This window comes from Danio rerio, chromosome 1, assembly GCF_049306965.1.
Source record: "Danio rerio strain Tuebingen ecotype United States chromosome 1, GRCz12tu, whole genome shotgun sequence".
Taxonomy (NCBI): Eukaryota; Metazoa; Chordata; class Actinopteri; order Cypriniformes; family Danionidae; genus Danio; species Danio rerio.
The window spans coordinates 36,810,912-37,058,982 of NC_133176.1; the positions used below are offsets into that span (position 1 = coordinate 36,810,912).

Genomic DNA, 248,071 nt, shown 5'->3' on the forward strand with positions numbered 1-248,071 from the left:
TCTCATTATATGCAAATAATGAAATGTGTAATATATAATAATCATCTTAAATATCATCAGTACATTTGAAATAAATAGGGTTTTGAACTGAATATGATGGATTTCTTTGCCACATAGTTTGACAGACCCTAAAGGGCTCTTTTTGGTGTCTGTGTCATGTTGACATGCATTTGTGTCGACTTACTGGAAAATACTGGACAGCTTTGGATTAGAACAACAAGATCCTGGCAAAGCAAGTAAATATACTAAGCAAGTAAATATCCCTTTTAAGTTTTAATAAGGGCTCATTTACTAGTCCTTTAAGTGCACTTATCCACTTCTTCTTGGCAATTCAAAAAGTGCTGTACTCAATTTCTGCCATTTTACCTCCACCTAACTTTAATTACATGCTCTAGGCTTTCAAGACTTGTCAACAAACCCACAAATGATTCACAAAACCAAAAACAACTTGCAGCACTTTTTAATACGATAAATGCTTTTTTAAATGCGTCATTCATTATATAACATTCAGAATTATTCAATATTTTCCCTTTAAATGGCTCACCCAAACTGAAAAGTGACTAAATAAGTGACTTGTTGTGTAAATAAGTAAGTTGTTGTTGTTGTTGTTTATACTGTTTACTGTTTTACAAAATAAGATATTTTGAAGAATGTGGATTGGTTATAAAATAATACTTAAATATTATTTACAGTAATCATTTAGAATAAATCATTCTAATAAATATGTATTAAAACATACCAAAAAGGAAGTTGAAGGTAAACAAACCAAACATTTTATTTCATTATTATTTAAATATATATATATATATATTTTTTTTTTACAAGAGGTTCCTTTTATATATTGTGTTCCTGACATTTTGACCGCCTGCTGCAATTCACATTTTTGACAGACACCTGATAAACAAAAAATCAAATCTGAGCACAACAAAAAAGTAAAACATCACATGCTCCAGCACCAAAATAGCTGATGCATTGGTTGCCTAGCAACATAAAAAGTCCAGTGCATTGTACTTTTCTAAAGACAACTGAAAAGGCAGTGCATCTTGCATTGTCAAAGCAGAAAAGTGTATGTGATTGGGTCCAAGGCTGCTGGTTTTCCAGCACTTTTCAAAACATCTGATTTTGTATCCAACAACAAAAGAAGGTTACTAAATGCTTACTAAATAGGTTTACTAATTACTTTAATTATAGTTACTTAATGTTTACAGATTTTTTTATGAACTTTCCACTCAAATGGATAATATTGAACTATACTAAATAATAAAAAAATATCTATAATAAACATTTTATCCCATTTAAAGGTTCGTTTGCATGTGAGCAATAAGTTGCAATAAACTTTAATTGATTTTAATGGTCTTCAATGTCTCTAATTACAAAGAATACTGAAACTACAAATTGTCCCATTAAAGGGATAGTTCAGCTAAAAAATTTAAGTTTACTCACTTTTTACCCTCAAGTAATTCCAAAACTTTCTGTGTTTCTTTCTTCTTTTAAACACAACATAAGACATTCAGAAGAAAGCTGAAAACCTGTAACCACTGATCTTCAGTAGGAACAACAAATATGTTATGGGTTTACAGCTTTTTCAAAATATCTTCTTTTGTGTTTATCTGAAGAAAGAAACTCATAAAATAGATTGAAAGTTAAGCCTGAGTAAATGGTGTCAGAAGTTTTATTTTTGGATAAATTATCCCTTTAGGTCTAGCTGACTGGATGTTTATTTTCAGAGTCTATTTTAAAGTTTTCCAGTGATTAATTCAATTGTGCACTGCTAGGTAAGAGTTTAAATGAAAGAAATCTGAAAGCAATAAAAACCAATGGAGCAGACAGCAGGCAAATCATAGATAGCTTGAACACTTGATTTTAAGCACAATTGGAAACATACCTTATAGAGATTTGGTTCAAGTAAACAAAGAAAGTAGGCAGCTGGATAGTGTAGTAGGAATCACTCATTCAGAGTGCATCTGTTTCTAAGTCACGCACTAATTGCATTTCTCCGCTCCCATATCCATATGCCTGTATCCTTTAACCAATAAAGGTAAACACATAATCTAATCTAACTGCTTTTGTAGACTTGGAGATACTTTCTGGTCAAAAGAGGACCCACGTGCTAGCCATTAAAGCTGTGTAAAGCTAGTGCATTCATATTTTGACATTATCATACACCCTTTATAGTCATTTTTTTGCCTTTACACTCTCAAAAATACAGGTACCCGAGCTGTCTCTGAAGGTACACATTTGTACCTAAAAGGTTCATATTAATACCCCAAGGGTACATATTAGTAAATAAAAAGTACAAAAGTGTTCTTTTTAAAATCTTTAGGTACTAATACTTTTGAGGAACCAATATGTACCCTTTAAGTGCAAATGTGTACGTTTTGAAAAGGTACCACCCCAGTGACAGCTCGCGTACTTTTATTTCTGAGAGTGTAGACAAAATAATAATAAACTAAATAAATTATTTTAGACAATCTTTGAAGTTGATGTTGATTTAGTATCGTATGGATGGATGTAAGATGGATGGATCTTTTTTTCTTTCTTTCTAGTTTATGGATTATCAGGTTTCTTAATTTCAGTTAATAGTCATCTCGGAATGTTTTAGACAATTTATTCACATATTGAATCATTGAGTCATATTTTACTTGCAAAATCAGACATAGTGCATGGTGTTTAGAGTGTATATTTATATTACTTACATTTTTTTTAATAAAATGATACATCAGGCTTTGACAATAATGTCGAATGAAACTTAATCAACAAATGTTAAAATCTGTTAACACTTTTATTTATACAACCAGGGTGTAAATTACAGGGGGGTTTGACCCCTCTAATTAATGCTTGACCCCCTGAACCACATCAAAACAAGATGTGCGGGTGTCTGCTTTTTTAAATACTGGAAATAATTTGCAGTTACCTGTATCTTAAATAATAATATTGAGGTCAAACTTTATTTTATAGGTCTGTTTGTTGAATTTCAGTTACATTGCATCTACATGTCAACTGATTCTCATTAGACTATAAGCAGACTGTCAGGTTGGGGTTAGGGTTAGTGTAAGTTGACATGAAATTGCAAAGTTTCTTATAGTCAGTTAAATGTCTGTTGAAGGAGCAGTATCACTGATAAAACAAAATACCAATTTGAGAAGAAATTACTTTGTTTTGAATGTAAAGTTTCATTTTGCAGTAGAATGTGAATGGTTTTGCCCAATGTGTGTGTGTGTTTTTTTTTTTTTTTTCATTACTATTATTTGTGTGAAGAGGTCTGACAATGTGAGACATGCTTTCAGAAAATGTGTGTAAACAATTGGGAAAAATTGTAAGTTAAAAAATCAATTACTCTTTATTTAAGGTAACATATGTGTACATGACAAAAATCAAAATACTTTATTTCATCACTAATAGACAGCGTTGCTAAGTGTTAAGTAACAAACACAGGGTCTGACCAAGAAATTGAAAATCAACAAGCAAAGCCAAACTAAATAGTAATACAGAATTGTAAGTAATGCTTTACAGTAACAGTTCATGAATAATGACGTGTTAATATGTAAACTAAACATTACTTTATTATGAACTAATAGTCAGTTAAAGCATGTACTAATCATGAACTAACTTTACAACATGAGTCACATGAGTTCATGTGTCAATAACGGCTACTTTAATTACCTGTTAGTACATAATTATTTGTTAATTATTGTATTAATCACCACATTAGTTTATGTTTAATTTAACCATCATGAGCTCATGATATGTACATGTATAATTATATCATGACTTTACTTGGGAGACACATCATTATTAACCCATATAACTACTCATGAAGTTCTTATGCATGTCCGTCTAGTGCATTTACACTGAATAACAATTGAAAAGTGTTCTGTCAACACCAACAATTGGTAATGGTGATGTGCCCCTCCAAGTAAAGTCATGACATAAATATACTTTAGCAGCACATGAGTTCATGTTGGTTGCATTAAACTCAAATGTTGATCAACACATAAATTAACAACATGAACTAATAAGTAATTAAGGTAGTAATTAATTCAAACATAAACTCATGTGACTCATGTTGTAGCTATAGATTCATGATTAGTGTGTGCCGTAATTAATCATTAACTCATAAAAAAAGTAATGTTTAGTTTACATATTAATACATCATTATTCATGTGCTGTTATTGTAAAATTTTATTGAATGGTGAATTAGGGTATAGAGGCAATTTCAGATACAGCACTAGTGTACCTATAATAGACACCAAAAATGTCCCCACCTCAGACTAGCTAATGATGACAGACATTTTTAGGTGAACCTAGGTGTCAACTGCAGCATGTGGATATCAAGAACAAAACTATGTCAGGACAGCAGGACACTTAAGGTCAGAATATACATGAAGTCCATATCTAGGTCAACCCCGAGTCCCCAGTTTAACACCTGCAATGCTGTAATTTCTTGATTACCCAGCTGTTGAGTGTAACGGCAGCTGAATTTGGAGCAGGCCTCTCCGGTGATGGTCATTCCACAAATATGCTTACTCAGATCTAAACGTCCACTTGAAGAGCCTCTGGGGAAGGGGTAAACTGGAGCTTTCGTGATTGCAGTCTAACGGTCTGATTAGAGGGGACGCCAGGGCACGGAAATGAGAATCAAATTAGAAGGGATCTACATGCACGTAGAACTTAAAGATCTAATTGAATTGATATTACACTGGATCTGTGTTTTTTCCAAGTGGTGGATAAGAGTAATAGAGGATACTTTTATGTGAACATATATTCATGCTTCATAGCTATAAATGTCAGAATGTATCAGGAAGATCATAATTTAGACTGATCCATAACGCTCAACGCTTATGCTTAATTATATGCTTTTTGTTAGACTTGATGGCTGCCAGATTCCTTGATTGTTTTTGTGAATTTTGACACAAGTTGAAACTAACAAATCATTTTAATGGTTGTTTTCTCAGAGTCATCTTAGAAAACAGCTGCAAGGAACTTTGTATATGTATTGTTTGGTGGTCAAATCTCTATAAACAGACTGAGTCTTCTTAGTTTTTAATCATAATGGGGATCTGGCTTGACATTTGTTATGTCTCATCTTTGTTATTTTTTAGTGAGAAATGGCGTCTAAAGATCTGTATTAGTATGTACACAAAAAAATCTAATCAAGAATGGCTTTGGGCATTGAATTGAACGTATTCAATGCAACGAGTGCCACACTTTCAAGATATCAAGATGTCAAGTTAAAAACAAGAAGTGCCTCGTAAAATTTGTTGCAGACCACTGAATTCTCTTCCATTCCAGTTTGAAGGCAGCAACACATCATGTGAAGTGTGGTTTGGCGAGGTGCATAGTACCAGAAAATGTAAAAATATGAAGGTGGCACTCACTGTATTAATGAAACGTCCTAAATAAAATGAGCATGCTGAAAAAAACTCACGTGCTTATGTGGTGCTACTGTATTTTCTGAGGCTGCTTTAACGGCATCAGCAAAAACACTGTACATTCAAGCAACATCTCACATTTACATAATTCAATATTCTTCATATTTTGGTTGTCCAAATCAATTATGCTTTTGGGTTAAAAGTAATGTTATCTGAAGTCACAGAACATCAGATTGGGGAAGAAAGGCAATTCAAGTTACTTTAAATGTGACATGGTTGTAGGTGTCAGTCAGGCTGGTCTGAATATTTCAGAAACTGCTGATCTATTCAATTTTTTCATTTCAATTCAATTCAGCTTTATTTGTATAGCGCTTGTACAATGTAGATTGTGTCAAAGCAGCTTCACATAAAGGGTCATACTAACTGGATCAGGGTAGTTCAGTTTTTAGTGTTTAAGTCTACTTGGATTTTCATGCACAACCATTTCAGGGTTTTACAGAGAATGGTCCAAAAAAGAGAAAATATTTAGTGAGCAGCAGTTCTGTGGGTGCAAATGTCTTGTTGATGCCAGAGGTCAGAGGAGAATGGCCAGACTGATTTGAGCTAATAAAAAGGCAATAACAATAACTTAAATAACCTCTCATTACAACCGAGGTATGCAAAAGAGCATCTCTGAATGCACAACATGTCCAACCTTGAGAAGGATGGGCTACAGCAGCAGAAGACCACACTGGGTGTCACTCCTGTCAGCCAGGAAACTGAGGCTACAATTTGCACAGGCTCACCAAAATTGGACAACAGAAGATTGGAAAAATGTTGCCTAGTCTGATTAGTCTCAATTTCTGCTACGACATTCAAATAGTATGGTCAGAGTTTGGTGTCAACAACATGAAAGCATGGATCCATCCTGCCATGTATCAACGGTTCAGGCTGCTGTTGGTGGTTTAATGGTGTGAGGAATATTTTTGTGGCACACTTTGGGCTCATTACTACCAATTGTGTATTGTGTCAACACCACAGCCTACCTGAGTATTGTTGCTGACCATGTCCATCCCTTTATGATCACAGTGTACCCATCTTCTGATGGCTACTTCCAGTAGGATAACACACCGTGTCATAAAGAGCGAATCATCTCAGACTGGTTTCTTGAACATGACAATGAGTTCACTGTACTCAAATTGCCTCCACAGTCACCAGCGCTCAATCCAATAGAGCATCTTTGGAATGTGTTGGAATGGGGGATTCGCATCACAAATGTGAAGCCGACAAATCTGCAGCAACTACGTGATGATATTTTGTCAATATGGACCAAAATATCTGAGAAATATATTTCCCGTACCTTGTTGATTTTACAGGTGTAAAATGGATTTACGATGAACCAAGAATGATGGGCCTTTGCTGTGATGTTATTATAGTCCTTTTTTCATCAGAACAACTTGTTGATATGGGCTTTAATCATATATTTTCCATGTGAACTCAACATAGAAACTGATTGAGTGTGGGCAACAAAATCTATTTGAGCAACATCAATATTGCTCAAACTGAGAATAAAATGAACCCTGTGCAATGAACAATTGTTCAATATAATTCAAATTGATCACTGTGTGAATCCAGTGTCCCACATCCCAGCTGTCATTCCTTTTATAAGCCCCTATAAAAGCTACTCAGTCCTTGACACACTGACATACTCAATAGGCACCAGTAGACAAGTGAGTCATGCCCTGGCAGAAATGAAGTGTATTCTGGCATAGTTTCCAGAAGATGTCTTAGTTTTTAGAGAGGAAACATAAAACTGAAGCTCATGGCTGAAAGACAATCCAAAGATTTATCATACCATCAGCACACTGCAAGTTTAAGCACTGCCTGAGGCCTTCCTATCAGCCCATCTTCTTTGCTGAATGCAGTTTCCTTTCAAATCAGTGTAGACATTTCCAGGTCAGTGATAACATGCAGATATTATATTTTTGAACAGATGTACTGTATATGATGATTACTTTCACATTTAATACAAGCATTAGCTGGGTGATGCAGTAACATGCTAAAACGTTGTTGGAGAGATTAACAGAAGAGCTAATAATTAACCTATACCATGAACCCATTGTAACCTTTTTCAAATAAGTAATAGTGCAAACATTGTCTCCCATAAAGGTCGACCCCTGTCATCACCTTGTTATTACTCTCTTGCAGGTAAACTGACATTAGTTCACCATCTCTTCCCCTTTGAAGTGTGACCAAGGACTTCTTATCAAAGCCTTTGCTGTTGTAAGTTCAAACATCAAGGCCATGCCCACACTAATGTTTGTTTTTGTTTTAAAACACATTTAGGTCTTCAGTCCACACTGAGACTGTGTTTTTAAGCAACAAAAATGAATCTTTTTTGAAAATGCTCTCTATAATTACTCAATTCAAAAATATAAATTCACGTACATTTTTTATAATTATTTTTTTTTTAGCCATGATGCATTTTTAGTCATGACCAATTCAGCTAAAACGATTGAAGACATTGTAAAGCAGTTGTTTTGGATGCTCTTCATTTGGACAGCATTGTAAAAGATTAATTGCAGCTTGTAGATGCTCCAAATTTCTTTTCTCCAAAGGATATGAAATGTTTACTCAGAGCTGGTATTTTGGAACGTCTCCGAGTCTATATTCTCAGTCCCATTTGCAAGTTTATACTTCTATGTTACTGGCTGAAACTACTCCACCTCACAGTTGGTCCACTTTTTTTCTTTTTTTCTTTTCTCTTCATATTGGCACAACATTTCAAAGAGCTGGAAAGTAAATAAACACCTTAACGAATGCACAGTATAGGAATGCAAACTTTTTTAGTAATTTAAGTGTGACCAAAATGATTAAAAATGAGATTGTGGATGCAGAGCAATGTAATCCCTTATGTACTGTCGGCGATGTTTTCATCCACTCTGGGGTGATTTTGTGTCTTATTTTGGCCATAACTTTTTCTGGGTCAGTTAGCGGAATGAGTTTTGGTGACAAATCCCATTTTAACATGTTTTAAGAAAATACTTTGAACTTTTAGTTGCCATAAAAATGCATCAGATAAACTTTTTTTTTTTTTTGGCATTAATCTGTTAATCAGCCTCAGTCCTGATCAAAACTACTAAATTGTTTAGAAAATTGTATGATTTTAACTTTTTAATTGCCAAATTCATACATGATGTTTTTGATTTGGTAAAAAAACACATAACAAGTAATTGTGGACTAGATTATTTTACCCTTTAACAAAGTCTTGGACATGTGAAACAGCATTGCCTTGATGCATTATTTTAGGTTAATCTTCCCTTTTGTCTCTCTAATTTACTGTTGGTGTCTGTTTTTGCCCCATTGACTTCCATTATAACCGCATTTTTTTATTGCAAAACCACAACATCATATAATCATGCATTTTTGATTGTTGGTGGTTTTTCCTGTTGGGAAGAGGTAGAATTTGTAATTTTTATAACTGTTGATCATCAGTTGACACCATTAACCCTTTAAATAGACATGTGCAAAAAAAGCTTGATTTCTGGATTTTATATAACAGCAAATTAAAGTGTGTGTATGTGTGTCTGTAAGCGTGTGAGAGTGACATTTACACATTTTGGGGTGTCTGAGGAATCAAAATATGCATCTCAGCTCTCAGAACTAAATAATAATAATAATAATAATAATAATTCCTTAAATTTATATAGAGCTTATCTAGACACTCAAAGCACTTTAAACATTGAGGGGAATCTCCTCATCCACCACCAGTGTGCAGCATCCACCTGGATGACGTGACAGCAGCCATATTGCCCAAGTCCACACACCACACAACAGCTGATTTGTGGAGAGGAGAGAAAGTGACGAAGTCAAATATGAGGCCATGATGGACAGAGGCCAGAGGGCACATTTGGCCAGAATGCTTGGGTTAAACCCATACTCTTTTTTTTTAAAGGACATGCTGGGATTTTTAACGACCACAGAGAGTCAGGAACTCAGTTTAACATCTCATCCGAAAGACCGGAGTAATGGAGTAAACAAAAACAAAGACTGTGTATTTATGCACCATCAAATGTGGTTATAATGGAAGTCAACGGGAAAGCCACCAACAGTAAATTAGGGAGAAAAAAAAGAAAATCTAACAATGCATCAAAGCCAATGTTGTTACGAATCGTTCAGATGTCCAAGACCATCATAATTTTTTTTTTTTAAATCCAATCCACCATATTACTTTAAATAATGGAAATATGTCATTTTATATGTTTTTTTTTTTTCACCGAATCGGTGACATCATTTGTGAACTTGTGAATTAAAAAGTTTATCGTTCATGAACCCGATTTCAAATCAAGCATCTGATGAACACGTTCTTCTTTTTCCTCCCTTACATATCTGATTTTTTCTACTCTTCATCACAAGGAAGACAAGTAGGAATCATTATTAAGTGTGTGTATTATGGAGGACTCAGATTCATAGAACTAGATTTGAGAGGTGTTATATCTAAATCATATGCATTATAAGTTTGTAGTTATACATTAAAAATACACATAAATAATTTTTTTAGTACTACTTCAGGGAACTTGAACAAGTATATTAAAATCCATTAATTTTCACTAGTTGTAATAGTATTTTTTTTTTTAATCAAAGTGTGCTTTAAATGCTTTATAAATAAGTGAAACCTTTGTAGACTATAAATATATGTACCATATATCGTTCATTCATTCATTTATTTATTAATTAATTAATTAATTCATTCATTCATTTTCTTTTTGGGCTTAGTCTCTTACTGTATATCGTTTATTTTAAAAATGCAGGCAATACATTATAGATTAACAATATTTGAAAAATATTATAATAATCTTATTTTTATAAAAATAAATATTATTATTTTGATATTTATATTATTCTATAGGGGTGCAGCTAGATAGGGGGCCTACAAGAGGGCCTCTGAATTCTTAATCAGAGCCAGATGCAAAAAAATAATAATAATTATATATATATATATATATATATATATATATTATATTATATTTAATAAAAGTGTTTGAAAAAGTTCTTGTTTGACAAAGGGTGCATGGTGAATAAATCACTGAATCAAGTACAAGTATATTTAAGCCTATAGATTTATGCCATATATATTCACACTGGGTTCGTGTGAGTGTCAGTGGCACAGTGGGTAGCACAATCTCCTCATAGCAAGGAAGTTGCTGGTTCCAGCCCCGGCTGGATCAGGTGGCATTTTTTTGTAAGGGTTTGCATATTCTCCCATTGTTTGCGTGGGCGGTTTTCCCCACAGTTTTCCCCACAGTCCAAACACATGCGGTATAGGTGAATTGAACAAGCTAAGTTGGTTGTAGTGTATTTGTATTAAAACGTTTGTATGGGTGTTTCAGAGTGTTGGGTTGCAGCTGGAGAGGAATCTGGTGCATAAAACATATGCTGGATAAGTTTGCAGTTCATTCTGCTGTGGTGACCCCCGATTAATAAAGGGACTAAGCCGAAAAGAAAATGAATGAATGAATGAATGAATATTCACACTGAGGCATTTTTATAGCAGACAAAAATCAGTTTAAGCAGCATTACATCACAAATGTGTGAAAAGTTTTTAGGGTGCCATTTGTTATTGGCCAAGTCCTTGCTGTCTTTCAATTGGAATAAATCCGTCTAAAGGAAATGAAAGTTTTCAACAGCTGATGGATAGTTTTCACTCACCATTTTTGTGCTTGTTTAGTTTTGGTCTCTTACAGTCTCTTTATTCCTTCGTACATCTTACTCTGGAAAGTAATCTTAATGAAGATTTAAGGATTAGTATGTTTAATTTCCTGTAAGCACCACCCACAGTCACAAGTGATGCTCCATTTTAATTCTGCTCTTTCTGTTTTTTTTTATTTAATTTTTTATTTTTTCCATATTTGCTCTACACAGATGGATGGTGGATGAAGGTGGATGAGTTTCTGTGCCAGGCAGTTCAATTTTGTTTTGTTTTGTTTTGTTTTAAACAATACATTACAGGCAATATCAGAATTTGATTTCATTATGACAAAATCATTTGTATCATGCAAATAAATGTTTAATGTGTTCTTGCAAGAATGAACTAAACAAAAGTTAGACTAAAACACACCAGACAGACTACATCTGATGGCCAACTAGTGTTTATGTTCTCTGCACTAAACTCTCTTACAGTACAGAACACATGCGCGCACACACACACACACACACACACAATGTAAAGCTAAAGCTAAGACTAACCTACGCTCAAAATTTATCCACCATTGCATCAACTGTCAGCTTGCATTGTCCTTAGCATAACAGACCTGAATAATGCAGCTCACCTACACCGATTATGTTTATATATCAGTCAGACTATGTTATAACCCTATGGCTGTCATGTCTCATCTGTCTCTTTGCTCTGCCTTAAAAACATCTGATTGGCCACTTCAGACTGATTGCTTGCTCATGATTGGCCTACAGTATTTTAAAAGCTGTGACATAACTTCCTTGGCAACCATCTTGTTTTGGTCACTTGCTTTTCCTGCTGAAAATTCCAGCTTAAACCTGCCTAGGCTGGTTGGCTAGTTTTAGCTGGTCGACCAGGCTGGTTTTAGAGGGGTTTCCAGCCATTTCCAGCCTGGTCTTAGCTGGTCAGGCTGGAAAATGACCAGCTAAATCCAGCTAAAACCAACTTGACCAGCCGGGTTTAAGCTGTACATAGCTGGTTTTGGCTAGGCTTCCAGCCTGAGTAGGCTGGTCAAGCTGGTTTAGCTAGTCATGCTAAGACCAGGCGAGAAATGGCTGGAAACCAGCCTGGAAATGGCCAAAACCCCTCTAAAAACAGCCTAGTCGACCAGCTAAAACCAACCAACCAGCCTAGGCTGGTTTGTTTTCTTTAAAATGTTGGTGTGTTGGATAAAGCAGTTTTTGTATGTGTTAAAGTTTGTGACTAGATTTGTGAGTACTGTTTGTGATACTTTTGTTCCACTGCTTACTTTCCCTGCTGAAAAATCCAGCTTAAACCAGCCTAGGCTGGTTGGCTGGTTTTAGCTGGTCGACCAGGCTGGTTTTAGAGGGTCTTAGCTGGTCAGGCTGGAAAATGACCAGCTAAATCCAGCTAAGACCAGCTTGGCCAGCCGGGTTTAAGCTGGACATAGGTGGTTTTGGCTGGCTTCCAGCCTGGCTTGGCTGGTCAAGCTGGTTTAGCTGGTCATGCTAAGACCAGGCGAGAAATGGCTGGAAACCAGCCTGGGAATGGCAATCATTTTTCCATCTGTTTCAAGCTACGAATATTTGAAATTACATGTCAACAGAACAAAACAGAGATGTGATCACAATCTGAGCACTTAGCATCGATATACTTCGCCCGCAGCTGTTTTTCAGTAATTTATATCCCTCATGCCCATGTCAGAGCTACAATTCAATTGTATTTTTGAATTAAATTCAAAAATACAATTGTTTTTTTCAGTCTCTTAGAGATTTAGTCATTGGTGACGACGTTATACCGGCTTAGTGTCTGCTTTTATATTTGGTGTCTAATTAATAAATCACTTCAGCTATTCATACTTTGATTTGCATTTCAATGTATTTATTTTTTCCACTTAACTGCAAATTAGAATAGAAACGGTATAAAAAGCACACAAACTTACTGACAGTTATAGGTCAAATAATAGCATCATTGACCCTAAACCGCCCATTCGTGTTTTCTCGTTGGTTAGTAATGCTATATTTCATTGCAAAGCAATAGTCTATCTGGCTTTTTGGCTAAAAAAGAGAAATCAGTCTTAGCGAAGGGTCAATTCTGATTTACCAACACCTATTTACATTTCTGGAGAGAACAAAATACATGCCAGCAGCTATGTTTTTTTTTTTTTTTTTTTTTTTTGCAGTCTTTGTTTTTGTGAATCCTCCGCAAGAGGCTGTGTATGCTTTTTCAGATCTCAAACTTCTTTCACGAATGACATTCACGCCCGCTGTTCTCATGTGAATCCACCAAAGGCCGCTGTTGATTGACTGACTGACAGACTGACCAACCGATCAATCCCTCCACACTACTCCAAATTCAACCAGTAGTATTAAAAAAGCACTATTTGACCCACCCACCCTTTCCCTAAACCTAATTCCTGTGTTTTGAAAAGCAATCAAGAAAAAGAAAAGCCCTTGCCTGATTTTTACCATGTTTACAGATTTTTCCACATTCTCACTGTGTTATTTACTTGTTTATTTTATTTTTTTGTCATTTGTTTTTGTCTTACCTGTTTTCTGGAACCCTCCTTCCTTACTCGAACCTCGTCGTCACGGTCAACTCCACTCTGCATCTCAAATCCGTCGATGTACGTGTCGAGCTACCAGACAAACCAACGCAATCTCAGGGCAATTCGTAACTTTTTTATTTAATGGATAATTTGCATAAATTTGTGCGATCTAATTCATACAATTTAGTGCAATTTGCTCATCACCCAATGATGTTTGGGTTTAGGGGCTGGGTTGGGTGCCATGCCTCTAATTTTTTTAATCGTACATTTTCATACGACTGAACTCGTATACGAATTCATACGAATTAGCCACTAAACTGACAAAACGTAAAAAATGTACATTTTCTCAAGAGATCAGGCTGTACAAGCTGGTTACAGTGAAAAGCCGTCCACATGCATCTCTAGAAGCGTATATAGGGCTATGTTTTCAGAATGAGCCTATGTTGACTTTTTCACAGCAACAAACTGTATTTCTCATTAAAAGCTTCATTACTGTTTCAAATAAGTTTTAAGAGTGTCAGTAATATTTAATGATAGTTTAATGACAAATTCAGCTTGTACCATTGTAGCTGAGGTAAAATAAATAAATAAATAAATAATAAATTATGCAGTTCTGAAATCATGACATTCATAATGGCTTTATGACAATCATGTTTATGACAGATTTGTGACATGTTTTCTTGTATTGGTAATGTCACGTTGTCATGACAAAGACCAAAACAGGTTGTGAAGTATTTGTTTATGTCAAGCTGTTATAACAAACAATGTCATTTTTGCATTTAAAACGTCATAACTGAGCAAATGACATTTCATGACAGTTAGCTTCATAAGCCGAAATAAAATCTCATTCACATACATGACATGGGTCACTTCATGATTATAAAGGTTTCATAATCTTATAAACACCCCTTCAAGTAAACTGTTACCAAAAACAAAATTATTTTAAATTATAGACGTGATTCCAATGAGCTGGTAACCTAAATGGTCATCATTTATTCTTCAAACATGTCTTGCTTTCTGACTTTAGAAATCTAATCTCATCCCAGAAGCAAAAGGCCAGTATTGTGCAACTGTCTGTCAGTGTAGTGATAAGGCAAACTCATTAATGTCTGCCACAGGAGGAGATAAGAGATAAAACTATTTGAAGGAATTCAGTTCTTATCTATTAACATCATCTCACAGATGATCTAATGAACAATATACTGTATGAAACTAAGATCGCAAACCCTAATTAAATTAATCCCCCGTAGGAGACACTTCTTTAGTGTGTGGATCCTGTCAAGGTTTCATCTTCTGGGGTCATTTTCCCCCTCTCCACACTTTAAACGATCACTGCATTCCTCCAAAGGAGTCCATGTGGATTTGTTTAGAGGTGCATCTGTTAAAAACCCTCATTTACTATTTGACTTTTGACTTAACACTGTGCACTTGTGCAATATCAATCTTTACAAGTAAGCACTCAGAATTTGGGAGTGCATGTTTATCCTCTAGGGAAACATAGATTCAAAGTTATTCTTGTATAAACAGTTAGCAGTAGTACTAGTCAACCACATCCGGTGCAACCCAAACATATCTAAATATTTCTATCAAAATCAAAGTTTGAAACAACTGTGAAAATAAATCTTACTTTATCACCCTTTGGTGGATGGGCTGGTCTAAAACAGATGTTGAATGATAATAGGTCTGGGATTCATTTAAAAGTGATTCATTTCAGTTGTAAAACACTATTTCCAATATCACTGAAGAAGTTTCCATTGTTTCTGGGGGTGTTTTTTTATTTTTTTTATTTATTTTTTGTTATCCAAGACATTCTTTGAATGTGTTGTACAGCTGTTGAGATAATTATGTGAGCAGGTATGTGTTTTAGTCATTACTGTTGCTACAGGTACTTGTTATATAATCCACACTTACAGTAGAGCAAGTTTATGTGCTTAGCATCTGTTTGTGACCTGAGCCAGACATGTTGAAAATATGCTACACAGTGTAATCTGGAGTTTCTAGTATAATCCTGATTTATATTCTCTCTTTGACCTGAGAAAGTTTCCAGTCACTGGGGTTCAACATTTGCATCATTTAAACCTGATTACCTCAGAAAGTCTTAGCTGTAAAGAAGTTCTCATTCTTTCCAGCTTTATTAGCTGGACTATGCTTGTTATACTTTTCTTTTTCTGGGATTTTAGTTAATGAGCATTCTAAGCTATTCTCCCTCAAAGGTGACAACCTGGAAAGAAAGGTATTAATTTCAATGCCATTCCACAGATGGTCTTCATTAAAGTGTTTTAAAACCCGTATTTTAATACAAGTTCTGCTTGCATCTCTGAAGGGTAGATTTGTGAGAAAGAAAAATCCCTCTAGAGGATGCAAACTAATGAAAGGTCTAGATAAAGCTGGACAGATTTCCAGCTTCATCTTGTGATGTCTTTACCATGTAAAAAAAGGAAAGGAAAAAGAATGTGCCAGGGCATGTTTGGTTTAGTGTGCAATCACATCCAGTAGTTTCCACATACTCCTGCCATGATTTCTCAGTAATACACACAGTTCTGTGATTTACTGTCAACTTGTATCATAATAATCAAGACCAGGTGTTATGTCGCATCTGACAACATCTGATTTAGCTGTTGCAGGAAGCAATTCATTAACAAAACTGGGTCAAAATGCATTTGTGAGTAAACTCATATAAAGTCTGCCTGCTGCCAAATGGTTCAGCAAAGGCCCTTGGAGATCTAAATGGTAGCAGTGTGCGAAAGCACTAACCCCAACTATAGTAAATGCATGTAATTTATTAATATTACTCAGTAGTTAAATAAGTAGTCACACTGTAACTCTGTCACCTTAAAATAAAGTTTAACTGAAACTAGCTCTGCAACCCCTGAGGTACTTTTCTTTTTATACTTTATTTGTCTGAAAATCTGAACTCTGATGTTGATTATCAAATAAATTGATACTTGGTCTTAGAAGTCAGTTTGTGCAGAAATGCTGCCACCAGAAACAAGTCCACACCCTAAGATCCAGACGCAGTCATTGTTTTGATGAACTACCGAAAAAACAGAAGACATTTCCTGCCTGCTGGAGACAGATGTGTCAGTGGACAGATCATCTTACCTTGATTTGCAGAGAAATGACCATCTGAGATTTATTCAGTTTTATTATGAAAAAGATTAGCCGTATTAATCTCAAAGGTATGAGGGATATTTATCAAACCAACTCTGTATAACAGATAATCTTGGACACTAAAGGAGTGTACCGCATTTGTCGATGAATCATTTGTGTAAAGCTTCATTACGCGACTTAGATACGCAGTGTTTTCAAGCTGTTTCCTACAGTTTAGCTGGGTAAATATTGACTCAGCTGAAATGCATTATTAGAGCATTTAAGGAACATCAGAACAGCTCAAGCTTTGTCTTCTCTTTAGTCTCAATGCAACTAGCAAATTCATTTCTTAGATATTGCCTAATGTGTTACTTTTATTTTTAGATACCACTGCTTATTACTGCTTCTTCTTAATAAAAAAATTATAGTTACATGGAGCACGTTTAGCATGTAAAGAACATTTAAGTTTTTTCGAAAAGGGAAAAAAGTTGTTTATACTAAGAAACAAATAATAATTTTTCCAATACTGTTCATTTAAAAATGAAAAAAGAAAGAAAAAGAGAAAGCCAAAACATCCAAAAAAGAACATTCACTTGTTTAAAACCAATTTAGGTTTAATTCATCTGTTGAACAAAGAAGAAGATAATTTGACAAATGTTGCTAGATGGCACCTTTATCTTCCATAGTATTTTTTTTTTCTACTATGGAAGTCTGTGGACACCAGCAACCAACTACAAGGAGGCTGAGGCAATGTTAGAATCCATTTGCGGAAGTTTAAGGGCTTGCACATATACATAAATGAGTAAGCAGGCAGCGAGTCTGCAACAGGTGAGAAGTCCAGATTGTACAACAAACACAAGGCAAATCCAACAGATGTAGTGGTAAGGCAGGCAATGGGTAAAGGAGACAACAAACAGTTCAAAACAGATCAAAAGGCAATAACAAGGAACGCACGTGAGGAAAACAGGCCAGGTCACACACAAGTAAGCAGTCAGAAAGTCACTTGGAACAACGCTCGGTAAGACAGGAAAAATGGCAATACTTCGCAACTTAACAGTCCTTGTTCATATAAGCATCAAACAGTGAGTGCAGAGGGAGCGGAGTTGAGTCAGTACTCGGGTGAGGGCTCCCTCTGCTTGCCTGGCGTTATATCAACATTCTTCAAAACATCTTTTTTTCTGTTCACTAGAAGAAAGAAACTCATAAAGGTTTAAGACAACATGAAGGAGAATAAATTATGAGGTCTTTTTTTCGTATTTTTGGTTGAACTATCACTTTAAAGGAACCCAAAATCCCAGCATAGGCTCATACTGAAAACGTAGCCCTATATACATTTCTGGAGATCACAAATTATGTCGCTAGAAGTACATATGGCTGCATTTTGTTTTTAAAATGAACGCTACAAGGCAGTATGATGCCATTCCTTTTCGGCTTTCCCACTGTAACCAGTTTGTCCAGTTAGCTCGCCATGTACATCAGCGGACTTGAGATGCAGAGAGGAGTTGACTACGACAACGGGGTTCGCGCCTGCTGAAAAACGGTTCCAGAAAGCAGGTAAGACAAAAACAGAAACCAAAAAATAAAATAAACAAGTAAATAACAGGGTGAGAGAGTGGTAAAATCTGAAAATGTGGTAAAAATCAGGTGAGGACTTTTCTTTTTCTGGATTGCTTAATAAAACTATCGGTTGGGTTAAGGGAAGGGGTTTGGCGGGTCAATCAATGCTTTTGAAAACACTATAGGTTGGGAAAGAAGGAGAGTGGGCCAGTCGATCAGTCAGTCATTCAGTATGTCAGTTAGTTAGTCGACAGCGCCCTCTGGTGGATTTACATTACAGCAGGTGCGAATGGCATTCGGGAGAGAAATTCAAGAAGGATTTGCAAAAACAAATTCTGCAGAAAAACATAGCTCCTGGGATTAATTTGGTGCTCTTCAGAAATGTATATAGTTGTACGTTTTCAGAATGAGCCTGAGTTGTAAAATTCCATAGCATCTTACTTTTTTGAATCCTTCATTTTTAGAGCGTATAATGTATTTATAGGTTGATTTTCATGAAGAAAAAGTAGTGATATTGAGTGTCTCAAACAGCTTGCTCAGCTCCATTGAGTCAACCAGAGGGGAACTATTCTAAAAACCTATTTGAAACAGTCAGATTCTTTCCTATTCCATTTAGTGCAATAATTGAACATTCCAACTTTAAAGTTTATTTAACCATTTCTTTATAGCCTCTCAGTCTGAAGTAACTCTCTGTTGGCTGAGGTGTCCATGGTTTTCTGCTCTTTGTCTGGATTCGAGCAATAGTCCAGCTGCACACAGCAGGGTTGGGAGGCTGTTTATTATACAGTCCCGTCCATGTGGAGGCCCTGGGGATCTAGGCCAGAACGGCAAGACAAAAGCTATGTGAGAATTCAGGGAAATGGCCTATAAACCTGAACGCAACAGTTTAATACTGACACACTGAAAACCACACTGTCTGCTGTACAGAAAAGTGCCAAAAGGCTGAAATTATATCTGTCTTGTCAGCGCTTGCCTTCTAACTGTTTTCTTTTTAAGATGTGGCCTTTAAATGTCCATCAGTGCCTTTTTTCATTAAAGTTGAGATAAGGTTGGAAATATTTCAAGAGTGATGACAGTAGCAGATGCAATCAGATATTTATTTCAGGGCTCAAAGTTTTGTTTCGCGTGCTTTGACAAATCTCCATGTAATATATTTCATTATAACAAATATGACAATGTAAACAAAAGCTACTTTACTCATTATTGGATCATTTATCTTACAGCTATCATTTTAACAAATGTGGTCAGACCACCGGTGAGAATAAACAGGGCTTCATTGTCTAGAGAATGCTGTTTATTATTAGTTGTTTTCTACAGGTCATTCCTCGGGCAGATGGTCAAAGAGAGAAGTCTGGATAGTGCAGATTGTAGCTCAACTGCTTTTTTGCTGAATCATAGCCAGCTTTGATTTTTTTTCAGTGCATAACAGAAAGAAACTGATCTGGGAACAATGCAAATGGACGACTGTCAAGTTTTGATTAATACAAGCGGAAATGAAAAACACATTTCAATGTCTACATTTAAGAAAAATGGAAATGAAGAAGCTAGTAAAATGTTGTAAATCACTGAGGTTAGTGAGAAGAGAGAAAATGTACTCAAAACCATTGTGTCAGCAGTTAAGGAACAGTGTTAACAGTTTGTTTGTTTGTTTGTTTGTTTGTTTGTTTGTTTGTTTGTTTGTTTGTTTGTTTGTTTGTTTAAATAAATCTTATCTATTTTGGGAAGATTTATATTTTTCTCTATTTTTAACCAGGCTGGTGAGTCATTAAAAAGTCTCAGTAAAACATCAACATATGGTATATCTACCACACAGTGTAACAATTAGAATTGTAATTATATAGCAACAAATTGTAACCTTTAAGTTATTCAGTGTAGCAGTTCTCTTTTATGTCGAAACTACTCAATTCAAAAATGAATATGTATACATTTATTCATTTTCCTTCGGCTTAGTCCTATTATCCAACAGGGGTTGCCACACCAGAAAGAACCGCCACCCTATCAAGCATGTTTTACACAGTGGATACCCTTCCAGCCACAATCCAGTACAGGGAAACACCCATACACTCTATTATTGACACACATAGTGGGGGAAAACGGATTACGCAGAGGAAACCCACGCCAACAGGGGGAGAACATGGAAAAAAACTCCATACAGAGATGCTAAATGACCCAGCCGGGACTCGAACCAGTGACCTTCTAGCTGTGAAGCGACTTTGCTAACCACTGAGCCACGGTGGTGCCCCAAATAGGATACACTGTTCAAAGTCATACATATATTCACACAACATGTTAATTGCTTAATATTTGCTTTTAGTATTGTAGGCTAATAATATTGATTAATGTAATACATATGAATGTATGAATATTTATATTTACGTATTAATTCATTCATTCATTCATTTTCTTTTCGGCTTAGTCCCTTTATTAATCCGGGGTCGCCACAGCGAAAAACTAATTTTGTACTTCACTTCAACCTCAAAAACCATAAGATATCTAGTAATTATCTTTTTATTATTATATTTCTCCCTTTATCTTACTCACTGTTTCTGTATAGGAAGATTTTCTTTGATGTAAGTTAGAAAGACAATTAGCATTAGACAATTAGAAGATCAGTTAGCATCACAGACCTATTTTCAGTTTTTATATAACAAAAATAGATACAGTAAAACTTTACTGACTGTCACGACAATATAATAATAATAATAATAATAATAATTATTATTATTATTATTATTATTATTATTATAATAATGACACATTTCATGAATAAATAGATTTTATGCATGCTTATGACAACTCTCATTAAGTGGCAATTGCTTAGTTATGTCATTTCACACGCAAAAATTACATTGATTGAGATGTCTTTGTTATGATAACCTGACATGAACACATAAAATCACATGACATTACCAAAACAACATAACTGCAGTAAATCCACCATACATATGATTGCTGTGGGGCCTTTATTATTGAGTGATGAATATTTTTTTTTTATGATCACCTTTTTCAGTGGAAAAAACTGTCAGTCAGTACTTTGTCAAATAATTTTATAACAGCCTCTTTAATATTTAATGACATTATTATTTTAATGACAAAGTCAATTTGCACCACTGTAATTAAGGTCAAGAAACATATTAATAATGCTGTTATACAATTTATGACATAAATATAATGGCAATCATGTTTATGGAAGATTTATGACAGGTTACATTATGTTGACTAGGTAATATCAAGTTGTCATGACAAAGACAGTGGCAGTTTATGATGTGTTTGAATTGTCATATAGTGTATCCGGAAAGTATTCATATCGCTTTACTTTTTTTTTTTTTTTTTTACATTTTTTATGTAACATCCTTATTCTAAAATGGAATAAATTCATTTATCCGTCCTTATACTAATGTGCCATGTGCTTGACCATGCTTCAAATTTTGATGCCTTCGGGGTGAGAATGGGTTGGAATACTTTCCGGATGCACTGTAAAGATATTTCATTACATTTGCATTTAAAAGGATACAGCTGTGTGCATGAAACTTAATGACAGTATTTATAAGCAGGCATAATCTAATTTCTATCCATGATGTGTCATTCCTATGAACACCTCTTTCAAGTAAAGTGTTACCCAAAAAGAATAAAATATATAACGATCCTTCATGAATCCTGAAATCTGTTGCTATGGTAAGTATCATTAAGATCTCAACTGCCTGAAACAAAGCTTTTACAACACCTGAAAAGAATTTGCAAGGAGAAAATGCATGGATTAGGTCATTTCCATGTCACAGGAACCACTGCTTAGGGACCACTAGTAACATGTGCTACCCAGGTGGACAGCCCGGCACTGTGGACTGTAGATTTATTGTTGAATGGTAGCTACATTCGCTTTCAAAACAGCGTCTGGAAAAACAGGTGCAAGCTTTGATGCCTCCCACTACACCAAAATATTATTAATCCAATGTGAGGTTGTTGGTAAAGAGTGTGTACATCCTTCATTTTAAATCATACCAACAGGGATCTTTGATCATAGTCTTAACAAAGCACCTTTGACCTCTCAACCTGTAAATTTGTTACATCTTCAGCCTCCCTGTTATTAAACTGAATTATGTGTCAGACATAACAAATTTACTACAAGCTTAAAAGAAACATTAGTCTTTTTAAAATGTCAAGTACTCATGTATCAATTGTTGATCTGATGTAGCTTATGAAAAATTGCAGAACTTACTGGAATTTGTAAGTTTTCATTTAAAGTTGCAAGAACCGATAACAAACAATTACAAAGAAATGGCAAATAACACATTCAATAAGTGTAAATGATAATGAAAATTAATAAATCAACAAGACTTGTAAACATAAAACTTTAAAAATATACTCTAATAACCTTGTACGTACAACTTTTGTACATGACCAGCTAGTTTCAACCTGTAGAGTTGATGCAATAAAAAGGTACACATAATGCTACACATAGCTTTATACCTCAGTCATACATTTGGAAAAAAGCGGTGTAATTATGTCTTATACAGCATGAACAAACAATGTGCATTGTAAATCAAAGATGGAGAATTCTACCAGTTTAGACAGGATTTAGAAAAGTTACTCTTCCATTAACATAATCACAGACCATTAAATGGAAATTAGTTGAGTATTTTGTTTGTTGAAAGTTTTATTTATTTATTTATTTATTATTTTTTTTGATTACCTCTTACAATGACCTTTTATGTTTTCTTAACCTTCCAACAATAAAATCTGAACTGTATTTCATAAATCACAATCCAGCACTGTCAAAACACCCTTGAGTTCACGTGATTCCACAAAAATAATTAAAAGTACTGTTCACACTATAGGCCTGTAGTTTGAAATCAATATTTTAAGCAGCATAAATATAGTCCTATATAGCAGTTATTCTTAATGTAGTCACACATATACTAGACTGAATATGTATATAAATGTCCAGGATGTCAAAATCAAGTTTTTGTAGTTTACAAAAAAAAAAAAAAACTGATTATTATTATTTTTAAAAACTTTCACTTTCAAACATATTTTCAAAGGTCTCATTTTCCATGTTCAGGCACCTAAACCACATTTGTTGAATTAATAAAAAGCCAAAATGCATGTAAAAATTCACTTTTGCTGAAAATGATGCCTTTTCATGATGATTTGTGTCTCAAGAAACATCTCCATCTACTTTTTGTATAAATGTCAGTACATTTTTCAAGATTCTTTACTGAACAAAAAACTGATTTATTGATTTAAATATTGATATATATATATATATATATATATATATATATATATATATATATATATATATATATATATATATATATATATATATATATATATATATATGCAATTAGAAAGGAATTCACTGTCATTATGTATCCTTGTTGGTTAAATTCTATGTTTGTTGGTATATATACATAAAAAATATTCAAACAATAATATCTGTTGTTAAAGATGCCATAAAACGAATGATGAATACTCTGCCTTATGAGGATCTCAAACAATGCTGGTAATTATACGTTGCTTTCATTCTTGTCTTATCATGATTGCAATCTCTCTATGCTCAGTACTCCTGTTTCCATCACAGAAAATGTCTGCAACTACATGTCAATTTCAAGCAGGTGTTCTTTTTGCTTGAAATGATGTGACATGATGTATGAAATCTCCCTTGTGGGCAATAACATGGTCAGGAGCTTGTGACCTTTGCTCTTGCCAGCCCCCTTCATTTTCTTCTCCAAAAGATTCACATGCCCTGTGAACTCAGGGGACTGCATGCATCACTTTAGAGCATGATCAGCATGTGTGTGTGTTTGTCTGCAACGGCATAGTGGATTGAGGGTGAAAAAACAAGGATTTGAACCCTATGTAACCTTATATTAAGACAAAAACCTATAAGGGTCAAAATAACTAGTCACGGAAATAGAAAACTGGGGGATGCAACAACTTCAAAGCTACCTTAAAAACCCTGTGCATGGGCATTTTGTAGACTATACTATGTATAGAGACCTTATTTTATTACACACACAGGAAAAACAAGATGAATACTCTTGGCTCTTAAAAATATGAGTTTTCTGAATGCCTTATATGAGGCAAAACGATCAGAAATATTATTTACAATTGCCTTAAATCCTTACTGTTTGTTCCACACACAAAAGTGAGTTGTAATCATTTAGGTAAAGTTAAGAATAATAAAGGTCATCAAATTTATAAAGTAACAATCAGTAGCCTCGGGTATTAATTTTGTTTTGCCACCATGATTTCAGCTAAAGTTTTCTGTAGAATTTCACTGAAGAACGAAAAGTCAAGTCTGACAGCCCAATGTAAATAAACAGTAAAAAGTACTATTCTGGGTGAACTAGTCTTTAACATTACCTCGTCTTCCCTGGACTGCACATGTGCTTTTCAGCAGCTCTCGGTGTCGTCCAAAACATTACTTTCAGGAACGCGTGTAAAAGGCTTACAGTCGGTCACTCCCCCGAGCCCCTGTCTGTGCGGAGCCGCGTCCACGCGCGCGCCACCGCCAGCTGAAAGTTCCATTCTAACGTTTCCAACATTACGCGCAGCTTCACATCTGGACTCTCTAGTGCGCTTCACAAATCTGGCCATTTTCTAAGATTTTGGTTACTTATTTATACTATTCTAACGCATGGGAATACTAACAACTGGATTGTCCTTGCATTAAGAAGATTTTTTTTTTCGTTAAGTAAATAATTTGCTGTCTGAGATAAATGGACTACCACATAATCTCTGGAGATGACGTTCTAAGGAGTGCTGCGGATCAAAATCATGCAGGAATTTAGGAAAACAACCTCTCTCTAAAATAAGGTTTGCTTGAATGAACTCTGAATGAATGAATTGCTGCAACAACGTCTGCTATATTTAAAGATTAGAAGCAATTGTTGACTTTTTGCAGTTGCTAGTGGTTACGGCTGTGAAGCAGAAGATGGGTCGCTTTTACGCTCAGATTTGGATAATGCTGATGTTGATAGCAGTGCCCGTAGCGGTACAGTGTTGCCCGCGGCCATGTGCGTGCCACCAGCCCGTCGAGGTGCACTGCACGTTCCGCTCTTTACTCACAGTGCCTGCTGGCGTGCCCAAACAGGTGGAGCGAATGAATTTGGGGTAAGGATGAGTGTGCAGTGCCATGAGATTATTTTTCTTATACAATGCTTTCTCGTTTTCTACTTTTGATATCAACTTTCTTAAGAGAGCACTTTAATGCGCCCACTTAATTGATTAGCATGCAGTGCACGGTAATATGCTGAAACTGGATATTATCATTCGTTGTTTTTAGCCATTTAATCCAAGGGTTCATCTGTAGGTTAGCGGGAATTTCCCCTGGTGATGTTAAATGCCAGCGATATTTAGACATTTTACATGTGACTTACAACTATGTAGAATGGATTTGATTAAGGAAGACAGTTTTATTTGCAGTAAATTATATTACTGAGTTTTGGTTTGTATAATTGACTGTTTAACATAATATTAGTTGTTTTAACAGTAAAAAATATATACAAAATAACAAATTGATGTTTTAATCCACAAATCATGCAGTTGTGTACATTTCAACATAAAACACATAGGACAACTTGTTCTGACCATAAATGTAAGAAAATACAACTGTCCTATGAGCAAAGTCAAACTTTTAGGTTATAGCCTAGTTGTCTCATGACTGTATGTATAGCAGTGTAATTGCAGTTTTTTTTTTTACCCAACAGTAATTAAAATGTGTGGTTATACTGAAAATAACTTAAAAGCATACTTCACTAAATTATCTAACGAATAAAGGCAGTTGTGACCAAAATGCAAAACCACTGAAAGAAAAAAAAAAAGATATTTATGAATTTAGACTTTTTCATTATGTCTTTTGAAAACTATGTGTTGGTGACAGCCTGCTAATTTTGTAAGATTCTTAAATGCTAAAATGACATGAACCTATAGAGAAGATTTGTGAATGGCAGTGAAGTAACAACACTGATTATAATTTGTGACAATGATACCATTGGAATTTTTTCTTTAAGCAATGACTTGTTCAATTGATCAGGACATGTCACAAAATAAGTACCCAAAATATTAAATTGAACCTCCAAAAAAAGAATTGTAGCACAATTAAATATATTATTATCCCTTTCTTTTGTTCACTTAGGTTTAATACTATACATAAAATAACGTACAGCTCTTTTGCTGGGTTACGAAAAATGGAGCTTCTTTTAATGCATGGAAATAATGTGCATCAGATTCCTGATGGAACATTCCGTGACCTCATATCCCTTCAGGTACTGTCAAGTTTCTTCCTTCAGAAACCATTATTTCTGTGCTACTTTTTTTTGCAGTAATGCAACTTATATTTATGGAACAGCTTTTGCAATTAACTGATAACAATTTTAACACTGTTATATAATTGTAATATAAGTTAAGACAATATATCCATTTAAATGCTTCTTTCTCTTCAGATGCTGAAACTAAGCTATAATAAGCTGAAGTTATTAAGCAGACAAACCCTTATGGGTCTCTGGAGTCTCACTAGGTTGCACCTGGATCACAACAGACTTGAATTCATCCACCCCGATGCATTCCAAGGTCTCACAAATCTTCGCCTTCTCCATCTGGAGGGCAACCAACTTCAGCAGCTCCACCCGGCCACCTTCTCCACTTTCTCTGTTCTTAGACACTTCCCAGTGTCAACCCTAAAACACTTGTACCTGTCAGATAATATACTGACCACACTGTCACAGAAGATGCTAGCAAGCATGCCCTACCTGGAGAGCCTCTCCCTGCATGGGAACCCCTGGACCTGTGACTGTCGCATGAGATGGTTCAACGAATGGAATAAAAATTCACAAGGTCATTATTATCATAATTGACAATATTACTGATGTTCAATGAGGATATTCTAATTAGGGGAAAGTGATATTGTGTGATCAGTATTACATATTATTATTATTATTATTATTATTGTTGTTGTTATTATTAATATTGTTGTTGTTATTACAGAGCATTTCATTAAGTAATTTCCTTTCACTGAATGTTCACTTTTTTCTAACCTTTACTTTTTTTTTTTTTTCCAGGAGTGCTAAAATGTAAGAAAGACAAAGCCTATCCAAGTGGTCAACTATGCCCTTTGTGTTTCTCCCCAAAACAACTAAAGAAGAAACAGCTCCAAGAATTGGAGAAACCCACGTGCAATAGTCCCATCATCAGCATTTCTAATAGAGCCATTTCTTCAGAGGACACAGAAAGTGACCTCTTGACAATGGATGAATTTCGTCAACCCCTTGGCAATATTTCTCTTGGTCTGTCAGATGAACATGGACATCAAGTAGATTTGGAATGCCTTGTAATTGAGCCAAGAGAGCTTACTAGCATAGGCTGGGACTATGTTAACCAGTACCAAATATCAGTAAATTTGACTCTTACATTAGATTTGATATGTGGTATAGACAGGTCTAGTTATGAGAGGCTGTGGCGATTAATTGCTTATTACAGTGATGTTCCAGCTCACCTTCGAAGGGAAATAATGCTAAGCAAGGACCCTTATTTGAGCTACAGATATCGACAAGATATTGAAAGGGATGCTCTTTACTTCACAGGAGTAAAAGCCAATATTGCAGCTAACCCACCCTGGTTAATGCAGTCATCAATGGACCTCCAACTAAACAGACTTCAGTCAACAAGTAAAAATGTTCGGCTAATTCTCAGCACCTATATGACTGATGTAATGGAAAGAGAAACCATAAGAAAGCAGAGTCAAGGCTGGGTCTTAATTGAGTCCAAGAATGACACCAGAACAATGCAAGCTGCTGTCGTGGGAAGTCCTGCTAAAATAAACTGTACCGTTCATAGCTCAGGGAATGAGTCAGTAAAATGGATGCTTCCTGATGGCTCTACTATAGAAACACCTTATCGCAATAGCGAAAATAGGCTTTCAGCATCAAGTTCTGGTCTTCTTGAAATCAAGTCTCTTGATCATTCTGACTCAGGAGTCTACTACTGTATTGCACAGGTTTCAGACGACCTTACTGTCTTCCCTTTCCGCTTGACAGTGGAGGAATCCTCCAGCCCACCTCCTGGAGGTGAAGGAATAACTGAGCCAGTTACAGGATTTGCAGGTGAACCTTTCTCTCTTCCATGTGCTGCCACTGGATCACCTGATGCTGATATACACTGGATTCTCCCTAATGGCAGCATTGTTAACAAGTGGCTGAACATTTCCAGGATATCTGTGGCTTCAAATGGATCTTTGGTTATTCAAAACAGTCAGCTTTCAGACAACGGATACTATAAATGTGTAGCAGGAAACCAGCATGGGATGGATACTTTGGCAACAAAACTCATAATATCAAGGCCACCAGGGATACCGGCCTTACGGAAGTACTCCAGTAGCCCTCAACCTGCTGAGGGAGTTTCAACCAAAATAAATATCCTTATGACAAACGATATGGAATCGTCTGGGGATAATGAACCTGAAGATTTTTTGGCGAAAGCACTTGCAAAGAAAGTAGAAATACCAAATCGACGAAGGATCCCAAATATGGGAATAAGAGGAGGTCATCCATCTAGAAATTCCTGGAGACAGGCTTCTACACCAAGAAGGAGAGTAGGTACCCAAGTGATAGACAGAGCTAACACTGTAGATTCAAGAAGAAGAATTAGCATGTTAAAGAACCAAATAGACCCAAAACACTGGGCAAGCATTTTGTCAAAGGTTCGTAGTGGAGGAAATGATACAAAAGCAACTACTCCAAACTATGCTCAGACCAGTACAAACAAAATACAGGAGTCAGAGCAAAACACAAAGCAGTCAGAAATTGTTAACAAGATTGAAGGATCATCTTCAGAATTTACAACAACAAGACCACCAGTAAAGGATGCCACAGTGTCACAGATGCCCGATGGGGCTACTGAGTTCAACTTGGATATTAGGGCTCTGGATTATGAGAATACAAGACATGTTATATACCAGATAGCCTCTCCTGAAACTGTTCCAAATTCAGATTTGTTTACAGACATCACACAACCCACAGTTGGACCACAGATGACCCGATTTACTGTGGGAGATTCGGGGATTTCAAAAAGAGTAGCAATGAGCACTGTGTGGAGCACAACGTCATATGGAACCCATTTACAGGAAAACCAAAGCCACACAATGGATAGTGGCAGAGTAACTGAAGCAATTCAACAGTTTGATGGCAAATATGACGTAGAAAACAGAGTTGTGCAAAACCAAGAGCATGTGGGACAGGTTTATCAGAGAGGAACGGATCACAGTTTAGCATCAACCACAGTAAAATCCATTACAGAGCCAAGTAAAGAAACTGCTGTGTACTCATTAACTGAAACTCTAACTAAAATTAAGCAAGGACCACAAACTCTGCAAAAGCACATAACTCAAGAGAAACATGTCTCAGAAATTCCACTGATTCTTTCTGTGACACCAACCACCAAACCCACTTCAGGACGTAAAGCAACCTTTACTAATTCACTTAATGTTTCCTCCTCACATGCTAGGAACACATCCAGTTTGAGGAGGAGAAACGGTGGAAGACGTAGAAAGACTAATAGAGTTAAAACTAGGACAAACAGTTCTAAATCTTCACTATATATCACAGACATCACCCCACAGCCCAATTTTTCAAGTTTGGAGGTCACAAATGGACTTCCAGTTGTTACTAAGACAACTGCATCCTCAAAAACTAAAATAGAAACTCCACAGGCCAACAGTGTAGTGGCCAAGATTAATACTACTGTTCCAATAACTGACATTCAACCACCGTCACTAGGCAATATGACTCATGAAAAGAACACAAATTCATTATACAGTGGCAGGAATCGCAAAACTCATAAATCTCTATCCCAAGTAAAAGTATCTATGACAAAAGATAGACATTCATCTAATTATATGTCAACTGGAGAAATTAAAAGCACTACAGCAGTACCAGTTTTTCCATCAACTTTTAGTAATTTTAAAAAAGAACAAGAAAAACAAACTATATTGAATGGGGAAAAATTGGGTGTTTCCCACCATATTCCACCTCTGAAGGCAACCATTCATGAGGAGTTTACAACCATCCATGCCCCTGCACCTAAAATATTTGAAGAGACTGAACAGGAAATCATTACAGGAGAACCCAGTTTAGGACCAACATCAGACTACTTCCATGCACTATTGGACGAATTTCTAATTGAAAGTACAGTGAAAACACACAATCAACATAATCCAACAAAGCCACCAAAAATTATTTCACCAGATAAAGAGCTTGAAGGAAGTTTTCCCATGAAACAATTATCTTCATTATCCCCTAGTACCCAATATAACATTATCCAAAATAATTTGGATTTCTCACAAGGTCCAGCTACATCAGTCACTCCAGTTTTTGAGGCACATCAGAGTTCAATAATAGTACATGAAACAACAAAACCAACCAGGCTTCCATCTGTAAGCACTGATAACAGAGAAGTTACTGCTTTTAACATGCCAGTTTCAAAAGCTAACATACTTGCAACAACAATATCTACAACAGCCATCAAGCCTCCTACAGTACATACATATATGCTTTCCCCTACTACACCTACTTCTGAACCCATTTTAGGTGAATCATACAATGAAAATCACATTCCTTATGATGACAAAAACAGATTTGTAACAACAGGCCAGGAAAACATTAGTAAGGCAGAACTTAGCAAAACATACATAAGGGCAAGGCCTCCAGTCACACAATCTCCTTATCAATTAACCAGTGCCTCCAAGGAGACAGGATCTCAAGAATTAGGGAAAAGCATCCGCAAAAAGACAACAACAAAAAGACCCACAACTACACCACTTAACTTAACTTTAATAGCATCTGTACCCCTGCAAAAACTTCCTGGCAGGCTGGGTGTTCAGGGCAGAGGAAGCTCTTCTGAGCATTACACAACATCAGAAGGACTTCAACAAAGACCAACAGCATTGCCTGAGGGCAGAGGCCGACCTCAGATTACCAGCACAAACATAAGATCAGTAACAGCACATGCCGAGACTAATGCCTATTTACCATGTATGGCTGTGGGAAAACCCCATCCCTTCCTTACCTGGACTAAAGTATCTACAGGTAAGTCTTATACTTTTGAAATAACTTATGATGACATTTCAATACACAATATTCATGCATAGATTGAGGCATTGATAATGTAGCTCTGAAATAATTCTGTTTTCCTGTAGGAGCTAGTATCTCACAGAACACCAGGTTTCAGAGATTTGAGGTCTCCTCTAATGGTACGCTTATAATCCACAAGGTAATTCCTCTGGACCAAGGCCAATACCTCTGCAGTGTTCAAAACCAATTTGGAGAGGACAGGATTGTAGTTAATTTAATAGTTCTGGCTGAGCATCCTAGAGTGCTACAGCCTCGTTATAGAGAAGCCACGGCATACCTTGGACAAACGATTGAGTTTGAATGTCAGTCAAAAGGGCATCCGCAGCCTCGAATTACCTGGGTCTTACCTAATAAGGAAGTTGTACATTCAAGTGTACCTACACATGGCACTTCTGAACACATGATCTCAGTTTTACCTAATGGCACACTTCACATGAAGTCAATTAATCAGATGGATCGAGGAATTTATAAATGCATTGCTAGCAATGCTGCAGGTGCTGATGCCATATCTGTTCGGCTGACTGTTGCTACTTTGGCACCCATCATTCAGCAGCTAAGCCTTGAGAATGTCACTTTTCCAGAAGGAAGCACAGTCTACTTTAATTGCTCAGCCAGGGGTGCCCCTCCACCTTCTATTAACTGGATCACACCTGATGGCATGCAGCTTCATCCCTCACAATTTATTAATGGACGTAACTTGTTTGTTTTTCCCAATGGGACACTCCATCTTCATAGTCTCTCTCTAACAGATGCAGGGAGGTATGAATGCTCAGTTACTAATGTCATCGGCAATGCACGAAGGGCCATTATTTTGACTGTAAGGAAGTCCATGAAGTACTCAAGAGCCAAGATTACATTCTCATCTCCTCAAAAAACAGATGTAGTCTACGGAGGCAGGTTGCACCTGGACTGTATTACATCAGGGAATCCAGAACCCAGGATCATCTGGAGGACTCCATCTAAAAAGCTTGTGGATGCTCACTACAGGTAATATAAACACTTCACTGAAGCACATCTCCTTTGCAGGAAAGCACATTCTGGGTTTATATAAAAAGGTGCACATGTCTTCTGTATTCCTTTCTTTTTCCTCTCCCTTTGCATTTCTTTTGATTCATGAGGCTTGCACTTAGACACAGAGTTTCATAAGTTTGCATCTTGTTTTGACTGATCAGACATTTTAAACTTTGCATGCAAATTTAACACTCTAATTGTTCCTCTAACAGAAGGATTGTTTTGATAAAAAAAAAATGTCCTCAGAAGTGCAACAGTAAATAAAAAAGTAACATTTTACATTACATTGATCAAATTGCAGTTACTCGGAAATAATAATAATGCATCTGTATGTTTTTCTATATTTCAGTTATGATTCAAGGATCAAAGTGTCTGCTAATGGTACATTATCCATAATATCTGTGACAGAAAAAGAAGATGGGGAATACCTCTGCGTTGCTCGCAACAAAATCGGGGATGATTTTGTACCCTTTAAGGTCAGCATCATGGCAAAACCTGCTAAAATTGAGCAGAAGACAGAGGCTGATAGGAAGGTGATGTATGGAGATAACCTAAAAGTTGACTGTGTGGCATCTGGATTACCCAACCCTAAAATTCAGTGGGCACTTCCTGATGGTACTATGATTAACAGTGTCATTAAGTCTGAGCGCAATGTTGGCAGTCGAACTCGCAGGTATGTTGTCTTTGACAATGGAACTCTCCTCTTGAATGAAGTAGGGATGCATGAAGAGGGTAACTATACTTGCTATGCTGAGAACCAAGTTGGAAAAGATGAGATGAACGTGCATGTTAAAGTGGTTGCAGATGTTCCTGTGATTGTGAATAAGACACAAGATGTCATCAGGGTGCTCTATGGAGAATCTGTCTCTTTGCAGTGCAGTGCCAAAGGTGAGCCAACACCCCTTGTATTGTGGTTCTCACCCACTAATAGAGCCATCACTTCATCTTCAGACAAGTATTTTATACACAACAATGGGACTCTAATTATTAAGAAAGTTCAGAGATTTGATGGTGGGAACTACATATGTCTTGCCAGGAACAGTGCAGGGCAAGATCGCAAAGTGACCAGGGTAGAAATCCTTGTCTCTCCACCTGCAATTAATGGCTTCAAAGGCACCACAAACTCACTGAGAGTGTCTAGTGTTAGAGATCAGAGGAAACTGATCGATTGTGACGCTACTGGTACCCCTGCCCCACGAGTCATGTGGGTTCTTCCAGAGAATGTTGTACTTCCTGCACCATATTATGGCAGTCGAATGACTGTATATCGCAATGGCACTTTGGATATCCGTTCAGTGAGAATGACAGATTCAGGTCAGTTAGCCTGCATTGCTCGTAATGAGGGAGGCGAAACAAAGTTCATTGTTCAGCTCCATGTAACAGATATTTTAGACAAGCCAAAACTTAAGAGTCCTAAAATGGAGACATTTTTACTGACTGTGGGCAGGACTATAAACCTGAACTGTTCATTTGAGATTTCACCAACCCTACAGCTAACCTGGATCCTTCAAAATGGCTCCCCGCTTCAAAGTGGTGCACAGTTCAATAAATTCCTACACAGAGCTGATGGGACTTTGGTCATCAGTAATCCTGCTCTTTCAGAGTCAGGCACATATCGTTGTTTGGGACGCAATGCTGCTGGGATGGTTGAAAGAACTGTCACGTTAATTCCAGGGCACAAGCCAGAGATCAGTAACAGGTATAACTCACCTGCTAGTATCATTAATGGGCAGAGTTTAAATCTGCACTGCATGTCAAACACTGATTCTGTCCACCTTACCTGGACCCTGCCAAGCGGAATGATCTTAAACCGACCTCAGAGAGCAGGTCGTTATGCTGTTCTTCCCAACGGAACCCTTTCTATCCAACAGGCCTCTGTCCATGACAGGGGCTCATACACATGTAGGGCCTCAAATGAATATGGCAGCTCCCTCTTATCTGTCCCAGTCATCATTATTGCATATCCACCACGTATCACTAGTGGTCCGGCTCCTGCTACCTATGCCAAAAGAGGAGTTGCAGTTCAACTTAATTGCTTGGCCATAGGTATCCCCAAAGCAGAAGTAGCATGGGAGACCCCCGATCGAACACGGCTTATTGTCAGCCCCCAACCACGGCTTATTGGAAACAAGTATCTCCATCCTCAGGGTTCCTTAATCATTCAGAATCCGACAACAAAAGATGCAGGATTGTATAGATGCACAGCCAGAAATGTAGTTGGGGTTGACACAAAGGGTACTTACCTTTATGTGTACTGAAAAAATACAACCATCTACAGGTCATATGCCCAAGGAACTGCGACGTTAAGCTGAAACACAGCTTGATAGTAATAGCATTTGTCAATGTGAAATATAGAATGAAATCAGATCCATCAAAAATATATACAGTTGCATGGTCAGAATTATTAGACCCCCCTTTGAAATTTTCTTTCTTTTTTAAATATTTTGCAAATTATGTTTAACAGAGCAAGGACATTTTCACAGAAGGCCTGATAATGTTTTTTCTTTCTTTTTTAAAAACATTTTAAGATCAAAAATAGCCCCTTTAAGCTATATATTTTTTGATAATCTACAGAACAAACCATCGCTATACAATAACTTGCCTAATTATTCTAACCTACCTAGTTAACATAATTAACCTAGTTAAGTCTTTAAATGCCACTTTAAGCTGTATAGAAGTGTCTTGAAAAATATCTAGTAAAATATTATTTACTGTCATCATGGCACAGATAAAATGAATGAGTTATTAAAAAATGAGTTATGAAAACGATTATGTTTAGAAATGTGTTGAAATAATCTTCTCTCAGTTAAAAAGAAATTGGGGAAAAAATAAACAGGGGGGCTAATAATTCCGACTTCAACTGTATATAAAAATTGGTGCTATTGGATAAAAGTTTGCAGGTAAAATATTCCAGAATGTAAAAATAAAGTAATAATAATATGTTCTATACTTTAAAAGCTTGGTATGAGATTTTCCATGTTCACTGTTTGACAATGACAGTTTATGTCTAAATGTATAAATAATATATATATATTATATATTTGTAACCGTGAAGAAAAAACATAAATTATGTTTTCGGTTTTATGGAAGCCAATAATGCAGCATATTAAAAGCAGGGATACATTTGTTTTAATGATACTTCAAATTAAAAAAATAAAAATGAAACAAACTTATTATACAATAAACTTTCAAATTTAAGCACAATTTCTGACAAATAATCTGAAACAATAAAGGCTAGGAAAAGATGTCTAACGATTGCTCTAACGCATTGCATAATCTACATTCTCATGCAGCGCTTAAGAAATCAGGTTCAAAGTTGACGCGGTGCTTTTTTTGTAATACTTATTTGTCCAGTTGTAACATTTTAAATTATTTGTCTTTTCAAATGTACTTCTATTTTGCATATTTTTTAATAAAGATGAGTTTTAATAAAATAAAAAAATAAATAAAATGATATCCTCTCTGTACTTTTATTTCACTCAGGAAACCTCAAGTTTATCATTCATTTTGCAAAAAAAATGTGGGTGTGTCTGAGTATGGTCTGCAGGATTTTTTTTTTTTTTGCCTAAAAGATTAATGAATTAATATGGTATTTATTATTATTATTATTATTATTATTATTATTATTATTATTATTATTATTATTATTATTAATTATTATTATTATTATTATTATTACTATTATTATTATGTAAGCTATAGCTTAATTGTTTTCTCAAACATAATAAAGGCTCTCATTCGCTTATTTATTTTATTTATTTTTTATTTTATTTATTTATTTATTTTAAGTTTATTTCTATGACATATTTTAAGCAACTGTGTCAGTACTCATTTAAATTAAAGAGACAAACTCAAATTTTATTATGTAGATTATGTTTTCCCAAGATATTTAACTGTGTAAACCTAGATATTATTATTATTATCTTTATTACTATTAGTATTCATTATCAGCATAAGCACATAAACTAATGACATTATATTATGATTTTAAAATTATAGTAAATATTAATCACACTGTCTCTGCTGTAGTTTTTGTAACCCAATTGAATTGATTTATTTATTTTTTATTTTTTTTTTGTAGAGTGATAATGCAAAAATGTTGTCACTGTAATGCCAAATAATAAATTAAATGCCAAATAATAAATGTATTGGCAATGTTTACATTACTACAGAATGACTCTGAAATTAATCCGATCTCTCTTTTGACGGAGATCATTTCAAATGATGTGACTAATATTTTGTATTGAAGCAGATCAAATGAAAGATGCTCTCTAATTGATTGAGCAGCATAAATGGTTCATGACTTCAAAGAGCTGTCGTTAAAGGGTAATAAATGGACCCAATATTAAAACATGGGGATCAAGGGTTTCAAAACATGGTTTATGTTGCCTTTGACTTTGTCTGGTCTTTAAGTTTGCCTACCATAAAAGTCTGTGGTGTCTGGCAGTTAAGATTAGAGACAGACTTCCAACAAATCTGGGGAGACATGAATGTGTTGACAAATGTTCGATAGATGTTTAAACATAAAAGGTTGTACAGTGATGAGGCACAAGAATTGTTTTGTCTGAAGTTCTTAGAGATGATACAGCTAGCGTGTCTAAAGCCTGACCTCTAGAGGCAAGAAAAAAACTTTTTTTTTTTTTTTTCATTTATCTCAGTGTTTCCTTAGCAGCTCACATAGTATTTTCAATGCTTCGTTAAGACAATACAGGTGAATAGTGTGAATAATTATCACTACTATATTTCCTCCAAGAACACAATTTTTGTATGTCAAATTTGTCACAATTTTTTTTAATAATGCATCCATAAATATCTTAATATTTAGTATTTTTTTTTAAAAGTTCGAACGCTTTTATTTTCAATAGTTGCAATGTTTCTGTGCTTGTTCTGAATGTTTTTACGTGGGATATGTTCATACAAACAAGAAAATGAATATATATATATATATATATATATATATATATATATATATATATATATATATATATATATATATATATATATATATATATATATATATTCATTCATTTTCTTGTCGGCTTTGTCCCTTTATTAATCTGGGGTCGCCACAGCTGAATAAACCGCCACCTTATTCAGCACGTTTTTATGCAGAGGATGCCCTTCCAGCTGCACTCATTCACACTCATACACTACGGACAATTTAGCCTACCCAATTCACCTGTACTGCATGTCTTTGGACTGTGGGGGAAACTGAAGCACCCGGAGGAAACCCACACGAATGCAGGGAGAACAAGCAAACACCAACTTTTTTTTTTCTTGCTGTGAGGCGACAGCACTACCTACTGCGCCACTGTGTCACCCCATATATATATATATATATGCAAAAAACTTCTAAATACTATTTGAAATTTTCTTCTAAAATTAGCATTTTTCTCTGAATCGTGTGTAGGTTCAGAAATGTTGTTTTCATAGAGATGAAGTTCTTTTCATTGACTTTGAAGTGAAATAACTGAACATAAACATAGGAGGCAGAGAACAATACATATTTTTTTGAGAAAATTTCAGATGGCCTTTAGAGGTTTTAGCATCTGAACTCTTCGTGTGTATATATATATATATATATATATATATATATATATATATATATATATATATATATATATATATATATATATATATATATATATATATATATACAGGGAGTGTTGTCACCTCACACCAAGAAGGTCGCTGGTTCGAGCCTCGGCTGAGTTGGTTGGCATTTCTGTGTGGAGTTTGCATGTTCTCCCTGCGTTTGCCCTGGGTGCTCTGGCTTCCCCCACAGTCCAAAGACATGTGGTACAGGTGAATTTGGGTAGGCTAAATTGTCCATAGTTTATGTGTGTGAATGAGGGTGTATGGATGTTTCCCAGAGATGGGTTGCAGCTGGAAGGGCATCCATTGTGCAAAACATATGCTGGAGAAGTTGCCGGTTCATTCTGCTGTGGCGACCCCAGATTAATAAAAGGACTAAGCCGAAAAGAAAATGAAACATATATATATATATATATATATATATATATATATATATATATATATATATATATATATATATATATATATATATATATATATATATATATATATGAAACAATATATAATATATAATTCTTCAACTACAGGCACTTTTATGTCCTTTGATCATATATCCAAAAAAATATAGAATTTTGTTCAAACTCCTCCTAATTTGTCAGACTAACAATAAAACCTACTTTAAAAAAAAATACTACCTGTCTATTACATTTATTTTTTTATAATATTCAACCTCCTTTTAGGTGTCAAAATCACTGTTTTCACCTTGTTGCACACCCAGGTTTTAAAACTTCAAAAATGAGAATAACAATTTATATGATTATTTATCTGGTAAATATTAATGTATTCTATTATGCACTAGTTAAATAATTTAAATATCTTATAGTTATTAATGTGAGATTATTATCAATATTATTTTTGCACAGTATCAGTGTCATTTCCTCCACAACACTGTAACGTCACTTTAAAAAGTTTGGTGTGAAAGATTATTTAGGTGTTTTTTTATGAAAATAAACAGTGCCATCTGAGAACATGGTTAATTTAATTTAATTAGTTTAATTTAATTAAATTTTTATTAACAACAAGTAAATGAAAATGAAGATAAATATTGCTTGATAAGGAAATACATTTATTTTATTTCCAAACATGCTGTACTTTTGTAGATGTTTTTAAAAACCAAACAAAATTAAGATAAATAAGAGTGTTTTGTACATGAAAGGTTAGTATCAATTCAAAGGTAATCGGTGAAGCTGTTTTTAATTTTTTTTCACAATAAACTGTTGAATAGTCATTTCCACCACTGTTATTTCCATCACCACACACATTTAAAAAATATATATTTATATATTTAAAAAGTTGTCTTCACACAATAAAAGTGTATTCACAATGTATAAGTTCATGCTCTATTTAATATACAAATTCAGTTTTATTTTCTAAAAAGCTCTTAACCAAATTAACATTAAATTTTAGAGTGTGACAGGTTTACAATTCAGCTTACAACTAATTTATTTATTTACAAATGTATAATTATAATAAATATATATATATATATATATATATATATATATATATATATATATATATATATATATATATATATATATATATATATATATATATATTGTGGAAAGACTGGTTAAACTAGATACAAAAATGATCTTAGACAAGGGTTGACTGCCATAATTTATTTCATTTTGAAATAAAAGCAGTATGTTGAGATGTGGTGGAAATTAAATTTGTTTAGTTCACAATGAAAAAAAATGTTTCTCTTCTTATCTAAGTTTTTCCTCTGACAGATCTTAAAACTAGACAAATTGTTTAAACTTATGAGGTTATGTTACAATAATTTTTGCATACATATATTATAGAGGATAATATAATAAGACACAATTTTAGTTAACTGGTCATTGGACAATAGTGGTCTATAATAAAACTTTCACCAGAATATAAATAAAATAGGGAATTCTGTGAAAACAAGTGCTAAAATTTTGTATTTATATAAAATTCTAGTTTATACAAGTGCAGCTGAAGTGGAGGTTTATGGCTCAATGCAGGAAAAAAAAACCTAATACAAATTAATAGATACTAGCTAATAAAGTTTGAAAAAATAAATGCCTAAAAGTATGTTTTTGGATTTTTTTTTTTTTTTTTTTTTTTAGCCAACATTTTCTCACTTTCATAAAACTGCAAATAAAAGGTCACAGCATATTTTATATCATCCAGTTAAGTATTATTCAGAGGTAGGTTAAATTATTATATTATATTATATTATATTATATTATATTATATTATATTATATTATATTATATTATATTATATTATATTATATTATATATGTGATGAAAATGTAACAGTTGAGATGTTGATACACATACAGTACGAACAGAAATAGTGTGTGTTATATGCAGCAATTCAACACATAATTAATCGAGGAACAGATCAAGCTTCTTCTTGATGTTGTCGAAGGCGTCTTTGCCCATATAATCAATGTGTCCTGCTTCCCACATCAGTCGATGCTGCAGATCCTCCTGCTCTGCTTCTGCTGCCGCCTGCAATGAAAGAGTCTTATGATCAAATACAACTTTAGTTACAAGAAACATATCAAATTTAAACTGATGTGTAGTTCTGGGGGAAACACTGGTGCATTCATTATGACTGCAAAGGCAAGTCTAAAAATTGCTCTAAACTGTTGCCATTAGATGGCAGCATACACAAACGCACTGATATTTGCAAGCGAAATCTTTATCTCAAATTATAAATATTATCAGTTATTATTATTTAGCCATTTAAAATCAGTCAGTTTTAAATAAAGAATAAAATAAAATAAGAAAAGGTTGCTTTGTAATATTTACAGTGAATATTTAACATAAATAATGTTTTAATTATTTGGTTTTTAGAATAATATTAATACTAATGTGAATGGGGCATATTTATAAAAATATTTAAGTTTATAAACTCACTTTGGTCATGCTTCAGACACACAAACACACACACACACACACACATATATATATATATATATATATATATATATATATATATATATATATATATATATATATATATATATATATATATATATATATATATATATATATATATATTTATATATATATATATATACGATTGAAATCAGAATTATTACCCACCACCCCCCCCCCTGAATAATAAGCCCCTTGTTTATTTTTGTCCCCAATTTCTGTTTAATGGAGAGCAGATTTTATTCAACACATTTCTAAACATAATAGTTTTAATAACTCATTTCTGATAACTGATTTATTTTTTCTTTAACATGCAGACATTCAATAATTTTTGACTAGATATTTTTCAAGACACTTCTATAAAGATTAAAGTGACATTTAAAGGCTTAACTATAGGTTAACTAGGCAGGTTAGGGTAATTAGGCAAGTTATAGTATAGCGATGGTTTGTTCTGTAGACTATTGAAAATTACTAGCATATAGCTTAAAGGGTCTAATATATTTGACCATAAAATGGTTAATAAAAAAATAAAATAACTGCTTCTATTGTAGCCGAAATAAAACAAATAAGACTTTCTTCATAAGAAAAAATATTATCAGATATACTGTGAAAATATCCTTGCTCTGTTGAAAAAGGGAAATCTTTTTTAAAGAAAATAAAACTTCAAAGGGGGATATTCTGACCTCAACTGTATGTATATACAATTATGCCACACATAAGAATGCCACATTCACATTAATTGACATAATACTAAAATACATTCATATGAATAAATATATTATGAATTTATTTATTTGTTTATTGGTTGGTTGTTTTTATTGACATTATAATACGCTTGCAAAACATACCTAAGATAATTTATATGATGTATTTTAACCACTTAAAAAAAGATCACCGACAACAAAATCCAGTGACTTTTTTTCTATGATCCAAGTAAATCCGCTTATTTTCCAACATACTGCTTCTCCAGTGGCTCCGGCAGAGTCTTCATCAGCTTTTGGTTCTGTGTGCTCAGATGAAGGGCTTACAACTAGAGCCTCTTCAGTCTCCACAGCAGACAGAGCATCAAAGAGAATATTCTGAGATGACAGACAGACAGATAAATAAGTCAATAAATAAATAAATAAATGAATAAAAAAGATCTTGAAAAAGAAAATGAAAAGCACTGCATGTATATTTACAATTTATGCAACAGAATTAAAACTAAATTAGGATTCAGAGGTGGGGTGGGCAGGATATAATTTACATTTCTTTACATTGCTTTAGCCACGTATAATAATTTTAAATGCACACTGCAAATTATTTAGAATTAATTAGAAATCATAATATTGTGTGATTAAGTGTAGCTTTTTTTCCTCCATTTTGTATTAAGTAATTTTAATCATAATGAGTTCATCAGCAGGCGACGCGGTAGCGCAGTAGATGGTGCTGTAGCCTCACAGCAAGAAGGTCGCTGATTCGAGCCTCGGTCAACTGCCTTTGTCAGTTGGTATTTCTGTGTGCAGTTTGCATGTTCCCTTAATGTTAGTTTATGGAAATGCAGTTGCTCATTAATATTTGATTACATTAATTTAATGTTATTTCATGAATATCTGCAATACTCAATTCTGACTGGTTAGTCACAAAATCCTATTGTATTTTATTCCAAGATAACAACCGCTGAATAACACAAGTTCATCCAAGAACTTCCAGGCGACCAACAGTGAATACATTCACATCCATCTATTTACATCCTCATTCATTCATATCTGCTTGACTGTTTAATTTTAGTTTTGGACTATTTGGCTCAATCTTGTAAATGAATAAAGTGTGGGTTAGTATATGCTCCATTCAGCCAGCTTTACATTTTTGACTCTTTGGCCAGTTGTGACTGAATAATGCGCAGGTTAGTGTAATTTTGTTTGCGGTGTAATAAGATCCTGGGCTGCATTTCCGAAAACCATCACCAACTAAAGTCGCAAGTTCCGTTGTAACAAACATAGTTCATTGATTTGGCATTTCCCAAATCCATCATTCCAATGAACATTCGCAAACTGCATCACAAACTTGTATGCTATCAAAAACACTTCTGGAGCTTTAGTTAGAAACATAGTTCCTGGCTGTGTTCTATTCCCAGTTATCCCCCCTATTCTTTTAGATCATTCTAACTTTCAAATTTGCATTGATTAAAAAAAAAGCATTAAAGTCATCACGCAGGTGTAATTTAGTTTAAAAGATTTTTTTACATTACAGTTTTAGTGATCTTCATGACTACAAATGCACTCCCTTCACTGTGCATTTTGAAAACATTGATGTCATTTTGAACACAGCCATGGCTCATGATGAAAGCTAGGTGACCTATTATTTTAAAGCAGAATTTGCTACCTTCCAAAGCTTGTGAAAAAAAAAAAAAAAAAAAAAAAACAGCATATGGTAATCATTTAAATTTATAGTGGGTTATTTATCAAGTATTTGTACTGTATATGACATGGGCCTGTTGGTTAGAACATTTCTGCAGTGGTTTGCATGTGTCAAATTAAAAAAGAAATAATAATTTCCTAATAAATAATAAATATTAAATCTCATTTCTTAATAAATAGCCTTATTTATTTATTTATGTATTTATTTATTTATTTATTTATTCATTCATTTATTTATTTATTCATTTATTTATTTATGTATGTATTTATTGCTATATGATATTACAATACGTGTTAGGTATTGTAAGTGATTTTATATTTTAGACTAGAATATGGCCTATTCTGAAGAATATTTGTAAAGGTATCTTAGGCCCTATGTGTGCCGTTTACATATATTTCAATTAATATGAAAAGCGAGTGCATGTTTTTACCAAAAGTAATATTGGACTTTTTTATGCGTGTGCGTTTAAAACAATAAAAATTGCACAAAAAATTATGGAGTTCTTCACTAAAAAAGTTGTTACAACCCTGTTTAGAGTATCATTCAAACGACAGATTTGCAACAGAGAAACCACGGGTTTTGGGAACCACTCATCACTACATCATTCTTTTCCCAAACAATGCATCATACTTTGATAGTCCAGCCGCGGATTACATCGTTTTTTGGGAAACACACCCCTGAATGGTTGTTTCTGCAGAATAAAGCCTTTCTAACTTCACAAGCATGAATTTGTATTTAAATAATGCATTAGTAAATGTTGACCTATGAATAATCCTATTATATAACGATATTAATATCGTCCTTTTGTTAAATTAGAAACTCTCTTCAATATCTTGTGTGCTTGCATTATAAACAGCGCTCTGTGTGTTTGGCAGTCATGTGAACGGGTTAGTGTTGTCTTTGTGTTGTATGTGAGTCACTGTTGGGTGTGTCACAGACTGGTTTGAAAGCCCAGAGGAAGAGATACTTTTAAAGGAGTTGGAGTTGAGTCACAGAGAGACTCAGAACTGCGTAAGCTTATTTGTCACACTTCCTCATTTTTATTCTTAAACCTTCACATCGCTGGATAAACAGTGGATCCTGCAATACCACTTACTGTTTCCTCAGGCTTTTTAGAGGAGCTTATTGTCAGTGAATCCAAAGAGAGATCTTGGAGAGGTGTCTGTTCGGTGTGCTGGGCTTCAATGCTTTTCTTTTGGCTTTGTGGTGGAGAATGATGCGTCTGTGGGGGAACAAACTGCTGCGCTGACTAAAAAATAAATAAATAAATAAATAAATAAACATGATGATGAATGACTGACAGATTAATTATGTTTTGTATGACAATACTAGATGTTATATGTCCAAAAATAAATAAATAAATAAAACATAATTTAGAAGTAACTGACTAAGTACTGTTCTCATGTTTTGCGAAGTGACCGCAGTGTGAACAGTCATGTTGGATTCCATTTGACTTTTATAATCTTTGAGTGACATGCTGCAAACATCATCTACTCTTTAATAGCACACAGGGCTAATACTTTAGCACAAAAAGTTGGTTCTTCAATTTGGAAAAACAAACATGAGCACAAAACTGGCGCTAGTTAAATAATTATTAACCATTAACCTTTTAAAAATATGCATTGTTCAGTTAGATTTAACAACAGTGCACAGGGAAAGCATTCATAGCGCTTCCTTTTTCCACATTTTTTATGTTACAGCCTTATTCCAAAATGGATTAAATTCATTTATTTCCTCAAAATTCTACACACACTGCCCCATAATGACAATGTGGAAAAAAAAAGATTTTTATTAAAAATGAAATACCTGACAAATCACATGTACATAAGTATTCAAAGCCTTTGCTCAATGGGCAGTCCTGTTTTGGAGGTCTACAGACATTTTTTATTTATTTTTTTGTCTTCATGCTTGGTTTGTGCTTTGACATGCACTGTCAACCTTACAACCTTATATAGACAGGTGTATGCCTTTTCAAATCATGTCCAATCAACTGAATTTACCACAGATAAACTTCAATTAAGCTACTGAAACATCTCAAGAATGATCAAACAGAATGTACCTGAGCTCAAAGTATGTCCATAAAAGTTGCATAAAAAATAAATAAAACGCACAGGGCTATGCAAAACAGCTGTAATACATTTAATAAATTAATACATTAATAGAACCAAACATAAAAGACTACGATATGAAAATGATTTGAATTTAAAAATTAACAAATTTCATTAATCTTTGCTGAGTTCACCACACTATAGGGGTCAGAAAGATGCACACTGCACTTGTCATAAATCACAAATGATCAGTGTTTTCAATAATAATTGACTTATTTTAGGTTTTGAATGTCACTTGCCTAGTGAAGGCTTGCTAACTTTACAATCGCTTTCTCTGAAAAATGTCTGAGACATCATTTTCATAACACATCATTTTTGTTATTGAGTTTTTGTCTGTTTACTTTTTCCCCCAGAAATACTTTGGTCACACTTTACAATAAGGTTCATTAGTTAATGTTAATTAATGCATTTACTAACATGAACAAACAATGAACAATACATCTACTACTGTATTTGTTCATGTTAGTTAACGTTACTTAATGAAAATACAGTAGTTCATTGTTCATGTTTACTCATGGTGCATTAACTAATGTTAACAAGCATGGACTTGGATGTTAATAATGCATTAGTAAAAGTTCAATTATGATTAATAAATGCTGTACAAGTGTTGTTCATGATTAGTTCATGTTAGTAAATGCATTAACTAATGAACCTTACTGTAAAGTGTTACCAAAACTTTTTTTTTTTTTTTAATCTGAATAATTAGTATGTTGTTAAAGGGATAGTTCACACAAACATGAAAATCTTGTCATCATTTACTCACCCTTGACTTGTTTCAAACCAATTTTAAAACAAAATTTAGCTTTTTTTTGCCTTGTTCTGTTGAACACAAAAGATATATTGAAACATTTTAAAAACCTGTAACCACTAACATTCATAGTAGGAAAAACAAATAAGTCAATGGTTTCAGGTTTCTAAAATTCTTCAGTACATCTTCCTTTGTGTTCAACAGAAGAAAGATACTCAAACTAGTTAAAATAATTTAAGGGTGAGTGAATGATAACATTTTATTTTTTTGGTGAACTATCACTTTAATGTTTGGTATAGTTTACAATTTTGGTTTCTAATTTCCAAGGGATAATTCAATCAACAAACAAACAAAAAATAAATAAAAAAAGTATTCCCTGAATGCAGTGTAAGTCACTTAAAAAAAATAGTTGTAAAGTGTATGTATCACTACTATTAAATACCTGAAGTGAATGTAGTCTTTTATACTCTTCATTGTTGTCCTCCATTTTAGCTCGTGTCTGTCTTTGACTATAATACTCCACCCACCATAAATTGATGAATTGCTCAAAGTTCTTGCTGTAATCCCTAAAAGATGATTCATTGGCAGCCTGTGGATCATATGGAAGATGCCAGGGTTTGGTTCCTCCCAAGAAATGGACAATTTTTGCATGGTGGCCATACCTGTGCAAATGCAAAATTATTTCTTGGCTATATTAATGTATTAATAAAGTAAGATATACGAGTAGTTAACAACCAGTATAGAAATGAATAACATCAAGAATTATTAGCATGCTCATGTAAAGAGTTTAAGGGAAACTTACTGGTGAAATGCTGGCAGATATGTGTAGACAGCACTGGCTGTCAGGTTGTACACAAATGGCAGGTGCTTCCTGATATCTTTTACTGCCCAATCATTGAAGAAAGTGTTTAAAAGACCCTGGTCTCCCCCTGTACACGACAGATTGTGGTTTATTAATGTCATTTAGATTAGTATCTAAAGAGCCTGAAATGAGCGAGTGAGTGTGAGAATCCATTTTTGCTATTTTAAAGCAGTGGTGAGGTCAGACATGTTTAATTGGGTGGACCTAGGTAAAAATAGGGTGGACCTCCATACCTACATGCTTCTACCATATAAAAACTAGTTTCTTATACTATATGTATCATCTCTGAGTAAAAAAAAAATCCATCTCCAATTTTGATACTGAATTACTTTCTTCTTTAATAAGCTAGAACTAAGAGAAAATGAAAGAAAATTTGAAAACATGAACTACTGTAGGTGTTTATTTGGCTGAAAAATATATTCTCAATAAAACAAGAGGCAACCACTGCACCTTAATCAAAGCTTGAGCAATTGTTTATTTAGGTTAAATAGTTTAAATTTCAAAATATAAAAATAAAACTTTTTTTTTTTTTTTTTTTGAGACTACGCTACATAAAACACAACCACATAAAACATTTGGCAGACTGAATAAAATGCTAATTCACTCTCTGCCAGTAGAAGGGACTAGTATGAAATGCTCTACAGAACCCAGTAGTAAGTTCCAGCACAACTGGAGGCTGCAGTCACAACAGGCTGCAGTTTCAGGCAGGAATGTGTTACAGTGAATTTTTTCTTAATCTACCCAATAGGATGACATAGTGAAGGCTGAACACCTGCAGCAGGCAGATCTACAGCCCAGATGGTTTTACAACCCTGTTGGTCCTGATCTGTCCAGTATGAGTAAAATACAGCAAAATATTATATTATATTACCTTTTATATTTACACACTGTAAAATCCAAAAAGCTAAGGTAACTAAAACCATTTGAGAACACTGATTGTAACAACCCTTTTAAGTAAAAACTAATCCCAATGAGTACTGAGAACTTCAACTGTTTAAGTAAATGAAGCAATTTGAGCACAGTAAAACCCAATAAATGAAGAGAACTCAACCAACTAAGTACTGTAAACAGTTACTCAAACCGTTTGAAGAAACCAATTGCTACAAACAATTTGAGTTAAAAAACTAATCTATATGAGTACTGTGAACTTACTCCATTTAAGTTAAAGTAATGAGGTATTTAATTAAGTCATTACCTTCAAAACTGAGTTTAAAACTCTTTTCAAATGAGTAGAATTAACTTTCAGTAAATTTTGAGTTCACTACACTTTTTTTTTCATTTTATTTGATAAAGTTGACTGGATTTTACAATATACTTAACTGTGTGTTTTGACATTACATTGACATATTTGCTGTGAGTGTTGCGTTTAGGGGTGTAGGGCCATATAAGAAGCAGTTTTTGATTAACCCCCTTGCTTGCTGTCTATGTTGTTCAACTAGGGCCCTAGAAATGCAGTGCTGAAACTGCAGCCTCTCTGATTGTGCAGCAACATCATTCTCGCAGGTGCCAATTCAATTGCACTTAACCTACACACATTTAAGGAAATCCATTGACACACAAATATATTAAATTAAGTCATACATAGTTTAGATGTTCATTCTAACTACAAATAAGATCAAAATAAATTTTTTCAGACCTTAAAAAATAAAATAAAAAACATGAACATGCAGATTAGAAAACAATGAAAACTACCCAAATATGATTTAAAAACAGGAAAATGGTCAGCATGCATGGAGCATGATTAAATTATTAAATTATTAAACTATGGTATTAAATAATGGAATCATTTACCCCATACAACAAAAACATGTTCCTCTTTAACAGGTTTTAATTTAAAGAGGATTGCACAAGCAATCGCTTCAATGTTGGTCTGTAATTTTGTAAAAATTGTATGCATCATTTAATTTTTTTATAGTTGTGTGTGTATGTGACTTTGTCATTTCGATTGTGTGTATTATTACTCAATTATTCATTCATTTTCTTGTCGGTTTAGTCCCTTTATTAATCCAAGGTCGCCACAACAAAATGAACCGCCAACTTATTCAGCACATTTTTACACAGCAGATGACCTTCCAGCTGCAACCCATGTATGGGAAACATTCACACACACATACAATTTACCCTACCTAGTTAACCTGTACCACATGTCTTTGGACTGTGGAGGAAACCCAAGCGAATGCAGGAAAACATATAAACTCCGCACAGAAGCGCCAACTGAGCCGAGGTTCGAACCAGCGACCTTCTTGCTGTACAGCAGCAGAACTACCTACTGCACCACTGTGTTGTCTGTGTATTATCATTCACTTGTAATTGTAATTTAGCATTTGTTGTAATGCAATTGTTTTGTCAGTCTTTTTATTATTATTATTATTATTTAGATTATTTGGGGCTTGTTGCCTCTTTCTGCACATATTAATTTATGTGCAAAGGGTTTCTTTTTTCTGTTTTATTCTAATATTTTTGTATTCCAGTGCAAATAAAGTAAAATAAATTATATAAAAGGCTCTTAATGAGTTATAAGTGTGTTTTGGGCATACCCTGCATTATCAGAATCCCATCTCCCATTCCCTTTTAAAGCCAGTTGAAGTCATGTGCATTTCTTATTTACATGGTGGGAATGCATCACTTGATAGCAAATGAATCTGCATGTGCATGAGGTTAAAGCATGGACTTAAGCAAACTTTACAGACTTTACCAAAGCCCCCCGAGGTGAAAAATGCAAGGAAGGAGGTAGCAGTTTTAATATTTTTTTGTAGTCAAATAGTAATTCTTTAAATTTCAATCCTTTCATTTTCCATGTTTAAAGATGTTTTTATGCTGCTGCAATTCCCTGTGTGTGTGTAATAAGCAATGCATACATGAGTTGTAGACCTGTCTATAGACGCATAGTGTGAGTGAGTGAGTGAGTGAGTGAGTGAGTGAGTGAGTGAGTGAGTGAGTAAGTGATTAAAGATACACCCCTGTTTAAAGTTTCTTAATTTGTTAAGTCCCCAAATCTCCATTTATTTTACCAAAAATAAAATAAATGTATTTAATCATGTGATGGCTGAATTTAAAGACATTGTATGATCCTTTGGAATGTATTCTAATATGCGTAATTGGTCCTTAAGTATTATTCTTTATTATCAGTGTTGACAAATTGGATTTTTAATATTTTGTGGAATTGTTGTATTTGTTTAAAGATTCTTTTATGAATAAATCCAACAGGAAAAATATGTTGAAGCCTTCTAAACATGCTGGCTTGTTCATTTCAATAAATTTAATAAACTCTTGTTAAAAAAGAAGTCATTTTAACTTTTAAATGGTAGTGTGAATGTGATGCTCCTGTTGTTTCTGAAGATTAAAAACACTAATATGGCAAAGCAGCCTTTGAGGCTAATTAGTTCCCACACACTTTGAGCGCCACCAATGTAGCCCCAACTTAAAAGATCTGAATGTAATATAAGCTAAATATAACTGAGTGACTCACCATCAAAGCTGCCGTGCTGTGCGGCGTGTTCCAGTATTTGTGTGTGAGTATTCAGGGAGGGCCGAAACACAAATACACCAGTGTTGAAGCAATCCGGCCATCCTGGATCAGGTGCCGCAGACAGTTCTTCATATTCAAATAGCTCATCCACATTACACAGTACCTACAGCATAATGACACACAATTTAGGACCACTCCACTTACTGTTTCAATTGATTAAGATCATGTGATTAACAGATGATTAAGAATGTATTGACGGTATGTGGTTATAGGAGCAGCAAAGGAGTGCTAGGTGGAAAATTAGTATTAAAAAGCATAAAAATGTTACAATTTCAGTTTTATGCAAAAGTTTGGCCACCCTTGATAATTTTCATAATTGTAAGCTATAGCCTGCCGTCTGTTCAAATCAGCAATTTCATGTGGATTCATTTTATACATATAGAAAAAGCGGCATTTCAGTTCTGACTATTTAATCAACAGATGCAATGCAATTTAAGCCATAACTAAAACAAGTGGGTGCATAAATTTGGGCACCCCAGCAGAAAAAAAAATCACATTAATCCTTTGTACAGCCACTGTATTATAAGTCTGATGATGCTTTTCAAAGCCAAGTATAAGTTGCTGAAATCTTGCTGATGGAATTTTGGACCATTCTTCCTTGCAGAATTTCTCTAGTTCAGTTAGGGTTCACGGGAGCCGAGTGTGAAATCAAACTTTTCAAATCAATCCATAGATTTTCGATGATGTTCAAGTATAGGGACTGGGTCATTGTCCTGCTGAAACATCCAACCCTGCAATAACTTCTGACTGATTCTTGAAAATTGTTCTTCAGAATCTGCTATTATTGGGTGGACTTCATACAACATGACAAGGTTTCAAGTACCTGTGTTTGCCACAGATTCCCACAGCATGATGGACCCTCCACCATATTTTCAGTAGGGAGCAAGTCCTGGAAAGCTGTGCTGCTTTTCCACAGTATATTTTTCCAAAATAATTCAAGCTTGTCCAGAAAAGCCTTTGAATACTTTAAATGACTCTTCTTGTTGGCAGAATGCAGAAAAGTCTTCTTCATCACGTTCTATTGATCTGTCCTTTGTGAAGAGTTTGCTGGATTGTGACACAATCTATAATGACATTATTAGCAGCAAGATGTTCCACTCTTTATAGGTCATGCTTCACCTTTGCCTTTCAGATATTTTTCTTGGTCCAGCACATCCTTCCTTCACAAGAACTGTTCTTGTGGCCTTCCATTTTCTTATTATATTTCTGACTGTGGAGATGGAGACTTTAAACCTTTGAGATAGCTTTTTGCATCTTTCTTCTAATTCATTTTAATCAATTATTTTGGGTCATTAAGAAGTTCTTTTGAGGTTCCCATGTTGCTATTTTCTGGTTAACAATAGGGAGAGGCACAACCAGCAATCAGCTATCTTAAATATCCTTATTTCATCATTGTTTCACCGGTGTTAGGATTGTCAAGGTTCACTGAGTAACTCAAATATAGTTTGTGTTGTAATTATTCAGCAATAAGTGACTACAGGTTTTAAAATGCACACAAAAGAGTGGGTGCTCAAACTTTTGCATATCCTATTTTTCAGTTTCAATTTAATTTCACACATCTCAATACTGCTACACTACTCATTTCTGTCAGAAAAACACAACATTATTTAACTTTCTCTAGAAACTGAATTTCACTGTGATCTTTTACAAAGGAAGAGCACTTCACTTTGCAGCCACAGAGGGGTGCCCAATTTTTTTTTTCCACAAAACTAAATATATTTATAAATTTAATTGTTTGAACATTTAAATAATTTAATAAACAAATAATAGAAATGCTGCGCCGTGAATTGTTTATAATGACAATAATTATTCTTGTTCAAAATAAACATAACAATAATTTTGTACACAAAGAAAAAAAAATTACTTGCATCTTTACTTTGATCTGACATACAGTTAAAATCAAAATTATTAAACCCCCTTAAATTTTTTTTTTTCTTTTCAAAATATTTCCCAAATGATGTTTAACAGAGCAAGGAAATGTTCACAGCATGTCTGATAATATTTTTCTTTTTGACAAAGCCTTTATTTTGACTAGATTAAAAGCAGTTTATATTTATTTATTTATTTTTTATTTTTTTTATTAGCCCCTTTAAGCTATATATTTTTTCAATAGTGTACAGAACATTATACAATAACTTGCCTAATTACCCTATCTTACCTAGTTAAACAAATAACTGAGTTAAGCCTTTAAATGTCACTTTAAATGTCTTGAAACATATCTAGTAAAATATTATTTACTGTCGTCATGGCAAAGATAAAATAAATCAGTTAATATAAATGAGTTGATTGAAAATATTATGTTTAGAAATGTGTTAAAAAAAACTTCTCTCCTTTAAACTAAAATTGGGGGAAATAAAAAGGGGGCTAATAATTCAGAGAGGCTGATAATTCTGATTTCAACTGTAACTGTGATATTTATTAAGTACTCACAAGTGTGTCTGCATCCAAGAACACACACTTGCTGTACTGCGTAAGGGTCCAGCAGTGTAGTTTGGTGAAGGTGACCCCCAATTCAGGACGTCCCAGCCAGGCGAGATGAGCCTTGTCTTTACTATCCAACACATCAACTACAAAAACCTCATCAAAAATGTCCTCCAGAGCCAATCTAGACAAACACATCGAATGAGGCAAAGAAGTTAAAGACAAAGATAGATTGGAAGTGACTTAAGTATTACATTTATGAAAGCCACATTGTAAAAGTCAAATGTACAAAAGGAGCTCAATTACTTTTAATTGCTCTTCTGTACGGAACATCTTACTGTTATTTTACAATGAATGATGGAGGTAAGTTCTTCTCTCACCTGGATGATCTAGAAACATCGGGGGAAACCATCACCACTATCTTCCTTGACGTTCCATGTCTGCGCAAACTTTTGCCTACTACTATACATCCCATGCTATAGGCATCTGTAGTGGCCAGAGTCACAAAAGCCTGAGTCTCTAAGAGAAGATAAAATACAAGGCAGAAATAAGAAAAGAGAGCATATAGAATGTTCAGCATTAATTAATACTCCACCTTTTTGAAAATTAATATTTTGGTACAATTTAACAAAAGAGTTTTATGAAGTCACAGTCATAGTCATTAAAATAATAGCTTGATCACCTAACATCTTTGGACAAAGAAAAATAATACATTCATATTCTAACAAAAATGGGAATAAAATAAAACACTGCAAATGTTCAATTAATTGTGTAATTTTTTTTTTTTTTGTTTCTCTTAATTTGTCCTCTTTTTTAGAATTTTATTTAAAACTTTCCCTTACATATTCATTTGGGTGTACACATTTTTGTTCAATTATCTAAAGTTTTTGTTTGTTAGATTAGCTCCAGGTTTGGCTTTGTTACTGACTATATATAATGTATATGCATAGAAAATATTGCTTATACATGTAGAAAATAATATTTTAAAAGATAAATCTGCGGACGGAGAACTTATTTATGCTAAGCACTGTAAATGCATTGGACCAGTTTGACCATGTGTGTGTTTATATATATATATATATATATATATATATATATATATATATATATATATATATATATATATATATATATATATATATATATATATATATATATATATATATACACATACATACATACATACTGTATATATAAAGTCTTTGTCTAGAATGATTGTGACATTTAAACAATAATAGTAATATAATACATAATAATAATAATAATAATAATAATAATAATAATAATAATAATAATAATAATAAAGAAAAACAACCATGTGTGTCAAAATGTTTTGATTGACAGTACCAGGAAAGTATCAAAAGCATCCAAGGTCTCATGTTTAACTCTGTGAACCATAACATATTCACCTTGCACTGTGATCTGGTTACTGATATGCACAACAAATCAACACATTTGTTTTCCTGACCCACTTTTTGTCGTCCTTTATGTCAGTGACAAAGCTTTGTATGACCCTTCACTGTCAGTGATTGAACCAGTGGATTGGTTCAACAGGCATGACATCCTAGGCTACTATTATTTGACAGCCCAGCTTGGAATATCAATTTGGTTCAAACCACCATTTTCAGTTAAAAACAGGTTTGCTATTGAGTAAAATCACATTACCAGACTTTTTACCTATGTACAGTAATAGTCTAAGAGCTCTTGGTTATGAATCTACACATATTTCAAGCTTGTTTTGACATTTGGTCATAAACAAAACGGGAAAAATCCACTTACCAGCCATTTCTAGTTTTTTTTCGCGTTCTTCTTGGAGATGAGGAAACCTGTACGGTACAATTTCTAGTAAGTAAATATTGCAGTATTTAAATTAAATGACTAGATCATAGAAGAGCTGTGCGAAGTCTTTCAACAGCAGAGCGTCCTCATATGTTCACTGACAGTGGAAAAAAAAAAGCTGTTTGAAGCACGCGACTAAGGTCATTCAACTCCTATTACTATCACTGTACATGAATGAGCAACTACAGATATTGATTACACAATTACAAATATGGAACTCAAAGAAAAACATGTGCGGCACAGAAGGGAGAAAGACTTACAGTATAAGATAAAAATTATAAGATATGTAAGCCTATTAGTGTAGTCAGCTTTTAGACTTATTAGCCCAAAATGAGTTTGCTGTAATCACTATTTAAAGAGATAGTTCACCCAATACACAAAAAATAAAAAAATAAAAAAAATAATACAACTATTGGATCTACAGTTGACTATTTGTTACCAGAGATGGGCAAAAATACATTGAAATGTATTTTAAATTTAAAATACCAAATACCTCAATTTTACATTATCAAAATCAAATATCAAAACAAAACTATAATACAGCAGCCACAACAAGTTTCAAAATAAAATATTGTATTTTGAAAATACTACAACAAACTATTACATGAGAGTATAACATCTTTAAACCTTTAATATATTTGATCAATCCACTAAACACCATTAAACTGAGCAAGTTTAAGTCAGCCACTGACTTGTTTTTTTATTTGGTTTTATTTTCTTGGCATCTACATCAGCAATTCATCCAAAACTATTATATGTGCAGTTTACACATTCTCACAAGCTTTTTTAGTTCTCCCTTAATCTGGAAAAGTCTCAGTTTAGCCCCTTAGTGAACACCAGTACAGCATCCTTAGGTGTGTTATTATTCTGAAGTTCATCTGAATTTTACCTGCAGCACTGAGACTGAAAATGGTTATGTGCCAAAGGCTCCATGTCTCATTTCTTAAGTAAAGATGCATAATTTCCATCCATACTACAAGCGTTGGCCACCTTCATAATATATTTTCTGTTCTGACCTCAAGCAAATAACGTTCAAGGTTACAGAAGTAACCCTTCGTTCCCCGAGGAGGGGAACGGAAGTGCCATAGAGTGGATTGATTGAAATCCACGAATGGGAGGATTCGGTTCAGAAGCCGCTTGTCTGAAAGAGTAATGAACGGGCCAATGAATGCAATGAATTGGCAGCGTAAGCTTGCACAGGTGTACTTCATTGCCAATTATCCCAGCATATAAGCACACCTGGAGCGAGCAAACGCCATCCTTTTAAGCTGAAGAGACTTTAAAACAGCTAAGGGACAGTCATTATGGCGACAGAGTATGGCACTTCCGTTCCCCTCCTCGGGGAGGGGGGACTTAACCGTGGCGGAATAAGCATATGGGATCGCCTAGTGGGGATCACGCATAGCAGGCACCTTTACCCAAAACGCGGGCTGACCAGCAGGCAGACCTACAACGTAGTGGGCCAGCAAGTGACTCCTCTGCTGAGTCAGTGCTGGGGGCCACGGAGGAATTTGCAAGGCTCACCTGACGGGGAACTTTACTGACAGATAAAAAGGCGCATGTACCTTCGTGTTATGGAGAATGGCGCAGCAAGCGTGTTTCAACACCCTACCGAATTGTTTCCTCAATCACCAAGGGTTACCTAATACCCTTGAGGAAAACGGCTCCACTCGCAGATTGTAAAACCTTGCAAATGTGTTGGGTGTCACCCAGCCCGCAGCTCTACAGATGTCTGTTAGAGAGGCGCCGCGTTCGCGCGCTCGAGAGGATGCGAAGCTCCAAGTGGAGTGCGCACGCACTCTCGGGGGACGCGGCTCACCTCGGCTCTGATAGCGAAAGAAAGGCATCCACAATCTAGTGGGAACTTATTTCGGTACGGCACTTCCCTGCTGCCGACCGCTATAACAGTCGAAGAGCTGCTCAGATGATCTAAACTCTGAGTGCGGTCCGGATAATACGCAAAACGCGAACTGGACAATAAAGAAGGGCTGGGTCTGCCTCCTCCGAGGGCAGCGCTTGCAGGCTCACTACCTCGTATTAAAACGGAGTGGTAGGAACCTTGGGCACATATCGCGGGCGGGGTCTCAGGACGTGAGAGAAAGCCAGCCCAATTACAGGCACGAGTCACTGACCGAAAAATGCTTCCGGGTCTCAGACCCTCTAATTGATATCAACGCGACCAGCAGAGCTGTCTTCAGGGACAGAAAGATACTGAGTCGAGGATTGAAGGGATCTGACGCGGCTTGTGTAGCGAGGGCGAGATCCTAAGAGGGCATGAGAGGGGGCGAGGTGGATTAATTCGCTTAGCGCCCCTGAGGAACCGGATGATGAGGTTATGCGTTCCCACGGTGCTGCTAGCCACCGCGTCATGAGAGCGGAGATGGCAGCCACGTAACCTTGAGTGTGGAGGGCGACAGCCTGCTCTCCAGCTTCTCTCGGCGTAAAGAAAGCACAACGCTGATCTGGCAAATTACGGGGGTCTTCTCTGCGAGAGACACACCATTCAGTGAATAGACTCCACTTCAGGGCATAGGCCCACTCGGGGAGGGGGCTCTAGCCCGAGTGACGGTATTAGCCACCGCAATCGGAGGTTACCTAAGTCTTCCTCGCGTCTAAGGACCTCCAAAGATCGGCGAGGGTGCCAGATGGTGCCCTGTCCCTGAGAGAGTAGGTGCTCTCTCGAAGGGACTGCCAGGGGAGGGCTATCGCGAGGGAGAGCTCTGACATCCAGGTCCAGTTGAGCCAGAGGGGCGCAACCAGCAACCTGTTCCTTGTCCTCCCTGACCTTGCACAGTAACTGCGCGAGCAGGCTCACTGGAGGAAACGCGTATTTGCGCATGCCCCGAGGCCAGCTGTAAGCCAGTGCATCCGTGCCGAGAGCACTCGGTCAGGGAAAGAACAACTGGCAATGAGCGATCTCGGGGGAAGCAACAGATCGATCTGGGCTTCCCCGAATCGCGCCCATATCAGCTGGACAGACTCGGGGTGGAGTCTCCATTCTCCAGGACGTAAGGCTGCCGTGAGAGCGCATCGGCTGCACGGTTGAGCTTGCCTGAATATGAATGGCGTGCAGCGATTTCAGCCGCGGATGACTCCAGAGGAGCAGACGGCGGGCGAGCTGAGACATGCGGCGAGAGCGCATACCCCCCATACGGCTGATATACGCCACCGCCGCCGAACTGTCCGTCCTGACCAGCACGTGTTGCCTCTCCAGCACCGGAAAAAAACGGTGGAGAGCGAGGAACACTGCCAACAGCTCCAGGCGATATGCCAATGCAACTGGGTACCTATCCACAGGTCCGCATGCCCGCAACGCACAGCCCCCAGCCCGTGTTGGAAGCGTCTGCTGAAACGACAACAAGACTGGACGCCTGTTCTAGAGACACCCAGGCCTGTAGGAACGAGGAGTCGCTCCAAGGGCTGAGGGCGCGGCGACACAGCGCAGTAACAGAGACTCGGTGTGCGCGTGCGTGCCATGCGCGTCTGGGGACTCGATCGTGAAGCCAGTGCTGAAGTGGTCTCATATAGAATAATCCGAGCGGCATGGAGCGGCTGCAGATGCCATATGCCCCAGGAGCCTCTGAAATAGTTTCTGTGGGACCAATATTTTACTGTCGAGCTCTCTCAGACAGTACAGCATCAGCTGAGCGCGCTCTCCGGAGAGGCGCGCTGCCATGGTGACCGAGTCCAGCTCCAGCCCGAGAGAAGAGATCCTCTGCACGGTTGCGAGTTTGCTCTTTTCTCGGTTGACCTGAAACCTCAACAGGTGGAAGTGCCGGAGCACTTTGTCTCTGTGCATAATCAATTGCTCCGAGAGAGGGCAAAAATCAGCCAGTCGTCAAGAAATTGAGTATGCAGATGCCCGCGAGCTGAAGGGGCGCTAAGGCACCCTCCGCGGGCTTGGTGAGTACCCGCGGAGACAGAGAGAGCCCGAAGGGGAGGGCTTTGTATTGCCAAGCTCGACCTTCAAACGCAAACCGCAGAAACTGACGGTGGCGAGGAAGAGTGGAGACATGGAAATACACGTCCATCAGGTCTAATGCTGCAGACCAACCCAGAGGACGAACGCACCGGAGGATGCGCTTCTGCGTGAGCATTCTGAACGGCAGCTTGTGCAGACAGCGGTTCAAAACGCACAGATCTAGGATTGGCCGTGACCCACCGCTCTTTTTGGGCACGATGAAGTGTGGGCTGTAAAACCCACTCTCCATCTCGGCTGGAGGTAGCGGCTCGATTGCATCCTTCGCCAGGAGGACAGCAATCTCCTCTCGCAAGACAGGGGCGGACAGGGGGCTGACCCTGGTGAATACACACCTGTGACTTGGGGGGCCGTTTCGCGAACTGAATCGCATAGCCGAGTCTGATTGTGCCTATGAGCCACCGCGAAGAGCTGGCCCGCGCTAACCAGGCAGGCAGAGCGCTCACTAATGGACTCATCGCTACAATTGCTGACGTACCAGCAGTGGGGCAGCGCGGAGTGGGTGTGCTGATCCGGGAAGCGTGCGGGTCCCACGGAAAAGCTGTAGGTGAGATATTTGCTCTCACTCTGCACTCGAGCTCCGGAGGGGAGGCTCGAGGGGTGGGAGAAAGGAGACCGTCCTCCCAGCGCTCGTGAGCCACTGGCGAAACGCACCGAATCTGCAAGCTAGAAAGCATAGCGTCCCAGACTGGCAGATGTCGGGCTGTCACATCCGGGGAAGTGGAAAAGTGCCCTTTCATAATGTTTTCATGGCAGTAAAAAAAGTGCCATTGGAAATAGGGCCCCGCCCTCCAGCGGGGAAAGAGCAAGTTCCCTCTTCTCCAGATGGCCTGTCCCAGGGACGCTTCGCGGTCCGTTGCCAGACTTAGCGGCATTCTGGGCAGGTGGGCTGCCTGCTTCCGAGGTGCCCGACGCGCTCGCTTCGCCAGAGGCGTGTGCGGGGGCGGAGCAGCTCTCGTAGGCGGGCGCCTTCGGCGAGGAGCAGGTATGAATGGCACGGCGGGCGGAGCGGGCTACGGACCGCCGATAAGACATCACCCATCAACTGCTCTCTCACCGCCTTGAATTCCTGGGTGAATTCACAGACGGTATCGCCGAACATGGCTTGGGATATGGGGAGAGTCAAGAAAGCAGACTTTGTCGACTTCGCGCATATCAGCCAGGGGTGGCGCTCTGGATCACTAATGTGGACATCGTCCTCCCCAACGCACACGCAGCGGACTCAGTAGTCCGAAGAGCTAAGTCGGAGGCGGTGCGAATCTCGTAAGCCTGGGTTGGACCCACCCTCGTGCAGCTCTGCCAGCGCCTGCGCTAGGTAGCGCTGGTAGGTGGCTATCGCATGCAAGGCGGAAGCAGCCTGGCCCGCAGCTATGTAAGCTCTAGCTCCGAGGGAGGCAGATAACTTACAGGCTTTGGATGGGAGACGAGGCAGACCCCGCCAAGAAGAGGCGCCACGCGGATTGACCGCCATCGCACACTCAACCTGGGGAATCGCCACATACCCCCTGGCTGTTCCACCGTCAAGAGTGGTGAGGGTGGAGGGACATGCAGCACGAGCAGAAAAAAGTGCTTTTCAAGACCGCGTGAGCCTACTGTGCACCTCCGGGAAGAAGGGAACGCCCCTCTAGTCGGTCCGGCCGCGGAGCTGGGGGATAAACCATCTCCAACCCACGGCCGAAGCAGCCCGGGAAAGCACGGCTAACATGTCCGTTTCAGGATCCGTAGTGACAGCGCTCACCAGCCCGAAGGGGGCGAGCGGGTCTGGATCATCATCGGACAATGAAAGCCCACCCTCCGATGCCGAGGTGGACGTCTGGTCTCCGGTGTCATCGGGCGTAAGGGCTACCATCTGTTAGACGGATCGCTTCTCCCGCCCGAAGCTTGTATGGAGCGCTTAGAGGAGCGGGAGGTTCGCGGGCCCGTGGGCGACGGATTATCTCTCGCTGAAACCCTCAGATCTGCCCGAGTGCCCGCGTCAGAGCAGGGGACAACTGGGGTGGTTCGCCCTTTTGCAAAGGCTAGCCGCGATCTTTACTGCGCAACAGTCATGGCATCGCAATGACGACATGAACTCCCATGCTGGACCCCCCAGACATGTAACGCAGTGCCCGTGCCCATCATCCGAGGACAGGAAACCACCGCATCCAGAAACGCACAGTCGGAGCGCCGTCCTGAAAAGGACGTGCTGCACGACTGTGTTGCTCTTTCTGTGAAGTTTGCAACTTTATACGCACCGCTCTGGAGGACCGGACCCAAAGAACGCCAGGCAAGGGAGAAACCCAGCTCGACCGTCTGCCGCTGCGTGTACACACTCTGGACCGGGAGAATGCTCTCGTTCGCTCAGAATCGCAGGTCACAGCAGGAGGAACCCTGATCGACTCGATCAGAAAGCCTCTGAAGCGAAAAGGATGGCGTTTGCTCGCTCCAGGTGTGCTTATATGCTGGGATAATTGGCAATGAAGTGCTCCTGTGCAAGCTTACGATTAATCCGTTCAATACTCTTTCAGACAAGCGGCTTCTGAACCGAAACCTCCCATTCGTGGATTTCAATCAATCCACTCTATGGCACTGAAGTTCCCCAACCGAAGGGGAACTGGAAAAACATCATTCTGAGGCCACATTTTTAAGACGTCATCATGTAGACTTTTTACAAAGTATTTTACAGAATTTTAAAAATACAAGACCCTTAAGTATTTTGGTACAAATATTTAACCCATTTTCTTAAATCATATCCAAAATACAATATTGTATTTAAAATATATATTTGAAACACTTGTATCATAAATACTGCCTATCCTTATTTGTATCTATGAAGATCAATAGTTGCACGTTTCTAACAAAATATCTTCTTTTGTGTTCAACAGATTAAAGAAACCCATAAAGGTATGGGACCACTTGGGGGTGAGTAAATAGTGCGTTGACTAATAAATTAATTACCATTTAATAATAAACTAATAAGTTAACTTAATTCCTTGACATTCTCCATACACAAATGTATTATACTGTACCTAGCCTTTTTTACAATGTATTTTACATTAAAAAAAAAAAATTAAAGCGATAGAAAAAGTAATTATTATTTTTGTTTTACTCATTCTCCACTTGATCTCAAAGCTGTTGAAAAATGTTATAAAGACTTCATGGTATTTTTTTTCCCTGCTACAGTATGTGGATGTTTCCCCCACAACTTTTCCAAACACTTGTTAAGTATTCAACAGAAGAAACAAATAAATCCATAAACTTGCCTTTTTGGGTGAACTATCTGTTTATCTCAACTTTGGACATACAGACAAAATATCAGGCAACCATAAAAAAATAAAATAAAATAAATAAAAATAAAAACGTTTTTAAAAAGTTCACAATTAAAAAAATCTAAATTCAGGAATGGCAGTGGTTTTATTAAAGGAAGTAACAGCAAATGTATGTTAAAAATAAAAGCACACAGAGACAATAAAACAAGAATTTCAATGATATAATAACATGAAAATGGGCATTCTTAAATTTGTATCTTTCTTCAGCAGTATTTATGAATGAATACATTGAATTTTAAATACATTTAAATAAAGAACATGCAAAAACAAAATTAACTTGCATCCCACAATTTTAAATGTACTCATGATTGTTTTATCTTTTAATTGACATTTTTAAAAAGATCAGTGAGGTTCTCATCAGCATTATTATAGATTTATATCTAAATGTTAAAAACGCTTCAATACAAACATATTGTGTAAGAATGAACAAAAGGATAACTTTTGTATTCATCTGTATAGACAGCTTGCACTTTACAAAAGCAAGTCCCTCATGAAACTTGCTGTATACATCTACAAAAATAGTAACAACTTTGTCAGTGTAAAGTGTAGTTTCTTACAATGGAACTATTTTAAAGCAAAACAGCATTAAAAGCAGTTTAGTGACAGAACTCTACATCCTCCAAAGATTAATTAGTCAAGAGAAAACGTTGGTAACACTTTGCAATCTGGTGTACATGAAGTTAGATATTTACTAACATGAACTAATGATAAATAATGATAAATGCTGTGCTTGTTAACATTAGTTGATGTGCCGTGAGTTAACATGAACTAACATTAAACAATTGTACTTTTATTATTCAACGTTAACAAATATGAATAATATTGTTCATTGTTTGTTCATGTTAGTAAATACATTAGCATTTATAAAGTGTCAAATATCGTAGAGTGTTACAGAAATGTTAAATCCAAAAAATTTAATAAAAAAAAGAAAAACACATTCTTAAAGGTAGTACAACATAAATTGTAAAGCATCCCCAAAAAAAAAAAAAAAAAAAAGACACTAATGTTTTTACACTTACACTAAGCCCAGCATTTTACAAAACAGATGTTTCCCACAGGGTTAGGCTCTCCATATCTGTACATGCTTGGTGCATATATTCTTTCAGTGCTCAGATCCAGCATCAGTTATGATGAACGGAGCAGGTTACTGAGAACTGTAGGGGAGAAAAGTAGACAAAAGTCAACAACTAGTAAAAAATGTTTCAGAAAGCAATAAATAAACCTAAGAAAACATACATATATAACTTCTGAAAACTTAATACTTATAATAAATGCAATAAACTTGACATCCATTACAACCAAAACTAAATAATAACTGAGAAATGCATTAAACTCTTCAAAATGTGACATTAAAGACATAATGTTTCTACATTGAAATTACATTAATATTTCAAAACATTTATTTTATATTACAAAACAATAACTGTTTTTGCTGTAGTTTTGATCTAATAAAAAGACTTTTCTGAGAATAGCACGATTAAAAAAACAAATAGCGTCACACCATTCAAACTTGGTGTGGATATTCATGTAAACTAAATGAAACAATCACAGACAGATTTGCATGCTGCATATGGAGTCAAATTTGGAGTCAATATTAATAAAAACAATAAATATTAATAATATAACAAGAACATAATAATCTTACCTTGTGGCTCGGAATTAGTACCATGGCTTTTGCCACTCTCTGGATCTTCCCCTATAAGAACAATAACTTTTTAGCTCATCCTGATATTTAATATTGTTTATGCCTAATTTTCACACTGTAAGTCTCTTACTGAAGTTCCATGAAAACACCATTAACATTTCTCTCACATGGTGCTAAAGGAGTCATCAGCCACTTTTTTAACATGGTCTTAAAAAACTCGACTCTGGTGGGACTCGAACCCACAACCTTTGAATCACTTCTCTAAGTGAGGCTTAGAAGTCCAATGCGCTATCCATTGCGCCACAGAGCCACCTGTTGAGCCCTCGAGGCCTTTGTAATACAAGGAAAGCAGTTCAACAGCCATCCACGTCATCCGCCCAACCCCCACTTCCTCTACAAGAGCTGCTGTTTGAGTTCAGCTACTTTTAACTCTGTATTGGGGCTCCCACCAGTGTTTACACAGTCGCAAGACAACTTATACGCCACAACAAGGCTTTAGACTTGTAAGTTTTGTAACTGTAAGTTTTTAATTTCTTCTGTGCAATCTGAACTATTCAAATAGGCAAGCCTCACTCAAATATCTAAACCAGGCTAGTACTTTTTTGAGGATTCAAATACTTTCCTCAAAAAAAAAAAAAAAAAAAAAAAAAAAAAAAAAATATATATATATATATATATATATATATATATATATATATATATATATATATAAAAGGGGGGGGGGCAACTTACCTCCTTGCACTTTAAAACAAAGTTTCTTTTTCTGATACGCAAAGTAACTGGAGGCAGCCCCGAGAACAGCAACTCCTACAGAACTGATGATGGCAGCCAGAGCTCCGCCTGTGGGACACATTTAAAGAGACACACATAAGATAATAAAAGGACAAGTGGTAGTTACAAATGCTTTTAAATGACGGAGGTAATTTGAAACAAAGTAACATACCAATCATTAGTAGAAGTTTGCTGACAAAACTACTGTAACTTGGGAATTTAACAAGAGATACAAAAAGGTTTTGCCACAAGGGGGCGCAACAGGAGTCAAATTCTCTACAGAATACATGGGAAATGTGCCAGTACACAATGTTCTTCAACTAGACGTGTTTTCTTTTTAATTTACATGTCACAACAAACTATGGAAAATAAAAGTTTACAAAATGTATACAGACTTTATTGATTAAATAATTAAATAGATTCATTACATAGATCACTGATAACTTTACTAGGTCTCCATCTTAAGAAAAAAGATTCATAATTTTGAAAACTACATATCTGACATTGCACAATTATGATTTACTGAACTAGAAAATAAGTTGCTGTAATTCCGCTGTCATGTGGTGTAAACATTATGGGTGTTGGCTGCATGCGGCCAATTTTTTTTGTGAATGCAAATATGCCTGCAGGAGATAACTTGACTAAAGAGAGCCTGTCGAATTACTTGCATTAGCTAAAGACTAAAAAGCTTCAGTTCTAACCTTCTACAAACATAGGCTACTTCTCTAAAGCTTATGAAGCTTGCTAATATTAGAGGCTATCGCTAATTCACTCTCTCTAGCTGGCAGGCCAGTGTTCTTCACACATGCGCAATACATTCTCGCCATGCCATTGTTGATGGTGTTAGTTTACCGGCTCACATATGCTGACAATGAAAAAAGAACAGGGCCAAAGCAGTTGGGTGTGACTGACATTAACCAAACAGAAGGAATTCTCACATTTCACTTTATTAAAAATGATCATAGATCGCCAAAAAGACAACGTTTTAAAATCAAAGAGTGGTACAGAAACTAAGTAAAGTAAGCAAATTTTGCAGATTTTTAATAAACCAACACTAGAGAATGCTAATGCTAAAGACACTGTTTCATAAAGTAAACAAACCATCACTCTAAGGTTGAGATATACAAGAGATTACAACAATAACAGGGTTTCTGCAGGTTTCACCAAGTTAAGTTTAAGACATTTTTGAGACCATTATGAATTAAATTTCAGACTCACACAATCCGAGTCTGAAGACTCACACACACATAATTACATTTTACATTTTTTTAATTTAATTTTTTTTTTAGCAAAATATTTTTAATATTGTGTCAAAACATGCAAGGTGTAGTTGCAAACATACACTTTCAGCAAAAAAAAAAAGAAAAAAAAAAGACAAACGTTTTATAAACTGTAATTAACTAAATGTATAAACAACAGTCTGAGGTCAGTGTCCTCAGTAGTAAATACATTTTAACTTTAAAGAAATGTTACTGTAAGGTAAATAAAGTTAAAAATGGCATTTTTTTATTTTTATTTAAAGTTTAAAGTTTTATTGAGATGGGCTGAGATGGGGATTGTATGGGGGTTAATGGCCAGATAGGGTAGGTATACACAAATTAAAGAAAATTAGGACCTGTTAAAAATACATAAATTAATTAAGACCTACAGTTGAAATCAGAACTATTAGCCCCCCTTTGATTTTTTTTCTTTTTTTTATATATATTTCCCAAATGATGTTTAAAGGAGCTAGAAATGTTTCACAGTATGTCTAATATTTTTTGTTCTTCTGGAGAAAGTCTAATTTGTTTTATTTTAAACAGAATAAAAGCAGTTTTTAATTTATTAAACACCATTTTAAGGTCAAAATGAGCCCCATTCAAGCTATATTTTTTTCTATAGTCTACAGAACAAACCATCATTATACAGTAACTAATTAATTAAAATAAATCCATTATTAGAAATTAGTTATTAAAACTCTTAAGTTTAGAAATGTGTTGAAAAAATATTCTCGCCTTGAATCAGAAATTGTGGAAAAAAAATAAACAGGGGAGCCAGTAATTCAAGGGGTTTTATAATCCTGACCCTTACTGTACAAGCCAATATTTCAGTAATTTTTAAACCTTTTAGGCCCTAAAATTCTGTTCTTTTTTAATTTTTTATTTAAGACATTTTAAGGCTTTTTTAGACCCTGCAGATACCCTGAATAAGTGCAAACCACCGAACCACAGTGCGAACCACAAGTTCATCAACTTTGCAAATGAATTTTTCACAGCAGTAGCTGCAGTACTATAGAATAGTAAAATTTCAGTCACCTAAATAATTAAAAATCTATCCATATTAAAAAGCACCACTATTAAAGCTAAATTTACATTTTTAGGCATATCTTTACATTCTAAGATTTTAAATTGATTTAAACAAACTTCAAATGCATTTAATCTGCTTGTGCTGATCGTTTGAATAAGATGCTGCCATCTCAACCCTGGCACACACTAAACAAGTAGACCACATCCTCTGACAAAAAACAAAACTGAACAAAACTCTAGTATACTTTCAGCTGAAACATGAACTACACAAACAAATGACAATAAAGCTAACCACAAGCAGCACATAAGAATAAAGCATGTTGAAGTATTAGCATGAGCACAAGAATTTATTTTTGAACATGTTTTCTAAGATCAGTTTCTAAAAATACCATCACATGTACAGACACACAAAGCACTTTCAGCCCAGCATTCTTTTAGGATGTTCAGTAAGTTCAAATGCAAAACATAGTGTAAATGTGAACAGATGTTTGTTTTGTTTTGCGTCTTTAAGTTCAGTCTTTAAAAAAAAAAATTAATAATAATAATTGACTTTTTTGTGCAGATAAAAAGAAACAAACTACAAGTGGGTTCACAAGAAAGTCTGTGTTAAAATCAGTTTCTTTAAATCTAAAATATTAAAAAAGTCAATGTTACAGTATGACAAGTGTCTGGGGTGAAATACATTTCATAGTGCTCGGCTCTACTTGAGATTTAGGCTGGCATAATCCCTGCCAGCATTAAAGCTTTCGGCTGAGACTCGCTCATGGACAAACATTTGCCAACTTCAATTTTCTGCTGCATTTTCAAGGTCAAGCAAGTTTAAAACTAAGCCAGAAGAAACCAGCGTTATACTGTTTCCACCTCAAATATTCCTTCTCGAGAAAATGAGTAATAAGATGGCAGACACGAGCAGAAAAAAGGAAGCACAGTAATGGAATGCTCAACATTGCCTTGGGGTTAATCCACTGCTCCATAAAACCAGAAGAGATAGAAAGCTAATTCTCATTTGAGACGTGTCAAGAAGAACAAGTCGCACTGTTACTGGAACAAGAACAAGAAAATGAACACGAAAAAAATAAAAAGAATAAAAAATACGTATCCCCATTGTTTGAACACAAAAAAAGTAAAAAGACCAGACTTCCTCAGGATGTCCTAAAAGATGCAGGAGCAATAAACATTTCTTTTAAACAACAAAAGTTGAATGCTCCATTTCACAGCCAAAATCCTCATTCATCAGTATACTGATGTATTACAAACATCCATTATCTACTCCTTAATTTATACACTACTCTTCAAAAGCTTTTCTTTTTTTGTCCTTTTGTTGGGCATTTGGTTGACTAAAGACGACTGATTTACCTGTACAGACTGCCAGTTTTATTGCATTTTTAAGATCAAATACAGATAGAAATAGAATAGATACCATTTTAAAACATTTTAAAAGATAAACAACCCTATAATTTCAAAACACATTTTATGTGAGGGCAAGCTAATTCTTCAGAAATTAATCTAATAAGATAGTTTGGTAGACAAACTATTTTTATTTATTTTATTTTTCTAATTAAAAATACTGTTTTTTTCTAAGTTTTATTTATTATAATTAATATATTTATTAAGTTTGTGGTTCATTCTACTGTGACCCCGGATTAATAAAGGTACTAAGCCGAAATGAAAATGAATGAATGAATAATATAAGCTTTTGATACGGTCTATCACTGCACTTTAATTAAGAGGCTGCATTCTCTTGTGGGCATTACTGGGTCAGCTCTGAGTTGGTTACCCTCCTTTCTTGCTGACAGGAGTTTTTTCTGTGTCCATAGGAACTCGTATGTCAGACTCTGTTCCTCTGTTCTGTTTTGTACCTCAAGGTTCTGTCCTAGGCCCTCTTCTTTTTAATATATATATGCTTCCTCTCAGCAAGATTATTATTAGTTTTAATGATATATCTTACCATTGCTATGCAGATGATGTACAATAGGGTATATGCCGAGCTAGAGTTTTTCCCATACTGATAAACTTCTGGTGACCTCTTACTTTTAATTTTTTTTCCATTTTATACGGTTCCTTTTACAGCATCGATGTTGAAATGTCATTAAAATACATTCAGTTAAATAAACTTTGGCATTCATTTAGTTGTTCAAGCCCAAATCAAGACAAAAAGTTGTTTGCTCGCACGCGCCAGTCAGAAACGGCAGGCTATCGCAGAAGCTCCATTGACTATACTGGAGTAAAATAAATGCTCATTATATAAAGACATGGCGGGGGATAATGTAATATAATGCAGTGCTTCTTGTACAATCTAAGATCCACTTTATATCGGATATCACTCAGCTAGTGGAGAGCGCTGATTTTTAAAGAAAACAGCCTTTAAATGTGCCAGTTTTTGCATTGGCATACAGTTTGCCGGAAGCACTTAACCCAGGTTACTGGCAAATTAAAAGTCCTTATAGCATGCTTCGGTATATACCCTATTATATTTTTCTTTGGGCCCTGAGAGGCTAGACATACTGTCTCTCTTGCAGGATTGTTTAGTATATTAACAAAGGGTGACAGACAATTTTCAGCAACTGAACCCCGATAAAACAGAAATGTTAATTTTTGCTCAAGATAGCATCACCCCAATGATCAGGCAAGTTTTGGGGGGCTTGTCATCTTCAAATTGCAGTGATATTAGAAATCTTGGTGTCATTTTTGATTGAGCTATGTGTTTTAATGTTAAATCTGTTGTTCGTACATGATTTTTCGCCTGAGAAACATTGCAAAAACAAAAGATATTGTGTCAAAGAAAGAGATGGAGATGCTTGTCCATGCCTTCATCTCTTCTAGATTGGATTATTGTAATGTTCTGTTCTCTTGTCTGAACAAATCCTCTATGGAGCGACTGCAAGTTGTGCAGAATGCAGCGCCGTGGCTTTTAACCAACACAAGTAGGCGGTCACACATTACACCTGTGCTTAAGGCACTTCACTGGCTTCCTATCAGTTTTAAAGTCAATTTTAAGATTCTGTTCATTACATATAGAGCTCTGCATGGTCAAACACCCCTGTATATTCAAGATCTTTTAAGCCAGGGGTGGCCAACCCTGTTCCTGGAGAGCCACCTTCCTGCAGATTTCAGTAGCAACCCATATCAAACACACCTGCCTGTAATTATCATGTGGCGTTCATGTCCTAATTAATTGGTTCAGGTGTGTTTGATATGGGTAGCAACTGAAATCTGCAGGAAGATGGCTCTCTGTTTTAAGCAGTCACTCATGTAGCAGGTCTCTGAGGTCTTCTGGCAAAGACCTGTTAGCCATTCCCAGAACTCGTCTCCCGATAGCACTGAGAACTCTGGGATCAGTTGAACTTAAAAAGCATTTAAAGACGCACCTTTTTGGCCAAGCTTTTAACTAACAGTATTAGTGCTTCTGTATTTGGATTTTTAATTTGTTTTAATATGTTATAAAATGCCTTCTTTTATTTTCATGTTTTCTTTTACTTGTTTTTTCTTATTGTAAAGCACTTTATGACTCAATGTCTGGGAAAGGTGCTATATAAATAAACCTTTACTTACTTACTTACTAACTAATATATCTATTATATATGCGTAAACATGCAGAAAGACTTTTAATTTAATAAAAAAGACTTTTTAAAACTTGGGTCAAACGATTTCGGGGAACTGTATACCGTTACAAAAATTGGTGCGTTTAAGGTATGTTTTTTTAAAAATCAACCGTCTTCACTGCCTAAATGATATACGCTATAAAGTGGATCTTAGATTGTACAAAGAATCACTGCATTAAATTTAATTTTACTGTGCCATCTTTAAAGTATTTACATATATTTTACTCCAGTATTTCTAGTTGCGTTTCTGCAGTAGCCTGCTTATCCTGACGGTCGTGTGCGAGTAAACGGCTTTTCATCTCTGTTTAGGCATCAACAACTAAATGAATGTTGAAGTCTGTTTAACTTATTACATTTAATAACATTACAACATCGATGCTGTAAAAGAAACTGTGAAAAATTGAAAAAAAGTCCCATTGACCGTTCACCAGAAAGTATATCGGTATGGGAAGAAACACTAGCTCTGCATATACCCTACTGGAATTGCTCAGTTCCTTTATTTTTCCTCTTCTCTAGAATGCATCCCATTTTTGAGGATCTTAACATCCAAAAACTCACAAAACTTTGCACACGCACCAGAATTGGCAAATATTAAGGTTTGTTATAGGCTTCTGAAGTGCGTGTAACAAAATGGCTCAACAGTGCCATCTATACACATTTAATGAAGTGACATAAAACATGCCAATTTGTTCCAAGCGTTGTATTTTAACGAACTCCTCCTAGGGATTTTATCAGTTCAACATCAAAATTGGCTATTGTTATCACCTTGGCGATTTTAAATTGCGAAGATCTAGAGTTTTTGTTGAAGGGCGTGTTCGTGAGGATCTCACAAACTTTGATGTTTCATCATGAAACAGGAAATTGTTATAATTGCAGTCCTGACCTAAACACGTTTACATGCCAACATTCAGTTACAGTCAAAGCGCCATCTGCTGCCAACAGGAAATTACATGTTTCAGTGTAACTAACTTCTCTTAAAAATTTTATCAGACTGAATCCAAGTTTAGTCAGTATGATCCAAAGACCTCTGTGATGTGAAATTGTTTTCATCAAAGGGTGTGTGGCGGATTGACAAAGTCTAGTTTTCCGCCATGGAATAACAAGTACTTATAACTCAATCACACAATATCCGAGCTGTAGAAACCATAAATCATTTAATAATGTTTTTTTATATAGTAATAAAAGTTCAGAAGAACAGTACTTATTTGACACTAATTTGTCTTACCAGTCACTTTTGATCAGTTAAAAACATCCTTTCTAAATTACCTACAGTATGAATTACTTATTATTATTTGTATTATTGTTATTACTGACGACACGATGGCTCAGTGGTTAGCACTGTCACCTCAAGCAAGAAGGCCGCTGGTTTGAGTCCCGGCTGGGTCAGTTGGCATTTTTGTGTGGAGTTTTCATGTTCTGAATAGGTGAACTGAATAAACTAAATTGGCCGTAGTGTATTAGTGTGTGTACATGAGTGTGTATGGATGTTTCTTAGTGATGGGTACAGCTGGAAGGGCATTCGCTGTGTAAAACTGTCGCTGTGATTAAAGGGACTAAGCCGAAGAAAAATGAATGAATAAATGATTTCCCACACCAAACTTTTGAAAGGTAGTGTATAAGCTTTTAACAATCCATATTACCATAAAAAGAATTAACTCACCCATACAATATGATTCATTCCACACTGCCAAACTGGCTAAATCAATACCACTAAATCTTCACCAAATATGCATAGCATCCTCAAAACAGCACCAGGAGTCCCAGCCTTATAACCAAACATAACTTGCAAACCATGTAAACAATCTGTAAAACCACTTAAAACCCAACACAATCAAAAGAAAGTTACTATCCAACACATTCACAGCTCAGCCTTGTCTTCGGTTACATTCAGAAGCCCCCGAATCTGCTCTAGCAGAGGCTTTGCTACTTGGTTAAACTTGTCAATCCAGACACTGAGGCCTTCTGGTATATTATCGACTAGCATCTTGACAAACTGGAGCCACTGCTGGTCTAGATCTGCAACGACAGACAGGCAACCGAAGCAGAGATTTAGGGCACGGCCAATGGCAGAATGAACAGTCAATTCAAGCACTCTTCAGGAATGCTAAAAGGTACCACACATACAGCCATTCACCACCCATTTAAACCAACACAGAGGAAAACAGTCTGCTAGTGGAAAACCTCAACATGTACTGCCCACAGTAATTGTTTTTGTCTGTTGGACCGCCCTGTGCTTATGTAAGTACTGTGTGAGTGTTAGTCATCGGACAAGCCTGGTTTCCATGGCTAAAACGCTTTATTTTTGTGGTCAGACTCATGAATAGTCTCTTCAAAATATAGATACAATCAAAAACAGAACACATGCTAACTTTGCTAAGAAAGACAATGCTGGATAAACTGAGCTTAATAATATACTGCCAAAAGTAAGGAAATGAGAGAATGAGAGAGAAAGCCAAAAAAAAAAAAAAAAAACCCAGAGGCACTCGCTCATGTCAACATTTGAGGGAACAACTATTTTTAAGTGGACTCCAAAAGGTAAACACCATAACAACCCTCATTTTCTGATGGTACACCAAGAGACTAACTGATAGGTGAGAAAAGCTATTGTGATTTGACATTTTTGAGAACAGTTTAAATAAAAAGGTACATATAATTATATATTAAATATATAATTATATATAAAATATATTTACCTTGAGGTTGCTCAGCTCCACCTAATAATAAAAAATAAATAAATAAAAAGGCACAAATTAACATCCAGCATAGAAGAAATACTGCTCAAGAAATGTAGATTGCTAATTTACTTTACTAAAAAAGTCAACTAAATGTATATAAACATTCATAATAAATTAAATACCACTTTGATCATCAGAAGAAGGGGCTCCTCCTCGCCCTTAAAAAAAAAAAAAAAACTGTTAGATTTAGTCTAAAACAGCACTAGACTTTCAGTAAAATAGGATATAAAGTCTAGCTAACTGAATATAATTACATTAAAGCTATTTAAGTCATACAAAGCCATACAGTACACTCCAACGAATTATGTAAAATAAAATACTGAATCAGTTGTGCTTTTCCTACACAGTCAGAAATAAAAGGTACACTTTTGTACTGTAAGGGTGATAAATAGTCCTTTAGGGTACACTTTTGTACCTTTAAGAATCTGTTAGGAACAAAAAATGTACCCTTTGAAAGGGTACTGCCACAGTAAGCTTTGTACTTTTATTTCTGAGAGTGTACATAAAAAAAACAAGTAATAATATATAAAACGAAGAGTTTAGATGCAAAACACCCTAAATCCATCAGACCTCTTTTCTTGTAAAAGAGCATTTTTTATCAGGCTCCTATAACTAGGTTCAGATGTCCTTTTATATGTAATAATAATATTATTAGCTAGTAAATAAGATACCATTTTTCATAAGACACATTGTATTATAAAAGTTAAAAATATATAAATTTGTCAAGTAAGTAGCGGTTCATTCCACTGTGATAACCCCTGATAAACTATAGAAAAAGCAGAAGAAACATTTATGAATTAAGTTAGTCAAGTAAGACATTAATTAAATCTTAACAATCTGTTGTCATGTCTGATATTTGGGATTTAGATTTAATGTAAGTAGAATAATGTAAACATTGAAAACATTGTAAACATTGTAAGCTAAGCTTGGTAGATTCAAATAATGTAGTGTAAAAACATTATGATACATCAATATCTGTGCATTTTCCATTAATATTAAAGGCTTAAAAGGCCCGGCCCGAAAAAAAAGGCTGGCCCGATTGGAAGAGGTTTGCCTGAGCGCAGTTCACTTGGGCTTTGAGACGTGACTTTTAAGGGACTGTTTGATATGTGTTTATTAGTCATTCTTACAGTTCAATGGCCGCAAATTGTCATAGATTATTAAAGACGCAAACCCCTCACTCCATGACAGCTGCGCACCTACAGCAAACCTCGTAATTCCTGCAGCACTAGGACTTTATGATTTTTTGAGTGTCAAAAGTGGCTGATCTGTTCGGCAAAATATCTGACTGTGTGTCTCCGCATCCCAAACAACTAAACGATATAACCATAGACTGTAAAATAAAGGATATAACTAAAGAAATGTCCACTGTGCTGAGCGAAAGCGCTTCTCTACTGAACAGCGAATCATCGATGATGTAAGCGTGCTCAGGCCCGATTGTAATGTGAGTGCGGGCCGTCAGGGGAGACAGGAGTCCAATATTGTTTTGGCCCAGTTCGAGGCAACTGTAGTAGTGTGAGTACGCCCTAAAACACAAAGTGGGCCTACTGGGCAAAAAGGGGATGCCTCTCAGACAATTTTAGAAGCTGTCATTCATTCATTCTCCCCATACTTTAAAAGGTCACGAAACACCAAAACACATTTTTTGAGATGTTGACAGTCGTACATGTATCACACACTGCTAAAAACACTATTAGGACACATATATTTCACAAAAAAGTAAAAATGTGTTGTTTTTGCTTTATTTTGAGCAAATTCGTAACTTCCGGTTTAAAACAAATTTTCAACGCTGTGTCATGGCCATGAGATCTTAGCGTGTATTCCAGCGTGTAGACTGGACGTCTGTACCTGGGAATACCGTATTACGTCTCTGTGTGTGTTGGATTCATTCATGAGTATGACTTGGTTCAAACCAATTAGCGCGCACTAATGTGTATGCTGTGCAACTTCATTAATGCATGACAGCTTTGACGACAGTTTTACCTGTCATAGTGTTCAGACGGCAGAGAGACACCACGTTGTGTTGCCAAAACAAACGGAAGAAGAAGAATTGTTTGGAGATACGGGTCGTTAGTGTTGCTTTTATAATGTGCTGCAGTGAAGGTTTTGTTTTTATTTTCCCTCTATGAGAGCGCAGCTGAACTCACGTGTGAATCAGTGCACGCGATACGTGGCAGAAATACGTTTGTTCGGAACATTTTTTACTGTAGAGCAGGGATTCCCAAACTTTTTTTTTTGGGACCCACCTAGGCAAGTAATTCAATCTCAAGACCACCATAATATTTTATTATGAAAAAATGGGTAAAAAAATGTATCCATTCAAAGCAGTCAAAAATATATGGTGTGCGGCTTTTTGGATTTTGCGATTCGATATGCACATAATGAGGCTCGAAGTGCTTTTTGTGGGATGCTGGCTGTAACTGATATTTTTTTGTTGTTGAAAAAGATACTCTTTTTTTTTTCAGAAGAGAATATGATCAACCTTTGATCAAGCCACTGGATTATGATCAAGCCCCGTCACATCGCAGTAAATTCCACTTCTAGTGTATAGTCATAAGAAACTAAATAGCTTTTTGATCGGCTACTACAAGCTGGGAAAACGTCAGATAAATATGCCAATGCAATTAACATTATTGCTCAATTGATCTAATATTTACACTTTTGCTTGAGGATGGAATGATGGGGGTAGATACATTACTATTACTATTTTCCATAAGATCTATGCCCTTCCACAACATTAGGTGACGTTAAAACTAACAGATAGCACTATAGCTATTTATTGATTAGCAATCTGTCAACGTTGGAATGTAAAAAATATTGGACAACAAATAGCTTCAAATGATAGAATACATAGCAAACATTAAAAAATATTGACAATAAAATAAATGGTTTAGCCTATTAAAATCAATGGCCTATCCAGAAATTAAATAAAGCTATAAAATCTATTTCACTTTTGATTGTATTTGCATATTGATTAAAGTTACTATAGTTATTTAGTGAAGAGCAGCAAATGAATATCTCATTGTGTTTTGTTTGATAACAGAGGTGTTAATGTAAGAATGCACAGATCTATAATGAAGCATTCGACTACTTTAGTAACTGTTTGTGCTCATTTAAGAGAAAATTAGTTGTGTTTAAAATAAAACATGCAGGACGGAGCTAAAAAAAAAAAAACGAAAAAATAAACACTTTTCCGACGATCCCTTACTGAAAGCACCACTCTGGGCGACCTCTACCAGCTAAACGCAGATTGTGAGAGCTCAAACAGAGCAGTGCTCGTAATGTCGAGTGAAAAAAAGAAAAACACAGCTATGAAACATATCCAGCTTTGTCTTTTGTAGGAAACACTTTAGATATTTTTAGGGTAGGAGGTTTTTGAGTTATTGCCGTCAATCGTACTGGTTTTGATTCACCGCAATGTAAATATAGCTGCAGCTATGTGACGTTACGCGACCCAACTTTGTTGACTGTGCGACCCACAGTTTGAAAACCCCTGCTCTAGAGCTTTTCGCATCTGGAAATTGTAAAAATCCAGATTTGCTGCTCGTCTCCTTTTAAAAAAGACGTGGCTCCAGTTTGTGTTAATAGTCCTGTCTCTACAGATTTGGTAAGTGTGTGTGATCAGTGCCCTTTTGTTGGCCCCCTTTTACACTAGTGCGTTTTAGTTTTAAAATGGCGTTCTAGAATGAAAACGATTCGCGTCCACACTAGCGTTTCACCCAGTGTTTCTGAACAGCTCTCCGTCCACACCAAAACGCTGAAAACGCATATCACGTGACCACACACACACTCTTGGGCAAGCGCTGCTGCTTATCTACCCAGATGAGAGCTCTGCTCGTATGACTGCCAGGCACGTGCACACATAGGGCTCAACCTGTGCAGTGCACATGCCCTTTTTAGTCTTGGATAGAAAGTGCCCTTCCAAAATGATCAAAAGTGCCCCCTCGATGCTACACCCTCCGTCCTGCCCTTCAGTAAGTGCGCGACAACACCGTTCTTGAGTACGCGCACGACAACACCGCTCTTCAGTACGTGTGCGACAACACCGCTTTTCAGTACGCGCACGACAACACCGCTCTTCAGTACGCGCGCGACAACACCGCTCTTCAGTACGCGTGCCACAACACCGCTCTTCAGTACGCGTGCCACAACACCGCTCTTCAGTACGCGTGCCACAACACCGCTCTTCAGTACGCGCGCGACAACCCCCCTCTATTACTTGTTCTCAGGTAACGTGTTTTGGCTAAGCACAAAGACAGGTTAATAATTAATGTAACCAAGTAGCCTACATTCTGTATATTGACTGATCGCTTGCCTTTATTTCCTATAATGTATAAACTTATTGTATGTTATACTTTTATAATGGCCATAATCGATTATTAAAACTGATATTCAGCAAAAGAGAGGGTATGTTTTGTATTTTCATTGAAATTGAAAGGAGGCAGTTGTTATCGGCTCTGTTTTGTTATAAATATCCACACAGTGAAGATGATGCTCACAAATGCAGCACAACGCCTCAACATTTCTGCTGTCTGTTAAGTTGCTAATATCAAAATGAAAATAGGCAGTTCCTTAAATCATGTTTTCATTTTATTTTTTTTAAGAAAGTGAAACAACGTAGCCAGGGTGATTTGAATGAAGTTATAAAGTACACTGTTCCCTTTGAAGATTTACCCGTGTCCCCATTAGTCTGTTTTCCATATCCAACTGTACTCTTTCAGTGTTTAAAGACAGACCTTAGTCAAAAAGATTTCTAAGTTACTTAGTTTACGTTAATATCACTACAATATTATGGACTGAAAGATCTGCTGTAAACGCTGCTCTCCGAGTGTAAATGTGAACACTGCAAGCAAACCATTACCGACCGTCGTGTTTAATTTTTGCCACATTTTATGACAGGAATGACACACACGGCTTTCTGCCCTACCAATTGCATCTGAGTTACCGAGAAACGCAGAGGATTTTTTTTCTCTTATACGACGTGCGGTATCAAACATTTCACCGTCATTAAACACAATCACTGTCTTTCTCCCCCGCGTCTGTGTTTGTTTTGCCTCGGTGAAAATCAGCATGTGCCCAAATGGAAACTCCCATTTTTATTCAAATCCATTTTTATTCAAATCCTTCCCCTTCCCTTTTCCCTTTAAGAGCCAGTTGCGTCACGCCATAAGTGCATTTGCTATTTACATGACAACTTTGTAAGTGGAAAAACTAAGCGTTTCACTAGCAACAAAACAGTTAAACAGAGCATCTACAGCACGAGAATGAGAGTTAAATTATTAACTTTCGCTTTCGTGGATAGGGAAACCTTGTACGCACAGACATCGATTAGCCTATGAATAATTAATTTAGTTTGTTTAGCTCAAAGATTTGTTTCAAAACTATTTCTAAATTCAGTTAAAATTTCCAGCAAACGTATAAATGCTCAATAATATCGAAGTGTGTTCTAAAACCTGAGTTACATCCAAATACACAAGCTGTGCCCCATATGGTCTGAAACCTGACAGGTGGGCAAATCTAAGCTTGTTTTTAATAAAACAAATATAAATATGGATATAATAAATAATACTGCTAATAATGACAGCATTAAAAAAAAAATTGTCACGAATAAACTGAAAAAGCCCCTCGAGATTTAGAAGGCATGAAGGCAGGGGTTTTTATATTTTTGTCGGCTAGAAAATAATGTTTTGCAAAATTTTAATAATTTAAAATTATATCCTATATATATATATCCTTAATATTTTAATTATTTTTCATATGAAAAGATATTTGCGTATTGCTCCACATCTTGTGTGTATAAAGCAGTGTGTAGGCGAGGCGCACAACTAACGCGCTCTGCACTGGACAATAAACCGGCTTTGTTTTGGTCTATTGAAAAATCTATTATAGTTTCTCAAAATAGCAATGCGCCAGCAATGCGCCTCAGAACGCCTTCCTTTTTAGACCAGAACACCTATGGGCGCACATATGAGCGCAAATGCATTTGCTATTTAAACAGTGTGGTGCAAAACGTCAAAATGACTCTTGTGCCAAAGTGAAACTAGCAAACAATTGCGTCGCGCCTTGCACCACATTGCGTGGGGTGTATAATAGAGCCCTTGGTCTCTTGTTTATCCTCATAGAATCCATGTCTTTCATGAAACGCAGTTGCCGTTTTATGTATAGTAAATCGGACTCATTCAAAGTAGCGTCACTGCGCAAAAAAATGTTATGAATGCATGTTACACTTCCGGCTGTACATTGTGTTTTCTTTTTCTTATAATGCAGTAGTAATGAGGGCGGTATGGTACAATAAATCAATCAATCAAACCTCTACTGCCGCCTCCATCGGGTTTATATCCACCTCGCTCACTGACATCAACAAGATCACTGTCATCAAAAGATCCACCACCTTAATGAAAAAATAAGAGCAATAAAATTTCAGAGGACAAGCAGTGTAGTACACAAACAAAAAAAGTAAATTTAGTGATTCTCCTGTTTCAATGACTTTTACATTAAAGCTCAAAATGTTCATTTAGCAAAATGAAATGTGATGAGCTTTTAAATTATTACCTTGTGTTTTCAAATGTGAAAACACAAACATGAAAAAGTATTCATTATTTACTCTCCACTAAGTGGTTCCAAATCTTTACGTTTCTTTATTGTGTTGAACTAGTTATGTCAATGATTACAGGTTTCCAGCTTTCTAAAAAATAACTTCATTTACGTTCAATAGAAGAAGAAAAATGGGTTAGAAACAAGTGAAGAGTGGGTAAATGATGACAGAACTTAGTTATGGTTTAACAAAGGAAGGAAACACTTTTTCACAAAGGGCTATGTGGTTTTGAATTTATTTTCATTTAATAATAAAAGTCTTCATTTAAAAATTGATTTGTTTGATGATTTGAAACAATTAAGTGGGATAAACAGTGTGATAAACATTCAAAAAATAATAAATCAGTCAGGGGGCAAATACTTTTTCACATTACTGTATATGTAAAGTGATTGGTTACAGAAATTAAACTGCAATTCCCGACAACTTGTCTCAGCAATTTAGAAAACATTATTTTTGAAACAATAATGTTAATCATGCACTTATATCTTAATAAAACAAAGTAAACTTAATTTTTTTTTTTTTAAACTATAGACATCTACATTGCACATTGTGTAAAAGATAAAACTGGGGCATGTTAAGGTAATATCAGAATGATCAATCATGCAGCTTAATGCTTATCCATTCAATTTAAATTATACACATTATATTATGACTTAAAAGTGTATTTATTTTAAATTTAAAAGTGCAATAAGGAATATTTTTAGAAAAAAAAAAAAAACTTTTGGGGCATCGAGTCTTCTTGCAGCCAACTAGCAGTAAAATGTGTGTCTTTTTAACAAGAGATGAGAGATCAAAGTGTGACATGTTGTTTGTTTTGGTGTTTTAAAGTAGCAATAGTACCAGCATACCAGTTTCTCTTTCTTTAGGTGGGAGCATAGGTTTTTTGGTCTCTGTATCTGTAGAAATAGACAAATAAAATAAATAAACTCGTTCAAAATGGCATGATTTGTTACCTTAAAATTATTAGATTGATAGTAGCTGTAAAAGATAGTAAGAAAAAAAAATTATCAATTGGCAATAGCCATAAATAGTAACAGAACAGCCGGTAAGTTAGCGCTTAATACATAAATATTTAATAAATCCTATTTATGTCCAATATTTATTTATTTATTTTTTAATAAACAGTTCACAAATAAATAAAAAACCCTAAGAAAATAAAAGAAGAAATTATGTTTTAAATAGTAGGTAAGCGAGTAAATTATGACATTTCTTTTACTTGATTAAGCTGACTGTACAAAAAAAAAAACCTACACTAATTTAGGCAAACAATTGACTAATATATGAAATAAATGATATTGCTTGGATGGATGGATGGATGGATGGATGGATGGATGGATGGATGGATGGATGGATGGATGGGTGGGTGGGTGGATGGATGGATGGATAAGTGGGTGGGTGGGTGGGTGGATGGGTGGGTGGGTGGATGGATGGATGGATGGATGGATGGGTGGGTGGGTGGATGGATGGATAAGTGGGTGGGTGGGTGGGTGGATGGATGGGTGGGTGGGTGGATGGATGGATGGATGGATGGATGGATGGATGGATAAGTGGGTGGGTGGGTAGATGGATGGGTGGGTGGGTGGATGGATGGATGGATGGATGGATGGATGGATGGATGGATGGATGGATGGATGGATGGATGGATGGATGGATGGAGGGATGGATGGATGGATTTTTCTTACCTGGACCAAACGCATCAGATAGATCCAGCTCACCTGAAAAAATGCAAACTGAATTAGTCTTATTACTTAAAAATATAATTATAAAACTAAAATTCAAAGATTTATAAAACACAATTTACTTTTCACATTTGTATTTTTATATTTAACAGTTATACATATATATTTCTTATATGTCTTTTGCTAAACATGCATAGTTAAGTCATATAAAAATGAAACAGAATTGTTTTTTTTAAAAAACGGCTTTAGCATGAGTCATATTGTACACCCAGACATTTGACATTTGTCCAGTCCCTCAAATACAAAAAAAAAAAAAAGCATTAATAATTAAATATGGCTATATTGTCAGGTTATTGATTTGCATATTCACTGGTGAAACAGGTTGCTTTATTAAACATATTTTTAATACTTGCATGTAAATGATACTGTATTTATGCAAGTTTTACCTCCAGATGCTGGTTTCTTTTTATCTGCAAATATATAAAAAGGAATACATAAAGTTGACAAATGCACTCATTTACCAAGACAAACTGTATCAAATTAGCAAATTAAATGAGTTCCCTAAACATTCCCAACAAAATGCAATATAGATATATTGAGCAAACATGACTACATAAACCCTATTTTAAGCACACTGCATGTACATTATACCAGTAAATTATGCAACAACTTGCAATTAAACCTACTTCACATCAGAATCACCTTACACTACATGAAATAAACTGTAAACGGCAAACTGTCTCCAAAAGTCAACTCCTACAACTCCTACATGCATAAAAACATAAAAAAAAAAATAAATGAATAAATAAACAAAAATAAATTCATATTTTTTTACCATCCACTGATTTTGGGGGAACAACAACAGGTTTTTTGGGGTCTGTGTACAGTAAACAATGAAGATAAAACAAAAAGGTCATTATCATTATAAACTTATAAAGTTAAATTGAAGGTATAAGCAGCTGAAAATTACATTCTGCATGTTTTGGAACTCTAGCGAGTAGAAAAAAATTATATATAGCTCTATGCTTCTTATGGAAGAACACTTTAGATGCAGCTACGTATGATATTTTTGAGCCTTTCAAAGTCCACTGGGTCTTACCTGATTCAAAAGCATCTGCTAAATCAAATCCTACAAAAGTACAATAAAGGTGAAACAATAAAATGGCACTCTACATATATTCACATGAACCTAACAAAGTCAAAACAATAAAATATAAGTGAAAATGAGTGGAACCATATTAAATATTTTAAATAAAGATTACCTGGATCTGCATTTTTGGGTGGGGGTGGTTTTTCTTTTGGCTTCTCTGTGGCTAAAGTGCATAACAATATGATTTTTTTTTATATACAAAAACTGCACACAAACAAGTATGACACAACTTTATATATATTTTACATATTTTAATGAATCAAAATTTTAAATCTACATCAAATTGTAGAACATCAACATAAAAATGACCAATGGAATAAATACAGAGAACCATCTACTTACGGATCTCATCATCATCACCAAAGGCATCGCCAAGGTCCAATTCTGCAAAAAAACCATTACTTTAATATTCTGTTCAAAGAAACTCAAGCTTAAATTGAATCTAATTTCTTTTCTGAAACATCCATATCGAGAAAATGGGCCAATACAAACTTCCATTTTTTAACCAATCAGAGCTCCAATCAGTAAAGGATTCATTCAGCCAAATAAGCAAAACTTATTTATTAATTTAATTGCAAACAACCAAATTATGAAAGTATACATCAGCAGCATTAGACCGTAACACTCTAAATATACATAATAAACATAGAAATAAACGACCCATACATGCCAAGTTAAATTTACTAGCTAACTACATTCAGAACTTGTTTGTTAGCATGTAAATCATTACATTTGATAAGAATGAATTAAATTAGTCAGCTCTAAACTGACTGCAGTTTACATGTGACTAACTTATAGTACTGGAGGCATATCGATTCAAATGTCTAAATAATTGTTCTCTCAAAGCAACTTCTAAAAATAAATTGCAAAAATGGCCTTTCCTTAAAGAGACAGTTCATCAAAAAAAAAAAAAAAAAACACTTTAGGGTCACAATTTACAGTATTAACAAACTATTAATTACCACTACTGGCTTAATTAACTATCAATTACTGTTAAAAAATGTATTTCTTTTAATGTTTTATCTTTAACAAAGATAATTCAGCACTCTAAACTTTTAACAAAGCTGGCTTGTCTTAACCAAACATTGGGTTAGTTTTTTTTTTTTTCTATTAAATTTAAGTTACATTTTTTACCACAGTGGTTGGGTTTGTTTATATTTGACCTAATTTAGGATCACAACCACCCAGTATTTTTAGAGTATGCAGCAAAATATTGTCATTCATAAGCCTGCAAAAAACATTCAAAGCATCTTCATAAATATTAAAAAACCATAACAGAACACATATAATATCTGATGTCAGATATTATGTGTTTTGTTATGCTTTTTAATAATTCATTTAATAACTTTTATTATCATGTATGCCAGTGTTTCTCTACCACGTTTCTATGGGACCACCAGCAGTCTATGTTTGGATGTCTCCTTTGTCTGTCACATCGATTACAGGTCTTTCAGTCTCTGCTACTAAGCTGATGATCTAAATCAGGTGTGTTTAGTTAAGAAGACATGGAAAATGTGCAGAGCTGGTGGACCACCAGGAACATGGTTGAGAAACATTGATTTATGCAATATTGCATAATGTAAGTCTTTCGGTATTTAAAGTTTAAAAAGCCTCATAAAGACGTGTATCTTTAGCTGTTTATTAATAATTTTTGGTAAGGTATAAGTTGTGTTTAAACTTTGGGAAGAATTAGCTATGCAGAATAAGATCATACTTTATACTATTACTACCTACTATTTATATTATTTTATTATTATTATTTCTTTTAACTAGTGGTTAAACATGTGAATTGTGACCTAAACTAAAGTGTTAACTTTTCAATCAATCCAAACTCAGCATTCCTGGAGAAATCATAGTAGGACAAAAAATGTGTTCTGTTGAACCAAAAGGGGATATACTGAAGAATATTTGAAAGCATGAACCATTCAGTTTTGTACTGTTTTCTTACTTTATTGTGAACATTTCCAACAGTTTCCAATATCCTTTAATACATGTTCAAAAAAAAAAAAAACAGGTTTGGAACAGGACAAGGGTGAGTAAATGAAAACTATTTTAATTTAGGTGAACTATTCCTTTAAATGTTTTTTTTTCTCTCAAAAAAAAAAAAAAAAAAAAAGCAATTGTGAATGTTTGTGAGAGGGAAGGAAAGAGAGAAAGAGAAAACACCAAATCAATAAACCAACCTCATTCCTAAAGGGTAAAAGTCTTGACTGGGCTAAATGATTGGAATTTGACAGTTCACTTTCACATAATAACCCCACCCATCTATACACTGTGTGCATCTATTGTGTATGCTGTATTCACATTGAACAACAAGCATTTAAGATGACAGTTAATAAATCTAGACATAAAACCAAAGTATTGTTATATTTTTTCATGTACAGTATATGACACACATTATGGTGGGCATGCAACTGCGTGCCTGCCACACGAAACTGCCTGATAGGGCAACATCCTGTGGCTTATGTTGCCAGAGCAATGTGAACTGCTTTCATTTCTGCTCTGTGCACGAATGTGGCGGATGGTTATATCAGAACTGTAACCAGGGCAATCTGTCTATTCAGAAGTTTATGCCATTGACTTACATCAAATGCATTTTCAAAAGAACTACATTTAAGTTTGGGAAATGTGAAAATTCAGGGAAACTTAAAAACAATAAAAAGACTAATTTGGGAGTGTATAAACGGTATATTTGCATTGCCATGCTTATTTCACAGTGGTTCTTACCACAAATGTAGCACTGACTATTAAACAAGTCAAGAGGAACTGATCTCAGATCATGGCAAACCAAAACAATGCTTTATACTATACAAAGAGTGTGTCGATGATAGTTTATTTCAATGTCCAATGTAGGAACAGTGCCACAGGAAGTATGGGTCAACATCATGGGATCAAGTATATTTAGTACGCTGTGTTCAAGGCAACTAGATTGCTAAAAATGGAGTCCAGGGCACATTTTGCTATGAATGAAAATGTGTATTTCTGTGACCTTAAAAGTATAATTGAAGATGTTATGCATTACTTTTCAGGACACTAAAAATTGTGATTCCTTTTTTATGTTTTATTATTTACCAAAATGAATTAGCACTATAAACTCTTTAAAAAGCTGGCTTGTCGTAAAACAACATTGGGTTCTTTTTTCCGATTAAGTTTAAGTTACATTTTTAACACAATTGTTGGGTTTGTTTATACTTGACCCAATGTAGGATTACAACAACCCACCATTTTTAGAGTATGCAGCAAAAATATTGTCATTCAGAAGCTTGCAAAAAGCTTTCAAAGCATCTTCAGAAGAATTAAATGCGTAACACAACCCATATAATATCTGATATCAGATATTGTATGTGTTGTGTTATGTTTTTTTAATAATCCATTTTTATATTACTATTCATGCAATATTGTATAATGTAATGTTTTAAAAGCCACATTAGGAAGTGTTTTGCTTATGATTTTGGTTACAGCTGGAGAACCAAAGTATATAAAATATTAACGTTAACACAGGTTTTCACCGTTTACAGCTACTGAATAATCATTTAAAGTTGTTAAAATCCAATTAAATAAACTGAATTGGGGGAAATCAGCATCTACTTCTGTAGCATGGATTTATATGTCATAACCTTTAGTCATACATTTAAAAACAGTATGTTACCAATATCGACTTACAAAAAGAAACATTAGCTTTGTGCTAAAAGTCCTCCTGCCATTCTTCCCAAGGGTTGGTGAGTCATGCAGTTTGTATGTGGAAAAATCACATTTCGTGTCAAGCCAACGTACCAAGGTCTTGGGTAACTCAAATCAACCTCTTTGTTCACCAGGGCAAAAAACTGCGCTAGTAGGCAACTGTGACTAATTTCCACATAAAAGCGACATAAACCAGCGACGTATAGAAGAACTGTCAAAAATCAGCTTCTTCTGTTACAGTTGTGATATTTTGGGAACAAGCGGTCCCAGTACGCAAACTGTTACAAGCGCTGTTACCAAAACAAAACGACAACACAAACGTTTAGACTGGAAACCATACCTTGCGCTTTGGTTGCTGCGAGACCTGCCAGCAGAAGTAAAATCCACGTGTATGAATTCATCATGCTGTAGAAAAGTATTAAATATTGTTTGTGTTTTTTGAGAGCTTTGAAACGCGCTAAAATTAGAAATTCTGGTAAGGAAAGTTCAGCAGTAAGATTTACTCACCCCTTTGAGTGACCCAAGCGAGCTCCAATTGCTATTCAGCAGTTCAGCGCTTTGCGTAGTTTAATTACAGATGATGTGCAGGAAAGAGAGAGTGTCCTCGCCACGCCCTACCTGCGCTCTTTTGGAGAGGGCGTGTGCTTGAAAAGAATTTAGAGTGTGCTGTTTCTTGTTCAAAGCAGATGATCTAAAGAACAATCTTTTTTATTTATTTATTTTTTTTTACTTCTTATTGTAAAGTTGTACGTTTATGTTCGATTTATGTTTTTTTTTTTTTTATGTTTGTTCTTGTTTTAAGCATATACACTTTGATGACAAAGTTGACTAAGAAAATTTGTTGTTTTACGAGACCAGATGATAGGTGGCGACAGACTCTAATAAAAAAGGTGAACTTGACAGCCAGTAGACATGATCTTTAAACTTTTGGAACATATTCATTCATTCATTCATTCATTCATTCATTCATTCATTCATTCATTCATTCATTCATGTGTGTATTTATTTTATTTTATTTTGTTATTTATTTTACAACATGTATGTATAATTTTTCATTTATTCATTTATCAATGTGTGTATTTTTTATCTGTTGTTGTTTGTTTATTTTACAACATGTTTATTACAACATGTTATTATTATTTACTCATTCATGTGTGTATTTGTTTTGTTAATAATGTTGTTTATTTCTTTTAACATGTTTGTATAATTATGCATTCATTGATTCATTTATCCATGTGTATATGTATTTGTTTTTTTGTTGTTTATTGATTTCACAACATGTTTGTATAATTATGCATTAATTCATTAACTCATTCGTGTGTGTATTTATTTTTTTTGTTCTTGTTTATTTATTTACAATATGTTTGTATATTCATTCATTCATTCATTCATTCATTCATTCATCCATGTCTATATTTATTTGTTTTTTGTTCTTGTTATTTATTTACAACATGTTTGTATAATCATTCATTCATTTTCTTGTCGGCTTAGTTTATTTCCTTTATTAATCCGGAGTCACCACAGAGGAATGAACCGTCAACTTATCCAGCAACTTTTTATGCAGCAGATGCACATCTAGCCGCAACCCATCTCTGTGAAACATCCACACAAGCATTTACACACACACTCTTACACTAGTGACAATTTAGCCTACCCTATTCACCTGTCTTTGGACTGTGGGGGGGAAAACAGAGCACCCAGAGAAAATCCACGCAAACGCAGGGAGAACATGCAAACTCCACACAGAAACGCCAGCCAAGCCGAGGCTCGAACCAGCGACCCAGCAATCTTCTTGCTGTGAAGGGACAGCACTACAGCACTACCTACTGCGCCACTGCTTCTACCTCATTCATTCATCCATTTATATATTTATTTGTTTTTTATTATTGTTTATTTATTTTACAACATGTTTGTATAATTATTCATTTATTAATTAATTCCTGTGTATATTCATTTTTTGTTATTTATTTTACAACTTTCTTGTATAGTTATTGATTGATTGATTGATTGATTGATTCATTAATTCATTCATTCATGTGTGTATTCATTTTGTTGTTGTTTATTTATTTTACAAAATGTTTATATAATTATTAATTTATTCATACATACATTAATTCATCCTGTGTGTGTTTATTTTTGTTTTTGTGTATTTATTTTACAACATGCTTGTATACTTATTCATTTATTCATTTATGTGTGTATTCATTTTTTTCATTAATTTATTTATACATTTATGTGTGTATTTTTTGTTGTTGTTTGTTTATTTTTCAAAATGTTTGTATAATTATTAATTCATTAATTAATTCATTTATTAATTCATTCATACGTACATTCATTAATTCATGTGTGTTTTTATTTTTGTTATTGTTTATTTATTTTACAACATGTTTATATAATTATGCATTGGTTCGTTCATTCCTGTATTTATTAGTTTATTTTTCAACATGTTTGTATAATTATGCATGCATCCATGTTATGCATTTATGTTTTTATTCATTCAACATTCATTTATTTGCATCACAAGGGAACGGTTTGGGAAGTTTATTTATTTTTATTTGTGTGTGTGTGTGTGTGTGTGTGTGTGTGTGTGTGTGTGTGTGTGTGTGTGTGTGTGTGTGTGTGTGTGTGTGTGTTGTTTTTGTTGTTGTGACTTTTACGTTGGCTACTTGTGTGTCTAGACAAATATGTATTTATTTATTTAAAAATAATAACTGGACCCGCACTGGCCTCTGGGGGATTTTATATAATTTATTTTCTAAAGATTTAACAAATAATAAGAAAATTGATCACTGATGTTTGTTAATCACCTGGCCAAGTTTAGATTGGAAACTTTTATGTATGTATGTATGTATGTATGTATGTATGGATGGATGGATGGATGGATGGATACATTTATTCATTCATTCATTCATTCATTTTCTTGTCGGCTTAGTCCCTTTATTAAACCAGGGTTGCCTCAGCGGAATGAATCACCAACTTATCCAGCAAGTTTTTACACAGCGGATGCCCTTCCAGCCGCAACCCATCTCTGGGAAACATCCACACACACATTCAATCATACACTACGGACAATTTAGCCAACCCAATTCACCTGTACCGCATGTCTTTGGACTGTGGAGGAAACCGGAGCACCCGGAGGAAACCCACGCGAAGGCAAGGAGAACATGCAAACTCCAAACAAGAAACGCCAACTGAGCCAAGATTCGAACCAGCGACCCAGCGACCTTCTTGCTGTGAGGCGACAGCACTACCTACTGCACCACTGCCTCACCGTATATATTTATTTATTTATTCATTTATTCATTCATTCAAACATTTATTTAGAACAACATCAACATTAGCACCACAAAAAAAACATTTATTTTTGCATTTATTAATGTGTTTATTTGTTTGTTTGTTTGTTTGTTTAATTATTGTGTTTGTTTGTTGCTACTGTTCTTCATTTCCTATTATTTCCTCCATATGCTGTATTATTACTTTACAACTTCATTCATTTATTTACATATTTATTTAGCCAGTTAAAAAATAGTCCAACATGCTTTTGCCTCTGTTTGGGATGTTTTTGTCTCTATTATTGTAATTAATTTTTTTTATTATTATTTTTATGGGAGATGCATATGCCCTTCTTTGCATTGGTTTAGCTGTGGTCTAGTACAGCACGTTAAAATAACCATCACTATACAAAATAGACTGTTTTATTGCGGCATCTAGTGTTAAATGAACGCATTGCAACAGTAGAATAGTGCATGCGGCTTTCAGGCCATAGCATAATAATTTACATACTTGTTTTAAAGCCCTCTAAAAATCATCAACGTCAAATACACATTGACCAACGTAACTGGGATTAAGGTTTGAACAAAACGCTGGTCATGGCAATTTGTCAACGGCTTGGTTGACAATAGGCTACAACTCAAGGACACCTCATTTGTAGGGCAAAAAGCAAAATTTAAGAGCATCTGCTCATTTAAGATCCTAAGATTTGTTAGTAGTAAAAAAATAATAATAATAAAAAAACGTTTTACAAAGAAATCTAAAAGAGTTAAAGAAATCATGGCTCTTTTCCTATCTTTAGACTATTTTGGTAGGTTATTTATAAATAAGTATTATTATTATCAATTAACACGAGCATCCTTTATTTAACATTTTCTTGAACATATTTGAGCCAGCAGCATATTGGATGATGATGGGTATCCTGAAGGGACCTCAGAGTAGCGTGCCCCCTTGCGCAAACGGTGTGAGAGATCACCAATGGATGAGGCAGCGCTCTTTCGCGTGTCATGTTTTTGAAGAGCCCACGCGTTTCACTCTAGGTTCCCTATTCGGCACGCACCAATGCAGATACGGACCGGATCGGACGCTGGTGGCGCCTGAACGCATATCCATCTTCATTGCGCTCACGGGTGTCTGCGTTTTCTCCAGCTCGTGCAGTATCATGCAGTCTTTAATATCCCCAGTCACCAAAGCAATACTGGTTGCACTGTTTATTTTTGCGATTCTGCTCATTTTGTACGTGATATTATGGTATATATGTCGAGATGTGGATTGTGATCACGGAATTTGATTGACAAATTACTGGAAGCGTCTTTAAGGACATGCACCGGGTGTCCCAGCATTGGCACTGATCAACAAGGGAGCAAAGGTTCACTCTGGTAAGTCTTTGACCTGTATAACTCCTGAGAATAGAGAGTGGACAGGATTCATTCGGTATTATTTTAATCTTCCGGCATTGATTTTGGTGTCCTTTTGCACTAACGTGTTGCGCTCCGCTGGCTGTCGGTAACCACCGCAGAAGACTTGCTTTCATTCCACCTGTTAATGTGGACGCAAACTAAATCTTTTGCTAATTTGTTTGGCTTTTAAACTCATTTGAAATAATAAACTCGAGAAGGAGCCACAACAGCTTATTCCATCACATATTTCAAATAACATCAACGGGATCAGCTGCCATATGATTTTTGTATTTATTTTTTTTACATGTAATTTTTTATTTAATTACATTTTAAGGGGAAAGTTGGTTAATATGCAAAGGACTGTGTATCACCTTTCATTAATTTAGTTCTTTCAACTGATCATATACATCTGCGCTATGAACGTATAAAAGTTGACAGATACCAATGCCTCACATTTGTTTGTAAGTATGACATCTGCTGAGGGCTATCTGCTTGTGTTGTGGACAGTATATGAATATATTTTAATTTATCGTAGTATTCAGATACACGAAAGCAAATATTTTAAAACCAGCTGATCGCACTGAAAGTTCATGAAAACCTATGGCAAGCCAATTTAACATTATCATTTTAAATAAAAAAAGTGAAAATGAAAGATGGGAAATTTAATGTGAATACAATTCAGAGTTATTCTATTTATAAATTTGCTTCTATATTTACTGTTGATAATTTGACCGCTGTAACTATACATAAAATATTACTTGACAACTGCTGTTCTTTCCATGGCATACCAAAGCTTAGCATAAGTTCAGGAAACAAAAAATCCTCCATTGGTAGGCTACATCATATTTTATGTGATATTAATTTGAACAGCTACATAATAGGGGAAGATATTAGAATTTGGTAAGCAAATAGATATTAGGGCTTAATGAATGAATTATTACCAGCTTCTGGTCTTTTAGAAGATGGAACCTTCTTTTCTTCAAGAGTAAAATAGTTTTTGCACCTTTAATATGTTTCCAAATGCTGTGAATTTATCATGATGAAAAGCTTTCTGCTCGGGTTGTTCATTACAACAAACACAGCTATGGCTTGTTCTTTTTTTATTTATTGGGTTTTAAAATAGCCAGCTGTTAAATAGCCAGCAGGTGGGGCTGTTGTGAGGTGGCATGTTTCAGCCATTGAATGGTCATCATTAATCAGAGGAGCAGAAAATTATATACATGGCCAGAGTAAGCTGTACTTGTGCTCTAGGCAAAGGACAATCGCGCCGCCCTCACCCCGAAAGTGAAAAAGAAAGTGACTGGTTCGTGAACTGAAGACAAGATGGGGGGTGGGGGGGTGTCGCGGATGAAAGATGAAATATTCATAAAAGCATAGTTCACCCTAAAATAAAAATTGACAAACTATTTGCTTTTCCTCAAGTGGTTCCAAACCTTTTATAAGTATCTTTATTCAGTTGAACACAAAAGAAGATTATTTTGAACAAAGCTAAAAACCTGTAACCATCAACTTCCAAAGGACAAACACCACCAACCTGATATCACCGAGTAGGACATGTTCCTGAATTAACATCTGTGTTGATCCTAGAATAACATTCCAGCCAATCATAATTAAGGCACATGTTTATTGTTTATGTTAAGTTTAGGCTTTAGGTTTATGTAGTTCTACATGATTGTTATCTAACTATTATTCCCCTCTGATTTTGGGAATAATTTACAGTTATGGTTGGGTTTGGGAGTAGGGAAAAGGTATGGATTACATTTTCGAACAAAAATGATGTTTCAAGATCACAATAGTTGTTAATCCAGGATCGGATCGTACTTGGCAAATTTATGAACAAACACTTATAGAAGTCAGTGGTTGTCCAACCTTCTGCAAAATAATCTTTGTGTTCAACAGAAGAAAGTCAAACAGGTTTGCAATAAGCGAAGGGTGACATAATTTTCTATTTTATTGAGCTATCCCTTAATTGTCAAGAGAATATTATATTTTACCAATCAAATTAGAATAAGGGCAGCACGGTGGCGCAGTGTGTAGCACTCTTGCCTGACAGCAAAAAGTTTGCATGTTCTCCCCAAGTGTGCTTGGGTTTCCTTTAGGTGCTCCAGTTTCCCCCACAAGTCCAAAGACATGCGGCATAAGTGAACTGAGTAAGCTAAAATGGTCTGTAGTGTATGTGTGTGAATGGAAGTGTATGGGTGTTTCCCAGTGATGGGTTGCAGCTGGAAGGGTATCCATGCGTAAAACATTTGCTGGATAAGTTGGCAGTTCATTCCACTGTGGCGACTCCGATTTATGAAGGGACTAAGCCGAAAAGAAAATGAATGAATGACATAGAATAAATGACCTTTTGAAAGTGAATTGATGCTCAAAGATTGTTCCCATTATGTTACACCATGTAAACAAGTGGCATTTTAACACCAAGATTTGTTCGAGAGAGAACAAAAACAGAAGGAACAAAACAAGTGAATTTTTTATAGAGTCATATAACATTGAAGTGCAGTGGGGCTTGGAGGGCTGAATCTGTTCTCACACTATCAAAACCGTTGCTTAGTGAGTATTCTGAAAACTGTTTAGCTACACCAACTTTCTGCTGTTCCAGTTTTAGTCATTTAAGCCAATAATGCAACCTTCTTCATTGGTGACCGTAGGACTATCAATTATTTGAATATACCACACAGCTAAATGGGACACTATCTATCAGAAATAAATGTGCAATCGGCTTGCCATAGAAACCTGTGGTTCGCCTGTTGTGCGCTTGAGATGAGAGGGGGTTTGAAATTTGGTTAGTGGTTCGTTATGCGGAGATTCCATGAGAACTCAGATGTTTTTATGCCAAATTGTTCGTTTGTTCATCAACAGCGTGTAATCAGCGTGGATTGCAGCACGCTATCTTTTCCAATGTTTATGCGTTTGTCTATTTCTTTTGCAAGCCGCTACAATTTCAAGCCGTGAGCATTCTGACTCACCGATTAAATACTGTGCTCTGAACGTGAGAGGAATCGCAAGTGTCGAACAGTCACCATAGCGCATCATGAGCGCGTCCAGCTGCCAATTTGCCCTCGAACCGGGGCCACCTATCCGAAAGCTTGAGAAAGAACAGCTAGTGGACGCAGATGAGTGCAAGGTGTACTGCTGCACCCGCGACCCCGACGAGGCGCGTACATTTCCATTCTGAAGGACAAATAGAGGACAGATTGCTTGTTAACCCAGATTCCGTTGTGCTTGTTGAAGCTTTCTTAATACGAACTCATTAGATTCAGAGTCTGATTATAAACATTCAAAGAGATTAAAAATCATTTGGTATGAAACAAATCTAGAGGCGTGATTTTTTTATTTTATTTATTTATTTATTTTTTTACAAGAGAGACAGTGACATGGATAAGAAGTCTTGAGATAAGCTCATAAGCTAGGCCTACATTTATTATCAACACACTTTTTTTCTGTTTACTTCTTTGACAATCTCCATTTGTATCTTTGAAGCTTTGACAGAAATTATGCTGTAAAGTTTTGCATGTTTAATTACTGTATTTTAGCATCATGCACTTTTTCTGAACACTTGTTTTGCAGATTTTGTATAACTTCAATATAACACCATATTGAAGTTTTGATAAAAAAAAGCCACAAATTAAAAATTATTTAGATCTATCAACTTTTTCAGAACCATTATTCATTGTAAAAGATGTTAAGAAAACTATTTAAATTAATCAGATTTTTTCGCTTGATTGATGTGCCACATTTGGCATGTGGGAAAATATAATTAAATGGGTTAAACAGATTTTCTGTTAATGTAGTCATGATTTTCTCACTATGTTGTTCAAAACCTATAACTTTAAGACTTTGGCTTTACTAACAGTTGAAGTCAGAATTATTAAACCCCCTGAATTAATATCCCCCTCCCCACCCCGTTTATCCCCCCCTCCCCAATTTCTGTCTAACAAAACACTTCTATACAGCTTAAAGTGAAATGTAAAGGCTTAACTGGGTTAACTAGGCAGGTTAGGGTAATTAGGCAAGTTATTGTATAATGATGGTTTGTCCTGTAGATTATCTAAAATATATATATCTTAAAGGGGCTAAAAATTTTGACCTTAAAAAGTTTTTTTTTTTTTTTTAACTGCTGTTATTCTAGCCGAAATAAAACAAATAAGACTTTCTCCAGAAGAAAAATTATTATCAGACATACCGTGAAAATTTCCTTGCACTGTCAAAGATACTTTGGGAAATATTTAAAAAAGAAAAAAAATCTAAAGGGGGCTAATAATTTTGACTTCAACTGTAGATATTTAAGTGAAATCTGTGTTTTTGTTCTTCCTTTAAATGTACATTTTAAGGCGATAAAGCTATCATGAAATAATCCATGTGGTCAAACACATTTATTTAGAGTTTCATGCTAATATAGATGCACATTTAATACTGCATCGCATAAAGAATTAAGCTCAGGCAAATTACATATGCTTCTATAAGTAATAAAACGTTCAATAAAATCTCTAAATAAATATTTAAATCTTTTCGCTATATTTTAAGTTTTGTTTACCAAATTCTCACCAGCTTTAATACATGTTTCTGGTGTATTTCTGTTGATTTTTACAGAAACAAAAAAAAATTTTTTTTTTTTTTTTAGTCTTCATGTAGCATTTACATTTTCAATTTTAAGACTAAACCTAAATATAAAATAACTAAATAGGTACAAGCATTAGTTAATAAAAAAGATGTGTATTGTGTGACAGAAGTTACTGAACATGTAAAACAATGCTGCATGCTGCCCTAAACACCTGTTAATATGTGATGGTGTTTTGAGTCACTCTTCACAAATGCTTATTAAATGTGAAAAGAAGTCAAAGCAGCACTAGGATTTCCTGCATAACATACTGTAAAAATAGCTGTTAATTAAAAGTTTCTGTGTTTTGGGATTCATGAGTTTATGTATGGTTGTCAATTGCATTGTGTGAACTTGATCTCTACTTTATCAATTTTTGATGCTGAAAATTTAAGTTTAACAAAGTGACTTTTATTAACATTTTAGTAGATTAAAATAATATAATGTACAACTAAAAAAATACAGATAAATAAATGTTTAAAATAACAGAAAACATAGACCATTTTGAGGGATGTAAACAAAACAAATGGTCCCAACATATCTCCTTTTTTACATTTTTAATTTCTATAGCTTTCGGGAATCCAAAAAGGGCCACATACTAATGAACAATGTTATGATAGCTGTTTTAACATTAAGTTAAGACTGAATTGCCTCTTATTACAGTTAATAAATAGTTTGAAAACAAGCAAGAAATGTTCATGTGCCAATGAAACATCGAAATGGTCTATAGGCAGTTTATTACAAGTTTTTTTTTTTCTTACCGTAACATACAACACCAACCTAGACATAATTTCACCTTAAAGTTTAGACTATTAAAAATGTTGATAAAAGTCACTTTTAAAATGCACTCTTAAGCAAAGATCTGTTTAGAGATGTATTTTAAGAACCTATACTGAACTTTTCTGTAACTCTAAAAGGGCAGCATTCTGTCCTATTTATGGTGACATAATATCCCGTTTGGTTCATTTAGTTGTTTTTCATTTTTCCATGTGTTCATATTTTAGTTCAACTTTTGTTGGTGGACTAAAACCCAGCTTTTCTGCAGTGCTTTTCTGTTTGCTTTGCCCAGAAAGATTTACATTTCCACTTTGTCAAATGAACTGTATCCTGTTAACTGAAACAAAATGAACATAAACTTAATTCATTTTCTGAAAATAATGATGGCTTTATGGGTTGGAAATTAAAAAACAGTGAGGAAATAATGACAGAATTTGCAGTTTTGGGTAAACCCTCATGCAGTGAATGCTAGCTATAATCTACTGCATGTGTGGGTTTCTAACAAATTACACAACTGTTTATGGAACATTGGAACTGAAGAGAGAGAGGGGGAAAGAGAGAGAGAGAGAGAGAGGGAGAGAGAGAAAGGAAGAGAGAGAAAACAAGCTGCAGTGGAGTGAAAGAAGGGGGAGGGCTTGAGCTCTCAGGTTAAAAACGCTGTTGTTCTGAATACATTCTGACAAGGAGTCAGTAGATACAAACACACTCTGAAGGGGGAAATACAACAGCTGTTTTGCTATCCAGCATCCAGAGTAAATGGAAAAGATGGAGTTTATGTGAGAGTGCATGTTTGTCTGGAGGCTTAGCACTTCTGGAAAGAGTGACTGTGAGTAGGGATTCAGGTCAGTGTTAGAACACGCTCAGGGGAAGCATCCTCCCAGGCCCCGAAAGGATAAAGAAACATGTCTGCTCAAATAGATGAAGACAAGGAGACAAGATAGAAGATCCCCGGGTCACGCTGACATGTAATTATCAGAACTTTTCACTTTTGATCAGCGCTATTGATTTAACCTGTGGGGGAAAATCCTGAGTGGTGGTGTGGAAAAGCAAGCTGTCATATTGTCACACCTCCAGCCTGTTGTGTGTTGGCCATTTGACCCACACTTAAAAAAAATGATATCCATGAAAAGCATTTAAAAGCAATGGATTCTTTTCATTGTACGCAAGGTTCTTTATACTGGAAAATGGTCTTTAGATTGTTAAAATGTTCTTCATACAATGCATTCATGGTTATTTTAAAGGGATAGTTCAGTCAAATATGAACATTCTGTTATCATTTACACTCTCAGAACTAAAGTTACGTGAGTTGTCATTCGGATGGTACCTTTTTAGAAGGTAAAGGGGACATATTGGTACCTCAAAAGTATATATTAGCATCTACAAATTTTAAAAGGAACACTTTTGTACTTTTTAGGTACTAATATATGCTCTTGAGATATTAATATGGACCTTTTAGGTACAAATTTGTAACTTTTGAAAAGGTACCACTCACGTGACAGCTCGCGTACCTTTGCTTCTGAGGCCCCGTTTACACTCCACGTCCACTAGCGTTTCACCAAGTGTTTCTGAACATACCTCCGTCCACACAAGCCACCAAAAACGTATATCACGTGACCATTCGCGCACTGTGGTAAAAAAGGCTGAGTTTAACAGCACAATGGCGCCTAAAACAGACAATAGTGCAAACAAAGCTCACATTTCTGTGTCCATGTTGTTGTTTACAGTGAAGGCTGGTCTGTTGTCTTCCGATAGTGTTAAAACCATGTGTTATAGTCATGTGATAGGGGCTTGACGAATAAGGGGAGGATACGCAATGACACAGAAGCCCCAATCAGCTAGCGATTCACGGCAGCCCCGCCTCCGTTTTCAGATGTCTCCGTTTTCCCCATCCACATTGAGTTGGAGCAGCAGCGTTTTAAAATGAAAACGGCCTCTCCAGCGTTTCCAAAATGCTCAGTTTTCAGCGCTCGACAACTTCGGCGTAGTGTGGACTGTCACACCTGCTGCAGTGCCCTCTGGTGGTTTTCAAGGGCACCAGTTTTTGTTTTGGTTTTTGTGTTTTGTATCCTAGTCATGTGATTACTCCTCCTTGTTTCCAGCTGTCCCTCATTGTCTAATTAGTTCTGTCTTTTATAAGCCCTGTTATGTTGTGTTTAGTTTGCCTTTGGATTTTCAATGTTCTGTTTAGGTTTGTCGTGCTTTATTCATGATCTGGTTCACCGTGTTTGGTTTGTTCACTTTGTTTAGTATCTTTACTATGTTTTTGGATACCTGTTTAGTTTGTGTTTGATTCACTTTTGAGCTTCATTTTTGCATTTCATGTTTTCCTCGATTTTGGTACCTTGCCTGTCCCTTTGTCATTTTTTTGGGATCTTTATTGTTTGGCAATAAATGTGTTTTGCTGCACTTGGATCTTTCCCTTGTTTTTGTGATACCCAGTCGTGACAGTGGACAGATGGCCTAACCGTAGCAAAACTTATGCGTTTTCAAACTAAAACGCATTAGTGTAAACGGGGCCTGAGAGTGAACTAAATCAGTCGTTCCCAAAGTGGGGGTCGCAGGACAATTATAGGGGGTCACTTGGTGATTTCCAAAAGACAAATAAATTTTATTAAACTATTCGAATTACCAAGGCGATTCAGTGGTGCAGTAGGTAGTGCTGTCGCCTCACAGCAAGAAGGTTGCTGGGTTGCTGATTCGAACCTCGGCTCAGTTGGCGTTTCTGTGTGGAGTTTGCATGTTCTCCCTGCCTTTGCGTGGGTTTCCTCCGGGTACTCCGGTTTCCTCCACAGTCTAAAGACATGCAGTAAAGGTGAATTGGGTAGGCTTAATTGTCAGTAGTGTATGAGTGTGTGTGTGTGAATGCGTGTGTGGATGTTTCCCAGAGATGGGTTGCGGCTGGAAGGGCATCCGCTGCGTAAAAACTTGCTGGATAAGTTGGCGGTTCATTCCGCTGTGGCGACCCCGGATTAATAAAGGGACTAAGCCGACAAGAAAATGAATGAATGAATGAATATTAGAATTACCCTATTTTATCCATAACCCACAGAAGATAAAATTAGTAGTTAATAGTTGCATTAAAAAAGTCAACATCATGCAAATAAAAGCCATCAGCCTTTCACTTTTTTTTCATAGGATTGGTCTGTTTACACTAGCAATAGCGTCTGCTGCAACAGGTTGATTTTATAGCACCAGGTTAAACTTTCTGACACATTTATGCCAATCAAACACATTAAAAATAAATACAGGCCACAACTGAACATTGAGCATGATCTCTGAGTGGCGGTCTTCATTAACCAAGAATAGATTTGTGCTGAAAACATTTTGCCCACCTGTCTCATTAGGTGAGGTTAATATTAAATCAAACAAATGAATAAATGACTATATAAATTATAGCCTATAGTTGTTAGACTTTTGCACATTTTGTGCTGTTTGTATGCTCATGTTTATATAGGCCTATTGTTGTGTGTGCAACATTTATATATTTGTAACCACCTCTGAGGAATTTGGGGGTCATGAGTCACTGCTATTGTTATTTTGGGTGTCGCAGGGTGAAAAGTTAGGGAACCCCTGCCCTGTACTACATGATGATACGATTAAAAATGCTGTCGACTTCCATGGTCATTTGTTTTCCTACTATGGAAGTTCATGGGTCCCAGCATTTTTCAAAATATCTTCAAAATATGTTGTCATAGACCAGGGGTCACCAATCTCGATCCTGGAGGGCCGGTGTCCCTGCAGGGTTTAGCTCCAACTTGCCTCAACACACCTGTCTGGGTGTTTCAAGTATATCTAGTAAGACCTTGATTAGCTTGTTCAGGTTCTGTGTTTGATTAGGGTTGGAGCTAAAATCTGCAGGACAACGGCCCTTCAGGAACAAGTTTGGTGACCACTGTCATAGACAATAGTGAAGAGGGCTGTCTTTTTTTTTGTTTAAAAGAAAAAAAAGAAGACTGTCATAATGATTTAAAACATGAGCAGAGTAAATGATGACAAAAATTTTCAGGATTCCCATGGGTCATAGAATTTCTGAAATAGCATGGAATTTTTAATGGTTCATTCCAGATATTAAAGAGCCCCTATTATGGGTTTTTGAAAATGACCTTTCTAGTGTGTTACACAGCACTAAGTGAATTAAAACATCGAGCTGAGGTTTAAATTTGAAAGTGCACAGTGTTTAAAACTATTGATTCTTCAAGGAAAGAGTTGACTCAGAGTCGAATGAATGAATTGTTCTGTGTTCAGATCTTCATCGATACGACACATCACCAAAAATGAACTGCTGGATCTGGTAAAATGTGAACGCCCCTTTACCTGCAAACACTCGCAGAGTGCAAGGGATCTTGGGATTGATCATGACACAAAGATTATCATTGAGATGGTCAGAAAATAAAGGGTTAAAGTTTTACTTTCACAACAGTATAACTGGTACTGTGTTTTTTCCTGTCATTTGACTGAGGATTAATTCAATAACCTAGGCTGGAACTTGTGATTCGCCGGCTGTTTGTAATCAAAAGAAGGATCAGCAATGAGTAATATTTTGGGATTTTGCTAGACTTTGACAGGGACTTTGTCAGTAAATGTTACACATGCACCGATTTCTTCTTCCTCTACATCCTTTAAGTGTTTCTGCTTCCTACACAACTTGTAGTTTGCAAAACATGTTTAATTGTGTGTTGTAATTTGTAATCGCTCCATGTGGCTTGTAATAACATATCTATTATAGATCAGAGCTTGTGATGCATCTCTTATATTAAATCTTAATGGGGCTATTCACATATAACATCAAAAGCCACATTGAAAATGCAAAGTGTGCTTCTTCCTTTACTGATTTAGATGCATTTCTGAGCTCATGATCCCCTAGCCTTCGTCATTGCTATGGCCTCTATCAGCTGTTTCTACACACGCATGTTGTCAATTTTCGAAATAGTTCAACTTTTGCCGCTGTATGGGTTAATACTAATAGTGTGTCCTTGTTATTACTTTGGGGGAATGTATGGTTAAGAATAGAGCAATATGTGGGTGTTTAACTGCATTGCTTTAATGCACTCCTGCATTGGGCACACACATAAACTCTGAACTCTGGCTACTTCATGACCGTGGTAGACGATTCTTTCCGTCTCACACTTAGCCCAGTTGACCAGTCACAAAATATTAGGTCATAGGACCAATCAGACAGGTTAGCCTCATGCAAAGGAGGGGTTTGGGTACAAATGAATCGCTAACAAATCATATGGGAGTCATTGGCATAAGTAGCTAAAAATAAATGCAAACTACACTGTAAGACAATAAAAGGGTTTAGACCTTCCATGGATTTTTGACCTGTTGTTGCAGACCCCAAAATTTGACCCTTTTTATAATGCATAATAGGGACTCTTTAAAAGTCAGGGATTTTTTGTTTGTTTGTTTGACCAAGTAATGGAAGATCCTGGATTTTTGTTTGCCACTTTTAATTTCAGATGACATAAACCTAAATTTATTTTTCAACATCTACCATTAACCAATCAGGAGGCACTTCACAGCTACACAAGTAGCAAAACACAGTACTTTTTTCAAAATCTGTATTGTTAGATACATTCTATTGTTGTTCTCATAGTTAAATGAGATAACATTTTAAAGTTATGCAAAACTGTATTCAAGTTGCAACCATTTTAATATTATGTGTTTATTGTAATTATTTTAATATTATATTATTTTATATAAACACAACAGCAGTCTATATATTAAAAATTCCCATTTGCAGATAAAAGAAAAGCATGATAGTGTAACTTTCAGAAAAAAGAAAGAAAAGTGTGATACTGATAACAGCTGTCAGAAGAAAGAACAATGTCAAATTTACTGTCCTGCTCCATAGTCGTTGCATTAGAAACCCCTTGCACAATCGGTAAATCGTTTTTTTGATGCAAAGAATTAGTTCCTAAAGGGCTGCAGCTCTGAACAGTTTAGTTCCAAACCTGCTTCAACACTCTGCGATGGTCACACTAGAGTTTAGGCTATGAAAAAGGGTCCATATTTTTAATTTGTGCAGAGAGATAATAGTTTTGAAAAATAGTTTGGGAAAATAGTTTTGATTTTTAATTGGTCTCATGCAATCACGTGATGCAATTTCACAGGCCAGAGTCAACCAAGTTTGAACTCTACTCCATAATGAACAGCGAAACTTATTGCACAAGCTTGTATCTATAGTCTGGTGTATTCGCGTGTGTATGAATGGAAGTCTATGGGGAAAAAAGTGCAGTGTGACCGCAGCTTTACCTGTAGGTTTAAAATAAGACTAAAGCGTTCAGTTAGTCAGATCAGGGGTGTTTATTAGAGTTGGAACTTAACTGTGCAGAGCTGTGGCCCTCCAGGAACTGGGTTTAACACCTGTGATATGGATATATGAATGTTAAAAATATTAAAGAATTTAAGCTTATGATGACTGTTGCGTCCTAACAGTCTTGTGAAAAAAGGGTCCATTGGGTGTGGTTAAGTATGTTGACCCTAACCCTCCAACTGTCCAACTCAAACAGTTTTGACAGCGCTATGACAACAAACAGAAATCTTCAGGAGGAGGTGTCTGATAGGTTGTAATAACTCTCCCGAAACCCTATTCTTGATGTTTTTGAATGAAATATTAAAATCAGCTCATAGTTTTTTCATTTAATACTCCAGTTCTTTAGGAACTGCATCACAATAGATAATAATAATGATTAAAAAAAAAAAACAGTTACAGCTTCCAGTTTATGCAGATTTTAAAGTCTGAACAATGATTTTATTTTTTAGGGAGAACTATTCCTTTAAGAACTAATTAAACGTTTACAAAATGTTGTTTGGAGAATCTTTTTTTTCCTTTTTATTAACATTATGGAAGCCAACAAACAATTGTATGAATTCTCATCCAGTATACAAACTCAGTAGCAGATCCAAGCTTAAATTCTAGACTAAATTATTCAAAGAATAAATTCACTGGTACTCCATTTCTACAATCTGAGACATTCAGCTTCTCATTCCAGACAAAATCCCTTCTTATAAGGCCTGAGCCCTTCCAGTAGAGAATGTCTGTTTACATAGCACTAGTCAAACATCAAGGATTCCTCACAACCTGCTGTCACTGCACCAAAAACGAGCCTCAGGTTTGCGTTTCTGTCTCTGGAGGGCTTTTCATGGCCCACATCCCCCTTGTATGACAGTAGGCTACATGAACGCATGTGTAAAGAATGCAAAACCTGCATGTGTAAAGAATGTAGGATGAAAAAGTCATGTAGAATCATAACTCAGCATATTATAATGATTTCTGAAATAATTGTTCTGACGAATAATGATGCTACTGAATCACCTTTTAATCTTTGAATCAACTTTAATCAACTTTTGAAGGATAGTACATAAAAACTACATTAATTCACAATACTGCATGTACATTTTAAGAAAATATGTAATAAAAGGTTTTACATATTTGAGGAGTTCTGATGCAAAACCTTTAAGTGCCATCTGAAATTTCAATCAAAAATTAGCATTTTTTCTCAGACTTGTACTTTTATGTTGAGCTTTTTCATTTTAAAGACCTTTAAAAGAGTGTATTCTTTGCCATAAACTTGAAATTACTGCACACTCAAGAGCCTGATAAAAATGCTCATTTTTGAAGGAAATTTTAAACAGCTTTTAGAGGTTTTTGCATCTGAACTCTTCATTTATTTGTACATGTTTTATATAGAAAATGATGCTCACTATCTGTTAAATAGTTTTTAGTTAATCAATTATATAGTCACTCCCACAAGTCTGAGGGAATTCTTTTGTTTAGCATTATTTAAAAACAAAAATGCCATGACAAATCTGAATGAAACGTTGGACTGAACAATTATTATGAATTTTAAAATGTCTTGGGGAATTTTCCTCTTCCTTTCGCTGGAATGACAGCAGAACTTAAGCTGATAAGCTGCAACTCCACAAGTAAAAGCTGATGATCCATGTTATCCAGCAAGATTTGAAAATGTTCCAAAAGCCAAACGTCTTGTATAATTTGATGGAAGCAAGGACATTTAAGGTCACTTATTATTAACATTATTATTAAGGGTATATAGTGTCTTGTTCATTAGTTAAAATGTTGTGCAATATGGGAAGTGTCACAAATGCACTCTCCACAAACACACAGGAAACAGGGATTATCAAATACATCTTCTAATTTATTAACAAACACTTCACTTAATAGGAACCAGGAACACAGGAATGATAAGGAGGTTCACAAAACAAGACCAAACCCAGACTTACCAAAATTTAGGAGTATTAATATACAACACATGATTAACTAATGACAAACACAGGTGGAAACACAGGTGGAACTAATGAACACTAACACATAATGGGCAAACAGAACAAAGAAATCACATGATACAACAAAAGCACATACTGTAGAACAATATGGCATGACGAAACACAGAAACCTGACAGTAGCTGAGCACCTTTCATTTATTTTGGATTTTTTTTTTTCAGATGACCACAATTAACTGCAACAACAAAAGGAACATTAATTTGTCATTTTTATTTCGGCTTTGTCTCGTTAATCTGGGGTCGCCACAGCAGATTGAAACGCCAACTTATCCAGCATTTGTTTTACTCAGCGGATGCCCTGACACACTCATTCACAAACAGCTTTGGACAATTTAGCTTACCCAATTCACCTATACCACATGTCTTTGGACTTGTGGGGGAAACCAGAGCACCGGAGGAACCCACGCGAATGTGGGGAGAACATGCAAACTCTACACAGAAACACCAGCTGACCCAACCAAGTCTGAAACTAGCAACCTTCTTGCTGTGAGGCGACAGCACTACCTACTGCATCGCTAAAAGAACATAAATAAATAAATAATACAAAACATAATAACTTTTATCAATACTATACTTAATGTCTAAATGTACTTTCTAGTATCATACACTCTCAGAAAAAAAAATGGTACAATGTTGTACCAAAGAAGGTACAAACCCCTGTCTCAATAGCTTTTGATGGAACAGAATTGTACTTTAAGACAAAGAAACAAATTTGTACCATTGCAGTTTGTACCGTTAAGGACAAGACTTGTACCATGGACATGACCTTAACAGTGTCAAATGTGTTCCTTCAAGAAATATTTAAAGGCATTTTGCTAAATCCAAAATGTGTCAATTTGTTTTCAGTAAATATGAAACAACAAGCACATTTATGAAACAATGTTTTAATTCATTTATTTTTTAAAATTCATGAATTTAAGGGGCAACGCAGTGGCGCAGTAGGTAGTGCTGTTGCCTATCAGCAAGAAGGTCTCTGGGTCACTGGTTCGAACCTCAGCTCAGATGGCGTTTCTGTGAGGAGTTTGCATGTTCTCCCTGCCTTCGTGTGGGTTTCCTCCGGGTGTTCCGGTTTCCCCCACAGTCATGCGGTACAGGTGAATTGGGTAGGCTAAATTGTCCATAGTGTTTGAGTGTATGTGGATGTTTCCCAGAGATGGGTTGTGGCTGGAAGGGCATCTGCTGCATAAAAAAATGTGCTGGATAAGTTGGTGGTTCATTCCGCTGTGGCAATCCCGGATTAATAAAGGGACTAAACCGACAAGAAAATGAATGAATGAATAAATTTAAGGATCTTGATCTTTTTTTTGCTAAACATTTCACAACACTTCACAAAAATGTTACAGAAATAAATGATCCCATGTTCAATATAAAAGCAATTTTCACCAAAAAAAAAACTTTTGTAATCACTAAACAAGTAATTTAATTTACTTACTTTTAAAATAGAATTAAAGTTTTGCAAAAAGTATCGTGATGAGAAATGCACAATGTTTGATTAGTTTTACAACGCTAATATGTCTGCATGAACACTTTGCATATGATGTACTTTTGTCAGCTCAGGTGCATAGTGGTAAGTAAACGCCAAAAGGTGCGGATATCAATAATGAAACTGTATTCATGTTATCAGAAAATGTTTACCAAATGTTTATAAAAATGCCTTGAATGTTTAGTTTACAATTGTGTACCTTTATTTCAATTGTACAATAAAAGGTTCAGAACAGCATCATAAGAGTTTTTTTTTTCTGTACCATAAGGTACAACTTTTAAAAAGGTGCCAAACTGCTCCTTAAGAAACATTATTTGTACCACTATGTACCTTTTTTACTGAGTGTGTATAATGCATTTTGTTTTCATCGGTTGTTTCTATGTGGGGTCAAACATGGACAAACTCAACCATTACACTATATATATATATATATATATATATATATATATATATATATATATATATATATATATATATATATATATATATATATATATATATATATTATTTTTTTTTTTTTAATGGGCAGGGGCGGAGTTAGTGATTTGGGGGCCCAAAGCAACTCCAGGTATGGGGCCCTAGCTTTTTAAAAAATAAAAAATAAACTGCATGTTAAAATGTGTATATCATCCTGCAATGTACATCATGAAGTGAATGATTGAACGTGACTTAAACGTGAAGCTTAATTTTAGTTCAGCAATTTATTTTTAAAGACCCAATTATTCAATTATTCATTCGATTTTTTTCGGCTTAATCCATTTAGTAATCTGGGGTTGACACAGCAGAATGAACCGCCAACTTATCTAGCACATGTTTTTACGCAGTGGATGCCCTTACAAATGCAACCTATCATTAGGAAACACACATACACACTTATTGACACACATACATTACGGCCAATTCAGCTAATCCAGCATGTTTTTGGATTTATGGGGGGAACTGGAGCACCCGGAGGAAACCCACGCGAACACTGGGAGAACATGGAAAAACTCCACACAGAAACGTTATTATCATTATTATTATTGTTATTATTATTATTATTATTATTATTATTATTATTATTATTAAAGTGTTATTTTACTCGTTACTTAGAAAAAGTTATATTATTATGTAACTCACATTTCTTGTTATTCAGGTACCCCCAACCCTAGTCATAATGTTCTTAAAATGAATTAAAAAGTAGTCTGAATACATGACCTTAAATAAACAGTGTAGTTTATGCTATTAACAGTGGTGGAAAAAAGTATCAAAAAATCATTGTAAAAAAACAAAAAGTACCAATTTAAAAAGTACCATTACTTAACCAAACCAACCAATCAACAAACAAACAAACAAACAAACAAACAAACAAACAAACAAACAAACAAACAAACAAACAAAGTTCAAAAGTATCAAAAATGTATATCTAGTCTATTATGCCCTTCTAACTTTTTTTTATTCAGCAAATGTATACATTTCCTTTTATTAAGTAAACAATGCCTTTTCTTATTGGGCCACTTGATTTTTTGAAGTGTGCTTGGCCAAAAGGCTACCATGCAAATCTTTGACACTGCACATGTTTGCTGAATGAAAGCATCTGTGTTGTGAGGTCTGTCTGATATGATTATCCTATACATGATTTGATTGGATGGAAATCGGCTGATTTTCTACTTAGTCGATCACCGTAGTCACAAAAAATAAGCATATATATATTCTTACACATACATACACATACACGCACACACACACACCACAGCCATGTCACCCTGCAGCCCAAGACCGGTTACTCACTGAAGCTAAGCAGGGCTGAGCCTGGTCAGTACCTGGATGGGAGAACACTAGGGAACACTAGGTTGCTGTTGGAAGTGGTGTTAGTGAGGCCAGCAGGGGGCGCTCAACCTGTGTTTTGTGTGAGTCCTAATGCCCCAGTAAAAGTAAAGGGGACACTACACTGTCAGTGCGCGCCGTCTTTCGGATGAGACGTTAAAACCGGGGTCCTGACTCTCTGTGGTCATTAAAAATCCCATGGCACTCCTCGTGAAAGAGCAGGGGTGTAACCCTGGTGTCCTGGCCAAGTTTCCTCTATCGGCCCTTACGATCATGGCCTCCCAATCATCCCCTTCCACCGAATTGGCTCTATCACTGTCTCTCCACTCCACCAATAGCTGGTGTGTGGTAAGCGCACTGGCGCCGTTGTCCTGTGGCAGCCGTCGCATCATCCAAGTGGATGCTGCACACTGGTGGTGGTGTGGAGAGACCCCCTCATGATTGTGAAGCGCTTTGGGTGTATGGCCATACACAATAAATGCGCTATATAAATACACATTACATTACACACACACACGCACACGCACACACACACTTTGCACTGTCTGTATTTTGCACTGTTGTTGTATTTGTCTTAATTTTGTACTGTCTGGAGCGCCAACACCTAAGCTCTTCATCATCACAGCACATGCTGCTGATGATGTGACAATAAAAGTGATTTGATTTGATTTGACATATATACATACATATATATTTACTTACATATATAGTCTGTCATTGGGAGTGGAACCAATGTACTAAATGACAAATAAACTTGTTTGTCTTTTTTCTTTCAATGTTGCTTAAAATACCTGTTTAATACATTCTACAAATACTTAAATACTTGCTAGTTGTTATGTATCACAACAACATTTACCACTAAAGGCTTTACTTTTTCTCTGTGGCAGTTTGGACCAACTAGCTTTTCCCTCCCCTTTTTTTCTGACAGTGGTTTTACCAGAGATTATACTCCCAGAAATCTGCATCTTGACTCTATGGGGCGTCTGCGGTGCGTTGACGTAGAAGGCGGAACTATCGTAAGAGCGGCTGAATCGTTCCTGCTGTACTTCAGCACGGAGCGTAAACACTGAGACACTCGCTGTCAACTTCAAACATGTGGAGGTTGTTACATTGTATCCTCGGCTTCATCAGGCTCTACTTAGATGGCGTGAAAGTCCTGCTATACCAGCTTTTCAACAAATCTTTCAGGCTGCCAGGTTAGAGGTTTTTATCGTTACGATTGAGATGTGCTCCAACGAGCGGCTATTTTATGTGTGCAACAGCTGTCAAACATCTATTCTGTAGTAAAGCTGTCCGATGCAGTTGGGGAAAGTTTGAGTCGCTTAAAGAGACAGCACACACGGAAATTAAAATAATGCTTTGATTTAGTCACCTTCATGTTTTTCTTAATGATATCTTTATGATTTTTCTTCCCGATAAACCTTAAATGAGGACTGCAGAATAACAGCGTCAGTCTCAATTTCTTAATGTTTCTATATTATTATTATTATTATTATTATTATTATTATTATTGTTATTATTATTATTATTAGTAGTAGTAGTAGTAGTAGTAGTAGTAGTAGTAGTAGTCGTACTTCGCGTTTTCTGTTGAATAATTGAAAATGCTCAGTGAGTTATTAATGTATTTATTTACTCTATTCTAGTTAATTTTTTTAAGCATCTCCTTATATATTCCATTTATCCCCTTTTTAATATTTAAACACTTTGTATATGTATTGATTTTTTGACTGCTTGCTGACAATTGTTGCAATTGCTTAAGAGCAATTCCAGCTATAGATGAAAAACATAAATTCACAAAGTAACTACGTTAATATTTTATTGAAACATCTGTTTATATTTTCCAAAACAACTAAGCAAAGAATTATGGGTTCAGAAGAATATCAATCTGTAAACATATTTCATATTTTAAATGAGGAAAACAATCAAGCGTTATTACATGACCAAAAAGTTTGCGAGTTTTACCCGTATACAACATACTTCTGTGAATTAAACTGTGCGACCCAACATAAATAATTGATAATCAAAAGGATAAGAGTTGGCTCAATATAGAACAAAGTGGTTGACGTGTGGCATGTTTGTGTTATGGATGTGACAGATGTGAAATTGGCACTTGTGTGATTTTAGTAAATCAAATATAATAGTTTGAAAACATTAACAGAGACATATTTTAAAGCACTGTACAGTACTTGCTTACATACAAAATGCAGAAATGGTTTCAATATTTTGGCAAAACCTTTTTTTTCATGGCAAGGTTGACATTTGCTTGGAATAGCTGTGTTTTTCATTTGCTGTTTAAGGTAGCTTTCTGTAACCTTTGACCTAATAATTCTAAAGCTATACAAGCCACTAATATATTCTTATATCACTTTTCATTTAAAGTAATTGCACAGCAGACCATAATAATTAATGTTTTAAGATTTTTAAAAAGTAAAAGAAAGAAAAAGTAAAGATAAAGCAAGTAGTTTGAATTATCTGAGTCATTCATGCTGGCAGAGATGCAATATGGCTGTTCATCTTTATCACAATCTAATCACATGTTTCTGCTTAGGATAGCTTGGTTGCAAATTCAGACGGCTCTTTATTTAAATTTAAATCACCATTAAAGGGCAACCATGTCCCAGCACGAAGCTCAAGGATTAAACTCAAATCCATCCTTACAATGGACTTTTTGTATCAGAAATATTCAAAGCCCTTTGGGATTAGTTACAAAGGGAGAAAAAGCCTTATTTTTTTGCACATTCTTTGACTTTTTTTAAGGATGACATTAAAATGTGAGCCTTAAAATGAACACATAATTAACTTAATTTTAACTTATCACATATTAACTTTTATTTATAACATGGAAATGTCAACAAGTAGCACTCTTGCTTATTAGTAATGATTATCATAATCTCTCTGCTTCTCTGACCGATTGAGCGGTAAAACATCAATAGTGGACTAGTGGATTTGTTTATGATTATTATTTATTAGAAGTAAAAACACACACTTAGCAAAGGCATGAAGGAATAGCATCATTAGTAGGCTTATTGCAAAAGCTCATGCTGTTCGCAGTACGTTGGCGTTGGATGCAGTTTCTACATTTTAATGATCTCAGAGACCAGTGTAAATCTGAAAACACTTGCAAAGCGCTGACAGGATACGTCCCAAACAAAGACAGTATGTCAGTGTAAAACAACCTTGTTAGGTATGATAAAAATATGTATTTTACATCATTTTCTTGCTTCCTGTCTTGCCCAGATTTGCCCGAGCAGAATGGAAAGGTTGCCATAGTTACAGGGGGAACCAGAGGAATGGGATATGAGATTTCCAGACATCTGGTCAGCCTGGACATGCATGTGATCATTGGTATAGTATCACCTCAAACGTGATTTATGATCAGTGAGCCAAAACTATTCCACTGACGATTTGACCTCAGATCAATTCTTGTGGTCATGCAGCTTGTTAATAGGTTTCCTGCCACTTTTCATTGATTTTTAAAGAGTTATCTATAACATGATGAGCAGTGGGTTTTAAGTACAACTGGTCTGAAGGAGCCAATGAAATTTTAGTAATGAAAACTAAAGATTTAACTGTTGGTCAAAAAAAAAAGATAACTGAAATAAAATACACAAATCACAATGAATGAAAAACTAAAACTAACTAAAACTAAAACAGTTGCTGAAATAAAATAATAATTAGCAAAATAATATATATTTTTAGAATTAATTAGCACGGGAAATCTGACTCGTGGCTGTTTAGAGACGTACTTGTATCACTGCTGTAAATTTACAGATATTTACTACAAAAACCCTGAGTAAAATACAACGTACAGTACATTCTTTACAGTTCACTGCTTTAATATGCACTGCATTGTTGGTCATTTTAAAGCTTTTACAGTAACTTACTGCATATTAAGAATTTCCAGTATTCTACTGTAATCAAAGTAATCAAGTACTGCTAGTGTAATATGATACAATATACAAATAAGACAGTTAATTAACAGTTTTTTGAACAGTGAACAGTTAATTAACAGTTAAAATATTAATAACATTTTGTATCATAATTAAAATAGAATAATGACCGTTTAAAAAAAATCTAATGACAATGGATAATAAAAAAATACTGTTCTACATGATCTCGTAACTTGTTTGGAATTTTCTTTAATTTAACAATACATTTTATAAAACATAAAAGTTTTGTACTGCTATTGTAAAATGTAAATAAATTAGGTCAAACTTTATTTTGATAGTTCGTTTGTTGAATTTTAGTTACATTGCAACTAATTATTATTAGGTTGGGGTTGGGGTTAAGGTTATTGTAAGTTGACTTATTGACCATTTGAATGTGGTCATTGGCCCATGAAATTTTCCTGTTTGTTATCAAACTATTTCATAACTGTAACAAGGGGAAATTCAGTCACTTAATGTTAAAACAGCTATCATAACATTATTGATCAATATGTGGCTCTTTTTGGATTCTCGGAAGCTATAGAATTTACAAATGTACAACAGGAAATATGTTGGGACTATTGTTTTTGTTTACATCCCTCAAAATAGTCTATAGTAATTTAAATGTCTGTTGAAGAAGCAATATCAACAGATATTAAGCAGACAGACTTCTAATACTCAAATGGACCATCAAATTAAAGTGTTACCATAAATTACAGTAAAAATACTGTGAAATTAAAAAGTGGTAAAGGGCATTTTACTAAAAAAATAAGCTGTAATAATGCCATTTTACTGCAAAATGAAATTCCTGTAGAGCTTAGTATTGTAAAATGTTGACAGGTAAGTTACTGTAAATGCAGCAGTTATGGTAACTTGCTAGTAACAGTGCTGCCAGTAAATTACCGCAAAAATACAATAACATGTCTAGTGTTGATGGTACTTTTATATTCAAACATATACTTTATTTGCCAAAAATGTAAACAAGTAGTGTTAAACTACATACATGATATTTAAAATTAAGAAGTTTATCTTCATAATTTTTACTGTCATTTATTTTTATGTAAGTTGTATTTGTGTGGTTTTGAGTTTAGTATTTGTTCAAACCATTGTTTTATTTTTATGACTGAGGTCGTTTACACAACAGTTAATGTAAGCTGTGCAAACACTGAACTTTGCTCTGGTCAACACTGGACATGTCCTGATAGCGGTGACTGTCCAGTGCCAAAGTGTAAGACCTCTTTTGCTCAACGTTTTATTTATTTATTTATTTATTTATTTATTTATTTATTTATTTTTATTTATTTTTTTTATTTTTTTAGGGGGATTAAATTGTGGATTGATGGACCTGTTAGCCTAAAATTGAAAAGCAATATGAATATTTTTACTAGTGTTCTTAAAAAGTGGTTAAAAACAAAACAGCAGTGTTTGCAGAAATAGTGTAGTTTGTGTGGTCATGCTGTCTTTGTTTTTGCCTTACAGCAATTTTATGTAAATAATTATAATGTTGTGTGTATATTTATCTATTTTATTTTCATTTTGTCAAGCCTCCTGTGGACAGGTGTTGAGAATTAGCAAGTCACTTAAAGAAATGCATTTGGTTGTCTAGTGTAATGGGATATTTGCACACAGACTTTTAAAATCAGTCCGCCAGCCCCATGGCTTCCGCGGTTAATTGTCATCCCATACAAAATCAGTGTGTTTAAGATCTGATTTCTTTAAAAAACAGCGATCTTCACTGCCTGGCTGAGATACAATATAAAGCAGGTATCAGACCAAACAAGAAGCACTGCATAAAATGACATTTTTTCATGCCATGTCTTTAAAATATTTAAATATGAAAATTAATTTAATTAAAATTAACCCCAGTATTTTCAATGTAATTTCTGTTGCTAAAGATGGTGCTTGCAATTAAATGGTTGTTTATCTCTGTTAATGCATTAACAACTAAATAAATGCTTAACTCTATTTAACTGAATGTATTTTAATTACATTACTATATCGATGCTGTAAAAGAAACGTTATGAAATTGAAAGTAGTCATATAAAGCTCTAACCGGAAGGTCATCATTGGCTGAAAAACACTAGCTGTGCAAATAGCCCATTGCAATATGCAATAGCAATAGCTCATAGCAATAGCTCATGACAAATAAATAAATTAAAAATAAATAACAAGGTTTAACTATAATTATTAAAACGTAAAACTATATAACAAATATATTCACAAAATGGAAACTAAACTTAAACTAACTGAAGTATTAATGAAATGAACCAAAACTAAACTGAAATTTACAGCAGATTTTAAAATAACATCAAAATAAAAAAACTCATTAAAAAATGCAGCAACCTTAAAAAAGAGCACCAACTCAATTCAAGTGTCTTCTGCCTTGTCTCTCTTCTAAGTATTTCTTCTTTTTCTTCTTCTTTTTCCTTCTTGTCAGTCCGGATTATCAATAAGAGCTCTTTCCTTAAGTATAGTGACACATAAAAGGCAATAAGAAGGGCTTATGCAAGAGAAACTCTCCTCACATGTTCATGAAGGACAGGGCTTTTTACGGAACAGGATATGCAGGGAAATGGCTCATATTTGGCAGAAGTTTTAACACAACTGCTTTTTTTGATAATACTGGTAAAAACGTATGATAAATCTGTTGCACACTGTAATTGCAGCTTTTTTGTGCCTCATTGTGTTGACGTAATTCAGGGGCTTTTTGTAACCAGGAAAGTATGTGTAAAAATTGAAATCAAAACGTGGGCTATGTATTTTTTTTGTATTTGGTCCTTAAGAGTACATAACACATTCGGTTAACTTTACCTCAATTTCTTTTAAACCTTTTTTTCTTTACATTTTTAGTCAAATACACTAATACTTGTGTGTTTTAAAGTGATTTCCATTACAAACTTCTCATAATTGTCCTTACCTATCCATTAAAACAACAACAACAACAACACCAACAACAACAAAACTTTGGCATCAGTTTTTAAATGTCGGTTTTTTTTACTTGTTGGTTGACCTGCACCATGTACTGTTATTTAGAATTATTATGATTCCATCATCAATTTTGAGTGTTCACAGTTCATTTGACTTCACAAAAACATTTCTTATTAACAAAAACAGTTTATTTCTTATAGTGTAAAACTTTTTTATGATTATTATTACTAAACTACTGAATGCGTTGTTACCATGAATGAATGCAGCTTTGTGATTTATCGTAAAACAATTTTGTGCTTTTACAGATTACTTTTACTTGTACAGTTTTATTAACATACCAAACCAACATCACAGAATTCGCAGAAAAGCTGACTGTGGTCTTGCTTCAGGTTGCCTGCGTTTGGGCTTAAAAAGCTTGAATGTGCAGCACTACAAAGGCTGCAGCCAACAAATTGTATCTGCTTTACAGGAAAAAAGCTCTCTATACCAGCAGGTGTCGGTAGTCTATATTTGTCAAAAAGGGATTTCAATAGTACTGCAGATATACAAAAAGTAAAGCAGCTCTTGCTTGCCTTTTTGAATGTGAATTATATTGATCACAGTAAGATCATTATGAATATATTTGTGCTTTGGAATAATCAGATTAGATTATATAAAATTAGAACAGTTTGTGCCACCTTGACTTTTGTATCGCTTTTATCACTTTAACTTTTCTCTTTGTGAATCGACTTGTCAGTCAGACTTCTCTCTCTCACTAACAAAGCAAATGGGTGGCAATTCAACACGCTTAATCGACTAAAAAGCCCTTCAAGTGGTCCAGCTAGTGTGGATTATGTGGAACACACCTCAACAATATGGGTCTACACTCAAACCTTTAAACTAATGAGAAAGAAATAATCTATTACAATCTTAAGTCACTTTTTTAAGGATCTAAACATAGTTCTTATTAGGGCTGTGTGATTCATCAAAATTGAATAGCAATTGTGATTAGAAAAATTGGGATTCGCTAATTGCAAGAGGCTGCAAAATATATGTATATATATGTATATGTACAATAATAATTGTGCAACTGAACTATACGGAAAGCCCACAATAACAGGAAAGTGCTGACAAGTGGGAGGATGGCGTCTGCTGCTTCAGAAGCATTAATAGACAAATTCATGTATTAAAAAACAACATGTCGATAATATGGTAATATTTTGGTTGCAAAGTCACACACAATAAACAAAAACATTTTTTTTTGTAAAAGCTGTCGCAGATTTTTTTGACACAGCATGAGGAAATACAACAATCAGCACCTAAAATTGTACCACAGACACTATATGAGGAGTGTGTTGCAAAAAAAGTCACCTAAAAGTATTGCCAGTGACACTCAATCTAGTAGCTAGCAACAGAGTTTGCAGCTGTTACACCAAAAAACAAAATGTTTTATAAAAGTGTTTAATTTCTGAATATTTCTAAACAAATTTGAATAAAAGTTGGAGTAATTTAATATAATTTTAATATAGCAGTAATTTAATATAGCACTTTTACAATGTAGATTGTGTCAAAGCAGCTTTACATAAAAGATCATAGTAAATTCAAACAGTTTAAAACAGTTTTCAGTGTTTAAGTTCAGTTCCATTTAGCTTAGGTCAGCGTGGTTTAATAATCACTATAGAGTACAAACTCTGAAGAGCAATCCATCGATGCACAGCTCTACAGACCCCAAACCTTCCAAGCCAGTGGCGACAGTGACAAGAAAAAAAACTTCACCAATTTGCAAAAGTGAAGAATTAAAAGAAACTCGAGAGAAACCAGGCTCAGTTGGGCACGACCATTTCTACCTGATATTGCTATAATTGTTTTAACACCATCATTGCCATCTCTCTTGTTGTCTTTTTTATAGCTGGAAATGAAGAAGAGGAGGGTCTGGCAGCAGTAAAGAAGATTCAAGAAGAGTTGAATCAGGGAAAAGGTAAAATACTTTCAAAGCTACATTTTTAGTGTGAAAAAAGGCTGTGTGAATTCCCAGGCACTGTCACGTCTACACCCTCCTCCATCAGTGATCCTGACCTTTACGTTCTCCTTGAGGTGATGATTTACTCCGCAATGACCTGATACCAGTTAACTAGCAGCAAAACAGGCTCATTTTTCTCGCCGTGTTTGGACTGGTCTGTTTACTGGAAGAATGTGTGTGAGAGCAAGCAGAAGAATACCAAGAGTGATGTTTGATGATTGCCTTCGCTGAAGAACCGTAACCTCATTGTAATGCAGATAGGATATTGAGAGCTGCAGTTTGGATGAAGGCGCGCTCGCTTCCCTGCGGTATCCACCCTTCCCCCCATGTGGATTTTCAACTGCTAGGCGAGAACAGGCCCGTCAGTTTTTACTCTTAGCTTTCATCATTGGGCTATTGAAGTTGAGAAATAACGCACCAAAGGGAATCTGTCCTTCTGCCCTTATCTAGGGTCAGTTTGTGTTAAACCATAACCTTAAATGCCAGTTTCGAAATTGGTCTTGATTCAGAGGCGAAAATGTCTGATGTGCTAACAAGAAACAAGGCTTTCAAAACAAGCAAAGGCTTGGCTGGAGGTCTGTTTGCGTTCGTATGTGTGTGAGGCTTTATGCTCAGTGTGATCTGTCATTGTACGCCACTAAGCCGGTCTAATAATGACACTTGATAGCTTTTAAGATGGTTACAATCACCTAATGAGGATAAGACATTGCATCTAGTTAAACAGAGGAGTTGATTTAGTAAAACAAGATAGACTGCGCTGACAAAGATAAGACATGCAATTATAATGGGCTCAGAATGCTCTATGAGAACTTCAAAGTCAAGCAGCTGTCTTATTTAACATGTTTACAGTTGTTTGTTTTTTTTTTTTGTTTTTTTTTTGGACAGTCTGAATGTTGCCCTGCCTGGGTTATTAAAATTGATTGCTGTGCCAGGATGATGCTGCTTTATAAGCAATTTGGGGCAAAAACAAGGTCATACATGAACATGTTTACCACAAAAGTTTCCTTGACAGTAGTTTGCCACAATAATTTGCGCTAAAAATTGCCAGAAATGTTTTGCATCATTATGGCACATGCTTCTGTTGATTAGGAAGTTAGATGAATTAAATGTTACATGAATGCAGTGGCACGCTAATACTATCATAATGACATGACAGCAATAGAAGCCATAGTATTTCAGATAGTTGCAGTCTAACAGGGCATTGCATCACAGACAGTGAGACATCTTGTGTTGCAAGAACGAATGCTATTACTAAAGTAAGAAACCCAATTAAAGGGATAATTTACCCGAAAATGGAATTTCTGTCATCATTTCCTTGTTCATTACTTTATTCTTTCAAACAAGTTGTTTTGACGAATGCTAGTTAATTTTACCCCTTTGACTTTCTTAGTATTTTTTTTTTTTTACTATGGATACCATCAACCGACATTTTGCAAAACATCATGTTCAACAGAAGAAAGAAGCCTATAAAAGTTAAAATTGATAAGAGGAAGAGTAACCGGTGAGGTAATTTCGATCACATTATAATAGCTAAAGTGATAACCTAAAAAAAATAGTTCTCCAGATGTTTTTACCAACATTTATGAACTGAAAAAAATGTTTATTTCTTACAGATAGCATTGATGTAAAACAAATAGGGTGATTGCATGTGTTTTAAAGATGTCAGAGCTGTTTAACAGGTTACTCGTATACCATTTTATAGGGGTGTGACGACACGCTTACTCCATGAGATGAGACACAAGATTTTCACGAGGCGAGACGAGATTTATTATTATTATTATTTTTTTTAAATCTTCAATTATGAAATATTTGAATAGAAAGTAGTTCTTTATTAAACAAAAAAAATGCAAATTGCAAAACTTTAGGTGCTTTTTTTTAAATCAATTTGAAATGACTGTTACTCTACTTCTGTTTTAATGAATTCAATTGAATGCAGTAAAGCACATGAAAACACTACAAAATGTTTTTCTAATAGCAGATGTGAATAGAAAATATATAATTCTTACATATAATTTTAAATATTAGCACAATATTTGCTAATATATGAAAAGAAAATAGATTTTAATTCAACTGCAAAGAAAAATAAATAAATAAATCAAAAACTGCAAAATAAGTTTAAAAAAAATCTAACGAATGTTATTTTATTTCTATTTGTATTAATTCTAATTGTAAAGGACATGCAAACACTGCTAAATATTTAGCTATAAACACTACTGACTGAATGTGATGCAATTTGATATGCAGGCCGAATGGAAAAAAGGAAAAAAAAAAAAAAAAACTTTAGCTTTTCCCAGGCAGCATAAACGTGTGTTCAGTGATCATGTGATGATGACCAGACTCGGAAGGTGCAGAGAAAAGTGTCAAACAGCCATGTTTGTATGTCACAAAATGCGACTAAAGGTCCTTCACAATGTTAATAGTTTGATTCAGGTGTTTACATGTCTGTACTGCACTTAACTTAATACAAAAATGCTCCACGTCTTAATTCCATCTGTGTTTATGACGATTATGACTTTAAACATATCTGCGGCGCCTGCCAACCGAGTGACACGTGCAACTCTGAGGCCAGCCTGGGATGCCAAGTGTGCGGAAAGCACTTGATATGCAGTTTAAATGTAATCCTGCCTCTGATCTTCAATGCTAATTTCACCATCACGCTCTATCATAACATTACACCTAACGAGACAACTTTTCACCTCGACGAGAAATCTCGTTACGATTTAATCTTGCGAGATCTCATCTTACGATGAAGAAAAGTGTATTAAACTATTAACATTATTAAACTATTAACACCAAAGTCTCTCCGCCCATCTGAGGGTGCTGCAGCTGAAGGAAAAGACCAGTTTATACAGCTTGACTCTGGACACTGAGATTCTTACAGAAATTAAAATAAAAATGAACCTTCCATACTCTAGTGGTTGGGTCACAATTATCTGACGTGGATGACCAGTGTCCTGCAGATTTTAGCTCCAACTCTAATTAAAATCACCTAAAAAAGCTAATCAATGTCTCACTATGTATACTTGAAAGGAGTACCATTTTTATTCATAGCCAAACTGCAGGGGGTGCCAACAGCTATTTACTTTGGAATTTTAATTGAATTATTTCTAAAAAGTTTCATTAAAAGTGTATTCAAAATGAATATTGTTATCACAGTTAACAAATTATGAAGGTGTAAAATAAGAGGCTTTTAAATTAGGCTCTATTAAAGGGACAACCAAATATGAAAATGTACTCACTATTTATTCCCCTCTAGCGGTTCCCAACCTTTAGGAGTTTCTTTATTCTGTTAACATAAATCAATATTATTTGAAAAAAGCTAAAAACCTGTAAACATTTACTTCCAAAGTAAGAAAAATACTATATGAAAGTCAATAGTTACAGGTTTCCAACATTTTTCAAAAGAATTAATTTTGTTTAACAGACGAAAGAAACGCATACATGTCTGAAACAAGTAAATGATGACGGAATTTACATTTTTAGGTAAACTATCCCTCAATCGGTGGTCTTGTGTGCATTTCTGCTGAAGATATGTAAACATGCAGTACCCAGCATTAAGCTGCCGTCATAGTTTTTGCGTGCAAAATTCTGTTGGATGGCACTACGAAAAGGGGCGAGATTAAACAAGATGATTAGACATTAAAAAAAGCATACGATTGCTCCATATTTTAAATTTAATTACAGAGATTTCAGGTTTTGATCTATAATCGGTCTCACGCAGTTAAGTGATGTGATTTCACAGGTTAGAGTTCACAAAGCTTGAACTTTCCAACGCATCGAACTGTAAAACTCGACACACGAGCTTGCGTTTCTGGTCTCACTCATTTGCTTGCATATCAATGGAAGTCTATGAGGAGTAAAGTGCAGTGTGACTGCAGCTTTACTCACAGTATGTCTATTATTAATTTAAAAATCCAATAATAGAAATGCTTCACTCTGCAGAATCTGCTCAATTGTAGTTTTGGATTGAAGTTCTCACATTGCACAACTGTCTGGGGTACCAATTTAGTGTGTTCACACTTGGTAGTGCTTATTTGATTAGAACACACTCTGGTACCACTACACTTGTTCTAATTGAACAGTTAAATTGAATAACTTTGAATGCTGCCATCCAAACCCTGGTGTGCACCACAGAAGTGGATCAACTGTACACTTTTCTTGTTTGGACTGGTCCAAATGAACCACGAGAAACAAGTGTGAACATATTCTTATATATGTTGTGTGCACACTACAAAAGAGATCGGTGACAGGGCACTTCAGTGGGAAATAAAATAACAGCAAATTCCCTTCCTTGTTTTCAGAACTCTTTCACAGTGAGATTGCATGTGAGACAGGACTTCTTGCACAAGACTTAGCTGTTTAATTCATGTCAAACATATTAGCCCACAAGATTCAGGTTGTCTATGCACTGATTTACAATGGAAAAAATCACAAAATGCATACTCAAAATGTGAAAGACCCTATTTTCTATAATGTGAATGAGCAGTGACTTACTGTACCTTAGTATTTTGGCCATTTGGAAGTGATTTCCAGAAAGCTGTTAGTAAGTAAAGGTTGAGGCTGTAATCATGCAGTTTGTACCTGGTCAGTTATCTTTGAATTAAAGGCATGGGTCACACAAAAATCAAAATGTACTCACCCTCAAGTGGTTACAAACCATTATGGGTTTCTTTATTCTATTAAACACATAAGAAGATATTTTGAAGAAAGCTGAAAACCATTGTCTTCCTTAGTGGGAAAAAAAACATATATAATGGAAGCCAATGGCTACAGGTTTTAGGCAATCTTCAAAATATCTTCTTCTATATCAGACAGAATAAAGAAGCTTGTAAAGATTTGGAACCACTTGAGGGTGAATAAATAGTAAGTAATGTTTATTTTTAGGTGATCTCTTTAAGGCCTCATCTGTATTCAAACAGAATTTGATATGTATGTATGAGATGTGTTTTAAAGCATTTGAAACAAATGTTTGGCTTGTGATTATTTTAAACATTTTGTTGTTGGAGTTTATTCCTAAAGTTAGCTCTCTGCATCTCTCACATGGTCGCCCACTGAACCTTAGCAGGGCTGCGCCCAGTCAGTCCCTGGATGGGAGACCACATGGGAAAGCTAGGTTGCTGCAGAAAGTGGTGTTGGTGAGGCCAGCAGGGGACACTCAACCTTTAAATAGGATAAGATTAGATTAGTTTAGATTAGATTAGGTTAGATTAGATTAAATTCAACTTTATTTTCATTACACATGTGCAAGTACAAGGCAACGAAATGCCGTTAAGGTCTAACCAGCAGTGTAATAGCAGCAAGTGAAGGATACAGGTATAAGTTTTAAAGTGCAGTTATAGAAAAACTATGGTGATATTTACAGATGAATGTACTAACATTATATACAGGTTGTATTAGCTATGAACAGAGATTTACAATAAATGAATATATGTACAGGTTGCTATTAATAATCAGAAGTGTGCAGATAAATAAACATGATTACAAATGTATATGTACAGTGGGTGTGCACATAATTACAAATGTCCATGTGCAGTGGGTATGTACAGTTAAAATAAATGAATCGATGCAATGTAATGCAGTGATTATATGCCATTTTTAAATGTGCAAATGTTAAATAGTGTAGGGATTGTGAGGAGTTTTATGATAGAGGACAGTGGGGATGTATTAGAGGGGCAAAAGAGGTCAGTGAGGGGAGTTCTGAAGGGAGACAGCTCTGGGGAAAAAGCTGTTCCTCGGTCTGCTCGTTTTTGTCTGGGGGAGCCCGAACCACCTGCCAGAAGGCAGGAGTGAAAACAGTCTGTGAGCAGGGTGAGAGGAGTCCTTAAGAATACTGCGTGCTCGGCGCAGATAGTGTTTCTTCTGGATGTCCTCAATGGCTGGCAGTGTGGTCCCTGTGATGCGTTGGGCAGTTTTCACCACCCGCTGCAGTGCCTTACACTCAGCAACAGAGCAGCTTCCATACCAAACTGTAACGCAGTTGGTCAGGATGCTTTCTATTGTGCAGCGGTAGACGTTCACCACGATGGCTGATGAAAGCTGGTTCTTATTAACATGCCTTAAGAAAAATAGGCGCTGATGAGCCTTCTTGACCAGGCTGGAGGTGTTGGTGGTCCAGAAAATGACCTTTGAGATGTGGTCCGCAGGAACTTGAAGGATGAGACAGGCTCAACTGCCATCCCATTATTTTGGATGTGATCATGTGAGCCTGTTCGTCCCTTCCGGAAGTCCATAATGAGCTCCTTGGTCTTGTTGGTGTTAAAAAGGAGATTATTGTCGTGCACCAAGTGGCCAAATGCTGTATCTCCTTCCTGTAGGGAGTTTCATCATTATTGGTGGTTAGACCAATCACTGTGGTGTCATTGCAAATTTGATGACTGGTGGTCTGCGTGGGTCCTAATGGCCAAGTATATTGATGGGGACTCAATACTCTATATTGCACCGTCTTTCAGATGAGATGTTAAACCAAGGTCCTGTCTCTTTGTGTAAAAATCCCAGGATGTCTTTCGAAAAAGAGTAGGGGTTTAACCTCTGCATCCTGGCCAAATTTGCCCACTGGCCTCTGTCCATCATGGCCTCCTATCCATCCCCTTAGCATAATTGGCTTCATCAATCTGTCTCCTCTCCACCAGTCAGCTGTTGTGTGGTGTGCAGTCAGGTGCAATATGGCTGCCATGCTACACACTGGTGGTGGATGAGGAGATTCTCTCCAATGTGTAAAGCACTTTGAGTGTCTAGAAAATCACTATATAAAGATAAGAAATTATTATTATTATTAAATATTACACAAAAAATATCAAACTGAAATCAATTTTAACATCGAAAATATTAAAAACTTGGAGCGACCAATTATTAATATAATTTTTTGAAACAATCATACATCACCGCTGAAGCTACTTATTTGCTAACATATTTTACATATATAAAAATTGTCATTTTTAATGATGGTAATAAATGTAAGTGGTTAGCACTGTCTTCTTACAGCTAAAAGGTTGCTTATACAAGTCCCAACCAAGCCAGTTGTCATTTCTGAGTTTGCATATTCTCCTCATGTTTGTGTGGGTTTCCTCCAGGTGCTCTGGTTTCCCTCACAGTCCAAATCCATGCGGTACAGGTGAATTGAATAAACAAAAACAAAACAAAAAAAGTCTATAGTGTATGAGTGTGTGAGTGTGTGTGTGAGAATGTGAGAGTGTAGGGGTGTTTCCAAGTACTGGGTTGCAGCTGAAAGGGCATTCGTTGTTAAAAAAAAATGCTGTAATAGTTGGTGATTTACTCTGCTGTGGTGATCTGATAATTAAGGGACTAAGCCGAAGGAAAATAAAAGTTTTTAAAGGTTCACTGAAGTGCTATGAAAGGCGTGTTTTTGTTTGATGCCTGACGTAATTTGAAAACGCAAACACAAGGTGCGACATAGAGTAGATCCTCCCCCTTTAAAAAAAAAAAAACTACCAATAGTGTTTTTTTTTTTTTTTTTTTTACATCACAGTTCTGCTAGTGAGCGAGGTTGAGCTCAAGCACACAGCAATAGCTTCTTGAAGGGGGGCAGGACATGTCAGATACAAGAAGGTCAGAAGGTTTGATGAGAAACTGAAGTACGAGATGACATCAAAAAATCATTGATCTGTTTAGATGGACGTGACAAACTGCAAGCTTTGTATTGTCTTAATGAAAATTTAGTCACTCTTGTAGTTTGTAGATCTCTTTAAGACCAGAGATGCCAAAAGTAGGGCCTGCGGGCCAAAGTTGACCCATGGTAACCTTTGATTTGGCCCACCACTGTATATGCATTTTGAATGATAGTATATCAATAAACAGAAGAAGCTGAACTCTCCAGCCATTTCCCAACCAGACCAATAATGTCTGCTGTCTATTCCTGAATTAATTAAATTTACAGATAGCTTTAGTTGAATGTACCTTTGCTCAATTGAACTGAACCCCCCAAAATGGCACCGGGCAAGCTCATCATGGGGTCATGCTGACCCTTTACTCTGCGGCTCCAGAGATAGTGTCCGTCTTGGAGAGATAGTGCTGAGTGACTGATTCAGGGCAGAGCGCTGCTGGCAGACACACTCGTCCCACACTGATCCGCTCTCCTCTCTCTTGCCCTGACAACACAAGGCAGACGTGCAGAGCTGAGCCGTGGCAGGCGGCAATACACCCTGTCAACACGTTATGGATTCAGTCACTCTGGATGGGCGGACAGTTATGTTCCCTAGGCTGTTTTCCACCCATCCTCCGCTTGTCTTGTTCTCTGCGCAGCTGCCGCAGCTCCGGATCTGCGGTATGATTTCTGAGTGACGAAACCTTCATAACTCATCAAAACGCTTTTCACAAAGTGTCTGTGTCAGATAAGGGATGTGGTCTTGGAGGCTGCCATAATGGCACACACTTTATTGTAGATGTAGACTAAGATTGCTTGTATAGAGCTAGTATAGAATTCAAACCAAAGATTATTCAGACACCAAGTATATATTATACTAGTTTAGTTTTGTTAGTAAAGATGGCAAAGTAAAGTAAACTGTGACATGTTATACACAAAGATTCTTCCTACCCTAATCTTACAGGAACTGAAAACGGGGGGAAAAAAATAAGGTCAGGTTTGCATTAACGTGGTTGACAACATAAGAAGTCTATTTTGTTGTTGAGGAAAAATGTTAAATGTTATATGTCATAGCCTTATTCCAAAATGGATTAAATCAACTTATTTCCTCAAAATTCTACACACAATACTCCATAACGACAATGTAAAAAAAAAGAGTTTTTGAAATTATTGCAAATTTATATTAAAAAAAAGAAAAATCACATTTACATAAGTATTCACAGCCTTTGTCGTGAAGCTCTAATTGCGCTCAGGTACATTCTGTTTTAACTGATCATTCTTGAAATGTTTTAGCAGCTTAATTGGAGTTCACCTGTGGTAAATTCAGTTGATTGGACATGATTTGAAAAGGCATACAGTACACCTGTCAATATAAGCTCCCAGGGTTGACAGTGCATGTCAAAGCACAAACCAAGCATGAAGACAAAGGAATTGTCTGTAGTCCTCCGGTGTTCAAGACTTTTAGAGACTGTTAAGCAGGCATGAGTTGGAGCTAAGCTATGCAGAGCTGCAGCCCTCCAGGAATTGAGTTTGAGACCTATGATTTAGAGTGTCATTTGTTAGTGTAATAAATGGCCACCGAATGCCTAGTCTTCAGACTTATGACAGGGGGTCTGGGCCTCATGTACGAAGACTTGCATTGAATTCAAACTAAAACATTGCGTACACACAAAGCTGTAAATGTGCGTACGCAGTAAAAAATTCAGATGGATGAAACAGTGCGCACGCTGAATCCCACGCATATTCTCTTTGTACATTGGAATGAACGTAAAACTGAGACCACGTGCACTAGCGCAAAACCCCTCCCTGCCTCCTCCCCCTTATAAATTTGGTAATGACTCCACTTTGGCAAAACCAATTGAAAAATCAATAGCAAAGGCAAGCAAAAAGAGTAACTTTAAACAGAATGTGAAATGAAAGGTGCTCCTATCATAGATAGACCAAGATAAATGGTGTTATTTGCAAGTTTGTCCTTCAGAATTAATTACAAGAGAAAAGAAAAAAAATATTGAGTTGGAAAGTTAAGCTAACGCGGTAATGCAGTGGGGTCTGAACATCACACTGCGAAGGAATTAAAAAATAAATTGTGCGATGTAAAGTTGTAAAATTTTGTAGTGTCCAGTTTGATTGACAGAGATAAAATAACCAAAGAGAGTGGATTTTAGCAGCTTGAGTGGCGTAGCTGGTAAAGAGCATGGCAATATGTTTTGACACTATCATTCATGAACCCAATGAAGCAATGTACATGCAGTCGATCACTCAATTTACACTGGGAAAGCTGGCGATCGCTGCAAATTGCACTTTAATGTTTGGCTGGTCAACTGTTATGGAAACCTTATATACCTGCTAGACATGCGGATGTTCCCGTCCCGTACAGTTGCCATTGCACGGCTCAAAGATACTTTGTAGTGTGCGATTAGGAGATGTACTAATATAAATCTGTGTGTCGCCAGCATAGCAATGATAATTAATGCCATATTTTTGTAATTTTTTTCCCAAGAGGTAGCATATAAAATGCTCAACAAAAGTCGCCCGAGTACCAAACCCTGGGGCCACCGTGACATAGAGGGACAGTCCGCAATCTATGACCTCCCAAATAAATGAACTGCGAGCGTTCGGTGAAAAAGGATATAAACCATTTTAGTGCTGTCCCAGCTAGGCCAACCCAGTCTCGAAATCTGTCTAATAGTAAGCTGTGAGAGATTGTGTCAAAGGCTGCAGTTAGATCCAAGAGCACCAGAATACCACAAGCCCCAGAGTCAGCAATCTTAAGAAGGTCATTAGTGACCTTAAATAATGCCGAGTTCAGACTGCATGATTTTCAAACTAGTCGTGTCACAGACGTTTTCACACTGCTTGACTATCTGGGCTAGCGTTACGTCGTTGCTTTGTTTACACTGCAAGATGGATCCGCGACCGGGACATTCACATTGCATGACTTAACTATAGGAAGAATCGCCGACAACTTCGTCCAAACTACGTCTCACAGCCAAAAACACGTAGTATATCTTTTGTTATTAACTACATAATGAGAAAGAAGCCTTTAATGGGGTAGAACATGTACATGTTTGCTCGCCTGGGTTTAAAGAATTAGCCATTTCTCCTCAACGTTGATAATAAACTAATTTCTTTCTGTACTATGAAACGTCAAACAGACACAGTTGCTCCTGAGTCCTGTCAAACCTCCACTAGTTTTTCCTCCATTTCATGGGACGATCGCTGATGTTATTTTCAGTCAAAACTCAATTCACACGGCATGATTTGAATCGCCGACAGCTCCAGATATTCAGCACACCAAATATCTCGCAGGCATCGGCGACTTATCGGCGATTCTCTCAGATAGCGTCTTTGAAAGTTCATACTGTGTGATTGTCACTCACGTACACGAGCAGCGATTTGCCTGTGATATCAGGCATTTGTCTGCGATTTCTCAAAACCTGTCGGCGAGCCAAAATCGAGGCTGAAATCACGCAGTCTGAACTAGGCATAAGGCTGTTTCCACACTGTGACCTGATCTCAAGCTCGATTGAAAAGGCATTTACCTAAAGGTGGTTTTGTAGTTGACTGGCCACCACGCGCTCAAGAACTTTTGCTAAAAAAGGTACATTCGAAATAAGCTGATAGTTTGATAAATCAGTAGTGTCACAGCCAGGTTTTTTAAGGATTGGCGTAACAGCGCGGTTTCTATTGACCCTGTACTGAGTGAGGCATTCACAATAGCTGTGATATGGGGCACAAATAGTGATAAACAGTTAAAGGAATTATTGCATTTTCACAAACCATTTGTGTTTAAGAGTAGTTAAGAGTTTTTAGGATCATTCAGAATGAGTTAGTAAATAATTAATAATCTATTGAAATCAACGTTTAGATGTCTTTTTATTCAGGCATATATTAATGGTTACTATGTATGTTAATAAATGCTTTATTAACTCAACTTCATGCAGTTTTTGGACCTAATCTAATGTGAGGACTATTTATGCTTTATAAATCCCTTATAAATGACAAATAAAGGCTCCGTTATATTCCAAACAGGAAAAATGACATAAACTACACTACTCAAATGGAACTTTACTTCAAATGAAAAATAAGTCTGCAACCTTATCTAAAATCATTATAGATTTTAAATATTGCATCTTATTATATTGTTAAATTATTATATTGTTGTTTTATCCAGTTTTATGTCGTATTTTGTCATTCCTGTTTTTGGCAATGTTTAAACTTTACAGTAATTTTACTTTTTAAAAAAGATTGAAAATATTATTGTTCATTTGAAACTGAGCTTTAAAATGTCATTTATAAGGGATTTATAAGGCATTAATAGTCCTCACTTTAGGTTAGGTCACAAAACTGCATGAAATTAAGATAATAAAGCATTTGTAAACATACATAGTAACCATTAATGTATGACTGAATAGCAAGATATATAAATGTTGATTTCAATGGTTTATTGATCATTTACAAACTCATTCTGAATTATCCTAAAAACCCTTAACTACTCCTAAATAAAAATGGTTTGTAAATATTGGGATACTTAATTTAGTAATGAAAAATAAACCATTAACTGAAAATACAATTATTAACCACATTATATAGGTGCTTATAAGTCAAGAATACAGCATTTGTAGCTGCAGTTATAAACTGCTTACTAATGTTTATTAATGTAGCGTTAATGCTTAACAAATAATGAATTCACTAGATACTAATGCCTTATAAATGATTCATAGTGTGTAGTTATTATAAAGTGTTACCCAATTTTTCACAGTATAGCGCGAGTTATAGACTGCTTTCTTTTTTTATTTATCAAGAAGGTTCCATATGATGACGATTTACATTCCAGGCCTAGAATGCAGCACACACTTCTCCCTGAAATCCTGTAGAATTCATCCAATTAGATGATGACTTTGAAAATGAAGTGTTTCCAATTTTGTTCCGTATGCATCAGATGTTCAGCCAGCAGTCAGTCTGTGTGATGTCTGATGCAGACTATTGAATTTCTGACTCTTCCTCTGTTTTGCATCTTAATTCATGCACTTCAATGGTATACAATATAGGCTGCACAATATCGTCTCATGTTTGACATCACAATGTGCAAATGTGCAATAGTCACATCGCAGGATCTGCAATTTTGAGCTGAACACATTTGATTTGTGTAAAACTAATAGATTGATATATGAGTTTTAAGATTTCAAGTGCATTTTAACCCTTTTTGGCACAAGACAGTTTGTATCTTTAACAAGGATTAAGTTCATCTAACTATTTACACAACAAAGTAATTACAGTGTTATTTTACATTTGATTATTGGATTTCTGTACCTAAATACTTTATGCCTCCATAATGCTGGTGGTGGATAAGTTGACGGTTCATTCCGCTGTGGCGACCCCCGATTAATAAAGGGACTTAGCCGAAAAGAAAATGAATGAATGAATGAAAGAAAGAAACCCAAAAATACTCTGTATTCATTGATCCTTGTAATTTATTTGTTATATTTTATCAAATACACTTGCACTGTAAAAAAAAAAAAAATCCTGGTTGCCTTAAATATTTAAGCTGAATCAAATTACCTTATGAGTCCATTTAACTTAACTTATGTTAAACAATTTAAAACAGCTTCCGTAACTTATAAAATTAAGTTAGAACATGATTAACTTAGTTAAATAAGTTACAATGAACAAAAACTTGTTGTCATGACTAATTGATCTTATATATATATATATATTTTTTTTTTTTTTACAATATGCCTACTATCTCTGTATCCTACTGTTTAATGTTAAATGATGTAATTTAAACGTCATTTTAATTTTAAAAAGTAGTTTTGTAATATTATATTCAAATATTTATTTTGTATTTAATATTCATGGATGTATTGCAACCCTATCCCAAACCTAAACCCAAACCCTAACCCTAAAGCTAAGCCTTAGAATATACAATTACATGCAAAGCAATAATAATTAACAAATAAACAGATGTTTGAGTTCATTTGAAGAATGTTCCCATAAGTGTGAGGTGAGCAAATTAACTTGGCATGATAAAATGCAAAAAAATGATTTTTGCCACCCAAATCATATATATATTGCCCTGAAATTGAGAGCAAATGATGTTTGTTGCTCGGTTTTGTAGCTATTAAATTATTTAATTTAAGCTTTTCGTTTTTCAGAAACATGTCTTAGAGAATGTGATGGTTATTTATGAAATGTGTTATTCGATTTTCTAACAAGGTCGTTTGATTCATCTTTCTATAATAAGTTGTTCCAGGATGCTTGAGGATCAGCCAAGTGCTTCTAAAAAAACAAGAGGGCGAGCTTTCATGTTCTTCTTGGTTAGCAAATCGTTCTGCCATGATGTTCTGCCATGGATTCTATTTTTGACCGGTGTCTGTCTGATGTTAGTCATGCCAATCTTGGATGTGGCTCTGGTGTTCTTTGAGACTTCCTTTTTTTGGCAACTATTCCAATCCTTCTCCATTTTTGAAGACATGTCGATCTTTTGTGATTTGATGATCTGATCTCTAGTGGTGGGAATTTTGATTTACCCCAATGAATCGAGTCTTTTGAATCATTTATTCATTAATTCATTTTCTTTTCAGCTTACTCTCTTTTATTAATTAGGGCTCACCACAGTGGAATGAACCGCCAACTTATCCGGCATATGTTTTACGCAACCCAACACTGAGAGTCACCCAAACACTCTTGCATTCACACACATAAATTTAAGCAATTTAGCTTATTCAATTTACCTGTAGCACATGTCTTTGGTCTATGGGGGAAATCAGAGCACCCAGAGGAAACCCACTCGAACACAGGGAGAACCTGCAAACTCCACACAAATGCCAACTTTCTCAGCCAGGGCTCAAACCAGCAACCTTCTTGCTTCAGCGACTGATCATGCTACCCACTGTGTCACCGTGCCACCCTCTTTTGAATCATTTTGCCTTTTTGTGAACAAGAATGATGCACATGCTGAACTGAGTGGTCAGTATGCAGCTGCCCATCATATTCTTGTTCACAATCTGAAAAGTCTCACAAAATAAAAGCACTAAGTAATTAAAGTAGTGAAAGTACCCACTTTGTCAGATGTTTACATTTTTATAATATATTATTTTAATTTATAATGAATTCAATAAATATAGTAGAAAATCTAGTCAAATATAGTAGATTGTTGTAATTATAGTACAGGGTGGGCCATTTATATGGATACACCTTATTAAAATGGGAATGGTTGGTGATATTAACGTCTTGTTTGTGGCACATTAGTATGTTCGAGAGGGTAAACTTTTCAAGAAGGTTGGTGACCATAGTGGCCATTTGGAAGTCTGCCATCTTGGATCCAACTTTTGTTTTTTTAATAGGAAGAGGGTCATTTGACACATCAAACTTATTAGGAATTTCACAAGAAAAGCAACGGTGTGTTTGGTTTTAATATAACTTGAGTTATTTACAAGTTTCTGACCACTTATAAAATGTGCTGTTGTTTAATGTGCTTGATAATTGGAAAATTATAATGATAATAATGATAAAGTATTGAATACAAACAATTGCACTCATTGAAATAGTTGTGTTGTTGTGAGTTGAGAACATTAATTATAGAATTAATTAAGTAGAAACAATTTGGCACGCGCACATAGACACAAAGACCAGGGCTGTGCACAGGGGGGTGGCTAGAGCCACTGCCCCTCTGCCCTCATTGGCTAAGGTGCCCCTCTCAAGAGGCACTTGCTCTTTACTTTGCGATCGCGTTGCAGCACCTGCTCCTGTAAGGATCTGTTCACGGGCCTAATGCTGCGTTCAAACCAGACGCGAAACGCACGGATAAATCGCGCTATTCGCGCGTAAATAGCCGCATGAACATTTAAAGTTTACTCGCTTCATTCGCGCGTCAAACCCCGCTTCATTCGCGCATCAAATCCGCTTCATTCGCATGTCAAATTCACTTTAGAATAGACGCGGATTTGCATGATGGGCAGGGCTTCTGTCTGCCCGGTGACTGTAGCTTTGTTGCTAAATGGCTAACATGGATTTTATCAAGAAAATAACAGTGTTTATGTGCTTTATGAAGACTGAAAAACAGCGTTGATACGTTTAGGGCCGTGTCTGAGTCCACTTGATTCTTTCAGAGGTGCATCCAGCTCTATGAGCTCATAAACTTCTCCAGAAACTTAACCTGGATGACGGAGGCTTTCAGCTGTGCTTCTGACTGAGCCGAGCCCAGTTTGATGAACTTTTTGTCGGTGTCCGATGGAGGACTTCCCTCAGGAGACCTACAACAGGCGATACATCACAATCACGCCCCCACAAGAGAAAGCTCCTGATTGGTTAACGCGGTGCGAATGTCTGCTGAAGTTCAGATTTTCGAACTCGACTGAGACACCTGAAATTGCATGAAACTCTGGAGAGCTTGGTGATGCGACATTAATTGTTTTATAATGAAACCTGCCTTCAAAAAGGGCTTCGTTGGTCTTATTTATATTTCTTTGCATGTTTACCACACGTCTGCCACAACAGGAAGTAAAAAAAAACTGTAACTGCCTTAATTGCGTTTATATTTTTTTTACGTGTTAATTTCACTATTATTTCACGACAGCGCCTATATATATATATATATATATATATATATATATATATATATATATATATATATATATATATATATATATATATATATATATATATATATATATATATCAAAATAATAGCCAATTAGTATTACATTTATTATCTATTTTTCCATCTATGCTAGTGTTAGTTATATTTATTTAAGTTAAATAACATTAGTTTATGTTGCTTTACGTCATTAACTAATGTTAACAAGCACAACTTTGTATTTTAATAATGCATTATTAATGTAAAACTATGGTTAATAAATACAAGATTATTCATACTTAATGTTAGTAATTACATTTATTTTACAAATAACTAGTGGATCGTTATTCTAAAGTGTTAGCATACTTTTTTTTTTTTTTTTTTACCAAATCTTTCTTGTAACATGACATGGATTTGATAGTACTGCAATTTATCAGGGTGTGTCAAGTTTTTGTGTACTCCCAGTATCACTGTAATGACTTATTATACATTCAGACAGAACTGTTTATTGTAAACTTTCTATTAACCTGTGAGGATTTATTAGTAGTACATGCTGAGACTTTATTGTGTTACCTGTTGGCAGCCAGCTGGCAGCTGATGTGAACAGCAGACGTCTGCACAGTCAGAACTTTCTGCATCCTCACCGGAGGAGTCAGTGTTTGGTAAAATGTCTGCTCAATGAGGGCTCGTTGCAGGGGTGAAGGCACCCCACAGCCTGATGTAATTAGACAGACGCCCTAGCATATGTCCAAAACACACACCGTGTGTCAAAGCTTCACAAAAGTTACCAAAAAAAAGTTCATGCAGAGACAGTAGCGCATATGCACCGACCAGGAGGTTTAAATTCAGAGCATTTCACAGCATTTGTGCTTGTCACTGCTTGTTATCATCTGTTTTGCATGTTTATAGTATACCAGTCTTACGTTTTTATCTTCTGTGTCTTTATTATGGTGGCAGTGACATTGCAATTATGACATCAGCGAAAGAAAAAACAATCTGTTCCGTTCTTTATCTCTGTCCTTTATTGATCTGCTTCGTCTTTCCCTGTCTTGATATGAAGTGATAAATCGCATCATCCATACTAAGATATACTGCCCAATCTTTCATCTACATATTCCGAGACCTGTTGGAGACCGACCTGACTGACAAAACCCTGCATCTCATCCAAGCCTGTCACTTACCCAGGAGTTATTCTCTATCAGTCTTCCACGTTCTGGAGCGCGTGTCTGATTTACTGGCAGCCTTTGAGGATGGAAAAGAGGGGGGGAAACATCTTTGTTGGTACTTGAAAATGGCAGCATGCCAATCACTGTGTCCTCCAGCTGGCACGGTACCTCTGGTGCCAAGATTACCCCATTACCACACTCTTTGGCACATCCTAACTGAAAATTAGGAGAGAAAATAGGGATGAGGGTGTATTCCGTGGCTAGGCGTATCACCAAATTAACTCTCTTCTTATAAGGCAGACCTGTTGATCTGCTGCCAGCAGGAAACAGCACTTCGGAGTTCTGTGTGGACTCTTGTGCTCATTATTGCTGTTTGGATTTTTAATCAGAACTGAACATCTGCAAGCATCCCTGTCCAGCAGTGCTCCGAGAGTCACGCCAGCAATCAATCATGCCAGAACAGCCCACGACTGAAGGTCTTTGAGGAGGCGTGGGATGAATAGTGCAGAGCAGAAATACTTAGATGTTTCTGGGCTTGTGATTTTTTGGGGAGAGAACAGCAGGAGTGTTGATTTTAGGTTTTGGCAGTTTGACAATAAAAAATAAGAATTTTCCAAAAATTTATATTTACTCTATATTAAGGGTTTATTCCTGAAGGGCCAGTGTCCTACAGATTTTGCAGCCAACATGCCTTAACAGGCTAGCCTGGAAGTTTCTATAGTGGCTAGTCTGAAAGCATAGGCAGTCAGGAATGGAATACATTGGATTGTGGAATATCAAAGGCAGTGAAGGAATCAGTGATGCTGCCTTCAAAAATTGATCAGATGAAAGCATCTCAGGAGACTGAAATTGAAGCTATGATTAGGATTCGGACAAGGCTTCATGCCTTCCTACCTTTTGGAATACAAGTTTTTGAAGGTAGAAATTTCCCTGCTTTCAGAGGCCAGAAAGTTCAAAGACTGCAATTATATGTGTTTGATTTGGGTTGGAAATGTAATAAGCAAAAAAGACCCGACTAGGACATTTAATTTATTTGTAATTAATCATACTTTGCATGTATGTGTGTTTGTATTTGTGTGTGTATGTATATGTATACATATATGTGTATATATATATATATATATATATATATATATATATATATATATATATATATATATATATATATATATATATATATATATATATATATATACATACACACACACACATACACATACATACACACACAAATATATATATATATATATATATATATATATATATATATATATATATATATATACACACACACACACACACACACACACACACACACACACACACACACACACACACATGTACACATATACACAGTGATACTTTCATGAAATACTGTCAGAATTTAAAGCCACTATACTGATCTTACAAGAAAAAAAAATAAATCTATTGAGCTGTAAAGACATTGCTTTTAATATTCAACTAAATAGTATGATACAATATTGGTGGTATTTCGATATGGCATGCATGTATTAATATTGTATAAAAAAATAAAACATTTCCCAAAGACAATTATGGGTTTCGGAAAGAATTAAGACAAATTTGTTGAAAGGTTTTGATCCATTTCGTACTATCACAATATTTTTCATTCATTTATATTTAAAAATCATTTTTTGATCTAGAACTAATTTAGTTCTACATATTAATAAAGTCAGCCTAGAAGGCCTTTACAGAAATGTGAAATGCGCCAAACAGTGCACACTTTGTATGCTATGAAGTGCATATTAAAATCAAACCATACACAGACCATCTCTCGTCTCAGTCGGATTTACCTTAAAGGGGTTCACTTTGGTGTGTTCCCAATGTCTGTTCATGCCAACCGTTCTTAGACCTCTGAAACTAACCAAATCTGAAAACACCCAGAGGAGCATTTCTTAATGCATCCATATTGACAGCATTGTGGTGAAAATGCCTGAATCCTGAAAGAAAGTAGCTTTTGCGAGGGAGACGATACAGAGCTATTGTACTACGTAAGCTTTAGTCATCCTTTTTGCCTCGCACCATAAACTGCCTCTTATATATGCACAACACAGGAATAGAAACCCAAGGGAAGACACAATACATCATTAGGGTTGTGCCCCATGAGCATGTGCTGATACATCCCTCATACACACTGAGCTGGATCTCACCCCACTGCCCTTTCATTCCATGAGTCATGATGCACAATGTCACCACAGAGAGACATCACTCTTCCTGTTTATGTCTCCTCTGTTTAGTACTTTTTCAGCCCAGTGTCATAAATTCAAATCATTTAATGTGTGTGAAGGGTGAAACCACGAGAGGCACTGATTTTTACAGCATTCTTGGTGAGCTAGACTATGTAATGTGCTACAAATGGACATTTTATGACTTGATGAGGCTGTAATTGCTAGCTTTATTAAAATTTAGTATTTAAAGCAACATTTTAACTAAGCTATTAAGTAATATACAACCTTATTATAACGACGACACATTAAAACCACTACAGATGTTCTCGTTTAATGAACTACAAATGTATCCCCCTAGTGCCTTCCAAATTACCTGATAAAGGGATCACACAAACCTTAAAATTTACTTCCCTTTATGGGCTTTCATTCTGTTAAACACACACTCTCACACACACACACACACACACACACACACACACACACACACACACACACACACACACATAACAATGGGCCTTATCATACACCCAGCGCAATGGTTTGCAATGTGTTGGTGCGATTTGTTGTTATTTTCAGATCAGCGCCTAACCAAACCTAATTTTCACATTTTGCACCACGTTGTTTAAATAGTAGGTCCATTTGTGCCATTTTGTGGATTCATGGATGTTCCAATCTAAATTAGAGGTGTGTTAAGGTGAATTGTTAGTTTGTGCTATTTTGAAGAACTGAAATAGACTGCGACCAACTAAAAGCTGGTCTAAAATCCAGCATGTTAGTTATGCGCCTATGTGTGTTCAAACGCTTAAACGTTGCTTAATATACTTATTATATAGTATTATACTATATATAAAAAAAAAAAAACTACCATGCCTCATTTCAGGGGGCTTTTTCAGTTTATTCATGACAATTTGCATTTGTATAATGATATTATTAGTAGTAGTTGTATTTTTAAATGCATATTTATATGTGTTTTAATAAAAACGTTTTAGAAAAGTTTAGATTTGTCCACCTGTCAGGTTTTGAAGACCAATGCATCACCATATGGGGTATAAGAATAGGTTGTGTGTTTGGATATAACTTAAGTTTTTTGACCACACTTTTGTGAGGTCCATTGCCAGTTATGTAGACATGCACTGCTCACACAGAAGTCGTTTTCATTTTAAAAATGAGTGTTCAAGAGTGTTCTGATTACAGTCTAAATGCTATCCTTTAATTTCATTAGCAGACAATAAACTGACATTTTTGGAATAGTCTTGAAGTTTTCATTGAAGTTTTTAATATCATAAATTACTTAAAATAGAGTCGGACAGAGGAATATTAAAGCTTTGACATTAGTACTGGGGAATAACACTGTTAATATTTTGCTCTTTTGCAAAGTCTTGGTTTTGTTTGGGGATGTACAAACACAAGCTGTAATGCTTGGTGGTTCAAAAACGCATAATTTTTTTACATAATTTACGTAATATACCCTTTCAACAAGATGTTGAAGACACGTTTCAATGAATTGAAGACAATAATCTGCATCTAGATTCCTTTTAGATAGATATATTTTTTATATTTAGATTTTTTTTTTATATGCACATTCATAAATCAAAACTTTGTAACATATCAAAATTGCATCAAATTACATAATGAGTGGGAAATGCTTTTGCAAGAAATTGCTTAATTGGAAAATGAATAATTGCTGGAACAAAACCAGAAAATAAAAGTTGTGACTGACTTTGCTTTAACTTGCCCATGATGACAACCTTTGCTTTGCCTCATACAACCTTTGCTTGCACCGACTTGCACTCATTCACATTCTCTCTTTCACACACTCAAACAGATGTAGGTATTCACCACGCACAAGTTAATGCCGGATCCATTAAAATAAATTCCCGAACACAAAACACGAATATCTGACATTTTCCGGAACAGGATCAGACAAGTTTTGGCTCAAATTAAGCACTGATGCAAGGTGTTTCTAATGCAGCGATAATCTGTTGGACAGTAAATTTGACATTGTTCTCTCTTTTAGCCATCATCAGTGTCATACATTTTTCCCATTTTTAAAAGTCATGAAAACACTATTGCAGAGTTTTTCTTTTGTTATTTGTGCAAATTGGAATGCATAAACAACAATCTGTTGTACTCTCGCATTTACTGCTTTTTACCCAATTATGGCAACTTCTTCTGCTGCCAGGAAACCTGGAAATGTGCAAAGGGTATATTACAATCACTTTCTCCCCAGCCTGGAAACAAACACATCTATTAGTTCTGGGTTTGATGAAGGCCTGCCTTCCAAAATCATAATGTGCTGTGATTGGTTAGCTTTCCCGGTGTGTTCCAATTGGTAAACAGCTCAGTACTGCCACACACCTTGCCACAAAAGCAAATTCTGTCTCTTCTCTACAGCCTGGCACTTAGCCAGAGAAAGATAAGCACATTACTTGACAGAGATCAAAGTTTATCAGTGTTTTCTGTGATGTAACATTTGTTTTGGGTTGTCGACATTTGAATACACAGTAGCGAAACAAAACATTTATGGCTTTTAAAATACATGATATATATGGACAAGGATTTTACACACATTCTGGCAATGTGTATTATTCACAAAATATACACACTGTTTATGTATCGACAATGTTTGCTAAATACTTCTCCTAAAACATCCACTTATTTCTTGTATTTTGGAAGAAGTTTGATGAGTTTACTTGTTGTAAATCAGCTGCTAATGTGTCCACTGCAGCGGGGATGAACATGGTAGCACCCATCAGCCATCGTACTAGTATGGCAATCAATGATATGATAATTATTAAAATGCTTAAACAACAAAACTCTACATATTTAAAAATCGGAATGTGTAATGCTTCACAATATAATCAATTTGAGCTGAAAAAATTGGTCACAAAGATCGTGTAGAACTTCTGCTTGCATATAGCGACATATTAGAATGGCAACGCTATTGTTGTTTTGCTCCTCATCACCTTCAACCATTCAAATGTCCATAGGCAGTATTCGAGCCACGTTGTGACATCATTTAGCCCATAATTTAACCTTGTAGTCCAAACAAGCTGTACAACGTATCTTGTGAAAAGAGATTTAAAAAAAAAAAAAAAAACATAATCAAACAAATCTCCCTTTGGAGTATGACATTTGTAAACTTTTAGATCTTTTTTTATGGCCAAGCACACACACACACACACACACACACACACACACACACACACACACACACACACACACACACACACACACTACACAGGGACTTACATTCAAAAAATGAAAAAGCAGAATAGGATGCATGTAAATCAGGACAAAGGGTTATTTCAATAAGTCTTTCTTTGTGAGTTACCTGCATTGGTCTTGTTTTTGTATATTCTCGATTTAGATTTTCGATGTTTCTGCTTAACCTTGTTTGATTAAAATTCTTTTGCACTATTTTGCCACTTTTGAGACATTTGGGATTTGTGTACTTTTTACTTTGTTTAATTAGTTTGTTTCTTTGATGGCCCAGCTCTTTCCAAAGTCATATCGAGCTACCTCTCATGACGTTTGATCTTTTTCTCAGAGAGTAAAGTGGATTGGGAAGATGTCATACAACTTCCATCTTGCAAACACGTAGGTGATTTATTGTAAGAGACCCAGGATAAGAGGTGAACGCCACCTTTTGTTTTTTTATTTATGTGATAGCTGAGAACAGGAAAGAAAATGGTGTGTGGCGCTTTGAATTGTTTTGTTATTTTTCTTTCTTTTGTTTGGCCTCACAAGCATCCTCTTACTCCTGAGTTGACCTAATATTGTTAATATTTCTTTTTGTATACAGTAAAAGTCAGAATTATTAGCCCACATTTGATTTCTTTTTTCTTTTGTAAATATTTCCCAAATAATGTTTAACAGCAAGGAAATTTTCATAGTATGTCTGATAATATTTTTTCCTCTGGATTTTTTTTTTTTTTTTTTTTAGAATTAAAGCAGATTTTATTAAAAAAAACATTTTAAGGTCAAAATTATTAGCCCCTTTCAGCTAACTTTTTTTTTTGATAGTCTACAGAACAAACCGTCATTATACAACTTGTTTAATCACCTTAACCTGCCTAGTTAACCTAGTTAAACCTTTAAATGTCACTTTATGTTGTATAAAACTGTCTTGAAAAATATCTCGTAGAATATTATTTACTGTCATCATAAAAGATAAAATTATTATGATTATTAGAAATGAGTTATTAAAACTATTATGTTTAGAAATGTGATGAAAAAATCTCTCCGTTAAACAGAAATTTGGGGAATAAATAAACAGAGGGGGCCAATAGTACAGGGGGGCTAATAATTCTGACTTCAACTGTATGTATTTGGGCATTTGTATGGTTATTACTTTTGTAAATGAAATCACTTTTGGTTGGCATTTCCGTTGTCCGTGTCTTTTGCTTTCACAATCACTTAGTAAATTGCCACACCTTAAATGTTACTCCTTTTACCATAGACATACTAACAACAGTGACAGGAGTAATCCATCATTTTATGAGAATATTAGATTTGGATCGATAGCTAACATTTTAGTTATGTTTTAGCATGCTATTATAAATAATAATCAACTAATAGTCTTTTGCTAGTCTTTTGTATGTTAATAAGCACAGTCAATCTGCGTTTCCTTTTCTGTAGCGTAATCTACCTAAAATGGAGCACTATAACCCAGTCACGAGTGAAACTAGTCGACCATAGGTTATTACTTTTGCTCTTGACAAGTTGTCTAAGAACATTCTGCTATTTGGGAATGAATGAGTGGTTTTTGTAATGAAGGGCTGTCGGTCAGAATGGCATTTCACACTCTAAACTGGGGTAGCGTCAGACGATTAATGTAATGTAGTGGGTAATTGCTGTAATTGTGTAACTATAATTAGTTTAATTATGCGGTTGAGTACTCAGCACTGAAAAAGGTGCACACTGTGCCAATGAGCTGAAAGAAAGATACATTTTATCACTAGTATCAGAGCTTCCTTTCCAAGTCACCGCTGAAATAGTATGTAATCGTAAGTCTTAATGGGAGGGCCAGACATACAATATTTTTCTGTTTGTATGAAAAAAAGAGATCTTTTGCAGCGAGAACCTATAATCTGCCGTTTCCATCTGCTGTTTTCACACAGCTTTTTGAAGCTCTGTCTCAGTGCACCTGGTTTTCTCATTCTGCTGCCATCCATTTGCTCTTCCCTCTTCATTGTTTTATTCTGGGCTGATCTCATGGAGTGATAGAGTTCAGGCCAAGAGAACTGTAAGGGGACAAAAGGCCATTTCATCCATACAAACAGTTTCAATCAGCCACAGATTGGCTATAAACCTCAAGGGAGAGATGCTGTTTATCACCGTAAATCTCAGAAATGAGGACACTTTGAGGATCAGAGAGAGGTTTTCCTGAAGCAGGGGTCAATTATCTGCAATGCAGTGATGTGAACTAGGTTTCGAGTTCTTTTAAGGATATAACTAACAGTGTTATATTATGTATGAATGTGTAAATGAGAGAAAATATGGGTGTTTCCCAGCACTAGGGTTTCATGAGTTAGTGTACTCTCAGTTCTGGTTGCTGCTAAAAAGGCATCCACTGCGTAAAACATATGAGTAATTGATGGTTTATTGATAAATATACTTTAATGTTTTTCTTTGCCATAACTTGAAAACTCACACTGGCACATTATTTAAAGCTTGTTTTATTATTATTTCTGACATAATACCTAGATAATTTATTAATGGTTCTTTCAGTGTAGAAAATGTAGAGCTCTGTTTATTAAATCTGTTGATGTGATGGATGACAATTCACCTTCATGCATGCTGGTCTAAACCTTTAAGACCTTTCTCTTATAATTAATATTGTATTTGGGATTTTCTTATTCCAAGTTAAGAAAAAAATAATAATTTTATTTTATGAACAGTTAGATTTTATACATTCAATTATATATAAACATTGATCTGTGTAAATATAATCCGAATATGGTAATAGGACTTCGTATAATGATATGTGAAGTGCTTGTTGACTTAACTTTAGTTGAATCAAATGAACTTTTCTAGTTAGCGCAGCTTACATCAATTAAACTGACTAAAAATGATAATTTCTACGGAGACCTGGAAGGGACGTGATGGTGGGAAAAAAAATGTCTGAAAAGAAAAAAAAATAGATGTGTAAAAAACTGAGTGATATGAAAATATGTTTTTAAAGTTTTTGCGTTCCCTCGCAAAACTTGTTCGACAAACACTTCCTGTTTACTTCATAAATGTCAACCCATGTCAATCCCATTTTTGCCAGGATTCTCCCGTATTTTACCATTCTATCCCGCTATCATCCTATCATTAAGTATTTTTCCATATTCCTCCCATATTTATAATCTTGAAAGCACATTAAAATGAATATAAAAATGTCTGTATTCACTTTCTTTCCATTAAAGCTGTGTATCGATTTTTGCCCTTCATATGCAATCTCTGAATCAGCGGGTGCATGTGTAAGCGCTGACTGACAGATGCACTCCTTATGATAAATTGATCTCAGATCAGCTTCTGTACACGCCATTTAAAGTGACATCTCTGTTATCAAACAAGTGTAGAGCAGCAAATGAATCTCTCGTTTTATTTTGTTTGATAACAGAGGTGGTGTCACTTTGAAGAATGCACAGATCTGTAATAAAAGCATTTGATTACTTTTGTAAATGTTTGTGCTCATTTAAGAGAAAATTTGTTGTGTTTTAAAGGAAACATGCAGGACGGACATGTTTACATATTTTTAAGCGTATTTGTCTGTTTATACACACAGCTGAATCCCAAAGTGTCCTGCACTTTAGCTCCTCTTTAAAATGGCGCATATAGAAGCTGATCTGAGATCAGTTTATCATGTGGAGCACGTCTGTCATATGAAGGGCGACGATCAAAGATCAATGCACAGCTGTAATGAAGAAAGTGAATGCAGACATTTTTAAATTAATTTCAATGTAATTTCAATAAAAATAAGGGAGAAAATGGTAAAATTCTTAATGATAGGATGATGGCGAAATAAAATGGTAAAATTCAGGAGAATCCCGTAAAAAAAACGGGAGAGTTGACATGTATGAAGTAAATAGGAAGTGTTTGTCGAACAACAGTTTTATATTGAAACCTTATTAACTCAAAAAATTAGTAAAAGCAGCATAGAAATATTTGTTGTCTTGACTTGTCTTGAAAAAAAAAAAAAAAAAAAAAATATATATATATATATATATGTATATATATATATATATATATATATATATATATATTTAACAAGTTGCCAAACCTTTCTCTGGGGTTTTAGGCAAAATTGTCATTATATAATAGTGTAGTTTGTAAAGATTGTTTGTGTGAGCTGCTCATCCATGATGTGAATTTCCTGTTGCTCCAGATACTGAGGTACTATGGAGGCCCATTTGTAAAATGAACTAACTGTCATGTTCAAGAAACCCGTGTGAGATGATTTGAGCTTCGTAACATGGCTATTATCTTGCTGGACACACTGGTCACACTGTAGCAGTAATGGGATGTACATGGTCAGAAACAAAACTCAGGTTGGCACTGGCATAATAAAGATCCTCAGTTGGTGTTAAGTTGCCAAAAGTGTGCCAAGAAATCATCTCTCACACCATTACACAACCAGCAGCTGCCCGAACCAATTATACAAGGCAGGATGGACACATGCTTTTATGTTGTTTACCTCAAAATCTTGCTTCAGAAATTCAGAGTCATTAGAGGACGGATTCATATCTTTTTTCTCAGGAATACAGTACAGCCCGGATTAAACTTCAAGTATTTTTTTTTCTTTTCTTTTTTTTTTTTTTTTGGCTATGACATTCAGTGTAAAATTATGCAATTTTATGTAGATAAAACCTTGAAACCTTTAAATTCCTTTATTCAATTATGTTGAAAATTATGTGTATTCTGTCATTAAGAAGCCTACATACATTACAAATGTCTCTGTAATTGTGTATTAAGTGTTTCTAACAGTGTATGTGTGTGTGTGTGTGTGTGTGTGTGTGTGTGTGTGTGTGTGTGTGTGTGTGTGTGTGTGTGTGTGTGTGTGTGTGTATATGTGTGTGTGAGTGAATAAAAACAGTAGATAAATACATTCATCATGTGCCAGCAAGAGGCGTTTTTTGGAGCTTTAGTAGATATTAAGTGCATCTATTGGTCAATGTCACCCATGTGACAGAACCCATCTTGGACAACAGGAAAAAAAATGAACTATTCTAGATTTTCTTTTGATGTTGTGAGGCAGTGCAGACATGGCATCTGTTGTTTGGCACTATGACACACAACACAAGAGAAAATGATTTAATCTTGCACCCAGATGGCAGTTCATAGTTTATGGATCCCTACTACACCTTACGTGAAGCAAACAGTGCCAAAATCAGAATTGTAATGCAGGTCACAAGCCCTCTCATTTATCCTGATCTTGTTCTACAGCACTTCCACAGATAATCTTGACAGTTTCTGTAAACCTAAATTCTGTGGTGTTTGTCTGATTGAGCAGACATACAATATGGGTTAAAGGGGTAGTTCAACCAAAATTTAAATTCTGTAATTAATTATTTACCCTCATGTTTTTTAAATTCCTTGCGATTTTTGTTCATCTTCAGAACAGAACACAAATGAAACAATTTACATGAAATCCGTAAGCTCTCTGGCCTTCTATAGACAGCAATGTTCAAAGATCAAAAAAGGAACTAAATCTTTGTCAAAATTAGATGAAAAATGCAAACAAAATAGGTTTATAGATTTTGGTGCATAGAAGTGTTCTTGGAGCTTCGAATGATTGTACTTTAACCACTGAAGTGTTTATGACTAGGCATGGGCAGGTATAAGATTCTAATGGTGTGATAACCTTGGATAAAAATATCACAGTTTCACTCTATTGTGATTACTGCTGTAAAATATATTCTTTTTAAATGTCTGGTTAAAAAACAAGAACTTTTTTCCACTTTTTTACACAATGGCTGCCATCTAACAAAGATCTACCAAAACAAAGATTTCTTTACAATTTAACATGGCGTCTTTGGATATATTTTCTGCTGGAGAGACTGATATTGTATTGATAATACAGTACTGTGTTGAAGTAGAGGGACTTCAGAACAGCAAAACAGTGCATGTGGCTCAATATGTGGAGTAATAAGTAAATATGGTGGCAACAACCAAAGCATTTAGTGCTTTAAAGTTTACATTTGAAAAATGACTAGGTCTAGAATCACGATGGCGAGTAATTAAAACGCTCCTACTACTTAAAAAGCAGATAACTGTGCTCAAATCACTGCTTGTGAGATTGTTTGACACTCTGACAGGGAAGTACATCAGAACCCAGTTAGGAAAAAAGCAAAACTGTAAACTTTCTCTCTCACACACACAATCTCTGCCCCTTTGCCCTGCTGGCCTGTTCATGAGGTAACATTTTATCTCCACTCTTGGCTGTTACAATAACATTATTTGTGGATCCAGACACGAGCATGTCTGCAGAGTGAGTTTTCTTCACTGTGTCACCGCCTATAATGGATCAGCTGTTCACCGCAGCTGTTTAACATCAGTGTCTGTGTCACTGTTTGCTGAACAGCGCCAGAGCTACGCTGACTGTTAGAGCCAATCGCAGCCTTTTCTGTTGAGCTCGTGACCAATAACAGGCGTTTAAGAAGTCACTCGACCATGCTCAAAAAGCAAACAGAATAATATTTACTTTTGTTTATTTGCTATAAATGCTCATGTTGTTCTGTGCACGTACTTTAGTTTTGTTTGATACATTTAAAAAGAGTGTTTACCTTGAGCAGATAAAATTAAAGATACAGTACACACACACACACACACACACACACACATATATAAATATATATATATATATATATATATATATATATATATATATATATATATATATATATATATATGACTGCATGTATAAAAGGACAAAATTTTATTACAAATAATACATAAATATATTTATAAATTACAAATTTTAATACAAGACTAATTGTGTTGCTAAGTGATATATCAAATTGTTTATGGAAAGCATCATCAGTGCATCTTGATTTTTGTGATTTTTTTTTTATAGTGCTTTTACAATGTAGATTGTGTCAAAGCAGCTTCACATAGAAGATTATAGTAAATTAACGCAGTGTCAGTTCAGTTTTCAGTGTTGAAGTTCAGTTTAGTTCAGTTCAGTAAAGACAGCGACATGGAAAAAAAAAATTCACCAATTGGCGAAAGTTTAAAACCAGGCTCAGTTGGGCATGACCATTTCTCCTACGGTCAAACATCTTGTGCAGAGCTGCAGTCTTGGCACTGGAGGCTGGAGAGCGATGGACGTCCATCATAAAGAAGCTGCAGGTGGGAGAGGCCACCGGCTGGTGTACAGGCTGTTCCTTCAGGATCAGTGCTAGAAATTGTCTTGATCAGTCTCATGCTCTCCACTCCTCCATAACCACCACAGCTGCTGCTCAGGATATGGCCTGGTCCAGGATTATGGAAACCTCGGAAATAATAGAAAGACTAACAGACTAGCTCAGATGCCGTTCAAATTATAATGTCGTTAGGGAAGTTTTCCCCTCTCCAGTTGCCCTAAATAATGCAGACCAACAGTATTTAAAAGGATTTTAATTTCAGCAGCATTTGTGTTTTATGTGTATGCTAATGCAAAGAGATGTGTCTTTAATCTAGTTTTAAACTGACAGAGTGTGTCTGCTTCCCGAACTGTGCTAGGAAGGCTGTTCCAGAGTTAAGGTGCCAGATATGAGAAAGATCTACAGCCAAAAGTTCATTTTAATATTCTGGGAATAATCAATTGCTCAGAAGTAATTGAGCGTAGTAGACTTGAGGGGCTGTAATACTATAATACACCAGGAGCTCCCTCAAATACTGGGCAGCTAAGCCTATCAGGGCTTTGTAGGTAGCCAATAACATTTTAAAGTTTATACAATATTTAATAGGAAGCCAATGCCATGGTGAAAGAACTGGAGTAATATGATCATATTTCTTTGTTCTAGAAAACACTCAAGCAGCTGCATCTTGAACTAGCTGAAGTTTGTTAATTAGGCCAGTAGGGCAACCAGCTAGTAACACATTACAATCTAGAGGTCACGAAAGCATGTATAAGCTTTTCCGCATCAGACATTGATAGCATGTGTCAAAGTTTGGCAACATTTTTAAGCTGAAAAAATGCAGTTTTACAGATGCTTAAATTATGTCCTTTAAATGACAGGTTGCTATCAAAAATCACCCCCAACTTTTTAACTAAAAATGAGGACGGAACTAAGAATCCATTAAGGGTTAAAGAGTGTTCTAGGTTTTTGCATGTGAGGTTTTTGGGTCCAATAAGCAAGACTTATAGTTTTTATCTGAATGGGGTAATAAGAAGTTTTTAGTAATCCAACTTTTAATATCAGCTATACAATCTGTTAATTAGTAAGGGCATACAAGTTATAAGGTTGAGAGGAATTATAAAGTTGTGTATCATTAGCATAACATTGGAAGCTAACTCCATTTTTAAGTATATCACCTAGTAGTAGCATATATAGTGTGAACCGTAAGGGACCAAGAACTTAGCCTTGTGCCTTGTGGTACCCCAAAGTGTACTTTTGATCTGTATGATGCCTCTTCATTAACTGATGCACCGAGATATGGAATTGAACCGTATCGATGGCATGATAATCGTAACCGAACGGAACTGTGAGACTAGTGTAGGTTCACACCCTAATTAAGATCGTGTTGGGGGTCAAATTGAGATTTTTCGATTAATCATGCAGCCCTACAAATGACCACGTATTGTAATGTGGAAGTGCACTCAATTCTGCTATTATCTACAACTGTATTTGCCTATTGGGCTAATGACTAGAAATAATAATCAGCAGTGCTTTTATGACTATATATAAAGATAAAAAACATAAGAAAAAAACAAGTTTGTTCTTTCATGGCTAAAAATCAATGGAAGTGAAAGAGACCAGAGAATTCAGGAGCCATTAAGGTTTCAATTTCTGTGCCTGCTTGTGAATAAAGCCATTAAGATTTAAAGTGATCAATCAAAATCAAATTCATTTAGTTTAAATTGTTGGAATTTATTCAATGAATGTGTTACAAATTAATGAAATGATAAATGGAAGCTCTTGAGCATAATTTGTCTCAACATCCTAAGTCATTATAAGGTTATCACCATTCCTTTTTTCTTTTTTTGCTACATCTGAGCGACAGCCACATCTGGCTCTATGGTGACTCTGTTTTGATAGAACAGTAAAGGTGAACGTTTTGTCAGTGTTGACCTTGCCTCACCTCACTATTATGCTGAGAGCAAAAAAAAAAAGAGAACAAAATACCAGGATTTGCATAACATGACAACGGAAGCTGATTGAAGCAATGATGTGCATATGACTGGAATATTATAATGTAACGTCTCATTTTCATAAGCTGAAAGCCCAAAAGGGTTCACCGAGGTAAACACAACAACTTGCAGGCGCTGCAGTTTTAAAATCTTGAGCTTCAAGGCTTATAGTTTTACTTTGTCTATCAAAATAATGACAAAAACCCCTCGCTGTCATATCAAATTTCTACCCTAAACTTAGATGTGTTCTGACAAGTTCATCAATATTAACATTTAAAAGGCATGCTTGTACTGCATTAGCTGTATCGCTGCTCTTTTATATGGCCTCCTGTGTGCATTTCTTGCTGTCCAGCCCGGCAGGCGTGTAATGGTCTAATTCTCACTTGGGAGCCATTATTAGCTCAAAGGTTAGTTCCGTCAGACTGAATGAATGATAAGCCTAATTAAAGTTGATGGAGAACAAGAACAGGAAGGATGAGTGGGCAAAACTCCAGCTTCTGTTTCCACAATTGGGATTGCGACCTCAGTTAAACAGATACGAAGACCCGTCGAATTACTGAGATCAGAGACTAAGCGTTATACGAGCCTGTTCATGCAAAATAGTCATTTATGTAACGGTGGCTGGTAATAATAATTCAGTTTAAATATAATTTGAATGAAGAAAAATAAAAATAAATTTCAAAAACCAGTTTTAGTGGGATTTGAACCCGGGCCTGTCTGCATCACGGTCCAACGCTCAACCGCTAGTCCACGTGACCACTAGGAAGTTTCAGATTTTCACGGCGTTTAATCTCACTCCCAGCAGACCTCAAACAAAAAAAAAAATTAGTTATCAATATTTTTAATTAAACTTTGGGCGCCAGACAAGATTTCCTTGCCAAAAAGAAAAAAACATTTACTAATACCCTGGTTAGCTACAGCCGGCATTTAACCACCATACACAATGCAAAAGAAAAGGATAAATAATAAAAACGCAACACACTTTAAATGAAATCAACTGTTGTATTTTTATCACACAGTACAAAAAATATATTTTCTAAGTAATACCTAATTCTTTTTACCCCTGTTCAATCTTTGTTGAACGATTTTTAACAACAAAAAAATCACTGCTTAGATAAGTCAATAAAATAAAAGAAAGAAAACATCAAACAAACAATCAATCAAACAACAATAATAACGTGTGGCTGAGGTAACGGAAACCAGAGAGAAAGAGATATGTAAAGAAGGTTTGTGAAATTGAGTAGCCATGGGTGTGGATTGTATGGGTGTATGAATGAATGTGAATGACCTAAATAACTGACCCGGCAAACAACGCTGATTCTGTACAGGTCCACCTTGGCTTTCGATCCCCATAAGATCCTGCAGACCCCTCGCACTTAATCGCTCGTGTAGGTTTTCTGGTCAGCCTGTCCTCATCACTTTCACACCACAGTATTTATCGCCACACCTCCATCTTCAAAGCCAACAGCTCTTCACCTTTTGCATCTTTCTTGTTTCTCGTCTTTTTCTCTCCCCACGATTTCACCACCAACACACAAATAAAAAAAAAAAAACAGCAAAGAAAACAGCAACTCCAACAGCAGCAACCACAACAACAACAACAGCCACCCTAAGCAACCCTCAAGACCACCTTTTATGGTCTCCTATTGTGTACCTGCCCTTCCGCTTCCTCCCGACCCCGGAAATAAGGTTTTGGAAGCTCGAGGGAGGGCAGAACAAAGTAGCGCCTCCTAGTGGCACTTTGAGAAAATGGGAGAGCATTTTATTCGCCACAAGCAGATGTCATATTTAAGGAGTTGATTGGTTTAACATCAGAGAAATGTGACATATGTCTACTTTTTAATATCAGTAACATATGATGTTAAATGAGCTGAACTTAAAATTAAGATTTTTAAATGATGTAGGGTATTATTCAACAGACTGTCATGATATTATTGATTGAGGTGAGCTGTGTATATAATACTACAACTGATCGCTCTGTATATATTTAGATTAGTTTATTCATTCATTTTCCTTCAGTTTAGTCGCTTGTTTATCAGGGGTCGCCACAGCAGAATGAACCGGCAACTATTCTAGCATACATTTTACACAGCGTTGAACGCTGAGTTCCAGCTGCAACCTAGCATTGGGAAACACCCATGCACTCTCGCATTCACACATTCATACACTACGGCCAATTTAGTTCAACCAGTTCACCTATAGTGCATGTGTTTTGACTGTTTGGGAAACCAGAGCACCCGGAGGAGACCAGCGTGTACAAGGGGAGAACATGCAAACTCCGATTAAGATTTATCAGTATATAAATTACTGTTGTCTGCGTCCAATGCTTCATGAAGCTTTGAAACTTTAATGAATCTTTTGTTTTGAATCAATGCACATCAGATTGTAAAGGTTTTGGGATTTCAGTACGGGGCATTGATACTGAACAGGTTGCATAGTTTTACCTGATCTCAGATCAGTTTTAAAATCATTTTGACATTTTAATGAGACATTTGTGAAACAAAAATAAAATAAGGTTAGTTATTAGTCGTTTAATGTCCTGTTTTGGACCCACAATAGAACACACAATATAAGCCCTGAATATTGACCAAAGATTGATCACCATTGACACAATTTTATGAAGACACTTAATTAATTTATTTTCTTCAGCTTAGTCCCTTTATAAGAAGATCACTGGTTCGAGCCATGGCTGGGTCAGTTGGCATTTCTGTGTGGTGTTTGCATGTTCTCCCTGCGTTCGCATGGGTTTCCTCCGAGTGTTTTGGTTTCCCCCACAAGTCCAAAGACATGTGGTACAGGTGAATTGGGTAAGCTAAAATTGTCCATAGTGTATGCATGTGAATGAGAGTGTATGGGTGTTTCCCAGTGATGGCTTGCAGCTGGAAGGACATCTGCTGTGTAAAACATATGCTGGATAAGTTGGCGGTTCATTCCGCTATGGTGACCCCTGGTTAATAAAACCGAGAAGAAAATTAATAAATGAATAGTCCCTTTATTCATCAAGGGTCACCACAGCAGAATGAACCGTACATTTATCCAGCATATATATTTTACACAGCAGATGCCCAGCAGCAGCTGCAACCTAGTACTGGGAAACACCCTTACTCTCTAACATGCACACTCATACACTACGGCCAATTCAATTCACCTATAGTGCAATTCACCTTTGTACTGTTGGGGGAACCGGAGCACCTGGAGGAAACTGCACACGAACATGGGAGAACATGCAAACTCAAACACAAATGCCAACTAATTTTGCTGTGAGGCTACAGTGCTAACCACTTTTGCATGTTCTCCCCGTGTTCAAGTAGGTTTCCTCCTGGTGCTCCGGTTTTCCCCACAATCCAAAGACATGTGCTATAGGTAAATTGAATAACTTAAAATGGCCATAGTGTATGTATGTGAATGAGTGTGTATGGGTGTTTCCCAGTACTGGGTTGCAGCTGGAAGTGCATCTGCTGTGTAAAACATATGCTGGATAATTTGTGGTTTATTCCACTGTGGCGACCCCTGATGAATAAAGGGACTAAGCTGAAGGAAAATTAATGAATGTTCACCAAAAAATTAATCTTACTTTGTCAGTTATTCTGTGGTTTTAAACCTTTTTGAGTTCTTGTGTTGAACAAGAAATATTTTGAGCATTGTTGGTTGCTAGGACCAATGGACTTACTGTGGAAGTCAATGGGTGCCAAGAATACTATCCAAATCAATGGGATATATTTTGTGTTCAACAGGGAAAGAAACTAATGGTGAAGTAAGAGAGGCAATAGCCCCTTTTACACAGTGATACATGTAAATATCGAGAAATTTTCCAGAACGACTTTACCGGTAAATTCAAAAAAGTGCTGTTCACACAGGCACGGATGTTCCGGAAATTTTCTGGAAAAGACCATTCACACATCCATTCCAAAATGCAGGAAAATTCTGACATCATTAAGAAGAAATGAGCTTCAGTGGATGGATAAGTATTGTGAATAACTTTGATGAAAACATATGGAGGAACACTTTCGCATATCAAAATGTAAATTTATGTGTGTGAGTGTCGCCGCTTACTGGCTGCTTCACATGCACACGTGTCAAGCAATTAAAGCAGAGCTTGAAGGTAAACATACAGCGGTTTATCATAAGCATATTATCGATGATTGTTTACACAGTTGGCATTCAGAAGGAATATCTAACATCTAAATGTGTCTGGAAAAATATTCAAAGGCTTTTATTTTCATAAACAGCACAGATGTGTATGTGTGTGAGTGTTCTGATTGGCTGGAGTAGACATCTCACGTCATGTTCAAATCGTGAGCATGCTCTTTCCGTCAGTTTTCCTTCTACCTTCACATAGAGCACTCACCGGTAATTACCGGTAATGTTACAACTTACTAATTACCGGTAATGTTACAACTTCTCTTTTCGGAAATTTGCTAGAACGAATTTACCGGTATTTTCAAAAAGGACCTGTTCACACATGATCCCTTTTTCAGAAAATTGCCGGTAATTTTCCAGAAAGGTCCGTATGTGTGAAAGGGGCTAAAGAAACACAGAGAAGGAAGAAACATCTTAAGGAAACCTTATACATGATGTGTTCATTAACAACTCACACATGAGCTTTTATACAAGGAGCAAACAAGGTAACGAGGGGCGGAGACAATAGCCCCTTTCACACACACAGACCTTTCCGTAAAATTACCGGCTATTTTCCGGAAAGGATGTATGTGTGAACAGGTCCTTTTTGAAAATACCGGTAAATTCGTTCTGGCAATTTTCCGGAAAGAGAAGTTGTAACATTACCAGTAATTTGCAGGAGTGCTGCGCTGTGTGAATGTAGAAGGAAGATAGCCGGAAAGAGCGTGTGCACGTCTAGAACGTGCTGACATGAGATGTCTACTTCAGCCAATCAGAACAGTCAGAAGCATTCACGTCCGCACGGTTTATGAAAATAAAAGCCTTTAAATATTTTTCCAGACACCTTTAGCTGCTAGAGATTAGTCAGATAACATGTATATGTTTTTTCTTAATGCCAACAGTGTTAATAATTATTGATAATATGTTTATGATAAGCCGTTGTTCGTTTACCTTCAAGCTCTGTGTCGCGTGTGCCCATGAAGCAGCTGGTAAGCCAGCACACACACACACACACATCATGAACATCTCGACATGCGAAAGTGTGTCTCTATATGTTTTCATCGAAGTTGTTCACAACACTGATCCATCCAGAGTTTGTAATGTAGTCAAACATTTACAAATACAAGCGCAGCCGTTTAGAGGTCATTTCTGGTTAATGATGTCAGAATTTACCGGTATTTTGGAATGGATGTGTGAATTCTCTTTTCCGGAAAAAATCCCCAACGTCCTCACCTGTGTGAACAGCACTTTTTTTAATCTACCGGTAAAGTTGTTCCGTAAATTTTCCGGTATCACTGTGTGAAAGGGGCAATTGACTCAGCAGCAAGGGGTAACTATGACAGCTAACAAGGGCTTGGAACGTAAAGGTGAAAAGACGCAAAGGGGAACACAAAAGGGAATACAATACTGTTACAGTAATTGATTAATTTATTTTAATCTATGGTCCGTTAAAATTTTTGATTCTGATTAACTAGAAAGGTTGCGATTAAATAATTTAACGCACTGCTAGTTCCAGTCAGTTTTAATCTCAGTTTAAAATTTATCGGAATAAGCAGAAAATCAAGGGCACTTCAATTTAATCAATTTGAATGCACTACACTGAGGGACTTCATGCATTTAAAATCCTTTAACGCATAGTAATCTGTTGATTATCCCATAACATATATGTAATTGTATTATATATTAATATTTTGGCCTAGTTTAATAAATACAATCTGTTCAGTCTCAGGTCATAATGCTTGAACTACATAATGAATTGAACTACATTGTGTGATTTAACTATGTTATTGTTTTCTCTGTTAGTGAGCTTCAGAGCAGATATTTTGGGCAATTATGGTAATTTTAATGTTTGTTTTAAAAAGAAGTGATCATTGAAACATTGCCAGGTCATTCAGGATGATGAGAGAAAAGTCCTTTTGACCTTAGGTGAGCTTTAATGCGTGGAATAAATTGCATGCTTTGAAATGAGACTAATTGGACGTGCTTTGATGTACATCCCAACAGAAAAAAAGGCTAATAAATGAACTATGGCATGCAAACACTGAATGAATCAACAGAGAATTTAGCCTGCAACTACAGTTCAAAACAAACCCCTGTAAAACAAGCTGACAATTTGAGGAGGACAAATGTGTTTGACTTATGATCTGAATATGGAAATATGCTGTAATCAGCATTACATTTGTATCGTGGAATGATGCTGCTGAATACATCTTGCTGTAATGTTTAAACCATTTTGCATCCTGGTTTAATGAAGACCTTTCTCTGAGTCCTCATATTGTTAAATAATTATTATTGCTGTTTACATGCTTGTGCTGTTATTGAGCAGTTCATCATGTGCTTGTCGCCAGTGTTGTGGGCCGTTGGGAAATGAAAATACCTTTTAAACTCCAGTTCGGTTCAGTTGCCTATTATGCAATGGCAGCACACATGATGCTTAAATGAAATTGTTGTTTTGAATGTAAAGCAATTGACCTTAATCTTTTTTATTTATTTATTTATTTTTTTTATCAGAAACAGTTTTTAAAAGATTATCATGAAAGAAGTGTTTACCCAAATGTACAACATTCTGACATTTGATTGACTTTCATAGATTTATTGAACGAATGAACGAGTATTGGTAACCAAAGTTTTTCAGGTGTATTTGAATGACATTTATTGTATATATTTGAGTGAAACCTAGCTACCAACATGCTTTAAAATATTTATTTTTGGTGTTTCATAGAGACAAAAGTCATTTAAGATTAAAGTGAAATGAGGCAAATTATGTAAGATGTCATTAAACTGACATAATGTTTTGTTAAAATGTTCATATTAAGTTTGAATCTCAATTCAAGTAATTCTTCTTCTCATTTTCAGTTCTTATATTGCAGCTTCTGCCTAAGTACTGATTTTGTGATCTGTTTTTGCTTTTAGTGGAGTTCATGTACTTGGATTTGGCCTCTTTGACATCTGTTCGCCAGTTCGTCCAGAGATATAATGCCAAAGGTTTGCCTCTACATGTCCTTGTCAATAATGGTATGTACATTTCCTTAATACTTCTGGTATTAACATATAAATGAGCCCTGGAACACAAAACCAGTCAATGGGTAACGCTTTTTTGCAATTGAGATCATCTGAAAGTTGAATAAATAAGCTAAAAACATTGATGATTGGTTTGTTAGGATTGGACGGCATGTAGCTGAGACTGAAATTTTCTAGTATCTGAGGGTAAAAAAATCAATCAATCAATCAATCAAGCAAGCAGTCAGTCAGTCAGTCAGTCAGTCAATTAGTCAATCATTCAGTCAATCGTTCAGTCAGTCAGTCAGTCAGTCAGTCAGTCAATCAAACAATCAATCAATCACCTTTAAAATTTCCTAAATGAAGTTCTTTGTAATGCACATTAATTATGAAAAAATATGTTTTGATGTATTTAAAGTAGGACATTTACTAAATATCTAATTAATATTCTAATGCTTTTTTTGTCATAAAGGAAAAATCAGTAATAACCCATAACATGTATTTTTGGTTAGTTTGGTTTTGACTGGTTTCGTGGTCCAGAGTCACATTTATAAATAAGTTTTCTTCATAAGCATTTACAAATAATATGTTGTTAGAATGTAAAGTAAATACATTTTGTGAAATTTACATTTAAAAAAAATCAGGTTCAATTTAGAGTACCGCAAATGCATGTAATAATGACTCATCATGTGGCCTGAACCTATTAATAAAAGTTGGTATACTCTTAGAAATACTATATGTAAAAATCTTGGAAAAATGACCTTGGTGTTGGTATTGCGGAAGAACAATGGGAAGATATTTTAAAGATGGTCCACTCCTTCTCTATGTGTGCTAGAGATGGCCTAATGCAGTGTAAGGTGCTCTAAAGAGCACATTTTAATGCCAAATTAGCTATTTTCCTGATAGAAGTGATGCCTATCATTGCTATAAACAGTTTCCTGCTAATCATGTCCATAATTTTGGATTTGCCCTTAATTGACATTTTTTGACAATTTCTGGTGCAGTGTTTTTGATACACTTAAATCTAGACCCTAACCCCTTGACAGCCCTTTTTGGTATTTCAGACAGTGTTGACTTGACTGTTGCAAGGTTATTGCTTTTTCTACTCTTTTAGCTAGACGAGTTAAAATGCTTACTTGCAGCATCTCTCAAAGCTTTTTGACACACCTGGGGCCTCATGTACTAAGACTTGCGTGGAAATCATACTAAAACATTGCGTACGCACAAAGCTGTAAATGTGCTTACGCAGAAAAAAATTCAGATGTATGAAACACTGCGTACGCCGAATCTCACGCATATTCTTTTGTACATCTGAATGAACGTGAAACTGAGCGCAACATGCACGAGCACAAAACCCATCCCTGCCTCCTCCCCCGTATAAAGATGCAAATGACTCTACTTTGGCAAAACCCAACGAAAAAAGCAAAGGCAAAAGCAAGCAAGAAGAGAAACTTTGAACAGAATGTGAATTGGAGGTGCTGCTTTCGGGGGTAGACCGGAGAAAAGCAATGTTATTTGCAAATTTGTCCTTCGGAATTAACAACAAAAGAAAAAAATAGAGTGGGAGAGTTTAGATGATGCGGTTAACATAGTTGGGTCTGAACATCACACTGTGGAGTTAAAAGAGAAATAGTGTGGTTTATAGGTGTAAAATGTTGCAATACCTTTAACAGTTGCTGTGGCGCAGCTCGTAAAACGCATGTTAACATGTTTTGACACGTTCGAGCATGAATCTATTCGAATCCAGCGTCTGATGAACTATTTCTTCTTTTTTCCCCTGCTACATATCAGATTTTGCCAACTATTTATCACGAGAAAGACAAGTAGGAAGCATTAATAAGTTTGTGCATCGTATTTTATTTGCACATCTATTGAATAGAAATGTTTCTGATTCACACATGCAAATTCATCTTCAGGTAGTGTCTTTATAGCAATGTGCGTGCAGTAGATAGCTCAGATTACATTGGGAAAACAGGCGACCGCTGCAATTACAGTTTGGCTGGTCAAATTTATGGTATGGAAACCTTATATACCTGCTAGATGAACCCGTCTCATACAGCTGCCATTGCGAGGCTCAGACACTTTGTAGAGAGCAATTTAACACAACTGCCTCTAGGAGTCGCCAATGGAAATAAAACACACACGCACAAAAAATGTGCGTACGCCAGCCAAGAAGCTGCCATGGAGCTGTGCACATTCCCACGTTCTGTTCATTGTTAGTAAATCCAAATGTGAGCGATTCTGAGCATGAAACCTGGCGTACGCAAAGTTTTTGTGCGTACGCAGCATTGATACATGAGTCCCATGGAACTTTGTTTTAGACAAATATCAAATACACATTTCAAATATCAAATATCAAATAACTAGAACGAGGAAATATTGACTTTTTAACGCAAACTTTTCTTTTTTATTCTTTTCTTTCCCTTTTTTAACTCTTTTATTGTAAACTTGCTCACTTATTTTTTATTTTATTTTATCTTATTTAATTATTATTATTATTTATTTCTCTCAGAGAATATATATATATATATATATATATATATATATATATATATATATATATATATATATATATATATATATATATATATATATATATATATATATATATATATATATTTATTTATTTATTTATTTATTTATTTATGTAATATTTATTTATATTAAGAACTTCATTTTCATGGTAACAATTTTGGGGTAAAATTTTTGACTTCTATTCTATAAAATTTTCTAAAACTGTTGTCTTTAAACTTTTATCTGATTTCAGTACCAACTAAATAATTCATTCATACAAAAAAAAAAAAAAAAAAAAAAAAAAACAAGACTAATTACTTTTGATTTTGAGTTATGTGTAATAAAAGGAAATGACTCAGGGAAACCATTTTGAACACATAAAGAAATTGAGGTGTTAAAAAGTCATGGAAAGCCCAGAGAGCAGCTGAAATCTCTCAGTAGTTTGAAAGCAAGCCTGCCTCTCGTTACTGTAAATTGTAAAGACAATGACCCCAAATACAACCAAGGAAACTCAACTGGTTTCAGAAGAAGAAAATAAAGCAGCATGAATGGTCAATCACCAATCAACTAAATTGAAAATAAGAACTAAAGAGGAGAGTAAATAGATAAGACCAATAGAACCATCAAGATTTTTAAACTCTGTTAAGGTCTGTGAAAAAAAATCAAACCTAAGAAATGTATTCAAGTTCAATTTCATGTCAATAGCTCCTTTAGAAATATATTTACTGGAAAACAATCTTAATGTGTTCAATACTTATTTTACCTGCTTTATACACATAAAGTGACAAACCTACTTGCTGACAAATGGGGTTAACCTAGTAAATTAAAGGACAGTGGTCTATAATAGTAGTGCTGTCATTCAATTAAAAATTAACTAATTAATTGCACTTTTTTATAAAAATTAATCGCGATTAATCACATTTAAAAAAACTGAAACTTGTAACTTTGGCTATTCACATGATAAATTTATGTAGACGCAAGACATAAACTATTTAAATTCAAAATATAATTGTTTATTACAATTTTTTTTACTTGTAACAGAGATTTCTTCATGTAAACAACATATCCACAATAAACCATCACGTTCCTGGCTTGACAGCCATATTTATTACAGAAATAAAAACAAAGGCATGTTGATGCAATTTGAGTTTTAAAATAATCAATGCCACTAAAGAAAAATATATATATTTCCAAGTTGGATTCTAAGTGGACTACAAAAAAATCCAAAATACAGGCATTGCAGATATGGTAAAAAGAAAATTATAATAACAATAAAGAATTGAATACAAACAATTGCACTCATTGTAAAGTTGTATTGCTGTGAGTTGAGAACATTAATTATAAAGTAGAAACAATTTTGCTTAGTCTTCTTTTACATTAATCCAGTTGCTAAGAAAGTCCAGTCTGTTGACATTATCGAGGAACAATATGGACCTTTTCTATTAAATGATGAGAGCTGCGAGTGCAACACAATCTCACGGCAATTCGTAACTTTTTGATTTAGGGGGCTACAGACAACGACGTTTAGGCAGGTTTGTTGCTAAGAAACGCACGTGCGCACATACAGACCAGGGGCCTCATGTACGAAGACTTGCGTTGAAATCATACTAAAACATAAAAGCTGTAAATGTGCATACGGAGTAAAAAATTCAGATGTATGAAACACTGCGTACGCCGAATCACACGCATATTCTCTTTGTACATCCAAATGAACGTGAAACTGAGTGCAACATGCACAAGCGCAAAACCCCTCCCTTCCTCCCCCCGTATGAATATGCTAATGACTCTACTTTGGCATAACCTAACATAACCTAGAAAAACTGTGTTATTTGCAAGTTTGTTCTCTGGAATTTAATAACAAAAGAAAAAAAAAATAGAGTGGGAGAGTTTAGCTGGTGCGGTTAACACAGTTGGGTCTGAACATTGCACTGAGTGGATAAAAAAAAGAAATAGTGTACAATTTTGTAGTGTCTAACAGCGTGAGTGGCGTAGCTCATAAAACGCATGGCAACATGTTTTGACACTTTTGAGCATGAACTCGGTTCGAATCCAGCGTCTGATAAACTTATTCTCCTTATTCTAGGAGTCACCAATGGAAATAAAACAGACACACACAAGAAATGTGCATACGCCAGGCATGAAGTTGGCATGGACCTGCGCAAATTCCCACGTTAATTTCATTGTTAGTAAATCCAAACGTGAGCGTGAAACATGAGCTGTCTGACAGCTCGCAAATTCATCAGACACTTTCTGAGTACATTTACATGGACACCAATACTTCAATTTTAATATGATTAAGATAATACTCCTATTAAGAGTCTACCATGTAAGCAGCGATTTACCTTAATGTAAGCAGATGATTAACTTAAAGGACCACCGACACCGTCACAAAATGCTGAGGTTTTTCTTTCCGTTCGCCATGCGGTATCAAATTCCATTAAAACAGAAGTCGAAAGTTAAAAATGAAACACCTGAAATTGCATGAAACTCTGAAGAGCCTGGTGATGCGACATTAATTGTTTTATACTGAAACTTGCCTTTAAAAAGTACTTCCTTGATCTTATCCATATTTCTTTGCACGTTAAACACACGTCTGCCACAACAGGATGTAAAAAAAAACAACAACCTGCAACTACGTTAACTGCGTTAATTTTTGTAGCGCGTTAAATATTTCAAATTAATTGCATGTGTTAACGCACTAATTTATATATATAAATATATATATATATATATATATATATATATATATATATATATATATATATATATATATATATATATACATATATATATATATATATTTTTTTTTTTACTTTTGCTCTAGATCACAAAACCTTAAAGATTAACTTATTTTAACATATTGAATCCTATATGAAGTGTTGCTTCTTTAACATCCATACATTGTTTCTCCAGCTAAAATCTCTTGCGTCCTCTAAGCTCGCACTGTTGGACATGTCTGGTCTGTGTCCTGAGGGCCTCAGGGGTTGTTTGTTTTAACTGAACGACTTTTTATTTAGAAGCTGCCCCAGGGAATGTCTCAAAATGACAGGAACAGTCACACACTGTCCTCTCCCTAACAGAGAGAATTAATAATTCACATTCCCCTTTTTCCCCGTTTGTTGTTGACAGCACACACCCCTTCCATCTGATGTCGACTGATGGGCAAACGCATTTGTGCCACCCCGTTGAGGGTCTAATGATGCAGAAAGGTCAACACTTGACCCTTCTAGAGCCCCGGGTGGACAGGACACTGCATGTGTCTAAGGGACAGTCTGGAGGACAATGATTCTCTCTACAGAGGTCCTTCGTTAATGGATTGATAGCCATAGGATGCATTAGTTTTTATTTAGCTTCTAATTAAATGTTTAGTAAAATGTCAATCAACAAATACATTATTAAAAAGAAGCCTATTTCATTTATTTTAAAGTTGTACTGACATAGTTTGTTTCACCTAAGTTGTTTAATTAAGACTACAGTTATTTGCTTAATTTATGCAACAGTTTTTATGATGATGAAGATGATAATGATGATGAGATTTTTTCCATGTTTTTCTCCACAATCTCAATCTTTTTCATAATCCCAGTATAAACATATGTATCAAATAATTATCCAAATCAACAAACCCATAAATAAGTAGTTAAATTATATCAGTTAATTTGTCTGTGGTGAAGCGTTGAAAAGTGTTTATTTGTTCCACAGACTAAACCTGAAATAATCAACACTATCGCACTTCACACTATGTCACGCTATCAGTATCATGCCGTTCTGATTTAGTGGATAATCCATATTAATTTGTTTGATCTCATTTGTACATTTAAAGCTGCAGTATGTAAGTTGACACCCACTGACACCCAGTGGTTAAACTAGGTATTGCACTCCTTGATCAAAACACATTTTCACTCGGCTCCTCCTCTGACGAGTCCACACAAGTGCAGACTTCCAGATTAACATAAGTGTGCCTGACTAGTGAGCCTAAAGGCTGATTAAGGCTGATTTGAACCATTTTATTTCTAAAAGCAACAACACACCATTCAAGAAATATTTTCCATACTAAAATGAGTTTTTGTCCTGAATTTTTTTTTTTTTTTTTTTATGGCTTCTTCTATTTCTCACAGGTAAAAAGCAGGATACATGACAATGATCACCTCAGGTACACCTAATGTATTTAATTCAGTGTTAAATGCTAGTAATGTAAGTTTAATATCCATTTTACGTGACGTGTATTGCCATACTACCAAAAACAGCAGCAGTTAGTTTACCTCAGATTTGGAAAATAAAATAAGCCTTTTGAAATTGAACTTTAGAACTGTGACTCGGTGCAAGCAAACACATATCAGTGATTTAGCATCTACATTTAATAATGTTAAAGAGGTTAATTTTGTATTATTAGAATATAAACCTTACCATTTCGTGAGTGAGGGCATATTCTGAATGGCTGTATTTAAATTTCTGTCGTGTTTCAACTGGTGAAAACAGCCAAATTGCTTATCGCTGCAAATCTTAGCATGCAGCGTGTTGTTAGAAATGTGATTATAATGTAACCTGCTCACCTAATGTTTAGGGTCATAATATTTATATTATTTGCTAATTAATCACCTTATATGGAACTCTGAATCTGTGTCTCATTTCAGAGTCATCTACTGTCCACCAGAGGTCAGATTTGGGTCACGGACACATGTTTTGAGAGCCTTTCTGAATGAATGAATGAAATACGCTGTTTTCCACAAAGGCAACCCAGGGGGCTGAAATATGATTGGCTAAACTGGCAGTGGGCGAGTTAAAAGAACCAAAACAAATATGGCACATAACTCCCATATTCAAAGCAGAATATCTGACTTTAGAATTGTTTTTCATATAAGTATGTTCACTTATATCTGCAAACATATTTTGGCATTTTTATGCTTTAGAAGAGTTACATACAGCACCTTTAAATAGAACTATGAAAAAATACTGCAGTTTTAAGGGTTCAAGCTATACATTTGGGTATTTATCATTTTACTAGTTATGATAAATACAAATTTTAATCAAAATACATTCTCTTTGAATTAAAACAGTCAAAAAGATAAATTAAGAAAGAAAAAAGACACAAATATTCACATGAAAAACAAACGTTAATGTTCATTTAATATGCTCCGGACATTGTTATAATCCTGATGACTGTTTTCACCTGCAAACTGAGCTGTAATTCTGTTAAGAGCGAAATAATGATGAAACACGTTTTCAGGAGCAGAAGCTTATTCCCGCTGAATGCTGGAGCTCAGTCTCGGTCAAGGTTTTAAACCAGATTACATCCATTTAATATTGCGATCCACCAACTTTAATTGTCTTGTGGCCGTTCCTTTTCAAAGACATAGAAATGCCTTTTTGTACAAGGATGACGCATGACGATTTTTTTACATCTTTTCATCTGCAACTTGATTTCTTCTCAGCAGGAACATGAATTAAGAAGAATGCATCACATTACGAACATTGGTGGAGGAAATGGTTCTAGTGCTAGCTCAGTTTCATATGAAAGCATCTCTGACATCCTTCTGCGTGTGTTTTAAAAGCTGTCAAAAAAAGCTGCAAATCAATAAAGCAGCAATACCTAATCCACAGTATTCAGACTTCTGCATGTGGCACCATGTTCTCAGAGCGTTTGATGTTCATTGCTTTTCAAACCAGGGGAAAGATTGACTTAGAAATGATGTATAAGTCGTTTTTTAAGGTGTGAATACTTGATCAGGCCTTGCAGGATTGGTCCTGGTGTTCTGCAATATCCTGTCTTTTCATAATATATCAGTAATGATGCTTCCTTTGTGTCTGCAGCTGGTGTTATGCTTGTTCCGGAGAGGAGAACAGAGGATGGATTTGAGCTACACTTTGGGCTAAACTACCTGGGCCATTTCCTGTTAACCAACCTGTTGCTGGGTGCACTTAGGAAGACTGGCAAACCTGGCAAATGTTCCCGAATAGTTATTATGTCTTCAGCTACCCACTATGGAGGGAGATTAACTCTGGATGACTTGCAGGGAAGGTTAGAAGCTTTTATTGTTTGAAATATAATTGAGAGTCTTTTCTTGCCTCAAGCCTTTTTTTAGTGAATGAAAAGGACGAGGTGAATCTTGAAGACAAAGATTTAATCTTCACAAATGAAGTGTTGAGGCCACTGCTGAATGCATAGAGGTAAATGTGAAAGATGTTCAGCTGTGCGTGTTTTGTGCTTTTCAGTGTAGTTTTATTTTTGTGTGACTCTTTATACAAAAGTCATGCAAAATATACAACATACAAAACAAAAACTCTATTAATGATTTTTTTTTTTTAAATCATCAAATTACTTACTGTTAAATACAAGTAGGTTGATATTCTGGATAAACAGTAGTTTTCATCATTTTCATTTCGAAGCCTTTCATTTTCCACAACAATAACGATTAGTTCTAGTGGTTTTTGATTTCTTGGAAAGCAATTCAGGACAGAAACATTTCATAGTAGTTTTTACTCACATCACAAAATGTGTCTTATAATTATTTGTAAGCTTATATTTGCTTAAAATGTTGACTTTTTGACATTTTGTTTAATCATGTTTCAGTTAAAAGTAAGATGCATGTCAAATCAGAGCCCCTAGTTTTTTTGTAATTGCACGATGGCTGTATCCTCACATAATCAAAAAAAAAAAAAAAAAAAACAGTATTTTTTGCGATCCTACAAAACTCTTAAATTAAAAATAAAAAAATCTCATAAAACATCCAATTCCAAACCATATAATTAAAGTAAATGTATTTAAGTGCAATTATTTGTTTTACATGACTTATAGATGTTGCAATAATAGAGCAATGGAACAGACAGAAAAGCAAGCAGCTTACAATGATGAAAATGGGTTCAAACATGATGTCTGCTAGACGTGACCGAATTGAAGGACATTTTTTTTTTAAAAACCTGAAAATTACATTGAGCTCGTGTACATTTTGTTTCTACTGATCATTCTTGAGATGTTTCAGCAGCTTAATTGAAGTTTACCTGTGGTAAATTCAGTTGATTTAACATGATAAGGTCCCAGGGTTGATAGTGCATGTCAAAGCACAAACCAAGCATAAAGACAAAAGAATTGTCTGTAGTCTGAAGAGAGGATTGTCTCAAGGTACATGGCTGTTGAAGGATACAGAAAATTTCTCCTGCTCTGAAAGTTCCAATGAGCACAGTGGCCTCCATCATCCATAAATGGATGATGTTTTTTACAACCAGCTGGTCAGCCATTTGAGCTGAGTGATCGGGGGTGAAGGGCCCTTGTCAGGGAGGTGATCAATACCCTAGTTAGTCACTTTATTTGAGCTCCAGCACTCTGTGGAGAGAGGAGAACCTTACAGAAGGACAACCATCTGTGCAGCAATCCACCAATCAGGCCTGTATGGTAGAGTGGCCAGACGGAAGCCACTCCCTGCCTCGAATTTTTCAAAAGGCATCTAAAGGACTCTCAGACCATCAGAAACAAATTTCTCTTTGGTCTGTTGAGACTAAATTTGAACTCTCTGGAGTGAATGCCAGGTGTTATGTTTGGAAAAAACCTGGGACCGCTCATCACCAGGCTAATACCTTCCGCCAAAATATCAATGAAGTGGCTTCTCAACAACTCGTGAATATCCCTGAGTGGCCCAGCCAGAGCCCAGACCCTAAATCCTATTGAACATCTCTGAAGATATCTGAAAATGGCTTTACACCATTGCTTTTCCATCCAACCTGACAGAGCTTGAGAGGTACTGCGAAGTAGAATGGGCAAAATTCCCAAAGACAGATGTGCCAAGCTTGTGGCTTCACATTTAATAGACTTGAGGCTGTAATTGCTGCCAAAGGTGCTTCAACAAAGTATTGATCAGAGGCTGTGAATACTTTTTTCAAATTGTCGTTATGGAGTGTTGTATGTAGAATTTTGTGGAAATAAATTCATTTTATCCATTTTGGAATAAGGCTGTAACATAAAAATAATTTGGAATAAGTGAAGCGCTATAATTACTTTCCAGATGCACTGTACATGACCTTGAGAATAACTTTTTAAGCAAGAAAGATTATAAGGATAAGTATTTCATGCTGATGTATCGTATTTCTAAATAGTATTTAAGTTTGACAATAGGGCTTTCCCTTTAAAATGTAAACTGAAACAAACCGATAACCACAGAACCATGAAACAAACTAAATCAACAATTCTGTTTGAATCGTGCCACGCCTAATAAATGTTAAACTAATAAACAAATAATGACAGCACCCAAATTCCTAAATAAATGTAGATTACTTAAAAAATGTAAATCTTCTGCTGAGTTTTTGCTTCAAATTTAATTGAGAGATATTTATGTTATATTAAGCAATTGAGGAATATGTAGAAACAAACATGAGGTACGTTTTTTGCGGTTTTTGTTTTCCCAAATTCACCAATTTGTCTGCTTTTTAATCTCAAATTTCTCTCACAAGTGCCAAATGTGCCTGCTCTTTTCATGTAAATCCACTAAAGTCCACTGTCGACTGACAGACTAGCTGACCCACCAAATGACCTACCAACCGATTGATCATTCGATCCTTTCAGACACTCACCCCCTTGCCCAAACCCAATCAATAAAGTTTTCAAAAGCAATCCAGAAAAAGAAAAGAATCTCACCGTTTATTTACTTATTTATTTTATTTTTTGCCTTTTATTTTTGTTTTACCTGCTTCCTGGAACTGTTTTGTTCCAGACTTGATCCCCGTCGTTGCATTCAACTTCACTCCAATCCGCTAACATATGCGGTGATCAACTGGGCAAACTGGTAAAATTGGTCACCTGGTTGTGCGAAAAGAAACAGAAGCTATCGGCAGCGTTATACCGCCTTGTAGCATACATTCAACAGACAAGAAGCAGCCTTACATACCTCTGGCTGTATAATTCATGCTCTCCTGACATGTATGCGGGGAAACATATTCACAATGAGCCTGTGTCAGTTTTATGCATATTTTGTACTATGATGGTCGCCATTATTTTTGATAACGTCAAACCAATACGGCAAAATGATGGTGGCAAATGATGGCGGCATTTTCATTCAGCATTAACTATGACCTAACCCTTAAGTATTAGTGAATTTCTAATATTTAATTTATTAAAAGCAAGAACATTTCCCTGTCCAAAATTAAACACAGACCTTAATACAGATTTATCCATCCTGATTACACCTGCTTTACCTCTCAATATATTGCAACTATTACCCTATTTTTTTTTCCTCACGTCCATTTTTATTGCTTTTCAGTCTTGAGAGTCCTCAACCGTTACTGCAGTCATGCACTGCAGAGGCTCTCTATGGCTCAAGGACACAGTCGCTATAACATGCAGCGTGATTCAGAGCTCCATGTGTGTATTGATTGACTGAATGCTGCAAAGCCTCCTGGGAGGCAGAATGGGCCGGTTATGAGTGTTACAATAAATACTGACAAACAACAAATCTAATACAGCAAACAAGGTGCCTGCCTGCGACTGCTGATGGCTTCTCGTCATGCTGTATGTTAAGTGTGTGTGGGGGGGGGGGGTGGGGGCTTCATGCTGGGGTTTGGCACAGAAGATTCCTAATAAATATGTCCTTCAAGGTGAGAGAGAGAGGACGGGGTGGGCGCAAAGACATCTGCTGGTATAAATAACGGATAAATGAGTCAGCTGAAAGATTAGACATGGATTCTTCATTCTAGGGCATTCTAGGACTTCCAGAGTTGCATAGAAATGCAAGATTTTGAGTAAATGTCTGCTTTGTTATTGGAAGGGTCACTGTGCAAGATGCCTCTCGGCTCATTTGAAGCTGAGATGACATATACTGAAGCAGTTTGGGTGGTATTGAAATTACAGTGTTGTCGAGCATATTCTTATGAAAGTTAAATGTTAATATTGACCTTATTCTGTCATGTGAGAGCGGACGCAGCCATTGGAATCTTATTGGCTTAAATATTCCGGATCTTATTCACTTGCATTGATTTTTAGCTTTGAAATTAGCTTGTTATACTACTTGATGTTGCAAACTTGTATTTTCTTATTATAATAATAAATGTTTTATTATGTTTTTAGAGTAAGTAGTTTGACCGTTTTTTGTCGTTTGTTATTTCTAGACATTTACATCGTAGGCAAGTAAATCAAAAGTTCTAAAACATTCATAGTAAAAAGCATAATTTACATTGCAGAGTAACTCCAATGCAATATGTAAATGAGTCTGCATGTTTAAATGGTGGCAAATTCCTTCTCCTCCTTTTTCTCAAAGTCCCTTTAATGCCTCATTCAGACTAGCAGCGATTTTGTAACTGCCTGTCGCTCTGGGTGGTGACCTGCTGCAAACGCAGGTCTGTGCAGTCTGTGTAAATACAAACAGCCTCTTAGCAAGCCGAAAGAGGATCATGTGAGCTCTACTGGTGCTTTTATTGGCCGTAGCTCAAGAATGTCCCTCTTAATTTGCATAAGGTTAAAGGATTGACATGCCCACCTGGTCGCAAACGGACACTGTTGGTCAAGTTGACTGAGGTCGCCAGTGTCATGAGAAAATGAGTCCCCCCAGGTCTGCCTAGAATTGAGTCCGCCCAGGATCCTGGGTGATCCTATTGGTGCACTGTAGTTATAATAGGTATAGTTTGGAGCACATTATAAAAAATAAATAAAATATATATATATATATATATATATATATATATATATATATATATATATATATATATATATATATATATATATATATATATTATAATATTATATATATTATAATATTATATATATTATAATATATATAATAATATATATATTATATATATTATAATGTGCTCCAAACTATACCCATAGTAGCAGTAGGTAGTACTATCACCTCACAGGAAGAAGGTCGCTGGTTCGAGCCTCGGCTGGGTCAGTTCAGGGGTCAGGAGTTTGCATGTTCTCCCTGCGTTTGCGTGGGTTTCCTCTGGGTGCTCTGGTTTCCCCCACACTCTAAAGCATGCGGAAGAGGTGAATTGGGTAGGCTAAATTTTCTGTAGTGTATGACTGTAAATGAGTGTGTGTGGATGTTTCCCGGAGATGGGTTGTGGCTGGAAGGGCATCCGCTGCGTAAAAATGTGCTGGATAAGTGGGCGTTCATTCCGCTGTAGGGAATGTATTCGCCTATAAATATATATATATATATATATATATATATATATATATATATATATATATATATATATATATATATATATATATATATATATATATAAATACAGCAAAATCTCATTTATGTAATTTAAAAGAGAGTTAATTTTACATAAAACTATGTTAAGTAATGTATTTCGTTTACTGATGTACAACTAAAGGCATGTGTTGTGGCATTGAGAATTTCTCTTTCATTTATTTTAGATAGCCCAAGACATGCTACCACTTCTTATGTAAATGTATAATGTTACATATAAATTCATAAAAAACATAAAAAAGGCATCATCAAATGTTTCAATTATTTTGACTATGCATGTCTTTAACTTGTATAATAATGTAACTAATATAAAAAGTCTTGTTAAAATCTCAAGACTGAGAATAGACCATAAAAAGCACTTTTGATCAGGCATTCAACGCAGACGGTCCCTTGGGGTCCTAAGTTGATTTCACCACACCGGAAGCCGCCCGGTCCATTGAAATGAGCGGTCGCTTGCCGCTCTGCTGCTGCGAGTCGCTAGTAGTGTGAATGAGGATTAAGACAAGTCATTTCACTTGGCAGCCATCTTTGAAATGCCTCTCGGGCAGTATGCTTAGTCATTCTGTCTGAATAGGGAAACATCAAATTCTCCAAAACTTCTTGCCAAGCTTACGATTGAATTTCACATTAGGAATCACCAATAAAATTAAACATCATCTGTCTATTTAGTTTCATTTCTAAACATCCAAATCACATAAAATCTGCAGAAACTCATATCTGTTCTGAGCTCCTCCCCTTGTGTATCATCAGTCTATAGCGATCAATGATTGGCTTATTTACTGTACTAGCAAGAGGGGCTTTATTCACCATGTTGATCATTACACTTTTCCCCATTCAAAAAGATATGAGTGACATGTGTTGTGGATTCAATAGTCTTTGTTTTTCTTCTTCTTGGTTTTCTTCTACTTCTTCTTTATCAGAGTGTTTAAAGATCTAGCTGTTCAAGGACTGCATGTAAAACTTTGCAAAAGCCTGGAACAAAACATATTTTCCTTTTGAGGTCATTGTATTGTCGTGCATGTCCCTGTGGAAATAATTACATTGAAACGGTCATGTGAAAAAATTAGGACACCCTATGAAATTTCTATTTTTCCTAATCAGTATTTAATGTGTTGCAGGAATTTGGAAGACAAAACCTATATGAATCACAATATATAGCATTAACACACACACACACACACACACACACACACACACACACACACACACACACACACACACACACACACACAGAAACTGCTAATCAAGCACCTGAACTGAACATCAACAGAAGTTTTAGTTTTGAGCCTCCAGGTACAGTATGTGTTGACACAATGCCTGTCTGACAGCTAAAGCTTAGCGAAAATTGGGTCATGCAACAAAACAATGATCCCAAGCACAACAGAAAATCACACACAAAACAGCTGCAAAATAAACCACTACAAATATATGTATTTCAATCAAAGTCCAGACTTTATCCTGACAAATGCTGTGACAAGATCTGTGCAAAAATATTCCTGAATGATCTGAAATACTGAAAAGGCCATACAGAATATTATTACTTAGGTAATTACTGCTAAAATGTGATGTTGTTCATCTGAGGTTTTATTTTTTACAGTTTTTTTTTTACAATTGTTTTGCCACAAATTTCAAAACTAATGCTTAAATACAACACACAAGTCAGGGATGCTTTGTTCATTTAACTAAAATCCCCTTTTCAGTATAACACAACTAAACAGCAATATGATCCCATTTCAAAATGCAACTTACACATTACATTTGTGTAGCACGGGGAGTGACCGAGACAACTAAAGTTTGGATCCACATGCAGGTTTATTCGGAGTCAGGCAAGCAAAGGTCAACACAGGTGCAAACAGATGTATAAAGGCAGTCCAGAATCGTATTCGATATAACAAGCAAGAGGTCGGAAGGCAGGCAGCAGACAGAGAGAACTTGATAAACAAGGCGAGGTAAATACACTGGCAAACAAGACTAGAAAACGCGTTGAATTGTCACTATAACAGAAAACAAGACTTGGCAAGGGAAGTGAGTGTGTGTGCTGCTTAAATAGTGTGTGTAATCAGTCTTTCACAATCTTCTGCTGGTGCGAGTGTAATCAGTCAAAATGAGGAAGCATGCTTGTGTGTAAGCGAAGTGCGTGTATGATAGTGACTATGAGTGAGATCCAGCGATCTTAGAAGTTACGATCGCTGGAAATCGTGACAGAGCCCCCCCCTCTAAGGAGTGGCTTCCAGACACTCCTAATGCTGTTCAGGCGGGAAGTGGACCGGAGGCGAAACAGGGGGAGGGATGGAGGGTCAGGACCATGCAGCGGAGGCATACCTGATGCATGGAGCTGAGGAAGGCCTGGAGAGTGGAGCTGTGGAGGGCCTGGAGCGTGGAGCTGCAGTGGCCCTGGACCATGGAGTTGCGGAAGGCCTGGTGAGTGGAGCTGCGGAGGGCCTGGAGCGGGGAGCTGCAGAGGGCCTGGAGTGTGGAGCTGCAGTGGTCCTGGATCATGGAGTTGCGAAAGGCCTGGAGCGTGGAGCTGTGGAGGGCCTGGAGTATGGAGCTGCGGAGGGCCTGAAGGGTGGAGCTGCGGAGGGCCTGGAGGGTGGAGCTGCAGTGGCCCTGGATCATGAGGCTGTGGAAGGCCTGGAGCTGCAGTGGGCCCGAATCATGAGGCTGCGGAGAGCCTGAAGCGTGAAGCTGCGGTGGCCCTGGGTCATGAGATAGCAGTGAGTCTGGAGCATGGAGCTTTAGAGAGCCTGGGGCCTTACGTTCAGCAGATGTCGGCATGTCATGTGGACCGGGTGGATCACACAGCTTTGGCAGCTCTGTGACGACCTGCGGCCTTGGCAGCCATTCGTGGAACTCAGGTGGCGGCTTGAACCCTTTGTGTATCTCAGGTGGCAGCTCGGACCCTTCGTGTGACTCAGGCGGCGGCTCTGACCCTTCGTGTGACTCATGTGGTGGCTCTAACCCTTCGTGTGACTCAGGCTGCGGCTCTGACCCTTTATGTGACTCAGGCGGCGGCTCAGGCCTTTCGTGGCACTTAGGCTTCAGCGGCATTGACCTTTCTTGTGACTCAGGCGATGGCTCGGGCCTTTCGTGGGACTCAGGGTCCGCAGCTCTGGCGGCAGTGGCTCTGGGAGCTCTGGCAGTACTGGCAGCAGTTACTTTGGCAGTGGCAATGGCTTTGGCAGCTCTAAAAGTACTGGCGGCAGTGGCTCTGGCGGCGTCAACTGCGGCAGCTCTGGCGGCGTCGACTCTAGCAGCGTCGACTCTGGCAGCTCTAGAGGATCTGGCAGCTTTGGCAGCTCTGGAGGATCTGGCAGCTTTGGCAGTGAATGAGAATCTGGCAGTTCTGGAGGATCTGGCAGCTCTTGCAGTGACAGAGGATCTGGCAGCACTGGAGGATCTGGCAGCTTTGGTAGTGACTGAGGATCTAGCAGCTCTGGAGGATCTGGCAGCTCTGGCAGTTACAGAGGATCTGGCAGCTTTGGCAGTGACTAAGGTTCTGGCAGCTCTGGAGGATCTGGCAGCTTTGGCAGTGACTGAGGTTCTGGCAGCTCTGGAGGATCTGGTAGCTTTAGCAGTGACTGAGGATCTGGCAGCTCTGGTAGTGACAGGTGGATCTGGAAGCTCTGGAGGATCTGGCAGCTCTGGCAGTGACTGAGGATCTGGCAGCTCTGGAGGATCTGGAAGATCTGGCTGTGACAGGGGATCTGGCAGCTCTGAAGGATCTGGCAGCTCTGGCAGTGATGGAGGATCTAGCAGCTCTGTATGTGGCAGTGGCAGCTCTGGCAGTAACAGCTCTGGTGGTGGCAGCAGCTCTGGCAACTCAGATGGTGGTGGCCATTCTGTGGGCTCAGGCTTGTGATAGACTGGCGCTTACGATGTTGTGAGCTGGAGGGCTTGTTGTGGCCACTTTGTAAGCTGGAGGACTGGAGGGGGCCATCTTGTGAGCTGGAGCACTGGAGGCGGCCATCTTGTGAGCTGTAAAGAAAAAGGAAGAGCCCTTAGAAAGTATTGCATTGTCCAAAAAACAGAACGTGCCCCCCGAGAACAAACACTTAAAAGTGTGCACTTCAGCGGTTAATTTAGCCCATAAATAAAAAAAGTCATTGAGCATACAGCCTGGTAATTCAGTGGTGCTAGCGATCTCGAACACTGGATGTGGTTCTCGAGGGATTGATAACCTTGGGTTTGGCTAACCAATAAAACTCCTGGATCCAGTGTGTAGCCGAGTCTTCTGTAACATGGGGAGTGACAGAGACAACTGAAGTTTGAATCCACATGCAGGTTTATTCGGAGTCAGGCAAGCAAAGGTCAACACAGGTGCAAAAATATGTATAAAGGCAGTCCAGAATCGTAGTTGATATAACAAGCGTCGGAAGGCAGACGGCAGACAGGAAGAACTGGATAAACAAGGCGAGGTAAATACACGGGCAAACAAGACTAGAAAACATGGTGAATTGTCACTATAACAGAAAACAAGACTCAGCAAAGGAAGTGAGTGTGTGTGCTGCTTAAATAGTGTGTGTAATCAGTCTTTCACAATCTTCTGGTGGTGCGAGTGTAATCAGTCAGAATGAGGAAGCATGAGTGTGTGTGAGCGAAGTGCATGTATGAAAATGTAGTCCAGAAATGGTGGATTTGTGGTCCATGGTGATTATGAGTGAGATCCAGCGATCTTAGAAGTTACGATCACTGGAAATCGTGACAATTTGAAAGAACTGTGCATTTATTTAATTACCATGATTTAAATATCAACTAACACAAGCACTCAAAATAATAAATAACTGTTGCATTAGTCTTAATGCAAAGCTTTATGCAAACTAATGTGCAATATTACGTTTAGATGATGAAAGTTTCATGATAAATCAAATTATACCAGCTACCACAGAAGATGACCAACTGGAATACAAAATAGATTTCAACCTTATTCCATATTTATGGTTTCTTTGTACCATTTTTACAGACATTGTTTTTTTTTTTTTGTTTTTTTTTTTTTTAACATTGAATTTAAAAGAAAATGTCTGATGTATGTAGAGAGAAGAGTGTTTCTACAATTGGTTCTTATTATAGTGGGTTTGCAAACACAAACTGCACATTAATTGTCATTGACAACAGAATAGCTCAATTCAGTTTCTTTTCTCCCATGTTGTCTCTGTTCCTCAGGTTATGCTATAGTTCCCATGCTGCATATGCTCAGAGTAAGCTGGCCCTGCTGCTGCTCTCCTACCACCTGCAGGAGCAGTTGCTGGTCAGAGGAGATCCCGTGACGGTGAATGCGGTGGACCCCGGCATGGTGGACACGGCCCTCTATGACAATCTGTGCAGCCCGGCCCAGGTGGCCAAGAAGCCTTTCGCTAAACTGCTCTTCAGGGTAAGGCAAATCACATAGCCCTCTGTAAACTTCATTAGTCAGATTTACTGGAGGATAATAATTGCCCGGACATATTTGGGATGTCTTGTTTCATTTAAATAACTTGTCAAACTTTGGAAAGTCAGCCAAACTATGTCTGAGTCACCGGCATGATACTTTATTCAGACGTCTGTCTCTGCATGCTTGGCAGAAAGTTCTTGAGGATGGCTTCAGGTTCGCTTAGTGTTTTGGTAAATTTTTTTAATTATTTTATTTTTGGCTCTTTTTTACCATTTTAATTGTTAGGACAGGAAACAAGAAGAAATTAAAATAAGACTAGGCTAGACACTAAAGTGTACAACAATTATTTTAAAATGAACACTGAAAAAAAATAAAGAGAAAAAATGTTTTTAAACATTTTTAAGTCAATGTTATATCAGCATTATTTCAGCATAAATCATACATAGACATAGTTATATTTATGAGCAATATTGCCACTATCATACTCTATGATTACAAATGCATTTTTTCAGGGATATAACACATAATTGAATAAAACAGTTATGTCTGATCGAATAGAGTCATTAGATATACCCAATATAATTATATGTCAAGTTTAACCACTATAGAGACATGAATCAGAATTGATTATTCCAACAGGTGATATCTAAACCACATAATTCATCAATTTAATTGTACATATTACCTGCCTAATAGCCTAAAAACTCTTTAAAAATACATTATATGGACCAACAATATTTACCAAACTATATCTGCATTGACTCAAGGCAGCAGGCCGAGTGCCTTAGTGTACCACAAGTGATGATATATATATAGGCATATCACACTGCTACAAGTGTGATATTGTGTTATACAACAGTTCGATGGCATACTTGTTTATATAAGAAAAGAAAAGAAAATTTGGAGAGTCTCTAAATCTTTTTGTACGACTAACTACTTTTTTGTCCCATTCATTCACATCTGTAGCTGAACGTCAGAACGTCGTTACTAATTCACCAATGCCACTTTAGAGCTAGTGTTTGAATTATTCTCTAGCATATTGTCTAAAGTGATGACAAAACAGGTGATTTTGCTCACATTTTATGATAATAAAGCTGAACAGCAAGAAATATCATCAGTCTACAGAGATTTCTCTGTTGCAATCAGGAGATTACAATAATTAACCCCCAAAAAAGCCAAAGCAAATCAAACAGCAGAATACAGTGCTATGGTATAAATACAGCACTACAACATACAAAATAAAGAGATTGACTTAGAATGTCACTTACCAGTTTTATAATGATTTGATCAGCAGTAGTTTGAAGTTTACACAGGGTTTTTTCCTACTCTAAGGGCTTATTAGGTGTTCTCTGTCACCATCTTGTGGCGGAAAGTTAATCGTCTTTGCTCTGCTCAATGACAATTATTAATAAATTATAAATACTTGAAATAGGCACTATTCCTATATATAAACTGCATAGTTGCAATCCAAAACATTGTAAATACCGTCATACCGCAATATTAATTTTTTTCGATATTACCGTAGTCGCATGACTCGGTAAAACTATAGGTCTTCTGAGAAAATTTGCTCAGGCGAATGAAGCGAACGGGAGGTACCGGAAACTACAATTCCCATCAGCCCAGGCTTGGCCATAATCCCTTGCGGTCTGTTGTCGCTACAGATCCAGTAATGCGGAAATGGAGTGTGCTGCTAGTAGCGGGGATGAAAAAGAGTTGGAAAACCCTAAAGCGGGTGTTGTCGCCGCGCGCGTACTGAATAGTGGTGTTGTCGCGTGAGTTCTTATCAGCTGTGTTGTCGCGCGCGTTCTGATCAGCTGTGTTGTCGCGCGTCTACTGTAAAGCGGGGACGGAGGGTATGTCGCGTCGCGGGGGCACTTTTGATCATTTTGGAAGGGAACTTTCTATCCAAGACTAAAAAGGGCATGTGCACTGCACAGGTTGAGCCCTGTGTGTGCACGTGCCTGCAAGTTGAGGAATACGATTAATAATCAGTCATGGGGACTGCAGAAACACAGCACACTGTTCAGATTGATGCAGACATGAGATCTCTATCTCACTCATGGTTTGTCCTCTCAAGTGGTGGAAAGACAATGCACAACGTTACCCACTGCTGTCAACCTGGGCCAAGTCATATCTCTCTTGTCCCAGAAACCTCAGTCCCAAATGAGAGGTTTTTTTTCTGTTGCAGGGGACATTGTAAATACCCAGAGATACCAGCTTTTACCAGATTATATTTATATGATAATTTTCCTTTAAACCCATCTCTATCTAAGTGAGTGAGTGATTAAATGTTGAATGTGATGAGTTTTCAACACTACTAAATTGAAACTTAATTTTTTTACATGGTTTAATATTTTTTTGTTTTTAAAATTGAAGTTCCTGTTTCAAAGCTTACAGATAGATGGCTAATTTGTATGTCATTGACACTTTTGGCACTTTTTTGGAGTATTTTCATAAGTTTTGTTTTTTCCTGTAAATGATTCAATAAATACCGTACCGTGACATTCATACCGAGGTATTACCGTACCGTGAAATTCTGATACCGTTACATCCCTAATATATATATATATATATATATATATATATATATATATATATATATATATATATATATATATATATATATATATTAGCGCTGTCAAAATTAGTGCGTTAACGCATGCGATTATTTTTAAATAATAAACGCGTAAAAAAAAAATTAACGCAGTTGCAGGTTTTTTTTTTACTTTCTGTTGTGGTGGAAGTGTTGAACATGCAAGACATATGGATAAGACCAAGGAAGCACTTTTTGAAAGCAAGTTTCAGTATAAAACATTTATTCGCATCACCAGGCTCTCCAAAGTTTCATGCAATTTCAGGTGTTTCATTTTTAACTTTCGACTTCTGTTGTAAGTTGATACCGCATGTCGAACAGAAAGAAAATCCTCCGCATTTCGTGACTCGGTGTTCCTTTAAGGTAATAAAATCACTGGTTAGGCTAAACGGTAGACTTTTAATAAAAGTATAATCTTAATCATATTAAAATTGGTGTAAAAGTATTGGTGTCTTATGTAAATGTACTCAGAAGGTCTTTGGTGAAGTCGCGAGCTGTCAAAGACAGGGCATTACTCTGCCTTTCAGCATGAGCCCTCCAAGTTTAGCGTGTTTCCTCATTAAACGCAACGAAAGCGTATGCTTCGCGTTGTTGTGTCAGAATCCTTGTGAAATACAGTAATACTTTAGGATGCTTAGTTTAAGCAAATTTGATGAACGTGATCATGCGTGTTGAATCTAGGGGGAGTTGCTCCAGTATGGAAGGCCGATGGGGCCAAAACATCTGCAGCGTTGTGTGTGTGTCTGTCTCAGGCCCGTTGAGGGGTGTCTGGTGTGGAGTGAGCGACGTATCTGAGTAGGGGCGTGTGCGCGCGAGACGTACCTGAAGGACGGTGGGGGTGAGTTGCCCGCGACTACCTGAAGAGCTAGGAGGGATGTGGGGGACGACCGGTTTGCGAGAAATTATCATTCATTTGCAGGCATTTGGGAGTCTCTGTGCACTTGCGGGATACTCCTAGTCTTAGAAACTGGATGAATGTAAAGTAGGATTAAGCAAAATTGTTTCTACTCTATAACTAATGTTCTCAACTCACAGCAATAAAACTTTACAATGAGTGCAACTGTTTGTATTCTATAGTTTATTAGTATAATTTTTCATTTTCCATATCTGCAATTCGGATTTTTTTTTTTCGGATTTTTTTTTTTCGGATTTTTCAATTTGGATTTTTTTTTTTGCAGTCCACTTAGAATCCAACATGGAAATCAATGTTTTCTTTATTGGCATTGATTGTTTTGAAATTTAAATGTCATTAACAAGCCTGTGTTTTAATTTCTGTAATAAATATGGCTGTCAAGCCAGGATCTTGATGGTTTATTGTGGGTATGTTGTTTACATGAAGAAATCTGTCTTACAAGTTAAACAAAAATTCTATTACACAATTATATTTTGAAATTTAATTCTAATAAACAATTATATTTTGAATTTAAATTGTTTTTGTCTTGCGTGTACATTAATTTTACATTTAAATAGCCAAAATTACAAGTTTCAGTATTTTAAATGCGATTAATCGTGATTATTTTTTTAAAAAGGTGCGATTAATTAGTTAATTTTTTTTTAATTGATTGACAGCACTAATATATATATATATATATATATATATATATATATATATATATATATATATATATATATATATATATATATATATATATACATACATACATTCATTTACATACTGATTGTACATTTTCAATATCGAGTGATGTTTGTATGTTCAACACTCTTTTGAGCGTCTGACAAACACTGTTGTGAAAGGTGCCCTGTTGACTGACAACAATTTATGACAAACCCACCTGCCCCAATATGTTGCAGTAAGGCATTGTGACAGTGCAGTGTATCCTGGGAGACAGTGTTTTCACCCTCTCTTTTCTTCTTCCACATCTGTCTCATCTTTTGGAATTCATCCTGAAATTTAAAGGATTGGAGCTGCTGTGTCAGGGTTAACAATAATTGGATTTATCTTGTCTCTTTGCTTCAAAGGTGTGCGTGTGTGTTTGTACGCTTGTGTGCATGTGCGTCTGTGTGTGTGTGTGTGTGTGTGTGTGTGTGTGTGTGTGTGTGTGTGTGTGTGTGTGTTAATCAGATGTGATTCATCTTTTAAGAATATTTGTTACACCTCTTGGATTTCAGATCTGTGGATAAAAATGAAAGCAAAAGTGAAAACATACAAAAATTTTCTGCATCAAAAAAATCAAATCAATAAAACTGCTATACTTAGTTGTTGTTTTTCCTATGTGTACATTAGCATCAGGCATGTTTTAAACAATAATGTTTTGATGACATATTTGCAATGTAGACACCAGAATATTATAACTTCTAGAGTGGTCATTCTAACTATTCATGTTAAACAATACGTATTATTTTATTTAAGGCATTCCCCTAAAAATATATATATTTTTTTCAATATAGCCTATAATTGTGTATGAGTTACCTCTTTTATGCTTCACTTGTCCAGCAGTTTTTTTTTTACAGCAATGAAAATGTTCTTTCAAAGACATGACTGAAGGGCGATGTGGTGGCGCTATAGTTGGTGCTGTCGGTTCACAGCAAGAAGGTTGCTGGTTTTAGCCTCGGCTGGGTCAGTTGGCATTTCGCCAAGGTCAGAGGAGAATGGCCAGACTAGTTTGAGCTGATAGAAAAGCAACAGTAACTTAAATAACCACTTGTTACAATCAAGGTATGCAGAAGAGCATCTCTGAATGCACAACATGTCAAACCTTGAGGCAGATGGGCTACAGCAGCAGAAGACCGCACCAGGTGCCACTCCTATCAACTAAGATCTGATAACTGAGGCTACAATTTGCACAGGCTCAACAAAATTTTACAACAGAAGATTGAAAAAGGGTTGCCTGGTCTGATGAGTCTCGATTTCTGCTGCAACATTTGGATAGTAGGGTCAGAATTTGTCATCAACAACATGAAAGCATGGGTCCATCCTGCCTTGTATTATCTCTTCAGGCTGTTGTTCGTGGTGTAATGGTTTGGGGGATATTTTCTTGGCACACTTTGTGCCCATCAGTAACAATTGAGCTTTGTGTCAACATTACGGCCTACCTGATTGTTGCTGCTGACCATGTCCATCCCTTCATGACCACGGTGCACCCATCTTCTCATGGCTACTTCCAGCAGGATAACGCGTCATGTCATAAAACACGAATCATCTCAGACTGGTTTCTTGAACATGACCAGAGTATATTTCCAGTACCTTCTCTATGCCAGGAAGTATTAAGGCAGTTCTGAAGGCAAAAGTGGGTCCAACCCAGTACTATTAAAGTCTACCTTATATAGTGGCAAGTGAATGTATGTACAGTTGAAGTCAGAATTATTAGCCCCCTGATTTATTAGACCCCCTGTTTATTTTTTTCCCCAATTTCTGTTTAACGTAGAGAAAAAAAAAATTTCAACACATTTCTAAACATAATAGTTTTAATAACTCATTTCTAATAACTGATTTATTTTTTCTTTGCCATGATGACAGTGAATAATATTTGACTAGATATTTTTCAAGACACTTCTATACAGCTTAAAGTGTAATTTAAATAAACTAGGTTAATTAGGTTAATACAATTAAGTATATACATCTATATCTCAACATGACAAAGGAGGCTGAGAAAAACATTTTCGATGGAAATTTTAGATGGCACTTAGAGGTTTTTGCATGTGAACTACACACACATCCCTACACACACACACACACACACACACACACACATGCACACACACAATAAAATCTACAGTATATATGGTTGTTTCAGAATGTGAAAATGTATTTCAGACCTTTGGACTTCACTCTCTTTATGTTCCATTATATGTTATTTGCCACCCATACAATAACCCACATCTGTTTGAGCTTTAATGTGTTGCCTCAAAATGACCCAAAATTGCTTCTTTCTTTTTTTTTCGGCTGTTTTACTGTCATCCTCTCTAGCCCATTAAATTCAGCTGAATTTGAGCAAAGCAGCTTTACAGATGATCAGAATACTAAAACAGCAGCACAGGATCGTTTCACACTGTCAGGGCGTTTATATCATTCATTCTTATGAATAAACAAATCTCTTTGGCCATGCTGAATAATAGATAAAGTAAGGTATAGCCTATGAAAATCGTAACAATGCCTAATGACCTTAGCCTCTTCTCAAGGACAATTGTTTGTATTATAAAAGATAATTCCATGTGTGATCTGTTGAATACAAATGTAATTTCCGTGAAACTCGTTCACTTGTTGAGCTGAGGTGTGTTGATATTGATTTATTGTGATCATTATCAGCCCGGCAATATCCTTTTGCTTATTTTCGAGTCAGGTTGAGTCACGGTTCACAGCGTTTTATTATGTATGCGGCACAGGAATTGCTGTAGAAAACCAAGAAATTAAAGGGCTCAGAGAGGAGAGTCTGCTCTACGTGTTTAAAAGAAAAGATGACAAATTATGAATGTCTTGAGGCAAAATGTTGTTATGACTAGACAGGTGAAGACATTTTAAATAGAAAAGCGACCCGCTGTAGAGAAAACGATTTTTCACCACTTGACGAAAAGAGAAGTATGATGGGAAGGTTCATGCAAGAGCAGAAAAAAAAAAAAAAAAAAAAAAAAAAATATATATATATATATATATATATATATATATATATATATATATATATATATATATTTTTTTTTTTTTTTTTTTTTTTTTTTTTACATGTGTAAGATAATGATGTGTTTAAATATGTTTTGTTTACTGAAACGGAGCGCTGGCTGTGCACCGCTTCAACACTGAATGCGTGTACATTTTCTGAAGTGCATTTTTGGAGCTGTTTGTGTTCAGAGAAAGAGAGAGATAAGACATCTTTTCTGAAAATCAAATATACTCTTGACAACTGAAGTATGCTTACTTTTAAGCACTTGATTTACATTCACACTGATTGTTTTCCTTTTTCTTCCTCTCTTTCACCACCTGACAGCTTTTCGGATTGTCAGAAAAAAAAGAATAAAAATGCTTGTATATAAAATATTAAAGGAATAGTTCACTCAAAAATGAAAACAACTGCTCTTTCTTGTGAATCAAAAAGCACAAAAGAAGATATTCTGAAGAATGTTGAATACCGGTAGTCATTGACATCCATAGCGGAAAGAAGAATATGGAAGTCAATGGTTGCCTTTTTCCAACATTCAACATCAAAAGCTTACAGTTTGTCATTTCTGCCTAAATGGATCAATTTATTTGACATCATCTTATACTTCAGTTTCTCAATACATCTTCTGACCAATCAAATGCCCTCTAGTATCTGACATGTACCACCCTCTTCAAGATGCTTTTCGTTTCTTTTATTTTGATGTGCTTTATGCCAACCCCTCTCACTGTCAGAGCTGTGATAAAAATGTAAAACTATTGGCATTTGTTTTTTAATAGGGGAGGGGCTACTAGATGTTCCGCTTTGTCTTCATGTTTCAGTTGAGATTACATCAAAAATAATAAAAACTGCACATTTCAAAGCACTTCACCAAACCATTAAGGGTGGGTTATATGTTACAAATATTAAAGATATCTCATATTTTTATTATTCATATTATTTCATATTCAGTGCGCTGAGTACAGACATAAACACTAGATGATGGTGAATGTACGTATATCTAAAAATATCTGTCACTCGTAAGTGGAATGTGTCTCCGCTGGTCATCTTGTTGATACACCATTAGCAGGTTTTGTTGTAATGGTGTTAATAAACTTAGCAGTGCCTGCAGCACAATCACATCTTTGTAATGTTGTTGTTCTTAGCAGTTGTTACATGTGCAGGGAGCTGCCTTGGTTAAATGATCCAGTAATGTCAACGTGTCCAATACATTGGTTTTTTTAAATCCACACTGCCATGGACATTTTTTCCACTCTGTAATCTGCTATCCAAAATGTTTGTTTTAGGGCACCCACAATGCTGGTCATAGTGACAAAAGATCTAAACTATATTAAATGTTGCCATATAAATTTGGCCAATAGCTTTAAAAAAGGACTTGCTAGATATAAACTTTTAATTCTGTGTTTTTCATAATAACAATCTTTATTCAGACTTTTGTTGTGTTTTATGAAAACGGGTATGAAAAATAGAAGTGTAAATTGAAATAAGAAATATACAGAGGTTGGACAATAAAACTGAAATGCCTGCTCTTAGACCACAGTGGGTTGGTAATATATTAGTATGGCATAGGGACTTCTTTTGCAGCCCATACAGCATCACTTCATCTTGAGAATGACAGATACAAGTCCTGCACAGTGGCCTGAGGGATTTTGAGCTTTTTTTTCTTGCAGAATAGTGGCCAGGTTAATACGTGATGCTGGTGGAGGAAAACTTTTCCTGACTCACTCTTCCAAAACACCCCACAGTGGCTAAATAATATTTAAACCTGAATCCTATAATAATAATAATAATAATATTAATAATAATAATAATAATAATAATAGTACATTTTATTTGTAATCTGCTTTTCTTAAACTCAAAGCGCTACAGAACAATAGAACAACAACAAAAATACAAAATAACAAAAAATAGTTTAAAAAAAATTATAGAAATCCTTAAAGATTAAATGCAATACTAAAAAGATGAGTCTTAAGCAATGTCTTAAATGTCCTGATGGTAGTAGGTAAAGCATTCCCTGTTTTAGGCACATGGTAGGAGAATGCTTACCTTCCATAGTGTTAAGTCTCCAATGAGGCTAGAACAAAATAAACAGCATAAACAGTGAGAAGAAAAAGAAACGTTTACCAAATCACAGATATAACCAGGAGCCAAACCATGAACTGCTTTGCATGTTAAAATCAGGGTTTTAAAATCAATGCATGACTTGACCGGCAGCGAGTGTACCTGTTTAAGTACAGGGATATATGAGAGCATAAAGATGTGTGTGTCAGCAGACATGCAGCTCAGTTTTTAATGTGCTGTAATGTCCTGAGAGAACTACAGTAGCTGGTAGACCCCCAAAAAGTTAATTACAAAAATCGAGATATGATAAATTATTGGGCAAGCCTCTTAGCATCAGGTGATGAAAGAAAGGGTCGTATATGCGCGTGATGTTCCATGGGTGAAAGAAAGCAGTTTTTGTTAAATGTTTAAAATAGGATTTTAAGCTAAGTTGAGCATCAAGAAGTACGCCAAGATTGCGCACCTGCGAAGAAGGTGACAATAGAGAGCCATCAACTGAAAGCGTAAAATTGCTACACCTATTAACATTAGAAGGGGTGTCAATCAATAGAATCTCAGTTTTGGGACTTTTTAATGTAAGATATTTTTGCTGCATCCAGGCTTTAATTTCCACCAAACAGGTGTTAAGTGTCAACATTGAAGCAAATAAATTAGGAGTGGTACTAATATAGATGTGTGTGTCGTGAGTGCAGCAGTTATAACCAATGCTTAGTTTTTTGCTAAATGTGTCCAATAAATAAATAAATACTAAATAAGAGTGGGCTAAGTACTGACCCCTGGGGGACACCATGGCACAGAGGGATCCTACCCCTAAACTCAGAGAAAACTAATAACGAATTATGAATGTGAATAGGCCACGTTAAGCACTACCATAACCAGTACACACAGACAGGCACAGGTAACTAAAGTAAAGCAATCTTACTCACTTATAGCCATGCTTGACAAATCAACCACTGTGTGTATGAGAAAAAACCTTTACTGTATATACCATTTAAATGTTGCACCTACCCCTGTAAAATGACTCTGAGCCTCTTTATACCACAGCCTTTGCTCCATTTCTCCTTAAGCACACAGTTCCATATGGCCCAATCCCAACAGCTTTAAGCTTTTCTCATACTCTTTGTGCTGTATCGATTCCTCTTACTAGAGAGAAACCTTCTGCTCCTGTAGTTTAATCCACATTCCAGCAGACGAAAGAGATCTAAAATAGAGAAAAACAGTGCTCAACCCCAATTGCCTGGCCTCAAAGAGAGCCGTTTGAAGTGTAGAATTTGGCACCGCAGTTAGAGAAGATCGGCTGTCCTGTGTAATTGATCCGTCTGGAGGTCATAGTCCAACTGACCGTCTGCATATCAATCTCACCAACTGTGTAGCCACACTTTTAGATCTTCAGATATGGATGCGAGCCAATACATTTGCAATTAGAAGGATAGTAGGAATAATTAACCATGGCAGTTGGAGAGCACCATGGGTGTAAACCTGAGGCTGCAAAGCCACATGTGGAAATACAAGGTTTAAATAATTGTGTAAATGTGTAATAATTTTAAGCTGAATTAAATGTTTTTTTTTTGTTTTTTGTTTTTTTGCAATTGCTTATAAAACTAAATAACAATCAGACCAGAAAAAAGGCGTGCTAAAAACAGAACCAGTTACATTTCATTTTCAATTTTGCTCTCTGATTCTCGCAAAACGCTTGTTTTCATCTCTTTTTACACTTGAACAACTAAACGAATGCTTGGGTTTATTTAACCAAATATATTCTAGGTGCTGTAAAGGATACCCCATGAACTTGAAAATAGTCAATCTTTCGCCGGACGTTGCCAACAAAAACATAACTGTTTCCAATAGCAAAAACTTCTAAAATAATGCTAGGTGGACAAAGATTGTATTTTTAGGATAATGTCTTAATAAAATGTGACAACAGACAGTATATTGTATAATTATTAAAAACGTTTTCTCAACACAGCTGTCAAATACTCTTAAGAGTACTTAAAATTCTTGAAAAAAATGAGAAAGAAATGTAAAAAATCTCTCAGACATGACAACAGCACACAACTACAGTAATACAACTCCACCTGGCTCCATCATTCATTTGCATTGCCTTTGAAATGTGTTTTTATCATTGCCTAGTACTATACTGTAATTGTGTACTAATGGAACTGCTGCTGTGTTGTAATGTAATTAGAGAGTTTATGCAGAGGTAAAGAGGTGTCTGTGTTTTTATAATTAATTACACAGGTTATACACTTTACAATATCGTTCAGTTTGTTTGCATGCATAAGGCTTCATGAACTAACAATCAACAATACTTATGTCATGGTTTGGGGTGGAGGAAAGAAGTTTCTTAAGGACTTTATTAAAAATATTTTAATATAAAAGGCAAAAAAAAAAAAAGTTAAACAACTCGTGAGGGATAAACACATCATTATGAAAAACTGACTTGACTTGACATAACAGACACAAGAAAGACGACACAGAAACATTGAAGACTGACCAGCAGAGGACAGACACACTTGGAGAAAAAACAGGGAAAGCAAACCAATAAACTGACAAGAGGGCAGGTGACCATAATGATAAATATTAGGATAACACAGATGGGACAAGTAAATAGATGGCAGAGCACATGTACTGTACAACGACACAACTCAAGCCATGTGCTCACGTAAAACAGGACTGGAACAAACAGCCAATGTGAGAACTCATTAACCGCATGTTTAACATAACAACAGCACATGGCCAACTGTAAACACAGATCCTGTGCAACAAACAACGGCAACACAGACAGAATACAAGACACGAGTAAACGATAAATAAAAACATCTACCATGGACTCATACATGCAATGAGCATGTTCCAATCTCTGCGCCAACCCAAACCAACTACACAGAGGCGCTGACAATAGAACAGCATGCAGCAGACGATACAACACACACCAATACAGTGTGCAAGATGGTGCTCACACAAAGGCAGACAGAAAATATGTGTGCTTGACTCAAGAAAACTTGCTAGACTAGACAGGACTAGTGTCTGGACTCTGCCACCAAAAAAAGAATCAACAACACTGAAGTGGCAGTATCCTGACAACTTATTATGAAACTAAGTTCATGCTTATTCTTACTTGTACATTTAAATTACATGGCAAGGCAGTTATTAGTTACTTCAACTCATGAAAAGGAAGATAAAGTTTTTTTCAACAGAATTTTCTAAAAGTTTTAGTAAATTCTGAAAAAAGAAAAAAAAACACTTATAAATGTCATGTACTTCTTCGCAGGTACGTCAAATGAAAGACTTATACCTGCTTATACAATTAGGAGAAACTATGAATTTGAGGCCAGATTTACTAAATAGGACAGATTAGAAACAGAATCAGAAAAGCTTTTTTTTTTGCCAGGTATGTTTACACATAAAATGAATTTGTTTTTGTGTCAGAATTATCCACACTGTATGGAATTAAAAAAAAGAAGTAAATATAGAATAAAAATATGTAAATTGACAAATGTATGCTCAAGTATATCGTCACCTTGGAATTATAAGGTTATATTTGCATTCTGAATGATTTTGAGATATTGAGCTTTAAAGTTTTTGCATTCCATAGCAAACAGTATGTGTGTAACACTTGTTTTTTTAATAAAAAGTCTTAAATTATAAACAACTTATAAAAAAAAATATGCCATAACGTAAATAAGTTGCCATTTAATAAAAATATGTCAATAACTCAATTTTGACAAAAATATCAGATAGAACCTTATAATTCTTAGGTGACTATATTACTTTATACAATATTGTAAGTGTAGCTATATTATATGCAAATTGAAATATAACAAAATTAAATTAAATTAGCACAAAAAGGCATTACAGTGTAATAAAAACCCTAAAGAAAGTTTTCGAAGTGACCTAATGACAATGCATGTATTAAAGTAATAGTTCACCCATGAAATTAAATAGTTTTATAATGTGTACTCCCTCTACTTGTTTCAAAACTGTTTAACTTTCTTTTTCCTGTTGAACACAAAAGAAGATATTTTGAAGAATGTCGGAAATCAGCAGCCAATGACGTCCATAGTATGGGCAATAAGGTGCAAGATGTGATTGAAGTGATTTGTTGCTATTTTCAGACTAGCTAAACTGTAATTTTCACATTATGCACCATGTTGTTTAAATAGCAGATCCATTTGCTGCATTTTGTAGACTTATTGGTGTGCCTGTCTAAAAAGGAGGTGTGTTAGGTGCATTGTTGGTGCGTTGGTATTTTTAAGCAACTGAAATAATCTGGGCCACTGACCTTCTAAAGGCCACTATAAAGTACAGCACAGAGCGTGTTAGTTATGTGTCTATGCAGGTCCAAATCCCCTTACACATTGATTAATAAACACAGAGTGTACAACAATACACAAATATCTTTACCTATGAAAACAATTTAAGTATTAAAATGTTACAAAAAATATTATTTTCTACATAAAAATAAAAATCACTGCCTCCATGCCTCCACACTGGGTTTTTTCTTTTAGTTTATTCATGACACTCTGCATTTGTATAATGTTATTATAATTAGCAGTATTATTTATTATTTGAATATTTAAATTTGTTTTAATAAAAATGAGTTTTAGATTTGTCCACCTGTCAGGTTTTGTAGACATACTAATCATGATATGGGGCATAACAATAGAATGTGTGTTTGGATATGACCACACTTTGCTATTATTGTTCATTTATTCTAACTGAATTTAGACATAGTTTTGAAAAAATCTTTGTGCTTAACAAACGAAATTAAATGGGTAGGCTAATAGATGTTTTCAGTGTAGTGCGTGCAACACAGTTTCCTTATCCTTCAAAGTAAATGAGTAAAGTAAAGAGAAAGTAAAGAAGCCAAATGGAGGACACTCATTCTTTATCCTGGTACAGATGGTCTCTCGCTAATGAAGCGTTCAGTTTTCCACTTACAAAGTCCACCATGTAAATAGTGAATGCGCCATGGCGGGATGCAACTGACTTTTAAAGGGAATGTGAAATGAGACTCTGATTGGTTTAATGTACAATATGCTGAAAACACACCCGTAACTCATTAAGAGAATAAGCACAACCCTGTTAGACCATGCGCCAGGCACAGAGCATATTTATCCATCTTTAAAATATAAAAATTGGATTTGGGATACGACCCTAATGCTTTTCCATCATGCGCTTTGGACTTTGCGCCTAGATCACAGGTGTCTCAGTTCCTGGAGGGCTGCAGTTCTGCACAGTTTAGTTCCAACCCTAAATAAACCTAAACTAACTACTTAAGTCCTTCGGGTTTGTTTAAAACATACAGGTGAGTGTGTTGGAGCAGGGTTGATAGTAAAATGTATATAGGGCTGCAGCCCTCCGAGAGTTTAACACTCCTGGCCTAGGTTTAACACCCCTGGCTTAGATCGTTAAAACAGAGCCGTTTATTTTGTTTGTTTTATGGATGTCAATGTCTGTTGGTTTCCAGCATTCTTCAAAATATCTTATTTTGTGTTTGTGTGAAAGAAACTCCTACAAGTTTAGAATCATGTCAGAAATTAAAATTTCTTGGTTACACAATAGTTCATAAACATGTGAAGAGTTCAACGATTCTCACGATTCTGTGTGTAGATTCAGTAATTTCACATTTATGGTAATGAGTAGGTTCTTTAAAGTGAAATAACCGAACATAAACATTGCAGGCTGAGAAACAATGCTCATTTTAGAAGAACATTTCAGACAGTACTTAAAGGCTTTTGCATTGCAACTATATATATAAAATATTTAATATAAGTTGCTTTTAATCTGCTAACAAAACAGGCACAAAATGGGTTAAGACATTCGTTTTTGGGCCTGTTAATAATGCACCAAGCACTACACTACTACAAACCTTTGTACTATTATTTAGCCTTCAGTTTATTTACCAAAGAAACTTCCAAGACAGTGCTCATGTAAGTGGCAATTACTTGAGCTTACAGCTACCAATACATGTCAAGTACTAGGGTTAGACTTCAAGTGCCGAGAATACCACTACAGCACAGATGCAAGAACGCCACAACAACTGCAAACACGCTGTAGGAGGAATGTTGCAATTACTGTCACGTACAAGGACAAGTGAAGTCAATCAGCAGAAATGACAAATAAGCGTTTATATTCCAGGAATTGGCAACATCTTTCCTGCCCTTTTCTGCTAGTGTATATCCACCTCTGATCAAATATTCTTAGCTTGTGCACAGCTGTGTTGTCTTGATCTCTGATTCCTGTCCATCCACAGACGCCTGCAGAAGGAGCATCCACGGCTATTTACGCCGCAGCTGCCTCTGAGCTGGAGGGGATCGGAGGACTGTATCTGTACAACGGCCGAAAGACTGAGTCCTCAGCACTGTCTTACGACAAACGCCTGCAAACCAAGCTGTGGAAACAAAGCTGTGCTCTTGTGGGACTCAAATGACTTGAGAGAACATTAGTACTGAATTCATCATCTCCATAATATGTCTATGCCTTAAGTTAACAGGTTAGTATCCCTATTTGCCAAACCGTCCAATGGTGTTTAGTTTATTTTAATTAATATTTCAGTGTCAACACAAGCCATCCTTTAAGTTCCCAAGGACTTTACCTCATCAGTGTGTGATCGATGCTAACAAATGCGCTGTATTTATTTATTTTTTTTTCATCCTAAATTCTCTTTTTCTCCACTCTGGAATTCTCTAGACACTTTTTCTCCTGACTGAAGCAGGTAAAACAATGATTTCGATTCATAATCTTCTTGCTCTCCGCCAAGCTTTTCTGGGTGCTTAATGAATCAGGACCATCGCAATGGCTGTTCCACTGATTTTCTGTTGGATTTGATCAACAATGGAAGGATAAAAGGATTATATGGGAAATCTCAAGCGCTCGAAACTGGGCAAATACCAGCCTGTGTCTGATTCTCTTGGTTTCTGTGCTTGGCTTTTTGTGTCCTTCATTGTTAGTGTAGTTGTATATCTTCGGTGGCTCATACACTGGGTTATTCTGCCCATCAGTCAGTGTCATTCTTCCCTCTGCCTACCGCATCTAATTGCCTAAACACAAACTGCAGAAGGGCTAAGGGGGAAAAACATTTGTCTGTCTGAGCCCTTCATTTTTCATTCTTCCACCGTGCAATTTGCAATACTGTGTTTGGAAGATTCCACCGAAGCGACGGCTGCCCTCATGCCAGGTGCCTCACCTTCATCCACTTTTTTTCCTCCCCAAGGGGAATATTTCGTCCAACTGTTCTGTTCGTGACTGTGACGTGCTCAGAATCTGTGATTCCACTGTGTAACAATGTAGTTGTAGTGTATTTTTTAAAAATCTTGCTTCTGAACAGACCTTGAAAGAGAATAGTTTAAAATATGTGCACATATTTTATAAATCCAAACTTGTCGAGTATTATCTTTTAAATATATTGCAGCTTTTTCCTGATTTTGGTTTTTTCAAATATGTATTTATCCGAGGTCAGTGTGCAATAGCTGATTGAGTCTTGAAATATTGAAAAATTTGCAAGTTTTTCAACAGAAGATGTCGCTTTATGAATATCAATATATACAAGTACTGTAAAAAAAAAAAAATGAGTAACAATTCTACCTGCTGGTGTTTGTGATAACTTGGAGGTGTTGTCCTGACTTTGGCTGCTTTGGATAAAGTGCTACTTTGACCTGTTAAATCCTAATTTCAGTGTACTGGTGTCAAACTGTGCCTGTCATCCGTGTGTTTAATGTGGCATCCATCATGCGATGGACCCGATTTCCGTTCCTTCTCTGTGTCATCCAACCAACGGGATATGAAGCTTTGGGGTGAACGAGAGATTAATATATTGACCCCTTTGCATTGCTTTTTGCGAATTAGCTTTTATTATCGCCTAGTTTTGCTCATGGTACTGTAATTACGCACTAATGGAAGTGCTGCTGTATTATAATGTATTTAGCATTATAGGAAGTATAATTAACTTCCGTGCACAGATAACAATGATCCGATAGATTAATTATACGGTCGTGTTGCTGAGAAATAAATGAATAATATTTGGAGCAACCAAAATTGTTGATGATAAATGAACAGAGAAACTGTCTCCGTACAAAATGTGCAAAGAGGATTTTGCGTACTTAGCTCCTCAGCCACATGCACTGTGAATGAGCCCAATGTTTCTGTCATTTGTGTGTGTGAAAGAGAGGAGAAGATGGAAAAAAGAGAGAGCAGCATTATCTTGCCAGGAGACTCTGAAGTGTTTCATCTTCAGCTCTTGTTGAAAACAGAGTGAATGAGTTCCTCTTGTCTAAATAAAAACACTGATCTCCCTGTTGCAGTGGCTGTTTTTTCTGCCTTTTTCTCTGACTAATGCACTGGTAAGAATGAAGTGTAAATGAAAATGAGAGATGTAAAATCCAATTTATTTCATGTGGGTTTTATAAATGGTGCAAGGCTGGTCAATTGCCTTTTCAAGGACACCGTGCAGAAGCCACACGATCCATGTGCTCTATTAACTTGAATTAAAATGGCTACATTTATCCTTCGTTTCAGGCGTTTTACTAAAAAATTATTAATTCTCACTAATACTTCCTAACCAGGTCAGTCATGCACAGTTATACATACATACAGTTTAATTGAAGGTTTTTTAACATATTTATAAACATAATAGTTTTAATAACTTATTTCTAATAACTGATTTATTTTTTCTTTGCCATGATGACAGTAAATAGTATTTTACTAGATATTATTCAACACACTTCTATACAGCTTAATGTGTATTCTTCTGTTCACTTCTAAACAGCTTAAAGTTCTGTAGACTATCGTAAAAATATATAGCTTAAAGGGGCTAATATTTTTGACTTTAAAATTGTTTTTAAAAAATTAAAAACTGCTTTTATTTTAGCCAAAATAAAAGAAATAAGACTTTCTTCTGAAGAAAAAAATGTATCAAATGTCATTTGGGAAATATTTCAATAGGAATAAAGTTTAACAGGGGGCTAATAATTCTGACTTCAACTGCATATGCAACAAAGGACATTGTTGAGTTTTATCTTTTTTACTGATTTCAACTAATAATTTATTCTCTTTTGCTTTTAGTAGATAGCAAATGTACAGGCTGTGTGAGTGTGTGATTGTGTAAGACGTGACCTGAAATCCTCTACAGGAGCGGATGACTCATTTGAGGTTTTTTTTTGTCATGAATGCCTTTGGCAGTTTGTGGGACATCCATCTCAAGCACCCACTCTCAAACACGCAACGAGTCTCGCCTCGCTCGCATATTTAAATATTAAACCATTTGATTCGTTTTTAAGTGATACTCGAACCCCTGCTGAGTAGATTTGGCTCTCTAAATCTAAACTTATTCCTGCAAAATAAAGTTTTCAAGCGTTAATGGTTCAGCAGATTTTTAAAATCATTTTAGGGTGCTTGCCTGGCATTAGGTTGGATTTTAGTAATCAAGATTTTAAGCTAATGATGAAGCCAGAAAACATGTTACTTAAACATTTGGTAATCTTACTGGTTGAACATATTTAATATGCTAACCTTTTGACATGTACAGTGCTCAGCATATATAAGTACACACCTAACAAATTTATCCTTTACATTCATATTTTATTAGGAAGATACTGTGTTTGTGCATATACATTAGATTGGTCAGTACTGAAGCCAAATCTAGAGCTTATCTAACAAAATATCCTACAAGAACAGTCCAAAAACTAGTACACCCAAATGTATATGCTATAGAAAAATATTAAACACAAGTTTAAAAAATATATATATATATATATATATATATCAGCCTGATCTCACGAGAACACGTAAGTATTTTATGTTTTGGCAGTTTAATGGCTAATTCGTACGAATTCGTACGAATTCGTACGAGTTCAGTCGTAAGAAAATGTACGAATTTAAAAAGGAGGCGTGGCACCTAACCCCACCCCTAAACCCATCCGTCATTGGGGGATACGCAAATCGTGCTAAAATGTACGAAATAGATCGTACGAATTTGTACGAATTAGCCACTAAATGAAAAAGTTACAAATTGCCGTGAGATTGTGTTGATATATATATATATATATATATATATATATATATATATATATATATATATATATATATATATATATATATATATATATATATAGGAAAATTTGAGATAAGCAAAAAAACAAAAAGTAAGTGGAATTATGTAAGTTGCCATTTATTTTTCCAATATTTTGATTGAATTTAATTGTATTATCTTTCAATTTCTAAATCTGTTTGGCAACTAAGATATTATTTTCATAAATATATCTGTTTAATAAATCTGTTTTGTTTAAGTGCACCAAAATGCCTTGCCTATATTCACAGAGAAATTGAAACAAATATTCTTTTTTAAAATGGGGTCTACTCAATTATGCTGATCACTGTAAGTCATTAGTCCCAAGGGCCATGTAGGTGATTGTATGTTACAAATGCCACACAAAACTGCAAATATTTAATTGGATAATTCACCAAAACAAATGAAAACTGTCATCTTTTGCTCACCCTCCAATTGTTCCAAACTTGATTGAAATTGTTTATTTTGTCTAACTCAAATGAAGATATACTGAAGAATGAAAAACTGTCGTTGACCTTCATAGTATTTTTTTGTTTCAACTATGGATGCCAATGGGCCAATTCACAAAACTGTGGAAACAAGGCGCAGTACTTCCTTTACCAATTTCAACACACTTCTGAGTTCAACATAGGCTCATTCTGAAAACCTAGCCCTATATATGTTTTTGGAGATCGCAAATGATGTATGCAGAACTATGTATGGCTGCATTTTGTCTTTAAAATGAATGCTAAGTGGCGGTATGATGCTGTACCTTTTTTCGCTTACTAGCTGACCACTTACCTGCATGTGGATGGCTTTCCCGCTGTTACCAGTTTTTCCAGTTAACTCGACATGTACGTCGGCGGATTTCAGCTGCAGAGCAGAGTTGACCGCATCAACAGGGTTCGAGTTCGGTAAAGAACGGTCCAGAAATCTGGTAAGACAAAAACAAAAGCCAAAAAATAAAATAAACAAGTAAATAACAGGGTGATAATGTGGTAAAATCTGAAAATGTGGTAAAAATCAGGGGGCTAAATTTTCTGGATTGCTTTTCAAAACATGGTGGTTGGGTTTAGGGAAGGGGGAGGGCGGGTCAATAGGTTATATTATACAATATTCAAAATATTATTGGCTGTGGTTAAGGAAGGGGACAGTTGGGGTTATTGGTCAATTGGTCAGTCAGTAAGTTAGTCAACAGAGGCCTATGGTGGATTTATGTGAGAAGAACAGGCACGGATGGCACTTGCAAGAGAAATTTGAGATTTTAAAAAGTGTACACAGCAGCCTCTGGCGTATTTGTGAAAACAAAAACAGCCAAAAAATGCAGCTCCTGGAATGTATTTTGCTTTCTTCAGAAATGTATATAGAGGTACCTAATCAGAATAGAGAAAGAGCCTAGGTTGTCTGAGTTTGTGCATCTGTCATTGCTAAGGAACCATTAGCAGTACTTATCGAGCAACCGCTACTGACAAACTCTGAAGCTCTGAAACAAGTTCATTCATTCATTTTCTTTTCAGCATAGTCCCTTTATTAATCTGGGGTCGCCACAGCAGGATGAACCGCCAACTTATCCAACATGTTTTGCGCAGTGGATGCCCTTCCAGCTGTAACCTATCTCTGGGAAATCTGAAACAAGTTGTACAGCAATTTACTGGTATTTCTGTATATGAAGGGGCTAGTAAAGTAACCTTTTCACATTCATAAACATAACAGAAAATGAAACAAACTGTGATTAACTGTCAATCAGATGGCCAATGGGTGGTCCATGGACAATGAAGCTACCACTGGAACAAGAGCTTCTGTTGTGGATATGAAGTTTTGGGTTTTTGAGACTAGGCAGTAGTGAAAACCAGAACCCAGGGGAACAATAGATGTACCTTTGAATGACTGTGACTTTGACCTGAAAAAGCAAACCGACACTGTATGCCGAATGGGATAAATCTGGCTCCGAGGGACACTTCAGAGTATGAACAATCAGGGGCAACTTATTGAAGGGTGATTCCAAACCAAAGTGGTCCAAACTGACTTTGAAGTGCTCTTAGAATGAAATTGTTTTAAAGGGTACAACTGATGGTACACGTATTACTTAAATGATTATTTGCACTTGAGGCACAGATGAGACTGGAGTACATTTGAAGGAATAGTTTTTGTTTAGTCCCAAACAACCATCAATGATCCCTTCAGGAAAAAAACGCTGAATACAAAAAGGTATCTAAATAATTGTACTTCTCTACAATAGCAGATGGAGGACCATTTCTTGTTTGGTCATTTCACTGCCCTACTTTGCCAAATTTCCCAAAGATAATTTAAGTTAAAGGTGAAGTCTGTACAGCAGTTACGTAGAGCTGTGGTTTGTTTGGAGACCATATAAAAAAAAAAAGAAGAAGAAGGTAACTAGGGTAACGTTAGGTTTGTTGTTGCAACTAGCTTACCATTAGCATTAACATTTTGCAATTAACTTGTAAAGCACAGATTTGACTTACCTTACAAACTGCAGTGATTCTTATATCCCATATAAGCATGCAGAACAACTCATTATTGTATCATTATATATCATTGTTAAACCGTCTTTAGGGGGAGAAAATCAATTTGAAGTGTAATTTTTCTCACTACTCATTTATCAACATGGAGAGGACAGAGTTTATCACTTGCACTGCTGTCAGCAGCTAGAGGGGGATTGGAGTGCTTTGACTTTACATTTCACCTCTTGATAAGTAGCTTTAATGGATAAGAAAATTGGTTGTTAATTTACTCACCTTCAGGCCAAACAAGATGTAGACTTCTTTTAGTAGGACTTTAAAGTTGATTTTTAAATAAAACAGAGGTCTTTGCTGATTCACAAAATGTAATTCAATGGTTACTGGCATTTCAAAATAACAAATAAACAAAAACCATTAGCTGATGATAATATATATATATATATATATATATATATATATATATATATATATATATATATATATATATATATTTTTTTTTTTTTTTTTTTTTTTTTTTACTCACCAGATAATGTTTTTTGTATGTATATCACCTACTTTTCAAGCACTGTGCAAGTCTGAGTAACTGACTGTTCTTTACGAATATTTTCCTTTATTCCACAGTCTGTCCTCGGTTTATTAATGTAGTAATATTAAGTATCCTTATTTGACATTGCTATAGACAGTTTGTTGCAGATTAGATCAGGGGTGCCCAAACCAGCTTATCAAGCTCTTTCTAGGTATACTAAAACTTCCAGGCTAGTGTGTTTAAAGTAAGTAGAAACTAAACTACGCAGAACACCAGCCCTCCACGACCGAGTGATTAAGACCCCTGGATTAGATTAACTTTAAAAAAAAAAAAAACACTTTACAGAACATATGCACACATTTTACAATCTATACATGATACACTATACATATACGTATATGATACGTTTTACACTCCATACATTATACACTCTATACACATGTACACAAATGATATACTCCATACATGATACACTATACATCTACACACACACAATACATATATACATATGCACATACATATACATGTTATATTATACATATACACATGTATACACGATCATGTCTGGGATGGATCCCGGGTCTCTGGGGTGAAAGGTGAGTCCCGTAACCTCTAAGCATACTGTACATGATACACTTCATATATGTACACACATGATGCACTCTACATATGATATATTCTATATATATACACTCCATACATATGCACACATGATACACTCTATACATATACACACATAAACATGAAACACTCGGGTCTCTGACGTGAAAGGTGAGTCATGTAACCTCTGAATTACTGAGCTGTGCACGATAAACTCCATACATATACAAACAATACATTCTATACATATAGACACACATACACACATGATAAACTCCATACATAAGCACACATGATACACTGCATACATGATCCTCTGTACACATGCACACATGATACACTATTTACATATGCACACAATACATATACTCCATACATGAGCACACAATACATGTGCACACATGTCTGGGATAGAAACTGGGTCTCTGGTGTGAAAGGAGAGTCACGTAACCTGAGAGCTACTGAGCAGTACATAATACAAGCTATACATATAAACACATGATACATTCTATACATATACACACATGATACCCTCCATACATATACACACACATATACATGATAGACTCATGTCTGGGATAGAACCCGGGTCTCTGGCGTGAAAGATCAGTCAAGTAACCTCTAAGTTCTACATGATAAACTCCATACATATACACACATGATACATTCTGTACATACACACACGAGGCACTCCATGCATATACACACACACACGATACACTCTATACTCACCATACATGTGCACCCATGATACATTCTATACATAAACACACACAAGACACTTCATACATACACACACACATACATAGATATGCACACATGATACACTCTATACATATACACACACATGATACTCTACATATGCACACATGACACACTCCATGCATATACAGACATGATACACTCTATACATATACACATTAGACACACTCTATATATATACACACACAATACAGTCCATACATATGCACACATTATACACTCTATACATAAACACACACGATACACTCTGGCCTGAAAGGTGAGTCACGTAACCAAATACATATGCAAACACAATACACTCGTGATTCATTCTATACATATAAACATGATACACTCTGTACTCACCATACATATGCACACACGAGACACTCTATACATAAAGATACATGCTATACATATACACTTTATAAGTATGCACACAAATGATATACTCCATACATAAACACACATGATACACTATACATACACACACACACACACAAACACACACACACACAGACAATACATATATACATATGGACATACATATACGTTACATTATACATAGTCACACACAAACACGATAGTCATACACTCGATACATTATACTGAGCTGTACATTCTATACACACACACACACACACACGATACACTCCATACATAAGCACACATGACACACAGTGCTTCACTTTAATTTACAACCCTCAAATGTGGTATTTACCCTTTAACTACAGGGAACAAGGAGGGAAGAAGCTGATCTTCAACACACTAGTGTATACTTAAACACTAAGAACAGAGAAAACTACAGCAGCATTTTTTATTGATTGAAGACCAAATTACTACATTTTGTTTAATAAAGCATCAGCTATACGTTCACTAAAATGCAACAGTTAGCCCCCCTGTTCAAAATGCAGTAAAGATGCGAGCCTGTTTTAATCTACATTGAACCCTGACGGTAGGCTATATCATGCAAATTTATTTGTTGATAGTGAGTTATGGAGACATTTATACATGTGATGAGATCGACGAGTGAACATTCATAAGGTAAGTAGTGTATGGAAATATATTTTATATTGAATTGCAGATTTAAAAATACATACAATAAGGGTTCATAATTTCACAAGTTGTAAACCTTTTATTCATTAAACACCCCATATAAAACCCAAGCACTGAATATGAGCACAGGTGCATGTACATTTGCAGGTTGCATTAGGTTGTCACCACCCTTGCATAATTCTTCAAATGTATACAATACTTGAAAAAAAGTACATCGTAAATGAAATATACTTACACGGTTCTTTGTGTGATGAATGTTACCCCCTATTACGCATACATTATGGTTTGTTCCTTTGCGATTTTAAGTAAAGTACACCGTTATTTCACTGTACTTAAGCGGTACTTTTCATGCTGAATATCTGGTTGTTACCCCCTTATTACCCAAGCATTACAGTTTGTTCCCTTATACCTACGCAAACGTTATTTATACTTACAGTACACTATACGTACAGAAAAGTACACGTTATTTCACTGTACTTACGCGGTAGTTTTGTGTTGAATATCTGATTGTTACCCCTTATTACCCAAGTATTACGGTTTGTTCCCTTATACCTACACATACGTTCATTATACTTATTCAATACGTACAGAAAAATTGTACTTACGCAGTACATTGCGGGTTGTAAAAGAAAGCGTTACCTACATATACTTCATACATATGCACACATGGTACTGAGCTGTATAATACACTTCATACATGTACACACATAATAAACTCCATACATATACACACGACACATTCTATATATAAACACATGATACACTCTATACTCACCATACATATGCACACATGAGATACATTTTATACATACACACACACACAATACACTCCATAAGACACTATGCATATAGATACATGATACACACTATTCAAATACACTCTATACATATGCATACAAATACAAATGATAAACTCCATACATGAGCACTATACATACACACACGAAACACATATACATTTGCACATGTTACATTATACATGATACACTCATGTCTGGGATTGAACTCGGATCTTTGGCGTGAAAGGCGAGTCACGTAAATTTTGAACTACTGAGCTGTACATGGTACACTCCATATACACACATGATGCACTCCATACATATGATATACTGTATACATATACACTCCATACATGTGCACACATGGTACTGAGCTGTATATGATACACTCCATACATATACACACATAATGCACTCCATACATATGCACACATGATACACTATACATATACACACATGATACACTATACATATGCACACATGATACACTATACATATACACACATGATACACTATACATATGCACACATGATACATTCTATACTTATACACACACACTCCACACATACTGTATGCGCACATGATACACTCCATCAGGGCTTAATTTGTGCCGGAACACGGCGGATCCGGAACCTCTGATATTTGATCCTGCATTTCCCCCATCTGCTGTTTTTCACTGTCTTACGCGACTCCCCAAACCTCTTCGCTTTTGTCTGCGACACCCCTCCGCCATCCACCGCCCCACATTCCCCCCCGCTGTTCACTTTCGTCCGCGACAACCCCTCCCACACTCTCCACTTTCATGCGCAACACTTCTACATCCTCGAGTAACATGCTTTGTTACCCCAATCTGTTATACATTTACATACACAATACACCCTGTACACACAGTACCAGGGGGTTTTAAACTCAGTCCTGGAGAGCCATTGTCCTGCAAAGTTTAGTTCCAATCCCAATAAGAGACACCTGGGCTAATCAAGAACTTACTAGGCTTTCTAAAAACATCCTTGCAGGTGTGTTCAAGCAAGTTGGAGCTTAAATCTGCTGAACACCGGACCTCCAGGACTGAGTTTGAGAACCCCTGCACTATACCAACGTCTCTAGTAAGACATTTGGTAAAGTGATACATTTACATTCTTCTTAGTGATCTCATCTACAGTAAGCTTCAATTAGCTGAGTTGTCACCCAAAGTACTGTGGATCCAAACTGTTGTCCTAAACCTTAAACATAAAGTTGTAGTATCTGTTAAGAGGAATCTAACATCACATCAATAAAGATAATGTTCTTAAGTTGGTGTAGGGTTTCATGGGTCCCAGGCATCTAATGAGAGACCCTACACTTGCTGCTGGTTCCAAACTTCACATATTTGATTTAAAGATTTTCCAGTAAGTTTGATATTAATTAAGAGGTCAAGCAAACATTTTATCAAAGACTCTCCAATTACTAGGTGTCTTTTGTGGTGTATGGCACTTGTGTTTTTTTATTATTTTACTTGTATGTTTAATACTGCTACTGAACCCAGAAGAATAGAGTAAATGATTTAGTAACCTAAACAGTGTGCATCTAATGTGAATAAAACATTGTCTGATTAAGTTTAAAAATAATTATTGCCATCTCCATAGACATCAGTGCAGATTGAGCCAAATATATTTTTTATTTTGCTACTACTTCTGTATTTAAATGTTTAAAACCTAAAATACACATGTTTTTAAATGTTGATAAAACATGATTTATGACTTTTAAAGCACACCGGTGTGATCGTACACTCCAGCGACCAGCCAAGTAATAATCACATCAGTGTGGTCATACACTGTAAAAACATGATTTGTTGCCTCAACTCAACAGTATTCTTAACCTAAAATGTTTAGCTGAGTTAAATAGCTGACCCAACTACTTTTATTAAGTAAACTGGACTTGCAAAGCATAGTCTATGATAATAATAACAATAATATTTTAACTTACATTATCAAGTTAGCAGAACTTAATCTAGCATTTTTCTCAGTTAGAAACAGAATAGACAACGAAATACATTATACATTTGATTAAAGAATTTTACTCTCAATTTACCAATTACACACAATGTACGCTCAGTATAATTGTCTCTACAAAGTAATTTTACTTATGAAAAAAAAACAATTGTCCTTAGAGGAGAAAAAATAAAATAACTGTTAAAGCCTAAAATGCAAAACTAACACAAGCTCTTGGAAAGAAATGACACCCGAACTTGGAAGATTATAAAATCTGATCTCAACATCTTTAATTCAATGTATTTTTGAGTAGGTGTACTCTTGCACTGCAGATATCTGCTCCAATGTTCATCAACAGTCTCTGACTTGTTATGCCACCAACTCCTTGCAGAACAACTGCTTCCTCGATTACAAGGGCCACATCTCTAGAGCTGCATGGAAAGTGGTCTGTCACATCTTTCACCACTAGGTGTGTTCAGAAGTCATCCCTCTGCTCAGCTCTTCTTCAGAATCTGTGTGCTGTATAAAAAAGCCTAACATCAAAAGCTTTCACACACAGAACACTAAAGCTGAAAGACATAAACACACCATAAGCACACCAAATCTTATTTACCTACAAATCATTACTTGTGTGATGGCAGTGCTTCTTTAGTTATGAAAATTCCTTGATTGTTTGTAATGAAATGTAGTGAAACTAGCAGCTCCATTTAATTTGACCGCACTCCTTGAAGTAATTCTATGAAGTAAATGAAAATAAAGTCAACCAAAATACATTTAATAAATAGTGTACACAACCAAGATCACCAAATCTTTAAAAAATAAATTTATTGAAATGTTTTAAAATTATTTGCCTACTGAATGCATAAGAAGTCAATCGTAAATCAATCTGGCCTCTGGGAATGTGCTACAACATTTAAAATGAGAAAAATCATATTTAGGTGAATTATTGTAAATAGTTGGTCTTAAATATTTATGTACTTTACATGTATGAATGGATATAACAGTAAAACCTCACTTAATGGTGGATTGGAAGTATGATGCACAAGATAAAAGGTGCTGGTTTTGCATATGTTTTTAAGTTGAGGTGACAAACACTTTATTCACAAACAAACAACTTCATTGTTTTAACCTTTTTTTTTTTTTTTTTTTTAAATCATGTTTAAAAAAACAAAAATCCAGAATATGCCCATTACATTACAAACCACAGGAGAGAGTAAATTCTTCAGCAGGATAGCACTCCTTCTCATACTTCAGACTCCACATCAAAGTTCCTGAAATCAAAAAAGATCAAGGTGCTCCAGGATTGGCCAGCCCAGTCACAAGACATAAATATTATTGAGCATGTCTGGTGTAAAATGAAGGAGAAGGCATTAAAGATTAATCAAGAGAATCTTGATGAACTCTGGGAATCCTGCAAGAATGCTTTCTTTGCTATTCCAGATGACTTTATTGATAAATGATTTGAGTCATTGTAGAGATGTATGGATGCAGTCGTCCAAGCTCATGGGAGTCATACACAATATTTATTCTTTTTCCATGGCACCATGACTTTATCTTCTATACTGTGCATTATTTATGTTAAGTGACAAGACTTTTGTCTAAGCAAAGTCAGACCTTACTGTCTTAATTAAATGATTAAAAATCAAGGCATGATCCTATTTTATTTTGATAAATAAGCATAATCGAGATGCCGTTGCCTTTCATATAAGCCACTTCTGATACCAAATGATCAACTAGAAGTCAAGCTATTATTTGTTGTTTCTAAAACTTGGATAGGCAACAAGACTTTTATAAAGTAGTGCATGTGTCAATGGGTTAACTGAAGTAAACTTTAAGTTCTGTCAATTTCCTGCTTGCAGGTTGTAGAGAGTAGTGAACGCTTTGTGGGGAACATGTCAGTCTGAACTGACAAGCTTGCTTCTTAGAAATGTCTTCTAATGAGCTGCATGGTTGTTTAAATTAGGTGTGTTAAACAATAGAGACAAGCCAAATAAGCAGAGTGTGAGAACTAGGGGAACAAGATTTTAAAAACTATTCTTCAAGATATTAAAATCAAACTACTAATATATAAAATGATTCCAGAGACTAAACTTAGAGTTGACCAGCAGGCTCATCAATTTGTCTATAACGCTCAGTCAGTCATCAGAATCAACCATCCCGCTTTATTCCACTCTCAATGGGGTGGAAAGAGAGGTATGTGCACAAAGCTGTTGTCTTATCCATAAATCTCTGATTAGTGTCCACGGGCCACATTAGTGTGTGAAGCAGTGTGTGTCTGTGTGTGCGCTTGACTTGATCCATGTTCCCCTGTAGTTTGTTTTCCTGGAAAGGATGGCTATCTCTAATTTATCACTGTCACTGGCTTGCCAGGGCTTGTCACACTTTGCCCGTCACTCTATGGCCTCTGTGGTGCACCACTTGGTCCCCCACCTCGTTTGGGCTCCAGCTTTTAGCCTCACTTTTCTGATCCTTATCTGACCCTGTTTTGCGCATCTGACTTGTACGTTTTGTCTGTTCAATGAAAGAAGTACAGAACACGTGGGCAGGTAAGTAGCTGCTGCTGAAACATATCAATTTGTGGACAGTCAGCATGTGATCAGCTAGTGGATAGATTTCATTCTACCAAATTAATCTTTGCTGTTTTTAAGAAAAATAAAAAGTGAAATAATGGCCATTAAATTACAGAAACTTACTGGAAATTTATGTTTAAGAACATTTCTGTAATTTAACGTTCAATATTTTGTGGTATATTTTCATAATTTAACGTCTGTTGTTTTATGGTATATTTCTGTAATTTAACGTCCGTTATTTTATGGTAAATTTCTGTAATTTAACGTCTGTTATTTTGCAGTAAATTTCTGTAATTTAACATCTGTTATTTTATATTATATTTCTGTAAATTAACATCCGTTATTTTATGGTAATTTTCTTGTAATTTAACGTCCATTATTTTACAGTAAATTTCTGTAATTTAACACCTGTTATTTTACGGTAAATTTCTGTAATTTAATGTCCGTTATTATACAGTAAATTTCTGTAATTTATCATCCATTATTTTATGGTAAATTTCTGTAATTTAACATTGTTATTTTATGGTAAATTTCTGTACTTCATCGTCTGTTATTTTACACTAAATTTCTGTAATTTAACATAAATTATTTTATGGTAAATTTCTGTAAAATGACGTTTGTTATTTTATTGTGAATTTCTGTAGTTTAAATTTTATTATTTTGCGGTAATTTTCTGTAATTTAACATCCGTTATTTTATGGTAAATTTCTGTAATTTGATGTCTGTTATTTTACAGTAAATTTTTGTAATTTAACACCTGTTATTTTATGGTAAATTTCTGTAATTTAACGTCCATTATTTTACAGTAAATTTCTGTAATTTAACGTCCGTTATTATACAGTAAATTTCTGTAATTTAACATCAATTATTTTATGGTAAATTTCTGTAATTTGACGCACGTTATTTTATTGTAAATTTCTGTAGTTTAAATTTAATTATTTTGCTTTAAATTTCTGTAATTTAACATCTATTTTTTAATGGAAAAGTTCTGTAATTTAACGTATGTTATTTTAAGGTAAATTTCTGTAATTTAATGTACGTTATTTTACAGTAAATTTCTGTAATTTATCATCCATTATTTTATGGTAAATTTCTATAATTTAACATTTTTATTTAATGGTAAATTTCTGTAATTTAATGTCTGTTGTTTTTCAGTAAATTTCTGTAATTTAACATAAATTATTTTATGGTAAATTTCTGTAATTTGACGTTTGTTATTTTATTGTAAATTTCTGTAGTTTAAATTTTATTATTTTGCGGGAAATTTCTGTATTTTAACATTCGTTATTTTATGGTAACGTTCTGTAATTTAACATTCGTAATTTCATAGTAAAGTTCTCTAATTTAACATACGTTATTTTAAGGTAAATTTCAGTAATTTAACATCCGTTATTTTATGGTAAATTTCTGTAATGTAACGTCTTTTATTTTACAGTAAATTTCTGTAATTTAACATCCGTTATTTTATGGTAAATTTCTGCAATGTAACATCTTTTATTTTACAGTAAATGTCTGTAATTTAACATAAATTATTTTATAGTAAATTTTTGTAGTTTAAAGTTTGTTATTTCATGGTAAACTTCTGTAATTTAACATCCGTTATTTTTATGGTAAATTTCTGTAATTTAACATCCGTTATTTTACAGTAAATTTCTGTAAATTAACATCCGTTATTTTATGGTAAACTTCTGTAATTTGATGTCCATTATTTTACAGCAAATTTCTGTAATTTAACACCTGTTATTTTATGGTACATTTCTGTAATTTAACATCCGTTATTTTACAGTAAATTTCTGTAATTTAATGTCCGTTATTATACAGTAAATTTCTGTAATTTATCATCCGTTAATTTATGGTAAATTTCTGTAATTTAACATCTGTTATTTTATGGTAAACTTCTGTAATTTAACGTCTGTTATTTTACAGTAAATTTCTGTAATTTAACATCAATTATTTTATGGTAAATTTCTGTAATTTGACATACGTTATTTTATTGTAAATTTCTGTAGTTAAAATTTAATTTTTTTTGCGTTAAATTTCTGTAATTTAACATCCATTATTTTATGGAAAAGTTCTGTAATTTAACGTATATTATTTTAAGGTAAATTTCTGTAATTTCACATCCGTTATTTTATTGTACATTTCTGTAATTTAATGTACGTTATTTTACAGTAAATTTCTGTAATTTAATATCCATTATTTTATGGTAAATATCTGCAATTTGACGTCCATTATTTCATTGTAAATTTCTGTAGTTTAAAGTTAGTTATTCTATGTTAAATTTCTGTAATTTAACATCTGTTTTTTTATGGTAAATTTCTGTAATTTAACATCAGTTATTTTGTGGTACATTACTGTAATTTAATGTTCGTTGTTCTATGGCAAATTTCATCAAACAAACCAAGAGCACCCAAGAGTGACAAGTGTGAACACACTTTTTTTGTTGCATCTGCAAAGCATGATATCACATGATAATATTATACAATTAAATTCAGCTTTCTATATTAATGTGAAGCAAATATGTTCATAGTTTGCAAAAAGAGAAAATAGTAATTTGCAAGTGTGAAGTATGTTTCCATCAAGTTGCTGGAGCAGAGGTAAAATTTAATGGAAACAGATGATTTTGGTGTAATGTTCATTCAGCAAATGCGTTTCCATCTCCCATTATTCACATAACCCTTTTTTTTTTTTTTAGTTAAGTCCAAAACCACCTCAATTGAACATAATTTAGCAAATTAGGGATTTGTATTTGAAATTTGGGATTTCCATTGCTCATTTCTCATACTTTGAAATGTGCATTGACACATGGTGATGAATAGCGTATGATAAAATGTGAAATTATAATAATTTATTAGTTTATAACCTCTTAAAAACACAAAGCAAAAGCACATGAAAGCACATCATTTATGCATCGTTTTGTAGATGTATAGATTTACAAAATCTTGTTGAGTTTTATAAAAAGGTACATTGCCATATTTAATTATATCATAATTATGCAACATGTAAACTTCCAGAGGGAACAGACCAATTGACCATCTTTGTCTATTAGAGTTATTGCTGACCTGGGAAGTTTGACATCTCTAAATACTAATGTTCTTTGAAATGTGCTTGCTCTATGTTGTTTTATTATAGTGACAGGAATAAGGCACACAGAAGCATTTTGGAGGTTACAATCACACTGATGAAGAACCCACCCCTCAAATTTAGTTAACAACTCCTGTACTGAACTTATCTGTAGTTAAAAACAATTCAACCTGTCAAGACACATTGGGCTCTAATGAGCTCTCTGTGATTGTTCCACTCCTGTGCTAGAAATAAACTTTTTTTGCCTCTGATCTAAGATCTGCCTTTTCTAGTACTGTCTTGAATTTGGGTAAGGGCAGGGTAAGGGCTAGATAGATCCATATAAAAGAGCAATTTTAAAAGCTGTTAGCTCACCGCTAATAGCTCCTGTGCCCCCTTAGCAGGCACAGTGGAAAGGCCTTATCTTCACAAACCAGCAGGCCTGCTTAAACCCAGGCAATGCAGTCTCGATAAGCCTCAACATTCAGACTCTGGCTCCTTCTCTTACCCATCCCAAGCAAAGCACTGCCGTCATCCATATTAAGAGTCTAACTCTGATCTCAGAAGTGAAGATACAGTGACATTACCAATTATTCTCTCATTTTAGTGAAGAACAAATCCTGTCCTGACCTTTTGTTCTCTGTGATATTTCCATTTCAAAGCACTCAAACTAATAATTATTCTAGTATTAGACTGTTTTGGTTCAACTGTTTCAACTTTATCTAGGAAATATTTGGGCAGTGGCCAGAGTAACACAGACTAATACAAAGACAGACATTCTGACATGGAGCACAAATTGTCAAAGGAGAATAACTGACTTTAGTATTGTTCTTTTTTTTTCTTTTTTTTTGTTTGTTTTTTTTTAACAAGCATGTTTACTCACATATGCTTTTTAGATATTATGTTTTTTTTTTTTTTTTTTTTTTAAGACTGAAAAACTTTAGCGACATGGGATGCAGTTGTTGCATTCATCACCATTTGTTTCTTGGTAATTCTTATTAAACAAACAGGAGTTTCATGTTACTGTATTTCAGTGGTTAAAATATCTCTGTTTTGGCTAAATAAAGGCATGTATGCATTCACTGGAATTACCAACCCAATCTCATTCTGAAAACATACATTTCTGAAGAGCGTCAAACACGTCCCAGGACAAAGTTTTTTGCAGTTTCTGTTTTTGCGACTCCACCAGAGGCCGCTGTGTGCGATTTTTGAGATCTCAAAGTTCTCTCACGTGTGCCGTTTGCGCCTGTTCTTTTCACATAAAATCTACCAAAGGCCGCTGTCCACTGACTGATCGACTGACCCATCCTCGTCCTTCCCTAAACCCACCCAATAATAGTTTCAATAGCAACGACTGACCTGCCCACCCACTTCTCTAAACCCAGCCGACAATTTTAAAAAGTAATCCAGAGAAAGCAAAGCTCTTGTCTGATTTTTACCACGTTTCTGATTTTACCACATTTCACTCTGTAATTTACTTTTTTATTTACTATTAGTTTTTTACCTGCTTTCTGGAATCGTTCTTCACCAGACTCAAACCCTGTCATAGTGGTCAACTCCCCTCTGTGTCTCAAGCTCATCCACGTACGTGGCGAACTGGACAAACTGATAACAGCGGGAAAGCCATCCATATGGAGGTAAGCTGTCAGCTTTTATGCATAAAAAGTAACAGCGCCATACCGCCCCATAGTGTTTGTTTTAAAAACATAATGCAGCCATGCATACTTCTGGCTACATAATTTGCGATCTCCAGAAATGTATATAAGGCTACATTTTCAGAATGAACTTGTTGTGATGTACCATCACTTATCCTAAATATGTGTATATTTAATTCTGGTATTTATTTATTTTTATTACAAAACACAAAAGGGTACTGAGTATTTCTACCTTGAATGGCCATTACAGTCAGATTGACCGCAAGCATTTCAGCATTCAATACTTTTTCCTGTTTCTTGTAATATATGCAAAACAAAAGCATAACTTTATGATAGCAAAAACTTAGGTCACACTTTATCTTGATGGTCCGTTTTTTGAATTTTAGTTGCATTGCATCTACATGCCAACTAATTCTTTCTAGATTATAAGTAGACTGTTAGGTTGGGGTTAGGGTAAGTTGACATGTACTTGTCAATTTCAAGATCAGGTACACACCTGATTCAGATCATCAATTTGTTAACAGCGAGATCTATGAACTGATCTTTGTAAAATAAGAGACAAATAAAGATGTGCAGGACAGAGGTTCTCAAGTATTGGGAACCATTTGAAATTGGAATTCCAGATAGTTGAATTCTGCAATTCTAGTAGAATTCTAGTAGTTTCAGTGTTAACGGTTAATAAAAAGTCAAATAGAAAAAGTTACTTGTACTCAAATCTATTAATATATTTTAATCTCCTCCCACAATCATTTGTCAACACAGATGACATTTTTGTCTTCTTTGGTAGTATGTTCTTGATCACTTTTTGGTTTCTGTAAATGTATACTCCAGTCTTTATGGGGATTGATATTGCAACTTTTATTTGTTATTCTATTACATTTATGTATTCTCATAATCATAAACACAAAGTATTGGATGCCTTTATTACAGAGTCAAGATGTGTCTCCAAGCTCAGACAGAAGACAATATATTTATGAATGACCAAAATAAAATAAAATAATGCAAAAATGTTAACATTTTGAACAATAACAGAGCCTTTTATATACATATAGTACTTCAATGTTAACAATTAGGTCACAAATTAAGCTACCGTTAAATAATATTCTATGTGAAAGCTTTATGGCATGGGCTAAAATGTCTTTTTGCCAATTTTTTGCAACATTTTCACATTTTACAGTATATTTTCAGAAAGTATGAAGAAGAAAAGCCTTTTTATTCTTTTGTAGCAGGTTGCAGCTTTGCAATATCCTAAAAACTTAATTTTTTGTGTAAGCAAATCCATGGTTTACATGCTGGCTTATGGTGATAGCATATAAAAGAAATTTCAAGGTCTATCGTAAGTCTTGAAGATATGTTTTAGGGCACATGATTTTGCCAACAACTGTTGCAGTGGTTGTTTACTCTTTGTGTGAGCTTTCAGATAGCAATACTGAAGTAATATGTTGTTCTCATAATGAAAATGTGAGGAGACAAGCTAGTCTCAGTGGAACAGTATTCTGCCCCCTCTGGGCTTTTTTGTTGGTAGGGAAGGGGAGGAGGACAGAAAGACACACACGCTTAGAATCTTTATTAGTAGATTTGTGTTCCCTCGGGCATGTTGCACCCGAGGTCAGATGCCAAATACGAACACTAAAATCAATTGCATTTCCCACACTTAACATTAAAACACACTGGTGTTTTTAACCCTTTTTCAACCCCTCTTGTTGGATAGCTACATTAGTTAATGCATAGAAACACTGGAAAATGATTGTAGCAGAGAGTGCTCAAATGCACTGCAAGTTAGAAAAATTATGCAGTACTAGTGTCAGCAAAACCTAGTCTAACTTGCTTGTTCTCTAACTTAGTTTTTTTTAGAGTAACTCTTGCTAAGATGGCATTAACAGAATGTTTTATTTGTTGTTAACTGTGTACCCCTAATAATTCAAAGTTGTGGTAAAATGTACAAGCAACAAAGAATTATATAATCAGGAAGATAAAATCAGCTTCTCAGATCTTGGACAACACTGCTGGTTTGTCAATTTTTAGGGGTCACATTTGCTCTGCATAATTTGCTGTGTGTTCTTCTATTTGCATGTGTTGTAAGAATGTGCATGCACATGTATTGTCAAACTGACTCAATTTGTTAGGGCTGATTTATACTTCTGCATCAAGCGGACGCGTATGCTCTGGCGCAGCCTTCATGCGGTCATATAGCCTTTGCCATTGCTAAAGCCGGCGCTGATGCCAAAGACCATAGAATAAACAAGACATGTCACTTGTATAGTTTTAAACAGGAAAAAGCATTGGTCAATATGGCGAACGAAGCCCCGCCTATAGTACAGGAATTGATCATTGATCGCTTTGGACTGATGGGGAAGCTCGGGGCAGGCGTATGTTTTTAGTTTGGTGGTGAACAAACACACTGAAATCTCAGTGAATACTTTCTCCACAGACATAAAAAACAAATCCAGATAAAGCTTGAAATCTGTTCTTTTAAATGAACCACGTGCTCTTGAAAACAAAAGGTTTTTGGTTTTGTAATCTGTATGAAACGAATGTGAGGTACAGTCCATCCTGTCAAACACACATCACATGATAGCAACTACTCAAATGTCCACAAACTTGTAAACAAAGAGTCACTGTCATTTCTGAAGGAGATTTACCATCAAGACCAAGATTTGGATTACATCAAAAGAGCAGTGCGATCAAACGATAATTATGCAGAGGATGATAATGTGTAGAACGGCCATAAATGAGGTTGGTGTGGTGATCTTGTTCATTTCGAATATGCATTAGCTTAGGCAACCTGAAAATATGCAGATTTGTATTATTTGGACGTTTAGAAACAAAACTTATGAGATTGTTGTTGTTTAATTTTATTGGTGGTTCCAAATATAAGCTTCCAAATGTAAGCTTGGCAAACAGTTTGGGATAATTTAATGCTTTCCCATTCAGACAGAATGTCTGAGCATAATGCCTGAGAGGCATTTCAAAGCTGGCCGCCGTGTGAATCTACTTACCTCAAAGAGAGTTTGCTGTCGCGCACCTCTCAAAAAATGTAACTACACGTTGCGAAGACGCATAACACAAGTTCTGTGATTGGTCAGTTTGGTAGCTGTGACCAGATGGGCTGGACTGAGAGCCACGCAAACACGCAAAGAGCGAGTGTTTACAAGTGTCGAGTCCCATGAAGTAGCTTTAGATGGAAACTATTGTTTTGTGTATACCTTATGATTAATGTTGTTGAACGTCCGCCGGTTCCCACCTCTGAATGAGCAAAATTGAGCAATTTGTACAGTAAGGTAGTGCTCAAAAAAAAAAAAAAAACACTTGTGAAATACTTGACAGAGAGGAACATAAAAAACTTACTGCCTGCTAGTTTCGGAAATGTTATTGCAGAGACAACAAGCAGCACACAGAAGTATAAATGCACGACTACGCACAAGGCAGGTGCTGTGGGTCACGTCGATTACTCAATGGAGAAATATAAACCAGCCTTAACTGTTTTTTTTTTTTTTTTTTTTGCATGTGTTTTCTTAGCTAGCATGTAGTATGCTTTCTTGGACAAATTCTTCTTAAAGCATTAATTCATTCATATGTTGCTCAATATTAGTTCAGCATTCATTAACATAATGATGAGGAGCTTTTAAGTACAAGATTCTGATTTATGATGGATGTATAAATAAATGTATGACAAATGTATCATAGCTAAAGTAACAAAACAAACTACTGAAGTGGTTTGACAACAAAAACTTGTCCAAATGTCTTGAAAAACAACATCTGAATTAAATGAATGAATTTGAATGTGAGTGTAGTATCCATAGTATAAACAGAATAAATGTTGTATTTGAATAAAATAATGCAAATCATTACACATCACTTTATGCTAAAATCTTAAATCTAAAATCTCAACAAAAGCAATCACATTTGCAAAATAGCCATCCATCCATGTCCAACTGCTTATTAGAAGTCAGGTTGCAAGGGCAGCAGTTTCAGCTAGGAACCCCGAATTTCCCTACTGAAATCCATTAAGTTCCCAAAGGATGACATACATCATACACCGCCCTACTTTTTTTTTCTCATTTCAGAATCTGTTTCAATCAGATGTATGTAATGATAGGGGTGAAATGACATCAAATTCCTCTAGCTCCACTGGGGTTGCACATCTACCTGACTCTGCATTGGTCAGATATTGCTCTGCTATGGACTTCTAGATATACCTAAGCCGCCCATCTTTTCCTTTTCAGCTTCTCTTTTGTTTTTCTTCCCACTGAAGTCACCCCACTCACCCCAGGCCTATCTCTTCCTAATTCACATAAGTCTGTAAGTCCACATCAACCAACCTTTGACACTACCTTGGTCTCCAACTTGTCTAGCTCTACCTCAGTCTGTCAGTCAGTCTCTTCACCAAAACTTTACCTTCTGTTGATCCAGCCTTAGAATCTTTCTTCCATTCCTTCTTCCTGGCTCTTCCTTTAAAGTTGCCATAAAACACAAGGTAAGCTTGTCCTTTTTTCATCTATTGTGACTCACTACTACTTGAAACGGTCCTAAAATGGGAACAAATGCAGTCCTACCTGAAAGATTTTCCATTTGGCCAAAACTAAAAAAAATAAAAAAATAAAATAAAATTATTTTGAGAGGGGAGAGAAGGTTATGCCATTTGATAAAGATTCTAAAGGCAAATTATTATTATTATTTTTTTTTTACAAATTAATGAAGTGCACAGATACATCATTCATAACAAGCAATACTTTACAAAGCAGTTTTAGTTAGGGGTGTTTTGTTTTGTCTGTTCTGTGCTGAAACTGAATATTGAGTAGGGGGCGGGCCTTTCTTGGACATCATTCCCTCATAACAAACTAACAGTAATAGGGGTGTAGTTAAGAATATTGTTGCGGAATCCATCAAACTGACATCAACAGAGAAGTACCATCACTCAAAACACGGAAACAAAAAGTCAGACTTACTGAAGATTACAAAACATTGTTTTTCTATTAATGGATTAATTCAAATGGATAAATTGTTCACCTAAATAATAATAATAATAATAATAATAATAATAATAATGACAATAATAATGACAATAATAATAATAATAATGTGTGCTAGCAAAACAAACACTGTACATTTTGATATCATACAGAATTTAAATAATGGGTGACACGGTGGCTCAGTGGTTAGCATTGTCACCTTACAGCGAGAAGGTCACTGGTTTGAATCCTGGCTGGGCCAGTTGGCATTTCTGTGTGGAGTTTGTATGTTCTCCCTGTGTTCACATGGGTTTCCACATGGGTTTTCTCTGGGTGCTCCAGTTTCCCCTACAGTCCAAAGACATGCGCTATAGGGGAATTGTATAAAATAAATTGACTATAGTGTATGAGTGTGAATGAGAGTGTATGGGTGTTTCCCAGTACTGAGTTGCAACTGGAAGGGCATCTGCTATGCAAAACATATGCTGCAACAGTTAGCGATTCTTTCCCCTGTGGTGAACTCTGAGACTAAGGCGAATGAATGAATGAATTTAAATTGTGCACTCTTTGGAAGAGCAGCCATGTGGTGTCCAAAGCCATAGTGGATGTTCTGAAGCACTCAATCAATCCAACAATGCACCACAATCATGAGTGTACTATACAACCAATATACACTCAGTGGCTAGACTCTAGAGAATATCCATAATGCACTGTGCATCTGACCACGACATCTACAGTGGAATATTATCAGTGTTTCTAAATAAATTATTATTTAATTGTTAAATCAGTGTTTGTATTCATGGCAGAAATTGAAATCTAATTTGTCTAATCTGATTTTATCAATGACAAACAAAATGTATTCTTTCCAGTCCCCAGTACTCACTCATTTTCATTCACTCCTTTAAGTGAACTATATTAGTGGAATAATATAGGGAATTGTGAATGAGAGAATAAGGGCAGTTTTAGACACACCGATCACACCAAACACGCTTTTACGTTTTAAAAACACGAGACACGCCATACTGCAGTGCAGAGCACTTTTTTTTAAGTCAACAGGCAACGACTGTCAGCTGCACATTGTGTGCAAGTGTTACTGTTAATATTGAATATTAAAAGCTGTCCAAAGATCGCCAAACCGCACACACAAAAACTATTTTAAATACATCAAAATAATAGATTCATATTTTATTTAATTTTAATTTATTTAAATTTGAAATTAACCTAGTTACTTTAACTTTCATAATGGCGTTTTAAATTCTTTTGAACAAAATTAGATGGTGCTTGTGAATCAGACAACGCTTCTATGTTTGTTCTTGCTGTCAATAGTAAAAAAGATATGTATCCATAAAAGTGTCATGATAAACCATTTAACTGCAGGCGCTGTGTGATGCGCGTGCAAGTGAACGGGAGTCAGATTTTTTCGGGGAGTCAGATTTTGATACAACTTTCCTTCACCTCCTCTTGTGGTTTGAGGTATGCATTGATTACTACTAACTCAATAGAGAAGAAGCACACAATTATGTTTTGTTAAATAATTTGCATATAAAAGTTTTGTTTTAAAACTGCCCGTAGGATGCATAAGCAGCAGGCAAAACGCTCACCACTGTTAAAATGCAAAAAGTGTGTTCGGTGTGAACCGCTAAATTTTCTATTGTGTTCCTGTTTGTTACTATGATTACCTAGTGTGCCCAACTATTCTATGTTAATTACCTCATCTAGTCCTGTGTAGTATTCCCTGCATTTAATATTGGTTATTAACCCAATAAGTTAAGGCAACTCAAACCGTTTGAGGAAACTGATTGCTACAAACCATTTGAGTCAAAGAATTAGTCTACATGAGTACTGTGAACTTACTTCATTTAAGTTAAAGTAATGACATACTAAGTTAATTCATTATCTTCAACGCTGAGTTTAAAACTCATTTCAAATGAGTAGAATTAACTTTCAGTAAATTTTGAGTTAACTACACTCATTTCATTTGATAAAGTTAACTTTTGGATTTTACAGTATAATGACTTAAAGTATAAGCATCATCCATCCATCCCATTTCAATAGGCTGCTTCATAATCATTTAGGCTTTTCTGATGAGTGATTGTATAATAAGCAGGAAAGGGTACAGTCATGCTATGTATATGATCATAGTGTTTTGTAGTTTCTTTTACAGCTTTACTTGTGCATCTGTGCTTATTGTTTTGAGAAATTAGATTTTTGTAACTGCCTAAAAATTAGGGAAAACTATAAACACCAATGTGATATTTTCTGAACTGTCCACTTTCCAGAGCTATTATTACGAATATAACAAGAAAATAATATGGTTACAAAGTGGCATCTCTGTCAAATTAGCCTATGCAGTATGTCAGTATTCATAAATGCCAATAATCATTTACAACAGATGCAACAACACAAGTGGAAATGCTTTTTTATCGCCACTTTGCTAATATTTATTCCCCGTTTTCCTTATTCTTTGCATTTGTTACAAGCAATTAGCCGTGGGCTTAGTACAGTATTTTATTTTCAGATTCCAGATATGCTTGTGAGAACTAAAGTGCCTCTCTCCACAAATTACCAATTTTAATGATATTTTTGATACGTTTTCATGCACTAATAGTCCTATTTCATATGCATATGTATGATTGAGAAACTATAACAGGCTTCTAGGGAATTATGAGTGAAATTAGGTGTCTGAAAGCAGATGAGTGAAGGGCGCACATCTGAACATCTCCAGCTTCAGGGTAGTGGTAAATCAAAACATCCAAAGCATTCAAGCAGGAAGTACTCTCATTAGTTACACTGTGAACAGCTCCTTCAGCGTTGTATGTCATCTGTATTTTAGCTGAATATAAGTACATTTTATGATACAGTTCCAATACTCATCTACACATGTACTGTATTCATATATTTTTATTGTGAATAATAACAAATGTGTTCCTTTTTAAATGAAAACTCCACCTTTTTAAATACTGTCTAATCAAACAACTTCCCAAAAGTTAAACAGTCCAGATTCACCATTTTCATTCAACTGATTTACCGGTCTTACACGGACACTTTTTAACTTAGCTTAGGGCATTGAATAAGATAAAACCACTCGCATCTTTCTCAAAAATGACCAAAAAGTCTCTATATTAGTCCTATTTAAAGGTTGACCCTTCTGTAGTATCATGTACTAAGACCAACAGAATGTTGCAATATATGCTCATTTTGAAAACGTATCCCTACAGTACATTTCTGGAGATTATGATTTATGTAGCCAGGTACATATGACTGCATTTTATTTTTAAAACGTATGCTATGGGATGGTATGATGCTGTTCTTTTTTGCACTGACCAGCTGACCGTTTACCTCCGTATGGACAGCTTTTCTGCTGTTACCAATTTGTCCATTGGCTCGCTGCATACGTTGGCGGACTTGTGACGTGAGAACAGTTGACCACCCCCACACTGCAGTTGAATTCGGGAAATTGGGGGAGCTTTTTAAAATGCTATTGGGTGGGTGGGTCAGTCGATCAGTCAGTCAGTCAGTCAGATAGCAGTGGTTAATTTACACCAGAAGAGCAGGCGCGAATGGCCCTCGCGAAAAACGTACGTGCAAAAAACGTACCTCATGGGAGGTATTGGTCGCTCTCCAGAAATGTATATAGGGCTATGTATTCAGAATGAGCCTGTTGCTGATGTGGCTTGGTACTACTATGCTTTCATTGTAGCGTAATAATTAAGAAGTTTTACTGCCATGCCATGCGTCAACTGACACGATAATATTTTAAACCTTTTAATTTTCTATGTACAACCCAGGTTCATTCTGATTACATACCCATATAAACATTTCTGGAGAGAGCAAAATACGTCCCAGGAGCAGTTTTTATTATTTGCAAATACACCAGAGGCCATTGTGTACGCTTTTTCAGATCTCAAATTTCTCTCGCAAGTGCCATTTGTTCCTGCTGTTCTCACGTAAATCTACCAGAGGAAGGCTGTTTACTGACTGACCAACCAACCTATCTTCCCACCCTCACCCTTTCCTAAACCCAATCAATATTGGTTTAGGGTGCTTTCACTCTAGCACTTTTGGTCCAGACCCGGGTTCATTTGACATCAGAGTACGGTTCGTTTAGCTAGTGTGAACGTTGTCTTCTGAACTCGGGTGTACACCCATGAACCGTAGCCGAGTCTGCCTGAAAGAGGTGGTCTGGGGTAGAGTTCACGCAAACTCTGGTACAGTTTAATTCTGATATGAATGCTATTAAACCAAGTAACAAAATTGAACCACCAACAGTACAACAAACTATCGTTTTCATAATGTTTATTCATGCGTGTCTGTGTATCACATACTGCACCTTGATGACAAGCAAGACTGAGCAAGGACAAACAGTGATGTATGCTTGTCTCCTCCAAAACAACTTATGCCAACATTGCGTTATGTTCGGAATGATAATAATCAATTTTTTCATGTTTTGAAATGCTAAGGGTCTAATATGATTCAATAATCTATGCTAAGCTAAGTTAGACTCAGCTAAACTGATGGATTTCTTTAATTTTTAATGTTAAGATAGAAATGAAGGGAACAGAAAAAAAAAAAAAACATCCACACAGAGAAGTATGACTTCATGTGTGAATGAGATTGATGCTTATTCGTTTCCCCTTGACACTTTTATGTGCTGAGTTTTTAATTTGATAGACATGAAATTTCATGGTTTCAGCATTCATTTTCATCAAAGTCACGCAGCGATGGCATACATCCATAACTGGTTTACCCCAGGAGTCTGCTTCATTATTCTCTTTTACTTCAGACTAACTTAAATGCACTGAATTTTACCCCATTAATGGCATCAACAAATCCCCATAGGCCACAGCTCAGATATGTTTGTGGCTGAATGACAGGTGACAGAAGGAGCTCTGAATATAATCAATATGGCCTCCTTTGTGGTAAGACTGTTTTCAATTATGTCCCATATGAGATCTGTCAGGGTCCCGGCAGCATTTGTTTAGGCAGAGAGAGCTCTAAATTGTGCTAACTCAGAATCAGAAGAGAAGGTCACAGTGCTACAAAAAGACCATCCACACTTTAGTGTCCATTTATGCTGGTGAGAATAAAGCTGAAATGAAATGCTAAATGGACAATCAATCATTTATTATCAGTTAATAATTTGTAAGATTATTTAAGATAAATAATATGGAAAAATACAAAAAAGGGTATGTGTGGTTGTTAGGTTAGACATTCCAGTATATTGAAATTCTGTTTTACAGATTATAACATAATATTTTAATGTTATGATTACATTTATGTTTAATAGTGTCAAGCTGCTTGCTTAAAGGGCCATGAAACCCCCCCTCTTTTGGTTCAAGTCTCTCTCAGAATTAAAAAAAAAAATGTTTCTTGATGGGTGTGGAGCGCTGCCAGCAGAGTAGGGGAAAAAGAGGGGAGCGAACAACTGTTGTCAGTTGGTGCACAACATGAGACACAAACCATAAAAAGACACATGATTTTATAGTTTACAAAGTTAAATAAACAGTAAGTAATTTATTGCCCTGCAAAATATGTTATTTGTAATTTCATATACAGATAACCACAATTTGTTATATCATTATAAAGATAATCATGTTTAAATAAACATTATAAATGAGGAGGACTTCTCTCCTCCTCAATCTCCAGGTCTGAATGTAGACACAGGGGATAGTAGTGCAGCAGGTCGCTTGCCCTGTCTATTCCAACCATTTGCCCTGCCTGTAATCTAGAGGATTTTAAACATAAGCGAACACAGCAGCCCGCATATAGGTAATGTGTCTGAATGGTAAAAAACTCAACTGATAAAAGACAAAATTCGCCATTCTCTAATTCTCGTACAGCTCTCCCGACAAAAATGCTAGCTGTAAACCAACAGTTTTGCTGTATCAGCCCTGACAGAAACGCAGGGAAAAACGTGCAACAAACCCTGTGGATCATGAAAACAAACACATACGACTTGTGCCGTGCATATGAGCACATGCTCTCATAAGTAATTAAGAAGCAAGGTATTCTCATAGGATAAGAAAACTCTGCTATGAATAATAATGAAAAAACCGACACGTCATAACTCCACTAGCAGATTCGCGCTACGTGAAAATGATTTTAAACCCAAAAGATGAAATTAGCTGACAAAAGCTCAAACTTATACAGTTTTCTAAACAATGAAAGCTGACAGGTGCTAATGTTGTCTTAACTTATGCTCAGCACACACACACATCTGTTAATTTTTTTTTTAAAGTACTCCAGGATGTATTTAAAATTTAACCCCTAAACCCATTAATGTTTGGCCATTCATTATTACATATTAAAGTCTTTGCATTCTATGTTATTACACCTTATAAAGTTTTTTTTTTTTTTTTTTTTTTTTTTTTTGCAGCTTAGGTCATGAAAGCTTCAGGAATTAATTGTGACAAGAAAATTTGATACCATCATAAGACTACACATATTACATACTCTGCTGGTTTCAAAGACAATGCTTAAGGCTACTCCTAAATGGCATGTCTGAGCTGTCTAAATTGAAAATAACTTGCAGTGACAGATCTTAAAATAAGTCAATGACCTTGTTTTGTCTCAAGATACACACAAGTAATGACTTTTTAAAAATAATTTGAATAAGGTGGCACGGTGGCTCAGTGGTTAACACTGTCGCCTCAGCAAGATAGCAACTGGTTTGAGCCCGGGCTGTGGGGACGAGTGGCGAGGATTTTCTCCTGATGCTCTGGTTTCCCCCAAAGTCCAAAGATATGTGGTATAGGTGAATTGAAAAAATAAATAAATAAATAAATTGGCGAAAGTGAATGGGTGTGCATGGATGATTCCCAGTACAGGGTTGCAGCTGGAAGGGCATCCGTTGCGTAAAGCATATGCTGGATAAATTGTCAGTTCATTTCGCTGTGATGACCCCTGATGAATAAAGCGAATGAGCTAAAGAAGAATGAATGATTGATTTGTATAAAAGCTTAAATACAAAAAAAAAAACAAAAAAAAAACAAGAATGCTAATATATACACTGTAAAACAAAAATTGGTAAAATTGTTGAAATTTAACTGTTAAAAAACTGTTTTTTTTTAAATAACTCATTCATTCATTCATTTTCTTTTCGGCTTGGTCCCTTTATTAATCTGGGTTTGCCACAGCAGAAAGAACCAGCAACTTATTCAGCATATGTTTTAGGCAGTGGATGCCCTTCCAGCTGCAACCTATCACTTCAATTCAATTCAGCTTTATTTGTATAGCGCTTTTACAATGTAGATTGTGTCAAAGCAGCTTCACATAAATGGTCATAGTAACTGGATCAGGGTAGTTCAGTTTTTAGTGTTTAAGTTCAGTTCAGTTTAGTTCAGTTCAGTGTGGTTTAAAATCTTTACTGAGAGTCCAAACACTGAAGAGCAATTTCATCGATGTGTAACTTTTCAGATCCTGAACCATGCAAGCCAGTGGTGACAGCGGAGAGGGAAAAAAAACTTCACCCATAGTGAAGAAAAAAAACCTTGAGAGAACCAAACTCAGTTCGGCTAGACCATTTTAATTTCTCTGCTGGCCAAAAGTCTTGTGCAGAGCTGTAGTCTCAGCAGTGGAGGCTGTAAGCTGGCCTCTACGAAGACTCTATCACTGGAAAGTATCCATACACACAACGGACAATTTAGCTTTCCCAATTCACCTAAAGTGCATGTTTTTAGACTGTGGGGGAAACTGGAGCACTTGGAGGAAACCCACTCGAATATGGGGAGAACATGCAAACTCCACACAGAAATGACCTTCTCGCTGTGAGTTGATTGCGCTACCTACTGCTTCACCCTGATGCCTGTGCATAACTTAAATGGGGAAAAAATTAAAAGAACCATAATAATGTCAACAACTTAAGCATTAAAAGTGAAGTGTCATGCAGGGAATTATGTGCGATTTTATGATTATTCACTATATATAAAGGAAAAACTATTAACCAGGTTATATATTACTGTGGCATTTTTATTGTTTTTCAGAATAATTTGTATAAACTCTGTTAATGGACGCAGTGGCGCAGTAGGTAGTGCTGTCGCCTCTTAGCAAGAAGGTCACTGTTTCGAGCCTCTGCATTTTTGTGTAGAGTTTGCATGTTCTCCCTGCATTTTCGTGGGTTTTCGTCTGGGTGCTCTGGTTTCCCCCACAGTCCAAAGACATGCTGTACAGGTGAATTGGGTAGGCCAAATTGTCCGTAGTGTATGAGTGTATTTGTGAAAGAGTGTGTGTGGATGGATGTTTCCCAGAGATGGGTTGCGGCTGGAAGAGCATCCGCTGCATAAAAACGTGCTGGATAAGTTGGCGGTTTATTCTGCTGTGGCGACCCTGGATTAATAAAGGGACTAAGCCAAAATGAAAATGAATGAATGAATGAATGAACTCTGTTAATGATTAGTTAACTTGAAGTTTGCTACATTAGAACAACTGTATTAGATATGTTTTAAATCAGCCACATTTTACAATAAGGTGAACTTTCAATAATGCACAGCTAATTTAACTTGAACTTGTTTTAATGGTAATATTTGAAATGCTATCCTACTTAATCTGATCTAAAATTTCCCAAATGATGTTTAATTGAGCAAGGACATTTTCACAGTATGTCTGATAATATTTTTACTTCTGGAGGAAATCTTATTTGTTTTATTTCGGCTAGAATAAAAGCAATTTTAATTTTTTTTAAAAACCAATTTTGGGACAAAATTATTAGCCCCTTTAAGCAATTTTTTTTTTTCGATAGTCTACAGAACAAACCATTGTTATACAATAACTTGCCTAATTACTCTAACCTGCCTAGTTCACCTTATTAACCTAGTTAAGCCTTTAAATGTCACTTTAAACTGTACAGAAGTGTCTTGAAAAATATTATATAAAATATTATTTACTGTCATCATGGCAAAGATAAAATAAATCAATTATTAGAAATAGGTTTCTAAAACTATAATGCTTAGAAATGTGCTGAAACAATCTTCCCTTCATTAAACAGAAATTTGGGAAAAAAATAAACAGGGGCGCTAATAAGTCAGAAGGGCTAATAATTCTGACTTCAACTGTATATATATATATATATATATATATATATATATATATATATACAYATATATATATATATATATATATATATATATATATATATATATATATATATATATATATATATATATATATATATCTTAAAGTTTTATTGCAGTCCTTTTTCTTTTTGCTTTTACGATAACTTTAAACAGCTACAAATTTTTTGTTAACAATTCAATGTAAAAAAAAAACTTTGCTTCATAATCTCTTATTTACCAAACAACTGAATGAACATTATTTTTTTAAACTGTTCTTGTATTATATTCATTTGAATTTCAACATTATTTTGCAGGCCTATGCTCAAAAATGAACATGGCAGTTAACCGGTTAGGTAATATAATTGATATGCACACTTGGTTAAGTAATATAAGTCATATGTGCTTTGGTCAACAAATAGTTTAATCATCTGGTTAAATCGATTAAATAGTTTAATCATCTGATTGTATTCCACCAAAACTAAGCAGAGCACTTGGGAAATGATCAGTGAGCTGAGATTTTGTTGACACTATTGGGGCACTTTATTAATCACATAAGTGAGTCACGGCGTAATGCCATTTTCCTGGATTCACCCAAATGAAAATTCATTAAATGATCTCCTTTTGTGTTACACAGAAGAAAGGAAGTCATATGGGTTTGTAATGACATGAGTGTGAATCAGTGATGAAACATTTTAATTTGGAAGTTAAAGATCTCTGTAACATTCGACATAACACTGTACGATTTTTTTTTGTTTTGTTTTACAGCAGCAAAACAAACCAGCCGTTTCTGTTCTCTTTAATCAACAAATGGTCCATACATCAGGCATTTTAGGTCCATACATCATGCTCAGTGATAAATGACCTTATTTAATGTGATACATTGATGTGCTGGGAAAGAAATATGTGGATTGATGTACGACTGGCAGACTGGCGTTAATTAAGATGTGCTCCCATAAATCCTACTCGGTCCTGAACACACTTCAGAGCAGCGGAATAACCCTAGGTGAGGTGTTATTTTATATGTGTTTCTTGCAATGGTTGTGCTGTACAGTGTGTGTGTACAGTATGTATTTGTTTATGTGGTTTGAAGGGACACTAATTTGTATAATGAAATTGGTGTGACCATGCTAATTGTTAAGGTGGAAACTTGTAATTTGAAATGGTAAAATATCACATTTGACATGGTTTGACATTTGAAAATCACCACATTTCCTGTGAGGTTTGAGGTTTTGGAAAGTAGTAGAATAATGCCCTACAATGAGCTGATTTTACTAAAGCACAACCTGCCTATGGAGAGTCTTCATAAACCACAAATGGAAGTGTGTGTATGAGAGTCTGCATGTGTGTGCGTGTGTGAGGATGCATGTCTTTGTGTCTGAGCATACACAAATATAAGAATTCAGCAGACAGAACAGAAGGAGGCAGGGTTACTCTCCATAATCACCAGGCTTTGATTAGCATTTCAAATGGAGTTTGTCGTGCAGACGAAGGAAGAGGAATGCAGGGCCAGCAAGTCTCGGTATAAAAACAGGGATAAGAGACTCTGCAAGCTAAACATGAGGCTTTGTTGTGGCTGCAAGTGAGCTAAAGGTTGAAAGTATCTTTGGGGGCCGTGGGGTGGAAAATAAACAGCTAAAATGATTAAAGTAAACATTATCATCTGAATGAAAAAAGATTCTCAGCCAAACAAGTCAAAGGGTTTTGGATAAAACCTTGAAATGTGCATGTCACGACTATTCATTTTGTTTTCATGCCACAGATTTAATGGATTTAACCCATGCATGATGCAGAAGCACATACATTTATACTGTGGGTAAGTTCCAAGCGTTTTTCATTCATTGTCCTTAAACTGGAATGTTACACTAAAAATGTATAATTTACAGTAAACTGAAGCCATTTGTCATTTGAAATGTGATAGGGGACATTTAATTCTGTTGATTCTGTTGCTTATTGTTGTTTAACTTATCATTACACTTTTTATACCACTAACAGAGCTGACAATAATAGAGTTGACATTTTCCACCATTTTGTGCTTTAGCTCAAGATGCTAATCTCAAACCAGAAACCACATGGCATGTCTAAAACAACATTTGATATTTTTCCCTCATATTACTGTTTTTTAAAATGTCATGGAGAAATTAACTTAAATATAATAGCAGTGTTAATTAATAATGTGTATACTACTATTGGTGTATCCAGTCCTCCAGTTTGGAGGTTGAGCATTGGGCTAACGACCCACCTCATACAAAATTAGATGTCATGAAACACCAATATGGTGCACCTAAATATGAAACTTCGTTATGAGGGCCGTGAGAGTAAGTATCGATTTATTTAAAACATTTTGAGCAAATTAATGACTGAGGATCTAATGACATGCCACAGTGTCTTCTGACTTTCCACTAGAGGAAGTGACATCACTTTGAGTAAGTCACAATAACTTTTTTTAGTGCTTTACAGATTGTTCTGCCTTTTTATAACCCATGTAACAGAGTTGACATACGCTGTAAAAATGTAGGGTTCCACACAATTCCTTCGAGTTGTTCTAACACAAAAATGGATTAAGTAAATGTAAGTGGATTGAACATAAAACAATTAAGTTTTCCCCAAAAAAAAAAAAAAACTAAAGAACTGTTGTTTCAGCTTATTTTAAATAAGTTTGCAGTGGCGTAAAGTAACAAATTACAAATACTCAAACTACTTTAATTGAATAGTTTTTCTCAGAAATTGTAATTTACTAAGTAGTTTTAAAAATGTGTACTTTTACTTTCCCTTGAGTACATTTTTTAGTGCAGCATCAGTACTTTTGCTCCACTACATTCCTTCAACCTGCAGTCACTACTTTATTTTTTCCTGTCTATGGGGATTAGAAAAGTCAGTCCTGTGATTCCTGTCCAATCAGATCACACATAGAAGGTAAATCACACTATACTGAACTACCTCAAGTAATGGGTGATTTATAATTGCGGCAAACTGTTTAAAAGCATTAAAAGTGTCCAAGAAGATTTCCAAAAACTTACATCCAATGACCCAGAGACTGTTTAGATGCTTGTCACTGATGAGAAGATGAGGGATGTTTACTGTATGATGACCAAAATGGCCTTAAACATCCAGCAGGCACAGGACGTCAACATGACGTTAGATTGATATTGTACCCCAATGTTGTTGGATTGTTGCAGTTTGTTTGGAAATGAAAATTGGGTTGGCGTCAGAACTCAATATCAGGTCGATGCCAACGTCCAACGATTTTGATTGCCATGCCTGATGAGGAAATGTCAGTATTTGATGTCAATATGATAATGGTTTAAGATGTTGGCTTGATGTTGGATTTTGGTCACTTCCTTTCAACCTAAAGTCAACTAACTATCAAGGTTATTTGACATCTGTTTTGGACATCAAAATACCGTTGTCCTTAGACCAGGGGTGTCCAAACTTGGTTCTTGTCCAGTTTATCTCCAACTTGCTTTAACACACCTGCCAGGAAGTTTCTAGTATCTAGTAAGAGCTTGATTAGCTGGTTCAGATGTGTTTAATTAGGGGCTAAACTCTCCAGAACACCGGCCCTCCAGGACCGAGTTTGCACACCCCGGCCTTAGACACTGGCTAGACATTGAATTTTGGTCACCTGACATCACAAGCTAAATATAACCTAATATTAACGTCTTATGACATTGTGTGCCTGCTGGGCAATAAGTAAATCCACTACAGAATGTTACGTTTACACACATCCACAAATTACATGTAAATGCATCAGGTTTTTTTTTAAATATAAAAAAATATATAAATGATTTCCTAGTTAAAGCTGAATGTGTGATTCAGGAGAGAGTTAAACATGTGTATCTTTAAATTAATATTTTCAAGACAACAAAATATCCAGAAATACAAAATTTTTTGAGATTTGTTTAAAAGATAACTTGATATAATTTTTGTTATTATTACAAAATGGTTATAGTAAAATGTTTGTTTTTGGAAAATATTATGTTCACATAGAAGACAAAATGTACCCACAATTCTACAATCACCCATATCTATTTTTTGCACTGTGCTGGAATAAAACTACAAAGAAAATGACACACCAATGACATATAGTTGTCCTTCTGCAACAGATTATCTAGGTCTTTGACAGTGGAGATCAATTTTAGCAAACAACCTACAATTTTCTAAATTCCAAGGCTACTAGTTAATCCTATTTGAAGTTCTCCTATCAGAAACCCTCTGACAGCAGGCTGTCCAGAGGAAGGCCAAAGGGACCCTTTCAGTCACAGCAAGAGAAGTTGCCCTTTCCAAATCTATCATATCGATTGCAACTTTACAATAATGTCACTTAACTCTTTTAAGTCACTCAAATTGCTGGTCATCCATGAAAGTCAAATGCTGGAGAGTGCAGGATAATGCAGAGATTCTCGATGGGCAATCAGTTTAACACTTCAGCTGGAATTGCTGGCCGGTTCAGATCTGAATAGGGTAAGGATCTGTATCTCCCAACCCAGGCTCATTCTGAAAACATACCTCTATATACATTTCCGGAAAGCACCAAATAGATCCCAGGAGCTACGCTTTTTTTTTTTTTTTTTTTTTGCACTTTTTTTTTTTTTTTTTTGCACTTTTTTTTTGTATTTTTTGTTTTTGTAAATCCACCAGAGGCCGCTGTGTATGCTTTTTGAGATTTCAAATTTCCCTAACGAGTGCCATTTGCACCTGCTGTTCTTGTGTAAATCCACCAGAAAATCACCACGCTGACTGACTTACTGAATCGATCGACTGACCCACCCTTCCTCCTTCTCTAAACCCAACCAATAGTGTTTTCAAAAGCATCGACTGACCCACCCACTTACTTCCCTGAGTCCGACAATTTTAAAAGACAATCTGGAAAAAGAGAAGCCTTCACATGATCTTTTTTTTTTATCATTTTTAGATTTAACCACATTCTCACCCTGTTATTCAGTTGTTTATTAAAATTTTTTAATTCGACTTTCTGGAATCGTTTTTAAACGGACTTAAACCCCATTGTCATGGTCAACCCCTCTCTGCATCGCAGGTTCACTAACGTACATGGCGAGCTAACCGGACAAACTGGTAACAACGGGAAAGCTGTGTACAAGGAGGTAAGCAGTCAGCTTGTAAGTGCAAAAAGGAACAGTGTCATACCGCCCCATAGCATTCGTTTTAAAAACGAAATGCAGCCGTACATTAAGTACTCCTGGCTACATAACTTGCGATCTCCAGAAACAAACATAGGGCTGTGTTTTCATAATGAGCCTATGTTGGTATCTCCACATACAGCGTCTTGACATTTATGAGAATTTGGACTGAAATGAATGAAAATTCAAATGTATTACTGTTTGTATCATCAATCCAGCCATCCATTCATCCAAACACCTAACCCACCATCTAACCAATCACATACATGCACTCTTATAGTCAACCTCAAGCTTTTAACAGCAATCCTAAACACATAACAGTCTGTTAGAGTTTCCAGTATTAATTTAGAAATATTTCAAGAAAGAAATGAATTATTATATTAGGAGCTTCTTGGCTTTGTAAAGTTTGAAAAGCCAGTTTTATAATTCAAAGTCAACCCATTTTCTAATAAACATAAGCTGCAAAGTTTGTCAAAATATGTATGCTCATTTGTACTGACTGAAACTGAAGTATTTAGCAAATCATAACAATGATCACAGAGCTGCCGTGATTTACTAATTGTTAAACACAATGACTGCAGCACTATATGAGCTCTAAACCCTTGAATTTTTGTTCTTTTTTTTTTCTTTCCAGCTCAGCAGTGTAACCAATCACTGAGATATTCACAGCTCACATGAAAGAGCAGGATGAATGGTGCATTACAATGACCAAATCTGCCCTCTTGTGTATCAGCATTTATCAAATCCCCCTCCGCATGCTCCAAACTTTGATTTAGGTGGGCGCGCTGGCCCATGCGAGATCCCCTGTCTGTGGATATTCAGGGGTAATATGTCCCATCTGTTCTCCCTCCCACCCTGTAAGCCACCACCTGTAATGACGAAGCTCTCAAGGTCAACAGCACAGTACTGCAGCTATTAATCACAGGCCGGAGAGGAGGAGCCCACCACACAAACACAGTAATCAGAAACACTGCTCTCTGACCTCTGAATCTCCACTTCACGCTAACAATTAAAAATAATGTGTTTGGCAGAGTGTAATTACAGAGTGGGTTGACAGAGCGACAGGAAGAGAGTGAGAAATAAAGAGAGGCGGAGCATTTGCTGAAATGAGGGTAAAGCTGAAGGTTTTTTAATATTATATTTAGGCATATAATATATTCCCATCCGAAGCCGCTAAGGGCAGGTGAGGCAGTGTGACACCAACATTTTCAGCAAAAAGATAGACCTCTATATAATCTAAATCAAATTTATAGACTATTTTAATTAAAAAAGAGTGAGCGGCTTGTATTAAAATGTAATGCATGAGTTCAGCAGGGATGTATTATTAAATGGTGTAATCACACTCTGAAAATCAAAGGTACTTTATTAAAATCGATGGTTTCATAAAGAAACTTTAACCTCCATTGAAACGTTTTCAGTCCAGTAAAAAAGTTCTGTGTGTAGTGGAAAAAAGTTTTGTAGATTAGTATGTGCTCTTCACTTGGTTCTTTTATATTTAAACAAAATGGTTCTTTTATAAATTCATCACTAGCATAACAAAAATAATTTCTTAATGATTCTTGCAAGTCTACTTCTTGAGGTCTTATTCTATTTGTGACGTACAGTAGTCACATTGAAAAAAAATATTACATAATATTACTGTTATGTCACTTGTCTTTTGTCTTGTGGACTCATATTGTTGTGTTCCTCATGCTCGTTCACTCGTTCATTGGAATTGCTTTGCAAACCATAAACGTACATTAATTTCATTAGCCACCTTGAATTATTTTGACATTGATGTGTTCCAGAAGGCTGAGGCAGACTAATGCATTCCTACTTCACACTTATGAAGTTGTGGTTACGCTACATAAGTAATTTGTTGTTTGTAAAGAATAAACTGTAGAATCCCATTGGTAGACAACCATATAAACATTCACCAGACTAAAATCTAAAATTTCTGTTTTTTTTTTTTTTTTTGTCAAAAACTTTCTGAAATTTTAAAAACATAAAATATGCTTCAAATGCTATATATGCACACTACTTTAATGATAAGACAATGTAACGTACGTAATACAGAATCACAATCATAACATTCATTCTTTGGTCCACCATGTTTAAGCCCCCCCAACTACACAACCTGACAAATGTATTGTCGCCTATCAACATTTTGGGAAGAACAAATAATAACTTGACTTCTAGTTGATCATTTGGTATCAGAAGTGGCTTATATGAAAGGCAAAGGGTTCTAGATTATGCATATTTTACCCAAATAAAATAGAATAGTGCCTTGATTTTTAATTATTTAATTAGGACAGTAAGGTCTGACTTTGCTTAGACAAAAGTTTTGTCACTTAACAGAAATAATGCACAGTATAGAATATAACGTCATGGTGCAGTGAAAAAAGAATTACTATGGTGTATGACTCCCATGAGCTTGGAGGACTGCATCCATACATCTCTGCAATGATCCAAATAACTTATTAATAAAGTCATCTGGAATGGCAAAGAAAGGATTCTTGCAAGACTCCCAGAGTTCATCAAGATTCTTCGGATTCCTCTTCAATGCCTCCTCCTTCATTTTACACCAGACATGCTCAATACTGTTCATGTCTGGTGACTGGTCTGGCCAATCCGGGAGCACCTTGACCTTCTTTGTTTTCAGGAACTTTGATGTCTGAAGTATAAGGAGCGCTATCCTGCTGAAGAATTGTGGTTTGTAATGTATTGGGCAGCAAGTCTTGATACCTCAAGCAGGTCGCACACCAGAAGCGCCGCTCAGCGGCGCGCAGCGCCACGCAACGCCATGCATTTTAGAATTCTAAACATAGGTTTCTATCAGGATACACACACCGGCGCCCGTTCCCGGCTCAGGACGCAGTTCATTTTTCAGCCGCGCCACAGAGCGCCATCTGATTAGTTTCCTGTTAAATATCATTCGAATGTGCGCGTCTGGTGTGTGATACTTTAAAATGTCTTGTGCGCGCTGTGTCACGGCGCCGAGCGGTGCTTCTGGTGTGCGACCTGCTTCAGGCTGTTGATGTTGCCATCCACTTTGCAGATCTCTCGCAGGCTCCCATACTGAATGTAACCTAAAACCATGATTTTCTTCTTAACCAAACGTGAGAATCTTGGGTCCATGCGGGTTCCAGTAGGTCTTCTTCAATATTTGTGATGATTGGGATTCAGTTCAACAGATAATTCATCTAAAAAAATCTACCTTCTGTAAGTTTGGTTTTAAGGAGAATGCAGAGATCACAATGCTCTATTATTAACATAAACCCAAAGGCTTCAGTGTAGATTTGTGAAAGTTGGTATCCTGCTGCTCTCTGTTTTGTTTTCCATGTCATCCTTTTCCACTTATATGTAAAATATGTGTGTTTAATTCTCAATGTTAAACTAAGAAATCAAAGATACCCCATGCAGGTATAATATGACAGCTTTGTTCAATTGCCACCTTTGATTAGTTGAATGTGTTTGATGTATTTTGTCTCGTTTGCTTAAAAATTTGGACTGTGTTCTTGGAGTGACTCTTTAAATATAAAAAAATAAATAAATCCTTGACTAACATAAACAGAGTTTTCACTCTTAACTATTCCTTTAACCACTGAATTAATTATAACAGTAAAACCACTGTTTTTGCAATTGCCAGTTTGGTCTACAGCTCACACTCTTGATCAGACCTGGTTAAAGTAAAAGAGATTTCCATTGATTAGAAAGTCATGATGACTGATGACGCCTCATATTTCCTGTGAGGGCTGATAGGTTCCCTGAAGCTTTGAGGGAATAGCTTATGCTAAAGGCATCAATAACCAATCTGAAGTTGCTGAAATTACCTTGTTGGTAAAAATTGCCTCACATTTTCTGCTCTTATAAGGTCAAGCCAATAAAAAAGCAATAACGTTTGAGCAAAATAATCAGTGCTCAAGCTATTACCCCTTTCTCCAACAGCCAGGACCACAGTGGGAGACAGCAAAGAGCAAATGAAAGTGGCGATCAGCATCTGCGTTATTTCAGTAGAATAGAGAAGATCACTATTACCTTACCGAAATGGGAATCGCCAAAGATAGCAGCAATGCAAACACGGCTGGATTGAGGGGCGGTTGAGAAAGCGCTGAAAGCATTGTGGTAACATTCGGTGACCTTGCCTTCAAAGACACACACATCCTCAGGAGCAGTTTGACAGAAGTGGAAATAGGCGGAGGTCTTTGGTTTCCTGCATGATTGCTTTGTGCTTTAACCCATTTTCAATCTTTGTGTGATGACTGCTGTCTACTTTTTTTCCCAAAGTTATCTACACTGCTTACATCTTGTGCCTATTCATTTGAATTCATAAAATGATTTTTTACAGTCCTTGAATTTAATTGGATAAGCAGCATATTTGCTGACACTGGGAGGATTTTGGAAAGAAACAAACAAAGTATGCATTATACCAAAGAGCTTAGATTGACCAAGAGACAACACTCAATAGAACGTTCTATTGCAACAGCAGCGCCCAGCAACACCCCCGAATTCTGCCATTTTGGAGTGAAAGCGATCGGCTGTCCATTGGATCTTATTGCTGCTGCGATTTCAAGCAGCTGCTTTATTTTTTTATATATTCATTTAAAAAGCGCATTAAAGCTGAGGTAGAATCTAAAAGATGACAATTCAACACACTATCACAATCATCAGCTCTTTTAATAGTTTATTTTACTGACTTATAATACGCTGTTGTTCTATTGGAATTTTCATTTCAAAATGGCCACCGCGCCTTCTAGTGGCTGTTTACAAAATCGCACTAGAGTTTCGCCTCTTGGTGATTCTATGCACTTTGATTATACTATGAATAAAAAGGCCCTAGACTCTTAGAAATAAAGGTACACGAGCTGTCACTGGGGTGGTACCTTTTCAAAAAGTACACATTTGTACTTAAAGGGCCATGTAACCCCCTCGTTTCAGCAGGGTGTTTTCACACCTCTACCTTGGAAAAAGTCAGAAAAGTGGGCGTGTCCAGCTCTGTTAAGGGGGGAGTGTCGGAGGAAGAAAAGTGGGATGGTGTGGGAGTGCCTATTTGGGCACGCGTGAGTTTCAGAGTCAAAATACACACACACACACACACACACACACACACACACACACACACACGCACGCACGCACGCACGCACGCACGCACACACACACACACACACACACACACACACACACACACACAGGAGAAAGTGATGGTGTTTAACCTACATGGACATCTGTAGTCAAATTATTTGCCAAATTATTAAATGGTGGACTTTAACTGTAGTTTGGCTCTTTTATTCAGGGGATTCATTCATGCCCCTCGCGACAAACGAGATATTTGATTCGAGGAACTGCTCTAAGCGTGTATTTTTCATGCAATGTTTGATACCGCACGGCGAATGAGAGAAAAAAAACCTCAGCATTTCCCGGAAACTTAGATGCACACGGCAGGTAGTGTCAGAAAGCTGCGTGTGTTATTCCGGTCCCTAAATGCAGTGAAAACCCTGCACGAGGTTAATGTTTGGTTGTGGTGCTAACATGTTTACACTCGGTGCAATAGTTTGTTCGATACGAACAAACTGAATAAACAAAGAGCACTGGTCGCTCACCAAATCTGTAGAGACAGGACAATCACCAGCAACTAGAGCCGTGTCTTTATGAAGAGAAGACTACAAGCGAATCCGGATCGCAGCGTTTGCGGATGAGAACAGCTCTCAGATAAACAATAATCCTCCTTAGACATGTAAGTTATTGTTGTCGAGCATCGCGTACACCGTTAATCCACACGTGAGTCTGCGCTCTCACAGAGAGAAAATGAAAACGAAACTTAACTGTAGCAAACTATAAAAGCAACACTTCACGCTTGTTTTGCCAACACAACGTGGTGTGTCTGTCGTCTAAACACTGTGACAGTAATGAATATTAATGAAGTTGAACAAAGCCTTACTCATGCATTATTGCATCACACTGTAAAACGTAATAAGACACACTCTGGCACAGACGTCCAGTCTGCACGCTGGAATACAAGGCTATTATGTCATGACCGTGACGCAGCTTTAAAAACTCATTTCAAACCGGAAGTACAAATTTGCTTGAAATAATGCAAAAACAACCAATTTACACTTTTTAGTGAAATATAGGTGTCCTAATAGTGTTTTTAGCAGTGTGGAAAACATATACAACTGTCAACAGCTCAAAAAAATGTGTTTTGGTGTGTCATGACCCTTTAAAGGGTATTGGTACCTCAAAAGTATATATTAGCACCTAAAAAAATTAAGAGGAACACTATTTAGTATACTATTAGCCAAAAGCGACATTTTATATCTGCCGGTTAATTTACTGGTGAGAGTTTCATTGGCATTTTCCTGAATGTGAATTCTGACCATTTTAAAAGCAGTTTAGGAAATACGTTAAATAACATCTGGCCACTGTGTGATGTGGATTTTTTCAAATGACTGTATTTTGGTTCTTTTCAACTTGTTTGGTCCAAAGCAATCAGTGTGGTGTGAAAACGACACAAAGACAGCAGAAAATGCAACAATGTATCATTTGTTGCCCTTGGTCCGGACCAAATGAATCGAACTACAGATGTGAAAGCACCTTGAGTTTTAGTCTTCACCTTGAAACTTAATCTCCTCCTCAAGATTTCAAGCAACCCAATATAAGTTAAAGATATTTTGACTGTATGCTATATCTTTTATAATTGATCAGACCTATTGTTTTCATATATGGTAGGATAAAAAATATATATATTAATAATAATTTCATGATAATTTCAGGATTTTCAATATTAAAGTGACTTCACTAAGAATTTAAATTAGATATGCCCAGTTCAAGACTTTCAGTCCACTATTTAGTTTGGTCATACTTTATTTTGATGGTCCATTTGAGTATTAGTAAACTAATATGTTGAGACTGCTCCTTCAACAGACATTTAACTGACTATAAGAAACTTTGCAAGTATGCATCAATTTACAATAACCCTAACCCCAACCCTAACCCCAATCTAACAGTCTACTCACAATCTAATGAGAATTAGTTGGCATGTAAATGCAATGTAACTTAAATTAAACAAACGGACCATCATAATAAAGTGTGACCTATAGTTCAATGCCTAACAAATAGATTATGGCATGCTAGCAACATGTTAAATGTTGGAAACATGGTAAGATGTTAACAGGTTATTATATATGTCAGGATCACCAGCAATCCAAGCTTTTTAATCACTGGTAAACGCACACCTTCACCCGGACTTTAATTCTGTCAATTTATGGACTACATTTCTTGTGATGCAACTCCCACACACACACACCAGTTCCAGATATCTTGCTGATTGTACACTCATACCTGGAAGCACATCGTAGACTGATTACAAGGACTACATAAACACATTAGTTTTGTTAGTCTGTAACACCACAAAGTGTATCTTTGTCTAGTCTTTCTGTGTTTGATCCTAGCCTTGTTTTCTCGTTATTGATGCTTTGCTGCCTGTACTGACCACCCCCCTGTTTTTGGCTATGATTATGAATTAGCTTTATGCTCCTGGTTGCTACCTGTTTGACTGCTGCCTGCCTGACTACTCTTATTATTAATAAACTGTGTTTGTATCATTATCCCTATTTGCTACAATATGTTAAAAAGAAAACTTTTTTACTGCTATCACCCGTAATATGTAATAGAAGGTGCTTAACTTTAAAATTTAATTTTATGCTATAAAAACAATTTGCATAGTTATGTTTGTTGAACTATTCAAATAAATATATGGTAATGCATCTGGGTTGTTGACTTGGTCCTACTGATTTATAAAGAGAAACTCTTATGTGAAAGGAATAATTGATAAGCCATTGAATTATTTGAATGATGCACGGAGTATGCAAATCACTAATAATTCAAATGACCTAAACTAAATTGAGCCATTTATCCCACTTATACTACACACCTAAGTGAAGTTTGTTTATAAACAAATTTCGAGAGGATCACGTGCTTATGATTGTTCACAGCTGTTTCAACTTTAGCTTATGACTGATTATCCTATCAGACGATCCTTAACTCACTATAAATAACCAGACTTTTCTCATCTCAATATCTTCGTCTTGAAGAAACCCCCCACCCAACCCTACTTTCCCTCCTTTCAAACGGGCGTCACGGTAGCCGGCGACTAGCACTGTTGCCTCACAGCAAGAATGTCCCTGGTTTAATTCCTTTCCAAAGCAGACGGCATTTCTGTGCGGAGTTTGCTTGTTCTCCCCGTGGTCGCGTGGGTTTTCCCCGGGTCCTCCGGTTTCCTCCCACAGTCCAAAAACAAGCACTCTAAACAGTTAATCAAAAATACATTAGCTAAACTCTGAGTACACCTTTCAGCATACATATCCGACACTTAGCTACAACAAGCAAGCAAGGGGAGTCATCGAGATCTGCCTGAACTCAAACTCCCCTCTCGCCTTGCAACGGGAGGGAGCCCAGGGCTCGAGGATCAGGGCTCTCTCACGGGACAGCACGCCAAAATAGCTTTACTATCAACTATCAGCTAAGTGTGAACTCTTAGACATTATACAATTGTTGCATTTTAAGACAGCTCCTGTGTGTAGAACTACTGTAGTTTCTTACGCATTACCAAAGTCTCTTTAAGGCAAGTCATTTCACTCGGTGGCCATCTTTAAAACACCTTTCGGGCAGTATGCTTGGGTTGGAATGGGGAAACATCAAATTCCTCAAAACTGCTAGCCAAGCTTACGATTGAATTTTGTAATTAACCATATTGACGTTACAACTTTTCTCAATCAAAAAGATAAGAGTGACATATCTTGTGTATTTTATAGTCTTTGGCTGTTTCTCAATACCAAGTACACAAAGTTCGGACTTGCGTCCTTGGAAGTTCAGACTTGCCCAGTTCGGACTTGGAAGAACGAGCTCCCGAGGACGCGAGGACACAAGTCGGGTACTTCTTCAAATGGAACAGCTGTGTACTTCATAACGTCACTTACCTCACCATGGATTCATCAGTTTCACTGTACATTAACAATAAAATGATTTAATTAATATAATATTAATATTTTAAATTTACATTTTTGATTTAAGAAAATGTACACATGTATTCATATAAATATGAATTAAAATGAGTTATTATACACAGACACGTGTCTTTGATTATCAGATTTAATAAACTACAATGGTAATTATACACACAATAAGAAATAAACACATACACGATAAGAAATAAAGATTACATCAAGCAGTTTGGTAAACAAAGACAAACAGTGTACAACATGGTAACATAATTAAAGACAATTATAAACGGTAACAAAATAACACTGCCAAAATAAAACACACAAATCTACAATGGAGAGATGAGATCCAGCAGTACGTCCGAGATAGCCTGGTCGAAGTAAAGCTGCTCTGGTGGGGGAGCTGATGACGGAGCTCCCGCTGGCAGGCTGGGAGTCGGAGTCCTCATAAGCTGAGCCACATCATTAAAGAAACGCTATCTTTGTGAATAAACAGCCAATTCAAGTTTAAAACAACTACATTCTCGCCTGAAAAATTCTTAAAACTTTGTTTTGTGACACAGTAAAGGAGTATTTTTAAAACCGTGCGGGTTTCCTCCTCCGCCATTAGCGCTTGCTGGTTACGCTGCAATGCATTCTGGGATACATGAGCTTCGCAAGTTCACACAGGCTGTTTCTCAATTCCAAGAACGCAGAGAACGGACTTGTGTTCTTGTGGAGACCGGTCTTGCCAGGTGTCCTCGGATGAACGAACACAGTAGACCGCGAGTGCAGAGAACGCGTCCTTTGAGAATTGAGATGCTGCGTTCTTCCTGATGGTCACATGACCTTCACGTGTTTTAAATGGTAAATTATTTAAACATTACAGCCTTCATACAACGATTTATTGTTTTTCCCCTTTTCAAAATATATACTTTGCATAAAACATTATAAATATATGTTGCACAATATAAATAAAACTTACAGCAAATAAACAGAATTACAGCAAACAAACACCCTTAATGTGTTTATTCCTTTATTAAGATGTCCATGGTAATGTTTACTTTCACCGTTTCATTTAGGGAAACTCCTGAGGCAAATAATTCATATCTATGAACTTTAAAAATAAATCTAGATAAAATGCAGTGCTTCCCACCTTCAGTCGCAATGACTTCTGGGACTTCCAGAGCAAGTTCGGCGCTCAAGTCTGCATCGGTGCGTCCTCGATATCAAGAACACATCCGGGAAGTTTCACGCGTCCTCTGTACTTGCGGTCTTGAGTATTGGAACTGAACTTAGGCAGCTGATGATGACGTTGCACAAGAACACGAGGACGCAAGACCGCTGAAGAACGCATATTGAGAAACAGCCACAATTTACCTCTCGATGCATCCTTGGCCAAAGGCCAGAGCAAGTACACTTCCGGGAATTTCATGTGTACTTGGAAAGATGTGAACTTTGAATTGGAACAGTACTTTGGCGACGGTTGATGACGTTTCAAGAGGACACAAGAACGCAAGTACAGACAAGAACGCATATTGAGAAACAGCCTTTGTCATTACATTCAAAAGCTTCTGTTATGATTTAACAGTTATAAGCTGTGTGATTTCAGCATAATGATATGAAACTGCAATGCGTTTCAAAACCTGCCTTGAACTACTTTAGATGTGCGGTTCCTAAAAAAAAAAATCTGCACACCTTTGAATGTTAATCAGCTCATCAAAACCAAGCGTGAAACAACTACAATAATTTATGTTTAAGCATTCTGTTACTTTAGAAACATATGTTTACATTTGAAAACATATTCAGAATAAACTGCCGTTGACTCATGCTTCACCTTCAAAGGACAGTGATATACATAAAAGGATGTGGGAACACTAAATTAGGCACAGAATGAATAGCAATGATGAGCCCTTATTGTCTTGCACTGCTGCATGATGATCGCAAAAAAATGATGATCCACAAAAAATCTCCCATTATAGAGAATTGTGTATCTCCTTATTGTGAGAAAATGGAATGTGCCTGGACACATATTTGAAGGCTGGACTGTGTGGTGAAAATGGGATTTGTCAGTGTTGAGGGAATAGATATATTCATCATTGCTGGCTGACTGTCACAGTCTCGTTGGGGTGTTGAAACACATATTAGGGTGTAACAGGCCAAGCCAGCTTCATCCATGTGTGAGCTATGGAGACACTAAGAAAAAATCTGTATAATAAGGTCTTAGTTCTCCATGCTGCCAAATGGTAATCCAGACTTTTTTTTTTAGCATTTTCTGACATTTCAATCTCTTTCTTTTCATTTTTCTTTTTAATCTCTGTTTAACTGATATGTGTTTTGTTTTTCATTTAGAAAAAAATTGGTAACACTTTAGAATAACTAACCGTTATAACTAGTTATTAAATCATTAATAAACTCCTAGTTAATGAGTTATAAATGTCCCGGCAGCAAACAACATAAGCAATAAAAAAAAAAACAAAGCAAGGCAAAAGAAAAGAAACACGTCATAATGTTCACAGTAACAGTATAACCAGACTAAGCAATTGGTGCATGTGTCTGTGCTGCTTTTAAAGTGCATGTAATCAGTTCATAATGATCCTCCGACTGTGTGTGTGCAATCAGCGGAATGTGGAACAGGTGCATGTGATCGCTCTTAGTGTGTAGTTTTATTGTACGCATTTGATCGTGATAATCTATGAAAAGTCTGTAAAATAACAGTGTTTTTCTGTAAACATTTTAATGAAAATATCTGTAGATTTATTATTTTTTGCACTTTATTTCAACAAAGAAATTTTACCATAATTTTATGGTTTTTGTTTGGCAGCCGTAGCTGCCAGTCATTTGACCTTTCTTTTTACAATCTTTTTTTTTTTTTTTTTTTTTTACAGAGCAAGTAATTACAATTTATTACTTTAATTTTACGTAATTTAAAATGTACTTCAAAAAAAAACAGGAAGAAACGTTGTGTAAAACGTTGTGCGACAATTTTATTGTATAAAACAGACAAATTGCTGAAATTTGTCATTACTTATATGGTACATACAATAACAGTCAAGCTGTTAATTTACAGATATTGTTTGTAATTTTTATGAACTTTTGAATACAATATAAAATAACAGAAAAAATACATGTTATTTTACAGACTTTTCCTAGATTATTAGGATCGAACACCATCAATAAAGTGCCTGCACTAAAAGTTCAAGAGAAAACAATGTTATTTAAAAGAATTTTCCCTAAATCATTACGATTAAACACCTTTAATAAAATGTCAAGACATGCTCATGGTCGTAGTTTAAGAGTTTGATTTTGGATCAAAAAAGTCTTTAAAAAACAACAAATGAGATACAACTGATTAAAATTCTCACAACTTTGAAATTATAGTTGTTACATTTTATTAAATATTATTTATGTAAAGCATGTAGAGGTTTAAGTTAAATAAAATGATTCAGTTACAAAACTTAAAAGAAATGGAACTGTAACGTGAAGGGGACGCTGACAAAGGAGTGCAGATACAAATGCAGGTTTATTACAAAGAGATGGTCAGGCAAGCAACAGTCAACTACACACTGAAATACCAACTGAGGGTTTTTTATTCTTATTTTTGAATTGATTATTACATAATAGTCTACAGTATACTGTAATATATTTTGTGTGTATGAAGAGTTAAGATGCAAAAACCAAAGTGTTATCTGAAATCCTTCTCTATTCAATGTTTTTCAGTGTGGCAAAAAGAGTAGCACCTGACAACAGAAAATAAATAAGCAAGTTTTCAGTGATCCGCTCTAGGACAGGACATTAGATGAGTAATGTCACACTCCCTTTGCCCTGTCTCTGTGTAATTAGATTGTAATTGTACCACCCTGAGACGCCCAAAGGAACCCGGTCTTCAAATCAATTGCTCTGTCCTCGTTCATAGCCATTTCTGTTAGCTTTCTTTGGATGAATAATTGAAACATCTTGAGAGCAACAGAGGCTTTGGGCAAATGCACCTGCTAAGCTTTTTTCTGCTATCATTGAGTGATTTTTTTTTATTATTATTATTATTATTTTTTTTTGTGAATAGGAGAAAGCATCATTCTAGGTGGTCTGATTTCATTTGGCAATAGATATATGTTCCTGCAGTGGTAGGGATATGATAATGAACATGCTATTTGATCAGAAAATGGTGCAGTGTGTCATGTGGGTATTTTTAGATTTTGTTTTACAGGGAGATGAAATATAGAAAACAGGGAGGATTAAACATCATCTTAAAAAGTGTTAATCACTTATTTAAACTCTTTAATTGAACAAATTAGATTAAAGTCTTGTATTTTAATTGATAATATAATAATACAATATAAATATAATATAATAATAAAAGGTTTTGAATTTTATTTACCTTATATGATAGAAAACAAACAAACCCAAAAAAAAGCTTATTATCCTATTCAATTTCAACTTAATTAAATTTCCCAGCCTAATTCCTAAAACAGAAATTAATGTCTTTTTTAAAGAACATTAATAAACAAATTTGCTTATTTGATAAGGGAAGTGAGTGGGTGGCCCTTTATTTCCCCTTAGTTTAGATTGAATTGGAATAATAGAGTTTTATTTAAGACTTGAAGGTTAAGTCTTTCTATAGAATAGAATAGAATAGAATAGAATAGAATAGAATAGAATAGAATATAGGGTGTCATGGTGGCACCGTGAGTAGCAGAATCGCCTCTGAGCAAAAAGGTCGCTAGTTTGACTGGGTCAGTTGGCATTTTTGAGTGGAGTTTGCATGTTCTCCCCGTGTTCATGTGGGTTTCCTTCGGGTGCTCTGGTTTCTCCCACAGTCCAAAGACATGTGCTATTGGTGAATTGGATAAGCTAAAATTGTCTGTAGTGTATGTGTGTGAGTGAGTGTGTATGGATGTTTTCCAGTGATGGGTTGCAGCTGGAAGGGTATCCGCTGTGTAAAACATATGCTGGATAAATTGGTGGTTCCTTTCACTGTGGTAACCCCTGATTAATAAAGAGACTAAGCGGAAAAGAAAATTAATTAATCAATGAGTAGAATAGAATAGAATGTTTTTTTTTTTTCCTGTACTTCAGCTTATAATAAAGATAGAGACATCATGAGGACAAAATGGGCCTACAACAGACACCGTAACATCAGTCCCTTCACACTAGCAGGGGTTCACACTTCATTACCTGTTTAATTTATTTCAATTAGTCTCACATTATAATCAGTCTGAAGGACCTCACTATCTGAGAAAAACAATCAGAATCTAAGCAGAAATCAAACAGGCAGGGCCATGAAGTTCAACAGCAGAGAGTATAAAAGAGAAGAGAGGGGAGTTCATGCCATTACTACCCCAAAACAATCCTCCATCAGAGCACCGGGACACAGCTGTAGGAGTGCAAAAGCAATCACAGCGTTCACTTCGATAACACTTCATCAGACCTCATTAACAAATGACCAGGTGCTGAAACAAATGAAGGGCAAATTGTTGTTTTAGTCTGTTTTGTATACGAAGCAAAGGCCTTCTGTCATTTTTCTGTCCATTTTGTATTTTATGACTCTTTTTAGGTTTTCTTTATGGTTAGGTTTATATTTTGACTTGAATCTACCATAAATATTTTTTCCTGCAGTTTTCAAAGTATAATACCTTACATTATATATTCAGTATGTGAGGTGAGGGTGCTAACCACTGAGCCACCCACATTATATATTTATAATGTATTATACCTTACATTATTTACATTTTTTTTCTTTAAAGGATAGTTCATGTGGATGTCATAACAAATATAGGGCATGTGCAAGTACTATCTGATAACCAAAAAATAATGTAGCAGGACTGGTTTGTGTACAAGTGCAGTGTTTCTTCAATGATCTCATACAGGCCTGACATAAATACATGAATTATTAAAGCTGTTTTCACATATCCATGTGCAGTTGAAGACAAAAATATAAGCCCTTCTATGAAATTCCTTTTTTTATTTTATTGTTTTAGCATAACAAAATAAACAGTAACATAAACAGAAAAAAGAAACAAAGGCAATTTCACAACACACAGACAGTCAGACACAGCATAATACAATATCATCCAGAAGCATAAGAGAAAAAAAATGGGTCACACTTTATTTTGATGGTCCGTTTTTTGAATTTAAGTTACATTGCATCTACATGCTTACTAATTCTCATTAAATTTTAAGTAGACTGTTTGGTTGGCGTTAGGGTTAATGTAAGTTGGCATGTACTTGCAAAGTTTCTTAGTCAGTTAAATGTCTGTTGAAGAAGCAGTCTTAACAGATGTTAAGCAGACAGTCTTGTAATACTCAAATGGACCATTAAAATAAAGTGTTACCAAAAAATTTAATTACACATTAAAAATAAAGAGTTTAGTGAAATGTGTAGGCTCCACAACTCGACATATGCCAAAGCAAGTTACAAGTCAGCATTACTGATATAAACCCAATTGGGTTCCAGAAAATAAATAAATAAATAAATAAATAAATAAATATGTTTTATTTGTTTGCCATTCCATATCACATTTCTTCCATGGGCAACACATAATCCAGGTTTTAAAAACAGGCACGTGTTCTGACTTCCAATTTTGTAAAACGATTTTCTTTGCTAATATCATACACACACATACTGCCTGTGATATATGTCTCATATTTCTGAGGTGTCTCCAAAAATGTCCAATTTTGGCTTTGGTGACAGATCAATCCTGGAAATTAAAAAACGTTCTTCACCAGAGGAGTTTTTAACCGAATCCAGCACTGAACTGGGGGAGATCCTTTGTCAAATGCTAGAGCGATATATATATATTTTTTATAATTCTCTGGAACATAATTAAATTAAACTATAAGCACTTCTCTCTTCGTGTCAAGTCCTTTGGAAGCCCAAAAACAGAAACAGAAGTAGAAGTTCTGTGGAAATAGCAGCATTGGACGGCATTTTTGCTTTCTTTCTTTCTATCTATCTATCTATCTATCTATCTATCTATCTATCTATCTATCTATCTATCTATCTATCTATCTATCTATCTATCTATCTATCTATCTATCTATCTATCTATCTATCTATCTATCTATCTATCTATCTATCGAGAACAAATTAAGCATTTGATGGGAAGACATGCTATAAAAAATAACTGTCATATGGATAGGTTAAAATCAAGCTAAGGACGCTCATTTTCTTTACGCTTCTCCTCGTTAAATTCTCTAAGCAGAAAAGTATTTTTTTTAAGAGCAAAGAACTCGTAACAAATGATGAATAACTTCGAGGTGAAGCAAATCATTAAAGACTGAATGAAAAAGCTCTGTAATTAACCCTTGACACAAATCATCATTTTTAATCATTTATGCTACTACTAATACGAATAAGTGCTAATTACTGAAGTCTATAATCATCGATCAAAAACACGTTCTAATCTAAGTCTTTCATTTTGCTTAAATAGCAATCAAAGCCTCGGATTCACAGGCAAAGGTATTGGAGAGTAGGTTTACACAGTGGGTGCGTTTAGTGCCATTTAGTACCTTAATGTGTTTTATGAATACGTTTGCCTGTGGCCACTTTCAAAGACTGCTGGAGACCTTGATCACTGAGCGTGAAGGTAAAACGCTCTGAGTAACTGAATACAGGCAATCTGGAGGCTCTGTGATGTTCTGTTGCAAACAATGGCACAAGGCAATCTGGTGTTCTTTGAGCAGAAAATTGAGATTTTTTTTTGTGTCGCTTAAAACAAAATTCTTTGTTGTAAGCAGTTTAGGGATCACAGACAATTTGCCATATGCCTGCTTTTTTTTTCGATTGAATGGCTACCGCAGTGCCTAACCGATTTGACTGAATAACCTTCATCATTTCAAGGTATCTCGCTCTTTCAATCAATTTAGCTACTAAGTGATGATAGAAGGACTGAAAATTGCATTATTGCTCTCAAATGTGGTGTTTACGTTTAGAATATATGTGAAATGGCACATCACAACTTGTTTATTTGAGTTTACCTTTTCTTTTAGAAAACAAAACATGGAGTTTTAATGCAATTTAAAAATTTTGTATGATTTATGAAGATAAATTTAAGACTTTTTAAAGACATTTTCAATAAAAGAATTTCTCTTAAATAATGTTTTTTTTTTTTTTTTTCCTTAATCAAGACTTCATTAAGCTTTGTTGATATGTGTGCCATATTTTACAAATACAAGTATTGGAAGAGTTTTTCTGTAAGAAAAAGAAAAGTCCTTGTTCAAAGCCTTTCTTTTGTACTTGATTTATAAAAGTTTTTCACTATTTTACTCATATAAAGGAAAAGTGGGGAAGGTTGCAACAAGGCTTATTCCTCCATTCTGGAATGAGCTAGAGTGATGATATTACTACATATTCTTATTTAGACCCAAGGTACGAATTACAGGGTTGGGGGGAATTTACCCCTTAATTAATGCTTGTTCCCCACAGAAAAACATCAAAAAAAGATGGGGGTCAGTCCTTTAAAGGGTCACGAAACACCAAAACACATTTTTTTGAGCTGTTGACAGTCGTATATGCGTCCCACACTGCTAAAAGCACTATTAGGACACATATATTTTAAATAGCTTTCTCTGATCTTTGATTTATATCTTAAATATTGATAATTAAAAATGTGTAATATAAATATACATTTGACCCCCATAGGGCGATTTAGTGGTATAGTAGATAGTGCTGTCGCCTCACAGCATGAAGTTTGCTGGTTCTTGTCTCGACTGAGTCAGTTGGTATTTTTGTGGAGTTTGCATGTTCTTCTCACGTTCGCACGGTTTTCCACCGGCTGCTCGGTTTCCGCCACAAGTCCAAAGACATGCGGTACAGGGGAATTGGGTATAATTGTCCATTGTCCAAAATTGTCCATAGTGTATTTGTGTTAATGAAAGTTTATGGGTGTTCCTCAGTGATGGGTTGCGGCTGTAAGGGTATCCGCTGCGTAAAACATATGCTGGATAAGTTTGCGGTTCATTGCGCTGTGGCGACCCCAGATTAATAATGCGACTAAGCTGAAAATAAAATGAATAAAAAAATAAATTGACCCCTATAATGGTTCATATTATTGTGAATGCATACTCATGCCAATCAATGCTAGTAAACCTATAATTCAGCAGTCTTAAACTAGCAGTTCAAGAACACTGAAAGACATCCTAGGTAGTCAATACATGTTTCTTGTAAAATGGTGTTTATATCTGCATGAAGCCTAAAAAAGAAAAATTAGACATAGAATTTGTGTAGTTTGACCGACATTAACCACCAAAATAGTCTCTAAAAATCCCTCAAAACACTTAAAACATATACATTGTATTAATAAATGAGATGTAACAAATACATTCATAAATTTCTTACACTGAAGCATGTATTAACAACCTACTACCCAAAAAATTGACCCCATCAATCGTCAATGTGTAATTTGCACCCTGGTTAGACTCCCGCAATCTGAAAGAAATCAGTCATATGTGAGCATTGATTAAGAATAAAACAAATTTTGAGGTAAACAAGTATTTTTTTTTCCAATGTTTAGATTATTTCTCATGTCTAATCTGATTTTGTGAAACTTTATTCATTCATATCAGTCGTATCAAAAGTACTGTTTTCTTAGCTTTAAATTGGTATAGCAAATCAAGTTTTAAAGGCACCTATTTTACCTCTTTTACAAGATGTAAGATAAGCCTTTGGTGTCTCCAGAATGTGTATAAAAAGTTTTAGCTCAAAATACCCATCAAATCATTTATTATAGTCTCTAGAATACGTCCATTTTGGTGTCTGAGTCCAGTGTAGCTGTTTTTGTAGCCTGTGGCTTTAAATGCAAATGAGCATCTCCCCGCCCTGCTTCTACTGCATTATCAGATAAACAGCAGTCAGTGATAGATATAGACCAGGATGAAGCTGAAATACAGCTCATTAGTCAAAAATACCAAGTAAGTTTATTTCATGTATTTGTGGAGTTTTTTCAAGCCTTTCTGACATGATGAGTCTCACACAAATGCACTTTGCAGTACACACACTGTAACATATGAGCTGCAGCTGAAGAAAGGGAGTCACCTTTCCTCATACCATATTTTAATCTACCTTGAATTTTATGTCAATTGGTGTCAGAGAGTGTGGAGCCAAAGGTCACTGTGCATGACACCAGGGTTACCCTGAGATGCTTATTGCACGCTGGGGGCTCATTACCACTGTTTAACCTATATTGCAGATAGGGAAATGGAGTAAGTTCCCTCCTTCTAGCTTTTGCAAACCCAATCACATTCCAAAGCCACCTCCAGATTCGAAGAAAAGAACCATTAGGACTTAAAACTCCAAATGATATGTAATGTGTGTTGACAATCTATGTACTCTGCCCTATGGTGAAAGTATAGTTAAAACAGTATATGCATGCTTTTATAAAGTCCTTTTTGAGGTGTATACAGTATAGAAATACCTAGATGCTAGGTTATGTGTGTTTAGTGTCAGGTTTACTACCATTTTGTATCTCCT

General features: G+C 35.8%; 4 protein-coding genes, 1 long non-coding RNA gene and 1 other non-coding gene across 20 annotated transcripts; 3 read left to right on the plus strand and 3 right to left on the minus strand.

Annotated features, from left to right (window-relative positions):
• The first annotated feature begins 24,770 nt into the window (after positions 1–24,770).
• Positions 24,771–35,429, plus strand: mxra5a (matrix-remodelling associated 5a). 2 transcript variants are annotated; one of them, XM_001919109.9, is made up of 7 exons: positions 24,771–25,060; positions 25,149–25,357; positions 26,382–26,511; positions 26,689–27,079; positions 27,304–31,323; positions 31,434–32,355; positions 32,729–35,429. In XM_001919109.9, the coding sequence occupies exons 2-7, from the start codon at positions 25,179–25,181 to the stop codon at positions 34,635–34,637; spliced, it is 7,551 nt and encodes a 2,516-aa protein (XP_001919144.4). In that variant the 5' UTR covers positions 24,771–25,060; positions 25,149–25,178; the 3' UTR covers positions 34,638–35,429. The 2 variants fall into 2 exon arrangements, with proteins under 2 accessions (XP_001919144.4, XP_005159985.2); XM_005159928.6 differs by having other exon boundaries at positions 24,771–25,357.
• A 4,641-nt stretch (positions 35,430–40,070) lies between these two features.
• Positions 40,071–54,904, minus strand: gyg2 (glycogenin 2). Its single transcript, NM_001145576.1, is given in 9 exon segments — positions 40,071–40,460; positions 41,852–41,971; positions 44,389–44,541; positions 46,591–46,810; positions 46,951–47,077; positions 50,480–50,642; positions 52,970–53,144; positions 53,341–53,479; positions 54,740–54,904. Coding segments are annotated over 9 exon segments (1,230 nt in total). The 5' UTR covers positions 54,747–54,904; the 3' UTR covers positions 40,071–40,334.
• Positions 54,905–62,152: 7,248 nt separating this feature from the next.
• Positions 62,153–86,817, minus strand: cd99 (CD99 molecule). Of its 11 annotated transcripts, NM_001079980.2 has the most exon segments (15): positions 62,153–63,240; positions 63,732–63,782; positions 64,464–64,571; positions 73,083–73,103; positions 73,247–73,282; positions 79,435–79,515; positions 80,568–80,615; positions 81,402–81,434; positions 81,845–81,868; positions 82,234–82,275; positions 82,498–82,527; positions 82,661–82,711; positions 82,891–82,932; positions 86,570–86,634; positions 86,737–86,817. In NM_001079980.2, coding segments are annotated over 14 exon segments (657 nt in total). In that variant the 5' UTR covers positions 86,631–86,634; positions 86,737–86,817; the 3' UTR covers positions 62,153–63,211.
• On the minus strand, positions 63,950–64,041 carry trnar-ucu (transfer RNA arginine (anticodon UCU)). The gene is given in 2 exon segments: positions 63,950–63,985; positions 64,005–64,041. It is a non-coding gene; the product is annotated as a tRNA-Arg (tRNA).
• Positions 86,818–90,604: 3,787 nt separating the features above from the next.
• On the plus strand, positions 90,605–192,326 carry dhrsx (dehydrogenase/reductase (SDR family) X-linked). 4 transcript variants are annotated; one of them, XM_073949174.1, is made up of 7 exons: positions 90,605–90,878; positions 111,110–111,217; positions 116,615–116,683; positions 155,609–155,710; positions 164,018–164,225; positions 174,556–174,763; positions 190,284–192,326. In XM_073949174.1, exons 2-7 carry the CDS (start codon positions 111,163–111,165, stop codon positions 190,458–190,460), a joined length of 819 nt encoding a protein of 272 aa, XP_073805275.1. In that variant the 5' UTR covers positions 90,605–90,878; positions 111,110–111,162; the 3' UTR covers positions 190,461–192,326. The 4 variants fall into 4 exon arrangements, with proteins under 4 accessions (XP_073805275.1, XP_073805278.1, NP_001243648.1 ...); NM_001256719.1 differs by lacking the exon at positions 90,605–90,878 and adding an exon at positions 108,898–109,068; XM_073949177.1 differs by lacking the exon at positions 111,110–111,217.
• On the plus strand, positions 140,738–143,424 carry LOC141386040 (uncharacterized). Its single transcript, XR_012407127.1, has 2 exons — positions 140,738–142,508; positions 143,285–143,424. It is a non-coding gene; the product is annotated as an uncharacterized lncRNA (long non-coding RNA).
• Positions 192,327–248,071: the final 55,745 nt, after the last annotated feature.

Bases quoted from the DNA above. Each gene is read 5' to 3' on its own strand.
- mxra5a (XM_005159928.6), top strand. From the start codon at position 25,179: ATGGGTCGCTTTTACGCTCAGATTTGGATAATGCTGATGTTGATAGCA. The intron at 25,358-26,381 runs GTAAGGATGAGT...TTGTTCACTTAG, and splicing joins GTGGAGCGAATGAATTTGGG to GTTTAATACTATACATAAAA. The intron at 32,356-32,728 runs GTAATATAAACA...TCTATATTTCAG, and splicing joins CTTGTGGATGCTCACTACAG to TTATGATTCAAGGATCAAAG.
- cd99 (XM_068219725.2), bottom strand. From the start codon at position 86,633: ATGATGAATTCATACACGTGGATTTTACTTCTGCTGGCAGGTCTCGCA. The intron at 82,276-82,497 runs GTAAGACCCAGT...TACTGTACACAG, and splicing joins AGCAGATGCTTTTGAATCAG to ACCCCAAAAAACCTGTTGTT. The intron at 63,241-63,731 runs GTAAGATTATTA...TCTCCCCTACAG, and splicing joins TACTAATTCCGAGCCACAAG to TTCTCAGTAACCTGCTCCGT.
- dhrsx (NM_001256719.1), top strand. From the start codon at position 108,966: ATGTGGAGGTTGTTACATTGTATCCTCGGCTTCATCAGGCTCTACTTA. The intron at 111,218-116,614 runs GTATAGTATCAC...TCTTTTTTATAG, and splicing joins GGACATGCATGTGATCATTG to CTGGAAATGAAGAAGAGGAG. The intron at 155,711-164,017 runs GTATGTACATTT...TTGTGTCTGCAG, and splicing joins ACATGTCCTTGTCAATAATG to CTGGTGTTATGCTTGTTCCG.